Raw genomic sequence first — 288,358 nt, 5'->3', positions numbered from 1 at the left:
CTTACACATTAAGTGCTGCAATCATTTCATAGTGTGAGGGAGTCATATACTTAGTTCACCTGAATATTGATGCAGAACACAAACATTAAGTATTAGGCAGCCAAAGGCAATTATTCTGATCATTAAAAAGTCTAATCAGAGTAACTTTGAATTTTGTATTACACAGCAGATACAAGAGAGTTGTGTATAATCACAGAAGTACTAACCTTTCTATTTTCAAGGAGACATATTATATTTTGAAGTGCTAAATACTAACCTTCAGCTTTATGTAATGCTTGAAGCACAGAGGCTTTGTTTGGAAAAATGGTTTGCTTAGATGCAAACAGGAAATCCTGGAAAACAATAAATGAGGATTGCAGTAGCATTGATTCCATAGCTTTATAGAGAAAGAAATTTCACAAAAATAGCCACTCATTTTCAGCATCAATCATAATACAGGTAAAGGTAAGTTGAATTTGGCTTTAGACATATGCCTTTTCAAGCAGCCTTTCATAAACACCTATAATTATGAAACTGATTTTCCTGTCTACATCCTTCCTTTGGTACTAAGGTCTGTCTTTGGGTTGCTTTAGATCAAGTACCTGCAGCTGCTGAACACTGTGAGACATAGCTACAGTGCAGAAGGTGATCTCCTAAACTATCCATCTACCAAATACCTAATGAATGACAAAGCAGAGGTTAAGGAAAAAAAAAAAAAAAAAAGTGTTCTAACCCTCAGGGGACATAACACAAGACAAAGCTGACCATTTGTGTAAGTGTCCTGCTACAGTGACCTCTGTGGGGTTAAGCAACCTGTACCAGCTGATGTTCTGACTAGTTACAGACCTTAGACAAGGCTCATACGATGGAATTTGTATCAATTTACCATGGCAGGCATGAGAGATAATGACTTTCCCCAAACCTTATTTTTATTCTTTTGTATATTAGACAGACCCAACATAGACACAGAGGAAGGAATGGGGAAGAAAAGCAGTGCTCTTGCCCACCGAAACTCAGCTGAAAGGCTTGCTAGCTCATGTGATGGTTATCCAAATTCGCTGTCACCTTCCCATGCAGAGTCCTGTAGCTTCCCAAACAGTTGCAGCCTCCTTTCATTTACATGTTTAGAAACTTTTATTTCAGTGTATGATGAGAAAAAAATATCACACAAATTATCTCACTAAATCATTTTCTTTAAATGTCTGCCTTCCTTTACATGTTTGTCACTGACCTACCGTCGATCCCATTTACGTGAAAGAACTACTGAAGCACTTCTCCTCTATCAGCATTCATTAGCAGCTACAAGTTCCTGGCACACAACAGGGGTTTTGCCTACAACATAGTTTGGGGATGTTCTAGTCGGAAATAGGGGCAGCTAATGAGGAAAACACAACTATACTTTGTCACCACTGCTCTTAGTTACTCCAGCAAGCACTAATGGGGAAATATTTCCACATGGCAGCCTTCCTCCCGCAGTGTCTGTAGTTGAAGGCACTTTTAGGCCTGTTTTCTCCATCACCTGCTGGTGTTGATCGCCCTGCCCCTGCCCTGGAGCACAGCAATGTGGAGGAATGGTTAAGTGAAATAGGACATGTGGATGTTTGGCAGTTAGGAGGCAATGGGCTAGTGAAGTACCGTACTCAACTCACATGAGTCTGGCACGTACGCAGCTGGCTGAGAGCCAATCAGGCTCAAGGACACGATGCCCTTGAGCCATGGGGAAAGTCCCTAAGGTGGGACAGTGGCTAAAAGAAGGAGGAACTACCTGAAAAGAGCGGGAAATGTTAGCCAATCCTGAGCTTAGTTTTTGCAATATGTATGAGTTGATTATGTTCGAACTAGATAAAAGGCGACTGAGCTATCCATTAAAGTTGAAGTTCACTATTCACTCATATTGAGCGTCTGTGTCTTCCTTCCGTCGACAACAAATTGGCGCCCGAACAGGGACCGGTCTGAACGGGATTTGGACACTGCCGGCAGTGATCCTGGGCCACGTGTTCGACGGAATAAGGGAGGATCCGGTCCTGCAACGCAGCCCAGGAGGTGGAAGGGACAAGAATCCCCGCACCCGTGTCGGGAAGGTGAAAGGGACGTGGAGTCCCCGCACCTGGGAGAGGATCCCGCATGTCACGTGTCGCCGAGGTCTGAAAGGTGAAAGGGACAGGAGTCCCCGCACCCGCAGCTCGGAAGGTGGAAGGGAGTCCCCGCACTCGGGATGAGCCTATAAAGGGTCCCCCCGGAGAAGCGCCGCCGAGGTCTTTGCAAAGGCTGCAACTGTATATATTAAAGGTATGAAAGACAAGCGGCGTATAATTTGCTCAGATGCTTTTTAGAAAAGCAGAGCATTTTAGATATAGATTGTAAAAAAGAATTACCAGGTTTATTAGCATATGCAGTAGCGCAGGGTTGTTTTACAAATCCTGTTACAGTTTTTTGAACAAACAGAGTGGCGTAAATTTGGAGATAAATTGTTTGATGTTATTAATGATATTAAGTCTGCTAAAAAATTATTGAAGCCTTGGAGAACAGTCACTAGCGCTTTAGCTACACATCAGGCTGAGCAGAGAGTCGCTGCTGCCGCTACAGAGAGACTGGGATTGCCGGGAAGTGCTGGAGCTGTGCATTGCCCACTGCCACCTTCAGTGAGAACAGTAACGCTGCCTCAGGGGGCTACGGGGCAATGGGAGCCTCCCCCCCCTCAGTCACCGCCACGAGCAGCGCTGTGCTTGGAGCTCACCGTGTGGCAAGTCGGCACAGAGCAGAGGGACAGACATCAGGACCCTGCAGCCTGTCTGACGTAACCATGGAAGCAGCGGCGGCTGTGCTGCTTCTCTCTGGCATGTTTTTGATCTGTGGAGACCGTGCATGGCAAGGAGTACCAGCCAATGCTTTTGGAGGACCGTGTTACCTAGGGCGACTCACACTTTTTGCTCCGGATTTACACTCGTGGCAGAACTCGACAAGGAGTAGAAGAATTAAATGAGAACTAAAAACTGTGGGTTCTGACTGTAATGATGATGTAGAATTGTGGGGTCCAGCAGAAAGATTCTTTGCTTCTTTGGTGCCTGGTGTGGGAACTGCACACGCTTTGCCTAACATTAATAACCTTGCTTGTTGGGCTGTTAAACAATCAAATGTAACAACACAAGTTCTTTCTGAAATGTCACAAGATATGGAGAGTCTAAGACATACTGTATTGCAAAATAGGGCCGCTATTGATTTCTTATTGCTGGCTCAGGGACATGGGTGTGAAGATGTAGAAGGAATGTGTTGCTTTTATCTTTCCGACCATGGTTAGTCAATTCACGACCAGTTGAAATGGTTAAGGGATCATACACAAAAAATTGTAGTACAAAACAGTTGGTTTGAAGGTTGGCTTAAATCTGTTTTTGGGAACATGGGTGGATGGGTTTTGTTAGTTAAAGAGGGACTTCGCTTTCTACTTATAATTGTATTGATTGTGGTTGCTGCACGTGTGGTCTTTAACTGCCTAACTAAGAAACTAGAGCAACTCACAGAGAAGGTATTTGTAGCGCAAAATAAAAACGGGGGAATTGTGGAGGAATGGTTAAGTGAAATAGGACATGTGGATGTTGGGCAGTTAGGAGGCAATGGGCTAGTGAAGTACCGTACTCAACTCACATGAGTCTGGCACGTACGCAGCTGGCTGAGAGCCAATCAGGCTCAAGGACATGATGCCCTTGAGCCATGGGGAAAGTCCCTAAGGCGGGACGGTGGCTAAAAGAAGGAGGAACTACCTGAAAAGAGCGGGAAATGTTAGCCAATCCTGAGCTTAGTTTTTGCAATATGTATGAGTTGATTATGTTCGAACTAGATAAAAGGCGACTGAGCTATCCATTAAAGTTGAAGTTCACTATTCACTCATATTGAGCGTCTGTGTCTTCCTTCCGTCGACAACACAGCAAGGTGCCCAGGGGGAGGCCGCCATGTGCCTGCTGCAGGCCCACCCACCTGCCCTCAGCCTGGCAGGCCTTGGCCTGCAGCACCTGCTCCACCTTGAAGAGTGTTCCCCACTAAAAATGAAAGGTAGATTGTACTCAGAAGATTCCTGCAAGTTTCTGTAGAAATCAACCTTCCTAACTGGCAGAATTATTAAATAGACTTCTCCATAGATAATATAGATCTTTCTGGCTACTGGCTTGCAGCTCTGCTTCAGGAACTTGGACATCAGTCTTCTCTGGTACTTGAAAAGTTTCTCAATTAAAGTTTTCTGGATCAAAATATCTAGCTTTACCGTGGTTCCTGTGCTTGCCTCCCCTCCTGTGTCAGCTTTTGCTTCAAGGTTCATTCACTTTGACATTCTGCTACTTGAGGCTCAGTACCTAGCAAAAAAAATCTTTAAGAACCTGTTTTTCTTACCTGTCACTATAATTTGATATTTTTTTTACACCTCATACTGATTGTGTATATATACACACACACACATATACAACCTTATCCAAAAATGGAAAAGGAATATTTCTGAGGAGACCACCTTTGCTGAATTTAATTCCTTTTCCATACCAAGGCAGACAGATCCTTCTGACAAGTGCTGTGGGAGGTTATCTAGCCACTGTTTTAAAAGGATTGTAAGTTATTCCAGAGTTTAAAATACTTATATATATATATATACATATATATATATATAAGTATTGGTTGAGATATTATACCATCAGAGCCACGTGGCTCCAAAGCTGTTTCCTGTGTGTAATAAGAATTTCTGACAGGGATGATTTGTGGGGAAGCAAACTTACAGTTTGCTCTTCAGAAGTTCTCAAGGGTGATACCTGATTATGCTACTTACGGTAAAAACTCAGAAAGCTATCACACACATCAAAAGAATTTCCATTGGATATGACCAGATCCACTGAATGTAGTCTCCATGTTAAAACTGAAAGAACTGGGTGATCTCCCAGTTCTTCAGGGTGTAGAGGAAGTTAAACAGCACCAGTGAAATTTACAGCCCACCACAGCTTGCTTAGGGCAAATTCAGAGCTCTCCAGGAACAGAGGTTCCCGTTTTTAACACCTTCAACAACTTAATCCAAACAAGGGTGATGGAAGCCTGACATGAAATCTTATCATTAACAGGCACAGGAGTAAGAATTTACATAAAGGAGACACTAAGAAAAGACACAGTTAAGAAGATGCACGAAGTTCAACCATCATGAGGATGTTACTAATATATTTATTCATTGTCAATACAAAGAATACAGCCCAGCGCAAAGCAGGCCCCGAGCTGCAAGTTGTGAACCCAAAGCAAATGAAAGGCACATCTAGCCACTGCAAGAGGATTTCTAGGGCACTGCATCTGTGCAGCTTGGGTCTGCCAGGTACCTGAACGGAAGTCAGCAGGAGGCATATATGGGTACAGATTACAGATTGGCAGGCCCTTAAAAAGTTTTCAGCTTTACTACAACATGACTTTGTGCCCTTTAGGAGCATAATATTGAAATACTCGGGTTTTGACTCCCATTTGCCTAACCCATGCACAATAAACACCATTAAGTTATTTCTTTTCTTTTGAATTTCAAGCCCACTTTTTTAGAAGACCTAATGATCCTTACGGAGCTGACTCTACCCTCCCTTCCTCTATTCTGCCCTTCTATTTTTTTTATATTTTTATTTTTACTAGAACATAGCAAGAATGTCAGATTATATGCTTCTAAAACTTCCTAATCAAATTGCTCTCTTAATGCAAACCAGCTTAATCTTTTCATATTCCTTAAAAATAACATTATTTACGTTTTAAACATTCATTTCAATACCTCAAAAAGTGATTTCAAAAGTGACTGTCAGTTTGAAAGATTAGCCCTACTTACCATGCTTTCTATACTGGTAAGGCAATCTGACAGGTGCATCATCAGCAAGCATCCAAGGGTTTCTGTGATTAAACCCTCGAGTTCATATCAGAGCAGATGAAAGGATTTAAAAGCTTAAATATATTTTTTTTATTCCTAATGAACTAACTTTAAATATTTAATGATTCTCAGAAAGCTTTTGGGTTTTTAAAGTACCAGTTAGAAAAAAAAAAAAAAAAAAAAAAAAAAAACAAAAAAAAACTGAAGTGATCCATTTCTTTTTACTTTTTCTAACCCAATTCTTTGCCTTATCTGAAGTGACCACTTACCTACCCAAGAGAAAGTTTTCATAAAACTTATTTAGGGTCTAAAAACTTATTTAGGGTCTAAAAATGATCTAAGAATGAAAATTCAAATTGGCACTGCTAAGTTCTCTAAAAGGGAAGACCTTAAAAATAATTTAGCTGCACATTGTTTACTAGTAAAAAAGGAAGATAGGAAATCAAAACCATAAATGAAACTATAACGAAGAATTTTTTTTCCTTTATATTATTGACTTACCTAGTTATATAACATTATACAAGGGGCTGAAATTATGTACCTGTATAGGACTGTTCATCATGCGCTGTACATCCAGATATTTCCTCTGATTTATTCTCAGTTCTAAGGTATAAATTGATGGACTGGAAAGTGATTTCTCCTTCACTCGTGCTAAGGTATTGCATCTGCAGCCAATGAAGTTAGGATCTAATCTCTATCCTTTTAAAAATCAGTGAAAGACTCATCAATTTTAATGATTGTAAGACTGGAACTTTCCAGAGCAGCATCAGGTATCTCTGCTGGGGTGAGAATACTTTATAAGACAGGTAAAGTGCTGTCAGCAGTACATGCACTGAGACCTCAGTGCCAGCACCAAACATGAATTATAATAATTCCCTTGCTGAATAACATTTTCTACATAAGCTAGATTATCCAGTTACATCATTTTAATATGAAATGGTGCTGAAAACAGCATGGTAGAACCTCTATGCGAGAGATTCATTTTTATGATAGACAGTTTCATTTAAAAATAAAAGTACATAATAAAAATCTTGCATACTGAAACTGATATCCGAATTGCTCTCAGAATAGAATTCCTATAGAACAAGGGTACCCCACTAATCTGTCTTCCTTCTGTAAAATTACTACTTTTTCCAGTTTGAAAAGGAATTCAAGCAGTAAAAACATGAATTGATAATACTGTGCATTAAGATGGTATAAAAATAAAATGCATTGCCAAAATTGTTCACCAGCAATCACTCCTCATAAAGTACTTATGCACACATTTAGTTAGGAAAAGGCTGCATTCCTTCAGTCTGTCCTTTTACAAACAGAAAAGGAAAGGAATTACAGAAGTCCCACTATGCACAAACCCTGCCCAGCATGTAGAAACCTGTACTTAAGGGCATATCAAGATGTGGGTGCCAGCTAATGAAGAAGGCTGAAGGTAGAAAGAAGCATCAGTGTTCGGCCCACAGCACATTTCCTGGGAGTGTGGGTCTGTCACCTGCTTTCCCTTGTGTTGGCGCTGCCCTGCAGGACACGTGTGCCCAGCACCCCATGGCACTGTGGCCAGTCTCCCCCTTCCCCACCACCACTGCTGTGCTCCCTGGATGGGCAGGAGAAGCACTTCTGTGCAGTGCAAGGCAGCCAGTGCTAAGCACGTTATGCCACTAGAAAAGTGTGGCAGATGGACCAGAGCAGCTGCCTTGCAGCGTATCTACAGCATGGCTTAAGTTCAGTGAATTTGGGCTCTTCAGCCTTTCTCCTCTGGTTTTTAGGAAGCTTTGAGTTGTGCTGGTTATTCTACACCTTGAAATCAGGCCCCAGAACCTGCACAAGCGTCTCCCATCACCTTCAGTCCTGTCTCAAGTCCAGCTGAGAGAGAAAGAATTAGGGCAAAGAAATGTAGTAGAAAGAGGACCCAGGCTTTGAAAGAAGCAGTGTCACTCATGAGAGCATACCTTCTCACATAATTACTTTCTTTTCATAGTTTTTTTTTGTTTTCAGTAAAACAAAGGATATGCATTCAGCCAGAGTAATTAGATTTCATTTAATAAAACATATAAGGCTTGATTCACATTTTGAAGGGGAAAGAAAAGAAATATGGGAAGAAAGAAACACCAGCTGTTTTCACAGCTGCCACAAAGGTAAAGTCAAACACACAACAGAAGCTGTACATTTTTCAAAGCCACATCCCACTGGGAGCTCCAGACCCTTGCAAGTGCCATGCCCATCTCCCACGGACATGCAGCATCTCTTACACACCCTGCTCGGGTCTCACTCTGCTGACAGACTTGGAACAAAGTTATGCTCCCCAAAAGAAAACTACAAATGCAGAGACAAAGAAATTGTGTGTCACAGATCATCAGCCAATCTAATTATTTGGCTGAGACGATGTTACATTCCAGCAGAAAAATAGCATTTAATTAGGCTGGCATGAGCATTATAACCAGAAATAAAATGAAAATTCAAACAAATGCCACATATGGGTATAATCTTTATATAACAAATAGCAAATTCAATAATATGGTTAATTTGTCAAATTGTTGTGACCCATATCAAAAATAAAGGAAGAAAAAGGGAAAGTTAAACTCCAGAAATGTACATGCATATTGGCCCAAGCCTGGGAAAATCTGCAAGAACTGTTCATTAGTGATGAAGTTATCCCAAGAGCTCTTGGGGTCAAGCAATAAGGAAGGGTCCAGAAAGCCTCAAGCAAGAAGGCTGCAGGAATGAAGCTCCTGAAGCATTGCAGAGGAGCCTTGTGAGAACCAGACTTTCCCTTAGTACTCCTTGGTACCCTATTCCCAAGTCTCACTGTAGTGATTAGGTTGGCAGGCTTCCTCTGGCCCCTTCTTTTTAAGCTGATTTCCTCTTGCTGTCCTTCTTCATTTAGTTTCTCAAGGTCAGATCTTAGCCAATAAGCAATGCACAAATGAGTAACAACTTGGGAAGAAAGCAAAAAATCTGGACTGAGTTCACAGCAAGGTAGCTTTGCCTGAAACAGAGTCAGGCCCTAAGATTACAGGCAGTAGGAGGTCTTTGGCTGGACAGTGGATGGAGGGACTGCAAAAGGAGAGACGGGAGCTGCTAATGCAGCAGGGCACCTTGGTCTTGATTTTCTTTGCAGGTAACACCCTGTCCTCAGGGCAGTTACCCCAGACTTAGACTTATACAATAAAGAATTGGATCCTTTAACACCACCAAGTCCCAACAAGCAGAGATGAGGTTTTCAGGTGTACAGTCTCCAAGCAACTTGATAAGGAACACTGACCTTGCTTCTTTTAATACACAAGAATTGCAAAGGTAATTGCTATATGGAAGAAAAGGCAGAAGAAATGCTAGCAGAGAAGCTAGACTCCCACTTGAAGCTTAAGTCTATTTCTGAGGAAGTGTAGCCAGTTTGATTAGATGACACAAGATTGAAGTGTGAGAAACCCAAAGTAATGCCTGAATTCACCTAATAAGCAAATGGAAAGCTCCAATAAGCAAATACCTGAAAAAAAAAATATCAAAGTTTATAAATCTCAATTCATGGCTTGTTTATTGAATGGTTACGTCCTACTGCTCATGGCCAGCATTACTAAGAAGGTGTTTTCTTGGAGTCAGACACATTGAGAAGAATCCACCAATGGAGAACTTGAAGAGACCAGCCAGCCTGACCCGTCACGCATTGAGTCCTTCCCACCAATGTGGGCTACTGCTACAGGACCAGTGCTCTTCGGCTCAAGTTCCATTCTTGTTGGACTTACTTGGTCTGCTCTTGTGCGTTCACAAAAATTTTGTATTGATTATATAAATATTTGTGGTTTGTATGTATACGAAATAACCATGGAGTACAAAAATGAATGTTCACATTCAAGATACAAAAAACTACTCTCAGGAAGTGTTCTGTCATGCCTATGGAGTTTATACAAATACCTTTAGTTCCTCATGATAAATCAGAGACATGCAGCTATGTGCCTGTCCATGTTCCTCCCTTCCTTTATTAAAACGCACAGTTCTTTACCATTGCGAGAGAGTGAAGTTGTCATTTCCCTTAAATCATCCCGAGCTTTTAGCATCAGTTCTCATTTTGCACAGCTTCAAATGACTCAGTTGTCACAGGAGAGATACAGTCGTGGTTTTGTTTACAAATTATTTATTTCTATAAAATATAGAAAAGTGATTTTGACCATACAGATTTAGTATTCCAATGATGTAGCTATGGAAATAAAGAACATAATTTCTGAGTAACAAGAAAAAGAATCTCATTGTAGAAGAACTATTGATAAACTGTGTCTAGGCTGTCTCATATTTTAAAGGGATCAAACAATTAGATTATCAAAGGGTGTGCAGGTAAAGTCCATTATGTCAGGTTGGAATTGCTATCCATCATGTCTGATATCCCATTCAAAACAATCAATCCTCATGATTAAAAAAGGAATTTCCCCTTCTCCTACCAACAAACAAAACTTCAAATCCTTCTGCGGGCCTCAGTGAACTAAGTCAGCTGGAAAACTTCTACCTGTAACAGAACTAGATTAAATTTCAGACCACTTTAGTTACCCAAACACTTTACCCTGACCCCGAGATACTTCTAGTAAACTCTTCCTATCCTTCAGCTCCAAAGACATCAGTTATGGGGAGTTTATCAGCAGACACTCAATCTAGAAGCAGCTTGAAGATGGTATAAAACACGCTCCCTGGCCCCAAATAACTGTCAAATTTGTGCCAGTTCTGCTAATCCAGGAAGTTTAGTCCCTGGCCTCAAGTCTTTCAGGATCAAGTCACTGTTACACAACACAGCCTGATCCCCAACTGTTACACTGCAGCGCAGTACACCTTCACATCCTCAAAACCGTATTATTTTTCTCAGCAGTTTACTAGAGGAAATCAGTAAGTAATTACTAATGGTCAGCCCCGCCAAAACCTCACGGTGAAGTCCTGGAAATTTTCCCAGCAGTGAAAACAAAAGCATTTCCCTTACAATACACTGAAACATTTGTCACCAAGGCTCCTCATTTCCTGTAACCAGGTTTCAAGTTAAAAGGTGTCAGTTTGACACCATATGCAAAGCTGCTAGGTACCTAGATTGGAAGTTAGCACTTTCATTCCCTACAGACGCAAGAAGTACACATGAAGGTTAGAACAGATGGTGGGGAAGTCAGGAAACGTATGTTTTTGTCTGGACACCTTCACACTGAGAAATGAAAGAAAGAAGCCACCTTTCCTCTGCTGATACCTCTCTCTTGGTCTAGCAGACAAAGTTCATTCTTTTTACTTCTCTGATTTTCACCAAATTAACTGGTTCCACCTCCCAGGGCAAACCGAGTGAGCTCTAGCCCTCCTCTGTTGCTCCATGTCATCCTATGGGGAATGTCGTGAGCAATCAGGGCACAAGCTCCATAGTTACTGCAGTGCTGCATGAACCTCTCTAGCTTCTTTATGAACTGTAAACAGCTAAAAAATGGGAGCAAAGAAATAAGATTTTTTTTACCAGTTAATGCCGCATGAATTTTAACTGCTCAAACACAAATCTACAGAGAGGCCCAAAAGGCATAAAGCCTCCTACTGGGACAGCAACAGTGCAGATAAGGTGCACACTGTGCCGTAATACAAAGAATTAAAGAACTTTCAGATGAATGATAACCACAAAAAAACCCTCAGTTTTCCCTTTTTGTCAATCATGGATCTTTTATCTTGAATAAGACATATGTTTCCAATAAAACTACCTTTAAATTAAAAAAAATAAATAAATATTTTTCATTAAACAATTTTGTTCTGCTATTCTCGTAAATTCAAGACTGGAAAACTGGTATTTCAATAAAATCACCATAATACTTCAAGTCAAAAAGAGACCTTAGAACTTCATTAAATCAGAGCTGACCTGCTTGCATTCTCTGCACCGATTCTGTTCCTTGTGATATACCAAAGCCCATGAAATATTATCCTTCTTCTCACCTATGGAAGTAAAACAAAAGGTTAGTGTGATAAATATTATCCTCATAGTACATGGCTGCTAATTCTAATCTGCTTCAGGAGGCTGAAAGGCAAAGGTGAAAGCAGTACAGTTTGCATGCACAAACTGCAGAATGGCTTGTTTTAGATGAAGAAAATCACGGGGAAGAAAAAGGTTTCCATAAATGACTACAGCATTTCTGCTGCCCATGTTGCACACTAAGAGCAAAAATACTTTTGTCTCTGCATAAGTGTTCATAGAAGTCTGATTCCCTTTCCACAGTCCCTTTCCCAGTACAATGAATTTTCTTGTTATGTTAAACAATTAATTTTCCTTCATGCCCTATTCAGCTTTCAAATACTCTAAGACGACAGACCCCTTCCTTTGTCACTACTTAATGGATTTATAAACATTTAATCTTTCCTTGTAATTTCATCCCAGCAGATCATTAATCACTGTCCCCAAACTCCCTCTTCATCAGGAAGAATCACGAAGGCTTGACAAGCACATGCAGCCATGCTTTATACACACACACACATATATGTCCCGAGAACAGCTACCTCCTTGGAATGGCCTTCACACACTTCCCAGCATGCAGGGTTGGTGGGGAATCCTGTAATTCCATTAATGTTTGAATGCCCAGACCTATGCAAAACCAAGCTCTAAAGGTAGTTTTGCATTCTAGCTGGTTCTGTAAAATTTTAAGCCTTTCAGAAGGCTAATTCCAGTTGGACAGGAGCCTCTATTCACCAGGAACATATCTGAAAAATGCTTTAAAGCATTTTCAGTAGGCTACAATGCAATCCTAGGAAGAGTACATCCCAAATCCTCACAATGTGAGTATTTTCCATGCTGGGCATTGCTGTGATGGTACTGTCAGTGAGGAAGGATTTCTTACTGTCTTTTTGCCATGGCTTCTAGGAAACTGTGCTTTGACAGCAGTAATTGTGACTAATACACATATACTACAACCACAAGACAAAGATCAAATGATTTGAAAGTCCCAAGATTATTTTTTTTTTTTTTAATTAGAATGCATCTCTGCCCTGAAATTTAGCTATTTCTAAAAGTTATTTAGTGATTCAATGATCATTGCTCTTTAGCTTTATTTGATGTCTGAAGGGAAGAAAGTGCAACTGAAAATTACTCAAAAGTACGTGTTATTCATCACTAGCCACAGGGAAAAAAAATAATTTGATTCCATTTCATTGTTACTACAACATGAGGAGCTGTGACATTTCATTCATAGTTGTATGGAAACAGACTTTGTGATCATGAGAACTTCTGAGTACAAGCTGGTTGAGAATCTAAAAAATACATGAGGAAAAGGGAGTACACGTTAACCAGGAATAAATTTCTGGTTCTATATGTATTCAAGAATACTTTGACCAGTTTAAACCCAAATAAATTGTTCACAGTATTTTTTGATGATTTATTCCCTAGAAAAAGTCATGGCTTTCAATTTTTCATTGCTGCCTTTTCACAAATGAAAGGTAAATTAAAAGTATTCCCTCAGATGCATTAAAGTAAAGCACGATTCTTTATGCTCCAGTTACTGGAAAGACCAGAGCAGTGGAAATAACAGAACTAAAATATTCTATGAAATATACAGGTCCTTGAGCTCTGCAACCTGGGCAACTTTTCCAAAATCACTGGCTTCAAAAGCTTCTGAAATCCTATGAACAGACAATGCTTGGAGAGCACTGTCTTAATTGTCTGCCATGGAGCTGTTACACATAAGTATTTTGCAAGCTTACTACTTGTCTGACTGGTAAATTAGTAATGTCTCTCTTAAGGAAAGCGCTTGTTGCACAGAAACAAGACAGACACTAAATCCAGAAGCCTATATAGCAACTATTTTAATTACCTTCTATTTACAATAGAAGAGATTCAATCCTTGCTGAACACTGGTCAAGCAAACAGGCACATTATAGGAAGAAGTAGCTTGTGAGGCGTTTTACCCTCTCCCATTTTTGCCATACACAGCAACACCTGCCTAAATTGCCTGTCCCAGGCTGTGCATTGCAACTCTGATGGCTTTATCTTGAACCCTCTGTTCAGAGAACCAACGTCTTTAGGTAATTCAGTTTTCTTTGATTATCCACTGAGACACTTTGGGAAAAATAACTGGAAGGCACACTTAAAGGATGCAGAAGAGCTGAAAACCTCTGTGGAGTAAAGGGAAAGTTTTTTTTTTAGGGGGTACAAAAGTAAACATCAAGCAGGCAGAAAAATACTACTTTTGGACTTAGTGGAACAAAAGCCTACTATTCCACTCAAAAAGCTGCCTCTTCAAAAGGAATAGGGAGACAAGGATTTAGGATATAGATCAATACTAAACCTGAACAAGGCCTGAAGGCAAACACAGACAATGAGCCCATCAAGAGCATAAAACAATATTCACATGAAGAAAGATGGCCATGACTGAGTGGCATATGCAAAACCACTACCACTAAACAGGCAGATTAATCCTCTTCCACCTGACCCAGATCTGACAAGACTAGCAATATCACAGCATTGCCACCTCTAGCACAGCAGTGAGACAGAGCACAATTTCCCTGAATTAGCAACAGAAATAATTGAAGGGTTAATTTCTGTTTGGGTGGAATGTGAAAAAGATGCACACATCAGGAACTAACATTTACCAAGAAAATAAATGCACTAAACTGCTACTAAATACTGCCGTGAAGAAGATATTATTTAACGTAAGTAGTATGGGAACAAATACATATGTGAAATACAGGATAGAAATTTGAGATCAACAAAATTGTTCCTGAGAAAGCAGCTGAAACATGATTGATCACTTTGGTCTTATTGAAGCAGACTGAAAAACTCTTGCAAACACATACTGATAAAGTAATTCTCTTACTGGATATTCCAGGAGGTCTTTCCTACCTCTAACAATGCTTCATTCTGCGACTCCTCTCAATCATGAAAAAAAATATAGTAAACTCCAACAACAAAATCCAGAGCATGTACATGAGATACAGCCAAGAACAAGAATTACTTACAAATCAGACTTGAATTCTTGGCATGTAAGTTTGGGTGATCTAAAAATAAATGCTTTTTTTTTTTTTTTAGCATTGTTGTTTCATAATCATGTAGCATAAATAAGGTAATACAAAGACTACACATCTGGTTGCTGATGATTTGCATTTGTGCCTGAAGTTAATAAAAAGAGATGAGTGAAGCTAAAAACAATCATTTCTCATTCACCCAGTTATAAAAATGATTTGTTTGTGCTCTTTCCCAGTACAATGTCATGGCAATACAGCAAACAGCTGAAGCTACTAATATATTTCTCTTTATCACAAAGCATAAAGTATCTAAATTTCTTTTAAGAAAAAAAAAAAAGCTATATATGTTTATAAATACTATACATAAGCATATATTGGTAATATATTGCAGAAAAGCATATATATTGTCAGAACTTGCAAGATTAAGTTCACCAATAGAAGAGGTGACCTGCAACATGCAAAGCAAGTCGGTATTACAATGATTTTTTCACAGATAAAAAAGGTATTTAATAGTACTGTAGATTGCACTTTAAAAAACAACAACAACAACAACAACAACAAAACCACAAAGCAATGGCATTTTAACTCTTTTGCAGAGCTAGGGAAAGAATTAAGAGACATGAAATTCCTTCCTGAAACTATTTGAACAGGCTTCCAGTAAAACAAAGACATGCTATGCACAAGCAGTGCTCCTACTGCTAGCCACAAAATATGCTGTTCATTTCAAGCCATGCCATTCAGAAGGCTCTCATGAAAGAATTTTTACATGACAGCTTTTTTCAGACTAGATATCGGGCTTTAAGTCCCTTTGTGGTCTGATTCACTTTGAATCACACATAATTGAATCTTCCAGGTGTCCCCACATCAAAGAAGTCTTGAATAAACATTTTTTTTTAAACTATACCATTCAAAATAATTTTAGTAAGTTCTGTTTACATTTCAAAGAAAAAGATATTGAAAAATCAAGAGTACTTTAAGGCAAACAGGATTGTTAACTACAGTCCTCTATAAGACTAACATCTTTTAGACCTGCTTGATGCATCTTTGGGTGCTTGATTTCCCTTCAAGTGGCCTGGAAAATCCCACTCTGTTTACAGCTATAAATCTCTCACCTTTCATAAGATTTAAATACGGTTTTTAAAAAGTTATGAAGAATATTGTCCTAAGACAGGCAGCAATATGTCCCATGTCATAAAAAATGATTGCTTCAATTTTTAAGCGGTACAGAAAGGCATGAACCAAAGCACCCAATTAAAGTGTGCTACAACAGTCCTGCATCTCACATCTCAGAGAGATTCCTCATCCCCAAGATTCTTAAAACAAAACAAAACAAAAACAAAAAAAGAGTTTTTCTGAGAACCTTCCTCACAGCCAGAGCACTGGATAGGAGTCTGACAAAGGTATTCTGCACATTGCAATATCCATTATTTTTATTTTTTTCCTTTTTTTTTTTTTTTTGCAAAGGTGACATTCCAGTCAACACAATAAATTCTAATACAATAACTTATAATGTACTCAATCTGTATAAAACATGTTTGGTCATGTTTTCCCTTAGTAAATTTACACTGTTGTGAAAATAACAACTGGAAACATTCCTTCTATGTGTTTTTTGTTTATATACATGTAGGAAGTTACCGACCATATGAACATCCAGAATCTTTAGGTAACCTACATGTCAAATGCTTTGACAAACATAATACCAATCATTAGAAGAACCGTAAGTTTATACTCTTCATAACTCCAAAGAGACCGTCACTTCACTAGCTGAAAGGAACTAAACTTGCCCAGTTTAACCCCAGAATGCAATTCCTGACCATTACATCTCAGGCTATCTAAGCCCCTTTGGTCAGCAGTAATTCATGTTGCCTTGAATATTTTTTTTTTCATTTATGCCTAAAAGATTTCCATTGCAGATTCTTAAAAAACATGTGCTTCAAACAGATTCAAAAGCCCCTATGTTTTTATTTAAACTACTGCTCTACATTTGGATTTCCCTGAGGAAATAGGACAACGTAACAAGCTTGATCCCCTTCATTCACGATTACCAAACCTTTCAATTGCATTTATTGCAGCTCTTGTATTTTTAAACACACTGAAATAGTGACTCCGCAGTCCAGCCCACAGCTGCTTGCAGGAAAGCATTACATCTGAAGCAGAAAACAAGGCTAATCTTCTCCACCTTAACCTCTGAGGAAAAGCCAGAGGCAAGTATGGTCTCTACAAAAGGAGGTCGGAATCATCTACTATGCCACCAAAAAAAAAAAAAAAAAAAAGAAAATCCAATCAAAAAAAAAAAAGAAAAAGTATAAAGATACATAAAATAACGCTTACTGTAAGACATTAGGAGGGAACCACAAAAACAACCGTGCAACCCTACCGTGTGTTCACTTGTTAATGAATACACTCTATGTATGGTATATTCGCCATGGTGTTTTCCAGAGGGACACGCAAACCCAAACCCTTGCTTTCGTGGGTTACTTCCCTTGTTTTTCTAGGCCTGCTCTGTATTGGTAAACACCTCACCTCTACTTCCAGGCCTCCTATCTCCATTCCTCATACAAGATGTGCATCGTAGAATGGGATTGGTTGGAAGGGTCCTTAAAGATGATTTAATTTCAACACCCCTGCTACGGGCAGGGACACCTTCTACTGAACCCAGTTACTCATATATATCCAGCATGTTGCCTGGGGAAAAACAATTACTGCAGCTAAAAACTCCTCTAAAAACTCCTGAAACTCCAGACCACTTAATTTAATGAAACACACCTTCCCTGCCACACATACCCAGCCAAGATCTCTCAGACCCCACATGGAAAAAAGCATGCCCAGGCTAAGGCAGGCCCTGGCTTGCAGGCAACCAGCATTCCCCACAGAAGCCTCTTACCTGGTGTTTCTCAGGGCAGGCTCCACTGAGGCAGGTGCTGAGGCACTGCTAGGGGGATGGCAGCAGTGGCAGATGGCTGCTGCCTCATGCTAGCCTATTGCAGGAAAGGTGCCACTTATTACCTCACATCACCTTGCTAGGGCTGGGGTGGTGCTGCCCTTCCAGCCACCCAGCTGCCTTGGGCCATTAAACCCTCACGGGAGCAGAGATGAAGGAAGTGTCTGGCTACTTGCAGCACTCAGATAGGCTAGGGTGCCCGTAAGTTATGGGAGTAGTTGGAGGGGAACATACTGCTCAGGACATACTGAGGCATAGAGAGAGGGATAGACTGGTATTTGGGGCTGCTGGGGGCTTCTTAAAGATGAAGAAAAGAAGTTGTTTGTTTGTTTGAAAGAAGTTTGAAAGAAAATCTCAAGCATCCCAGTGCCCTGTGCTGACTGCCCCCTGAAGTGCTGAGGTGAAGCTTGGGCAATGCAGCAGTGGTGCTGGGGGCCCCTCTGTGGGGCTGTCAGGGCTGGGGCAGTCAGCTGGGAGGCTCCTGTCCTCAGACAAGGGTTTTGGGGAGTCACTGTGCTGTGTGGGTATCTTAGTATGCACCTCCTAACATAGTCTGTCATGCTGGATGTGTTTTGCATTTTGAAAATCAGTATGTTTGGGGAGGGACTTGTGAGAGGCCTGCAAATGCCTGCACCCATACACCTAGAGCAGCAGCATAGTGCTGGTGTTTGGTCTCCATAGATAAACCAGTGTGTTTTCTTGTGTGGAAAGTCAAGTAATTACCACCTTACAAGAACTCTTGCTGGACTAAGCCCTAACCTTCTTTTAAGATCAAAGCTCTCAGTCTAGATGTTAGCAATCCCTTCCTATTCGGAAGGTACTCCCCCTTCCTTTACAAGACATCACTTCACACTTGACCAGTGCGTCAGCATGAGTGTAGTGCCTTTACACAGGATGTTATCCTGTTTTTTTGCTTACCTTTTTAGTTGGTTTTGTTTGTTTGTTTGTTTTTCCCTAGCAGCATGTTGTTATCACCTCTGTGTTGTGGTATGTGCTAGCAAACAGCCATGTATGAGCATGGGTAGGGGGTGAAGCCCCTGGAGCTGACTCTCTCACCTCAGGAACAGACTTTTCTCCTCTGCCGCCAGCACCTTCTAGCCAGGGGCACCAGGACCTGTTAGCAGCTTTTGTTAATGAGCATGTGTAATGGCTTTAACAATTATTTATTTATTTACTTATTTATTTATTTGATAGTTTTTGTTGTAAGGCTGCAGAGCATTGGAGGACTCCCTCACTGTTGATGTCTTTCTTCCCAGTGTGTCAAGAAGCAGCAGGCAGTCTGTGGTATAGACCCCTTGTCTTGTTCTTGACTTTATCTTTGTGCTTATCTATGCATTATCTGGGAAGGATTTGATACCTAATAACCAAGAAATAAGTAATGCAGCTCATAAAGGAAGTGGGTTATATCCTGTTTTTGTTTTTCCTCCCCTCCTTCATTACCCCTGATTCCAATAGCAAGAACGTGACTTTTTATTGGAAAGGGAGTTTGCTTTCTCCTTTGGGGTGAAAGTGGGAAATCAACCTTTTAGGTGAGCTTGGACTGGAGTAAGGGGTTTTACCTTCTCTGAGAAAACATAAAGGAAGACCATGTTGCCTGTGTTTGAAGTGATTTCATTATTTAAAAGTCTCTGTAAAAGAACATGTCTCCTGAGCCTATTGCAAGTCTAAGCTTTTTAAACTGTGTCTACATCCTTGATGGTGACTTGCAGGAAAGATCCAAGACTGCTATTCCTATGCTCTAATTCAGCTAAGTGCTTAAACTGTTTCTAATCAGTATTTATCACACTGACCTGAGGCCTTCATAGAGATGCTTGGTGACTCACTGCTGGTTTTCTGCACTGCAATTCTTCAGTAATTCTGAATGCCATGCTGTGCATCTCTTGCCTCTGGTCTGTGGACTACACAGTGTAAACATCAGTTTTCTGTCTGTTTTTTCTCCCTTTGGTGCCCTGCCCCTCTTCTTCACAGCCTTTCTCAAAGGCTGTGCTGCTACATGTGATTGCATTTTATAAAAGACAGCATTAGTGATTGCTGGCTGAAATTCCATGTACGTAATGATGAGAAGGGGCCAGAAATCCAGGCTGGAGTAAGACACTGAATCAGTTACCTGGAGGTCACACAGGTTTAATGAGGAAATTGTCTTTCCAGTACAAAAAGATAAAACAGAAGTGTATCACCTGGAGGGTGATGTGCTAATGAGCACGCATTTGTGTGTGACTTTTCAGTGGGAGCAGAAGGGAAACACCTAAATGTGCTCTTCAGAGTGCAGTGGGGGACCAGTGCTCACACCTCTCACATGCAGAGCTCTTTCTGGGAACTGATGAGGGAGCTCCTTGGAGAGCAGGTCATTATTGGGTGATTTTTGTTTGTTTGTTTGAAATTTCTGTTACTGCTCTCTCATAGACTTGGTATTTACCACTTCATGTCAAGGCCAAATGCTCAGTCTTGGGGAGGCTACCATCAGAAACAGGTGTGAAAAGGAGGTGAGAGAGGGTGGAAACATCAGAAGTGCTTTCAGCTGTGTCTTGTTTGTGTCTGTGAACATGTCTGTGCTGTTTCTTTAGATTTGTAGCAGGAGGTGGGCACTTCAGGGTGTGAGTGAGCAGGACTGAAATTTTGTTTTGAAAAAATGATCTGACTTCCTAAATAAGGCAGATTGCAATCTTTTACTGCTTAAGCTTGCTCTCTGTGATGTCCTTCCTGGAACCAAGCAGCAGGACCATCTCAATTCTTGTTGCTCTTCAGTTGATCTTACTTGCGCCTCAGGGGGGAAAAAATAATTATATATATATATTATATATATATGGATAGACTGAACAGTTTTAATTATTGGGAGAATATGAGGAGAAAAGCAGTATTGTTGCGTGGCTTTCCTGAATATTAAATTTCATTAAATAAGATGTATGGATTACTGCTCTCTAGGTACATTCTATGCAGCTGGAGGAAAATGATCCATAGTAGTTGGGGGGGGTTGTTTCTCTAGTTCAAGAGGAATGGGGACAGGAACTGGGGAAGGACAGGGACACTCAAGTGTAATGTGTAAATTGCATAAATCACAAACAGCGTGTGCACCCCGAGTGGAGAATTAAAGGTGAAGTTTGAATAGGCTAGGAAATTCAACTCGGGGCTTTGAGGAGGCTCTTGGTAGCCAGAATCCAATTATATTATTTCAGTAGCTCCCTGAGAAGTTGCAACACAAAGCTCCTTAGGCTTTTGCCTTTCTAATCGGACTTTTGCTTATTGGGCTGCAGCCTATTAATACCATTTTAGTGTGGTGCTGTTACTGTTCACACAATTTTCTTGTTTAGCAGCTCGCATCAAAATGCATTATGGATAAATGAAGATGAAGAGCTAGAGTTAAGAATTGAAAAGACCTTAATTTCCTCAGAGACTACCCTTTAAAGGTTGTTGAGGTTGAGGCCGCAGTGTTGACTTCAGCAGGAATGGTGAAGTCAATGCAACTGTCTACTGAACTAGTTAATAACAGTGAAAGAATTTCTTTCACTAGGTGAAATTGGTGGTGGTGGTTTTTGCCACTAAATTGCAAGTCATTTAGATGCAGCCAAATTTGTTTTCAGCATAGTTGCATGTTCCTTCTTCTGTAGTCTCTATTTTCCTTTTGTGTTTCTACTGACTTTCAAATGAGAAAGCTAGTGTTCATTCTGAAGGAATACAATTATTCAACATTATCTTCTAATTAATAAATGACTAATCATACTGTATTAACCTTTGTATGTACTTTCTGTGGATGACATGCTAATGCAGCGTTCTGTAATTGATAATATATGGATTCATCAGAGTACGCTGACCCTTACAAGCTATCTTGCAATGTCTATCAGTAGAAAATGAAAAATAAATCATGCAAAAGGAACCCTTTTTCAGAGTTCAAGTGCAGTATATATTGTATCACATGTATATTTATATAGAAAAAAGCCTTGATTACTTTTCTTTGTTTATATAATGCTTTTTTAAACAAGAGTCAGGAATATGGGACTATAACACTATTGACACGTGGAATGTAAATGTTTTCTCCTGGACTCCTGTAGCTCTCTGAATATATGAAATACTTGACCTTTGTAGAGTGACATGCTTCTGCTTTTCCACATCACGTAAATAGTGATGTGAAACTCAGGAGTCCATTGGAGGGATAGACCCTGCCCTGTGGTGGTCTCAAGTTTTCACTCCACTTGAGAGTAGGCCAAGCTATGAGTTGTTCTCTTTTCATTTGACAAGCTTTCCAGTCTGTTACTGTTTTGCATCCGTTGGGAGTTGCCTTCCCTAAAGGCTAGTGTCTGGAAGGTTGGAAATTGCTCATGGACACCTAGCAGATCACAGCAACGCTGCATCTGACTCAGATCTGTGTTCATATCATTTTACTTTTTCAGACAGATGTCATGTATTTAGCTGTTACAAATAAATATGTCAGACCATGTTTCCCGTTTCATTTACACTGATCCTTTACTGGCCTCTTTTCAAGCCCATACAGTCTTCCCTGTGTGTGTTTTTTTTTTTTTTTTTTTTTCCCTGTGCTTCTGTGACCAGCTGTTGTTATGGAACTCTGCTTTGGGACTTCTGAGGAAGTGTACAAGACGTTGTATTCTTGAAGGCTCCATGAACTGACATAAACAGGGTGGCGTTAAGAGTTCTACAACCACTGTTTGCCTCCAGAGATGTAAATGACCCCTGTGCAATAGCTGACCTCTACCAACACAGGAAATAACATAATGTAACATAGTTTTGTGTTTCTAAGTGATAGTATTGAGATTTTGAGGAATTTTTTTGCTTGGCAGGTATAGTTTTCTCAGGACTGGAAATAAACTGTTTCTTGTGGTGGGATAGTTGTAGCAAGAATAGCAAGTCATTTCCATGTATCTGTGTGGCTCACTTTAAATTGCATCTCATTTTAAAGCCTTGATTAAAGAAATACCAGCATAATTTATTTTCTTGGCTAAGGTATGCACTGTTTTACACTACACAGCTGCTAAGTCTAGGAGAGAAGCATTATTGCCCTCAACAGATAGGTGTGGGAAGACAGGGGTGATAGTCTGTGCAGATCTGTGTCCCTTTTGAAATCAGGTGTGCTGGCATGCTGCTTGCAGTGTGAAGGGGATGTGCTCATCACTAACGAACATGGCTCTAAGGCTACAATTAAAACTCTGACTTGTTCATTTCTATTAGCTGCCTCAGCTGTGCTGTTGTGGTTCCTAATAGGCAATAATACTTAAAATGACATTATGAAATCTGAAGCATGCTGCATTTGTGATTGTTTGCTTTCAAATAAATTTTGCTTCATTGTAAGTGTCCAATGTGATTATTTGGGAGTCACTGTTGATAACAGAATGCCTAGAGCTGCTATGAAATAGGAGTTAATCAGCTTTAAGGAACAAATTCATGGTGAGATAATCAAATATTTTTCTGTTCTGGCTAACTAACTAAGTTTCATTTATGGATAATGATCAGAAGAAGCCCTATGAAAGGATTTTAAGCCAAATGAATTTGGAAAAAAACTACCGAGAAGTTCATATGAATTCTTCCATCTGTAAGGTTCAGAGCAACCTCTAGGTCAAGAATTTTGCAGTAATTTGCAGAAGTATAAATGCCTTAATTAAGTAAGTTTTAAATAAAAAGAGGAGCTCAAAATTGTTGTCTTTAATGTATTTATACATCTGTTTTTGAGGTATTAGGGGGCAGGAGGGAAAAGCATGTTAATCTGAACAGCCAAAATGAGATTTGAAAATTTCTACAGAAGTTTTGAGGATATAATGGCATTCATCTGCTTTGTAACTGCTGCCACATAGTGTTAGCATAACTAGCTAACCTGATGGAAGCTGATAATCTTATCTGAGGCAATTTAATCAATCCTTGTGATTGTTATCAAACATAATGTTTTTGAGGGATCATGTATTAGCCCAGACCATACACTGACAAGCAATCCCCTAATGGAACGCATTGCCTACGTATTGGTCCCAGCTGGGATTATTGCTTTCACTTCAATACAAGTCCTGGATGTTTCAGATAAATGTTGTCCTTTAGAAAAAGCCCAAGAAACATCACTATGAAGTATACAACCAGTTATTGTTAACAACTTCTTTTTCTTTGAAAAGGAACGAATATTGAGTACTGCTCTGCCTTGATTTTTTAATTTTTTATTTTATTTTTTTATTAGTAGATGATCTGAAATGCTCCTATCTCAGTTCTGTTGGCCCCACAAATTGGCAAAGGTCCTGAGATAATTGTGGCAGATGTTTGAATCCAAAGCATGAGTGTAGGTCTAGGTAGAAAAGTTCACAAAGCAGCAAGGTAACCAGGCTATTATTCTTGTGGCGTTTGTGAGAACATAAATGAACAGAACTGTTGTGGGTGAAAGTCTTCTTGTTTTACAATGACTCTCCCTCAAGTTTGGAGGCAGCCTTTACTACAGATACATGGATATGTAACCAGCATGGGCTGTTGGACACAAATATTCACTTCCAACTGTGCTACGTACCTTCAACTGTTCACTGAGCTGCCATATTACAGGCAGCAAAGCAAATATTTGGACCTCTACTATGTCACAGCTGCAATTGGGAGCCAGATCATCCTGTTTTATGATTCTATTTGACTCTGTGTATGCTAACAGTATCATTGGAAATGTAATAGACTGGGTCTTCTCATGATGCTGCAGGGATGTATAACTCAGCAGCTACAGTGAAATAAATGTAAATTCATCCTCCTGTTCTGTTCGTCTAGGTCTAAATCGTGTTTCCCATTTTGATTACGTCTGAGATCCCTCCCTCGCCATTTCCTCTAGTAGCAGAGTTCAAGTGCATTTGTGTGTTTTGTAAAGGAGTTCAACAAACTTCCAAATTTGAACACCTGTCAACAATCAGTACTGACTTACTTGAGATGTAAATACAACTGCAGATTATTTATTTATTTATTTATGGGGGGAAGGGAGGAGGAGAAAAGATAACACTGCATTATAGCTCTGGTCAAAAGAGGCTGGTGTTGTGACCTAGCTAGGTGGGCTCCTGTGCCTTTTCTTGGTTAAAGGTCTGTAGCATGCAGAAGCCAGAGAGGTGATGTAGCTAATGCAGTATCCAGTCACTTTGGGTTTCCTGTCTTGAAAGACTTCTTGTATCCAGTTTGAAAGGGAAAGGTTTTCAGCACGAGGCTTAAGCTTGCATCTCTGCTCTGATACTTTCACCCCTGTGCAGCTCATGGTCTTCAAATGTTAGGCAGAATGAATGAGCCAAGTTTATTCTCTCAAATTTTTTTTAATATTGCTGGCTCTTGCCCACCAGAAAAATCAGAGCCTTTGTTTGGTGTTTGTGCATAGAAGCAGTTCATTGGCTTTGCTGTATTTGTGTAGGTAATCAGAAGAGTTAATAGACTCCAAAGGGATCATGTCTCAGTTCAAACAGTGTAACTCTCATGTGAAGAAGAGAATTGATTAAAAAAAATAAATAAAATGCGATATTTCCTTTTTGTGAATATCCCAGAATATGGTTTATTACTCATAGAACAGCCAGTCCTGACCTCATCACTTCCATGTCCTCAGTCTGTTCAGGGTTCTGTTGGTGAAGAACTGAGTCTAATTAGTGCTTAATATCAATTGAACAGCAATAATGAAAGAAAATGCATTGCTACAGCTGATGTGAATGAGTAGAAAAGCTATTGTGGCCACAGCTATTTTTGTTTACTTGATTGTCTGGTCCATTGGCTTCTGATGTAAAGTGGCCTATTTGTATAAAAGCTCTATTTACAAGAATGGTAATGTTCCTACACAATGTTTAAAAAGGGAACCTGTGAGCACGATGACACATCTGCGAGGTTCATTCAGCCGCAGGTGATGCTGCATGCAAGAATGAAAAATAGCTGATGTAATGATCAAATATAACATGAAGAAAAACTGGATAGGTAGCAGTACTTTGAAAAATGTTCCAGACCTTGTAAGCAGACGACAAACTGGTCATAAAGCTTGGGTACTGTGCTGTTCCGTGATTGCTCTTGGGTGACTGAATAGAGTGATCCTATGCAAGACACTTACTGCATTCTGGAAGTCCTCTTTTGGGAACCAGGTTTTGAGAAAGATGTAGATGAAAATTCTAGATCTATTTTGTTGTTGCTCTCTTTTAGACCACACAAGCTATGAGAAGCTGAGGCAGTTAACCTACGGTATGTGGAAGTTAGTAAACAAAGGTGACCTGTTGCTCTGTCTGCCCTGCGAGAAGACCAAGGAGTTGCTAGCTGAAATGTCAATCTGGAGCAGTTTAGACAAAGAGATGGCCTGTTCTCCATCACTGGAAGCCTTTACCAATAGGTTGAAAGCACCTCTGTGGGTTGGATTGTTATCCCTCTCGGCTTGGGTCAAGGTAATAGGTGACAGCTTTTCTAGGCTTATTTGCTGTGTATTGTGTAGCATGTGGAGTCTCTTAAACTGATGATGTCTAGCAGAATTGTTTGTGCAGGCTTTCAAATCTTACCTATAATCATATTAAGGTAGATCTCAAGGTTAAGAATCACCCTGTTTTTTGTCCCAAAGAATAGATCTTCTTGACACAAGGAGGAAATCAGTCCAGATTTCACATTATCTCAAGTTTGATTTCTGGCTTCATTGACCGAGCAGATGGGATCAGTCCCATCTCAGTGTGCTGCAAGGAGAATAATGATGATTGCAACTCTCTGAGGTACTCGGCTTATTTCTCATTCAGGGCTTAAATTAGAGTTTCAAATTGTTTGTAAAATTAGTGCATGTTATGCTTATGTGCAGCTGAAAATATATTGTATAAATGAGCAAGAAGATCTGATCCTACATACATGTATTTATTTATTATTTTTCTTTTTTTTTTTGCCTCAACTCAGCAAATATGAATGGAATAAATCCTGGCCTGTTGAAATCTGGAAAGTGTGCACACTGTCTGAAGATGCACCACGATTTCAAAATGCCTTCCTTCCCATGTAAATGTGAAAACTGTGTGAGCTAAATTTAGCTTAAGGTGCTTTATTTTTTTACAGCTAGGAAGGTCTATGTACTCCTAAAATAGCAGCTTGTTTTGGTGCTTGTTTGTGATGACACAATAATGGCACTAATATTGCTGCTGTGAAGCTTAAGATTGTAAATTCTCTCCCAAAAAAAAAAAAAGTAAAATATACACAAAAATTATAGTAAGTATTTTAATGGTAATAAGAATTCGTCAATTTCAGCATGACAACTGAAATATGGTATTTTTGTTCTCTTTCTAAACGGAGCTCTGCTATGATATCCAGAAATACTTCCCATTAATCATTTTGTTAAGGTTTGCCAGCATGTAAATCTTGCCATGGCTGGGAAAAATCAGTACCCAAAATGAATTGGAAATCAGAAGCACCACAATAGAATATATGATGTGTAAACCATTCAAAATACTGAGCTATTGTCAAAAGTCTAAAAAGCAAGTTGGCCAGCAAATGAGCTGGTGTGCCAGGCTGCAGCCTGAGAGCCCTGACAAAAGGAGCTTACTGCTTGATGAAATTGGTGTAGCACAAAAATGGGTGGAGAACAGACAGAGCTGCCCTGTGTGCTTGTGGAGCCCAGGCGCTCACTTCTTTGTGCAGTGGCTGTGTGGGTGTCTCTACGTGTGTGCTCCCACATGTGTGCCCCCAGGGCCATGAAAGCTGCAGCTCGGCCATGGGGAGCAGGAGGAGAGGTGAGGTGATGGGCTGCCTTCAAATGCATAGATTGAGTTGGGTTTCTTTTTCTTTGGAATTACTGCACAGTGCACAATCACCAGGACTGCCTTCTGGGTCAATGATTTGGTCTTTAAGATTGAGGGTCCCAGTTTTTCCCTGAAGTATTTCCCTTCCCTCCCAGTCCTTTCTAAACTATTAAATTAAAAATTGGCTGCTCCCCTTGTTGAGTCTGGACAAAATCACATCCTTTAAGTATTCATCTAGCTTGCCATGGGTGGATTTTGCTGTGCTGCAGTTTGCTTCAGTCCTTCCTTAATGACCAGTGTAAGCTGTGACTGTCTCGTTGCTTTGGGTTTCTGTGGCACCAAGCGTAGTAGAGGCACTGCAAGCAACATCAGACCTTGCATGACACTGAAGCAAATACTGTACATGCAGATGAACGGTGACTTTCATTTCTGCTGAATACATATTCATACATGCTTCAGTATCTTCGCACTAGTTCCTCTTGGCAAAACTGTGTGTGGAAATGCTTACTACCAGAGTATTTCTGTTTTCTTTGTCTCCTTGCCTGAGAGCTTTTTGAGAGAAGAGATGCAGCGCTAGTGCCTGTGTGGCCAGGGGAGGTGGCAGAGCAAACCTCTCAGTTATGAGTGCGCCGATGCTGGGGAGAGCGGGTAAAACTGTGTGCTTGTAATGACTGGATGCTGAAATTCCCACTAATGAGCCAAGTGTTTCTTGAGCATTTTGTAGGGTGGTGGCTAGTAAAATAGCAAGAAAGAGCAGTCTGCAGAGAGGAGGAAAAAAATAAAAAAGCACCCCGTATCAGTTTCTGTAGTAAATGCAAAAACTGGCCAGAACTTCTGTTGCTTTTGACCAGGACCGAATTGGAAGTAACAGCTTGATGTTGAAAGCATTTATATCTCATTACTTGTCCCTTGAGCTGTGCAGTTCTGCCATCAGGGTTTCACAGAAGCAAACCTTCCAAAGCAAATAAATAAATAAAATCCCAGCTGACAAGCTAATATAAATGGTATGAAACAGAAGGGTAAATGGGGAAAAAAAAGACTGATTTGACATAAACAAATTAGAGCTGTTGACAGTGTGGGTGATTTTGAGAAGTGCGGTTCCATTAAATTCACAGATATGAATCCTGACAAATAACAAGCCACGGTAATTTATATAAACAAGGAAAGGAAATAACGAGTGGATGTGGAAATCTAACAAGAACTTGGTTGTTAGTGCAGCACCAAATGTGGCAGTATGGATGGAGAAAGCTGCGAGACCCTGCCACGAGGAGACAGCGCCAATGTGCAGTGCCTCACTGGAAGCACTCAGAGCACTGCGCTGGCGTGGGGAGGCTGTGGGAAAGGCTGCGGTTCTCTGCCTTTAACATCCTAGGAAAAGCAGAAAGCACATGTAATCAGCAGGGTTAGACTGTAAAGCCATACAAAAGCTGAGCTCTCTTGGTGCTGTGTTGTTTGTGAGCAAACGAATGTCTGGGGGCAGATGTCTCCAAGGCTGATCCATGCAGATCCCTGTGCTGTGCAAGCAGTAGGGCTGTGGTTTATCCATCACCTAAGACTCCTTCTCATTCATCTGGCATTTGATCAGCTATACACTGCAGTTTCCATGCAGATATGCAGTGCTTGTTGAGAACTTTTGGCCAGTACCTCACCTAACCTACTGTTTCCTGCCTGCAGGTACCTCCTGAAGTTCACATTGCTCTGTTATTATTTTAAAAAGAGCTTTTTTTCCACCTTTCATTGAGGGCTGCTAATGGACAAACCTATTAAAAATTCAAAGCACTGAATTTATTTAGATAAAAGCTGTTAATTATAAATGTCCAACCATATGGCCATTAGGACTAATGTTTAGTGGGATAAAGAGAAAATGAGTATTTCAGACAATAAAGAACTGTGTTAGAAAATACAAACTTTCTTAATGTTATGTTTCATGTAGGCTTAACAATGGCGTGGTGGTTGGTAGCCTGCAGTGGTTCACGCTAAAGAACTTATTTTTTTTTTTTCTTGTTAATGCCTTGCTATTGAAGTGTCTCTATTAAAAAAAAAAAAAAAAAAAAAAGAGAGAGAGAGAGAAAGAAATGCCTCAAGGAAAGCCAGATGGCTGAATATCGGCATCTGAAATGAAAATAAAATATTCAGCCATACATATGTGCCTTAAATACACTTAGCTGTAGTCCTTTGTTTATGAGCCAGGCTTTTCTCTATTGCTTTTGCATTGGTAACTTTGAACTTGTTTTGCATATGTTTTAGTAGATCAAAGTTGAGTGAAAATGTGCTTAAGTCCATGTTTGTGCCTTGTGGTTCTTGTCCCAAATCAAAGATCTAAGGTCAGGCTTTGGGCAGATGTCATGTTTTGAAGTGAAATCTTATTTTGAGCAGGTGGATAAATTAGTTTTTCTGTATTCATATTTCAGTCTGGCAGTCTTATTTCAAGCTTTGCATGTGGACAGGGGTATTGTTAGCAACGCTTTGAACACATTGTAGCATTTCCTGATGATAACAACCCTGCCATTGCCTGTAGTTCTGCTCCTCCTGAAACTCTTTTGACTTCACCTGCAGCTATGGAGTGCTAGTTGCCTGCTACTGCATTGTGCAAAGTGAGCAACAGCTCAGGAACATGTGTGTGTAAACAGACACCACCACCAATAACTGAAAAGTGCAGCAAAGACTTCTGAGAACCCCGTCCTATATCTTATATAGAAGCCCAGACAACTCCTGGAGTAGTCTATGTCATTCCCTGCAGGTATCCAGCATTTTTCAGATGACATATAAAAGACAACTGTTGTATTGTTTCTGCACTGTGAAGCTCTAGGTTTGGTGGGGAAAAAAAATCCTTTTAATCTTTCCTGTGGTCTCTTGCTTTAATAGTCAGGGTATTTGAAGGCAGTGATTGAAGACCAGGTAGCATCAGTCTCTGGCACCAAAAATGCAATTTTGGAAAATGTGTCCATAAGGGATCCTGTTTTGTGAAGGGTGCCCAAACAGAACCTGCTATTCCCTTCACACTGTTGAAGGGTCAAAAGTCCCTTGATGGAAATGGAGGGGAAAAACAGTTGCATGGTCTATGTTTCTGTGAGTTGGGTGAGAAAGCTGAAGTGATGATGGTTTGTTCCAATCAAACCTGGTCACTTTTTTCCCTGACCTTTAAAGTTGTGAGCCCTCTTTTCTTTTCCTTTGTACAGCCCTAGCCTGAACCTGCTAGCAGAGTTACTTTGCTACTGTCAAACTCTTTTTTCCTTCCAGTCTTGAGACTAATAAGTGAGTTTAGAGGACTAAACCGTTGGCACTTGTGATTCAAAATGTGGGCAGAAAATTACTTGGTGTAAATTAAAGCTGCATGAATTGCAATTACGTGGCCCTCTGCATAGTCTCTTTCAGGCTTCCTTACCACCCTCATCTTTTTGCCTATCCACTCAAGAGTGCTATGAACTTTCGTGGCATGTGAGACAGTGTAAATACCATTTTGGCAAGTCACTGCGTCTATTTAAGGAAGACTGTGAGTGGGTGCAGCTCGGTGTACCTTGCTCCCATTGAGGGAGGGAGCAGAGAGGCGTGATCAGAAATGAGATGTGGCGGGGGCTGGACTGGTGGCTTTCCATCAGGTCTTCACTGTCATAGCTGCTGCCTACAGCAATATATTTTTAGAGCAGTTATATATTACAGCGATGTCAGATGCTGTTTTGGGTCTTTTCTAAAGGAAGAATGGGAGAGTGAAAAATGGATTAAGGCTTCTGGTAAAACTGCTAAATGTGTGTGAAGACTTGCAAGGTCTCCTTGCTCTTCAGTGCAGAGGTGATCTGAAACTTTTAGAAAATATTAGGAAAGAAAGAGGCCCAAAAACCTAGAGGTTCTAGGTTTTTGTTTCTAATAAAGGGTTAATAAAATTGGAAACCACTTCTAAATCAGCACAGTTTTCCCTAGCTCTTAGTTTTTACCTGCTGCCATTTGACTCACCCAGCAGCTGCTTTCCAGCAGAGTTGTGTAGGGACAAATGCCACTTGTCCTGTACAGGAACAGCAGTTCAGAGTTAGCTTGTATCTGAGACCTGACTGAAGGAAACACCAAGCACAAGGTCAGACACCCTGACATACAGAGAACCTCATTCAAGTTTGAAATTTTAGGGAGTAACAGAATTGTAGATGAATGCGTGGAAAATACTTTAAGAGTGCTTAAATATTGGTATTGTGTAATAGCACTGGCTTAATTCCATCACCAGACTTTTTGATCTGTTCTGGTTACTCAAAAACTCCAACTGCAGAAGCAATGTGTGATTACTGAATAGACAAATAAAATGTCAGACTGGTATCCGCTGCTGGGCAATAGAAAATGACTTAAAAGCTGCTGTTAGTAATGCTACCACAGGTTAGCAGAACTATACTGTGCATGAAGTTCCATAGGCGGTAAGATTAGCTGTCATCTGAGCAACCCTACTCCCAATAATAGTGAACTCATCGTCCAGTGGATCTGAAGCCCCATGGGTGAATGCAGTGGTTTGGGATAAGTTGGTCCCACAGCTCAGATTTTGTTTCTGGGCTGGAAAGTTACCGTTCTGAAGGGCCTTTCTTGAATCTCGTGAAAGCAGCTGCCTGATCTGAGACAAATTCAAAGTTAATTTCTGTAGGAATCACTGTAGTCCCAAAGTCAGTAGTGATCTCACTACCCTTACTCATGGATTTGCTGTGGGGTAAGTTAGCCCTTCTGAATAAGCTTGTTTGTTTTTGAGGGGGTTGTTTGCAAGGTCAGTGTTGTGCTTCCCCAGCTGTACATGAGAAATGTCAGTGCAGTGTTCTCTCGACTGTCAGCGTGTGGTGTGTGCCCCTCTCCCACCCTGGAAATGGGGAATTCATCACTGTGGTGTTTGGACAGGACTTCTCGAGGGCTGGGCAAGGTGGTCAGGCTTCTCAGAAAAGAACTGCTCAAGATGGGACTACTGGGATTTTGTGCCTTACAGGAAATGCTTTGTTGTGATGCACCTCTCTGCACTCCAGTGTGCATCCCTGTTAGGATGCTGGTGAGGTGATTCTGATGTGCCAGTATGCCTAAAAGAGGGCTAAGATGTTATAATGGATGTCCAAGTCAACTGTTTTTGTTCAGAGAGCAGCAAACTTGGTGGGAAATCCATAGCAGGGAAAGGATTTTGTGCTCTTCGGTTTCAGTCGATGCTGTCATGCGTATCGCCTTGATTTGGGCCTGCCACAACAGACTGCTTTCTCTACTTCTGAGGCACAGTGTGGTGGTAGCTCCACGTCAAACACCAACATGAGTACGTCATCCCATGTGTTGCTTTGTAAATGGCTAGTGCTTTAGTATATTGTGCTGACCAACGGTAGAATGAAAGGATGAAAGGGGCTTTCTGGGGTTGGCCGTTAGTATTTCTGGAGGAATCTATCAAGTAACTTGGTATTCCCAAACCTCAGCTTTAATCTAGACAGGGACATTTGTGCTGTCTTCATTTCTTGAGACATTATTATTTTATTTTTTTTTAGGAATCCTTCTCTTATATTTGCATTTGTTTGTAAAACCCTTCCACTTTAGCAGATGGGAACATGTTCAGTGGCTGCCTTATTTAAGTGTGAAAGTCACTCTACATGTATGTCAGTCAGCATGGGTTTATGAAAGGCAGATCCTGCTTGACGAACCTGATCTCCTTCTATGACAAAGTGACGCGCTGGGTGGACGAGGGAAAGGCTGTGGATGTGGTCTACCTTGACTTCAGCAAGGCTTTTGACACCGTCTCACACAGCATTCTCCTCAAGAAACTGACTGCTCTTGGCTTGGACTGGCGCACGCTGCGTTGGGTTAGAAACTGGCTGGATAGCCGGGCCCAAAGAGTCGTGGTGAATGGAGTCAAGTCCAGTTGGAGGCCAGTCACTAGTGGCGTCCCCCAGGGCTCGGTGCTGGGGCCGGTCCTCTTTAGTATCTTCATCAATGATCTGGACGAGGGCATCGAGTGCACCCTCAGTAAGTTTGCAGATGACACCAAGCTATGAGCGTGTGTCAATCTGCTTGAGGGTAGGAAAGCTCTGCAGGAGGATCTGGATAGGCTGCACCGATGGGCTGAGGTCAACTGCATGAAGTTCAACAAGGCCAAGTGCCGGGTCCTGCACCTGGGGCACAATAACCCCAAGCAGAGCTACAGGCTAGGAGAGGAATGGTTGGAGAGCTGCCAGGCAGAGAAGGACCTGGGAGTGATGGTGGATAGTCGGCTGAATATGAGCCAGCAGTGTGCTCAGGTGGCCAAGAAGGCCAACGGCATCCTGGCTTGTATCAGGAACGGTGTGACCAGCAGGGCTAGGGAGGTGATCGTCCCCCTGTACTCGGCTATGGTGAGGCCGCACCTCGAGTACTGTGTTCAGTTTTGGGCCCCTCGCTACAAGAAGGACATCGAGGTGCTTGAGCGGGTGCAGAGAAGGGCAATGAAGCTGGTGAGGGGCCTGGAGAACAAGTCCTACGAGGAGCGGCTGAGGGAGCTGGGCTTGTTCAGCCTGGAGAAGAGGAGGCTCAGGGGCGACCTTATCGCTCTCTATAGGTACCTCAAGGGAGGCTGTAGCAAGGTGGGGGTTGGTCTGTTCTCCCATGTGCCTGGTGACAGGACGAGGTGGAATGGGCTTAAGTTGAGCCAGGGGAGTTTTAGGTTAGATGTTAGGAAGAACTTCTTTACTGAAAGGGTTGTGAGGCATTGGAACAGGCTGCCCAGGGAAGTGGTGTAGTCACCATCCCTGGAAGTCTTCAAAAGATGTTTAGATGTAGAGCTTAGGGATATGGTTTAGTGGGGACTGCTAGCGTTAGGTCAGAGGTTGGACTCGATGATCTTGAGGTCTCTTCCAACCTAGAAATTCCGTGATTCTGTGATTCTGTATTTCAAAGCACATGTGCCTTATTGTTTGGGATGAGAACTCTGTAACCACAACAATTGGGAGCTGGCCACACAATCTGCACTGGTTATGGTAACCTCTGTCACCCTGACCTTCATCCGCTAGAGATGGGGAAGCAGTCTAGTCTGCTTCCAATCCTGTGCGTCATCCTCTGAGCTAATTTGTTTTAAATTGTATAGCAACAGCATTTACTGTTTAAGCAAAAATCTCTTAGCACATGTCTGTCTCTATCGCCTTTTTTCCTCCTCCCTTGAAGCTCTTTGCAATTAAACCTCAGTAAAATACGAAGCATCAGAAATGTTAAACTATCTTGGCAATGAAGAGGCATGAAACAGATGAATAATGAGAAGCAAAAGATAAGCAGTAATGCCACTTTCATTCTGGAGTGCCTATTCTGGCAGAGAGTTCGTGTCACCTTTTACTACTTCATATCCTATTTATGACTCACAGGAATGATTAAGAAAAAAAAAAAATCCCAGCAAAGAACAGTCCTTAGATTTCTCCTTTAATTATGGAAATGAGAAACCTCAATGCCTCTTTTGCTGCAGATTAAGAAGTATCTGTGAGATTTCTAGTGCAGTTTAACTTAGACACATGAGGATAAAGGAAAGAGGGGGGAAGACTCCTGTATTTTTCTTAGATGTGCCCATTTTGAATACCATGTGAGTGCAGCTGAGACACCGTACATCGCTTCCTTTTTATTTCTTCCCAGATGTTGGCCTGAGACAATCCTGTGTTCATGGATAATAGACACTTGTGATAAATATCGTCCACTGAGCTTTGCTTTTATGAGCAGGAGATCACGGGGGTCTGGAGACTCCCTGTGCAGCTTTTTTTAGCTCTTGTATTATTTTGCTATGTGAGAAAAACATGTTAGAGCTATAAAAGTCAGTGGCCCTGCTTCTTTCCGTGTTTACACTAGTTTTACAGGGATGTTTCTTTATTGCTTTCGGTGGAATTTGCCGCTAATTCTCACTTTTGGAAGAAGTTTGAGTCCTGTTATGTTTGGCAATTTAGGCTCACAAAATTTATGTGATGTTATTTGTATCCTGCTCTATATGTAGCCTTGTTTTTAACAATCTGGAAAGCGGGAAGTAAAAATCCTGTTAAATACTTCTGTGTAGTGTGCTGAAGTGAGAAGTTTGGGTGGGTCAGCGTGGACTGATTGGCAGTGAGAAGAATGTGGAGGCATTAGGTCTGAATCCTCAGCACTGCAGGCAAGTGATATAATGCAGAGAGATTCAGCTGAAGTTCCTGTGGCAAAAACAAGCCAATGATCAGATGCAAAGGACCAAACCCAGCAGTGTGCTCCGATACAGAGGGGAATGTAATCACTTGAAGAGTTCTGCGAGGTGCCTGGAGGATGTAACACAATGCTGATCAGTTGTGCAGAATGCTGCAATAACATTCTGACTCAGGCTTGTTCTCTTGCTGCCAGTTTAAGCAAGACATGGGATTAGCATTGTTTCTTTATTCTCTACATCGTGCCAGGAGATTGAGGAGATAATCAGGAAATAGTTTGGCCAAAGTGCCATGTTTACTCTGGCTATATAGCAGCCCAGAGGGCTTCTGGTGATCTGTGTAATAGAAGATGGGAGCCCCGAAGGAGTTGCTTATGTTGGATGGGAGCGTGCCTGATAATTTGTCATGAATCCTAAAGCTGGTGTGTCAAGGATCTGAGTTCCCCTAATGCTTGCCACTAACCTGGCAGGTTTCTGCTACAGTTTTATATTGCCACAAAAGCTTTTCAGCTTAACAAGCTGGTATTTTCCAATATGAGAAAGCTTTGTCAGAACATCTCTGAGCAAATCTTCAGTGGTATTCACAATAGCAGCCTGCCAAAGGAATTGCAGTGAATGTTAACTAAGGTATTCAAAGCCAATGTGAAACTTAAATAATAAAATGAACCTTGAGTTGCTTTTGATCGTGCATATCCTTTGTGTGTGTGCATGGAATCAACTGACTCATACGCCATGGAGCCTTTAAACAATACAAGCTCTTCACGTTCATTCTCTGTGCTGCACTAGGGAAAGCAGGCTCCATCTGCGGTGTGTTGGAGACCCACAATGTATTTGCTCTATTCAAGTAGGGAAAAAAAACACTTCATACATCTAAAAACCCACTCTAGAGGGGCTGCAGCAAAACCTGTGGAAATAGCCTTAATTCCTTTTAGTAGCACCTTAGGAAATGGGTTTATAGTGACATCATCCTAGAAGTGCATGTAGTGGTTTCCTGGAGAGATCTACGCATTTGGATGGATAACACAGGTGGTGCCTTCAGTTGACAGATCACATTGCGCAGACCCACAACACTATCTGCCTGTAGTAGTATGCTGTGAACGGGTAATGGAAAACTGCAGCTCTGCTCCTCACATACCTGCCTGAGGCTGTACTCCAGCTCTCAGCGTGGCTGTCTCGGTGACAGTACCTTGAATTCAGTACATCCTGGACTGAGTTCTGTTTTTGTACTGTCCAATCCACACAATTCCCTAATAACTCTAAAAGAGAGCACATTTCCTAAAGGGAGAGGCAAATGGTGAATGATTTGAGAATAGGTATGCTGAATGATGTTCAAGGAGACTGAAAGACAGGAATTCTGCAGTACACATTTTTAAACCTCTATAAATAAAGCCAAATGAAAATAACAGATTATGTTCCCACTGCCACCTTATTAGCATAGCTTACAATATGGCAAGGGCTTCTGAATTTTCCATGCCCAGGAAGGCTTTTTTATTTTGCTTTCATGTTAAAGTTGACTAACCAGAATGCAGGACAACTATGTAATGGAACCTTTTTGAAAAGTATGACATTTATGCTGTTCTTGTGTTAAAATAGAAGCAATTTATCATCATTACTATTATTATTTACTTTCAGAAGAAAATTCTGGCAAAACATTCATTTAAATTTCTCTTCGGTCACTGGAAAGCACTTAAATAGCAGTAATGTAAAATTCTTCTGACAATGGAAGAAAAAGAGTATTGTCATTAACATTCCTTCCAAATGTGTAAGTTTGGAGGAAATTTCATTTAAGAAAAGCATACTGTGAGCATTGAATCAGAATTGGTCTATGTAGATCTGTAGGTAGAGGCACACAATTCAGTCAGTTTTGAAGATTTTGAATGCTTAATCTAGATAACAAAAGGGCTAAAATCACTATTAAATTTCTAGGCTGTGCTGCCTATTTAGTCATTGTTGTTGATCTCTTAGTGGTCCAAAACGATTAATGGCATCTGAAAATGAAAGCTCAGATATGCCTGTAACGTCTGCACACTGCTCCACAGCCACCATATTTAAGTGAAAGATGTCCCTCAGACAGCTCCTCAGGAGATTGTCCATGCTTTCTGGGCCTCACTGAAGTTGGTGCCACTTAATGGAACTGATTGGGATTTTAAGGAAATGATTTTTCAGCTTGAAGTGTTTTTTACTTTGAAATATTTCCAGAAAATAAAACAGCAGCTGGCCTTTAACATGTTAACTCAAGACAGACAAGGAAGCTGCACTTTTTCTCTGATTTACCCTGTTTTCTTAGAAAAGCAAACAAACAAAAAAAAAAACAGCTCATTATTAAGTATAGATTTCTGATTCATAAACAATGCCAGATGCAATTGTTGTTACTGTGCAATGGTATCATTTTCTTCCTAAATACAAGATTAATTTTAAATAAGATATGAGCAAAAAGCTGGTGTGTGAGGGCTGTTCTACCAAACGAAGGCTCTTACAGAAAGATGTTATTCTGTGGCTGGCCTGTTGTAATGCCAGACACATTTTCCAGGAAATTAAGGCCTTGAGATTTAGTTACACATTGGAGAATGTGAACTGTAGCTTCAATTGGACTGTCATTCATTCTCTGAATTTCCAAGCAATTCTGTGCTTTTTTGACATAATGAGCTAGAGCAGCCATAAGAATTAAAGAATAGTGACTTCAGACTGTTCTATATGGAGCGGTAATTCATGTCGAGAAGATGGTTAATATTAATAAAGAAGGGGGAGATGTGGGAGTGTGGCCATGGGGGTCGGCAAACCTCGTGGTTAATGATAACAGTAGACTCTTAACGATGAGGCCATCAGGAATGTAAAAGAGTTTAGAGGGAACAAAGAAGGGTGATTCAGGAGACTCCATGCAGTCTCAGGGTTGCTTGTTCTCCAGCCGTTAAGGCATGGAAGTTTCTGGGTGTTTGCTGTTGTTATTTGCAGAGTTGTTTGACCAATGAAAAGTTGTTTTTGAAAAGGACTGCTGTGGGGTGAAGGGTATAAGAGGGGAGCCTGCCCTCAAGATAAAAAAGGAAAAAAAAAAAAAAAAAGAAGAAAAGGCAAGGCGATGCGATGAAGTTATATCATCAATAAAGAAGCAGAAAGAAGGAATGAAAAGGAACAGGCTCACAGAACGGAGACCAGGACGGGAAGAGGCACATTGATTGCCTCATGAAGATCGGTTCGGCCAAACTCAGCAAACGGCTCAGAGAAGCTCGTACTGAAAGTCGCTGGAAACAGGTGCACCGGAGCTGGAAAGAAGCTCAAGCTGAGACAAGCGGAGCCTCACACACAGCTGCCCCTCGCTGGTAAGCAGTTGCGCATTATGGGGAATCATACGTCCTTAGAAACAAAGACTGTCCTGGTAACCTTAGGGCTTATTCTCCTTCTTAACAGTTGGACAGTTTACGATCCTGAAATATGGGCCCAAACTGAGGTCAAGGTGTGGGACTCTGCAACTAAAAACGACAGGGTTGCAGTGGGATTGCTCGGCACCTGGCGAGCAGTCTCTGAGGCCTTAAAGAGCCGTGTGGGACCACAGTCAGAAACGTGTGGTTTGCCAGACAGCGAGGGAGCTGCGGGCTCCTTTACTGATCCGACTGCTACACCATCGGCCCCTCTGCTGCTACAGCCATCGAAGGCCTTTGCTGTTCCGCCCCCTGGTGACCTGGACATGCCTTTTGACCCAGGCCCTACTGGCCTTGAAAAGGAGATGGATATGCTTTTCTTCGATGCAGGAAGAACGGGATACATAAGGCCCGAAGACCGAGTTGCTTAACAACTTAAAGCGAGACATATTGCTCCCACAACTAGCCCTGGAATTCTCCGGTGTTTGTAATGAAGAAAAGGAATGGAAAACGGAGACTGTTAAGTCATGGAACTTAAAGGATTGTTTGTTACCTTTTCTGATTGTACCTATGTATAGGCGTACTCAAGTTTAGTAAGTCGTGGAACTTAAAGGATTGTTTTCTACCTTTCCTGATTGTACGTATGTATAGGCAGACTCGGGTTTAGTTTGTAAAAGCAATGTTCTGTATATTTAGAATGCTTGATGTTCGTGTGTGCGTGTTGGTGGAGCGTATAATCCCTGCACACCCAGCGCTGTTTACTTGCCTTCTTTACTTTATACCTTTTATAAATATTCCTTTTATAAATATTACTAATTTTAAGGTTGAGGTGAGACTCCATTTATAAGAGAAGGAACAACCACATGTATCGGTAGAGGCTGGGGGACGACCTGCTGGAGAGGAGCTCTGAGGAGAAGGACATGGGGGTCCTGGTGGACGACAGGTTGGCCATGAGCCAGCAGTGTGCCCTGGTGGCCAAGAAGGCCAACGGGATCCTGGGGTGCATTAAAAGGAGCGTGGACAACAGGTCAGGGGAGGTGATGCTGCCCCTCTACTCTGCCCTGGTCAGGTCTCACCTGGAGTACTGTGTCCAGTTCTGGGCTCCCCTGTACAAAAAAGACAGGGATCTCCTGGAAAGAGTCCAGCGGAGGCTCACAGACAGGATACGGGAGCATCTCCCCTAGGAGGAAAGGCTGAGAGACCTGGCTCTGTTCAGCCTGGAGAAAAGAAGACTGAGAGGGGATCCTATCAATGTCTATAAATACCTGAGGTGTGGGAGACACAGGGATGTGGCCAACCGCTTTTCAGTGGTCTGTGGGGACAGGACAAGGGGCAATGGCCGCAAAATGGAGCACAGGAAGTTCCGCACTTTCCACTACGCGAAAGAACTTCTTCATGGTGAGGGTGACGGAGCACTGGAACAGGCTGCCCAGGGAGGCTGTGGACTCTCTGCAGATATTCAAGCCCCGTCTGGACGCCTACTTGTGCAACCTGCTCTAGGAAACCTGCTTTGGCAGGGGAGTTGGACCCGATGATCTCTGGAGGTCCATTCCAACCCCTACAATTCTGTGAAACGAGCCCTGCAACGCCCACACTTCTCTATCTTCTCTTTAACCTATTGGAGTAACAGCTCCATTAATACAGTGTTTCCACAGTCTTCTAACACTTGGATTACCCCTAACACTTGAAAAGAGGCAGATGCAGTCTTTCTAGACCTGGCTTGCATCGATAAGAACCCCTGGTTTTGAAGACGACATCGAACGGCGAGTTGCATAGTGGGGCCTTGGTCCTTCCACAGTCCACAGACTCATAAGTTTGCAGAGCGGAAGCTTTGCAGAGCTGTACGAACACTGAAGATCCAGTTCTGCAAGAAGCTGATGCAAAAGCTACCTGGCAATGAGCAGTTTGGGTGAGGAAGAAAGAGACTGGCATTCTCACAGTGCATGGTTTAACCGAGTTTAGTCCTGTGGGCTGTGTCAACAGAACTGGCTTTGGTTTGTACCCTTTCAGGACACTGAGGACCCAATTTCATGTCTGTGGGCAGCACGGCAAAGCGGGCAGCGTACTCTGTGTCACCGGGGACAGAGGAGGGATTGACTGATGGGCAATGTCAGTGTGCCCTGCACAATGCTGCCTCCACCTTGCTGGAGCAGTTTGCGTGCTCCTAGCGCCAAAACGTGCCTCTTGGAGGGCCGGGGGCAAGGCGAGGCAGAGCTGGAGGTGGTGTCAGGAAAGCCTCATCGCTCCTGCCAGGCACTGTGCCAGGCCTCAGCCCTGGGAGGCCAGCCCCGCCCTGCGGCCTCCTGGCGCCCGTCGGCTGCCACAGCTCCATGCTGCCTAGCAACAAGCGCCAGCGGCCTCACTATTGGCTGCGCCCAGAGGCGCCAAGGTAGGCGGCCAATGGGGCAGCGCCTGGCTATGATGGAGCAGAGGTGTCACAGGGCAGGGTGGGTGACATGGTGCTGGGTGTGCTGGGGCTGCGGCACTCCGGCGATGGTGGCGCACAGGCGAGGCGCAGCCTTTGGGCTGCTTGTGGCCCCTGAGGAGTGCTCCTGTGTGCAGCTCTCGGTGTTGTCTTCACTGTGTGACCCTGCAGGAGGGTGTCGTCGTGCAGCTTTTGGTGTTCTTATCACGGCAGCCCTGAGCAGTTCTGCATCGTTCAGCTTTTGGTGGTTCTCCACTGCAGCCTCTGAGGAGTGCTTTCTTGAGCAGCTTTTGGTGTTTTCTTCACTGCGACTTGAGGAGTGCTTCTGCGTCCAGCCTGTCGTGTTTCCTTCACTGCGTTTCCACTGAGGATGCCTTAATTGTGCAGCTTTTGGGGTTCTTCACACCACGTTTCAAACCCTGAGGAGGGCTTCATCATTCAGCTTTTTTGCATTTTCTTCACCGTGGCGCTTGAGGAGTAATTCTTTGTGGAGCTTTTTGTGTTTTCTTCACCTTGTGGTCCCTGAGGAGTTCTTCATTGCGCAGCTTTTGGGGTTCTCTTCACTTTGGGACTGCGGAGGAATGCATCATCATGCAGATTTTGGTGTTTTCTTCACTACGGCCCTGAGGAGTTCATCGCGCAGCTTGTGGTGTTTTCTTCTACTCGGCCCTGAGGAGTTCTGCACCATCCAGCCTTTGGTGTTCTCCTCACCATGTTTTCCTTGATGAGAGCTTCATCATGCTGCTTTTGGTGTGGTTTTCACCTTCCAGCCCCTGAGAAGTGCTTCATCTTCTAACATTTGGTGTTTCTTTTTTCTCATTCTAGGCCCCGAGGAGTACTTCTGCATGCGGCTTCTGGCGTATTCTTCATTGAGGCCCATGACGAGTTCTTCATCGTTCAGCTTCTTGGGATCCACGTTTCCACTTTAGGAGAGCTTCATCGTCCAGCTTTTGGTGTTTCTCCACTGTAGCCTCTGAGGAGTGCCTTCTTGAGCAGCTTTTGGTGTTTTCTTCACTACGTCGCTGAGGAGCTCTTCATCGTGCAGCTTTTGGGGGTTTTCCCCACACCACGTTTCCCCCGAGGAGGGCTTCACTATTCAGCTCGTCGTGTTTTCTTCACTGTGGCGCTTGAGGAGAATTGCTTCGTGGAGCTTTTTGGGGTTTCTTCTCCCTGTGGCCCCTGAAGTGTGCTTCTGCGTGCGGCTTTTGGTGTGTTCTTCACTGCGGTCCTGAGGAGTTCTTCATCGTGCAGCTTTTCTGCTTCTCTTCACTTCGGCCGTTGAGGATTGCTTTGTTGAGCAGCATTTGGTATTTTCTTCATTGCAGCCCTTGAGGAGTTCTGCACCATCCAGCCTTTGGGGTTCTTCACCATGTTTTCCCTGAGGAGAGCTTCATCATGCCAATGTTGGTGGTGTTTTCACCTTCCAGTCCCTGAGAAGTGCTTCGTCTTCTAACATTTGGTGTTTTTTTTTCTCATTCCAGGTCCCGAGGAGTGCTTCTGCATGCAGCTTCTGGTGTATTCTTCATTGTCGTCCATGAGGAGTTCTTCATAGTTCAGCTTTTCAGGATCTCTTCATCATGCAGCTTTTGGTGTTTTCTACAATGAGGCGCTTTTTGGCATCTACCATGTCTGCAGCCAGACCGACAGCCCCGTGCCTGACGTGTGAAGAAGCACATTCTTCTGTTTCTTTTCAATCTGCCAACCGATCATTTCATGTAGAGCTGTCTTTTTTGTACTAGGAGGTGCCATGTTGTGTCATGCTGTTATAAATCTCTTTCAAACCATTTCCGAGTTCTCTTGCCTCATGTACTGGGTTTACGTGGCAAGGTTTTGGGAGCAGGGGGGGGGCATCAGGTTGGGTTCTGCGAGAAGAATCCAGAAACTGCGCCACGTTAGAGAAGGGCCCGCTGGCGGCCACAGCCAGGCCAAGAAGCGCTGTTGTTTGCGCCTCTGTGAGGCCAGATTTAAGAAAGGTTAAAAGAAACAAAAAACAAACAACAACAAGAAGCCTTTGGGAAGGTCTCCTCACAGACGATGACATAGGCAAAGCAGAGACGCTTAACGCCTTCTTTGCCTCTGTCTTCAATGCCGATGATGGGCTTCGGGACCCAGGGTGCCCTGAGCTGGAGGACCGGGACAGTGGGGATGACAAACTCCCAACTGACCCTGAACGTGTGCGGGATTTGCTACTCCACCTGGATCCCTACAAGTCCATGGGTCCGGATGGGATTCATCCCCGGGTGCTGAAAGAGCTGGCGGACGTCATCGCGGAACCTCTTTCAATTATTTTTCAACGATCCTTGGAATTTGGAGAGGTCCCGGTAGACTGGAAGCTGGCAAATGTTGTGCCGATTTTCAAGAAGGGTTAGAAAGAAGACCCTAGTAATTACAGGCCTGTCAGTCTCACGTCAGTGCCTGGTAAAATCATGGAGAAGCTGGTTCTCGAACTTATTGAGGCGCACCTGGGGCACAAAGCAGTCATTGGTCCCAGCCAGCATGGGTTTGTGAAGGGTAGGTCCTGCCTAACTAACCTGATTTCCTTTTATGATAAGATCACCCGTATGGTAGACCAAGGGAAACCAGCTGATGTGATTTTTTTGGACTTCAGCAAGGCTTTTGACACGGTTTCCCATAGGATCCTACTGGACAAAATGTCCACCATACAGCTAAATAAAAACATCATACGATGGGTGAGCAATTGGCTAACGGGCAGGGCCCAAAGGGTTATGGTAAATGGGGCTGTGTCAGGCTGGCGGGCGGTCACCAGTGGGGTCCCTCAAGGCTCCATTTTAGGGCCGGTACTTTTCAATATTTTTATAAACGATCTGGATGTAGGAATAGAGGGTATTTTGAGCAAGTTTGCTGATGACACCAAACTTGGAGGAGTTGTGGACTCAAATGAGGGCGTAAAGGCCTTACACAGGGATCTGGACAGGTTGGAGAGCTGGGCAATCACCAACCGCATGAAGTTCAATAAGAGCAAGTGCCGGGTCCTGCACCTGGGACGGGGAAAACCTGGCTGCATGTACAGACTGGGCGATGAGACGCTGGAGAGCAGCCTAGAAGAGAGGGATCTGGGGGTCGTGGTAGACAGCAAGTTGAATATGAGCCAGCAGTGTGCCCTGGCAGCCAGGAGGGCCAATCGTGTCCTGGGGTGCATCAAGCACGGCATCGCTAGTAGGTCAAGGGAGGTGATTGTCCCGCTCTACTCTGCGCTGGTGCAGCCTCACCTCGAGTACAGTGTGCAGTTCTGGGCACCACAGTATAAAAAGGACATGAAACTGTTGGAAAGTGTCCAGAGGAGGGCTACGAAGATGGTGAAAGGCCTTGAGGGGAAGACGTACGAAGAACGGCTGAGGTCACTGGGCCTGTTCAGCCTGGAGAAGAGGAGGCTGAGGGGAGACCTCATCACAGTCTACAACTTCCTCGTAAGGGGGTGTCGAGAGGCAGGAGACCTTTTCTCTATTAACACTAGTGACAGGACCCGCGGGAACGGGGTTAAGCTGAGGCAGGGGAAATTTAGGCTGGACGTCAGGAGGGGGTTCTTCACAGAGAGGGTGGTTGCACACTGGAACAGGCTCCCCAGGGAAGTGGTCACTGCACCGAGCCTGTCTGAATTTAAGAAGAGATTGGACTGTGCACTTAGGCACATGGTCTGAACTTTTGGGTAGACCTGTGCGGTGTCAAGAGTTGGACTTGATGATCCTTAAGGGTCCCTTCCAACTCAGGATATTCTATGATTCTATGATTCTAAGAACAAAATTGCTGTGGAAGAGCAGCTGGGAGAGAGGGAGGAATGAGAAACAGCCTTGCAGACACCAAGGTCGGTGAAGAGGGAGGGGGAGAGGTGCTCCAGGCGCCGGAGCCTGCAGCCTGTGGTGAGGACCACGGAGAAGCGGGCTGTCCCCCTGCAGCCCATGGTGTACCACGGTGGAGCAGGGTTCCACGCTGCAGCCCGTGGAGGAGACCCCAGTGGAGCAGGGGCAGAGAGCGACCGAGAAGGAGCGGCGGAGACAAAGTGCTACAGACTGACCGCAGCCCCCATTGCCCCGCTCCCCTGAGCCGCCTGGGGGGAGGAGGTGGGAGAGGGTGGACTGGGGGGGAAAAATCTTACTGTCTCCCTACTCTGAGTCTGCTTTGCCCATCACGATACCTGCTGAGTGAGCTCCCCGTCCTTATCTCAGCCCTTGAGCCCTTGGCATCGTATTTTCTCTCCCTTTCCCTTTCAGGAGGGGGAGTGAGAGAGCGGCCATGGTGGAACTCGGCTGCCCACCCGAGTAAAAGCACCACACTGTAACACCTAAACTAAAGTCCCTTTGCTGCATCTGAAGTCCTTTCTTCCTTGTCCTAAATCTATGGCCTGGGGAGGAGTTTGCTCGCTTTTTATTTGCAGCATCCTTCTCCACATCTCGGTTCTGCCTTCTCTTGACATTAAAGCCTTAGTCCATTAATCCAATGTTTAATCTTTCCTCAGAGACCATGTTTCCTAAGAGTCTGATCCTAAGAAGGGTCGTTCTTAGCATCGCTTCCTGGGTTCCTTGGGTGCTTTCTGCTTGGTGTGTGTGTTCCTTGAAATACAATCCTCAGAGATGGACGCAATTTCAGTGGAAAATTTCACAGTAGACCCCACACTCTGGATGAAGAAAAGGAATGGAAAACGGAGACTGTTGTCTGTAATGAAGAAAAGGAATGGAAAATGGAGACTGTTAAGTCATGGAACTTAAAGGATTGTTTGTTACCTTTTCTGATTGTACCTATGTATAGGCGTACTCAAGTTTAGTAAGTCGTGGAACTTAAAGGATTGTTTTCTACCTTTCCTGATTGTACGTATGTATAGGCAGATTCGGATTTAGTTTGTAAAAGCAATGTTCTGTATATTTAGAATGCTTGATGTTCGTGTGTGCGTGTTGGTGGAGCGTATAAACCCTGCACACCCAGCACTGTTTACTTGCCTTCTTTACTTTATACCTTTTATAAATATTCCTTTTATAAATATTACTAATTTTAAGGTTGAGGAGAGACTTTATTTATAAGAGGAGGAACAACCACATGTATCGGTAGAGGCTGGGGGACGACCTGCTGGAGAGGAGCTCTGAGGAGAAGGACATGGGGGTCCTGGTGGACGACAGGTTGGCCATGAGCCAGCAGTGTGCCCTGGTGGCCAAGAAGGCCAACGGGATCCTGGGGTGCATTAAAAGGAGCGTGGACAACAGGTCAGGGGAGGTGATGCTGCCCCTCTACTCTGCCCTGGTCAGGTCTCACCTGGAGTACTGTGTCCAGTTCTGGGCTCCCCTGTACAAAAAAGACAGGGATCTCCTGGAAAGAGTCCAGCGGAGGCTCACAGACAGGATACGGGAGCATCTCCCCTAGGAGGAAAGGCTGAGAGACCTGGCTCTGTTCAGCCTGGAGAAAAGAAGACTGAGAGGGGATCCTATCAATGTCTATAAATACCTGAGGTGTGGGAGACACAGGGATGTGGCCAACCGCTTTTCAGTGGTCTGTGGGGACAGGACAAGGGGCAATGGCCGCAAAATGGAGCACAGGAAGTTCCGCACTTTCCACTACGCGAAAGAACTTCTTCATGGTGAGGGTGACGGAGCACTGGAACAGGCTGCCCAGGGAGGCTGTGGACTCTCTGCAGATATTCAAGCCCCGTCTGGACGCCTACTTGTGCAACCTGCTCTAGGAAACCTGCTTTGGCAGGGGAGTTGGACCCGATGATCTCTGGAGGTCCATTCCAACCCCTACAATTCTGTGAAACGAGCCCTGCAACGCCCACACTTCTCTATCTTCTCTTTAACCTATTGGAGTAACAGCTCCATTAATACAGTGTTTCCACAGTCTTCTAACACTTGGATTACCCCTAACACTTGAAAAGAGGCAGATGCAGTCTTTCTAGACCTGGCTTGCATCGATAAGAACCCCTGGTTTTGAAGACGACATCGAACGGCGAGTTGCATAGTGGGGCCTTGGTCCTTCCACAGTCCACAGACTCATAAGTTTGCAGAGCGGAAGCTTTGCAGAGCTGTACGAACACTGAAGATCCAGTTCTGCAAGAAGCTGATGCAAAAGCTACCTGGCAATGAGCAGTTTGGGTGAGGAAGAAAGAGACTGGCATTCTCACAGTGCATGGTTTAACCGAGTTTAGTCCTGTGGGCTGTGTCAACAGAACTGGCTTTGGTTTGTACCCTTTCAGGACACTGAGGACCCAATTTCATGTCTGTGGGCAGCACGGCAAAGCGGGCAGCGTACTCTGTGTCACCGGGGACAGAGGAGGGATTGACTGATGGGCAATGTCAGTGTGCCCTGCACAATGCTGCCTCCACCTTGCTGGAGCAGTTTGCGTGCTCCTAGCGCCAAAACGTGCCTCTTGGAGGGCCGGGGGCAAGGCGAGGCAGAGCTGGAGGTGGTGTCAGGAAAGCCTCATCGCTCCTGCCAGGCACTGTGCCAGGCCTCAGCCCTGGGAGGCCAGCCCCGCCCTGCGGCCTCCTGGCGCCCGTCGGCTGCCACAGCTCCATGCTGCCTAGCAACAAGCGCCAGCGGCCTCACTATTGGCTGCGCCCAGAGGCGCCAAGGTAGGCGGCCAATGGGGCAGCGCCTGGCTATGATGGAGCAGAGGTGTCACAGGGCAGGGTGGGTGACATGGTGCTGGGTGTGCTGGGGCTGCGGCACTCCGGCGATGGTGGCGCACAGGCGAGGCGCAGCCTTTGGGCTGCTTGTGGCCCCTGAGGAGTGCTCCTGTGTGCAGCTCTCGGTGTTGTCTTCACTGTGTGACCCTGCAGGAGGGTGTCGTCGTGCAGCTTTTGGTGTTCTTATCACGGCAGCCCTGAGCAGTTCTGCATCGTTCAGCTTTTGGTGGTTCTCCACTGCAGCCTCTGAGGAGTGCTTTCTTGAGCAGCTTTTGGTGTTTTCTTCACTGCGACTTGAGGAGTGCTTCTGCGTCCAGCCTGTCGTGTTTCCTTCACTGCGTTTCCACTGAGGATGCCTTAATTGTGCAGCTTTTGGGGTTCTTCACACCACGTTTCAAACCCTGAGGAGGGCTTCATCATTCAGCTTTTTTGCATTTTCTTCACCGTGGCGCTTGAGGAGTAATTCTTTGTGGAGCTTTTTGTGTTTTCTTCACCTTGTGGTCCCTGAGGAGTTCTTCATTGCGCAGCTTTTGGGGTTCTCTTCACTTTGGGACTGCGGAGGAATGCATCATCGTGCAGATTTTGGTGTTTTCTTCACTACGGCCCTGAGGAGTTCATCGCGCAGCTTGTGGTGTTTTCTTCTACTCGGCCCTGAGGAGTTCTGCACCATCCAGCCTTTGGTGTTCTCCTCACCATGTTTTCCTTGATGAGAGCTTCATCATGCTGCTTTTGGTGTGGTTTTCACCTTCCAGCCCCTGAGAAGTGCTTCATCTTCTAACATTTGGTGTTTCTTTTTTCTCATTCTAGGCCCCGAGGAGTACTTCTGCGTGCGGCTTCTGGCGTATTCTTCATTGAGGCCCATGACGAGTTCTTCATCGTTCAGCTTCTTGGGATCCACGTTTCCACTTTAGGAGAGCTTCATCGTCCAGCTTTTGGTGTTTCTCCACTGCAGCCTCTGAGGAGTGCCTTCTTGAGCAGCTTTTGGTGTTTTCTTCACTACGTCGCTGAGGAGCTCTTCATCGTGCAGCTCTTGGGGGTTTTCCCCACACCACGTTTCCCCTGAGGAGGGCTTCACTATTCAGCTCGTCGTGTTTTCTTCACTGTGGCGCTTGAGGAGAATTGCTTCGTGGAGCTTTTTGGGGTTTCTTCTCCCTGTGGCCCCTGAAGTGTGCTTCTGCGTGCGGCTTTTGGTGTGTTCTTCACTGCGGTCCTGAGGAGTTCTTCATCGTGCAGCTTTTCTGCTTCTCTTCACTTCGGCCGTTGAGGATTGCTTTGTTGAGCAGCATTTGGTATTTTCTTCATTGCAGCCCTTGAGGAGTTCTGCACCATCCAGCCTTTGGGGTTCTTCACCATGTTTTCCCTGAGGAGAGCTTCATCATGCCAATGTTGGTGTTGTTTTCACCTTCCAGTCCCTGAGAAGTGCTTCGTCTTCTAACATTTGGTGTTTTTTTTTTCTCATTCCAGGTCCCGAGGAGTGCTTCTGCATGCAGCTTCTGGTGTATTCTTCATTGTCGTCCATGAGGAGTTCTTCATAGTTCAGCTTTTCAGGATCTCTTCATCATGCAGCTTTTGGTGTTTTCTACAATGAGGCGCTTTTTGGCATCTACCATGTCTGCAGCCAGACCGACAGCTCCGTGCCTGACGTGTGAAGAAGCACATTCTTCTGTTTCTTTTCAATCTGCCAACCGATCATTTCATGTAGAGCTGTCTTTTTTGTACTAGGAGGTGCCATGTTGTGTCATGCTGTTATAAATCTCTTTCAAACCATTTCCGAGTTCTCTTGCCTCATGTACTGGGTTTACGTGGCAAGGTTTTGGGAGCGGGGGGGGGGGCATCAGGTTGGATTCTGCGAGAAGAATCCAGAAACTGCGCCACGTTAGAGAAGGGCCCGTTGGCGGCCACAGCCAGGCCAAGAAGCGCTGTTGTTTGCGCCTCTGTGAGGCCAGATTTAAGAAAGGTTAAAAGAAACAAAAAACAAACAACAACAAGAACAAAATTGCTGTGGAAGAGCAGCTGGGAGAGAGGGAGGAATGAGAAACAGCCTTGCAGACACCAAGGTCGGTGAAGAGGGAGGGGGAGAGGTGCTCCAGGCGCCGGAGCCTGCAGCCTGTGGTGAGGACCACGGAGAAGCGGGCTGTCCCCCTGCAGCCCATGGTGTACCACGGTGGAGCAGGGTTCCACGCTGCAGCCCGTGGAGGAGACCCCAGTGGAGCAGGGGCAGAGAGCGACCGAGAAGGAGCGGCGGAGACAAAGTGCTACAGACTGACCGCAGCCCCCATTGCCCCGCTCCCCTGAGCCACCTGGGGGGAGGAGGTGGGAGAGGGTGGACTGGGGGGGAAAAATCTTACTGTCTCCCTACTCTGAGTCTGCTTTGCCCATCACGATACCTGCTGAGTGAGCTCCCCATCCTTATCTCAGCCCTTGAGCCCTTGGCATCGTATTTTCTCTCCCTTTCCCTTTCAGGAGGGGGAGTGAGAGAGCGGCCATGGTGGAACTCGGCTGCCCACCCGAGTAAAAGCACCACACTGTAACACCTAAACTAAAGTCCCTTTGCTGCATCTGAAGTCCTTTCTTCCTTGTCCTAAATCTATGGCCTGGGGAGGAGTTTGCTCGCTTTTTATTTGCAGCATCCTTCTCCACATCTCGGTTCTGCCTTCTCTTGACATTAAAGCCTTAGTCCATTAATCCAATGTTTAATCTTTCCTCAGAGACCATGTTTCCTAAGAGTCTGATCCTAAGAAGGGTCGTTCTTAGCATCGCTTCCTGGGTTCCTTGGGTGCTTTCTGCTTGGTGTGTGTGTTCCTTGAAATACAATCCTCAGAGATGGACGCAATTTCAGTGGAAAATTTCACAGTAGACCCCACACTCTGGATGAAGAAAAGGAATGGAAAACGGAGACTGTTGTCTGTAATGAAGAAAAGGAATGGAAAATGGAGACTGTTAAGTCATGGAACTTAAAGGATTGTTTGTTACCTTTTCTGATTGTACCTATGTATAGGCGTACTCAAGTTTAGTAAGTCGTGGAACTTAAAGGATTGTTTTCTACCTTTCCTGATTGTACGTATGTATAGGCAGACTCGGGTTTAGTTTGTAAAAGCAATGTTCTGTATATTTAGAATGCTTGATGTTCGTGTGTGCGTGTTGGTGGAGCGTATAATCCCTGCACACCCAGCGCTGTTTACTTGCCTTCTTTACTTTATACCTTTTATAAATATTCCTTTTATAAATATTACTAATTTTAAGGTTGAGGTGAGACTCCATTTATAAGAGAAGGAACAACCACATGTATCGGTAGAGGCTGGGGGACGACCTGCTGGAGAGGAGCTCTGAGGAGAAGGACATGGGGGTCCTGGTGGACGACAGGTTGGCCATGAGCCAGCAGTGTGCCCTGGTGGCCAAGAAGGCCAACGGGATCCTGGGGTGCATTAAAAGGAGCGTGGACAACAGGTCAGGGGAGGTGATGCTGCCCCTCTACTCTGCCCTGGTCAGGTCTCACCTGGAGTACTGTGTCCAGTTCTGGGCTCCCCTGTACAAAAAAGACAGGGATCTCCTGGAAAGAGTCCAGCGGAGGCTCACAGACAGGATACGGGAGCATCTCCCCTAGGAGGAAAGGCTGAGAGACCTGGCTCTGTTCAGCCTGGAGAAAAGAAGACTGAGAGGGGATCCTATCAATGTCTATAAATACCTGAGGTGTGGGAGACACAGGGATGTGGCCAACCGCTTTTCAGTGGTCTGTGGGGACAGGACAAGGGGCAATGGCCGCAAAATGGAGCACAGGAAGTTCCGCACTTTCCACTACGCGAAAGAACTTCTTCATGGTGAGGGTGACGGAGCACTGGAACAGGCTGCCCAGGGAGGCTGTGGACTCTCTGCAGATATTCAAGCCCCGTCTGGACGCCTACTTGTGCAACCTGCTCTAGGAAACCTGCTTTGGCAGGGGAGTTGGACCCGATGATCTCTGGAGGTCCATTCCAACCCCTACAATTCTGTGAAACGAGCCCTGCAACGCCCACACTTCTCTATCTTCTCTTTAACCTATTGGAGTAACAGCTCCATTAATACAGTGTTTCCACAGTCTTCTAACACTTGGATTACCCCTAACACTTGAAAAGAGGCAGATGCAGTCTTTCTAGACCTGGCTTGCATCGATAAGAACCCCTGGTTTTGAAGACGACATCGAACGGCGAGTTGCATAGTGGGGCCTTGGTCCTTCCACAGTCCACAGACTCATAAGTTTGCAGAGCGGAAGCTTTGCAGAGCTGTACGAACACTGAAGATCCAGTTCTGCAAGAAGCTGATGCAAAAGCTACCTGGCAATGAGCAGTTTGGGTGAGGAAGAAAGAGACTGGCATTCTCACAGTGCATGGTTTAACCGAGTTTAGTCCTGTGGGCTGTGTCAACAGAACTGGCTTTGGTTTGTACCCTTTCAGGACACTGAGGACCCAATTTCATGTCTGTGGGCAGCACGGCAAAGCGGGCAGCGTACTCTGTGTCACCGGGGACAGAGGAGGGATTGACTGATGGGCAATGTCAGTGTGCCCTGCACAATGCTGCCTCCACCTTGCTGGAGCAGTTTGCGTGCTCCTAGCGCCAAAACGTGCCTCTTGGAGGGCCGGGGGCAAGGCGAGGCAGAGCTGGAGGTGGTGTCAGGAAAGCCTCATCGCTCCTGCCAGGCACTGTGCCAGGCCTCAGCCCTGGGAGGCCAGCCCCGCCCTGCGGCCTCCTGGCGCCCGTCGGCTGCCACAGCTCCATGCTGCCTAGCAACAAGCGCCAGCGGCCTCACTATTGGCTGCGCCCAGAGGCGCCAAGGTAGGCGGCCAATGGGGCAGCGCCTGGCTATGATGGAGCAGAGGTGTCACAGGGCAGGGTGGGTGACATGGTGCTGGGTGTGCTGGGGCTGCGGCACTCCGGCGATGGTGGCGCACAGGCGAGGCGCAGCCTTTGGGCTGCTTGTGGCCCCTGAGGAGTGCTCCTGTGTGCAGCTCTCGGTGTTGTCTTCACTGTGTGACCCTGCAGGAGGGTGTCGTCGTGCAGCTTTTGGTGTTCTTATCACGGCAGCCCTGAGCAGTTCTGCATCGTTCAGCTTTTGGTGGTTCTCCACTGCAGCCTCTGAGGAGTGCTTTCTTGAGCAGCTTTTGGTGTTTTCTTCACTGCGACTTGAGGAGTGCTTCTGCGTCCAGCCTGTCGTGTTTCCTTCACTGCATTTCCACTGAGGATGCCTTAATTGTGCACCTTTGGGGTTCTTCACACCACGTTTCAAACCCTGAGGAGGGCTTCATCATTCAGCTTTTTTGCATTTTCTTCACCGTGGCGCTTGAGGAGTAATTCTTTGTGGAGCTTTTTGTGTTTTCTTCACCTTGTGGTCCCTGAGGAGTTCTTCATTGCGCAGCTTTTGGGGTTCTCTTCACTTTGGGACTGCGGAGGAATGCATCATCGTGCAGATTTTGGTGTTTTCTTCACTACGGCCCTGAGGAGTTCATCGCGCAGCTTGTGGTGTTTTCTTCTACTCGGCCCTGAGGAGTTCTGCACCATCCAGCCTTTGGTGTTCTCCTCACCATGTTTTCCTTGATGAGAGCTTCATCATGCTGCTTTTGGTGTGGTTTTCACCTTCCAGCCCCTGAGAAGTGCTTCATCTTCTAACATTTGGTGTTTCTTTTTTCTCATTCTAGGCCCCGAGGAGTACTTCTGCGTGCGGCTTCTGGCGTATTCTTCATTGAGGCCCATGACGAGTTCTTCATCGTTCAGCTTCTTGGGATCCACGTTTCCACTTTAGGAGAGCTTCATCGTCCAGCTTTTGGTGTTTCTCCACTGCAGCCTCTGAGGAGTGCCTTCTTGAGCAGCTTTTGGTGTTTTCTTCACTACGTCGCTGAGGAGCTCTTCATCGTGCAGCTTTTGGGGGTTTTCCCCACACCACGTTTCCCCTGAGGAGGGCTTCACTATTCAGCTCGTCGTGTTTTCTTCACTGTGGCGCTTGAGGAGAATTGCTTCGTGGAGCTTTTTGGGGTTTCTTCTCCCTGTGGCCCCTGAAGTGTGCTTCTGCGTGCGGCTTTTGGTGTGTTCTTCACTGCGGTCCTGAGGAGTTCTTCATCGTGCAGCTTTTCTGCTTCTCTTCACTTCGGCCGTTGAGGATTGCTTTGTTGAGCAGCATTTGGTATTTTCTTCATTGCAGCCCTTGAGGAGTTCTGCACCATCCAGCCTTTGGGGTTCTTCACCATGTTTTCCCTGAGGAGAGCTTCATCATGCCAATGTTGGTGTTGTTTTCACCTTCCAGTCCCTGAGAAGTGCTTCGTCTTCTAACATTTGGTGTTTTTTTTTTCTCATTCCAGGTCCCGAGGAGTGCTTCTGCATGCAGCTTCTGGTGTATTCTTCATTGTCGTCCATGAGGAGTTCTTCATAGTTCAGCTTTTCAGGATCTCTTCATCATGCAGCTTTTGGTGTTTTCTACAATGAGGCGCTTTTTGGCATCTACCATGTCTGCAGCCAGACCGACAGCTCCGTGCCTGACGTGTGAAGAAGCACATTCTTCTGTTTCTTTTCAATCTGCCAACCGATCATTTCATGTAGAGCTGTCTTTTTTGTACTAGGAGGTGCCATGTTGTGTCATGCTGTTATAAATCTCTTTCAAACCATTTCCGAGTTCTCTTGCCTCATGTACTGGGTTTACGTGGCAAGGTTTTGGGAGCGGGGGGGGGGGCATCAGGTTGGGTTCTGCGAGAAGAATCCAGAAACTGCGCCACGTTAGAGAAGGGCCCGTTGGCGGCCACAGCCAGGCCAAGAAGCGCTGTTGTTTGCGCCTCTGTGAGGCCAGATTTAAGAAAGGTTAAAAGAAACAAAAAACAAACAACAACAAGAACAAAATTGCTGTGGAAGAGCAGCTGGGAGAGAGGGAGGAATGAGAAACAGCCTTGCAGACACCAAGGTCGGTGAAGAGGGAGGGGGAGAGGTGCTCCAGGCGCCGGAGCCTGCAGCCTGTGGTGAGGACCACGGAGAAGCGGGCTGTCCCCCTGCAGCCCATGGTGTACCACGGTGGAGCAGGGTTCCACGCTGCAGCCCGTGGAGGAGACCCCAGTGGAGCAGGGGCAGAGAGCGACCGAGAAGGAGCGGCGGAGACAAAGTGCTACAGACTGACCGCAGCCCCCATTGCCCCGCTCCCCTGAGCCGCCTGGGGGGAGGAGGTGGGAGAGGGTGGACTGGGGGGGAAAAATCTTACTGTCTCCCTACTCTGAGTCTGCTTTGCCCATCACGATACCTGCTGAGTGAGCTCCCCGTCCTTATCTCAGCCCTTGAGCCCTTGGCATCGTATTTTCTCTCCCTTTCCCTTTCAGGAGGGGGAGTGAGAGAGCGGCCATGGTGGAACTCGGCTGCCCACCCGAGTAAAAGCACCACACTGTAACACCTAAACTAAAGTCCCTTTGCTGCATCTGAAGTCCTTTCTTCCTTGTCCTAAATCTATGGCCTGGGGAGGAGTTTGCTCGCTTTTTATTTGCAGCATCCTTCTCCACATCTCGGTTCTGCCTTCTCTTGACATTAAAGCCTTAGTCCATTAATCCAATGTTTAATCTTTCCTCAGAGACCATGTTTCCTAAGAGTCTGATCCTAAGAAGGGTCGTTCTTAGCATCGCTTCCTGGGTTCCTTGGGTGCTTTCTGCTTGGTGTGTGTGTTCCTTGAAATACAATCCTCAGAGATGGACGCAATTTCAGTGGAAAATTTCACAGTAGACCCCACACTCTGGATGAAGAAAAGGAATGGAAAACGGAGACTGTTGTCTGTAATGAAGAAAAGGAATGGAAAATGGAGACTGTTAAGTCATGGAACTTAAAGGATTGTTTGTTACCTTTTCTGATTGTACCTATGTATAGGCGTACTCAAGTTTAGTAAGTCGTGGAACTTAAAGGATTGTTTTCTACCTTTCCTGATTGTACGTATGTATAGGCAGACTCGGGTTTAGTTTGTAAAAGCAATGTTCTGTATATTTAGAATGCTTGATGTTCGTGTGTGCGTGTTGGTGGAGCGTATAATCCCTGCACACCCAGCGCTGTTTACTTGCCTTCTTTACTTTATACCTTTTATAAATATTCCTTTTATAAATATTACTAATTTTAAGGTTGAGGTGAGACTCCATTTATAAGAGAAGGAACAACCACATGTATCGGTAGAGGCTGGGGGACGACCTGCTGGAGAGGAGCTCTGAGGAGAAGGACATGGGGGTCCTGGTGGACGACAGGTTGGCCATGAGCCAGCAGTGTGCCCTGGTGGCCAAGAAGGCCAACGGGATCCTGGGGTGCATTAAAAGGAGCGTGGACAACAGGTCAGGGGAGGTGATGCTGCCCCTCTACTCTGCCCTGGTCAGGTCTCACCTGGAGTACTGTGTCCAGTTCTGGGCTCCCCTGTACAAAAAAGACAGGGATCTCCTGGAAAGAGTCCAGCGGAGGCTCACAGACAGGATACGGGAGCATCTCCCCTAGGAGGAAAGGCTGAGAGACCTGGCTCTGTTCAGCCTGGAGAAAAGAAGACTGAGAGGGGATCCTATCAATGTCTATAAATACCTGAGGTGTGGGAGACACAGGGATGTGGCCAACCGCTTTTCAGTGGTCTGTGGGGACAGGACAAGGGGCAATGGCCGCAAAATGGAGCACAGGAAGTTCCGCACTTTCCACTACGCGAAAGAACTTCTTCATGGTGAGGGTGACGGAGCACTGGAACAGGCTGCCCAGGGAGGCTGTGGACTCTCTGCAGATATTCAAGCCCCGTCTGGACGCCTACTTGTGCAACCTGCTCTAGGAAACCTGCTTTGGCAGGGGAGTTGGACCCGATGATCTCTGGAGGTCCATTCCAACCCCTACAATTCTGTGAAACGAGCCCTGCAACACCCACACTTCTCTATCTTCTCTTTAACCTATTGGAGTAACAGCTCCATTAATACAGTGTTTCCACAGTCTTCTAACACTTGGATTACCCCTAACACTTGAAAAGAGGCAGATGCAGTCTTTCTAGACCTGGCTTGCATCGATAAGAACCCCTGGTTTTGAAGACGACATCGAACGGCGAGTTGCATAGTGGGGCCTTGGTCCTTCCACAGTCCACAGACTCATAAGTTTGCAGAGCGGAAGCTTTGCAGAGCTGTACGAACACTGAAGATCCAGTTCTGCAAGAAGCTGATGCAAAAGCTACCTGGCAATGAGCAGTTTGGGTGAGGAAGAAAGAGACTGGCATTCTCACAGTGCATGGTTTAACCGAGTTTAGTCCTGTGGGCTGTGTCAACAGAACTGGCTTTGGTTTGTACCCTTTCAGGACACTGAGGACCCAATTTCATGTCTGTGGGCAGCACGGCAAAGCGGGCAGCGTACTCTGTGTCACCGGGGACAGAGGAGGGATTGACTGATGGGCAATGTCAGTGTGCCCTGCACAATGCTGCCTCCACCTTGCTGGAGCAGTTTGCGTGCTCCTAGCGCCAAAACGTGCCTCTTGGAGGGCCGGGGGCAAGGCGAGGCAGAGCTGGAGGTGGTGTCAGGAAAGCCTCATCGCTCCTGCCAGGCACTGTGCCAGGCCTCAGCCCTGGGAGGCCAGCCCCACCCTGCGGCCTCCTGGCGCCCGTCGGCTGCCACAGCTCCATGCTGCCTAGCAACAAGCGCCAGCGGCCTCACTATTGGCTGCGCCCAGAGGCGCCAAGGTAGGCGGCCAATGGGGCAGCGCCTGGCTATGATGGAGCAGAGGTGTCACAGGGCAGGGTGGGTGACATGGTGCTGGGTGTGCTGGGGCTGCGGCACTCCAGCGATGGTGGCGCACAGGCGAGGCGCAGCCTTTGGGCTGCTTGTGGCCCCTGAGGAGTGCTCCTGTGTGCAGCTCTCGGTGTTGTCTTCACTGTGTGACCCTGCAGGAGGGTGTCGTCGTGCAGCTTTTGGTGTTCTTATCACGGCAGCCCTGAGCAGTTCTGCATCGTTCAGCTTTTGGTGGTTCTCCACTGCAGCCTCTGAGGAGTGCTTTCTTGAGCAGCTTTTGGTGTTTTCTTCACTGCGACTTGAGGAGTGCTTCTGCGTCCAGCCTGTCGTGTTTCCTTCACTGCGTTTCCACTGAGGATGCCTTAATTGTGCAGCTTTTGGGGTTCTTCACACCACGTTTCAAACCCTGAGGAGGGCTTCATCATTCAGCTTTTTTGCATTTTCTTCACCGTGGCGCTTGAGGAGTAATTCTTTGTGGAGCTTTTTGTGTTTTCTTCACCTTGTGGTCCCTGAGGAGTTCTTCATTGCGCAGCTTTTGGGGTTCTCTTCACTTTGGGACTGCGGAGGAATGCATCATCGTGCAGATTTTGGTGTTTTCTTCACTACGGCCCTGAGGAGTTCATCGCGCAGCTTGTGGTGTTTTCTTCTACTCGGCCCTGAGGAGTTCTGCACCATCCAGCCTTTGGTGTTCTCCTCACCATGTTTTCCTTGATGAGAGCTTCATCATGCTGCTTTTGGTGTGGTTTTCACCTTCCAGCCCCTGAGAAGTGCTTCATCTTCTAACATTTGGTGTTTCTTTTTTCTCATTCTAGGCCCCGAGGAGTACTTCTGCGTGCGGCTTCTGGCGTATTCTTCATTGAGGCCCATGACGAGTTCTTCATCGTTCAGCTTCTTGGGATCCACGTTTCCACTTTAGGAGAGCTTCATCGTCCAGCTTTTGGTGTTTCTCCACTGCAGCCTCTGAGGAGTGCCTTCTTGAGCAGCTTTTGGTGTTTTCTTCACTACGTCGCTGAGGAGCTCTTCATCGTGCAGCTCTTGGGGGTTTTCCCCACACCACGTTTCCCCTGAGGAGGGCTTCACTATTCAGCTCGTCGTGTTTTCTTCACTGTGGCGCTTGAGGAGAATTGCTTCGTGGAGCTTTTTGGGGTTTCTTCTCCCTGTGGCCCCTGAAGTGTGCTTCTGCGTGCGGCTTTTGGTGTGTTCTTCACTGCGGTCCTGAGGAGTTCTTCATCGTGCAGCTTTTCTGCTTCTCTTCACTTCGGCCGTTGAGGATTGCTTTGTTGAGCAGCATTTGGTATTTTCTTCATTGCAGCCCTTGAGGAGTTCTGCACCATCCAGCCTTTGGGGTTCTTCACCATGTTTTCCCTGAGGAGAGCTTCATCATGCCAATGTTGGTGTTGTTTTCACCTTCCAGTCCCTGAGAAGTGCTTCGTCTTCTAACATTTGGTGTTTTTTTTTTCTCATTCCAGGTCCCGAGGAGTGCTTCTGCATGCAGCTTCTGGTGTATTCTTCATTGTCGTCCATGAGGAGTTCTTCATAGTTCAGCTTTTCAGGATCTCTTCATCATGCAGCTTTTGGTGTTTTCTACAATGAGGCGCTTTTTGGCATCTACCATGTCTGCAGCCAGACCGACAGCTCCGTGCCTGACGTGTGAAGAAGCACATTCTTCTGTTTCTTTTCAATCTGCCAACCGATCATTTCATGTAGAGCTGTCTTTTTTGTACTAGGAGGTGCCATGTTGTGTCATGCTGTTATAAATCTCTTTCAAACCATTTCCGAGTTCTCTTGCCTCATGTACTGGGTTTACGTGGCAAGGTTTTGGGAGCGGGGGGGGGGGCATCAGGTTGGGTTCTGCGAGAAGAATCCAGAAACTGCGCCACGTTAGAGAAGGGCCCGTTGGCGGCCACAGCCAGGCCAAGAAGCGCTGTTGTTTGCGCCTCTGTGAGGCCAGATTTAAGAAAGGTTAAAAGAAACAAAAAACAAACAACAACAAGAACAAAATTGCTGTGGAAGAGCAGCTGGGAGAGAGGGAGGAATGAGAAACAGCCTTGCAGACACCAAGGTCGGTGAAGAGGGAGGGGGAGAGGTGCTCCAGGCGCCGGAGCCTGCAGCCTGTGGTGAGGACCACGGAGAAGCGGGCTGTCCCCCTGCAGCCCATGGTGTACCACGGTGGAGCAGGGTTCCACGCTGCAGCCCGTGGAGGAGACCCCAGTGGAGCAGGGGCAGAGAGCGACCGAGAAGGAGCGGCGGAGACAAAGTGCTACAGACTGACCGCAGCCCCCATTGCCCCGCTCCCCTGAGCCGCCTGGGGGGAGGAGGTGGGAGAGGGTGGACTGGGGGGGAAAAATCTTACTGTCTCCCTACTCTGAGTCTGCTTTGCCCATCACGATACCTGCTGAGTGAGCTCCCCGTCCTTATCTCAGCCCTTGAGCCCTTGGCATCGTATTTTCTCTCCCTTTCCCTTTCAGGAGGGGGAGTGAGAGAGCGGCCATGGTGGAACTCGGCTGCCCACCCGAGTAAAAGCACCACACTGTAACACCTAAACTAAAGTCCCTTTGCTGCATCTGAAGTCCTTTCTTCCTTGTCCTAAATCTATGGCCTGGGGAGGAGTTTGCTCGCTTTTTATTTGCAGCATCCTTCTCCACATCTCGGTTCTGCCTTCTCTTGACATTAAAGCCTTAGTCCATTAATCCAATGTTTAATCTTTCCTCAGAGACCATGTTTCCTAAGAGTCTGATCCTAAGAAGGGTCGTTCTTAGCATCGCTTCCTGGGTTCCTTGGGTGCTTTCTGCTTGGTGTGTGTGTTCCTTGAAATACAATCCTCAGAGATGGACGCAATTTCAGTGGAAAATTTCACAGTAGACCCCACACTCTGGATGAAGAAAAGGAATGGAAAACGGAGACTGTTGTCTGTAATGAAGAAAAGGAATGGAAAATGGAGACTGTTAAGTCATGGAACTTAAAGGATTGTTTGTTACCTTTTCTGATTGTACCTATGTATAGGCGTACTCAAGTTTAGTAAGTCGTGGAACTTAAAGGATTGTTTTCTACCTTTCCTGATTGTACGTATGTATAGGCAGACTCGGGTTTAGTTTGTAAAAGCAATGTTCTGTATATTTAGAATGCTTGATGTTCGTGTGTGTGTGTTGGTGGAGCGTATAATCCCTGCACACCCAGCGCTGTTTACTTGCCTTCTTTACTTTATACCTTTTATAAATATTCCTTTTATAAATATTACTAATTTTAAGGTTGAGGTGAGACTCCATTTATAAGAGAAGGAACAACCACATGTATCGGTAGAGGCTGGGGGACGACCTGCTGGAGAGGAGCTCTGAGGAGAAGGACATGGGGGTCCTGGTGGACGACAGGTTGGCCATGAGCCAGCAGTGTGCCCTGGTGGCCAAGAAGGCCAACGGGATCCTGGGGTGCATTAAAAGGAGCGTGGACAACAGGTCAGGGGAGGTGATGCTGCCCCTCTACTCTGCCCTGGTCAGGTCTCACCTGGAGTACTGTGTCCAGTTCTGGGCTCCCCTGTACAAAAAAGACAGGGATCTCCTGGAAAGAGTCCAGCGGAGGCTCACAGACAGGATACGGGAGCATCTCCCCTAGGAGGAAAGGCTGAGAGACCTGGCTCTGTTCAGCCTGGAGAAAAGAAGACTGAGAGGGGATCCTATCAATGTCTATAAATACCTGAGGTGTGGGAGACACAGGGATGTGGCCAACCGCTTTTCAGTGGTCTGTGGGGACAGGACAAGGGGCAATGGCCGCAAAATGGAGCACAGGAAGTTCCGCACTTTCCACTACGCGAAAGAACTTCTTCATGGTGAGGGTGACGGAGCACTGGAACAGGCTGCCCAGGGAGGCTGTGGACTCTCTGCAGATATTCAAGCCCCGTCTGGACGCCTACTTGTGCAACCTGCTCTAGGAAACCTGCTTTGGCAGGGGAGTTGGACCCGATGATCTCTGGAGGTCCATTCCAACCCCTACAATTCTGTGAAACGAGCACTGCAACGCCTACATTTCTCTATCTTCTCTTTAACCTATTGGAGTAACAGCTCCATTAATACAGTGTTTCCACAGTCTTCTAACACTTGGATTACCCCTAACACTTGAAAAGAGGCAGATGCAGTCTTTCTAGACCTGGCTTGCATCGATAAGAACCCCTGGTTTTGAAGACGACATCGAACGGCGAGTTGCATAGTGGGGCCTTGGTCCTTCCACAGTCCACAGACTCATAAGTTTGCAGAGCGGAAGCTTTGCAGAGCTGTACGAACACTGAAGATCCAGTTCTGCAAGAAGCTGATGCAAAAGCTACCTGGCAATGAGCAGTTTGGGTGAGGAAGAAAGAGACTGGCATTCTCACAGTGCATGGTTTAACCGAGTTTAGTCCTGTGGGCTGTGTCAACAGAACTGGCTTTGGTTTGTACCCTTTCAGGACACTGAGGACCCAATTTCATGTCTGTGGGCAGCACGGCAAAGCGGGCAGCGTACTCTGTGTCACCGGGGACAGAGGAGGGATTGACTGATGGGCAATGTCAGTGTGCCCTGCACAATGCTGCCTCCACCTTGCTGGAGCAGTTTGCGTGCTCCTAGCGCCAAAACGTGCCTCTTGGAGGGCCGGGGGCAAGGCGAGGCAGAGCTGGAGGTGGTGTCAGGAAAGCCTCATCGCTCCTGCCAGGCACTGTGCCAGGCCTCAGCCCTGGGAGGCCAGCCCCACCCTGCGGCCTCCTGGCGCCCGTCGGCTGCCACAGCTCCATGCTGCCTAGCAACAAGCGCCAGCGGCCTCACTATTGGCTGCGCCCAGAGGCGCCAAGGTAGGCGGCCAATGGGGCAGCGCCTGGCTATGATGGAGCAGAGGTGTCACAGGGCAGGGTGGGTGACATGGTGCTGGGTGTGCTGGGGCTGCGGCACTCCGGCGATGGTGGCGCACAGGCGAGGCGCAGCCTTTGGGCTGCTTGTGGCCCCTGAGGAGTGCTCCTGTGTGCAGCTCTCGGTGTTGTCTTCACTGTGTGACCCTGCAGGAGGGTGTCGTCGTGCAGCTTTTGGTGTTCTTATCACGGCAGCCCTGAGCAGTTCTGCATCGTTCAGCTTTTGGTGGTTCTCCACTGCAGCCTCTGAGGAGTGCTTTCTTGAGCAGCTTTTGGTGTTTTCTTCACTGCGACTTGAGGAGTGCTTCTGCGTCCAGCCTGTCGTGTTTCCTTCACTGCGTTTCCACTGAGGATGCCTTAATTGTGCAGCTTTTGGGGTTCTTCACACCACGTTTCAAACCCTGAGGAGGGCTTCATCATTCAGCTTTTTTGCATTTTCTTCACCGTGGCGCTTGAGGAGTAATTCTTTGTGGAGCTTTTTGTGTTTTCTTCACCTTGTGGTCCCTGAGGAGTTCTTCATTGCGCAGCTTTTGGGGTTCTCTTCACTTTGGGACTGCGGAGGAATGCATCATCGTGCAGATTTTGGTGTTTTCTTCACTACGGCCCTGAGGAGTTCATCGCGCAGCTTGTGGTGTTTTCTTCTACTCGGCCCTGAGGAGTTCTGCACCATCCAGCCTTTGGTGTTCTCCTCACCATGTTTTCCTTGATGAGAGCTTCATCATGCTGCTTTTGGTGTGGTTTTCACCTTCCAGCCCCTGAGAAGTGCTTCATCTTCTAACATTTGGTGTTTCTTTTTTCTCATTCTAGGCCCCGAGGAGTACTTCTGCGTGCGGCTTCTGGCGTATTCTTCATTGAGGCCCATGACGAGTTCTTCATCGTTCAGCTTCTTGGGATCCACGTTTCCACTTTAGGAGAGCTTCATCGTCCAGCTTTTGGTGTTTCTCCACTGCAGCCTCTGAGGAGTGCCTTCTTGAGCAGCTTTTGGTGTTTTCTTCACTACGTCGCTGAGGAGCTCTTCATCGTGCAGCTCTTGGGGGTTTTCCCCACACCACGTTTCCCCTGAGGAGGGCTTCACTATTCAGCTCGTCGTGTTTTCTTCACTGTGGCGCTTGAGGAGAATTGCTTCGTGGAGCTTTTTGGGGTTTCTTCTCCCTGTGGCCCCTGAAGTGTGCTTCTGCGTGCGGCTTTTGGTGTGTTCTTCACTGCGGTCCTGAGGAGTTCTTCATCGTGCAGCTTTTCTGCTTCTCTTCACTTCGGCCGTTGAGGATTGCTTTGTTGAGCAGCATTTGGTATTTTCTTCATTGCAGCCCTTGAGGAGTTCTGCACCATCCAGCCTTTGGGGTTCTTCACCATGTTTTCCCTGAGGAGAGCTTCATCATGCCAATGTTGGTGTTGTTTTCACCTTCCAGTCCCTGAGAAGTGCTTCGTCTTCTAACATTTGGTGTTTTTTTTTTCTCATTCCAGGTCCCGAGGAGTGCTTCTGCATGCAGCTTCTGGTGTATTCTTCATTGTCGTCCATGAGGAGTTCTTCATAGTTCAGCTTTTCAGGATCTCTTCATCATGCAGCTTTTGGTGTTTTCTACAATGAGGCGCTTTTTGGCATCTACCATGTCTGCAGCCAGACCGACAGCTCCGTGCCTGACGTGTGAAGAAGCACATTCTTCTGTTTCTTTTCAATCTGCCAACCGATCATTTCATGTAGAGCTGTCTTTTTTGTACTAGGAGGTGCCATGTTGTGTCATGCTGTTATAAATCTCTTTCAAACCATTTCCGAGTTCTCTTGCCTCATGTACTGGGTTTACGTGGCAAGGTTTTGGGAGCGGGGGGGGGGGCATCAGGTTGGGTTCTGCGAGAAGAATCCAGAAACTGCGCCACGTTAGAGAAGGGCCCGCTGGCGGCCACAGCCAGGCCAAGAAGCGCTGTTGTTTGCGCCTCTGTGAGGCCAGATTTAAGAAAGGTTAAAAGAAACAAAAAACAAACAACAACAAGAACAAAATTGCTGTGGAAGAGCAGCTGGGAGAGAGGGAGGAATGAGAAACAGCCTTGCAGACACCAAGGTCGGTGAAGAGGGAGGGGGAGAGGTGCTCCAGGCGCCGGAGCCTGCAGCCTGTGGTGAGGACCACGGAGAAGCGGGCTGTCCCCCTGCAGCCCATGGTGTACCACGGTGGAGCAGGGTTCCACGCTGCAGCCCGTGGAGGAGACCCCAGTGGAGCAGGGGCAGAGAGCGACCGAGAAGGAGCGGCGGAGACAAAGTGCTACAGACTGACCGCAGCCCCCATTGCCCCGCTCCCCTGAGCCGCCTGGGGGGAGGAGGTGGGAGAGGGTGGACTGGGGGGGAAAAATCTTACTGTCTCCCTACTCTGAGTCTGCTTTGCCCATCACGATACCTGCTGAGTGAGCTCCCCGTCCTTATCTCAGCCCTTGAGCCCTTGGCATCGTATTTTCTCTCCCTTTCCCTTTCAGGAGGGGGAGTGAGAGAGCGGCCATGGTGGAACTCGGCTGCCCACCCGAGTAAAAGCACCACACTGTAACACCTAAACTAAAGTCCCTTTGCTGCATCTGAAGTCCTTTCTTCCTTGTCCTAAATCTATGGCCTGGGGAGGAGTTTGCTCGCTTTTTATTTGCAGCATCCTTCTCCACATCTCGGTTCTGCCTTCTCTTGACATTAAAGCCTTAGTCCATTAATCCAATGTTTAATCTTTCCTCAGAGACCATGTTTCCTAAGAGTCTGATCCTAAGAAGGGTCGTTCTTAGCATCGCTTCCTGGGTTCCTTGGGTGCTTTCTGCTTGGTGTGTGTGTTCCTTGAAATACAATCCTCAGAGATGGACGCAATTTCAGTGGAAAATTTCACAGTAGACCCCACACTCTGGATGAAGAAAAGGAATGGAAAACGGAGACTGTTGTCTGTAATGAAGAAAAGGAATGGAAAATGGAGACTGTTAAGTCATGGAACTTAAAGGATTGTTTGTTACCTTTTCTGATTGTACCTATGTATAGGCGTACTCAAGTTTAGTAAGTCGTGGAACTTAAAGGATTGTTTTCTACCTTTCCTGATTGTACGTATGTATAGGCAGACTCGGGTTTAGTTTGTAAAAGCAATGTTCTGTATATTTAGAATGCTTGATGTTCGTGTGTGTGTGTTGGTGGAGCGTATAATCCCTGCACACCCAGCGCTGTTTACTTGCCTTCTTTACTTTATACCTTTTATAAATATTCCTTTTATAAATATTACTAATTTTAAGGTTGAGGTGAGACTCCATTTATAAGAGAAGGAACAACCACATGTATCGGTAGAGGCTGGGGGACGACCTGCTGGAGAGGAGCTCTGAGGAGAAGGACATGGGGGTCCTGGTGGACGACAGGTTGGCCATGAGCCAGCAGTGTGCCCTGGTGGCCAAGAAGGCCAACGGGATCCTGGGGTGCATTAAAAGGAGCGTGGACAACAGGTCAGGGGAGGTGATGCTGCCCCTCTACTCTGCCCTGGTCAGGTCTCACCTGGAGTACTGTGTCCAGTTCTGGGCTCCCCTGTACAAAAAAGACAGGGATCTCCTGGAAAGAGTCCAGCGGAGGCTCACAGACAGGATACGGGAGCATCTCCCCTAGGAGGAAAGGCTGAGAGACCTGGCTCTGTTCAGCCTGGAGAAAAGAAGACTGAGAGGGGATCCTATCAATGTCTATAAATACCTGAGGTGTGGGAGACACAGGGATGTGGCCAACCGCTTTTCAGTGGTCTGTGGGGACAGGACAAGGGGCAATGGCCGCAAAATGGAGCACAGGAAGTTCCGCACTTTCCACTACGCGAAAGAACTTCTTCATGGTGAGGGTGACGGAGCACTGGAACAGGCTGCCCAGGGAGGCTGTGGACTCTCTGCAGATATTCAAGCCCCGTCTGGACGCCTACTTGTGCAACCTGCTCTAGGAAACCTGCTTTGGCAGGGGAGTTGGACCCGATGATCTCTGGAGGTCCATTCCAACCCCTACAATTCTGTGAAACGAGCACTGCAACGCCTACATTTCTCTATCTTCTCTTTAACCTATTGGAGTAACAGCTCCATTAATACAGTGTTTCCACAGTCTTCTAACACTTGGATTACCCCTAACACTTGAAAAGAGGAAGATGCAGTCTTTCTAGACCTGGCTTGCATCGATAAGAACCCCTGGTTTTGAAGACGACATCGAACGGCGAGTTGCATAGTGGGGCCTTGGTCCTTCCACAGTCCACAGACTCATAAGTTTGCAGAGCGGAAGCTTTGCAGAGCTGTACGAACACTGAAGATCCAGTTCTGCAAGAAGCTGATGCAAAAGCTACCTGGCAATGAGCAGTTTGGGTGAGGAAGAAAGAGACTGGCATTCTCACAGTGCATGGTTTAACCGAGTTTAGTCCTGTGGGCTGTGTCAACAGAACTGGCTTTGGTTTGTACCCTTTCAGGACACTGAGGACCCAATTTCATGTCTGTGGGCAGCACGGCAAAGCGGGCAGCGTACTCTGTGTCACCGGGGACAGAGGAGGGATTGACTGATGGGCAATGTCAGTGTGCCCTGCACAATGCTGCCTCCACCTTGCTGGAGCAGTTTGCGTGCTCCTAGCGCCAAAACGTGCCTCTTGGAGGGCCGGGGGCAAGGCGAGGCAGAGCTGGAGGTGGTGTCAGGAAAGCCTCATCGCTCCTGCCAGGCACTGTGCCAGGCCTCAGCCCTGGGAGGCCAGCCCCACCCTGCGGCCTCCTGGCGCCCGTCGGCTGCCACAGCTCCATGCTGCCTAGCAACAAGCGCCAGCGGCCTCACTATTGGCTGCGCCCAGAGGCGCCAAGGTAGGCGGCCAATGGGGCAGCGCCTGGCTATGATGGAGCAGAGGTGTCACAGGGCAGGGTGGGTGACATGGTGCTGGGTGTGCTGGGGCTGCGGCACTCCGGCGATGGTGGCGCACAGGCGAGGCGCAGCCTTTGGGCTGCTTGTGGCCCCTGAGGAGTGCTCCTGTGTGCAGCTCTCGGTGTTGTCTTCACTGTGTGACCCTGCAGGAGGGTGTCGTCGTGCAGCTTTTGGTGTTCTTATCACGGCAGCCCTGAGCAGTTCTGCATCGTTCAGCTTTTGGTGGTTCTCCACTGCAGCCTCTGAGGAGTGCTTTCTTGAGCAGCTTTTGGTGTTTTCTTCACTGCGACTTGAGGAGTGCTTCTGCGTCCAGCCTGTCGTGTTTCCTTCACTGCGTTTCCACTGAGGATGCCTTAATTGTGCAGCTTTTGGGGTTCTTCACACCACGTTTCAAACCCTGAGGAGGGCTTCATCATTCAGCTTTTTTGCATTTTCTTCACCGTGGCGCTTGAGGAGTAATTCTTTGTGGAGCTTTTTGTGTTTTCTTCACCTTGTGGTCCCTGAGGAGTTCTTCATTGCGCAGCTTTTGGGGTTCTCTTCACTTTGGGACTGCGGAGGAATGCATCATCGTGCAGATTTTGGTGTTTTCTTCACTACGGCCCTGAGGAGTTCATCGCGCAGCTTGTGGTGTTTTCTTCTACTCGGCCCTGAGGAGTTCTGCACCATCCAGCCTTTGGTGTTCTCCTCACCATGTTTTCCTTGATGAGAGCTTCATCATGCTGCTTTTGGTGTGGTTTTCACCTTCCAGCCCCTGAGAAGTGCTTCATCTTCTAACATTTGGTGTTTCTTTTTTCTCATTCTAGGCCCCGAGGAGTACTTCTGCGTGCGGCTTCTGGCGTATTCTTCATTGAGGCCCATGACGAGTTCTTCATCGTTCAGCTTCTTGGGATCCACGTTTCCACTTTAGGAGAGCTTCATCGTCCAGCTTTTGGTGTTTCTCCACTGCAGCCTCTGAGGAGTGCCTTCTTGAGCAGCTTTTGGTGTTTTCTTCACTACGTCGCTGAGGAGCTCTTCATCGTGCAGCTCTTGGGGGTTTTCCCCACACCACGTTTCCCCTGAGGAGGGCTTCACTGTTCAGCTCGTCGTGTTTTCTTCACTGTGGCGCTTGAGGAGAATTGCTTCGTGGAGCTTTTTGGGGTTTCTTCTCCCTGTGGCCCCTGAAGTGTGCTTCTGTGTGCGGCTTTTGGTGTGTTCTTCACTGCGGTCCTGAGGAGTTCTTCATCGTGCAGCTTTTCTGCTTCTCTTCACTTCGGCCGTTGAGGATTGCTTTGTTGAGCAGCATTTGGTATTTTCTTCATTGCAGCCCTTGAGGAGTTCTGCACCATCCAGCCTTTGGGGTTCTTCACCATGTTTTCCCTGAGGAGAGCTTCATCATGCCAATGTTGGTGTTGTTTTCACCTTCCAGTCCCTGAGAAGTGCTTCGTCTTCTAACATTTGGTGTTTTTTTTTTCTCATTCCAGGTCCCGAGGAGTGCTTCTGCATGCAGCTTCTGGTGTATTCTTCATTGTCGTCCATGAGGAGTTCTTCATAGTTCAGCTTTTCAGGATCTCTTCATCATGCAGCTTTTGGTGTTTTCTACAATGAGGCGCTTTTTGGCATCTACCATGTCTGCAGCCAGACCGACAGCTCCGTGCCTGACGTGTGAAGAAGCACATTCTTCTGTTTCTTTTCAATCTGCCAACCGATCATTTCATGTAGAGCTGTCTTTTTTGTACTAGGAGGTGCCATGTTGTGTCATGCTGTTATAAATCTCTTTCAAACCATTTCCGAGTTCTCTTGCCTCATGTACTGGGTTTACGTGGCAAGGTTTTGGGAGCGGGGGGGGGGCATCAGGTTGGGTTCTGCGAGAAGAATCCAGAAACTGCGCCACGTTAGAGAAGGGCCCGCTGGCGGCCACAGCCAGGCCAAGAAGCGCTGTTGTTTGCGCCTCTGTGAGGCCAGATTTAAGAAAGGTTAAAAGAAACAAAAAACAAACAACAACAAGAACAAAATTGCTGTGGAAGAGCAGCTGGGAGAGAGGGAGGAATGAGAAACAGCCTTGCAGACACCAAGGTCGGTGAAGAGGGAGGGGGAGAGGTGCTCCAGGCGCCGGAGCCTGCAGCCTGTGGTGAGGACCACGGAGAAGCGGGCTGTCCCCCTGCAGCCCATGGTGTACCACGGTGGAGCAGGGTTCCACGCTGCAGCCCGTGGAGGAGACCCCAGTGGAGCAGGGGCAGAGAGCGACCGAGAAGGAGCGGCGGAGACAAAGTGCTACAGACTGACCGCAGCCCCCATTGCCCCGCTCCCCTGAGCCGCCTGGGGGGAGGAGGTGGGAGAGGGTGGACTGGGGGGGAAAAATCTTACTGTCTCCCTACTCTGAGTCTGCTTTGCCCATCACGATACCTGCTGAGTGAGCTCCCCGTCCTTATCTCAGCCCTTGAGCCCTTGGCATCGTATTTTCTCTCCCTTTCCCTTTCAGGAGGGGGAGTGAGAGAGCGGCCATGGTGGAACTCGGCTGCCCACCCGAGTAAAAGCACCACACTGTAACACCTAAACTAAAGTCCCTTTGCTGCATCTGAAGTCCTTTCTTCCTTGTCCTAAATCTATGGCCTGGGGAGGAGTTTGCTCGCTTTTTATTTGCAGCATCCTTCTCCACATCTCGGTTCTGCCTTCTCTTGACATTAAAGCCTTAGTCCATTAATCCAATGTTTAATCTTTCCTCAGAGACCATGTTTCCTAAGAGTCTGATCCTAAGAAGGGTCGTTCTTAGCATCGCTTCCTGGGTTCCTTGGGTGCTTTCTGCTTGGTGTGTGTGTTCCTTGAAATACAATCCTCAGAGATGGACGCAATTTCAGTGGAAAATTTCACAGTAGACCCCACACTCTGGATGAAGAAAAGGAATGGAAAACGGAGACTGTTGTCTGTAATGAAGAAAAGGAATGGAAAATGGAGACTGTTAAGTCATGGAACTTAAAGGATTGTTTGTTACCTTTTCTGATTGTACCTATGTATAGGCGTACTCAAGTTTAGTAAGTCGTGGAACTTAAAGGATTGTTTTCTACCTTTCCTGATTGTACGTATGTATAGGCAGACTCGGGTTTAGTTTGTAAAAGCAATGTTCTGTATATTTAGAATGCTTGATGTTCGTGTGTGCGTGTTGGTGGAGCGTATAATCCCTGCACACCCAGCGCTGTTTACTTGCCTTCTTTACTTTATACCTTTTATAAATATTCCTTTTATAAATATTACTAATTTTAAGGTTGAGGTGAGACTCCATTTATAAGAGAAGGAACAACCACATGTATCGGTAGAGGCTGGGGGACGACCTGCTGGAGAGGAGCTCTGAGGAGAAGGACATGGGGGTCCTGGTGGACGACAGGTTGGCCATGAGCCAGCAGTGTGCCCTGGTGGCCAAGGAGGCCAACGGGATCCTGGGGTGCATTAAAAGGAGCGTGGACAACAGGTCAGGGGAGGTGATGCTGCCCCTCTACTCTGCCCTGGTCAGGTCTCACCTGGAGTACTGTGTCCAGTTCTGGGCTCCCCTGTACAAAAAAGACAGGGATCTCCTGGAAAGAGTCCAGCGGAGGCTCACAGACAGGATACGGGAGCATCTCCCCTAGGAGGAAAGGCTGAGAGACCTGGCTCTGTTCAGCCTGGAGAAAAGAAGACTGAGAGGGGATCCTATCAATGTCTATAAATACCTGAGGTGTGGGAGACACAGGGATGTGGCCAACCGCTTTTCAGTGGTCTGTGGGGACAGGACAAGGGGCAATGGCCGCAAAATGGAGCACAGGAAGTTCCGCACTTTCCACTACGCGAAAGAACTTCTTCATGGTGAGGGTGACGGAGCACTGGAACAGGCTGCCCAGGGAGGCTGTGGACTCTCTGCAGATATTCAAGCCCCGTCTGGACGCCTACTTGTGCAACCTGCTCTAGGAAACCTGCTTTGGCAGGGGAGTTGGACCCGATGATCTCTGGAGGTCCATTCCAACCCCTACAATTCTGTGAAACGAGCACTGCAACGCCTACACTTCTCTATCTTCTCTTTAACCTATTGGAGTAACAGCTCCATTAATACAGTGTTTCCACAGTCTTCTAACACTTGGATTACCCCTAACACTTGAAAAGAGGCAGATGCAGTCTTTCTAGACCTGGCTTGCATCGATAAGAACCCCTGGTTTTGAAGACGACATCGAACGGCGAGTTGCATAGTGGGGCCTTGGTCCTTCCACAGTCCACAGACTCATAAGTTTGCAGAGCAGAAGCTTTGCAGAGCTGTACGAACACTGAAGATCCAGTTCTGCAAGAAGCTGATGCAAAAGCTACCTGGCAATGAGCAGTTTGGGTGAGGAAGAAAGAGACTGGCATTCTCACAGTGCATGGTTTAACCGAGTTTAGTCCTGTGGGCTGTGTCAACAGAACTGGCTTTGGTTTGTACCCTTTCAGGACACTGAGGACCCAATTTCATGTCTGTGGGCAGCACGGCAAAGCGGGCAGCGTACTCTGTGTCACCGGGGACAGAGGAGGGATTGACTGATGGGCAATGTCAGTGTGCCCTGCACAATGCTGCCTCCACCTTGCTGGAGCAGTTTGCGTGCTCCTAGCGCCAAAACGTGCCTCTTGGAGGGCCGGGGGCAAGGCGAGGCAGAGCTGGAGGTGGTGTCAGGAAAGCCTCATCGCTCCTGCCAGGCACTGTGCCAGGCCTCAGCCCTGGGAGGCCAGCCCCGCCCTGCGGCCTCCTGGCGCCCATCGGCTGCCACAGCTCCATGCTGCCTAGCAACAAGCGCCAGCGGCCTCACTATTGGCTGCGCCCAGAGGCGCCAAGGTAGGCGGCCAATGGGGCAGCGCCTGGCTATGATGGAGCAGAGGTGTCACAGGGCAGGGTGGGTGACATGGTGCTGGGTGTGCTGGGGCTGCGGCACTCCGGCGATGGTGGCGCACAGGCGAGGCGCAGCCTTTGGGCTGCTTGTGGCCCCTGAGGAGTGCTCCTGTGTGCAGCTCTCGGTGTTGTCTTCACTGTGTGACCCTGCAGGAGGGTGTCGTCGTGCAGCTTTTGGTGTTCTTATCACGGCAGCCCTGAGCAGTTCTGCATCGTTCAGCTTTTGGTGGTTCTCCACTGCAGCCTCTGAGGAGTGCTTTCTTGAGCAGCTTTTGGTGTTTTCTTCACTGCGACTTGAGGAGTGCTTCTGCGTCCAGCCTGTCGTGTTTCCTTCACTGCGTTTCCACTGAGGATGCCTTAATTGTGCAGCTTTTGGGGTTCTTCACACCACGTTTCAAACCCTGAGGAGGGCTTCATCATTCAGCTTTTTTGCATTTTCTTCACCGTGGCGCTTGAGGAGTAATTCTTTGTGGAGCTTTTTGTGTTTTCTTCACCTTGTGGTCCCTGAGGAGTTCTTCATTGCGCAGCTTTTGGGGTTCTCTTCACTTTGGGACTGCGGAGGAATGCATCATCGTGCAGCTTGTGGTGTTTTCTTCTACTCGGCCCTGAGGAGTTCTGCACCATCCAGCCTTTGGTGTTCTCCTCACCATGTTTTCCTTGATGAGAGCTTCATCATGCTGCTTTTGGTGTGGTTTTCACCTTCCAGCCCCTGAGAAGTGCTTCATCTTCTAACATTTGGTGTTTCTTTTTTCTCATTCTAGGCCCCGAGGAGTACTTCTGCGTGCAGCTTCTGGCGTATTCTTCATTGAGGCCCATGACGAGTTCTTCATCGTTCAGCTTCTTGGGATCCACGTTTCCACTTTAGGAGAGCTTCATCGTCCAGCTTTTGGTGTTTCTCCACTGCAGCCTCCGAGGAGTGCCTTCTTGAGCAGCTTTTGGTGTTTTCTTCACTACGTCGCTGAGGAGCTCTTCATCGTGCAGCTTTTGGGGGTTTTCCCCACACCACGTTTCCCCTGAGGAGGGCTTCACTATTCAGCTCGTCGTGTTTTCTTCACTGTGGCGCTTGAGGAGAATTGCTTCGTGGAGCTTTTTGGGGTTTCTTCTCCCTGTGGCCCCTGAAGTGTGCTTCTGCGTGCGGCTTTTGGTGTGTTCTTCACTGCGGTCCTGAGGAGTTCTTCATCGTGCAGCTTTTCTGCTTCTCTTCACTTCGGCCGTTGAGGATTGCTTTGTTGAGCAGCATTTGGTATTTTCTTCATTGCAGCCCTTGAGGAGTTCTGCACCATCCAGCCTTTGGGGTTCTTCACCATGTTTTCCCTGAGGAGAGCTTCATCATGCCAATGTTGGTGTTGTTTTCACCTTCCAGTCCCTGAGAAGTGCTTCGTCTTCTAACATTTGGTGTTTTTTTTTTCTCATTCCAGGTCCCGAGGAGTGCTTCTGCATGCAGCTTCTGGTGTATTCTTCATTGTCGTCCATGAGGAGTTCTTCATAGTTCAGCTTTTCAGGATCTCTTCATCATGCAGCTTTTGGTGTTTTCTACAATGAGGCGCTTTTTGGCATCTACCATGTCTGCAGCCAGACCGACAGCTCCGTGCCTGACGTGTGAAGAAGCACATTCTTCTGTTTCTTTTCAATCTGCCAACCGATCATTTCATGTAGAGCTGTCTTTTTTGTACTAGGAGGTGCCATGTTGTGTCATGCTGTTATAAATCTCTTTCAAACCATTTCCGAGTTCTCTTGCCTCATGTACTGGGTTTACGTGGCAAGGTTTTGGGAGCGGGGGGGGGGGCATCAGGTTGGGTTCTGCGAGAAGAATCCAGAAACTGCGCCACGTTAGAGAAGGGCCCGCTGGCGGCCACAGCCAGGCCAAGAAGCGCTGTTGTTTGCGCCTCTGTGAGGCCAGATTTAAGAAAGGTTAAAAGAAACAAAAAACAAACAACAACAAGAACAAAATTGCTGTGGAAGAGCAGCTGGGAGAGAGGGAGGAATGAGAAACAGCCTTGCAGACACCAAGGTCGGTGAAGAGGGAGGGGGAGAGGTGCTCCAGGCGCCGGAGCCTGCAGCCTGTGGTGAGGACCACGGAGAAGCGGGCTGTCCCCCTGCAGCCCATGGTGTACCACGGTGGAGCAGGGTTCCACGCTGCAGCCCGTGGAGGAGACCCCAGTGGAGCAGGGGCAGAGAGCGACCGAGAAGGAGCGGCGGAGACAAAGTGCTACAGACTGACCGCAGCCCCCATTGCCCCGCTCCCCTGAGCCGCCTGGGGGGAGGAGGTGGGAGAGGGTGGACTGGGGGGGAAAAATCTTACTGTCTCCCTACTCTGAGTCTGCTTTGCCCATCACGATACCTGCTGAGTGAGCTCCCCGTCCTTATCTCAGCCCTTGAGCCCTTGGCATCGTATTTTCTCTCCCTTTCCCTTTCAGGAGGGGGAGTGAGAGAGCGGCCATGGTGGAACTCGGCTGCCCACCCGAGTAAAAGCACCACACTGTAACACCTAAACTAAAGTCCCTTTGCTGCATCTGAAGTCCTTTCTTCCTTGTCCTAAATCTATGGCCTGGGGAGGAGTTTGCTCGCTTTTTATTTGCAGCATCCTTCTCCACATCTCGGTTCTGCCTTCTCTTGACATTAAAGCCTTAGTCCATTAATCCAATGTTTAATCTTTCCTCAGAGACCATGTTTCCTAAGAGTCTGATCCTAAGAAGGGTCGTTCTTAGCATCGCTTCCTGGGTTCCTTGGGTGCTTTCTGCTTGGTGTGTGTGTTCCTTGAAATACAATCCTCAGAGATGGACGCAATTTCAGTGGAAAATTTCACAGTAGACCCCACACTCTGGATGAAGAAAAGGAATGGAAAACGGAGACTGTTGTCTGTAATGAAGAAAAGGAATGGAAAATGGAGAATGTTAAGTCATGGAACTTAAAGGATTGTTTGTTACCTTTTCTGATTGTACCTATGTATAGGCGTACTCAAGTTTAGTAAGTCGTGGAACTTAAAGGATTGTTTTCTACCTTTCCTGATTGTACGTATGTATAGGCAGACTCGGGTTTAGTTTGTAAAAGCAATGTTCTGTATATTTAGAATGCTTGATGTTCGTGTGTGCGTGTTGGTGGAGCGTATAATCCCTGCACACCCAGCACTGTTTACTTGCCTTTTATAGCTTTTATACCTTTTCTACTTTTTATAGGTATAAATATTATAAAATTCAGACTGAGTTGAGACTTCATTTATGACAAACCAGTCTCTAAAATTAAGGACATCCCTGCACGGCTGCCACAAAACCGTATTTCTAGCATCTATGTATGTGGTGGCATTGGTTTGTATGCCTGTTGAGAATGAAAAATATAGTTTTTCCAACTAGTATTTTATCTGCTGTAATATATAAAATGCAAGTCACTTTTGGTTGATCAAATTAGAGTTTTGCTAATTGTAATACTAAACAAAAGCCAGTCGCTCTGTATTAAACATTAACTCTGCTGCACAGAGTGCAGGTTTTGTTTCTGAAGGGTAGTCTGTGTACATACATTTAATTAGCCTCTGTCAGGTCCTCTATTTTAAGACTAAAAACAAGACAGGATAACCTGGCATATCTGAATTGCTGTGTGCAAGCTCAGTGCTCAAAATGTTGCCAAGGTACATATAGATAACCAACAGTACTATTGTAAATTTACTGAGAAATCCTATGGTGAAAATAAAGGCTTAACCATAGCCTAGGAGTCATACTAGGGACTTCTCTTTTACCCTCTGGGTACTGGTTGCACAGTGCTTACCCTCCCTAGTATGCCAGTCCTCTTGCTGAGGACAGTTGATGATGAGTACACTATAAAATGCTTAAGTGTGTTTTGAGAGTGGGAAGGACTAACAAATGCAATATATATGAATGTGATACATTTGTAATGAATTGGACATACAAAAACTACATTACGGTAGTGTGGAGAGTGTGGTTTGACCATAAGGATGCCAGGGGATCTTAAGCTATTAAGGCTGATGCTTTGTCCTTAATTCACCCTGTCATTTCTAGGTATTACAGTGCATGGCACCAAATGGAGCCCACTGCCTCACATCTAGTGTTTAATAAAGAAATATATGATGTGGATTATATTGGACAAAAGGAATCTGCTGTGAACACACTTTCACCCTACAATTTTCACAGTGTGTATTTAGGACAATATATTGTCTTAAACATAATATAATATATTTAAGTCTTTGCAGTTGGGAGGGTTTGATACATGAAGTAGCTGTAACATTGGGGAGCGGGGGACAGGGAATCATCTTGTAAAAATTAGTGTATTCGCAGGACAGAGTATTTAGACTGATACATTAGAAAACAGGTACTTAAGAGAATGTAATGGCTCAAGATAACAGAATCTGTATTTTGCCTCATTTGAGCTGTGTATCTCTATTGTGTAAATCCATAGAGGTATATTCAAGGTGATTAGCTAGGATTTAGTTCTGTGTGGGAGCAGGGGGAAAAGGTCTAATGGAAATGTTGACAGACCATTAACTAGAGTATCACTAATGGGTGCTATAATAGATAGAGATATTTTTAATTGTAAAGAGGTTAATTGGTATTCCTCATTTGCATTCCTTTCTTCCTGAGTGGTAGCAATTGTAGCTCATCCATTGATAGGAATGGCTATTATACTGAGAGAATATAAAGGATCACAATATTTTCTCCAAGAAAATAAGTATGTATATGTGGAAGAGAAATAAGTTAACTGACACACGATGATTAGCCAGCTCTAACTGTGGAGAAAAGCAGTTTTCCTAACGGGGTATGTAGGGAGTGCCTGCAGGAAATTGTTTCCATAGTAATTAGAAGAATTTGATCTTTTTAATTGCTTGGGAAAAATAGCTCACTTCCACTAAAATGTTTGCAACAACACATAAATCATGGTAAACTTCAGCCTGCTTCTCTATGGAAATGGAAATTTTTGGAAACGTATGAGAGAAGCTACTGCTCTTTTCCTCCTCTGTCTCAGGTGCTGAGGGGAATACTTATACAGAGCCCTAAAACGATGCCCACCTCCCTGTACTAACAGAATAAAATGGGCCTCTGCTGCCCTCCTTGGTGCTTGGTTAGGCCATGACCAGAGGAATCGGTGCGCTGGGGCTGCCAGGCTACCTCTCGCCTTGCCACCGGCCCCTTCTGTTGACAACTTTTCCCACACACTTTGCAACTTTGGATCCCAGCATGGTGTTGGGGCCTGGAGCATCCCATGATGGAGCCCAGCCCCATGCCAAGGAAGCCAGCTGCTGGCAGTGATTTCTGGCTGTGACAGGCCTCCCTCCATCATCTGCCCACGGCTCTCTGTGCTTGGAGCTGGCTCCAGGGGGTGGTGATCTCCCTCCTGCTCCTGTGGCAGCCAGCGGCAGAAGCCCAAGGCCTGCCCAGCACCTCCGTAGTCACGGCCTCTCCTCAGTGCACGAAGAGCAGCAGGGAACCAGCCTCCCTCTCCACTGGAAATCCCCTGTGCAAGGCCTTCCTCTTCCATGAAGCTTGCTTTCTTCAACTCGAGTTAATGCAACTATCTTTGTCTAATTAAGAAAAACAAGCAAAAGACTTCACGTAGCTGTGCCCTCAATTTTTTTTCTGCTATTGCCACTTCTTTAGCTTCACTTCACCATCTCTACATCCTTGTTATTGTTTGTCTGTTGCACTTTTCCACCTGCCCAGCCTTTAAGTTGTACATGCTCTCCCTATGGGTCTGTCAGCTTTTTTCTTCCTGTCTTTGCCCTCCTGCCCAGTCCTGAAGCATGTAGCAACAAATACTCTGTGTGGACTTTTTAAATACTGAAAGAAAACACATTTGACAAATGATTTAGTTTTGTGGTTTATAAAGCTTAAGTATATTTTACTGAATGAATATATAGTCTTTTAATTTCTTTAGAAAATTAATTCCTTAATGAATGTAGCCAATAGCAACAACTTATTCTTAAATGTCATCTCAGTGTACATAGCAAAACTGAATTATTTAATAGAGGAATCTGTCAATTTGTCAGTCCTTAAATGCAAAATGCAATTTCTTCTATGAGTCTTTCCAGTCTTTCAGTTTCTAGTATTTCTTTATCTAATGGTCCAAATTCTGTTTTGTGCAAGTGAGCAACTCCAGCTTTCCCCATCTGCGCCCATTTCCTAACTAAACAGGACTTAACTGCAGCGTTGCGGTGGTGGGGTGGGGATGTCGCATAATGTTAGAGAATACAGACAGGAGACTTTCTATTTCAAGAAAAGTTGCCTCTCACCTCCCATTCCCAGATCTCTTGTAGCATGCTTCATCGTGGGTTGCTTTTACAAGTTTTGTGCTCTGTGCCCTTCCAGGCACTTTATTTGTGGAGTTCCAAAAACCTGTGGGGCTCACTGGAGCTCCTTGCTCTCTGAGTAGCTTGGATATAAACAAGAAGTTGGCTGCTCCTGAATGAGACCCAGCTGGCCTGCCTTCCATCTGCTGGGCTGCCCTGGCTCTCTGCTGCCCACTGATTGCATAGGCAGGGTGGTCCTCTCAAGTAATAACATCCACGTAGTGCCAAAATCCCAGGCTAGTTCTCAGCTTGATTACATTGCCAATCTGCTTCACCACACGGCCAAGCAGTGCTTTGCCAGTGTGAGGCCAGAGCAGTAGCAGGGGCTGGGAGGGAAGCAGGCCGGTGGTCTTGGTTCTGCATGTGAGCCAGTGCTGCAGCTACACAAAACCCTGAGATGGCTGGAGATTGTCAAGTGCTCTGATAAAAACACTTTACAGCTTACATACATGTACATGGTCACATTTTGTGCACTGTGCACACCCCCTTCTCTGCCAGCTTGGAGCTAATTGAGAGGGTTGCTTGTGTTGTCAGATGTCCTGGGGTTTCTAGGACAGTCAGCAGCACCTGTCAGCACCCCCAAGAACTGTGGGATTTTCTGCTCCTGTAGGCTTCAGGAGGCCAAGCCTCTGTGCAACAGCTCTGGCATGTGTGCCATTTGTGCAGCAGAGTCATGCAGATAGAAGCTGAAGTGCACTGGTGTCTGTAGCATAAGGACTTTTCACTTTAAAAGTCACCGACCGCTTTGGCAGGGGGACTCATTCTCACGCTGTGAAGTGCCCTCTGCATTGTGTGGTGCAAGGAAGTGATCTGGTTGAAAAGAACACCCTCTTCTTTGTGTTTTTTGGGTTTCCCCTCGTTCCCACCCCAAATGATTTCTGCTTTGGATCATTTCCATGACCCAGTTCCCTGCAAGGCCACACAAATGGGAATGAGTAGCGGGGTGTGGTGGTGACAAGCAAGCTTAAACTGCCTTGCCTTTATACTCCATAGGGCAGTGTGTGCTTGTTTGTGGCCTGGGAGATTGAGGCTACTCTAAGCAGAAACAGCATAGTGCGAGCGCAGCCCTACTGACACAGCTGGATTTATCCCAGAAAGCCACCTACTTATCCCTTTCAAGAGCTACACAGTAAAAACAGTTTTGCTTGTACAACTGCATCCAGGCTGGACAATTTTGCCAGGATCCACTACACTATAAATATAGATGTCTGTATCTGGACCTGACCAGAGAAATGTATCTTTACCAGCTTTAATTGATTTTAGCTAGGAGCAAACTGGCTCTAGAAGAACTACTTATAGCTTAACATTTCTGTTGAAAATGTACCATTTAGTAATTAATGGGTTTGGAAAGCAGCCAGAATCTTTCAATCTAATCCAGTTAAAGGAAAAAGAATCAATTGACTTTTTTTTTTTTTTTTTTCCGAATGGTAAATATCATGAAATATTTTACAGCAAATGATGGTTAAAAATAGCCCAGTTGCACCAACTGTCATATAGGATAAATCACTTGCATCAGGATATGATCTTTATGATTTGTGCTCTATGCAAATAAGCACAGGGTTTCGCTCCACATTTTGTATTCAGGCAAAGTTCCCCATGGACTTCAATGGGAATTTTGCCTAAGCAATAACAGCAAAATTGGTCCCATGTGAAAAAAAATTGATCACTGGGGAAAATTAAGAGATTTTTCTTAAAGGCACAGATGGCAGTTAAGCATTTAACTTTAATTGGCTTTTTACATGAGTAGGGACCCCTCTACCGTTGTACCTTTAGAAGGCTCCTCCTCAGTATACTGGAAATGCCTTGCCAAAATAAGAGAAATGCCTGCAGTGGCTGTGGAGAGTCAGTCCCTGGGATGGGGTAGAGCCAGTGTGCTCCAGGGAAGTGAAAGGGCACTGTCGAGGGATATGAAATAGCTGAAACAAATGCCACAATAAAGCAGTGAGAGCTTCCTTGTCTCTGTGTTCTCTGTTAGGCTTGTTGTGGTAGCACTGGATGTGTGAGGAGAGAGAGCAGGGCCAAAGGAGCCAAACGCAGCTGCAAGAAGGAGAAACTGCAGAAGTTCCAGGCATTTAAGAATGAGGCAAAGAGATGTGAATGTTAAAGCTGTCCTGACACATGGGATGAAATAATTTGGAAAAAGTTGTCTAGAAGTCTCTGTGTAATCTTTCAGCATATGTTGAAAGTTATTTGCAAATAGGGAGATGGTTAGGTTTTCACTTTGCTTGGAGTGATCATAGCCTGATACTAACAAACCAAACCTCAGAAAGTCACTTGAAGTTGGGGTTACAGTGAGCTCTGTGTTAGGTTATATAGTTCTACAGGTGGTTGTGGTGGTGGCAGTATGAGTTCTGGCTCTGGTAGTAATTGTGCAGATTGCGAAGTGTAGACATGGCTTGCTTATTGCTCTCTGAGTAAAAGCTCCACTTCCTAATGTGACACCATACTTGCATTCAGTCATGTAAAAACTACCTTAGGCTTACTATGATAATAAACAGAAAGGTGATGTAATAAACAAGACTTTTCTATATATTTCCTCTAGGCTGCTGCCATTTAAAAATGTTAACTCATGTTAAAATCCAGATAAAAATCTAAGCAGTTTCTTTTCTATACCAATAATTTCCTTTTTGCTCAGTCTATGAAGAAGCAAAAAAAAAATAAATAAATTAAAAAAAAAAAAAAAAAAAAAACATTTTGTATTTATCATAGAATCATAGAATCATAGAATATCCTGAGTTGGAAGGGACCCTTAAGGATCATCAAGTCCAACTCTTGACACCGCACAGGTCTACCCAAAAGTTCAGACCATGTGCCTAAGTGCACAGTCCAATCTCTTCTTAAATTCAGACAGGCTCGGTGCAGTGACCACTTCCCTGGGGAGCCTGTTCCAGTGTGCAACCACCCTCTCTGTGAAGAACCCCCTCCTGACGTCCAGCCTAAATTTCCCCTGCCTCAGCTTAACCCCGTTCCCGCGGGTCCTGTCACTGGTGTTAATGGAGAAAAGGTCTCCTGCCTCTCGACACCCCCTTACGAGGAAGTTGTAGACTGTGATGAGGTCTCCCCTCAGCCTCCTCTTCTCCAGGCTGAACAGGCCCAGTGACCTCAGCCGTTCTTCGTACGTCTTCCCCTCAAGGCCTTTCACCATCTTCGTAGCCCTCCTCTGGACACTCTCCAACAGTTTCATGTCCTTTTTATACTGTGGTGCCCAGAACTGCACACAGTACTCAAGGTGAGGCCGCACCAGCGCAGAGTAGAGCGGGACAATCACCTCCCTTGACCTACTAGCGATGCCGTGCTTGATGCACCCCAGGACACGGTTGGCCCTCCTGGCTGCCAGGGCACACTGCTGGCTCATATTCAACTTGCTGTCTACCACGACCCCCAGATCCCTCTCTTCTAGGCTGCTCTCCAGCATCTCATCGCCCAGTCTGTACATGCAGCCAGGGTTTCCCCGTCCCAGGTGCAGGACCCGGCACTTGCTCTTATTGAACTTCATGCGGTTGGTGATTGCCCAGCTCTCCAACCTATCCAGATCCCTCTGCAAGGCCTTTCCACCCTCATTCGAGTCCACAACTCCTCCAAGTTTGGTGTCATCAGCAAACTTGCTCAAAATACCTTCTATTCCTACATCCAGATCGTTTATAAAAATATTGAAAAGTGCGCACGTTCAGTGCTAAAGGCGCGTCATCATGATTGCTAAGCCAAGACTTAGGATGCGGCATAGGCAACATTGCCATTTAAAATTTCATTTGCCTCTCATACACGAGGTTTATGATAGTCTCTGTGATGAAACTATTGTGTTATAATGAAATTAAGACTGTTAACTTGGTCCTATCAGCTAGAACTACTTAGAACCAGATACTAGGTCCTGGAGTTGAGTGCAAGCCTGGAAAAGTCAAAGAGAGTAGCAAGAAAAGGCTTAGGTTAAGAGATGTGCTCAGAGGTCAGGAAGGCAAGGAATCCATACTACAAGCAGCATGGTGTGGCTGCAGCAATTGAAGACTGGCAGCAATAGAAACTAAGAACCAGGATAAATAAATAAATAAATAAATAAATAAATAAATAAATAAATAAATAAATAAATAAATAAGGGGAGGGTGTAAAGGGTGTAAAGGAGAAAGAAGCAAGCCAAGTTTATCTTAGCTTAACCAAGGATTTTGTTTATTTAATTATTTTTTTGGGGGGTGGGGGGTGGGAGGGTGGGGAGGTCTTTCAAGGTGATGAAACCTGTTAATAGTTACATAAATATAATTAATTTAAATAATTACATAAGGGTCTCTGCACTAAGTCATGTGTGGCCAGGCTCAGACCTGGAAATCATGGGTTTTCCTTCTTCTTGGGGAGCCTTCCCCCATTTTCCAGCCAAGTAGAGACTGAGTCAATAAACCCAAACTCTGTAATCCATTTTTCTACAAGTTTCCCTTACTTCAGGGACAGGCGGACAGCCTTTCTCAGTCACTAAGTGGTCAGTTAGCATCTTAAATTAAATGTTCTCTTCCTCTTGAAAGCCTTTTGTCTCTCTGCCTGCAGACTTCAGGCCTTGCAAATCCACTTTGCTCTGAGCTTGAAAGGGCTTGTTGTCCCCTTGGCAAAGAAGTCTCCTGCAGAGGTCTGTCTCCTCCTATTCTGTGGTTTGTCCTTCCAGGCTACTTACTGCAGCTCTCTGCCTGGCCCTGTTGTGTCCTGTATCTATTAAAAGACTGAGCAGACACCAGTGTGCATTTCTATAGCAGATATTGTTCATTTTCCTCTCTTTTCTCAGCGTGCAAATGCAACCACAGGTCAAGTGATATCTCCCCCTGACTTTGTGTATATTTATACACATATATATGTACGCATGTGTGTACATGCACATAAATAAAATAAATGTATCTGTTATATAATGAAGCCTTGTGTGTTTGTGGTTTTTTGTTTTGTTTTGTTTTGGTTTGGTTTGGTTGGTTTTTTTTTTGCTTGTTTTTAAGAAATTCAAAGTGCAGATAATCTGTCTGCCAGAATCTTGCATGGTTATAACTTCCAGGAAGGATGTAGTACAAAGGAGATGGGCTTGGTGGCTTCTCTGAGGAATGGTTCAATGGTTTTCCACTGCTGGCTGTCTTGAAACCATAAAGTCAGGTATAGAGCTCTGCGATATGAGAACGTAGGTAGTACTCTTTGGAAATGCATATATTTGTTCTGGTTAGGCCCCCTTTATAAATAAGGAGTGAAAGCTAGTCATGGCTTCATTAACATTGTCTTTATACATATTTATATATATTTAAAGATGATCCTTGGATTGTTCTGTAATGAGCTTTCTTTTTTTTTTTTGGGGGGGGGGGAGGGGTGGAAATCAGGTTACCTGAATTTTGATCCAGTCCTTCTGCCATCCATGCAGAAAATCCTACAATTGATAATGTAGATACTTTTTCCCAGGCTGATGCTATCTGGCTGAGACAAGAAGCTTTTCTGTAGTTTAACTGCGAATGGAACCACTGGCCTTACAGAGGTCACAATAGTTCTCCAGAGCCCTTCCCACAGTGACACCAGAAGGCAAAATGAACATTTCCTTCCAGAGCTAATGGAAACATGGTCCCTGGGATCATTGGTACAAGAGCGATAAGACTTAGAAATTGCCAAAAGTTGCAATAACATATGTAGTCTGCAAGGGGATTGTATCTGGGTTAGTTCAATTACTGGGATGAATCATGCGGTGAAGACATAGCCAAGAGCAAAGTTACTCTGGAAAAGAAGATGCTAGCTCTATTTCTGAGCCAGTATCAGAATCTTTTCTTTCAATTTCTGTTCCTCTGGAGGCTGAGTTAGAGCTACCCACAAAGTTATTAATGGAGATGCCCATTACTTGGGTGTTTCAACCCTATGGATTAAAATTCATAGTTCTTCAAGTTGTTAATGAAATTATAATGAATTTACAGGGATATCATTTTTAAAGTAACATGGAAGAAATCTCAGTAGGCAATTTCTCTTTGTGGTACATTGACTTGGGGCAGAGATAAGGAAGGTCTGAAATTTTGGAAAAATATGGGAAATAAAAGGCTATTACATGACAGGAATCTCCGCTTGACCAATAAATAAATAAATAAAAAGGAAAGGAAAGGAAAGGAAAGGAAAGGAAAGGAAAGGAAAGGAAAGGAAAGGAAAGGAAAGGAAAGGAAAGGAAAGGAAAGGAAAGGAAAGGAAAGGAAAGGAAAGGAAAGGAAAGGAAAGGAAAGGAAAGGAAAGGAAAGGAAAGGAAAGGAAAGGAAAGGAAAGGAAAGGAAAGGAAAGGAAAGGAAAGGAAAGGAAAGGAAAGGAAAGGAAAGGAAAGAAGGAATTCCTCAATTATAGCACAGCTACAGCTCTTCCTTTTAAAGTATCCTTCAAGGAGAAAAAAAACAGTGGTGGAGCTGTAGGCTAGCCTCTGGGCTAGGAGGAGAGCTCTTCTTTTAGGACTGCCTCCAGTTCTGCGCTGCAGGTACTTCCTTTCCTTTCTTCTTCCCTGACCAAAAGAGAAACCATCCATGTCTTCAGGCCCTGCTGTCTTTTTAACCCTTCTTAAAGCATCCATTTGAAATCTTCTTTTGGAAGTGTTACGTGGAAGCCTCGGTGCCCTGTTCCACAGGGCTGTAAGAGGAGCTCTGGGCTGCGCACTGTAATGGGAAGCAGTAAGTGTCCTGCCTGCAACAGGCAGGGGTCTAGGAGCAAACTTTTCTCAGGCCATGCTTCTGATGTTAGTGTTGGCCAATGCAGCCTGAAGGAGGTGACCAGTCTTGCACTGTGGTTGTTTAGGTGACTATCTCTAGTGCTCCTGAAGGGGATGTGATATTGGCAGCCCAGTCTGGGGCTAGTAGATCTGCAGGAAGTACTCATTTTGTGCTCTGTACATGAGGGCTTGTGTTTTAGCACTGCTTTTGATGTGAACATGCATTATTTTGAAAGGAGTTTATTCTTTGTACTTGATTTCTGGTATTAGAATAGCAGATGTTAGTTTTAGAAATAAATTCATTTGAGCCAAGATTCATGCGAGAGAAATATGCCTGTCAGTTGAGAAAGGAGGCAGATCGAATTGACATTTATTAATGGGGAATACGCTCTGTGCATATTTGGACCTCTCCCCTTTTACTGGTTTTAATGCAGGTAGTGTACGCTTCTGCTTTGTGTCCAGGCTGCAGGTTGGGGGAGAAAGCAAAACTGCACACGTTCTGAAAGGAGGAGCTATAACACAGGTTTCCACTCCAGAAAAAAAAAAAGGAAATGTTTCCCTCCAAAGCACCATGCTTACAAATTCTGGATGAGCCTAAACCTGCGTGGTTTCATACTGGATGCTTCTCAAACAGAATGCCTCATTCCAGAGCGTGCATCTTATAGCAATACAAGTAAAACAGCATAAATGTCAGGCTTGTTCTGTCCGAGGAGCATAGTTTTGTTCCCGTGCAATGGGAGCAGGTGGTGGGAGGTTGTTTTGATGAGGTTAAAAAGCTCCTCCCCTCCATCCCCCAGCAGCAGCCTAATCTGCGTCAGCAGTAATTGTGTGCCTTGCACTGCTTTCAGTGAGGGTGAGTGCAAAAGATACATCAATACGAGGTATCAAACCGAGGCGCAGACGTTCCTTTTAAGTGGCTGCTCATTTCCTTGAGCCATAACACGGGCTAAAGGTTAACTTACACATTCTCCGTGGAAGAACATTTTTTTTTTTTTTGGGGGGGGGGGGGGAAGGGGGAGGAGGGAAGAAGAGGGGGAGGGGGGAAGGGTGGTGTTGCATATTCTTTCCTACCTATAGACCAAACGCGCCAGTGCTCTTGACGCAGGGCTCTTCCCGCTGGATGACTTGCTAGCTGGCCCCAGCGCGGCGGAGACCAGCCCGGCGCTGGCCGGGGGGGCGCCGAGCCCCCGGGCCGGGGTTGGGGTTGGGGTTGGGGTTAGGGTTGGGTTTGGGTTTGGGGTTGGGGCTGTGGCTGTGGCTACCCCCGTCCCCCTCTGCTCGGCCCGGGGAGGCGGCAGGAGCTGTCCGCGGTGCTGGGATGCGGCCGCGCCGGCAGCCGGATTGCAGCAGCCGCCGAGCCCCGCCGTCCTGCTGGCACCCGAAGGTAGGCTTGCTCTTTGTTTGAGAAGCCCTGATTAATCGGCGGCAGCAGACTAAGGCAGCTGGAGAGAGCAAGCCTGCCTGTAGTCACGGGGGGGAGAGAGAGAGGCGATGCCACAAGCTAGGCTGCTTCAGACCTTCTATGTCTAAGTGGCGATGAGGGAGCGAGTGTCTTTCCTGCTGCAAGAAGCCATTTGGAGAGGATGTTTTCTACTCCTTACATTCCTTTCTTTTTGTCTCCACAGAACATATTCAAATGAGGCACCTTAGAAATCTCTGTGTTAGTGCATATGATGGTGCTGTAATCTTCTATGTTGTAAAGTGGGTAAAAACCATCCAGTTTCTTCTCTGCTGGACCTCAAAGCAGGGTGTTGTTTATACCCTCCCATTATCTGTACCCTCTCTTCTCTGAATGTGGATTTAAAGAAGCAAGCACCTGTCTTCTCTTGCCACTGCTTTTTTTTTAAAAGCCAAACTTTCCATGCCATTTTAATCATACGTTAAGAAGATCCGTAATGTAACGCTGACTTACAGTGATGCCGAATTCTACAATCTGGGCAATTTTGCCAACAAGATTTAATGCACTTTAACTGAAGAAAAAACTGAGCCTAACTGCAAATCTGTTTCTTATGGTGCTGAAATATCCCTTCCGACTGCACTGAGATAACCACAGGAAAGGGCTTTTACAGGCAAAAGTCACCTTTGATTATTGCACTTAGCAGTCCCCGTGGACTTGAATTTTGGTACGTACGTATTTTTGAAAATTCTTTGAGCATGCTGATAAAATATGGTGCTAATTAGAATGAAGAAATAATCATACTTACAGAATGAAATAATGATTAGCTGGAATGCATAATGATGAACTTGCATGTCTTTTAGGGAGGTATTAATCAGGCCATTGCTAAAGTGAAAGCTGAAGTCTATTTGACTGTTTTTGTGTACTTCACATGTCGATTGTGCTTGTAATAGAGACATTTTGCAGCTGCATTTTTTGTTGGTAAAAGGCACTGTTAAGTAATTAAAAACATTCTTTGCTATTTTCTGATGAATTAATTGAAATAATTCTTACCATCTATGTTAGTTACTTATTAGACACGCTACACCATTAATATTTTACAGCATCTTAACATGATGCTGGTGGTAGTGAAATCTCCATTTCATTTTAAATAGAGAGAAAAAAAAAAACATGTCCATCAGCGAGCAAGCTCATTCTTCTGAGTTCTAATACACTCCTGTCTGCATACAGAATACGTGTGTATATGTCCCTGTGTGGCTTTATTTCTTCTTTTTGTTCATAAATCGTCCACATAATAATGGGATGATAAAATGTCATAATTGCACTTAAGTACTGGCTGTTCTGAATCTAGTTTTGTAATTGTCCAACATCTGTGTGGTTAGGAGGAAGCATTATTTTCCTCAGGGGATAAAAGTGATAGAAGTGTTGCCTTATTGCAAAGTAAACAACAGCTCTTTACATTCTAGAGTCATCGAGGAGTCATTGTTAGCAAAGACCTTTCCCTTTTCAGAAAGCACTACCAAGGGATGCAAAATTCAAGGCTTTTTTTTTTCTTCTTCTTTTTTTTTTTTTTTTTTTTTTCTTTTCTTCTCCCGTTTCTTAAAACTACAGGGAGGATGACTTTCCCATATGAAGGGCGGGATGTCTATAGAAATGGGCTATTACTTTAAACCCATGCAATAGCATTCTCATTCTACTGAAGGAGCCACTTTTAACCTCTTTAAGTGAAGGACTTAGCACTACTTAGCTTCACTGATTCCATCCAGGTGCTAGAGCTCATGCTGTACAATAGAATGAGGACAAGGTATATAATTTGTAATCCCAGTCAAAATATGGGGGTACATTTTGTATTTCCAAATTAATGTAGTATTTTTCTTTAAATGTCTGCATAAAAACTTGTCAAATGATATATAGCAGGAAACTTGTAGCCTATTTGAGACAGTCTTTACTTTCTATTTGAGATGAGAATTTAATGCATTACTGTGTGAAAATAGTAATGCCAGATCATTAAGAATGAGGAGGGAATACAACTTCAAAAAGCATGTCTTAGAAATTTTTCACATCATATCCAACTGTTTGGGTATTTCAAAGGTCAGTTGGCATAAGGCACAGCTATGATAAGAGGAGAATTCTGGAACGTAGTCTCTAGTATTTTTTTTCCATCACTGAATTTTTCTTGGTTGCAGAGGAAGTATTCTTTGTACACCCAATACCATTAGGTCCTTACTGGCACTGCTGTGGTCAGCAGTTTGTGAAAATTGGATATGGCTTGTCTACTCATCTCTTATTGCCTTGCAAGTGACTAGAACACAACAGCACAAACTTAAGGGTTAAATGGCTGGTCAGTATCCTTGATTTGTGCAGAATCCTCCTGAAATATTTTGTTGAGGGAATTGACAGGCAATGCAAAAGTGGATGTGTTTTCAAAGAGGAGGCAGTATCTGGAAGGGAGACAGGCAGGACAGGGGAGGTGTAGACCTCTCATAAATGAAAGGTTGGGTCAGGACTTTGGGCAACTGCACTCTTGTGTTACTGTGCTTGGTTCTGCTACGTTAAAATAACAACAACAAAAAAATCCCCCTGGTTTAGGAAGAAGGCAATCAGTGCCTTTGTCACTACTTCAAAAAGCTCCTTCGGTTTAATGTCAGCATTGCCAATTTTCAGTGCAGCACAGCTGCAGCTTATGGCTGTCAAGCATGCTGAAAAGCAACCGATATTTTGGGGATCCTCATGTGAGTAAGAGGGAGAACCACATATCTAAATGGTAGCACCTAGCAGCACTGCAATATTATGATACTAGGAGAATTGCATCTTATTTTATGAATTCAGTAGCTTTGCATGCTGATCACATGAAAAAGAGGTGTTTGGTTTTGACCAAGAAGCTGTATGTTTGGCATGGGAGCAAATAGTTGAGTAAAAAGTAAGATGTGCAACAGTCTTGTGAATGACAGTGCATTACTCTTGCATATAAATTATTTCTGAATCATTACAAAGACCTTCACTTCTGTTATGTAAATATTAGTAGGCAAAACCAATAAGGGGATTGCTTGCCCTTGCCAGCAGCAAGCCAGATGTACTGGCTGGGGGGGACAGGGGACACCCACCCACAAAAATCTTGCTTGCTTTACGCCTTCCATGCTGACAGTTTATTGCACAGGACATGACAGTGCGAGCTGCTCTCTGCTGCTCTGCAAATGTCTCTCTGATTTGGAAGAAGGCTATTCTAGATTTTGAGGAAATTTTATCTTCCTGAATTTTGAAAAAGGTTATATTGTCAGCGACTCCTGTTCTAGATGGTCTTAAAATCTTTCCCCAGGATGGTAACACAGAATCACAGAATCACAGAATTTTCTAGGTTGGAAGAGACCTCAAGGTCATCGAGTCCAACCTCTGACCTAACGCTAACAGTCCCCACTAAACCATTTCCCTAAGCTCTACATCTAAACGTCTTTTGAAGACCTCCAGGGATGGTGACTCCACCACTTCCCTGGGCAGCCAGTTCCAGTGCCTCACAACCCTTTCAGTGAAGAAGTTCTTCCTAAACACTTGTTACAGAACTTAAATCTGAAACACCTGATGTTTTAATTCATTAGTGTATATTTAACAAACAGAGTAGCATTGAAAGGACCAATGTACAATAATGTAATAAATGTAGGATTATTCACTGTCCAGTCACCTGGCCTATGTTGCTGCTTGTAAGAACACATACAGAGTTCTCATAATTGTAAAAGCTCTATTTATAGCTTAGAAAACAAAGATTAAGCTACAGGTGGAGATGTGTGAAACTCCATTGGTGGCTATTTGGAGGCTCAGGTGACAATGAACGCAACTATATTTCTCAGTGAGATTTCACATAGTGTTAGTGCAACCTTTAAGAGGCAAAGTGAACACGTTGAACAACTCCTTATATGTGCCCTTCCGCTCAGGAGAATTTCCAAAAATGTTCAGTGTTTGTTGAATGCTTACAACAAAGTTCCTTCCATTCATTTCAGTTCTCTCAGTATGTTGGCTAGTATATAGAGGAAAAAAAAAAAAAAAAAAAAAAAAAAAAAAAAAAAAAAACAGGGGCAAAATTCAGGGCTTTTCATCATGTTTCCTTCTGTCCCCATACAATGAAGGGAGGAAGAGAAAGGAGTATTATGAGAATATCCCAAACAGAACAACTCTCAGTTACTATTTTCCAGAGTGTATTGATTTCAAAACCAAAATGTACTGAATACAATTTGGTTACAAATAGAAAGTGGCCCTGCATGGTCCTCGTTACTAGCTAATAAAATATCTGCCCGCAACATGTGTATTAGGGTTACCAAAATGGTGGTGCCTCACCTACAGCTTATACTACATATTTAACAACTGGCATTTGCATTTTTTAATCAAATATAAATATACTCAGAACACTTGCTTGTACTTGTATCTGCCCTGACAGATGGCTAGGAATTGCTTGCTGCCTGAGTTAACCAGCAAGCAGAACCTTTGATCACAGGTTGATCGGTGCTGCCCATAATCAGCATTTCCTGATAAGAGTGGCAAGCAAACGATGTGTATGACTTGGTGGGCCACGTGGACTGCAGTTGAAAAGCTCATTTCCTACATTAACGTAGTATCTCAGAAGTGGTATTGCTACCTTTCAGTAAAATTGTTCTGAATGTGCTATGCAAGGAATACCAATACTATAAAAATGTTTACAGTAATTAGTTAAGCTTTTTGCCCCAGCTGTTTGCCTTTTTATTCCCTGTTTAAGCAGAGCATGTACAGCCATCAGATATTAGTAAATGCAATGAGGCTGTAAAATACCATGCAGGCAGGAGATATGCAGGTTTTAATCCAGAAAATGCTTGCTGTAGGTATAGATGCTTTTCAAAATTAGTGCCATAAGAGCTGGTTAAAGGCTTTGAAGTCTCTGTGAGCCCCCCAACAGTTCCTCCAGGAATACCCCAAGCTGAATTTGGTGTCAGTAACATGCAGGCATTGACTGTCAGTGAGGAGTTCAATAACAACAGCTATCCTCATTATTGTTGCGGGATTGGACCCCTGTTGGGGCAAAGAACATCTTGATCTATTTAATTAAATACCATGCAAATTTTTGGCATTCTGAATGAGCTTTGTAGTAGTGATAAAACAGTATATAAAATATTTGTTCAGCTGTGTGCAATGACCAGAGACTTGCTAGTCTTTTTAGTCTTGTTAGTCTTTTTCTAATTGGAACAACCTTGGTATTAATCCTCCCGTATATAAATAAATTTAACTATAAAAGGAGATTCAGCATACCCTTAAGAGTCAATCATTTTAGACCTCTAAAAAGAAAGGTTAAGCATGGAAAAATGCAGTATTGTCATAAAAGAGGGTGCAAAGCAGATCAAGTTCTGTCTCTTGGAAAAATGGATCTGGACTGCATTTATTGAGGGCCTGTTGAGGTTATCTCCAGGATTAAATTTCATATTATATTTCAGGAGTAAAATCTGGTCCTTGGAGAAATCAATGGCAAAACTACCATTAAGGTCACTATAGTGGGGTTTCTCTGTTTTACAGGTTTATCTGAATTGAATTAAATGCAACACCAATGCAGAAACTAGACATTACTAGAATTCCAAAATATAAAATAAAGTGAAATAAACATCTGCTGTGGCAACAGCCTAGATCTTAACCATCAGGAAGCAGGAACCATTTGGGAAGCTTGGAGGCTCTTCAGTTGGAGCAGCCCATGCCATTAGTATTGCTTTTAATCAGGCAGGCCTCACTGCTGTAAAGAGAGTCCCCAAGTAGGGGATTTAGTGCCTGAACTTATTTTTCTTAATCAGAAGGGTTAAGAACAGGTCTAAAATGATGTCTACTGAAGCATTCACTCCTTTGTAGACACTGTGCCGCTTACAGTAAATATATCTGATGGCTCAGTGCATGTTCCGGCCCAGTGGAGTGCTAGCCACCTCCAGTGCGACAGCTATGTGAAATTGGCAGCCTTCACATTTGGGCTGTGCTAAGACCTCTTCACTGGTTGTAGCCTGCAGGGATTAGTAGAAGATACCTATATCCCTGCTGAAAATACATTAAGATCAATCCAGTGACCCTGAACATCAGGCTCATCCTTGTGTTCAGGCTGAGATGATAGCAAAGGTTGTCTTTGGAGGCAGAGGTGATGGGAGCAGGCCCTTCCCAACCTCTGAATCTTCAGGTTTTTAACACAGCTTACCACTGAACAGAAATAATCTTGATATAGAAAAGCAAAGAACAAGGGAAAAGTCATTGGTGTGCATCGCATTAATCATTAACTGTCTAAAATCAGCTTGTTGCCATTGCCACTTCACATGATCAAAAAGGGGGAGGGAAAGGATGGAAAATATTTCTCTACCCTTCATGTGCCCTGCAGATTGCTTACTCCATGGATGTGGAAACATTTTGTTCTCGTGCTCGGGGCTGTGCCTGAATGTCCACAGTGATTGCTAGAATCTATTACTTTTTTATTTTATTTTTATAAATCAGGGCCTACCCTGATCAGAATGTTGCCTGTCCAGCAGAGTAATAAAGATTAGAAATATGGCAGAATGCTAGGAGACGGAGGAAAAAATTTGATGATGATTACACAGGGGCTCTGCCCCTAAAAATCTGTGTGCAGACAGGCTGCTCATTGCCTATTCAGTCAGATCACTTCTAGGAGCAGTGCTGGCACCGTTCTCAGGCACATTCCGAGAAGTCACAGCATCCTGCTGCAGGAAGGGAGGGCTGCTCTTGCCGCAACGAGGCAAGTGGGCCTGACGGTGCCTCGCGCCATCACCCCACCTCAGGCCTCGGTGGTAAGATGGAGACCCCCTCACAGCGGGTGCAGGATGGCGCCAGTCAAGATCGTAGCATCTCTGTACCTTAGAGCAGGAAGGCTGCAATCAGCATGTAAAATAAGGTGGTGCACCCCTGCTTTTTAACATTCTGTATTACTCACATCACAGATTGTTAATCTGGTTGTACAGAATTTAGCTGGCCAATATGTTTCTTCTAGTTATACCTTGTCTTTAGTCACCTGTAGTATTTATTGATGCCTGCACAGCAGGGTTGTTGTGACTCCAAGGCTGGCTGCTTCTGAGTGGGAAGCCTTCAGGCCTTTCTGAGAGCCTTCAGGCTGCCTGCCATGGAGCCGTAAGTGGGCTGGGGATCCCAGTGCGTGCCAGCTCCATGCTGCATAGCTGGAGGTGCTGTAAATGCAAGTGTCTGTCATACCTGTGGAAGAAATACAGAAGCTTGGAGAACTCAAGCACTTCACAGTTCTGAAGGTCCCAGCTGAGCTGAGTTTTCTTGTCTGTTCTTGGAGCTTCAAGCTAATAAGCTGCCAGGCAGCAGATGACTAGGGGCTCATGCATTCATTTCTGTGTTACTGAGAAGTACTGGAAGCTATTTTACAATATTTCTTTCTAGATTTTGAACCTGAAGAAAAAATTGAACTTTTTTGTTCCAAAAAATGGAACAGTGATTTCCACCTCAAGGTTTTGAGGTGGAAATATTCTGCAGAACAGGAATTTTGTCTGGTTATCTGCTTTGGTGAAGCTGTGTCTAAACTGTAAAAAGGACCTGTTGTCCTTGGAAACTTTTTCAGTCCACTTCAAACCAAGATTTGGGGAAATCAATGTCCTTGCAACTGAAAGCTGTTAGGAAAAGCAAGGGGTGGGAGAAAACCCTATAATCCACATAATTTGGGGGAATTGAACAATATATAATTGGATGGATCAACATCACTGGAAAGAAGAGGTTGTAGGGTTTTGTCTTCTTGTCTCTATAATAATACAGTTCTGTGTTCTGAATTGCTTTGTTTATTGTCCTTTAGACAGGAGAAAGTATAAAAGTTCTTACAGAGATGTTGATTACAATTGACATGGTCTCTCTGTCATAAACCATAAGTTGTTTTCCTACTGATTAAGGTATTATGTGTTTTTCAACCTGCAGGAAACGTTGCTTTCCTTTGTTCATTATCTCCTGCAAGATGATGAGTTCTAATCAGGAGGAGGTCACTTTGGGCGCTTTTCTCCAGTATATAGAAGACATGGGGATGAAGGCCTATGATGGCTTGGTTATACAGAATGCATCAGACATTGCTCGAGAGAATGATCGCATGAGGAATGAAACAAACCTGGCTTACTTGAAAGAAAAGAGCGAAAAACGCCGAAAACAAGAAGAAGCAATAAAACGGTAAATATTTTGATAAAAAGATGAGTGGTCTGGCACAGTGAATGAACAGTGAGGGGCTCAGAGTCTCAGCAGTGGTAAATCTGCTTAGATCAGTTGACTTCCAGCTGCTCGTTGGTTTAAAAAAAAAAAAAAAAAAAAAAGTCATTACAGGCCTGTGTCAGGCTGCTAATTGCATGTGTATTATATTGTATAGACAGAGTACTGAATGGTTCTCCTCTCCTCAATGGAAGAGAGTACTTCCATCAAAATTTATTAAATTTAAGCATGTGTGGCATCTTCAGCAGGTGTGATTTGTAACAAAAAATGTTAGGTGTTTGCAACTGGAGACCTATATCTAATGGAAAATAGGTCCTCAGCCATCTGGTGCTTTTAGTTCAACAGTGTCTACTTTTTGCAAAGACATATTGTGCAAAGCCTCACAGTCTCACAGATGAAAACAGATTCTTCTTGAGTTGGTTTCAAATTCTGATAAGCTTTCAAAGCTCTCTAATTGGTATCTACAAAAATTCTGTCTTGTGTTATTTGGCTTCTTCACCATTCTGTGCTCTCTGAAGTTAGTAAAAAAAATAATTTTATTTGTTTGAATATTTGAAGTGGAACACACACCTGATGGGCACAACCGTGTAATGGCTCTTGAACAATTCCATAAATTTTAATTGACAGTTAATGAGAAGAGCACTTACACGATGTGGCCTCTTGTGCCAGAGGGTAGTATGAAATCTCTGCAGTCTTTTTGACAGGAAAAGAAGGGTGCATGGGATAGTTATCTATCTATCTATCTATCTATCTATCTATCTATCTATCTATCTAACGAGTTATTTATGTGTATACATGTATACGCACACACGCATTTGCATGTCCAAAATTTGTATTTTCTCAAAATGGACAAATTGTGTAATACAGTTAAACCATTCATTTAACTGCTAAACTTTTATATGCAAATGGATGGCTTGAGCACAAAATGGTAGGAGTCCTTTGAATTTTTTCCCCCCAGCATGAATTTTCTATATTTCAGCTTAAGTGATTAAATTTTATGCCATGTCTTGGGTACTGTACTTCCAGGTATAACAGACACGCTGTGCTGTGAACATTCCAGTGACGCCTCAGTAGTCCGGTAATTTTGATGGAATGTTAAAAGGAAAAGAGCAGCCCATATAGTTTGGGGGAATGGAGAAGAAGCAACATAAAGCAAAATAATGGCTGCTTTACATTCCAGGAATTAGAATTATCTGGATTTCCACTAATTTGTTTTCTGTAGAGGATATAAGAGTAATGTGTAATTAAAGTGAATCATGAGAGCCAATGCAATGTTTTTTTTTCATGTCTTCTGGACTAGTTACCTTGTCAGTTCCTTCTGGGTGATGTTTAGAGGGATTCAAACTGTTGAGGAGTCAAAGGCATAGGTAACTTGTAGCAGGAGCTATGCTATGCATGACTTGACAAAGAAACACATTTTTCCTTGCAGCAAATAAATGCAGTTTTTGCTTTGTTTTGATCTATGCAGGATTTATGCATTTTGTTTAATTCTTGCCAGTTTTGTTTAGTGTTCCTGGGAGCAGGTACTGGAAAGTTTGTGTTGAAGATGTGCCTTTAGCAGTAAAAAACAAAACAAAACAATAACAACCACAAGAAACCCTGCAGTTTGAATCTTCTCTTTCTTTTGACTACCGTAGTTACATACACCACAGAATTTCCAAGAGGGATGAGTAGGATCTGATGGTAAGGGGGAGTTAAACAGTAGTTATATGAAGAAGAGGAAAAATTTGAATGTCTCACCTGCTAAGTAAAGGTGCTAGTCAGTAAAACACTGTTCTAAAGTAATAAGATGAAAAGTACCTTCTTATCTGTGGGCAATATTGGTGGTAAGTGGAAGGTTGGACTAGATGATCTCAGAGGTCTTTTCCAGCCTTAATTATTCTATGATCTTAAATTAGTGGCTTTTCCCACTGAAGAAATTTATTTGCAAATCTAATTTGAACTTTTTTTTTTTTTTTAAATTTACTGAAATTTCACTTTTTCATTAATTTACAACTGCTGCAAAAATAAATTCCTTGGTCCTTGTGGTGGCAACTTCATTTGATAACCTGTTAAACTGTCAATGTATACAGATTTATTTAGAATATGGTCTTCATGGTTGACAGCTAATTAGGCCGTGCTCTGGCTAAGCCTTTCACGAGCACTTTTATGAGTGATCATAAAGGTCACTAAATGCCAGAACAGGCTTTGTTGTAAATAAGTTTCTTGAGGCAAGGGAGTAAGTTTTGGACCTACCTGGTTCTTAAGCTTCTCCATACCTAATTTGAATGGTGGTAATAGTATTTCCAACCTTGTGGTTGTTTCGTGTGGTTTTGTTTATTGATCCTGGCAAAGTGATTTGATGAAAAGGTCTGGATAAGTGTTGATGATTTAGGGCTGAGCCAAATCATGAATTTCTTTGCTTACGTTAAACAGAGATGGCTGAAAACAGAGCTCTGCTCCCCAGATAGTGTCAGAAAATGCAAGGAAGATTCCCAGCTATGCTATGGTTTATCTGAGGAACAGTATATGTGTGTTGTGCATGCATAAATGTGTGTATGTGACTTGTAGGCACCAACATTCTTGGATATAGCACTATTCTGTGCGAAACTGTGTTTGTGGTGGGTCCCTCTACTCCTTGCCGATTTGGCTTATTGCAGTAGCATTGGTGTGCGTGTGTGTGCGTGCAATATCCTTCTAAGGAAATGGAGTAGGACAAACACCCTAGGAAATTTTAGAAAATGTTTTATTTACCTAGACTTTTTCTGTCTTTTCCCTGTGTAAACTTGGGAAGGGAAAATAGATATTCATGATCAACCCTTGATCGGTACAACTAAAAGCAATGGCAGACTAAGGGAAAACAACTGATGCAGCTACAGGAACAATGATGTCTAAAGTCACTTAGGCTGACTGCAATCAAGTCTTCTCCCTGTAGTAACCTCCAGAGGTTCACCCAAGCCCATGTCTATTGAGACACGGCAGTGAGAAAAGGTAAAGTAGGATTATTGATTTCTTTTTTGTTCTGTACTAGTTTCCTTATGTCTTTACCTTATCTTCGTGGGTATTTATATTACCCTATTTCCTGATAGTGTGGCCTAGATAGCAAATGGTGCACATGTGCAGTGATAGCAGTGCTAACAGTCTGGAGACTATCAACAGCCAAAAACAATCTCCGTAGCAACAAGGGAGCCTTCCCCCGTGACTCCCAGCAGGTAAATTTTGAGCAGGGGAGAGGGTTCCAGCAAATACTCTCCTTTTGATGGCAGGAATCAAAATAAAGCAGTTGCGAGTCTTTGGCACCTACTGAAAATTGAATAAGTCTGGTGATTTAATTTTTGAGAAGCTATTCAATGTTGGTGTTCAGATGGTCTCTTTGAGAAGTAGGCTGTTCATGTATATTAACAAATTAATGAGCACTTTATTTAATATTAATACAGTGTTGGAATTCATACAAACATTATTGCAAAGAAGCTGTTATTTACCTGAGTCGTCTGATAACCATGCTGAATGACTTAAAACTTCATTGAAATGCAGTAGTATTGGCAGTTTGGAAACAAGATCTGAAAAATTACCCTAAAAAAAAAAAAAAAAAAAAAAAGTGCAATTATATTTTTGCCTTACAAAAGGATACATTGTGTTGTGTTTCTTCAATAGCACTGATATACTGTTAGCGCGACTGCTGTTTCATTCTCTGTGGTTCTGATAGGTTAATTGTGGGGAAAAATGTATGGATCTATTGTAAATTGAAGGGGATAAACCATGCATTGCATTGGAAAAAATAGCAACTAGCCTTTGTCTGATCTTGCTGGGCTGAGTCAGCTGATCTGATCTGAATTTCTGACCTAATTTTAGTAGAGTACTTAGCGATCATGCAGAGAAAATAAGGTTAACATGCTGATCAGTTAGCTGGGAGTAAGCCACAGTAAATATTAATGCATATACATTTTGAGCCTAATTTTTAGACCCTCTTTCTTCCTTCTTTTATTTGTCTGGACTCACTTACTTGATCATTGTCTGTTCAGGGGGTTGTGTCCAGACCAAGAGAATACACTGGCGTGTTGCCCACAGAGCTTATAAATTGCAAATAAAGTTACGAAGCAGCATTAGTTTCACTGGGAGTAAGTTGCAGTACTGTGAGATGTACATTTGCGATGATGATACAATATTTGCCGTAGGCAGTTTTTCTGGGAACAGAAGGTAGATTTGGCTCTGCTGCTCTGGGTGCCAGGGAAAAGGTGAGAATTTTGAGTTTACTTAAGGCACCTCTTACAATAAGCAGTTGCTTCCTTACTCATCCTTAATTGAAATACATATAGTTAAATACTTTGCATCTATTATATTTAGTCTTGTGTGATACTTCATTGGTGACATTCTAAAATTGTATAAGTACAAAGCCTTAGTAAGAAATAATGAACCCTTCCTCCGCTTTCCCTTAAGTCTGAGGCATGTTGCATTAATCATAGGGAGTGGCAGGGGTTGCATGCTTTCATAGGAGATGCATGCTTTCAAAGTTTTGGCTTCTAGTTTTTAGGTATCATTTAAGATAATGTTTCAATTGGGGGAGTTGACATTTTGATTTGTAATACTACAAAAACGTGACTGCTCTAGTGCAAAGCTGGTGGTGTCAGTAGGCATACATTTCTGCCTGCCAAATCTTGGATGTTACCACCAAAATATTTCTGCTTCTGATGGTTTCTCTGACTCCTAGCTCATTCCCAGCACCTAAATGGCTCTGTGCAAAGCCGTGTTTCTGCTTGTTGAGGGAAGTATCCAGACAGATGCTGTCAAGAGGAGGAGCTTTTAGGAGCACTGTTTGTGCTAAAGCTAGCAGAAATGGGCCAGCCAGCCAGTGGCAGAGTTAAGCTCTTATAATAAAGAAGGAATTGTAATGAACAGCTGTCATCCTAACCTCTCCTTTATATGGCAACTCAAATATTGAAGAAGACTAACCCATCGGCAAAAGTAAGATAATATTTTTCTCTTGCTCTCTCCCCCTCCTTTTTATTTTTTTTAAGGTTGTGGAGGCAATTGCATTCAGGTATTGCCTGTCTGTTGTTTTCTGTAGATTCTGTCCTTAGGTTTCTTCATAAACAAGACATAAGTTATGTGTCCTTTGGCTAAAAGTTAAGTGTTATCAAGTGTGGGTGACAGCAAGCAAATATAAAAATACTTCTATGTATGGGACTATTCACTGCCAAAAGCTCTGTTTAGCTGAGAAAATGTGTGTTAACTTAGAGTATGAGGTCATGTTGATGTGTTTCTACCAAAAGTTTCTACCAGAATAAAAAATAACCAAAGGAAAATAATTTCATTATGATCTCACTGTTTATAATAAAATTAATTTCAATGATGTATTGAAATCAGAGAAATACTTTAGACAAAATAATGTTTAAAATACTGCTTGTTGTGTGTGGTTTTTTTTGTTGTTGTTGTTGTTTTTTTTTCCTAAACATTTGCCTTGCCTGTAGTTGAAATTTTGCATAGTGAACTAGACATTTCTAAATTTGGAATGTATGCTTACTAGATTACAATATGCTTACAGCCAGACCTCAAGAAAAACGTCAAGGAAGTGCAATAATTTTTTCTGATCATGGTGAGAGGCTCAATTAAAATACCTGCAAGCATGTCATTGAGATGTTTTAAGTTACTAGCTTATGAACCTGTTGTTCATGGTTTGTGTGTGGGTTTTGTTCATGGTTTATGTGTGCAGCTGCTTCTGGTGTTCTGTTTTTAATTCAAATGTAAGTTCCAGCTATGAATGTGGGCTTTGCATATGGAGTTGGTGGTATTTGCTCCCTTAATCAAAGGGCATGGGTTATGAGAAAGTTATGCATGTGGAATTTGTTCAGTTTTCTTTCTCCTGGATGTGTTGCATGCTGATTTCATCCTGGATTAAATTAATGTTGTTATACCACCTTTATGGTTGAAGTGTCTGATGAGGCACGATAGAGACTAATTTTAGTATGATTTCATAACCTTTTCCTTATAAGAATGATAGCCTCTTTTGAAGCTGAGTTGATTTAGAAAGAGTAGCATTGACAGTTTTTTCATCGAGAGTAAGTAAAATGGTTGTGCAGTCAGTGACCTCCAAATGTATTTTGGTTGTGTTTTATAAGTAAACAGATGTGGTGGTCTAGCCAACAAATCCTCCTTTCCAAATGCTTGTATCCATATGGCTGCCTGTATTATTGCCATAGAAAATAAACTACAGACACAATGCAAGCTATATTATATTGCTATTGCTGCTGTTCTAAGAAGTTTTATTTTAGGACAGTCATGCAACAGATGTTATTTAAAATTTACTATAGTGGCTGATAGCAACTTGGTAATCCAAAGTTTTTAAAAATAAATAAAAATAAAATCATCTCCAGTTTGGTATTTAAACATTGATGTTGTTTTCTATAAATCTTCCATGTTTTTAGGGCTTCTGCCTATTCCTTTTACTCTTTTTCAGGGGGAAGTACGAGATCTCTTCCCCTTCATCACTTTACAAATTGCCCAGGTGTGTACTGGTCCACTACATAAGCAAGTGCATTTTGGCTCAAGATTCATTTGCTATATTTAAAAGCATAATTAGAAGCATGGGGTCACAGAGAGCCCAAAGGACTTATAAGTGGGTTACAGAGCCCTCTTCTAGTGAAGATCCAGTCTAAGTGGCTCCACACTGTTGCTATTGTGGGCTGTCTGACCACCTGTGTAAATGAGTGAGCTGGCCGTGGTCCAGCTCCATTTGGACGGATGTTCACACACAACCTACAGTCTCGTGTGCTTTCAGCAGCCTGAGTCATTGTGGAGAAGGTCTGGTGTACCACCGGGAGATGACAGAATCACAGAATCATGGAATGGTTTGGGTTGGAAGGGACTGGAAAGGCTGTGTAGTGGTGGGGGGCGGGGGTGTATGGATCATAATGTACACTTCAGCCATTTGTTCCTAAGCTAACTTTGTTTCTAGTTTTCTCACTATCTCTTTATTACACTATAATGAGAGAATGTGATTGTGATTTTAACTCGAAAGTTAAAATTATCGTGCATTGCCTCTTACCAAGAAGGCCCCCTTAGCAAGACAGAAATGCACGTAGAGCTGTTAAGTAGATGTTTCGCACAAGCCTGTAGGGCTCTGGTGGTGCTGCTATTTCTAGTCAGAGGCTTGCATGTGCTTTGAAAAATGTCTTCAAATACACTATGAAATTGCATAGTGTTTACCAATGGCAGAAAAAAAAATAAAAACTGCTATTGTGAAGACTGGATTGAAAAAAAAAAAAAAAAAAAAAAAAAAAAGCAAGACTATTTTGAAGCATTCCCAGATAAAGTCTTTATAACTAATCTAGGTTGGAGTTCATTAATGAAGAAATGCATTCAGTACAACAGCACAACTGATGTCATGTAACACTAGCAAGCCTAGCCAGGACTGCTGGCAGAACGCAAGCATCGATCTGTTCTCGTTCGTTCAAGGCTTCCAGTAACCACAATGTACTCCACACTGAAGTTCAGTGACACCTGACAAATGCTGTCATTGGCTGTGACCTGGATTAAGAATTCATGTTACAGCCTGAAGCACGGATATGAAGACATACAGAAAGTAGTCTTGTGACCCATAAGCAGTAAAATTGCAGCTAGTCACAGTCCTCAGCATGCTCAAAGCATATTCATGCACATATATGTAGGAAGCTCTGCCAAAACTGTCTGTAATGAGCACCGGTCACACAACACAGCAGAACCAAAAATCTGCGCTAGCCTAATGGCTGAATCCTTCTGTACCTTCAGGAAAATCTATTGTTTAACAATAGCTGTTCATAAAGTTGAAAACAAACATGTTATTTCAGCAAAACAGCTCAGTCCCTTGCTCCTTCTGGGGCCATAAATCACATCTCTATGTATTTTCCTGTTGATGATAATACAGATTACTTCATGCCCCACCCAGCTGGTAGGCATTTGTTCACTTTGCCTCTTCTCTTTCTCAGCACCCTTCTGACAAGCTACACATGCTTCTTATTTATTCCTTTTCCTTTGCAGGAAAACATAAACATGGTATGGTCCTTGACAATTTAATCAGAATCTTTATTTTCTTAGCCTAAAGAAGAGTTGGCTCTTAGGTATACCCCTGAAAATGCAGAATTTCAGCAGACCGCCTCTGCAACAGAAGCATCAGGTGATGGGCACCTTGTTGCCAGATTGACCTAGATCAGTGGCTAAAATGCGTATGAAATAGGAATATGCATTTGTACTGATTAGATTTTTATGAAATGGGAGAAAGGAGAGATTAGAGAAGAAATAGATTGCAGAGACATTACTAGCTGTAGGTTTTATAGTTAATTTGAGACTCATTTGATTTTTTTTTCTGGCTTTCTATTCTAATTTGTGTTGTAATCCTAAGTGAAATCAGTTTAAAAATATATATTAAAAAAAAAAAAAAAAGAGGTGAAAAGTATTGTTGGCACAGGGCCTTCAGCAATACCACGGTGCCAGCAGCGCAGGGCAGGATCCGCTCAGCCCTGGGGGAAGCCCCGCTGGGCTTGGGTGCTGCTGGGGAGCTTACAAATGAACCAAGTGAGCTGTTCTGGTCCCAGAACAGCAGTCATAAGTGGAGTTGGGTTTTGTTTTGTTATTGCACAGTACCCAAGGATCCCAAATGGGTTAGACTCCTCCGTAGCGCTAACACTGTGTGTGCGCAAGGGCAGCACACAGCACAAGTCGAAATTGTGCCCAACTAGTGACTAAAGGGACAGCTGAAGAGTTAGGGGACTGCTCATTTCCTTCCCTATATTAGTACAGCACAGAATAAACTGAAGTGTATCCCTGGTGGCTGTGATGAATTACATCCAGCAGTACTCTCCGAAAGCTGGAGAAAAAGAAATGCTTCCAATAGACCTGGGCAGATGCTTCTGGAACACGTGAAGACAGAGGGCCACAGCCTGCCAAAACACACAGAAATACTCCTGCTGACAAGTATGTTATGTGACAGAATTGTAATGTTTTAAAAGATCAAATATTAGAATGACTGCAGGGCTTACCATAAATTAACAAAATTTACCTGCATTTAATCCATTCTTCCTTTTGGTGGGTTATATAGGGCATATCTCACCAGTAGATCCTCTGCTAGCTGAGGGCACTTTAGTTATTAAGTCGAGATCACGTGTTAGGAGCCATTAAGTGAATTGCTTTGTACAGCCTTTCCCTGAATGCTAGGGCAAATGCAGTATTTCATACCCTTAGCTAATTTCATGCTGTAATTTAATTTCTGAAACATACTTTTAATTGAATCTTTAAAGACAAAAGGAAACTGCTGAGTCCATTAGTATTGCAAAAAAAGATTGTTTAAAAATGTAGCCCATCTAGAGAATAATCTTCTATAATTAAACATAAAGTTTGTTTTGCTTCTCTGCATGCGGCTATGCAGAAGCAAATTCCTGCTGTCTGCAGAGGGCTCAGGGCTGAAACAGAGGTACTGGGGAGCATGACAAGTTGTTCAGTGCCCAGCTTTGTAACTCCGACAGAAAATCCTGCAGCCTTCCACAATGTGCAGGTCTGAATCAGGAAACAAAGAGAGGCTAATTAAAAAATTAGACTGCTAACACCAAAATCACATTAGTAGGAGCTCTGACTAGTGATCTCATTTTTCTAATTTCTGGTAATGAGATGAACTTGAGAGATGTCAGCAATTTTGTAATAAACAAAAAACAGTAGTGCAGCAAAATTTGTTATTTGCATCTTGAAACTGCATCCAGTATTTCAGTGGCTAGATTTTGATGTTCATCTTCTGTAAACAGATTCAAAACAGTTTCAGTAAAAATCCGTATACTCTGTTAGGCAATTTTGCTACGGGAGAAAGCTCTTGATTGTAAATGTAGTGATGCAGGTGTCCAATTTTATGGATATCAGATTATCAATCAACATTAAATGCAACCCACTCTAATAGAGGAGAGGAAATCCTAGAGCATCACTTCATGTTTTAGTATTCAGGTTTGTTTAAATCGGCAAGAGATCTGCAATGGAGATTTTTCCTTTTGTTGCTATTGGAGAAAAGGATATGATACACAGTGGAAGTGAGATGTGTATGGGGACATGGAGAATCTAAGTGGAGTAAGAAGCATAAGGTTAAAAAGGAGAAGGATTCAAATTTAGCCTGCAAAACCCAAACACAGTATCTTCTAAGAAAGGGAAAGAACAAAAGCAACATCTTGTTCCCTGCTTGGTGGGAAGGCTCTGCACCTCCTGATGGTATGCGTTGGTGGTAATTACAGGCATGAATGGGGCTGTTGGAAGAGTTTGGAAGCCAGTGTGGGAGGGGGAGAGGAATCCACTCGGCTTTAACTCAAATTTAGTTTTCATTTGGTTTCCTTGCTGGAAGGAAACACTGAGAATCAATTGTCTTTTCAATATAGGTTATCCTTTTTCAAGGACTTTTATGAAAAACAAGGAAACAGAGGGCTAACTTTTATTAAAAAATTGTGTGGTATTGAGGTCTGCTTGCATTTACTCAGTTGCTTAGAGGCTTGGACACTCTGTATGGCTAGACTCCGTGTAATGTTTTTGCTTGAAGCTTGTTCAGTAGCATCAAAAATTATTTCAGGACTTGGAAATCTTTTCTCTGGAGCAGTAGCACACATGAAAACCACCTGAATGTGTACTAAACACTGATGAGCTTAGGTCAAGGTGTCTGCTGGCACCATGGTGAGGTTTCCAGAAGCACATGAGCGGTGTGCTTTGTTGGAGCTGGCCTCAGTCACTCAGAACAGCCCTCTGACTGCTCCTGCAGAAACAGCTCCCTCCCCAAGTCTGGCTTTGAGTTGCAAGTGGCTTCAGCCGTATTCTCTCGCTGCGTTAAAGTCCGTGTAATGCAGGTGTGCATCAGCCTGTTGTACAAGCAAGATCTTAACTTTGGTACCAGGTATTAAAACCTGAAGACCTTTTCTACCTCAGTGTCAGGGACAACTTTCACAGGAGTATTATTTGTTTATTTATTTATTTCCCACTGGAATAATTGTCCTTGTTTTGATGGCTGGAGCAGAAATACAATTTTCTGTGAATGTAAATGGACAAGTGTACAGAAATTCATGCACTGCAACATGTGACAAATACACAGCTGCTTTCAAAGACAGAACCGATGGGATTCACGCTGAAGGGCTATTGTTTTGAGCTAAATGGTATTTGTGACATGCTGATTAAAACTTTTCAGCAGATATTTTAAATAATTTCAGCTTCACATCTGAACTGTTAGGCTAAGCAAAGGAAAGCTTTTCCTGTGAAATCATATTCTTGCATTGTTAATCTGAATTCTGCTAAGTCTCTGAAGTAGATCAAAAACTGCATATGTACTTGCCATGGCAACCCTATACCACATGACAGACATGCTAGTTCAGCCAAAGAGAGCTTCATGGCTTATTAAACAGGCACGCACAGACCCATGCACACACCAGTCTGCCACGTGACTGCTCCAGCCCTGGCAGATTCTTAAAGGGAAACTGTATTTGAGCATCGCTGCGATTTCCTCATCAGCATCATCTTGCTGGAGTTCACAGAATTTCACAGAATTTCACAGAATTTCTAGGTTGGAAGAGACCTCAAGATCATCCTTCCTATCCTCTTTGATTCTGCGTTGAGTTTAAAAAAAAAGCAAAAAAAAAAAAAAAAAAAAAAAGCAAGAAAGTTGGCAAGGCTCAAGGCTCTGCTATAGGTATTTCACTTTCTCACTTTCTTTCATTTGGAAAAAATCTGTCTGAGAAAATAAAATAGTAGGTTTTTATTTGTGTAATTAAAATTGAAGGGTCTCTGCAGTGGGACAAGCGGTATGCTGCTTCTCTGGACACATTCTCTGTTGTTACCTCCTGTGGACTCCTGTACCATTCTGAGTGTAAAGAAGAATGGGGCGGGGGGAGGATGGGGAGACTAATCCATCACAGTATTTATGGTGTGTTGCCAAAGCACTTACCAGAAGAGCTTTTCCTTGCCACTTAACACGCATCCGCTCAGAGGAGCGCTGATGGAGATGGCAGTGATCTCTAGCTCCTAACCAGCAAGGTGCAGCCTGGTAGGACTTCACTCGACTAGGAGAAGTCACCCAAGGCACATGATGAGCTAATCTGAGGGGCAGCAGCCTCAGCAGAGGGACTAGTTTTTGTGGTGGGCAAAGAGACGTGGAGATGGGGGTGGATTAAAGCCAGAGGGAGTTGACAACTTATGTTTGCCTGCACCTTAATGCCCTGAAGGAGAGGAGGACAGCATAATTATGTTGCTCCAGGGCAGGTGCTGTGCACGCTGGACTGGTGCCACCAGCTCTTCTGCTGCCCATCGGTGCCGAGGGGAGCATGCTGGTGCACTTAGAGCACCATTGGAGCTATTTACTGGAACAGTGTACTATTGCAGGGAATCCCTTTCTTCTGTTTTCCTTTCCTCTGTCAGATCCCTGACTGAAGTAGCATGGTTTCTCTTTCTCTTTAGCTGGAACCTGAGTTTTTGTAGCAAGCACTTCATCTGAGGCCAGGTGCAGCTCCAAGTGCCTGACTAAAATGGAGACCTCTGCACAGCAAAACGTGGTGAAAAGACTGCTAGCTCTTGTGTCTGCTGTGCAGCTGCAATTTAACAAGAGTTACAGGGACAGACTCTCAAGTCTGTGTGCTGAAATTAATATTTTTTTGTGATTTATGTTGTTGCTTTTGAACTTAAGAAAAATCTATTTTCAATTTCCAGAATCAGTCAGTTAGATTTTCATCTTCATTTCCGAGGTAGCCAGGCAGGGCGCAAACACGTGCAACTAACACCAGGCAGTGAGAGAGTAATGGCTCCTTGCATTCTGCTTCAAGTGAGTTTGGTTACCATTTTGGAGATGGCCCATAATAAAGGAACAGTAACCTGCTCTGAGAATTAATTTAGAGAGGTACTTGTGCACAAATTGACCATTGAGCAGAGAAGCAGCATGATGTCCATGGAGGGACACAGATGAGAAGGGTGCTCTCTTCTGAAGTGTGCATCCACGCATCTCTGCCAGCCAGCAGACACGGGCTGTAATGCAAAATCAGCATTGAGTAGGGAGATGTTTTAAAAGCCTATTGGCAGGGCAAGGTATTTTAAGTGGCAGTTTTAATTGTATTTTATGGCACTATTGATCTCTTTAAACATTCTTGTGCTACTTTATTAATACCTGCTCTGGTACTGTAGAGGGAAATAGAACCTAAAGATCATGGATTTCCCAGGAAGGCACTAAACAAAGGCCCTGCCCACTCCAAATGAAATGTAGTAAAATTTTGGCAGTCACTCTCAGCTGTCTATGAGCACTGTGTAGTTCTAGATCTGCAGAATGAAGTAGTGGCAGCAGCGTTTCCCCTTCTGTGTGCAAAGAGCAGGCTTTTCAAAATTCCTTTATGCCTGAAAGCAGGACTGCATTTGCAAAAGAAGTCACCAAAATTGGAGCTTTTCTGGAAAACTGGCCTAAGCCTCTCCTCTGTTCCAGAATTTGAGTTTCATTGCTGCATTTATGCAATTGCAAGTTTTGCTATCTCAAGGATTATGTACGCCACCACAGGTTTCTATATTGTATTTGGTTGCAGTTACAGCCACAGAAAAGGCTATTTGGGCTCATGACAAAATATTTTGACTAGCCTCTTCCTACTTACTCATTTGTTTGTCCTCAGTGTATGTTTATTGTGAATTGTCTTCCCAAGAGATTGCAAACAAAGCGGTAGCTTTCTCTAGCAGGTCTCTACTGTCGTTTAATGATGGGCTCATCCAGGAGATAGTATATGAAAGGGGTTTGCCTGACTGGGTCTAAAATTTGTGGAAATTGTGTCATTACTAGAATATATCAGAAAAAAAAAGGCCTAGTAACTTCATTGCAAGACAGTTCTGGTTGCTAAGAGACAGCATGCAATTATCTGCCAACTTGTTTACCATTCCCAAACACTTAGCAGGGCGAGAGCTGTGGACTGCCTGAATTCGAAGCCATACACAAAATAAGCCAAAATGCATTTTCTTATCAAATGCTTTTCTAAAAGGGCATTTGAAAATGACACAGGAGCTTTAACTGTGACCTGTGAGGTTTTTCTAAATGTATATCAGTTATTTTCATTTCCCTCTCCATCCCCAAATCTGCATATTCTTGTTGCATGTATTTTAACTGATGATACAGAAAATGCAAATGTGAGATGTATAAACTGTATAATTTTTCTAGCAAAGGATTTCCAACTACACTTTCTTGAAAATGGTAGTCTTACTTTAATAGTAGCAATGTTCAGCATCCCTGTGTTATGATAAGGTTACTGATGTATGCTGATGTTAATTTAAGGTTGACCAGCATGAGTCATTGACTCGCTTTTTTCTAAAATGCTTTGTGTTGCACTCGCACTTGGAGATAAGTAGCGCGATTTATTTTGCGTGCAAAATAAGTTGGTGCCACAGTGAAGCTAACATTTCTCTGTGTCAAAGTGACTATTATGTAGGCAGTGTAAGATTTATGCCATCCTAAGCTATGCATTTGCTTGGTTTTAAGGGCATGTATCTAGCAAATGAGGTACAGACAGTGCAAAGAGCAACAGAGGTTTCTCCCTTGGTTTTCAGAATGGAAACACCTTCCATTGTTTTTTTATTTAGTTAAAAAATGAGTTTTATTCTCATTAGTATGAAACACTAGTTGTAAAACTGAAGAACTCACTGAAGTACTGAAATGCTTCTGACCAACCTCATAGTAAGCTGAAAACTGAGTTGGCATTTGGTCAGTAGATGAAATATGTCCATGCACATCATGGTTTTGGGGGCATTGCTCTGGGAAGGCTGGAGCAGGGCATTGTTCAAGACTTTAGTCATCTCTGGCCTTAGCAACTTGTCCAGCAGAGGCTTTGAGTCCATTCACTCACTGAAGTTCATCAGAATAGAAGAAAGATGTTTTCATGAAGCTCTAGTATGGACAAAATACAGGTCACTTCACCAGAAAGTTGTCCCAAAACAACATTTTTGTTTTGTAGATAGAGGTAACCTCTTGCCTTGTACACACTCCTTCAGGGGAACACACCAGAGTTTTTAGAGATGTCATGAAAACCATTAGTATCAGCCCATGAGCATCCATCTCACACATTCTCTGATCCTCGTGGCTGCAGCAGGAGTCTTGGTTAAGTTCTGTCTAAAGGTGTCTTTTGAAGACTGCCTCAGAAACAACAGAGCTTCAGGCACATCAGCTTCTTTCACATAGTCACCCTTCTGCTGGCAGCAACAGCAGTGGGACTCTGTATGGATAGCCAAAGGATTACATCCCAGTTGTCCTATTAAAAAGTACACCTGCTGGCTGCTCTGGAAAGCTCTGCTAGGCCACAGGAGCTTGGGAGGGACTTCTGGTGGTTGCTTCTTTTCTCTTTGGGGACCCAGTGATCTGCTGTTTGCTCCAACATACAGCTGATGCGTGGACAAGGCATGCTGTTTTAAGAAAAGCAGTGGGGTTAAGAAAAGTAGTGGGGTTGTCCCTGCAACACTGCCCAGGTACTGTGTTCAGATGCAGAAGACCTTAAGGGGAAGGAAATGCAATTCCATGAAGGGATTTGCTGCTACATTTTCTTTATTTTTTTTCTAAGATGAATTTATACTCCATCATAAACATGTAGTCAGGAAAAAAAGATGTCCTTTCAATAGTATTCCTTTACCTGTTTCAAGTGTTAGATGTACAACTGTCAAAATGAAAAAGGCTGCTGTTCAAACAGGGAAAAAGGTTCAGATTTGATTCTGATTCTCCTAAATTTTTACTTTTTTCATATGCAGAATCACTTTAGGATGTTCTCTGAGAACAAATAAAATCCAATGACAAAAAGCACAAAGTGAGGTTTATTATTTTCAACCCTTTTTTTTTTTTTTTTTTTTTTTTTTGCCCCTTTCATGCAAATGAGGGGCAGGAAAAGCTTTTTTGCATGTCTTTCTTTAATGGCAATGTCAGCAGAACTGTATATTTATTGTAGACCTTGTATTATACAGTGCTTTGTAAAAGACTGGGATAAACACTCCAGTGATGCTGTTGACACTGAATGCGATGATGGTATGTGTACTTTTGCTGTTTCTTTAGCACACAGCTTTTCCTACGCAATTTCCAATTTGCTCTCTATACATGTAATCACCTACTCTTTGCCTTAATCTTACAATATGGAAATAATACAAGTAAAATCTGAAAAGGGAGCTAAATGTCTTTGATGCTGAAATTCCTAGAGTGGCTGTTTCAAAGGGTCTTTCCCTTCATGTTTTCTGTCTTTGAGATGTTAGTGATAATCCTGCCTTTTATAATTTTATTTTAAAGACCAGCCATTTTAGTTCATACTCATTTGCAAAAGTGACCCTAAACAATTTGATGGAGTGTATGGTGGCTTATGTTTTCATTAATTAAAGAAATGCAAATCATCATTCCATGCATGATTAGCAGTATTGTGTTCACTACTGTAGTTTAGTTTGTGAGATAATGCTTAATTTAAATAACATTTTCTTCCAGTGTCCCCTAGTGCTGTACATGCTGTCATGCTAAATCTCCTACTGCGTGGTCACTTCCATGTCCAAATGGCATGTAGTTCATCTTCTGAATAATATTTCCCCTTTACTTTTCTAAATCATTTAACTTTCTTCACATATTCAGTTGTATTTTGTATTAGGACAGAGTAAGAAGCTTTTGGTGGAAATAGCTGTCAATGTACTTGAGTGCCTTCAATATTCTAGGTCCTTTTTGGAACTTTTTTGGTACTTGTTTTTGTTTCGTTTCACAAGGTTGCACAAATTCATGTTGAGTGTTTCTATGCCTTGTGGTCTGATTACACGTGGGCCAGAGAGACGCTTCCCTGAGCTTGAACCTTCATTCTCACTGTGCCTCCTGTTTCTCCTCTGAGTACATCAAGTTTTACTGGGCAGAGCCACCAGCAGCACCTCAGCACTGGATTTCAGGTAGAAAGCATGTTTACGCACCAGCTGCTCTGTATACAGCTGGTGTTGTGGTGTCTCCTGCTGCCTGAGCCAGAAAGGAGAAAGGCAAGGGGGCAGCAGGAGGCTAAGCCAGTGTTACACGGCAGTGCGTCTGCTGTCAGAAGGCTCCAGGTAAGCCTTTGGCACAGATGTCTGAGCAATACTTAGGAGGTACAATGGGAATATTGAAAACATTAATTCTGCTTGTTTGAAACCATCACCTGTATCCCTTCTCCCTGGAAGGTGGCACAGCTGTTAATCTGCAAGATGCCTTTGATGCTTGTTCTGTCCTGTGTGGGGATTTGCTGTTTTCCACGCTGGTGATAAGGAAATGTGATTGTTTCACTGAAGTGCATGAGGGAGGACAGAGCAGGAGTATTTAGATTAATCCAAAACAGAAGTCTAGAGGCTGTGAAGAAGGCCTGCATTAGCCTACAACTAATAGGCTGAGATTGCATGAAGGCCTACACTAGTTGAGCCATGATTATTTCAATGAGCTTTATGAACCATCAGTGATTCAAAGTGCTACTTCTTTTGTTCTACTTATTATCAGCCTTGTGGAAAGAAACCTTCCACCACCAGAGTAATTGAAGCAGAGATAGGAGAACAAAGAAAGCCATCAGAGGAACTGAATTTCTCAATTATTTTCAGCTAAGGCATAAGGGACAGAGTGGTTTAATTAGCTACTGTTCCTTCTTGGATCCGCAACTCACCCTTTCCATTTCTTGGTTTGGGAACTGGAAGCCCACTCTCCCTTTGTCCTCTCTAGAATACGGAAAACCCTCCATTAGCTTTCAGCAAAGAAAGAGAAGGTAAGATCTGCACAAAATGACCACAGAAAAGAAAAGTAATATATAAAGAATATATAGAAGGCTTATTAAGATGTTATCTTTCTTCAGCAAATTATAGCACTACACTGTACATCGAAGAAGGCCTTCTTAATTTCATTGGAAGATCAAATTGAACTCCTTTTTCCACCTAAAACATGTTATTTTATATGCTTTGCCCTTTACCCCTTGCTTAAGTCCAAGACTATTAATATTGCTGTTATTATTTGCATAGTTGACTTTATTTTTTCTATTTGTTGGTCACGTAGATCAAAGCAGGAGAGCAGACATCCACATGAAGAAAACTGAGGTGCTTGCTTGCTACCGGCAGCTATTTCCTAGCCAGGCTGCTCTTGGGCAGTGTCAGTACTTCCCAGACCTCCAGGTTGGACTGCAAATTTTAGACTCCACCTGTAAAGGTTGAAACAGGGCAAATTTCTGCTGCCTGCTCTTTGCCGCAATGTCCCTGTGAATTGATGAGTATTTTGATAGCTTTGTATATGTGAAGAATTGCAATTCTGGTGACTGCAAGCTTTTATGGTTTAAAAGATTTACTTTTTGTTGTTTTCAAGTGGGGCATCTCTTGGCTTGTCAAACAGCACAGCCGCTTTCAAGAGCAGATGGTGCTCAGATTCAGGCATTTTCAGGTTTAGTTTTTGCACCATATCCCATTGTAAGTGCCTCCACCCATATGACTCAGGTATTAATGTTGTAGCAGAAGGTACCTGGATGAGCAAGCTTGCCTGAAAGTTTGCTGTATGGCTGTAAGTAACTCGGTGTTGGAACTTGCAAGAGGACTCAAGTCCCAGTATGGTGCAGGCTTACCAGAGCTTTTATTTAAAAGGCTACATTTAGCCTTAAGAAAGTTAATGTGGGTGGCACTTGAGTGTGGAAGTATATGAAATGGGAGATAAAGATGAAAAAGAAGGATAATGCCTGCTCACCTTCTCTCCTCCGTGAAATCAAAGCATTAATCGTTTTTGCTTCAAACTAAGAAACATTTCTGGTTGTTTGATCAAAAGTGATTGTTTGTGTCCTCAGACATGCCTTCATTTTGGTTGTTAGCTGTGGTTATGTTGTCTGTGGGGTATAAAAACATCTACTCTAACTGAGTTATAATTGCATGGGTTTTGTTGGTTTTGTTTTGTTTTGTTTTGTTTTAGCTTGGGATATTTATTAGAACTAGTCAAACATCAGCAGAATTAATTCAATGAATAATTTGTTTGACAAGCAGTGGCAAGATTCTTCAGATGATTCATCTTCTCCGATTGCCTCACCTCAAGCTTTGCAGTTATTTTGTTTTCACTGCTACCTCTTCATTGGTCTCTGCAATACTTTCTACTGAAAGTGATGCAAATCACTCTTCACAGTCCCTGTCATCTTCCTTTAAGTGTGTGCATGTGAAATAGTGAAACGTACCCTAATTTGAGCATTTTTGATCCTGTGGGGGCTCAGGCATTTATGGCATGCTCTGATCCCACTTTGAGCCTGTAGGTCTCATTTGAGTATAGAAGGAAAACATGAGATCCAGTCATGAATTCTTTTTCAAACAAATGTGTCTTATTAGCTGATCAAGCATAAAGCATAAATTGAACTTAATCTTAAAAGTAGCCTTTCTCTTAAAAAAAAAAAAAAAAAAGTAAATAAAACCATGGGTGCTGAAAAATATGTATCTGTAATGCCCATTTGAAGTGGGATTTTAAATATGAGGGGTATTTGAATGTGGTTCCTGACTACAGCCTGAGACATTTGTTATGGATTAACTCTAATATTTACTTAACATATTTGATGAAAAGGAGTTGTGAAAGCTTTAAGATTTAGTGTGCAAAGCTACAGAGGAAAAAATGTGAGAAGTTGGTGCAGCTGCATTAGCTTGCAGCTTAGGGAATGCATTAGGGAATGCATTAGCTTAGGGAATGGCAATATGGCAGCGTGGGCTGCCAGCCACAGTACCAATCTGGATGCTCTGGTGTTTTGTTCTCTGTTAACCCCATGCTGGAGCCACCTCCAAGAGACTTTCAGCACCCTTGCTGTTAGTCTTACCCAACTATAAGATGCTTTTTGCTGTAGATCTCAGGGATGCAAGCACACAGCTAAACTTCCCCGCACTAACAGGTCGTTGCCAAAGGTTGTTCTGCGAGCTGGCTAACACACTCTGTTTTCTTGTTTGGGGTCTTGTAAAGAAGCAGTTGGGTGTCTCCAGTCTCATGAAGGTGTTTGTAGGAGGCCCAAGAGCACCAGATTTAGTTGGAAATAGCCTCGTAGTCTGCTTGAGTTTTGTCTCATTGCCTGTTCAGCCTGGGCTTTGCTGCCTCTTGCAGAGCTGCCTCCTGCTCTGGCCCTGCAGACCGTGTAGGACAGAGTGGTGTTGGCCCCTGGGCTGTGCCTCCCAAAGGGGCTGTTGGTAGCAATGGGACAAAAAGCACCCAACCAACAGTAGATCAGTGTCAAAAGGAGATCTGAGAAAAATGGTCTCCTAAATCATTTAGTTAATGTGATCTTAAGTGCCAGTATAGGCTGCCTTCAGTGGCAAGTATGATTTTTCCCAAGCATTACCTCTCCAGGAAACTTGATGTCAGCTGCATAGGGTTATGCACTGAAAACTACAGCATCAAGCAATCTGTATGCATACAAAGACTAATCAGTGTAAACAATATGAACTCGTTCCTGAATTTTGTTTGCAACAAATAATTGGGGAAGTGCTATTTTTTCCTCATCTGGTACAGTTTATTTGTGAGTAGCCTGTTGCATTTTGGCACTGTTAAAGTAAGAATGCTGATGTGGGGGTTCTGATTCAGCTCCTATTCATTATTCATTAGTACTCCAAAGAAGTAGTTCAGCTTGTGCTGTTTGCTGCCAACTATCATGCTGCTGAAACTGTCAGGGATTGCAGTAAGCAAAACAAAAGGTCACGAGCACTCCAGGTCTTTTTGCAATTCTGCAGCAATCCTTCCTTACAATTGCATAAGCAAGCAACAAATACAGTACTATCAAGTTGCCTTTCTCATCTCAGCACTGCGTGATCATTAGTGGCTTTCCACCGTATGGAGTTGTTCCACCCCAAGGGAGATGAACTCCCACCTGAGAAGCTGCTCCTTCTTAAGCTGCTGCATCCACCAGCTGTTTCATGTCCCCCTTCTTTGAAGGTGTGACAGGCTGTGAAGGAACAACCCGAGCGGCTGCTGACATCGCGTGCGATGGCTAGCAGGCTCTCTGCATCCTGGTGTTCACTCAGCAAATCATGAGCATAAAATGAAGGCAGTAGACCCCACACACCATTTGACAGTAATGGTGTGTTAAACCCGCTGCTGTCTGTACATTAGAGGCATTACTTGTAAAACCACGATGCTTTTTGAAAGGCTGTTCCCTGAGTCCCCCTCAGCCAAGTCTTTCCTTGCTCTGTGGGGATGCTGAGGAAAGGGGGCACTAAGAGGAGACTCGCTCTGCCTCATGGCTGCTGTGGGAGGCCCAGAGATAAGCAGTGCCTGGGTCCAGAGGGATGCAGTGATAACACCTTCCATATGCCTCTGGCACCAAGGAGAAACTGGGCCAAGAGGAGCAGCTTGTGCTTCTGATGTTTATGAGCATGACAGGGACCTTGCTTCTTACTGCAGATTTTTTACAGCTTTCTGTAAACACTGGGTGCCATCAAAGAGAGCAGGCTAGCTAGGCTTTGGGTCTGATCCAGTAGAACAGCTCCTGTGCACCAGCATTACGTACCATGTGGAAGAAACCTTTTGTATATACTGATACGTTTCTTTCAGATTCTTTGGCTAAACTGACAGTAGATCAAAATTTTCAAGAAATGAGGCTATGTTATAAACTGTCAATTTTGAGTTAGTTTCCTAAGCATTTAAAAGTATTTCAAAATTAAATATTTTATATTTCTGGTCATATTAATTCCCTAGTTGTAATTGGTTTAGTTATTCTTTCTCTTCCAGACTCACAGACAGCTCACTCAAAAATAATGAATTGCTTTAAAGGCACTGTGATTGGCAGGACTACTCCTAGTCTATAAAGTACTCTGTGATAGATAGCTCCCACCCATGTGCTCTTTGCAGGCATGCATTTGATAGGGTAGGTGCCAAACTGTCATGTTATGTAGCCTTTGCTAATTAACCTGGGAGAAGGAGACATTAGTATCAGTTCTGGATAATTGTTTTTCTAGAAAAGCTTTCACAGACAATAATGTGGACGTTATCCAGAAGTTTGGTTTAAAAAGCTCTTCTCATGCCACAGAAAACACAGATGGTATTTTGCAGGTAGGACTATTTGGAAACCAGTTGGTACCATTTAATGTAAGAGATGGTTGAGTGACTTGTGGAAAATAAGGTTATCTGACAAATTCAGCCCATACTTCAGTTCATAAATCATTCATAAACTGATCCTGATTTCCACAATGTATTCATTATTCATAAGTGCTCACTGAATAATTTGTGCAAACAAATTTCAGCCTATAGAGTACCCCTGAGTTTTATATTTGTTATTCTTAACAGGTGATCATGGCATTGGATTCTGTTTTCTTATTGTATGCAACTTTTAAGTAGGAGAGTAGCAGATAACACTGAACAGTTCCCAAAGCAAGTGGAATACCTTTCCTGTATGAGACGAAGAGTATTTATGTCGCGTGTTGCGCTGCTGCCATAAACACAGCAGCACTGTTGAGTCTGTAGCTGCTTACATCTTCAAGCAGAAGCCCACAAATACACTGTTCAGTTACGTTTTTTCTTCTTAAGAATCGTACATCCAAACTCCTAGTGTCTTTTAGTTCTGTGCAGTTATTTTTTTTCCCCAGGATTTTTTTTCATGACAAATTGGCCTTCTTTTTTTTTTTTCTTCTCCTTTTTTTTCCTTCAGAATTATTTTTGCATGGAGATACACGCTTTAGTGCTTGTATCTCCATGAAAACTATGATACACTTGATTACCATGCTGGGGAGCTGGAGGAGTTAGGGTCTTGGGGCAGAAAAGGTGAGGAGCAGGGAGAAGGTAATAGGGGAAAGCAGTAGACAAGTGTGTGCGTATAAATTTTGAAAATTATGTTTCAAAAAATCTTCATGAAATGAGCTGATGTAAAGTAAACCTCAGTTCGTTTTAAGTAAGACATGAAGTTAAAGTGTGAGGAGTCTCCTGTTGGCCATAGGAAGAAGGTTGGGGAGACTCCTGCTTGAACTCTCTTGTCGTAAATGGCACTCCAGTGGGCAAAATGTTACCCAAGGGTCACTTTTGTCTTGCAGTGCTTGTTTTTAATAACTGAATATCTCTAAAATAGATGTATCATTCCTTACTGTGGATTCTGAAAGATACTGCAGCTCAGGCACCACTTAATTCTTTTGACCTGTAGGAAAACAACTAGAAACAAGTTTTCAGTTTTCTCTTCATTACAGGGAATAGATGAGTTATCCAAAGGGATGGATAAGGTGCTTTTTAAACAGCTGTTGAGGTATAGATTTTGAGACAAGAGAGCATTTTCAGTTATTTGAAACCCTGTGTTTGTTAACACAGTGATACTGAATTGCTTTATTGCGAGGAGAAGCAGAATGTGGTAGAAAATTGATAGTAATGGCTAAACATTTGATATGTCAGCTCTCTTTATTGTGGGCATCAGACATCTTGCACAGCATACATCTGGAGTGATGAGCAGACCCCATCTCTTGTCTATAGACACAGACGTACACATGGCAGAGCCTTGAAGTTACTAATATGCATCTTCTTGCCGAGACAAACAATCACATGCATCCTAACTATCTCTGTTTGGAATGCAATAAATATTGATTGTCTGATATTTGTACAACTGCAGCTTCCAAAAGCTCTAAGGAAGATTAAAAGCAGCCTCATGCGTCACAGTAGAGTGGCATTTCTGAGAGCCTGGTCATTAAGTATAGCTCGCAAGAAGATCTGAGGCAGTGACTATTTGAGATTTTATTTGGGTGCTAGAATGAAAACAGAGAAATCACAGTGTAGAATTCCCGTGAGATGTGTGATGTTGTGGAGGCTGCATTCCTCAGCCAGTGTCTTCTTCTATACAGTATTTGCAATGCTGAGATGAGAGTTTGGATGACTTGCTCAGAAAGCCTGAATGCCTCTGACCTGCTGTGGTGAAAGTTAGGATAGGATGCAGCCAGTTGTTCTGCTGGAGTGGGATTGGAGAGTTGCCAGAAATACTTTCTCATGTCTAGGTAAGCCCTGTGAGGCAGGAGCACTGCACACTTGGAGCAGTATGTTTATTGAGAAGAAATTTTGGTAGTGTCTGCAAATAAAAGGGTTGTTTTAATCCAAAGAGTAAAATTAACTCAGCTGAAAGACTTTTGAGCTGTGAAAGAAGTAAAGAACTTCTTAAGGAGTTTTGCTGCCAAAACTAGTGCTTCCTACAGCTGCACCCTGAGTGTAAAGCAAAGAATAATGTGCCACCTATTGTAGTACAGTGAAACAAAAACCCACAAATATCTGTATTAAAGGGCTCATATCTCTTTTACAAGCCCTCTGTTCACCTTGAAAAGTTTAATATGTACCACTAGTAATGATGACAGCTGAAGAGATGCCATTATGCCATATGCCCTTTTATTGGTCCCTGGGGAGTATTTGCAAGTACACGGATAAATGTAAGTTATTGCTATGATAATCAAACCATGTGTGTCTTATGGCACATATAAATGATATACTATTTAATAAAATTCTTTCTGTCTTTAAGCAACGTTTAATTTAAAAGCAGCATTTCACTTAAAAGTATTTATCTCGTATATAAGATCAAATAAGTATTTGTCATGAAAAGGGCAAAAATTCTGTAGGCAATAGCTGAAGATTATTTTATTAGATCTGGAGACCTCAAGAAAAGGTATCAGTTCTTATGTTCTCTCTCATATTGTGCTTAAATTATAATCTTTTCATTTTACCTCTGCTTTACTGGGTACTAATCAGCTGTGTAATTGAATTGGCAGCAGTTTCACTGCTTATGTTATCAGTCCATATTTTTCAGTAAATTAAGCCATCCTTACATCTGAAAAATATGAGTTTTTGAATGGAGAAATTTGAAACTGGAGATCTTCAATCCTGCAGTAAATAACAGAGACAGTGCAGTGGAACTCATTCTATTCCTTGTTCACGTACTTGCTCTAGATTTTCCATCTTTTCCAAAGATTTGTTTTAAAGTGTATAGTTTTCCCACTGAGAATGCACATTACTAAAGGATTTCAGCAAAAGGCAAAAATGGTTAGTGTGCTCTGCCTTCCCACATTCAAGAAACTGACCTATCTGAAATGTAATTTTTTTTTTTTTTTTTTTTTGTCACTGATGATCAGTTCAGGACACTTGTGGGATTTTCCTTCTTCCCAACTACTCCTAAATATTTCCATAGCTGAAAAGAAAATCTTTGTGGCTAGCAGGACAGTATACTTACCTGCCCCAGTCCAGAATAGCCTCCCTGAAAACAAGAAATCCCTCACAAAAGAACTTCAGGCCCCAGTCCTGGAAAGGGAAGCAGGAATTGCTCTGTGGCTGAAAGTTAGTTTCTATTTATGCATCAGCTGAATAAAGTAAGAAACAGTTAATTTCTACTAATAGAAAGGATTGTGGAAAACAGCCCAGGGCTAGCTCCTGCTGCCTTAAGTTGATGGAAGGATTCTCACCCACTCAAATAAAAACAACATCAAGCTCCACACAATTCTAGCATTTTAGCATTTTACTGTTTGTTTGTTTTTTAAAGTGATTTTTTTTTTTTTTTTTTTTTTTTTTTTTTTTTTTTTTTTACTGACAGGCTGTCAGGAAACTAACGTACTATTTAATCTAATGATGTGTTTACATTTATTATTCAATTTGAATATATATCTTCCTCAGTGTGACATTCTACCCCCTTGCCTCCTCCCCCAGATCTAAGCTGGTAGCATTCAAAGTGATGAGGATCTTTTTTCCTTTTTCACTTGAGAAAGTGGCACAGAAGTTAAAGCACTTTAAAGAGATTACCTCTCCACAGCTATTGTATAATTAAACAACAACCTCCCCATACCGATGTACATTCTCCTTGATCTTTGAGTACGAAAACAAAAAGAAGAGGCATCTCCCATGTTTGTCTCATCTGGCAGATGAGCATCAGCTTGTCACCTTCCTGCTCTAAACTGCCTTGGCTTTGTTGGAAAGAAGCTGAACTAGGGCAAAAAGATTTGCATGCTGCTATAGGAAGCTGCTAATATAATCTCTCTACCAATTGATTGAGTTGTGCGGATGTGTGGTTAGTGACAGCTTGGTCAAATGTGACTTTTTAAATGTAGGATAGGATATGTGCAATGACTTGCAAGATTTAATGTGGAGCTTTAAGCTACAGACAAGGGGACACTGCTTGTCCCTTTTGCTCAGCATGTATCAAATAGGTTTTAGCTGTAGCAAATTAGGTAGAGCTAGATGAAATGAGAGCCACCTCCAGCTGAATTATCCAACTTAAAACAGCTTTAGTGTGCTATTTTTAGATTTAAATATTCTAGCTTCATGGTGGGAGATGCCAAAGTTAATCTGCTTATGAAGATTCAGACTTCTAAAGTTTCCACATGGGGTCTGTTCAAGAAGAAAATAGATTTTCTGTTTTAGTGTTTTAAACAAATTTAACTTTGGATTTTTAATTTAGCTAGAGGAAGCAAATTGCTATCTGGGACCACATTTTGGTACGGTAGATAAATCTTTACCGAGCCAAATGTTGAAGCACGCTAACTCACATTATGCCGCTGATTCTGATGAAGTTACAAAACTTCTGTCATCAGCCAAGGAATTCACAGCTCTGGAATCAGTGTGAGTGGTATGAGAGGGGACAGGATGACATGGCTCCACGCACTCCTTATTTTTATCTGTTTCCACACAAAAAAAAAAAAAAAAAAAAAAAAAGTGCTCAAAGATTATTAAAATATGATAATATGATTAAAATATCAGATTAAAATATCACCACCTATTACTATAAGAGACAATGGACTGGCTATACAGAAAAGTAAAAGTCGACCCAAATGAGACAGGTAACAGCATTTTACTTGGTTTCAAACTCGCTGCATTATGGTTTAATGAAAGCATCTTCTTTTAAAAGCTAGTTTGTCTGATCCCTAATTCATTGTTATATATAACGCAATGATAATTATTAGTGTTGCTGATCTATGGTAGAGGGCTGAATGCGCAAATAGCTTTTCCTGTAGTCTGAAAGTAAAATAGTGTTACTGGCCTGGCTGCAGTCCCAGCTGGCTGGTTATAGAAATGTGTCAAGGGATCACAGGAATATAGACATCAGTGGTGTACTTGGAATTAAAGCTTGCTCTGAGCTCTTGATTCCTTCCCTCTCCTTAAGGGTTTCCAGCACAGTGTAATGTGGATAACTCGCTTTAGCACAAAGGACCTGTCCAAGCAAGTGTCTGAAGTATTGTTTCAGATGGGTTTTCTCTAAGGAAAATATTTGTCTTTAAATCTTTTCAGCTCTAATTAGGCCCAGGTTACCTACATTTCATGTCTGTGTGAACTGTAATTGCTAGCGTTTGCATGGAGCAGCAAACGAGGAGCTGCCACGACTGCTTTGTAAAATGCAGGCGAGCAGAGTCTGGCACTCAGGCCCAGGTGGTTTTAATGACTGGCTCTTCTGGAAAAAGGATGCAGCTCCTGCTACATGTGGAGCCTGCTTCAAATAAATGTGCCTTCTTTCCAAAACTCGTCTTCCCTTTGGGGTGAGAGTGCTGCCAGGGAAGGGGTGCTGTGTGGGAAAGGCTGTGCTGGAGGGGGAGCCGCAGCTGCAGGACGCTTTGCTCCTGTCTGCTGCGTGCCTGCTGGAAGCAGGAGGCTGGGAGAGCAGCCCCAGAGATGGGGATGGAGGGAGGAGAAGTGCTGGTGGCTGGCTGGGTGAGGAGGGAGGACCTGTTCATTCCCAGGCTCCAATGGCATGCTGGCAGTGTCCTGCTGGGGTGGCGGACAGTGATGGAGTTGTCTCATCCCTCAAGTCTTTGGGCCCTTGAGGCAGAAGGAGCGGTGCTAATGTGCCCGTGGCAGCCAGGGTGGGTCATAGCTCGTCATGCTATGGTTCCAAGGAGAAAGCAAAATGCTGTACTTCTTCTGCTGGTGTTTACTTGTTCTGGATGAATGGATTGAAATGACCGTGGAGAATGGGTATGTGGGAGGTGTGTGTGTTTCTGTCTCCAGAGAAAGCGACCTCGCTTCTGCAATTGTTCTTGTGGCCTGGTTTTTCACCTGCCCAGCTATCAGTGCAAATCAATTCACTCCACTTTCATAGAGTGAATTATACTACCAAAATGTTGCTGATGTATTAAACTGGTGTGATGCTGGAGTCAGGCTAATTGTGTCAGCCACCTGGGGGTAAGACTGAGCTGAGTACTGCCCTCCAACAGAAAAGCCACTGTGTATTGGGCTGGGACCTCAGCAAAGATGTTGTTGTCCTCAGTGCTTCTGCTGTGAGTTAACCTGAACCATGAGCCATTGCATCAGCTTTTATTCGCTAGAGCTGAAATGTTTTTTTTTTTTTTTTTTTTTTTTTTCTTGGGTTATTACTGTCACTCATTATTAAAGGACTAATTAATGCTGTTGATTCTTTATTATTGGTTTAGAATTATTTTTTTATTTCCCACTTCATGAATGCTAGTTACATAAAAATAAAGGCTTTAATTAATTGACTGAGTTAACTTTTCCAATATACATCAGTCCCGCTCCTTCCCACGCATGTATCCAGACGAGCAGAGTACAAGTGACATATGGTGAAAGGAAGTAGAATGTCTAAGCTCAGGGCATTAAAGTGGTAATAATAAAGAATTCGCCAAATGAAAAATACCACCAGTCTACTCCAAACTGTCTTGATCAACACTAAATTCATTTTTATTGGTTTTGGTGTTAATTATTTTTTGAAAAAAATGATCCATATAAATTTAATTTGTAGCATGGTTGTTAAATTGTAAATAACTGAAATTGCTGAAGCTTTTCCTCTAATAAAATTGTAATTGGCCATTTAAAATAACTACACTAATAAATTCCCCTTTTCCCTCCTCCTTGTACTTGACAAAGCATAGATCCTTGGTTGCTGTAAGGCAGCATCGTTCCTTGTGTGCTGTGAAGTTTTGCTGGCCTGTAACAGCGGAGGGTCTGGCCCAAAGGAGGGCTGAGACACTGGAAGAGAAACATCCTTTACAAGGTGCTTGTGTATAGGAATGTTACTGCAGCCAAAGTCAGTGCTTTGCCACTGCCAGAGGAACAAAATAAGACACTAAAATTGCTTATCCTCATTTGGATGTTTTGTACACATTGACTGAAATTTGAAGAGAAAATACAGTTCTGTTTTTTTCAGTTGCTGCCAGTTGAGTGTTGAATTGATTTTGTTAACGTACTGAACAGATGACGGCTGTAATGCACCTCTTCTTGGTTTATCTTAAATACCTACATGTTGCCTGTTGTAGCACCTCTGCATCTTCTGATCCACAGTGTACAGATCTCTATGTTCCCTAGCTCTGAAATGGGGCAAAAACTTGGATTCATCCCAATTCAGGCCCGTGGTTTGAATCACTAGAGCTGCATGTTCGGATTTCCTGGGCACCTGCTGAGGGAGGACAGGGGCCTCCAAAGGATGAATCACAGCTGAGGCTTATTTCTATGAAGGATGATGTAAATGGCAGCTCAGGCAGTATGTAGTGAAGCAGAGAGAGGTATGGAGATCTTCCAAATCCTGAACGTCATGTAAGTTTAGGAATGTCCTCTCCTTTGCGGCAATCTCATGAACACTGTTCTGATGTCCTGTTTTCATTGAGTGCTGTTTCTGATAGCACTGTTGCCTAGAGATCATTTCTTTTTTTAAAATCACCTTGGATAAAGTAATTGTTTTGTGCACAAGAATGCTATGGGTTTCTGTGCTTACAACCGCCAGTATATTTCTGGGTTTTAGATATGAAACCTTTCTTAGCGGTTAGTGTATTTCTGGGTAGCTTCATCTACAGATTCTACTTTAAATACTGAGGCTTGTATGTGCAGCCTGAAGTGTTCTGCATGTGTACAGAAAACTTTACACATGGCAATGCAGATTTCCAAGTGCTGTGGTCCCATTTCTTCAGGCTTGTACCTGCAGCTTTGGAGCACCCTTGCATTTGTATGGCAGGTCTGTGGTACCCAGACAGCTCTCTGCCCTGCGCAGAAGCCCCAGGGTAGAGCACGGTCCTGGAGCTGGGCGCTGCCTTTGGGCACCAGGTTGTGCAAGCACAAAACCATACTCCTTTGCAGGATTTGGGGCAGAATTCTTCCCCTCATTGCCAGCAGCCCCCTTCAGTCTCTTGAAGACCTGGAGAAAGGCAGCCACCTAAGGTGTCACAACCACACGGCTGCAGCCGCAGCCTCCCAGTTATACCTGGAGAAGTGCTGCTCCTGTTACAGATGTGGGAGGGTGTACACACCCCAGAAATTGGCCCTTACATGCCAGATTGCAAGAAACCTGCTCTGGTGACTCATTATCCTGAGTCTGCAGGGTGGCTCTCTGATTCTCTGTAAATAGCACTTAGTCTAGTCTCAACCTGTTAAAAGTGCGTGGTGATTAACATTTTTTTCCAAGCGTTTTGTTTTGACAGCACTATAAACAAAAGCACTTCTATGCATCTTTCTTTGCTGAATTATTTATTTGAATATAGGTATGAATCATTCTTTATTGCGGAACACAGCACAGTCAGGTCCTAGCACTGAAACATCAGTGCTAATTATCTGGAAATAAAATTGTCAAAAATACTTGATCCTAATTAGATTTCTTTTTAATGTTTATACACTGTGGGCTTGATCTTCCTCACAGTGACTGTGTAAATCTGGAATAATTTCATTGACTCTAGTATGATATCCATTCAAATAAGATGATAACTTTATGACTTGTTCTTATGGTTATTATATGCTATTAGCTTAACAAGTAAGAAAGAATTTCAAACTTTAAATTGTTTAAAGTAAAAGCTGACATATTAAGTTCACATATTTCCTGCTGCATATCTATAGCATATCGGTTTTAGAAGTTATACAATTCGAGAAATAGGTCTCACTGTATTCTGAAAATAACTGTATGCTATTATCTATTTTACATGTGAATATGGATAATTAACTGATTTTTATATTAGCTGGAATTTGTAGGGCCAAAGTATTATAGTTGATGGGTACAATGAGTGATACTGAGTCACACGCATTCAAAGGTATCCAGATCCTCTTGGGTTTCCCCATGAAGTTCATTTTACTATTCTCTCTCCCTTTGAAATCAATTCTCTGTATGTTTATTAAATGAAGCTCAGCTACTTCTTGATGTAATGCCTCAGCTGTTCTCCATCCATTTTCTCAGTCTCTCTGTTCATCAAAACATTCCACTGTGTAATGCTGCCTCAGCTTCGTATTTCTGTCCTGGGGGTTTTCTAGAGTAACCTCCTTACAGTTGGACCCCAGAAAGATTTAACGAGACATCAGATGGGTTTGGATCTAGTATTCCTCTCACTGTCTTTACAATAGACATAAAGTTTAGCTTTGTATCTGAACCTCGTTTAGATTTGAAATAGGGCACATTTAGTGAGCTTGCAGGCTCTTGTCCTTGGTAAATGGGAATTTCTGAATCCTGACTAATTTCTCAGTGACTCTTGGTGATCTCTCCAGGATCTCCAGAGGCACTTCTGCAATTCCTCCAGTCCAGACTTCCTTCACTGTAGGCTACTCTTGCTAGGGTCCATGCATATTTAATAAGCACAAAGATTAAAAACAAAATAATAATAAAAACCAGCTGATTGTAAGAGTTAAATTCAAATGCAGTTATGCCAAAACAACAGGATTGCACATAGTTTATTTTTGCAGCTACATAAATAGAAACTAAAATAGAAAGCATTATTTACAGCAAATAATTGACATGTTTTTTTTTTTTTTTTTTTTTTTTGTTTGTTTTTTTCTCCTTTATAAATTGCTTAAGGGGGCTTATGATTTTATCCATATATTTATAAATTTCTTATAACTGTTTGGATAATTCCATAGCTGATTCGTGAGTTACTGAATAGTTCATAAACAATTCTTTTTGAGGGTTTTAAACTCAGAATTCAGCAGCTATCAGGAGCTGGTTTCCTGGGTTCTCACTTCTTCATGGTCTGTAGGACATGTTGGGTCCCCCACAGGGCCACTGAGGGTGCCTGCAGTTGAAAAGCAATAGCAGGGACTTTTACAGGGCTGCTGTAACAGAGCAGTGTGTTAGTGTCTGGCATGAATGCTCCACTTTGAATCTTGCTGTCTGGGGAGATTTGGCAATGTTTAGCCCTAAGCTGAGCCAGATCCGAGCCAGTGGCAGGCCAGGGTGAATGGGTGCACAGCAGTATCCTTCCACCATCCCAGGAGTCCTGGCCATCAACCACTGTGTCCTGGTTTCAGTTAGAACAGAGTTAATTTTCCTCCTAGTAGCTGGTAGGGTGCTATGTTTTGGCTTAGGATGAGAAGAGTGCTGATAACACCCCGATGTTTTCATTGTTGCAGAGCAGTGCTTACACCAAGCCAAGGACATCTCAGCTTCTCGCTCTGTCCTGCCAGTGGGCAGGCTGGGGGTGCAGTAAGAGCTGGGAGGGGACAGACCCAGGACAGGTGACCCAAACTAGCCAAAGGGGTATTCCATCCCATCTGACGTCATGCTAAACAATATATAGGGGTGGCTAGCCAGGGGGAGGGGGCCGGACTGCTCGGGGTTAGGCTGGGCATTGGTCAGCGGGTGGTGAGCAATTGCATTGTGCATCTCTTGTTTGTACACATTAGTAGTAGTAGTACTATTATCACTGTTATTATTATTATTGTTATTATTATTATTGTTATTATTATTTTCCTGTCTTATTAAACTGTCTTTATCTCAACTCATGGGCTTCACTTTCCATTTCTCTCCCCCATCCCAGAGAGGGAGGGGGGAGTGTGAGTGAATGGCTGTGTGGTGTTTAGCTGCCGGCCGGGTTAAACCATGACACACTGCTACCTCAACCTTGTTCCTGGGGGGTGCTCACCCCAGAATCTCTTTAGTGAAGTAAGAACAGAAACCACACTGTTGCATAGCTGAGAATTAAACCAGAGAGCTCTTCTGAATAAACAAACCATTTATTTTCCATACATTTCCTGAATGTATACCCAGATAAATACCCAGAAATACCCAGAGAAATCTGATTCCCAGTGTCAGCCTTCCTTGTCTTTAGTTTTGCTTTATGGGGACTTGAGCCTTGCTCTGTTGTGCTGCAGCCTCATTAGCACAAGCTGGAGAGGCCATCTAGAGAGTGCACAGATGTACAGTGACACATACATCTGTGTTTGATAAAATATGATGATCCAATAAATGGAGAGATTACATTTATCACCCAAGGAGCGTGAGTAGGAAATGGGGAAGATGCCCAGGAAAGGGCTGTTCAGGATGCTTTAGGCTGTATCTCCTTTCATTCCAGAAACTCCAACTCAGTCAATTCTACTACATTTAAGATGACCGTAATGAGGGGTGTAATGTCTTTGTGAATTACTTGGAAATCTTTTAAAAGCTCCATCGCTATTCTTTCCCTTGAGGTTTAAGAATAATCTTGGATCCTTGCCAATCTGGGAATCTACGAAACTACCTGAGGTTATATGCAGGGCAGTGGGAGATGCTTTGGGAAGGACAGTGGAATTTCTACTGCTTGGAAAGTTCATAATTGGTAATTGCATATCATTCTCCTGGAGACAGGTTTGAGGAGAAAGAGCTAGGAAAGTCCTGATTTTCTGACACAAAAGTCCCATTTTGAATTAGAACCATCTCCTAAAGCGGCTTGTCTCATCACCCCAAAACTCTCCCACAAAGTGGCTAGGCTACATGAGGACTTCAGGTGAGGCAGAAGGCTGGTCTCAAAGCTTGTATTGCCAAGGCAAAGAAAGTCAGTGACTGTTACAGATCCAAAGGTATTTCCTCCTGTTCTAAAGCAAAATTAACTTTCTAGTCTAGTGAGTACAGAGTACACGGATGCCACCCATCCCTCCCCTCTCCCAGACACTCGTGCACCTCTGCAGCCCCTTCTGCTCTGTTGCTTTCCCTGCCTTTCCCAAGCTGCACTGAACTGTGCTCCCCAATCAGCTCCCGCCTTCTGCAGAACATTTTCACTTGCAAAAATGTAGTTGCTTGAAGAGAGCGAGCAGTTTTGTCATTCCTCAGAGGTCCAGTCTGTCTTTGTTTGGCTTGTCTCACTGACGCTGCTCACTGCCTGGTTTTCCTGGGCCTTGTGCTGCATGGACTGGAAGGCGGTGGCCTCATTTGTCTGAAAGCAAGGTGAGGGCTGTGGGTTGTGCTTGCAGGCTGAATGAGTCATCTCTCCCAGCTAGCCTCCTTGCAGCCCTGCTGGAGTTGGCTAAGTAAGAGATGTATCCCCTCCCTGTTCACTGCAGTACACTGTCTCACCTCATGTTTGTATGCCGGGCTTTACAAGGCAGATCCAAGCACTACAGCTTACTCTCTGCTGTGGGAGCAGACATGAGGAGATGGTCTCTTTACAGTACCATCTGAATTTGGTTTTCATCCCAAGTCAGAACCCCTTTGTTTTGAGGAACCGGGATGAGGAACAGCATTCAATCTGTCTAGAGAATGGTAAGAGCTCAGCCTAGCACTGATTGCTAACAGTCCTTCAGTGGGAAGGCTCCATGAAGACAGTACCCATCATGGGAGCTCTGACGTGATTAGTAGTTATTAAAGGTGGTTTGTTTCTCCTCTTGTGCTGTTCTTAAATCTGTGCTGTGAAGCCTGCTCTGTGGGGTAGCAAAGAAGCATAATAAATAGTTTTGTGCCAGGGTTGTGCTCTACTAATGCAATCTTTTTCTTGGCCAGCAGTAATATGGATGCTTCAGGCCTGGATCACCAGCTTTGGCTTACCCCTGGGACTTTTCAGATTGCTTTTCAGATTGACCCTGACATGGAGACCCCAGACAGGAGAACTAGAAAGCCTTTAAAATCCAGCAGCCTGGATCTTGTTTGTAGCTTACTGGCTGATGTGCTAGTGCTGGCATTGCTGCTCTGAAGGCACACCCTGCTTTTGCCTGTATAGCCAACATTACCAGGAGCAGCATTATTCCTCAATTTCTTTCCACTGCTGAGGCAATATTTCACTGGTAACTTTCTATAATAAGCTACAGCAGTGAGGGAAGCCCACAGTGCTTCATCCTTAATTCATCCTTAATTTCATCTAAAATTCATCCTTAATTCAGAGAGTAAAATCCTGGTGCTGTTGAACTTGGAAGCAGCATTCTTTACAATGTTGTTGGTGCAGAACACTTGGATCCATGGTGCTCAGATCCAGGGCAAATACAGTACAGGCTTGGGAAAGAACAGCAATCTTAATTTCTTCTCACATGATGGAAGTTTAAATTAGGTCCCTAGGTATACTTCAATAATAAATATGTAATAAACTACTGAACTTCTGAAAGTTTTCCCTAGAAAGTTATAAAATATGCAAAGTGTTACTTAGGAGACTGGAATACATTCTTCACAGTTGTGTTTACCCAATAGATCAAACATGGTTAGGAAGTATTTTAAATCCTTTATTAGGGTTACCCAAAAGAGTTATTTTATTCTAGCGGTTGAATCAATATTTAGGCAGGTTTAAGCTAGTTATAATTTGTCTAAGACACTGGCGTGGCTTATTGTGCTTTAATCTATCCTAAAACAATGCATTTAGAAAGTATTTTTAAGTACTTTGAAGAAATATTATGACATTTTGTTGACAAGGTAAGTCTAGCTAGACAGCAGCATAAGGAACAACTGAAGAGATGGGGATTATTTGACTTGGAAAAAGAAGTGAAGAACGTTCTTTTACCTTAATTCTATGACTCTTCTCTGTGCTAAAACTTATGAATAGGCAGTTTAAGGGTTTTGGGTTTTCATGCTTTGTGCACTATATCTTATGATTCTGAGTTCTACCAATTCATGATGTAAGTGGTAAGTATTTCTTTGTATATTTTGTACAAAAAAGCACCTTTTTTTTTGGGCGGGGAATAGTTGTTTAATTTCTGCTAAGCAGTGTTTTTAATTATGTTTCTAGAAAGCAGGTTTCTCCTTGGGCAGTTGCTAAAACACGGCTTATTGAGCCTTGCTTTATTTTTGAGCTAGAGAAAACTGCTTTTAAAACACAGTTGTTATCAAAATGTTTTCCTTCTCAATGTAGCAAGTATGTACAGAAAAAAATGAATTACTTTTCGGACTGACCTACCTGAACCAGATTTGACATTATATGATTCATAAGCACAAAGAAATAGAAAAGACCCTCCAGTGAAAAGACCCTGCAGTGAAAATACTCTGCTTATACATATAGGAATCTGCAGTATGAGGTTCTTCATTTATTATATTGATATAAGATGGCCAACATTAGAATTGGAAAAAAATCTTTATAGCAATTAAATTACCTGGGATATGTTGTAGAGGCTAATTTAACATATCATCTAAGACTTCCTTCTACATCTAAGTAAACTGTCACTAGGATTTCTGTTTGAATCATTGGAATAATCCTGCGTCTCCTTTATTTGAAGTGGTAGTATCATATCTTTATGCAGTGGTTTTAGGGTGAAGTAGAATTTCCAAGTTAATGATCAGATTTCATTCCTTCCAGAAAAAAATACTGATTTGACTTTGGCCATCTTGTAAACATGGTGCAGAGGAATCAAGCAGAGAAATACATAAGACATCCTTATTGATTTATATGTACAATGACATTTACAGTGTGTGGTTGCCCAAAGTAGCAACATACAATTTGATCTGAGCATGGATGTAAGTTCTCAGGCTTAGCCTCAAGAATAAATGAAATGGCAAAGCTGGAATTCAGGGAAACGATCACTGATTGACTCTTCTGAAGTAATCTTGACTCTCATTTTATGTCATTGAAGCACCAGATTGTCTTTCTGTATCAGAATGGCAATTTCTGTTGTGGAAGGCTGCTCGCTGTAGATTGAGAGTATTGCGAGGAAATGAGTATCACCAAAAAAAAGTCAGCAGTTACATGGTGCAGTATCTAAAACACTGACCTAGTTTTCTCATTGCAAACAAAGAGAATTTTTGAAGTATAACTTTGCCATGCCAGCAATGAGTGCCATGTCAGCAGATCTAAACCCAAACTTTGGATTTGTTTGTGAATTCAGGACCCTTGTCAAATCATGTGCAAAGGTGAGCCTGTATCAAAAGACAACAGGTAAGGGTGTTTGATTCAGATCAAACATGTCTTATACTCCTATTCCACTGACATGATTTACAAAATTCAATACAAAATCTTATATCTGAGCTGACCTGAGCATTGTAACATGTAACCAGATAGTGTCACCGTAGCATTCTTCACCACCTTGGTTATTCTGGAGATGCACAGAAGGCAGATGTGGTTTCAGCCTTTTATTCAATAATGGAACTGAAAATAGAAAAGAGTTTGCTCTCTTCAACAGATGGGTTTTATATCCAGTTCAGAGAGAGAACAAATGTCCTCCTCTGTGGAGTATTGCCAGTTTGAATCCTGATGAAAGGATTAGTGTCTTTGGATCTGGTCCATGGAAATGGCTGATTTAATACCATGTCTTTTACCATTTATCTTGGCAGCAAACATTTTACCAGTGGCACCATGTATTTATATACAGAGTTATCTAAAGGGAAGAGTAAATGGAATGAGGGGACACCCATGACTTGTCTAAGTCATGTTGTAGTAATGTAATTCACAGTGCCAAGCTGCAGAGCTGCTTCCCTTAAAGCCTCTGTCATCAGTTTGCATTTGTTTCCCTGCAGGGTACTTGGACTGCATCTTAAACCGTTTGTCTTTTGAAGTAGCTATTGGTAACTTCAGAACCTTTTACTATATCTGCTTGTAAGAGTTTGATTCCAAGTCCAGTGTGTTGTCAGAGCTGGAAGTCATACCCAGTCCACTGCAATGGACAATGTCTTCAATGGGGAATACACAGTGAGTGTGTTGCTTTTCAAAATGCCACAGTCAGCCTCTTAAGACTGTTGTTTGTGAAAGAGAGAAGGTTGCTGAATGTTACCATCACAGCTTGAAGTCCAACTTTTGAGAGCTATGCTCTTCAATTCCAACTGAGGAATTATTGCTATTGTTTCTTCATTTTTCAAAGAGTTTCCAGTGGACTGACAATAGTCTAAGAGGCACTCCTCACCTTCCATCATGAGGCTGAAGGTTCTGTTGCTGCCAGCTCATCCCTAATATCCAAGTGCCCCATGAATGACACCTGTAACATGTTAGGCAGCTAGGAAAACATTACAGCCAAAGTGAAGTCCAGGAACTCCCTCTGAGTTTCCAGACAAATAATGCTAAATTTAATGGGCACTTGAAATTACATTTGTGGCCTTGAATGTAGCTTATTGTCAATTAAAGGGGTCTTACGTCAGGTTACATGTAACAGCAAAACTTTTAGGTTTTGCATTGCTTTAATAGAAAGCATTGAATTGTCCCCATGCAAATGTACTGTGCTAGGAGCATTATTGTTAACAGTGCATTGATACACTGTATTGTGCAGCTGATGCAAGTTTTAATGGTTTTATACTCTGTCAGCATGATGTATCATAATTGCTTTGTTGGACCAGTTACAAGCTGAGCGTAAATATTTAGTATTAATGAATTCAGGTTTATTATGTGTAAGTGTATCTGCAGTGCAGCAAATATGCATCCATCCATGAAGCATCTTAGTGTGCTGAGGGCAGGACTTCCGCTTTCTTCGTCTTCCTCTTGTGCACCTGCCTCCTGAAAAGCGAAAAAAACTTGCCTGTGTGTTTCTGCAGTCCTTACTGGGCCCCCCAGCCTTGGCGCTTCACTGTGCTCACCGGGCATGCTCTCTGAAATTCTAACCACATAGTGAATAAGACAACCCTGGCAGAGGAAGGGTGGTTCTGGGTTTGAGACCGAAGCCTGGGAACTGAGACATGGACTCTAGCAATAAACTAATAGTAACAGTTTCCCCTCTTGTGGCAATGTGAGACCTAAATATCCAAATTTGTTTGGTGTCTTTCATAATAAGGAGGGATGAGCTTCTCATTAAGACATGATTGGGGTGGAGCCAGGCTCCCTCTGCACAAAGACTATGTTTCTACACCTCTAATGCCAATGACAAAATTGTCATTTATATTCAAAGCCCCAGAGTGCTTAAAATTTAAGTTGGAAGTTGTAGATAATTTGCTTATTTTTTTCCTGTCCTGTAAAATCACAGTCAATTTTCAGTGCTGTTAGTAATAATAAATTGGAAAAAATGCGCATGCTGTAAACCATTGAACCATGATTATTTAAACTTCTTTTTTAGTTTAAATGTTAGTAAATAAATTTACTTGTCTCTGATTTTTTTTATTATTTTTATTTATTAATGAGGTCTGTTTTGGTTAGCTTGGAGGCACGGCTGTTAACCGATGGAAGGCCTTTCTCGTGTAAGCTCTCGTAATTTACTTAAGGTTGCTAATATTTTGTAGTCATAACTGTAGTGGAATAAGAACTCTACACTTATTCAGTAGGGGACTCAGCTTTCAAATTGCATATAAAAACTCTGCTTTGTTGGAGCTTACTGTAGGTTAAACTCACTGAGCTACTCAATGGTTTTATTAGAAATACTAACTAAAAGCACGTATGTTTTCAGCTTGCCTGCTCTTGGACATTTTGAAGTTGCTGTGGAGAATTCCAGAGGGGTTTCCATTGTGTAACAGTCATCAGAACAACCCTGTGTTGCTCGTGCCCATAGATTCTTCTTTTATGTATGGACAAAGAATCCCAGTGAAGGCAAGCTTTTTTGAGGGTTTGAAGTCATGTATATTTTGTTCAGATTTCCAAGTATAAAGTTAAAACTATATAGATGAATTTTCCTTTGCTTTAATACAAGATTCAGAGTGTATTGAACACACCTGCAAGCTCACCTTAATAATAATCTGAGTTTATAGACTTACTCAGCCTGAAAATAGACTGAAAGGTACTAGAATTAGTTTCTTGAAGGAATGTTTTCTGTCACAGAAGTTCTAATGGGCAGATAACGGGCAGGCTTGGCAACGACGATAATAATAACAAAACACTAGGAACAAAAGCTGGCCTAAAAAATAGAAAATACAGCAAAACGAGGAGGATCAATAATGGTCACAATTCCCAAGGAATACCAGTGGAATTACCAAATTACGTATTGGAGCATTTTAATTGGAAAATGACACCTGCTGAGACTGCAGCTTTCTGCATGAGATGTCTAAATCGTGTGTGTGTGCTGGGGGGTTTAATACGCATATGTATAATTCTGAACCTAAAGGAAATTTGGGAGGAGCTTGAATCGCAAGAGTTTTGTTCTGAGGGTGTTCTAGTCCCTGTTTCGCCTCAGAATTGCTCTAAAGGCAGGACAAAGGGATAGCAAAATTTTGGTGGGAAGGGTCCCAAGCCTGGCCTTGACAGAGGATGTGATGTCTGTGATAATGGGACAGAAGGGATTGGGGAATAGAGCCCTGCTCAGGTTCCTGGTTTTGTAATGATTTTTTCAAGCTTGCATCCTAGAATCCTGCCTCATTGGTAGCTTCATAACTTTGCAATCAGGTACTTCCTAGCTGGAATAGGAGGTTGGTTCACATTCTGCCAACTGATGTAAACCTTTTATGGAATGTTTCAATGTCTTTTAAATGAGATATTTAACTACTCTCATTGCACTCAATACAGGAATTTTGTCTTTCATTTCTTGGCTGTATTCCTGTTTTATTTAGTCATAAAAATAATAATAATAATAATAATAAATTAAAATTCATTGAATTTCTTTCTCCTTTTCAGTTCATCAGCTGAAATTATTGTATATGTCATGTGAGTGAAAAATGTAGGAAAGCAGTTGTCTTCTAGCTGTCATTCCTATATACTGTTTGTGGTATGTGCAAATGGAAAGGTCTAATGACAGACTTTGGGATATGCCTGCTTTTCCATTTTCTGGTGTACTCTACTTGATTCTATTGAAAGTGAGGAATAAAATTAATGCTGCTCATTTTCATATAATTTGAAGCAACATGTTTTCTCTGAGCCCAAAATTCAGGTTATTTCCCAATCCCATTGTGCTCAGAATGTGAAGGAAACCGTCATCTGTTCAATCCTAAAAAAGAAAATTTAAATGCGGCTTTAACATGTCTCTTTGCTGATGTAGGCTTTCTCTGACGCACATTGATTGCCTGTCATACTCTGTAAATCAAAGTTAGATATCTGCATGCCCCATAATACTACTGCTAAAATGGGATATAATTGTTTCTCTATTCAGCTTGAAGGGCAATAAACACAGATTAATAAGCATATGCCTAAATAACTCATATGTATTATGAAATATTATAATTTGCATTTTTACCTGCAGTTCAAGAATTATAGATGCTAGCTTTTGAGAAACTCTGTTAGACAACCCAGTTTTGTCACCTGCACAGCAGGGAATGTTCTCTGCCTGGGAGATGCTTTCTTTCCTTCATGCAACTATTTCGTGAGCCCTACTGAAGTTAATCTAGGTCTTGAATCAAAGCTGTCCTGAAACTTTTACTGGATACACCTGTGAAGAAGAATAAACTGCCTTTCAATACCTGAGGGTAGATTGAAAAGTTCAGCTTGAATCACTCTCAAACATCTGCTGAACTCCATAGTTTTGATTTCCTGATTTTTTTCTGTAGTATCTCACAATCCTTAGATTGGCCTTGGTTTTCCCTCTTAGAATTCTGCAGCAGGATTTAGAGTATTTAAAGGTGTTTGTTGTTGTTGTTGTTTTAAAAAAAAAGCTGAATTTCTCCTACTAGACACACAGATATTTCTCAATGTTATCTAGTCTGCTGATTTGGGCTGCAGTACTTGGTATCTCTGGGCCCCTTGCTGGCTTAAGTTGTTTTAAAGTAGACTCCTGCCTGCAGTGCAGCAATGGGAGATGAAAGTTCATATTAGTCAGGATTATACTATCTAGAAAGAAGATTTTTCAAAGGGGCTTAAGTGACCTAGAAATGTACATCCACTAAAATTTTCTACCAACTGATTTGGAGATTTTAATGATAATTCATAGTGCAAAGAAAAGTAGCAACACGTTATTCTGGTTTGCTATCTTTCTGTAAAATGAGGTCCCGTCTTCATGTAACCCCAGCTGCCACAGCTTACCACCTCAACACACAGTGCTGCTTCTTGCAAACTCAAATATTTTGAGCATGCCTCTAAATGAATGACAGCTCAAAGAGTGAGATGAGAAATAAAGGGAGTTTATAGACCTGTGCTGTTAACAGCATTGAGCTGATCATCCCTCATGCAGTGAACTAAACTGATAGATTCCCCACTTATTTGGCATCATTACCATTGCATACCCCTTTTCTGCAGGCTACATGAATATTTACTGTTTCTTTTGTTCTAATGTTTAACTCCTTACAAATCTTCATACAGATTTTTACAGCTTGGAAAATATTCCTACTGTTGAAAGCAAAATTTCATTTGGCTGCAGCTTCATAAGCTGTACTGATGGTCCTTTGGGCAATGTAAGTATGCCACTAAAGGAGCATTTAGATACCAGCTTCCTTCCGTGTCAGTTCTTGCTCTACTATTTGGCAAAAAGCTTCCCCTGTAAGGGGAAAAACAACAACAACACCAACAAAACACACCACACAAACAGCAGTGACCAAAAACCAGTAATTAGCTGAACATCCCCATTTGCAAAGCAATTCTGTGAGTGATGAAAATCAGCATGTGCTGATTTTTTGGCAGCTTTGGCAGATTACTTGTAGCTTTTATCATAGCTGGTTGTCTCTGATGTTAAATTCGTGTATATGGCTGCTAGAATCCCTGGATCTGTCCCATTAGCTCTGTCTGTAGATAGAGGAGGAAATATTTCTGTACTTTACATTTGTGCAATTCCCTCTGATTTCAAAGGGAAATGCATGGACCTGCAGTGACCGTTTTGGAAGACCCAAGTCTGGATGTGCTTCAGGGGCTGGCTGTGTGTGCGTGCATGGGGCAAGCAGTGCTTTTGCTGGCTAGCCTTCTCCAGGGAGCTGACTGAATTCACGGGGTTTTCACCACCTCATATGCACATTACACTTGCTTCTCACACATTCTGACATGCGATATTAAATCAACTGTGTTTCTGAAGATATATTGTCCTTTTTTATTTATTTCTCTGAACAAATAACCAGCCTCTGACAATCCTGGCTAAGTCACTGACATCCATCAAGACAACGAAAGATCTTTTTTTTCTTATTATTATTTCTAAATATAGGTGTGAAGCACATTAATATTCTGATGTGACAATAATGGTCATTTTGTTATGGATAAAAAAAAAAAGTGACATACGAAGAGATATTTTCAGTGGGACTTTGTTTCTTAGTGAAGAAGCTTCTTCAGGCTTTGATGCTGAGACCTGTCAGTACAGCCCATACAAGATTTCAGGATGTTGTATTGAGGCTACCTGTGAAAGAAGATCAGAAGGCATAACTTGTACAAGTCTGGGCGAAAGGAATCTTTCTCCCATTTTCTGGGTTTATCACACCTGTGAAAAATGTGCTTAGTTTTTTAGGGTCTGTTTCATTTTGCAAGATGCAGACAGATATTAATGATGAGCTATTGTTCGTTTATTGACAATAACAGAGGTGATCAACAAACATTCCGAAACCTTCCCTCCAAAACTGAGGAGGAGCAGAGATTTGGTAGTTTGTGTACCTGGTACCCCAAGCTAGTGCTAGCTGTAAAGTTAAGGCAAAGGACTCCAACAAGGCTGTACCGGGACAAAAAAGAGTTTTCTGGGGATGATTTCTATAGGTTCCAGCATCTCTGACAGTAAGGTGATATGCACAGCAGAAAGTTTATGTAGCTAGGTAGAGTAAGCTACAGTAGGTTAAACTTTCTATTTTGTTCCCTGTGCTTAAAGATCAGTTCAGCAAACACTGTAAGTGAAGGAAATATCCAAGTAAGCCTTGTTCTGATTTGTCAGAACTTAAACTATGCGTTCCTCTTAAATAAAGAATTTCAGAATACAATTTGTACGTTAAAATGGTTTCAGTCCCATTTAAATTGCTAATATGCAGATGCTTTTGTGGTAACTGCAAACTGAACCCAAGTATATATGAAAGTATTACCTAACATTGTACCTGAAGTGTTTGGATGCATGCCTGTTCTACAGAATGCAAATCCCCAAGTTTTGCCATGCACTGAAATGTCCGGAAGCAAAATTGCCCTATGTGAATATAACAGCTCTGGAGTGGTGAGCTGCCAGAAGACAAACATTTGCATAAAAGTGTCCCTCCCATGGAGCTTGTGTCCCTGCAACATCCCTACTGTGACTGTGCAAATGAGAATAGCTCCATGGCTCTGCAAGCTGTACATGCCTCTGTTCCTTATCTACTCATCTGGCATTAATAAAAGCAGCTGAGAGACAAGTCAGCCCAGGGAGTGAATCTAGAACTGTGGCTTGTGAATAACCAAATTATTAGAGAATTATGAGAAGAACTGGAGTTCCAGGTCACTAGTTGAACCAAAAAATCTACTTCTCTATTTTGATGTGGGTCACTCTGAAGTGAAATTTGTGAGGGGTTTTGTTCCAAAACAATTTTTTTTTTCCTGTTCCCTGCCAGGTCAGGATCTGAATCCCTTCTCTTTGGGGCTGGAGGCCTTAGGAAGCACTAAAAACCTTAATTTAAAACCTTAATTTCCTTGTATTTGAGCTTGGATTTTAAAAGGAAAGTAGAGTGATGTTTGCTTGAGGGACTCAGAAGAATATCTGTACAGCCACTGTTTGAAATGAGCCTGAATTGGGAAAGGTTAGGCACAGTGTAATATCTTGGCAGCGCAGCGAGGCTTATGTGCACTTGGTTTACAAATATCCATTCTGAGAACATCAGCTCCTTTCATTCATTTGTCTAGGCTTTATCTTTTCCCCACCTCTGATCCACAAAAAGGCTCTTTTACTTTTTACTTATTTTTCCTTCATTTACAACTCTTACTCCAACCCAAAGAAGCATTTTATTGCAAGATGAAAAAAAAAAATAAAATTAAATCTATGTTAATTTATTCTCATATGTCATCAAAATAATTCCTTCTTCCCCAGTTGCTCAGGCATGATGGAGTCTGTGCCATGTGGTTTTCCACTAAATGTGACAAAAACACAACCTTGTTCCAGCTCCACCCGTTTTTGACAGGATGCAACCCCCCATCCATTAACACAAGAACCCATTTACGCTCAGTTTAAACATTGCATATGGTTGGTGTCTAATGCTAGGTGACTGAGCATATGAGCTTTCATTTCTGGCTTTCAGCTGTGCATCTCCCATGTAAAATTGAAAATATCTCTAGTCTTGTAAAAGTGGGGAGCTTTTCACTCAGGCCTGTGTTTTCACCACGTACGGCCTGTCCCACACCCATCCCTCAGCCCTGTGTGGGCCGGGGCCATGGCGGCCTTGTGCTCCTGGTACCGCATCGGGCGCTGGGCCTCCCCAGGCAGCAGCACCAGGCTCCTGTGGGCGTCCAGCCTGGCACCCTCCTCGTTAGGCCCCTGTTTGAGGCAGCCTGTGAGGACAGCAGTGTCAGTGGGGGCAGTAAGTGCTGCCTGCACTTCTGTTCCCTCATGGAATACAGCTCTGTTCAGCACTCCATGGCTCTGAAGTGGCCCTGCTCTCAGTTACTTCTGTCCAAGCTGACTGGATTGCCAGATCTGGTGTGAGAATTGTAAGTATAGGTTTTATTTATCAATGTTTTACCTACAGAATTTTTCAAAATCCCAGCCACTGGTCCCGTTCTGAACCTTTTGTGTTACAGGGATTGTATGAATTGACTTGCAGGATAGCAGTTCTCCGTTGGGAATGCTCTTGTTTGGCTTCTGAGGTTGTTTGGCTGTTTATGGGCCACGGTCGGCTGGTTGCGTTCCTTCTCCCTCATGCAGTGTGTAGGACCCGAGCTGCCCTTTGGTGGCTCTTCAGGGACCCAGTTAACGCCCCAGTGCATGCAGGCTTCCACACACAGCTCAGGGCTGCCGTGGGTGACAGGGGCCAGGCTCACAGCAGCAGTGCAGGATCCTGTTTGGGTTCTGTTACACACACAGGTTGGGCAGAAAAAAAAGGATTTTCTGGAAATAACCTGGTGTTGGAAAGCCCATGTGGGCACACCTCTGCAAGTGCTATTGCTTGGAGCAGATTCAGAGGCTACACGCAATTTCTGCAGGGCTTCCTAGATATCCCAGTGCAATAATGCAGGTGCACAGAGGGAGTATAAGCTCATGGCATGTTTGCAGGATCAAACCTATGGGTTTGGCAGGTATGATAAAAGAATCAAGTTTACTTTATAGCATTAATGCATTCTGTGTCCTGAGAGGTCTGGCTGCTTAAGCAGCACCTGATCTCTTGCCTCAGAAGCAGAGGCATATGGCAGAGGAATGTTTGATGTGCACGGACACATCAGTTGCTCACTGTAGATATTCCTCCAGGTGCATAAAAGGACTCAAATTTGACCTTTGCCATGATTCATTTACACTTCAGCCTGTATCTAAAAGTGAGGGTAGCTTTATCCTATGGATCTTGACGTTGGATCATTGGGTCTCATTTAGAGTTTTTCAGCAAAGTAATGCAGACAAAATCATCTATTTTTTTTTTTTTTTAATAAATAAATCATTCCTTGCTTCCAAGGAATGAAGCCTCTGAAATATGATTCTTGAAAAAAAAAAAAAAAGAGAGAGAGAGAGAAGAAATGTAATTTGTTTGTATGTTTAATTTCTATAATCAAAAGTGGTGCAGCTTTGTGTAAAACTGTACTTGCAGCGCAGTTCCTGAATTCATGATTGTGATCCTGCCCTTCTTCCCTCAGTATTATATTTCATGGTCTGCTGAAATCATGTTTAGGGGGATAAAAATAGTATATCTTCTGTTTTTTGGCATCCAACCTCTAATTTACAAATATAATTTATGCTAATCTTGAAAGTGCTTCTCAGATACAAAGTAAAATGTGTCATCCTTGGTATGTGTGTGTATAATTTATTCTGATGGGGAATAGACATTTCAAAGCCATTTCAGCCCTTTATACTCAGAACATTTGATATGAGCAGAGGAGCTGCATGTTCACTGCTGTAAGAGTTAGGAAGCGGTTAAAAATAGCCTAAAATAACTGTAGATATTCTCTTAACCCAAAAAAGGCTAGAGGCAGTGAGGGATGGACTGCTGTTTAATCAGTCAAGTCAGCTCATACACAGTTCTTGAGTTAACTATGTTTATTCCTTTTGTATTTTTGCTGTTTGTTAGTCATTTTCATGATGGACTGAGAAAAATCTTCCTAAATCATTCATTGTAGTTCATATTTTTGTGATTTCTCTTTTCTTCTCTCTCTGGTCAGATGGCTTCCCTGATGGATTAGATGCCTGCCACGTGAGGGTGGCACTGCACAGGCAGGCAGCTCATTGCCATGAAGAGTCTTGGCCACCCCCTTGGGCTGTTCACAGTCCTCCCCATTTCTGCAGAGGAGCTTGCAGACGTTCCCATCCCAGTTGCTCCTGGCTAAAAAAAAACAACAACAGTATGTGTGACCAAGGCTTCCTCCTTGCTCAGAAGAGGAGTGAGCAAACAGCTGCTATTGCAACAGCTTCATTTGGTTCTCTGGAATTTCAGCACTCAGAGAAGGAAAAGTACCTACTGTGGTCCTCGGCTGGGGTGGATCAGAGCACAGAAAGGGCAAAAGTATCTGCAAAGATGCCATGCCATCAGCAGGGTGCTTTTCCCTTCCTCCTGTTTAGGAAGTCAAGTTTCATACTCAGGTGTAATTCCATTTTTGAGCTTGTGGATAAAAAGTTTGAAAGTCTCATGTTAGGAGCACAGGAAGAAAAATGGAAACCAAACAAAGATAATGAAAACTACTGAGTGGTTCTTGGTGCCTGAGGCATGAAACTAATCCACTGTAAGTCTGAACTGAAAAGAGAGTTTCTGGATGAATAGCAAGAACAGTGGAAGGTAGATTGCTGGGAAGAAAATGTAGCTCCAGGGTATTCTGTTTTTATGGGACTTATTTCCAAGAATTCTCCTACTCCTTAGAATTGGATTGAAGGATTTAATATTCCATACTGTTTACAGTTAAAGAAGCAAAATCAAGGAAAACAAATTTGCACACAACTATTCAATGGTTTTCCAGGAATTAATTCAATTTCTGCCTGGATTAAGTAATGAAACTTTGCAGGAAAATAAAACCATTATTTGCAATGCTAAGTAGGAACAATGCAAATTGAAAAGACCACACTGACTAAGGCAGACAGTCTCTGGATACTTCTTATTTGCTATGTTTTTTCCAGCAATGTGATGACGAGTTCTTCTTGCCTTTCTAACTTAACAACTTGAAAATACTTTCCAAGTCAACAGGAACATTATGACTCATAGCAAAGCAAGGTGATGATGACCTTAGTCCTTTACCCATTTAGAGTACTTCTGTGTTCATTTACATTTAGCTATCCACTATAACATGCCCCCTTGTGTTGTGTCATAAAATTAATAATGGCAAAGACTTTTTCCTCTGTAGTTCAAACACTTGAAGGTTTTGGTTATTCCATGTTCCAGTTTGGTCAATGCTCCAGTGCCTGCTTGACCCAACAGAGCAAGCAGAGCACAATAGGCTGGGCTATATTGTGTCCAGGACTGCATCGATTGCAGCTTACATACAGGCAGGATGATACCGCAGGTAGGAACAGCAGCTGCAGTGTGGTTTTATGCTAGCCCACTTCTGACCTCAGAAGTCTCAGCTGACAGATAAAACCTATATTGGAGATGCAACAAGATTCATCAGATCCATCAACTGGAGCTCTTGCTCTTATTTTAGAAATGGAAGCTAAAATCCACTATTACTGGCAGGCTCAACTGTTTTGGTATTTGCCGTAATAATTCAGTTCCAGTCTTGTGTAGAAGAGGGAGAGGGATGGAAAGCTCCCCTGCCTCCCAGTGTACCCAGGAGGAAATGTGTAATCTGGCAGCACTCGATGGTCTACAAGGGTCTTGTTAGGGAGGCTTTGGGAAAGGCTTGGAATGTGTTCTTTGGTGGAAATCTGCTTCGGAACCCTCTTCTGAAGGCTGGCTGGAGATAGCCTCACTGCACAGCTCTTTTTCATCTACTGCAGCTTCGGTCTCTAGACTTAGGCATATGCCAAAGCGCATTTCAGCACAAAGTCAGCTTTGCTTTATGTGTGTAACATGAGTAATTTCGTTATTATATAAGTCATGTCTTTTTTTGTAGACAGATGTCTGTTGCATTTTTAACGGTTATTTGAACGCCGTACATAATTCTTTGTCAGAGAAGCAGTTGAACCTGGCCAAGTTCAAATTGAAACTTCCCAGAGGAATAATCCAAATCTGTATTTCCATATATATTAATAAACTGTTTAATACTTGCAGCAACTCACATAATACAGTTTTGAAATGAGATAGAACCCATTATCAGTACAATGAGGAGCACAGGCTCTTTCCTGTCAGAAATAATGGAGTGAGATCATCTCCACAATTATTTTCCCTAGCTGTCTCTGTAGTCATTTATGCAGCAAGGTGCATATAAATCTATTCCAGCCTGTTGTGGTACAGTGGGAAGTAGCCAGCTTCAGCCAACTCGTGTGGATGCAAGCAGGAGGAGTGTACAAGTAAATCCTTTAACACTGTCTGGTTTTATCACGTACCACCAGCAGCTCTGTGCATTGCAAAGCTGTGCTGCACACGTCCAAGTTGAACTGCACCATGCTGCTGCCAGAGGGTTGGGGATGCCACATCTGATTTGTGCCATTCTGCTTTTGTACTCTGGGTATGAGTCTGGAGAGGCTTTGCACACCATGGTGTATTTCTGCCTGTATAACTGACAAGTGAACATGGTGCTCCACCTGATATTATGCTTGTGTTTATTAGTCAAGCTATTCTAGGAAACACCCACTGCTTGACATTCAGGCATCATCTCCAGCTTAAGTAAGCTAAGCCTTTGGGATCCTGGTCAATGAGCAGAGTCCAGGACCAAGAAGTAGTTCTTCAGTTTGGAGTTTACAGTACCCAACCATCAGCAGAAGGTTGGTTCCTGTGCCCAAAAAGAAATGGACTGTTGCTTAAATGTGGCTGAAAAGGGGGAGATTGTGTTCTCCGGTCTTTGCCTAGTCACTGAGCAGATGATGTAGAAGAGCAAGGCCAGATCTACTTCAGCCATGAAGCAGAAGAACAAGACCTGTCTCCAGCTGTGCCCACCACCTCTCTCTGGCTATAGGCTGTTTATTCTCAAGTGTAGGAAGCAGGAGAGGCAGGTTTTCACAGGTAATGTTAAAAGAAATTCAGTAAAAAAAAAGAAAAAAAGAAATGATGGAGGGGGAAGGAACAAGAGAATACTTTTTTTTTTTTTTTTCTTCTTTCTTGAGATAGATAGTGTTTTTATTTCTGAAATATAAGATGAAAGTCTGGATGAAAAAGAAAAAGCTTCGTGTAAGTGCAGTTCTGTGTATTCTTAGGAGAAGACTCAAACCTTTTTGCTCAATGGAATTTATGTAAGTGCATCCAGAACAGGATCTGCTCTATAATAGTTGGTCTGAACACCTCTGCACAGAAGCAAAGTAAATGCATCAAGTAAATAGAGTAACCTGGTAAAAATTATAGTGTTGGACACATGGTGAACTGAAATGTTGTTTGCTAAATGTGATTTCTACAATAAAGGTAGGAAAAAGCAGATTCCTCACCTGTATTCTTCAGCATATTTGGATAGTAATCTTCTTTAAATAACATGGCAGGCACTTTTTGTAGTCTAGCGTCTGAGGATTATATTATTTTCAGGACAATTTATGAAAGATTAGTAGAGGCATAGTTAATCATTTAAATTGGCTACAGGTTTTTTATTAATCTTGAAATTAATGAGTTCTACCTTTTGATCTTTCTTGCTGCAAATCCCTCTGGAACTGATGCCAATTAGGTTTCGGTAATAACTTGGTTTTGAATGTGGACTGGTGTGTGTGTATGCGTGGCATGAGTGTGAGCAGGAGGTTCATGTGTGTATGTGTACATGTGTCGTATGTGTCATTGCCCCTGGAGGGTGTCACATCTTTATTTAGACCTGTTTGGTTGTTACCAGTTTAGAAAGTGGACCTCTCCACTAGCAGAAATTAAAATAAAAATGCAGGGACCTCAGTAAGCTCATAAAGATTCTGCTTTACCATGCTCAAAGTTGTGCATTGCACAGTGCCAATCTGATGTTTTTAGGACAACCAGGTACAGCTTGTGTGTAACCTACAAAGAAGATGAAGATTTACCATCTGCTGGGGGCAGTATCAGGGAATGAAGTGACCTTACTCACTCTTCAAATGAACCATTGAGAAATGTGCTTGTCTTTTAGAGAGGGAGATGTTTTCAGCACCAAATAAATTACACCAGCCCACGGCAACATTGAGTAAAAACTTAGAGAGGAGCAGACTGACCCTGCTTAGAGCTTCATTCGGTGTGAAGGGGAAACAGGAGGTAATTAGGGCTTTCCGAGACTCGGCAGTTCTCATACAGACATCTCTACATGCCTGCAGTGGTACTACTTCAACCCTCCTAGCAAACAGGTCCATTTTGACCTGTGTGTGTTGCTGGCTTTCTTTATGCAGTCACTGAAAGGCCTTAATGTACTGTGGGTTAGCAGGAGTAAGAGCTGTGTTTCAAAACTCATGGCCATGCATGAATATAGCAGAAACAGCACCAGGTTCTGAGTCCTGCCATTCCCAGAATAATGGATCTGATGTGACAGCACTTGTTTCAACTGAGCTTTCCTTCTTCTGTACCTGTGTTTCTGAATGGCCAGAGGTTATTTTCTTCCCAGTGTTCCACAGCCCGTGGTGTTTTCATCTCCTACCTACGCTTGTCTTACCAGTCTGATGCTTCTCATGTTGCAGCTTCATACAGATTTGATAAGGTGTTAATTTTCAGTCTCCTATATCCAACAATTTTTAGAACATTACTTTGTCTAACCGTTCTTTAGTCTGTAGGGGAATGATTGACTGGGCCCAAAGAGCCTTATTTCCCAAGATACACGTCTGTCTGTGGTTAAAGATGAGGGCAGATCAATACACTACGTTGCATTTCTAAAGCTGTGTTCTTGGTCCTACTGGCAATCTCTTGTCATCCTAAAAATCTCAGTTCTGACTTCTGATGTTTGAAATTTGCCCTGTAGGCAATTTCAAGTCACAGAGCTATGAAACCTGAACAAAAAGCTTTTCTCAATTTCTTCTTGTAAAATTTGGAATGAGTGCATAGCAGTATATTGACATTTCAGTTATTGGCCACTTGTGTTGAAAAACTGATTACTCCATTCTAGTAGTCATCTTGTTTTAAGGAAAGAGCATTGTGTATTTACAATGCAGAAAGTGCAGTCTGCTCATCGCAGGCAGAACTGAGACCATGGTTTCAGGTACATCCGAGGCAAGATGGATCACTTACTTGTGTGTGTATTTTCTCTTACAGCATAGGTGGAGAAGTAGTGAGAGGAAATGAAGGAAGCTACGTGGGGAAGCATTTCCGCATGGGATTTATGACAATGCCTGCTCCTCAGGACAGACTGCCACATCCTTGTTCCAGTGGCTTTGCCGTGAGATCCCAGTCTCTTCATTCTGTTGGAGGAACTGACGATGAAAGTAGCAGCTCTCGCAAGCAGCCACCACCTAAACCTAAGCGAGATCCCAACACCAAACTGAGCACCTCATCTGAAACAGTCAACACTGGAACAACAAGTAAGAGTGGGAAACTACCAGATAGGACTGAAGGTAAACACTATTATTCTCTGGAAGAAGGGTTTTGTAGACCCAGTGTTAAGATTAGACAGTTGATAATCATGCATGTGGGTATTACTTGTATGCTTCCACAGTGCCAGCACAAGTATCCTAGATCACTGTTCCCCAGATTTTGGACTAGCAGTTAATTGCCAAACTGTGACATTTCTCAGAACTACACCACTTACTATATTGTTATATAAGGGGGGAATGAGTTGAATTCATTCAAAATGGAGGGAAGAAACTGCTGTCAGGTGGCATATGAGATACTGTTGCCTGCACACCAGCCAATGACTTATCACTGTGGTCACTAGCACTGTGCAAACCACTGATTTGGAGAGGGTCAACATAGAAGTAAAGGACAGAAATTATTTAAAAGAATACTCTCTGGCCTTGAAATTCAACAACAAGAAAGTATCATCTGATGGTAACAATTGTACCTGAGGTGGTGTAACGTATTGCCCCAAACTTGTCTTTCCTCATTAGTTTACATTTCTCTTCCCATTTATCCCAATTAAATTTTATTTTCTCCTGAATGCTGAATCTGCTGAAAAAATGCACCAAATGAGGATATCCCTTTCTTACTCTGAACTACTACAGATGAGTTAACCGTATAGGGATCTTCCTTTCTTCCATGCTGGAAATACATTTTGTCTGGCAGTAGGACCAGCTCTACTCCCTGCTAGGAGAGATCAGGATGACTCTGCTTCACAGTGTGAGCTGTAGGAGGAACCCTGAGGGACAAATGGTTTTGATCGGTGCTGGTCTCTCCCACTGCTATGTTACATATCAGATTTGACATCCCGCGCAATATGCTATGCTCTTAGTGCATATCCCTTTTGCTTGCGGTTGTGGCCATAAATACTGGTTAGTTACACTCATGCTACAACCCCTTTTAGGTAAATCTGATTTATAAGGTCATCAGTGGTAACAAAGGCACAAAGGAATGTGTATTACAGCTAGTAATATGTATGTCTACGCTTGCAAGGATGAACACATGCTGAACAAAACCATAGGCTTATTTATGCTGCTGTGGGTAGTTACTTTGCCTGTGACGTTTCTCATTACTTTCCATATCTTGTTCGTTGCAGTACCACTACACCAGCTCCCCTGATCAACTAACATTAAAAGTCTGAGCATTGAGTAGCTGTTCTTAATAAAAACAGTTTACCACGACTTTATTGGACCTGAAACCTACATAGAAACCATTCAGATTTGTGCCATGGACAGATTTAAAATCTCATATCAGAAAGTCTTAGAAGTCTGTTGTTTATTACAAAACAGAATGTATGGCACAAATGTCTTGGTCTTATAGGCTGTGAGGAGCAAAGGCAGGAGCTCTGAAGGTACTCAAAAGCTATTTAAAAAAATGGTGTGTTTTAAAATATTTTAATAACTCTTTAGTATTTATTAGCACTTTTTCTCCCTGAATCTGTGCAACCAGATTCCCAGAGGCTAAAGGAAGCTCATTTTGCTGTGAAGGCACCTCTAAGATAGGTTCTCACATTTTCTAACCTGTTAAATGAATATTCCTGCAAGTGTGTATTGAGTCACACTGTATCATTGGGTTCTTTGCTGTAGATAACCTTGGTTTTCTCTCTGGACTGATTAGGAATGGGGTCCATTTTACACCTACCCCCCAGCACTTTTCCTTATTTACTGAGAAGCAAGGGACTATGACAGCCTTTACAGTAGTAGGAATAATGGTGATAGTAATTGAAATGCATCCATGTCTTTTACCTATCTCGCAGAAGTTATGGCAGACTCCTTAAGCAGTCCATGTCCTCATGACACAATCTTCTTCAGCATTATCATTTTGCAAGGTTCTGAAAATTTTGCCTCTTTTCCCTCATCTCTTCCTGCCATCTGAAGTTTGATACCAAGAATATGATATGTGGTCACATCCCTTCTGATAGATCTGAAGGTTTGAGACATTTCTGTTTCCAAGACCAAGTACCACTTTGGTGCTCCCATTCCGTGCAGGTTGAGTGTGATCTGTCCCATCACACGATGGTTTTCAGTGGCACATGAAGCATTGTAGCAGTCTTCACTGACTAGTGAGTGTGACCGCAGTACTACCATACACTCCAACAAGTATTGCAGACCACCTCAGCTTCATTATTATAATCAAGAGCTGACTATTCATAGCAAGATCTCTGGAAAGAACTGGTGAATGAATAACTCTCCATTAGTCTCATGAAAGATAATACCTAAATGTTACATTTTAGTGTGACTAAATTCCTTCAGGGAGTATTGAGAATCTCTTTGATGCTTAATATCTGACCTGTATTCTGTTTGTTCTTCTAGTTTATATATTGTGCAGCAGTGGACACCTTTAGACTATCTCACGATAGATTTAGACTATAGTCACAACAGATTTCCCTGGAGATTTTGAACTGATGGAACCCTTTAATCATGCCATTATCTTCATGTGTTCTGAACATCTGCCCTATTTGCATGTGTCTGGTTTAATACATGCCAGATTTTTAGGGGTTACATTGTAGGGTGTTTTTTGAAATAAGCAGTCAGATTTTAAAGTCTGAGATATAGTCAGGTGTGTTAGAGTATGGTATTTGGATGAACAGGCTGGGTTTCTAAAATGCTTTCCGTGTTCTCCTGTGAAGGTACAACAACATCCAGATTTAAATTTCAGTTACTGCTGCCCATATTGTACACAAATATTTGTGTATGCATATGTCTCTCACACATTTGCATGTACTTGTGGCATTTGCAGGCTGAATATGTACAGCTCTTTCCAGGAACTACGGAAAACAATGATAAAAAACCCTATTGTTTCTCCATCAACTATTGTGGAATCTATACAAAAGAGTTGTCAAAAAATTGTTCCAAGCTCATTTTTTTATGGCAATGCAGGATAATTCAAACTATAGTATCTATTGTGTGACCCAGTGGCTACTTTCAAAGGGAATTTGCTGCATTTCCTAGGCAACCAGGGACAGCCTTACCACTCGTTTTTATTGAACATGTTTACTTTCTGTTTTTTGATAATGATCCAGTTTGTACCAACAAAAGCAGTTGCTGATGGTAACTTTTATTCTTTTCCTGATCGTGGTAAAGTCAAAATATTGAATCCATCACATCATAACAACTACCATAACAGTAGATTATGTTTTGAATATGAGCCTGACTTTGCTGCAGAAGTAGCAGGAAAAAATTTGGTCATGAGCTTGAAAGACCTTTTCCTCTTGAAACACAAATAGCATCCGTAACAGCCTCAGGAGCTCTGTAAACTCTTCTATGTGTGCTCTTGCTTCCAAATTTGTGGGAGTGTGAAAAACTTATTTTTAAGATGTAATGATACACGTTAACCCTGTCTCATTATGCAGCAGTGTGATAACACTTCTGTTCGTGTATTTTGTGGTGGTCTACCTTGGCTCTGCCTCAAAGAGCGGCCTCCAAAGCGAAAGCCTGATTCCTCTTAACTTTAATTTTGTTGGTGTGTTGCCACACATGTTTTTGTATCCCCTCCTATGTTCCTTTTTTGTTCTTCCGGCTACCTCCCATATGCACCCACTGAAAGCCTTCCACCAAATACGTTTCTCCTCTGAGACAGATTTCTAGAAAGTTGTTTTTAGAAATGTAGGCTGCCTTTCTGCAGAGCTTTCAAACCCTGGTAGGAACAGCAAACAAATGTGCTGTGCCCCTTACATCACACGTTGGAAGTGAGAAGTGAACTGAACAGGGTAATTTTAAATAACATATTTCAGCACGGAAGGCATATCTAATCTGGATCCTGAGAGGCTTTTTAATGAGAAAATGCAAGAGTTTAACTACATGATGTGCTCTCAGTACCCAAGCTTACAGAAAAAGGAAGTAATACAACAGTATAATTGGTGAACGTACCCAGCCTCAAGCGGTGGTTTTTGTTGTGATCATTGCTTCTCCACAAGAAAGATTTCCAAACCTATTGCAGCACCAACATGAATGAAAAATTATCAGTGAATTGTGTTTTGGAAGATAATTTTTGTTAAAAATTTCTGAACTTGTTGGGTAATTTGGATGGCATCTACATTATATATAAATAAAAATACATACATGTAAAATATATATAATAGTGTAATCTATGTATATATAATATTCACATTTATATATAATGTAAATGCCAGTTGCTTGTGCTTGTGTGTACACATAAACATGCATGCAAATGCCCATTAAAACTCAGAAAATGCTGTTCACTGTAATTCTGCCAGAGCCCATGGGAGGTTTAGGTCTGATAAGTGAAAATGCTGCAGGGACCCCACCTCTAGAGCCCACTCAGGTCGTTCAGGGCTTTCCTCCTGGGTGCCTGGTGTGGAAGAAGATAACCTTCGTGCTGCTTTCTATGCCCGCGCAGTGGCAGCCTCTCTCCATTGCTCAGTAATCTCTAAAAGTGGGTGACTTGTAGGGAAAATTTTCCTCTGGAGAAAAGCAATTACAATAACTGTAAGTGGGGTTGCAGTCCAGCTGGTCTCGCTCATAAATCTAGTTTTCTGTCAGCTACACTGGTGACTCTGTGTTGTAAACTTGAACTTTTGCTACTGTCATTAAACAGGACTTGGGTTAAAGGGAGTTAGAGCTTTCACTGTTTTTACAAGGTGCTGGTTTCCTTTTATTTCCTACCTTAGCTAACATTGTATTCAACGTGAACTTTGAAATAGTGTCCTCTGCAGGACCATGTCATATCCTTCCTTATAGCCAGATCTTACTCCTGCATCTTTTCATCTGTGCCTACAAAAGACAGAAACATCACTAACGAGCCCTGTTCACACCTAGCAAGTCTAAAGGGACTGACAGGCGAGTCCTGGTGGGTGTAGCCACAGGCACTAGTTACTGCTCCTGGCTGTCGGCTCACCTCCTGCCAGACCTGGCAGCCCCATGCTGAGGCAGCAGAATGGAATATTTTAGGCTCCCTCGTAGCCACAGCTGGGTATCACTGTGCCTTGAGGTGGAGCACGGGGGTGTGCAGCACCGTGGGGCTGTTAGCTACGGAGGTGTGATGCCAGCCAGTGCGCAGCCATGCGTAAAGCAGGACTGGTTTTCCTGCCCCTACTTTCATCTGGTTCTTGACAATAGCTGCCATACACGACTCCAGAGGTCTGCCCTGGGTGCCCGAGTGGTGCAGGGATGGATGCAGTGCCTCCAGGCTCTACACCAGCTTGTTCCCACTGAGTTGCTCTCTAGTAGGAGGCACACAGCAAAGATTTCGGTCTAATTGCTACCGTTTAATAGCTTTGAGAGTTTCAAAGGCTTTGCTTTTGGGGGTGGGGAGTGGTAGTTTTTTGTCTTTTTTTTTTTTTTTTAAACTGAGATTTCAGTTTGTCCCTCCCTGCAGCGAGCTGGTTTTCATATGCCAGCTCCCAGAGCTGGGTTGTTGCCTGTGTGCACAATTTCCTGCAGCATTTCATCTTTTGGGTCTGTTTTCTGGTCCCTCAGATAAGGGAGGGCAAGGGGGAAGGAAGGAATGGAAGCAGCGGTTCTAATAGCTGTTATAATAGCTTTCTGCGCAGAACAATGAACACAATGTGATTTTTGGAGGGATTTATAAACAAGTTTTGAAGCCACAGAGGGAGTATGTTCTTACCCTCAAGGCACATATGCATACTCATTAACGTTAATGGAAGTTGCAAGCGTTGAACAGAAAATAGACCACGCAGTGGTAAAAGACATGAAGATCTAGTTACTGACTTGGGAATTGCCTTGTGCCCAGGACTTGGCAGTTGGTACTTTAGCAGTGCTGTGCTAGTCTATCCTGTGTACTTAACGTCTTTTTTTTCTTTTTTAATTTAACAAAGTTGCTTCCCGTATTTCTCATGTCTCTTTTCACATTAGGATGTTACTCATTTGCTCAGAGAGACACTGCACCTTTGAAAAAAGCACAAAATTAAATGTGCAGCCACCCTGCAGTACAGATCTCTCTCTGCTCTCAAGGGTGATGGAAGCTGTGATGTTCTTGGAAATGGAAAAGCCTTCATAATGTGAGTACAGGGAGCGTTTGCTGATTTACCAGGTTGGCTACAAGTGCAGCCAGTCCAGGAAAAGGTTGCATCCCTGAGCTAAGGCTAGTAAGTCCTGCCAAACTCAGGTGACTCCTGCAGAGCAAGTAGATTTTTCTGCAGTGTATTCTGCAGGGCTCAGGGGAGTTAGTAAGCGTGGTTGCAGCCCATGGTCCAAACTGTGCTGGAGAATTCGCATCATTTTACCCCAGAATTAGCAAACCATCTAGGGCCTCAAAGCGCTGTTGAGTATAATGCAAAGCTACTGAGAGGGAGACTGCAGGCTGCTGGCATCCTGAGGCTCACCGACTATATAGGGTCACCACAGTTCCAGGGCATGTCAACGGCACAAGAGAACATGAGTGACTTGTTCATGCAGCTGGCTTGGGTCTGGGTGAGAGTATTAGCACAGATTTCACATTGCATGAAGGTCGCTAGGCTGCTTTTAGAGCCAACCCAGCTCTGAAAGCACTTCAGCTCTGCTCTTGAGGTGTGAATCAATAATCTTTACCAGAAGGACCACAATGAAGAGAAAGTCTGTGCAGAAAGGTGTCATGTGGGTGCTCTCAGCCACTGCATGGTTAATTTGCAGCCTCGATACACAGCCCCTATGTAACTAGGAGGTTATAGAGTCAATACATGCATTCATTATTGTCAAGTCACTGTATGTCAAGTCTGGAAAATTGCTAGAAAAAAAAACACCTCTTAAGTCATAATATTTGTGACTATACTTCATTTTTTATCTTATTTATACCTCAGGGAACCATAATAATGGGCCTTCTCAGCATTTCCACCTGTGAGCTGAAATCCTATGAAACACTAGATTTTTGCATTTTTTTGCATCACTGAACAGCCCTGAAATCAGGGCCAGGAGAGGAGGGGAGGAGAGATCCAGGTAATTCTCTTGCCTCATTTTGACAGCCCTTCAGAATACGTTAAGTAAAATGCAATGCCTGTGAAACTACAAAAATAATTTTGGAATGCTCATATTGCATTGTTGTTTTCCATACTGTCTTTGGCATTGTCTGTTAAAGGCACTATCGACAAATGGGTAAGGGCTTGAGGAATCAGGCTGAAATCCTAAAGTTGAGCTGGTCCCTTAGAGCTGGTCTGTGGCAGTAGAGATGGGTGGTGAAAGTCATTTGGGATTAAAGAACAGAAAACAGCTGCAGCGCTTATTCCATAGCAAATGCATTGGATGTCCACCTCTTCATCTTTCCTTATTTTTCACTGGTGCCCTAACTCTACTCTCACTTAAACAAACAAATGAGACAAGTCCTTATGGAGTGAAGTAAGACCAAGCACTCAAAAGCGTTTCCTGCCAAGAGGTTGATACTGGGGGCCAACCACCCTAATCTCATGTTGGCTTTGCTGGGAAGGCACAGCGCTTAGCAGAATCACATCTTAAGAGACTGAAGTCTGTCTCCAGGTGAGATTCAGTCATGGCTATCCTGTTTCATTGGTAATTTCTTTCTAATGACTGTTAGAGTATAATAGTCTTGCTGCTGCTTTCGTCTCTTCCACTTGGCTTAATACTGGGTGACATCAAGCAACATATGCCTGACATGCTGGAACTGTGTTTGGCACTTCATGCTTTTCAGTTTGTATGTGTGCAAACAGTGCTGTGTAGGGATAACGTGTGCAGCAGTGACAGCTCAGCAGAGCACAGCTTCTTTTTTGCAATGCCATCAACTTGCCTGCAGGTCAAAGTGTACAAGCATGGACTTTTCAAAGATGCATGGAAAAACAAACAACAAATAAAAGAAAAATGAAAACAAGCGCAAACACATTTTGTGTGCTAATTTTAGTGGCCACAACTTTGAACTGCTGGCATCTCAGACAAGAAGCACATCCCTTGAAATCCAATGTGTTGCAATTTACAGCTGGTTGCTGGTTTGGGTTTGGGGGTGCTTGGAATGCAGGAAGTAAAAAGCTGGGGGATGATCAAGAGATCATCATCAAGAGACATCACTTTACGTCCTTTCCCAGTGCAGCGGTGTAATATATGCAATGGCTTCCACCACTTCTCTGAGGTAGTCATGAATAATGCTCAACCAGTTTTTGTGTAACACTTAAATAATTCTAGCTCCTTCTATGCCTAGTAGTAAAACCAAAGCAGTAGTGCAAGTACAGGACTCTGAGCATAAAGATGCCTGGAAAATCTCAGCTCTGTATAGGGAGCAGTAAAACCTGTGGGGTGTTGGTCCTCACAAGGCCTTGTGTGATGAAGAAGATTCCTTGCTGGCATCTTCTCCTTCACGCTTAACTGCAAAGGCAACAGCTTCCCCGTGAACATTTATGTTCTTGGTAGAATACAAAAGAGTGGCTTCTCTGTAAATCTTGACTTAGGATCAGTGTGGTAATGCCACAAGCGTGCAGGTGATCTGTCTCCTCAACTGGGAAGATTTTAATGAGATTAAGTTTTTGCTAATGACAATGGAAGTCTCTTAATACTTGGATTTTGGTGAATAAGATGGGAAGTAACCCTTTGATTTAAGTGCTGCCTGAGCTAAATGGGTTTGGCAGTCATGGGTGAGGTTGGAACAGCTTCTGGTAGCAATTCTTCTGTTCCTCTTTGTGCTCCATCTTTGTCTTTCACCCTCCATCTGACTTCACAGGTGGCAGAATGAGTTTAAGTCTGGCCTTTGAAACAGTAGAAAATTCCCTCAAAGCTTGTCTGGAGCCGCATGCAACACCTCCAAAATGGTACTGTACAGAGCACCTATACCAGGTGAATTTATGGTGGTTAGGCCAGGCTGTGTGACCCTTATAGATCAGCACTTGGCTCTGCTAGTTTCAGCTGACCGCTCTGCAAAAACAAGCACTGTGAAATGATGGATGCCAGGCACACTGAGAAGCTCAGAGGGGGAGGCAGCTGATGATGTGTGGCTTGTCTGTGATTTTGTCAACACTTTATTTAGAGTTGAGGAGGAGAGAGGAGTCACCCCTGCAGAGAAGGACGTAAAATGTAGAACTGCGAGGCTCTTTTCCTAAAGCCGATTGCACAGAGCATTCCAGCAATGCTCAGCCTCTGACCACGGAGGTGTTATGTCTCCGGGCCATGCTGCGTGGTTGAGAGCTGCTCTGACAATGCTCTGTCCCTTTCAGCTATCATTATGTTCACCCCCCAAAAGATGCCCCGTGACAACCTGCAGAAACTGCTTCTGCAGGGTCACCTTGTTTCCTTTTGGGGAAGGCCGGGTTATTTGCTTCCCTGACGCTCCTGCTGCGGTGACTCGTTTGACCCCTGCAACCAACACCACGCTTTGTTTTGAAACGTGAACTTCATCGCGGAAAGGCCTGCCGGATATGTCAGTCAGCAGCAGCGAGAGGCTTTTCGTACTGCAGCCTCAAGGAAAAGTTTTGTACACAGTCCACAGAACTTGAGGGGAGAGGGGCTTGGGAAGGCTGCGGGGTCCGTGGCACCGGTGGGAGGCACTGCGGACACGCACCTCGAGTCAATGCTGCAAGGCCTGGGGAGTACATGGCTCCTGCTGGAGTCCCCAAGGGGTCAGTGTTATGCACAATATCACCGCGGTGGGTCTGCCAGCTTGATTTAATGGGCTGCAATTATTTTAGAAGCTCGGCAAACAGATCGCTACTTATGTAAGCGAGTAATGGGTTTGACCTACTTACCGTATCTGTGAGTAGAAGATAGGCGTTACCGGGGATCTACAGGATGAAGAGTCACATACCTCTGGATAAATTATTCAAGTATTTGCATATAGTCACTGCTAATATTCTGGGCAGGATTTTTATGGGCCAAGTCAGTGGATACAAGATACTGTTCTAAACAAATGAAGTAGGTGAGCTAAGCTCATTGTTTCATTAAGTGTTTGCTCTTTCTCCGGCTTGATTTCATTCTTTCCCTTTTACTCTGTAAATCATTTCAAACTCCAGTATTTGGGTGTAGGTATTGTATTAGAAATAACTGAGTCGGGAACTCTTGCAGAGATCAGTTCCACTCAGTGTTTCTGTGCGCATGGGACCAGAAAGCCTCTGCACTGTTCCTTCTCCAAGGAGTCCTTGGAGGCCAGCAAGTGATGCTTTCACACGTCATCTCCCTCAGCTCCCATGACTAGTAATTGATATGAGTGTTCTTCCCATGAAGCCGGGGGTTGCATTCAGACTGGAATATGCCTTTGTTCATGTGAGCCTTGCAGAGTGACACTGCAGAGGCTGTTGGTGCCTTCCAGGCAGCCGGTCTTGCATGGAAGAGCCCCTAAGCCCTCCAAAGCTGAGTAGTATCGGAGTGGTGTCCTGTACATACCGAACTGATGTGACATCAGTGTCTAATGCACGGCTCGGCTCATCACACAGCACAAACTGTAAGACAAAATGCAGAGCCTCACCATCTTTTGCAAGGTGTTTGGAGAAGGATAGATGGATAGCTGTGGGGAGGGAAGGGGGCAGATAATTCAGGATGACAGCTGCACTGGAACTGGGCTCTAATGGCTGTTCCGTAATGAAGGTGCTAGGTGGAGGCTGGCGGGGGCTGATTTCAGCCTGAGTGCTCAGTGTGAGGTGAAGTCAGTTTGTGGGTAGCTGTAAGAATAGTGATAACAATTAATTTACAATAAAATGGTGAAAGCTGTTCAGGTTCCATCTCCAAGGTGACAGTGAAGATACCATAAACGTTGTTTTAAAACTGAAGGGCTTCACTCACATTTTCTGGATGCTTTTCCGTACTCCATTGTGACCATGTTTAACTCTTCAGTGCTCCGACTCTGCACAGATTTCTGCAGAAGAGCACCAGAGCCCCAAACAAACAAGCGAATATGCTCAGTAAATTAATTTCTCAGCAAGTATGGTTCAGTAGTTTTATTCACATACTCTTCGTGTAATTCATCTAATGATGCTTGCTATTGGGGAGTTGCCATGCCAATTGCCTTTCTATATCTAGAAACCCTTGCGATTATATACAGTCCTTGTATTTTTTTTAGTGCTACCGTTGCACAGGCTGCAAAATCTGTTTCACATGCGGACTGCAGGCTATCTGAAACGGAACAAACAGACACTTTAGCAGCAACATCGGGTGCTGTGTGGGTAGTGTAAGGATCCTTTACTCAGATTCCCATTTCCCTGGTTATCCTCCCACCTCTTCTCTCAGAGCCTGCTTCCACAGGAATTGCTGCAACTTAACACCCATGGATTGAAATAGATCCTGGCCCCTTGTGTCTAGGTGTACTCGTTCAAGGATATTTTTCTAAATGGATACTCAGGAATCATTGCAACCTCAAAGAAGTTAGGGTGAGGTTCTGTTTACCTCCATTTACACTCAATTTGTCAGTTTTCCTTTAAAAGGAGGATGATACAAATTGGCTTTGCTTTTTGTTTTACCTACCCCAAATCTTGCTTGTGATGGCTTTTCAGTGCTGTGATGACTGACCAGCTTCCAGCTTCAGTGATTATTGCAGAAAGACTGGATCACAAATATTTTGTAATTATTTCTCACAACACTTTTTATTTTTTTTTTCCCTTTGCCTATTCAATGTTATCTAGAATAACTGAGGACATCAATTACATATTCTTTGAAAGAACTAGGATATGAAGTTCAAAGTATATGAAGGCATGGGGCTGGGCATTTGGAAGGAGTCACTCTGCAATTTTCTAAAAGCTTTTTGGAGAGCTTTTACTGGGGGAAAGGTTGCTGAGCAAAGCTCAGTTTATCGGGTGAATGCACAGAGCAGTGGAGGGCTATGAAGGAGAAAGCCTGGAAGTCGCTCTGCTTGGAGCTTGGCAGTGTGGGGACAGGCTCCATCCAACATGCTGATATGCCAGAGTGCAAAGTTCTTGAAATCTCCTGGCATCTGTGGATCTTCCCTTACCTGCATAATGTGGAGCAAAGGACCTTCAGCCTCTGCCATTCCAGGTCCAGACTCTGGCAGCAGGTTGGTTTGGTGAATCCCAGGCAGATGTGGCTCAGTTGGCGTATGGCCCGTAAAGAGCCGTGGCATTGATGCTGCAAGTTTGGTTTTTGGCTCAGATACAAGGGCTAAACCAAATCTGGCAGCAGTGTGTCTTCCGACCATGGTGCCTATTGGTTGCATCAGTTGTGTTGTTGGATTAGTGCAGAACGGAATTTAATTGCAGGGCCCTGTTCTGATATTCTACAGGTGTTCAGTTCTGGAATATCACCGTGGAAGCCTCTAGGTTTCCACCACTCTGAATTAGAGCAGATATCCATCATTTTAAAAGCTGGAAGAAGCTGTAGCCAAAATAAAGAGACCTGAGTACTTTTGAAGAAGTCTCCTTAATCATAGCCTTGAGACATCTGAGGATTATTTTAGCATTAGTATGTATTGCTATTTTAATGTCAGTATTATTTTATGACACTGACTTTTAGTCCTTTCACTCTGAGTACAGTTTTGTCTTCTTTAAACGCCCAAATAATTTCCAGTAAGAGGTAATAGATCCAGGAGGTGGAAGAAATATGTTCTGCATGAAATCATTGTGCTGAAACCACTTATTGCTTGCGGAGGTGTTTGAATGAATCAGATGGTTCTTTTATTCCTTCCGTGTTCTTTCCCTCTTTGCTTTCTTCCCACTAGCAATAGGTAACCTGCAGGGAAAGGACTGGTGTCCATGAGAACGGTGCTGTTTTGAAAGCCAGTTTTGCTTTGTGATTGAGAGATGCTCTCTGACGTTACTGCAGCCCAGAGATGACGTTTCTGTAGTCATTTGCTAAGATGTCTCCATGTGTGTACATTTTCTGGCTGTTCATGGTGTAAGAACATTTGCCATTGAAAATTCTTTGGAGAAGAAAAGGTGCTTGCTCAAAATACCAGGTCTCCAATAGACACATTTACATTTGCTTTTATTTCTACCATGTCTTCCCAAGGATGGGAGCCACTGTGCAAGGATTGATATAAACAACAAAGAAGCCCATTTCCTAAAATACTTTAGAAGTTAAACTTACAAAAGACAGATGTGAAAAACTGGCTTTAAGGGCTGAACTGACACCCGAGGCCCTGTGGCCTGATGACAGAGATAGAAATTAAACTCAGTTCTCCTGAGTGCCCATTTTTTGCACAGTTCAGAAGACTTTTGTGCCTTTTCAAATTCAATCTCCCTAAGAATATTCAAAATTCATCTACAGAGATAATGAAATCAGACCCAATATAAGCACCAGTGCACAAATGCACTTAAAATCAGGTGCAACTTTGAACAAGCAGTTCATTTCATTAAAGCCAGCGGGATTACTTATAGGCTTGAACTGACACACGCACAGAGGTGCTGTGTTACGTTTGAGCTGGATCTTCTCTGTTAAATTGCGTGTTGTAAATCATAATCTGTGTGTCTTTGGTTGGGTACCCAGCAAGTTCAGTGATTAATTAAAAAAATTCCATTTCCTTTCACTCCTGGAGGCTCTTTTTGATCGAGGTACCCCTCAAAAATCAGCCTGATTAATTCCATGTGCGTTTATAGTAACATTTTTAAGAATTTCAAAATTTGCTAGGCCTCAGATCATTCCTTCATTTAGAAATAGATTGAATGCTATGGCCTCTTGCAGAAATTGAAAAGAAGGAATTCTCCTGTTACACATATTTTTATTCCGTTTGTTAGAGTGAACAATGCAATAAATCATCCCAGTCTCTGAACTACAGGAGCTGGTAAACACCTAAAGGACTACAGAAAATGATAAAATCCATTTTATTTTTTAGATGTTTTCGCTTATTCCTTATAGAGTGTGCAAATAATAATAATAATAATTAAAAAAAAAACATGCTAACATTTTCATATTTCTCTCTCTCCTTAAAAAGAAAAAGAAAAATACTTCAAGAGGATAGGATGACAAGCAGCATTCTGTATTTCCAAAATTAACTGTGAAAGACAGATCATCTGGGCATGTCTGAAAGCTATGCGTAACCTTTGCGCTACAAATATCTCATTTCAAAAATGTCATATTCTGCTTATTCAGTAGGGCTTCCATAAGGCTATTTTAAGCACTGTGCTGCTTGCTTCCAGATCAGGACTGCAGTTATTCCTGCCTGTATGTTTGGTTTTCTTTGCAGTTTATTAGAGGTGGATAATTGCTAGGTAGCAGAAAGCTATTAAATACAGGCAGTGGCAGCCCAGGAGGTGTAAGCTTGGTGAAGTTCAGTTTTATTTGCAAGGCTTGTGGTGCCTCCAGTTTTTCAGCTGTGGTAGTTTTGGCAATTCAGATTGCCAAAAAATAGGGCCCTCAGCACGGCACCCAAGCTCCTGCAGCCAGGGTAGTGGCAGAGCTGCCGAGCTGTCCTCCTCACACCCCGGGTCTGCACTGCTTCCTCGCAGCCCTGGCAGCATATCTGTTTTGTGCTCTGTGATAAAGGTGCCCACAGGGGCTTTGTCAGGCAGTTTTGCATGGCTAGTTTATGGAGCTGGCACCTGGCAGGGGGAGAAATTGTCCCTGCCTTCATCTTACTCTATGACTTACACTGGTGGGGAGAAAAATAGAGCTGACTGAAAACCAGAGAATCTCTCTGAGGGGATCCCTCAGGCTGGTTTATAGAGGAGATGTCGGATTTGTGGAGGGGAAAAAGGGAGGGAAGGGAAACGCCCTGTTTGGAGATGAAAAGGAAAATCCACAATCTTTTGTTTTGGGAGGAGAGATCTGGAAAAATGCCCAATTTGGGAGAAACTGAACATATGAAAATATGTGGCTCTGCCAGCCTGCAGCTGAGCACGCCTGCTCCGTGCCCTCTGCTTCCCCATCCCAGCGACGGCAGTGAGTGGGGACCACTGAGGACCTGGGGAGCCCACAGCTGGGAGCCGTTTCTTGCTTTCTACAGGTTGTGCTGGCTCCAGGCATGCTCTTTTAACAACTGTCCAGCTTCATTCTCTGTTTACAAGTAGATCAAGAAATCAAGAAAAAATTTCCAGGCATACCTTTTTACCTTTTGGAAAATTGCTTGGATTTGGACCAGATTTGACGTTTGGAGTAACAATGTTTGTTTTGTATGAAGAAGCTCTCCCTCTGCAGTGCTGTCCTGCCCTAGGCATGGGGGTGCAGAGCAGTAGCGGTCTGAATGCAAGAGCTGCGTCAAGCCAGTCTCAACAGTTCACAGCTTGGTAGTTAAAAATGGTATTACAAGGGTCAGAAACTTTAACCAGGCTTGTCTGTCTTGGAATGTGTACACTTTTAAAGTGGAATTTATACAGTGAGTCAAACATCAAACAGCACATTTCCAAAAAGGTGCTATCAAACTGTGCATTTCCATCAAAATCAAAGAGGGAGGGCAAAAAAGACAGGACTGTGGGGAGTGAGGTGACTGTATCGTAATGCCCTGCTTTCTGAGCTTTTGGGGAAGGAAGCAAAATGCTTTACTTTTTTTTCTATTTAGACAACTATTTGTTACAAATTTGTCACTGCCTTGAGTTATCTTCATACCCTTTCTCTGTGGGATTATAGTATTTTATTTTTTTTAAAAAAGTGAACATTGTTTTGAAACTCAATGTCATGATTAATTGGGACTTCTCACCTGTAGAGAATTAACAAAGAACAAGTTTATTTCTGATTGAAAAAACTGACAGATTCTTGCTATCCTCCAGAAAGGAAAACTCCGGTTACAGACCAGTTGTAATGTTTTTCCATGGCTCAGCATCCCCCAGATCATAGCAATGCACACAGCACGCTGCAGAAGACAGATGGACAGTCCCTGGAGCGGAGGAGTTGCAGTCTCAGCCGTTTCCTTGGATTTCAGTGGCAGTGGTGGCTGTCAGAGCAGCGCCTTGAGGAAGCACAGCCCGGATCAAAGCCCACCAAAGTCCACAGGAACTTTCATTTCTTCCTTTTAGTGTTGGATTGGGCCCCGTGTGCTCTGAGGTGCTGGTGGCTGAGCCTCAGGGCAGGTTTCTAGGGATAGATGAACTGGGGACATGGAAATCCATACTGAAAAGCGCTTCATTACTCCATGTTTAGAGCAGACACCACTGCAGTGTGTGTATCACCAATATGTCAGCATAGTTTGCTTTTCAAAGGAGTTTATGTTCCCAGCAGGCACTGAATGCTTTTTCTGCCTGATAAATGTCAAGTACTTAAAGCAATCTTGCCTGCTCTTCTCAGGAGATTGCCAAATAATCTCCTCTCATTGGCTATGGGCTCTTGCCAGGCCTTCTGCATTCATGTACATTTATCCCTGCCAAATGTTGGTAACAGAGGATCTGTGCAAATGCTCCCTGCTCCTTTCGCTAGCTTTGCACCGCTCTGTTCAGTTACGGGATTCCCATTCCTCTGTCATTCAGGGACAGGGCAGGAGTTTGTGAGCAGGTATTCCATAACCACATGTGCCATTGAGCAGCCCTTGCCATGGAGCTGTATTTTGGAGTAGAAGCTTAGTTCATTAAACATAGTAAGTGTCTTGCATTGTAGCCTTCTTGAAGCTAACTCAGTTTATCTCCTGAATGCCCCATTGCAGATGAATCACAGAATCACAGAATTTCTAGGTTGGAAGAGACCTCAAGATCATCGAGTCCAACCTCTGACCTAACGCTAACAGTCCCCACTAAACCATATCCTTAAGCTCTACATCTAAACATCTTTTGAAGACTTCCAGGGATGGTGACTCCACCACTTCCCTGGGCAGCCTGTTCCAATGTCTAACAACCCTTTCGGTAAAGAAGTTCTTCCTAACATCCAACCTAAAACTCCCCTGGCGCAACTTAAGCCCATTCCCCCTCGTCCTGTCACCAGGCACGTGGGAGAACAGGCCAACCCCCACCTCGCTACAGCCTCCCTTGAGGTACCTATAAAGAGCGATAAGGTCACCCCTGAGCCTCCTCTTCTCCAGGCTGAACAAGCCCAGCTCCCTCAGCCGCTCCTCGTAGGACTTGTTCTCCAGGCCCCTCACCAGCTTCATCGCCCTTCTCTGCACCCACTCAAGCACCTCGATGTCCTTCTTGTAGCGAGGGACCCAAAACTGAACACAGTACTCGAGGTGCGGCCTCACCAGAGCCGAGTACAGGGGGACAATCACCTCCCTAGCCCTGCTGGTCACACTGTTTCTTATGCAAGCCAGGATGCCGTTGGCCTTCTTGGCCACCTGAGCACACTGCTGGCTCATATTCAGCCGACTATCCACCATCACTCCCAGGTCCTTCTCTGCCTGGCAGCTCTCCAACCACTCATCTCCCAGCCTGTAGCTCTGCTTGGGGTTATTGCACCCCAGGTGCAGGACCCGGCACTTGGCCTTGTTGAACTTCATGCAGTTGACCTCAGCCCATCGGTGCAGCCTATCCAGATCCTCCTGCAGAGCTTTCCTACCCTCAAGCAGATTGACACACGCTCATAGCTTGGTGTCATCTGCAAACTTACTGAGGGTGCACTCGATGCCCTCGTCCAGATCATCGATGAAGATATTAAAGAGGACCGGCCCCAGCACCGAGCCCTGGGGGACGCCACTAGTGACTGGCCTCCAACTGGACTTGGCTCCATTCACCACGACTCTTTGGGCCCGGCTATCCAGCCAGTTTCTAACCCAACGAAGCGTGCGCCAGTCCAAGCCAAGAGCAGCCAGTTTCTTGAGGAGAATGCTGTGGGAGACGGTGTCAAAAGCCTTGCTGAAGTCAAGGTAGACCACATCCACAGCCTTTCCCTCATCCACCCAGCGCGTCACTTTGTCATAGAAGGAGATCAGGTTCGTCAAGCAGGATCTGCCTTTCATAAACCCATGCTGACTGGGCCTGATCGCCTGCTTGCCCTGCAAGTGCTGCGTGATGACTCTCAGGAGGATCTGCTCCATGAGCTTCCCTGGCACTGAGGTCAAACTGACAGGCCTGTAGTTCCCCGGGTCTGCCCTCCGGCCCTTCTTGTAGATGGGCGTCACGTTTGCTAGCCGCCAGTCAACTGGGACCTCCCCCGATAGCCAGGACTGTTGATAAATGATGGACAGTGGCTTGGCCAGCTCCTCTGCCAGTTCTCTCAGTACCCTTGGGTGGATCCCATCCGGCCCCATCGACTTGTGCACATCCAAGTGCCGTAGCAGGTCACCAACCAGTTCTTCGTGGATAGTGAGGGCCACATCCTGCTCCCCATCCCTTTCCACCAGCTCAGGGTACTGGGTATCCAGAGAACAACCGGTATTGCCGCTAAAGACTGAGGTGAAGAAGGCATTAAGTACCTCCACCTTTTCCTCATCTCTTGTAACTAAGTTTTCCCCCGCATTCAGTAAAGGATGGAGATTTTCCTTAGTCCTCCTTTTTGTGTTGATGTATTTATAAAAACATTTTTTGTTATCTTTAACGGCAGTAGCCAGATTGAGCTCCAGATGAGCTTTGACCTTTCTGATTTTGTCCCTGCACAGCCTCGCAACATCCTTATAGTCCTCCCTAGTGGCCTGCCCTCTTTTCCAAAGATTATAAACCCTCTTTTTTCTCCTAAGCTCAAGCCACAATTCTCTATTCAGCCAGGCTGGTCTTCTTCCCTGCTGGCTCGTCTTTGGGCACATGGGTACAGACCGTTCCTGCGCCATTAAGATTTCCCTCTTGAAGAGCGCCCGGCCTTCCTGGACCCCTCTGCCCTTCAGAACCGCCTCCCAAGGGACTCTACCAACCAGTGTCCTGAACAGCTCAAAGTCAGCCCTCCGAAAGTCCAATACAGCAGTTTTACTGGTCCCCTTCCTGGTCTTGCCAAGAATAGTGAACTCCACCATTTTGTGGTCACTCTGCCCAAGACAGCTCCTGACAATCACATCCTCCACCAGCCCTTCTCTGTTTGTGAACAGAAGGTCTATCGGGGAGCCACCCCTGGTAGGCTCACTAACCAGCTGTGTCACAACGCTATCTTCCACGCTCTCCAGAAACCTCCTAGACTGCTTTCTCAGGGCTGTGTTGTGTTTCCAGGATATGTCAGGGAAGTTGAAGTCCCCCACGAGAACAAGCGCTGAAGATTTTACAACTTCTGTCAGCTGCCTGTAGAACTCTTCATCCGTCTCCTCATCCTGGTTCGGCGGTCTATAGCAGACCCCAACCAGGACACTAGCCTTGTTGGCCTTCCCGCCAATCCTAACCCAAAGGGACTCGACCTTGTCAGTCCCGGCCTTGAGTTCTACAACATCAAAAGATTCTCTAATATAGAGAGCCACACCACCACCCCTTCTGTGCTGCCTGTCCCTTCTGAAGAGCTTATAGCCAGGCATTGCAGCACTCCAGTCATGAGAGTGGTCCCACCACGTCTCCGTGATGGCAACCAAGTCATAGCCTGCCTGCTGCACGATGGCTTCCAGCTCCTCCTGTTTGTTACCCATGCTGCGTGCATTGGAGTAGATGCACTTCAGCTGGGCCATTGCCTTATCCCCCCGCCTTGCCATTGTTCCCCCTGGCACAGCTCCAACAATCCTTGTTTCAGCCCCATCCCCCTTCTTACCTAGTTTAAAGCCCTCTCAATGAGCTCTGCCAGCTCATTGGTGGGAATGAAGGGAGTTCTGAGTAGGTGTTGAGCAGCTCCTTTGTTCCCAATCATGATAAAAGATTTCTTTGCTATGGTATTTTCTCTAGGAAGTCTTTCAGGACCCAATGTTCCCACGCTAAGTAGAATATAGGAGGTAAAGCATTTAAAGAACTTAGTTTTAAATTTTAGTTTTAATAGTCCTCTTTATTAAGGAGAGAAAAAGATCTCCATGACATACTGGCAATAGATGTTTTAATAAAATAAACTATGGCAGAGGAAAAATGCTTTGAATAGAAAGAGGAAAGCAAATCTTTCACCTTGTCATGTTTTATCCTATGGTTCATCCAGCAGGACCAGGTCATTTGACCTTTTTGTTGATAATGTCACCAAGATATTTTAGGCTAATGCTACATATCACGCGATGGCAGATGAGCATGCTGTGTGTGTCAGTGCAGCAGTTAATTTCAACCCATGCAAAAGTACTTTACAAGACTAGATGGCAGAATGTCACTCATTTTTCCACGACATTTCTCATTTCCTTGTCTGTAATGTAATAATGTCTGACTGTTGTATATGTGAACCCCAACACTTCAGGAGAGGTCTAGACCACATGGCAGAACCTCATCATCTTGGATAAAAATTGTGAAAACAGACGACAAAAAGAGACAAAATATGCTATTTCTAGCAATTTGTTGGAAAACACAGTGCTTTTAACCACTTTTATCCATTTCTAAGTGAAAATGCCAGTTGACACTGGTATTAGTGTCAACTAATGCTAGCATAATGTCATAATCACCTCCAGCACAAGAGTGTCTTTTCGTTTACTTTGTCCATCATCATCTCTCCAGATAAAAGATGGAAGAGCAGGGATATGTCTATGATGGTGCTCTCTGTGTGACACCAGCGGCATAAGAGATGTAGAAGACAGAATAGAGAACAGGGGTCTACGGAGGGCAGAGGAGCAGGAAACAATTATGGTGCATAGGGAACTGAAGCCTGCAGGGAGCCCCTCTGTATAAAATACACAATTTCCAAAGGCATCCAAGTCTGTAATCCTTGAGCTGGTATAAAGCAAAGTTCAGGTCCTGGGCAAAATGTTCAGAAATGCTCGGGCAGTTTGTGCCAGTCTCATTGACGGCCTCTTCATTTTAATCGCACCAATCTGAAGAACATTGTGCATGCCAGGGATGCAAATGACTTTAACAGAGGTGTGGAGAGAGGATTGAGATCAAGTTTGTGTCAGTAGAACTTGTATGAATGTAATATACAAATAAGATACTAAATAGAAAGGGAATGGTGATTTAGCTGGAGCAGAGCAAGAAAAATCTGATAGTATTGTCAAACACATGAGGAGTAATACTTTCTGCAAAGCCCAAATGATTCCTGTAGCCTACATCTCATTCCCCAAAGTCTATCCTAAGACATTCAAGAAAATTAATTTGGGTTAATTAAAAAGACAAATTTAAAGTGCATTAGGATATATCCACATAGTGAAAAACTATCAAGCTACCGAGTGCACTTATCTGTAGTAGCTTTTGCATGTCCCTAGCCTGCTGCAAAGTGGAACACATTAATTGGAACCGTCATGAAAGCGTAATATCATTCTTTGTGCTTTTTTTTTTCCTTTTTTTTTTTTGTCTACATTTTTTTTCTTTTCTTACTTATATGTTCAACTTAAACAAATGCATTGAAGAAGAGTAGTCTTATCTTGTTACATCACATATGTGTACACACCCACATTCAAGTCCCTTGTTCCTAAACAAAGCCAGAATCTTGTTTAACACCTGCCTCTATTGCTATGCCTTTTAAGAAGTGCAGAGGAGTTATTTAGCAGATCAAAGCAGAAGAGTGACAAAGCAGTAACATGGTATCAGAAACCTCCTCTGACATTGACCAAAGCACATCAGTAAAATGTTGTTGTGCAGGTACCTTCCACCCGCAGCCAGTGTCTTAGAAAACCTCAAAATGCTACCTTGCAGCTAGCAGAGCTGCTGGCTGTAGGAGCACAATTGAGGCTGTTTCTAAAAGAGGATTTTTAACTGCATGAGCACTGCCCAGTTGGTTTAACAGCGGATATTCACTAGCTGTTGTCTGATGGGTCAGCAAATGGTATCTGAAAATTCTCTGAATGCTGAGTTTGCAGCAACAGATGCGTAGCAGTGAATTGCAAGGAGCAATGCTGTCTGGTAAGACCAGAAAGCTGCCATTCTAAGCTGGCCTATAGTTTAGGATTTTTTGGAAACTGAGAAACTTACAAAAGAGGTGTCAAGGCTTTCATTGCAAGAACTGTTTACCCTCTGGAATACTAATTAGTTTTAATATACGTGGTAAATTTAATTTCTGAATTAGTTTGTTGAGTACACATAGGACTCAAAACTGGCAAAACTGACTTCAGCCAAGTCTTTAATGAGATATTTTATTAACCCCAACATTTAATGAGATATTTTATTAAATATTCATTGAGAAAGAACAAAATGAGTTTCTTTTGTCTTTAATTCATCAGGATATTTTTTTAAGAAACCCTTAACCTGTCATTTCAAATTAATTTTGATACTCTATTTTGATTTGTAATTTCACAGATAAAATGATCTTATTTCTACATACAACCTATTTAGGAACGATCTGAGTCTGTGAGGTATTTTGTTCCTCTTGATTTCACTGAAATCTTGTGAAGCCATAGGACGGAATCCAAAGAAATGATTAGGATTATCCCAACAGTACATTTTACAGTATTTGTATGTTAGAGTTTCCTTTCTCAATCAGTGCTCTGATAATTGTTGTACTTTATACAAAAAGTTACTACAAATAAAAAAGTCTTGATTCATCACTGTGTTACTGCAGAGTTGCATCATTGTCATTCCAGTGTGAGTCCAGGATCTTAACTGTTGTCTTGCAGCCATAAGTAATTCATTTGGATATATGTCTTTGGCAACTTTTTATTTTTATTTTTATTTTTTTTTAATGCTACAGTGGTATTTCAAAAGTGTAATATTTAAAAATGGAAAGTTCCCTATCCAAAGAGGTAGGTAGAGAACAGTTGTTTTAGAGGAAGGGAAGTGCTCACTAGGTACTGAATATTGGAGAGTCACAACCTCCTTGGGAAAGATTAGGAGTGTTTTTTAATAGGATGTTATTCTTCTAGTGTTCTACTAGTGTTCTACTGATGTAATACTAGAGACAACCAGCAACAAGCTGGTCCCAGTAAATCCATTCCAGAATTATGACACTAACACACATCCTATATTTGATAAAGGTTGTTAAATATTTCTGATGAATTTGTATTTTGTTCTTTTTTCAGTGTCAGCCAAACCAAGACCTCACAGTGATGAATATACAAAGAAGATTCCACCTCCTAAACCGAAACGAAATCCAAACACTCAGCTAAGCACATCTTTTGATGAAACTTATATCAAAAAGCATGGCCCTATGAAGACACCACTCACTAGGGATGCCTCCTTGTCACAGGTCAGCAGTCCTGCCCCAGACACAGAGGAAGAAGAGCCTGTATACATTGAAATGGTTGGGAATATACTCAGAGACTTCAAAAAAGATGAGGATGACCAAAGTGAAGCAGTTTATGAGGAAATGAAGTACCCTATATTTGATGATGTAGGCCAAGATTCAAAATGTCAATGTGAATATGACCATCACACTTGTTCTTCTCAGTGTGCTACTCCCACAGTGCCTGACCTAGATTTCACCAAGTCTTCAGTGCCATCTACTCCCAAGGGCTTGCTTTGTGATATACCCCCACCATTTCCAAATCTGCTTTCTCACAGACCTCCACTGCTGGTGTTCCCACCAGCACCAGTGCAGTGTTCCCCAAATTCTGATGAGTCTCCTCTAACTCCGCTAGAGGTCACAAAGCTTCCCGTTTTAGAAAATGTGTCTTACATCAAACAACAAGCTGGAGCTTCTCCATCTTCATTGCCACCTCATACACCAGGCCATCAAAAACTGGAGAAAGAGCAGACAGTATCTCATGGAACTAGCACTCCTGGGCACACCTCCTCACCTCCTCATCCTTCTACCTTATACAGAACACAGTCTCCACATGGTTATCCTAAAAGTCACTCTGCCTCACCCTCTCCTGTCAGTATGGGTAGGTCTCTTACCCCTTTAAGCCTCAAAAGACCTCCACCTTATGACTCTGTACATTCAGGAAGTCTCTCAAGAAGCTCCCCATCAGTGCCTCATTCTACAGCCAGAAATACATTGCAAGAAGGAGGAAAGATGGTAAATGTCTCGGTCAGTACGTATGGGTCGTCATCTCAGAGTGGTTCCCGTTCTCGGACACCTACCAGTCCTCTAGAGGAACTAACCAGCCTCTTTACCTCAGGACGAAGTCTCCTGAGGAAGTCCTCCAGTGGCAGAAGATCTAAGGAACCTGCAGAAAGTAAGTTCTTGATATATTTTTTCCTCACTCTTCCTCACAGAGTAACAGCTTCCACTGTATTTTACTAAATCAAACATTTGCAAAAAGCAAATCCCTCAAAAGTCTGAATTCTGTATATATATATATTTATCTAGAATAAAAATAATTATTGTTAAAATTACTTTTCATATGGTTATATTTTAAAGATTTTTAAGCATGTATACCTTACTACAGAAGCCTGTCAGGCAGGAGTACAATTCATGGCTCAGTCTTGAGAAAGGAGTCAGTTTCGTTAACTTTTCCACAGTCATAGTGGTCTCATGTGAGTTAGGTTCCTTTCAGTATCTCACATTCTTAATTTCGCAGCGGGTGCTAAGATGCAGTGATTGTCCAAGAGGTCTGCAGTGAAATAACCAGACTGTAGTTGTTTTTTGGCAGAGATTGATTTATCGCCCTTAACTTTGCCAATGATCACAACGTGTATGGTGTAAACCAGAAGTACCAGCTTGAGCCATTCCCCTCTTTCCTGCTGACGGCTTCTGTGCTGTGCCACGGAGTATCTCTTTCAGCTGTGGTAGTGTGACTGCTTGTGAGGCCATACTGTGTGAATCAATCTCAAAACTAACATGACCTAAAACACATTAACCGCACACAGAGACAAGTACAGGAGGAAGTTGTGCAGGAAAACCTTAAGCCAATATTGACTTTGAATATACTGTATCGTAAAACCACTGTCCCGTGTGCATTCAGGTTTACACAAAGCACGCCTTCTGAGTTAGTGAAATACAGAAACTCTTAATAAAATCAGCAGGAGTCAGAGGTGTGAGGGAAAGCAAGACCTAGCACCAGTGTTTCTGGTGCAAAGAAACGTTCCTGCTCAGTGGTGCCAAAGGCAATGTCTTGCCACGAACATTAGCCATAACACCTTTTGTCAGAGAGCAAAGTGTGCTTAGTACACTTTCTCCTCTGACTTCCATAAAATCAGTTTATGAATTTGAAGTCTTGCTGCCTGCCTGAAAGGAAAGCTCTTTTTTGGAGAACAGCCAATTTTATGTTTGTGCAAGTGTTACACCTATTTGGTAGCTGTAATGTGTAAAGTGCCATGTGACAAACTGTGGTGGCTGTTAAAAGAAGGTATCCTTGTTTCCAGGCCAGTATATTGCTGCAGAAAAGGTGAATTTTCCACTGCCTTTGCAGTTGTGTTTATGCTGCTCTGTTACCTTACTGACAGCAGAGTGGTCATGGCTGAACTCCTTAGCTCACGCTGCTTTGGGGCACACTCAGGGAGCTCACAAGAACTCCCCTTCCAGATTTTCACAGGCAGGTTGTATCTGCCTTTCACATCTGCTTTACAGTCACAGAAAGCTAGGCTGGTGTTGCCAGGTCACCTTGCTCTGCCTGGTGCTGGTTGTGCCAAAGCTCAGGTGAGCAGTGGTTGATCGTGAGGTGCCTGCAATACCAGGTACTGCACTGGTGTCCTGCTAACACCTCTCCTTGGTAAGTAGCTCACTTGGTTCCTGCGTGTCTGTGATCACCACCAGCTCAACTGGGCTGCCCATCAGTGCCATCCTCAGCTGCTGAGCGAGTACGTGCAAACAGGTAAGTATGGAGAAGCTCGGTGGTAATGGTTTGGGTTGGTGTACAAAGCCTTCCTCCTCATTCATGGGCTCCTCTGCCTCAGCCCCGGCAGTTTTATTCTTGCGTCTCTGCAAATCAGGAATAATGACTGAAGTCAGAAGGTGGAGGTGAGAATGGATACTGAGAGTGAGCAGGATACTGAGAATGTGAGTCAGGGCAGCAACTCTCCTTATCTGGCTGTAATACTTTTGTAGCCTGCAATCATAAATGTTGTTATATGAGCCATAGATCCATGACTCAGTAGGGTTTTATGAAGTGATTACAGTAATAAAAATACAATAACACCAGATTTGTATGTTGGGTGGAAGCAAAACTATGCCTAAAAGGTAAGGTGATTTTTGCAATTGGGACCAATTATGAGGGATGTGCTGTGACATTTAGAAATAATTGTAATGAAGTGGTAGAGAGAGTTTGGCAAAATGCAGGCAAGACTGAACATTATTAAACATGCTACTTACTGAGCAGTGACCAGAAGTCCTCTGTAAACACCATGCTACGCCAGAGCTAGTGTTGAACCTCACAAATTTGATGGTTTTATGCTTACTGATGTTGGCAGAAGCACTAGGTTTGGAACCTGTGGAAATACCTGCAGTGAGTGTGGCGAGTCCGGGGAAATGTCAGGCAATGCGTGTGCTTCTGTCCCATACCTAACTCCAAAAAGATCTCTATATTCCACTTGACTGAAATTGAATACAGACTATCAAAGGACATCTCAGTGATAAATTTAAAATAAATCTTGCCCTGCAGATCTGTACCAAGAGCAGCTTTTCTTACTGGCCTCTCAAGAAGCATTGTGCTTCCTCTTTAGGAAGCAGAAATGTGCTTGTCATTGGTCATAAATGGTAATACAAGAGTCATGAAATGGAAACCTTGTTCCTTTACTTTAAGGACAAAACATTCATTTTATAAATGGATGCCAGTGGTGAAAAGACTCTGGAGTGCAGCTGTGTTGAGTAAATGAACTGACTGCCCACCTAATCCGATTGTAATTCGTCTGGTATTTACATTATGCCTTAATCCTACGGGATTACTGCACTGAGGAAGAACCAGGTTTGTACTCAGATATTATGGAAGTCCTTTTAGGATGCATAGAAAACACATACAGGGCTAGCATTTCATGTCCTGCAATTTTGCATTGAAATGATCCACCATAAAAAAAATAAAATAATAAATCTAAACCATGGGATTTTAAAGTAGAACGTGCTCAGACTGCAACATTTTCTCACTATGATGATATGTAGTGATACCATGGGTAGACTGGACTAATCGTAAGATGTGTTAAAGAAATCTTGCCCCTGTAAATCATACTGGAAGCTTAAGGCACTCATTCAGTTCTGGATTAGTTTTTTAAACTACGAGAGAGCAAATGCATAGCATGGGACTAACTAGGACTGCCACATTTGTATATGTGTCACTTCAGTGCAATTTGGTCTCCACATGAAGAAAGATTTCCAGAATCCAGAGGATAAAAAAACAAACAAACAAACAAACAAACAAAAAAAAACAAACAGAAGAGCAATTACATGGCTTTATGAAATTGTGCTAAGAAACTAAGAATATGTGCTTCTAAAATATGAAATTATTCTGAGCACATCTCAAGTAACTTTCTCATTGAATCCTCCAAGACTCAGCCCTCTGTGACTTGTCTGAAGCTCTCGCTGCCATATGCTAGTCCAAAAAAATAGCACAATACTGAATTTTATATTCAGATGAGTGTATTTGGAAAATATTGCAGCAGTTACAGAGAAAATTCTCTCTCATCTTTATTGTTATTGCTGCAACTGACTTTGTGGAAATTTTGCACCTGAGTCCAGACTCAGAATTTATTCCCCGGCTTTTATTTTGTGGCATTTTTGAGTGTGTTTCTTTTGGGGGAGGGAACCTGCACAACCCCTATTTCCAGTCGTTTAAAGCTGCCCCTGTCCCCCCTTCTGTATTATTTTCTTTGTTCTTCTGGCATTCCTCCCTCCACCCCCCTCTTCCATTTTATTATTGTTGAGTTCACTGGAATTACAGTAGTGGGAAATTGGGGTAAATCAGTGATATGAAGGAGATTGTCACCTCAGGGCCACATTTTCTGAAGATACGAGCTTTTGGTGAAGCCCCAGCCGAGTTACCAAACACGCTCGGCATCCTCAGGCTGCTGTTGTGATGTGCGTAGCCAGATTTTACAGGCAGCTCACTTACTGTGCTGTGTTCCCATAAAAGTTCTCTTGTGTGCTGTTAGCTTCTTAAATATGCATTAAGACACAATTAGGAAGGTGGAGAGAGAAGAACAAAGGAAAATAAATTGTAAGGGGAAATCAGAAATGAAAATGGGGAAGATCACAAATAAAAGCAGAAGGATGGAGAGAACCCTACAGAAAACTGAAGAAAGATGTCAAGCACAAAAAATGTGAAAGAATAGAAAAGACAGATGTTATTAATTGTCAGTGACTGTGTGAGGTAACATGGTAGCATGCCCTAAAGTGGGCAGAGCCCCATAAAGCATAATGTCAGTCTCAGAGGTTAGAGGAAACTGTTTTAAGAGTGACAGCTGCTGAGGTTGGGATACACGGTGCACTTTCCTAATGCCTTTGGAAGGTGTGTGTGTGTACAGTTGCTGCATCCAGCTGTGCTGAACACCACGTTGCCTTTCCTTGTAGCATATTCACTAAGTTTCTGTCTTACAAATGCCCTTCAGAAAGCTGGAATTAGGCAGCGAGGGAGGCAGGGAAGGTGGGAATAGTGTTTCTGGAGCTGTTTGTTGTGTCTGTCTATTCTGCAGCACAGAAACGTAGTGTGCCGTGAAAATACTGCCCTGAACTTGTTCACATCCAGGCACACCCACCTACTGGAAAGCAAAGCACTGAAGCTGCTGCTGTGTATCTGAGCTGCACTCTTATGTTTGTTTTGTTTTTGTTTTTGTTTTTGTTTTTGTTTTTGTTTTTTTCTGGGCAAAATGGTCCCGTAAACCCTTGCCATGGCTGACCAAACCTTTTTGTTTGTATACTGCTTGCTTCCATTTGTTAAGGCTCCATTTTCTTTCCGACCCCTGGGAACTTCCTGCCTGATTTGAGCAAATTTGCGAATGTTCCTCCTAATGAACTGCACCCAGTAGTGTCTAGCATGCTCTGAGCCTGTGCACGATGCATGAGATCGGCACACACGATGCAGGGCAGTTTGCTGCTGCTTTCCTTAGCTGCTCTGCGGGGCTTTGTACCTTCTGGGTTTTGCCTATGGAGTTTCCCTCTTCAGCTTTTAGTCATAAACAGGGAGGAAATTTGTGAACGTGCTACTTTGAAGATTCAGTTAAAGTGACTGTAAATTGGGATGATTATTAAGATTTCCTGTTCTTGGCTGGTGCCCACTGTGTTAGGAATCTAAAATATTTTATTATAATTTGACAAATAGTGTATAAATAGAGGACTGAGAGGAAAAATGGTTCAACTTGTTAAAAAGAAACTCATCCCAATTTCAGACAGCTGAGGCCCTGCCACGAATAATTTGTGGAGTATTAGTGGAAACATTTTAAATGCACTTTTAAATTAATTAATTTATTTCTATGCTAGTATTTTCCAGAGAGCTTGAAAATAGCTTTGGGGTTCCCGTTAGGTAGAACAATATTTTGGAAAAAGAGTTTGGGAAATGAGTCAAGTGCAAATCCTTCTCATGGGGTTTATTTGGTTGTTTAACCTCTGTGCATTAAACACAGGATGAGGGACGTAGGGCAGGATTTCAGTTTGTGTATTTGTAATGAAGTTAGAATGAAAAATGCTGACTTAAGGAAGGTGGACTTAATAAGCCATTGAACTTTCTAAAAATGTGGGTACATTCTCAGCTTCTGGTATTCTGAAGGGGTAGGGCTTGCCTACAAGACTAGGCTGGCTATGGGAAGTGTTAGAGCTGTTCCATTGCATACCGCTATTCCTCGGCTACCACACAGCTGAGAGTCAGAGTCAGATACCGAAACTCAGAAGCTGAAATAATGTCTAACCTCTAGGTTAATATATTTTCTGTGGTTTTATATAGAGGGTTGTCATCCTAGTCCTTCAGCCCTTTATAGCCATTGATTGCAGGCAGTCTGAATGTTCTGTTCAGTCTGAGATAGCTACAGTTTAACAGAAATAACACTGCATACCTGAAATTATTCATGAATGATGCTGTACTCTTGAGCCAGAGGTATATTGGCTTCTCCATCACAGGTGAAGCAGCTGTTCCACTAGAGGTTGTATTTTCTAGTCTAGTGACCCGTGATATACAGGGGGTTGGACCATGTGGTCACAGCAGTCACATCTCATTTGACAGTCCTGAAAGTTGATCTGAAAGAAGAGACTTAGGTGAGGGAACAGTGGGAAATGCCGCAGGAAGTGGATTAGAGTGAAGGAGAACACCAGCTTTGATGAGGATGACACTCACTCACCACAGGCAGGATGTGGGCTTACCACAGGTTGTTGCATTTAGTTAAAGCCTGAAGAAGTCTCTGTTCTTGCCCCTGAGCTACTATTCATTGAGATATAAACAAGCTTAAGCGTTGCAGCATCAGAAATGCCTTCTTCAGGTGCCCACTTGTAAGTGCATGTTCAGGAGAAGAGCTGCGTATGTCTGCGCACACACAAACCACGAGCTGCCTGCTCTGCTGGCAGCAGGTCTTTGAAACAGTGCCCTGTGCTGAGGAACGTGCCTGTTGTGATGACTGGATGCCAGCAGTAGCTGTTGGGAGACAGAACTGAAAATGGTGGAAGTGTAAACACAGGAGTGACAGGATGAGGATGTGTTCAGCATCCTTCAGGAACCAAGCTTTTGAAGCAATAAATAAATAAATAGCTTCTGCAGTTGAGTGGTGTTGAGTACTGCTTCAGCCATGCCTTTTGTTGTCCTTTACTAGTAATCCCTAAATTCCCCACTGCGAGATGGTGGGCAATGGGCTAAATACTTTGATACGCATCAGCTCGTCTGGCCAGCTGGAGCCTCTTACTTGTTAAAGGTGAAATATGTTCCCTCAATTAGCAATCACAGGAAAGAAGCAGAAAGCAAAATCGTAACATGGCAGTCAGGTTATTCAGCTAAGCACTAAGCTAACCAACATTTCCAAGGTTTACGCTAAATGGGAAAGACTGAGCAGCGGAACAAAGATACAAAGATGTGAAACGTGTGAAGGGATGCATGGCAGCTCCGTGGCAGATTGCGTGTCTCTGGGTGCCTTCACTGCCTCGTTGTGCATTGCGTGCCAGTAATGCAGTCCTCTCTCAGCACCAGGGATAATGCCAGGTTTGAGAGCTTGCGTTTCGAAAGGATAAATTGGTAGGTACCCATTCCTTGATTGAAATGCACACTGCACCACTTGTCGTCTTGCTGCTTTCACACAAAAGTGAGTATGTCTATTTAAAGGGCCCTTAATCAGTCAAGTCACTAAAAGGTGGGAAGTCCCCTCCACTTTTGAGATGAATGAATGTCTTTGTTACCCACAGTTATTAAAACAAAAAAAACACACGGTTTGAGATGATATGCAACGGTTTTGCTAATTGGTACCATGACATTGTCTCCTCTTCTAATTCAGCAATTTAGGCTCATCAGAAAATCAGGTCCTCCTGGGATCACGACCATATACAGAATCATTGAAGAAGACATAATTTCATAAATAATTGCTCAGGTTTTTCTGGAAACAGCTGCTGTTTCTGATTGATGTATATGGATTTATTTATTCCTTCTGTTTGTATTATTTGACTGCTCGATATACTTTCTGGGTAGCAATTTAATCAACATGTCTTTTTATGAAGAAGAAATCAACTTATAAATGGTAAAAAAAAATAAAATAAAATAATAGAGATAAAGCTACTTTCTGTTTGTTAGATTTCAAGTAAAAAATGGTTTCAGGTAAAAGACTGAAAAAGATGGTTTCTTTGGGTTTTTAATATAAGAGGATAACGTTGAGTTGTCTGAAAATTGTTAAAAATAAAGGAAAAAGCCCCTTTAATTCAGTTACTGGCAACTATTTTACAGTGTCACCAATAAACAAAGCAACATGTGCTGCACTTAAGGATGTGGATAATGATAATAGATTCTCAGTTTTGAGTGCCATTGATTTTTTTTTTTTTTCCCTGAACAAAGCTTTTTAAGCCAGAGTAATATCTTGACCTTTAGGCCAAATCCTCAGCGCTTATAAATCACCACTTCTTATTTGAAGTCAGAAGAGGTACTCCAGTTTACACCATCTGTGTTTCTGGCTTCAAGAAAATAAATTTGTCCTTTGTGGCTAGAACAGAATGGGGTAATCATACAGCAGAATGGTGAATTGGAGAATTTATTGTCTTTTTGTTTTAAATGGGACTACATAATTATGAACCAATTTGTGGGTGCTCAGTAGAAGTGGTTAAAGACATTTAATCTGGTGAAGGTGTCCATAAGCATACATTATCTTCAATGAAAGGGATAAATACAATTTGTTAAAATTTCTCACTGCTTTTTTTAGGTAAGGCAGTAGCCATTTAGGGTATCTGGGTACTCCTTCTCCAATGGAACTAAGGAGAAAATAAATAAATAAATAAATAAATAAATAAAAACAAATAGGTAGGAATCTAACTACTTTGGTTTAAGGGAAAGATGCATTTTTATTTGCATAGCCTCTACTCAGGATGTTGACGTGGCTGTATCGAACGGCAGTGGCCAGCCCGGCAGTGCAGTGTTGTGGCTCCACAGGTTGGCAGTGTCAGATGCTGGAAAGGATGTGCCCAGAGCTCAGAGGGTGGCAGCTGTGACACCTACGGTGGGTGGCTGTCCTAACCCCATGCTGCCATCCATGTCCTGGATTTGATACGTGGCCGCGTTTCAGTCCTGTCTGCTAGAACAGCGAATGGCTGCATTGAGCATGGACGTGTTGAAACCTTGTACCCCGGAGAGGTGTTACAGGACTGTCTGATTATTTTTAAACTGGTGTGAATTTGAGTTAATTTATTTGAAGATAATATGGAATCTCATGCTAGAGGAGACTCATCAAGCACTCATCAGGCACTCAGCTTTGGTTTATAGCACTTCCATGGTGTGCTTTTCTAAACTTGTATCATGCATTGCAGCAATTGGAGCATTAGCAGTCTTAGTGGAATTGCAGTTTGGGCATACAAAAAGGGTATCTGTGCAGGTTAGATTTCCAAAAGGGATAAGGTGAGTTCATAAAAGTGTGAAACAGACCAGTGGGTGGTGAGGTAGTGCATCTTTTGGTCAGTCAGCCATGCTGTCAGGGTGAAGCCATGAATTTTGGGGTTGCCATCTGGCTGGCAATACAGGGCTACTTTTTCAAGGCAGTTGCTACATCTTTTAGAACTGGACTTTATAACCAGGGGCTGGTACCTGGAATTGAATCACTTTTTCTTTTAATTAGGATTCAAATGCATTTTTCTTTGTTTTAAAAAAGTAAAACTAGAGACCCTGAATAGGAAGGCCTACATTTTGTCTGTGTTTATTTTTAAGAAGAACAATGTTCATGAAGTGCTTTTAACCAGATGTGACATATTCCATAGGTAGGCATACGGAGATAGCATTTCAGCCTGTTTGCTCAAATTAAATGACAAGAAATGAGATCACAGTTTTGTTTAGGAAAAATAACCAAATTCCCCTAGACCAACCTACCATCACCAACCTGAGGACTGTGAGCTTTACCAAGGTGAAACAGTGAAACAGAGCTTAACAATTTCACCCAAATTTACCATGAACACAAAAAAGAGTTTCACTAGCAAAAATCTGCAAACCCCCACCTCCAACCCCTGCCCCTGAAACTGGAATATCTACATCATAGCCAAAGGAGCTGCTCAAGATCATTTTTAAATGCAAGTCTTTTGAATGCTAGCTTATGACTTCAAACCTGGTTTCATGATCTTTTGAGCTGCTGTCATTGCATCTTTACAAGAGGTGGAGTTTAATTAAATGCCTTATCTACACTTATAGTGAAAAAACTCTTGCTCTAAAAGCTATGTGCCTTTAAGAGAAGATGGTGGGAATTTGGGGAAGAATAAAGGAAAGAACAAGGTTTCCTCCCTTAGTTCTAAAATCCTCCAGTACTTCTGACTGCTCTTCTTGATGTTTCTTAAAACGTCTTTACCATGCTGATCTGTGTAAGAAAGACTGACAATTTCTTGGGCTAAGTGGCTTATATATCCATTTTTAAAAACACAGATTTTCTGGCATGTCTGATTTGATTCCTGGCAGAGTGAGCTCAATTTTTAAACCCCGTCATTAAAGATCCAATCCAAAGGTCCTTAAGTATGAGATAAGACATACTTCAGGGGATCCCATTATAAATTACGGCAAGAGGGTTCCTCTCCTTGTATTAAGTTGTTGTTCCTTGCAAAACCACTCTGCAAATCAAGGCATTTATACCTCCGGAATGTAACAGTGAATAATACAAAGTCTAAGAAAAAAATAGCATGTGGACAGAATGGTATTCCACATATTTTTTGTCAGTGTATTTTCTAATCTACCCATAACACCATGATAAAAATAAAAAAAAATAAAAAACTCTGAATTGAGAAAAGGTAGATACGGTCTCCCTAAGTTTTCTCTGGGCTTGCCAGGAGTCTATCAATAACAAGAGAAATCACCGAGTTGGAAATAGCTTTATTTGGGTTATACACATAACTTTGATTCAAATATTGAACCCTTAAACTGTAGGAGTGTATAAACATCCAAGGTATATATAAGGTGAGAAGTACAGGAACACTGAAGAAATAATTGTCAAGATGATAATGCATATAAAAAAAATAGGTTAATTTGCATTCAATTTTCTGTGAAGGTTCAGGTTACTTTCAATTCTCTGAACGGAATTATCCATCCCTAATAATTATTTTTTGTTAAAACAGTAACATGCAATTAGCACTTTATCTGGCATTTAAGAATGAGTAAGGGGAACTATTGTTCTTGTAACTATTCATCTGAAAAAGAGAAGCTGTATGTATAATTTGTCGGAGATGGGAATGTCTTTATTTTAACGTGTGAATTCATAACTCGAAAAGTACCTTCCTCCAGGAAATCTACAACCATTTTACTGCTTGGGCAACGTTTGTGTAATTTATTTTTAATTTATATGTGTTGTAACACATACAGACACACTTGCTGTGCACTTGCGAAAGCAATAATAGTAATGTCTTGCAAGCACGGGCATCAGCCGGAGCTGTGTAAGGCCATCTGCGGTTTTACTGATTTCCTCGGGATCTGAAGTCTGTGCTGCCATGGCTTAACAGTTGCTTAGCTAGCAAGAGTAAAAAACAGTTTCACAAAGTGAAACCAGTAATTAGAAAGGAGGGAGGGCCTAAAATCATTAACTTTGTTAAGAGACAGAGAAAGACAGAATGGTATGGATGTTTCATTCTGTAATCGGTAGAACTTGCAGAATAGTACCCAGCTATGGCTTGGCACAGCATCTGCACTGGAAAGTCCATGTGCTTGTGCCTGGCTTTGTAAGGCTGAGAGCAAAATTCAGGTAAAGCCAACATTGCAACACCTTCAGTCTTTCCTTTCACTGGTAAAATACTATGATAGAAGGAAAGCTGTACGGATGAGATATTTGTTCCAATATTGAACGGTAAATTTTCTCATTTGCTAAAGGGCTCTATAAAGAGAAAACCATCAATAACTTTTATATATTTATATAAATATATATATATATATATACACACACACAGGTAGTTAAAAAAAGAAAAAGAAGTAATTTATTTTCTTTCCAACTTTCTATCTGATTTTTTTATGTGAAAATCCAAGGGTGAGGATTTTTTCTCCAGTTTTCACAACCAGTGCACGCATTGCTATCTTCATATTTTTTTGACCAATGACAGATTTTTGTTTACTACTGTATGTGGATGATGCTGTATACTTTAGAAGATACAAAAGTGATCAAACAATGGAAAAACACTGCATTTGAACTGCTGTTGTAGTTCAAAGGCTGCTTTTCAGCAGAAAACTTGACAAAAAATGTTGCCAAGTTTGATATAGTCAGCACTTCTATTAACAATTGATATTTTGAAGTGAAGCTTTGAAACTTAAGGTAATGAACTGTCTTCCAAAACATTTTTATTAAAATGTCTGTATATTTCAGCTTTTTTGTCTCTCCCTTTTCTTCTGATTTGTTGTCATACTGTGCTAGGACATATGCAGTGACCATCCAACCATCAGTTCCACATCAAAACATGAAGGCTGTGCACCTAAGAACCTGAATAATGGAATGAGAATGTAGTGAGATGAACAATGTTGGGAAGGAAAGCAGTTAAGTAAGAGTAGGTTCCATCTTCCTTTCAAACTGAAAGCTAGTAATAGTTTGGCAACCTTTCATAGCAAGTGTCACTGATTTCCACAGTTTAATTGCCTGTTTTGTCTAACAGTGTTTTCTTTGATCAGTGCTGAGTTTAGGGTGGGGATGGCAAGATGTGCTTGTGTTGCACACGCATGTTGCTGAATAGTGTCAGTCCAAGGGCAGTGTCAGTGATACCAGTATGAAAGGCAGGAGGAGAGGTAAGGTTCTCAAGACTGCCACAAAACCATTCCAGCATTTCAAAATCATCATCTTTCTTCTTCTTGCACTTAAATCTTGTTTGCTGCAAATAGACATAGACCATGTATGTACCCATCTACAAGTACAAATTCTATGTGCACGCATTTAGTTTGACTGAAAGGGCAGCCTGGATTATCAGTGGGAGGTCTGGGTGCACAGACTATGTAGGAGAGATGTTTGCAGATCACCCATAGCAACTATGTTATACACTCATATGAATCAGCCTAGCTGACTAGCCCAAAATACTAACTGCAGGAAAGAAAGTCCTTGCTTTGTTGAGGTCAACGACAAAATTGCCTTTGACTTGCTGTACTTAGATTTTTGCCCAAGAAAGCAGTGGGGAACAGAGAGGCTTGTGTTGAGGTTCTGTGAGGTTTTGGTTATTCCCAATATATCCAGTTTTGAAAGCTGGAATTATATATATATATATATATATCAGAGAATGAAGTGTTCTGCTTAATTACATAACTGTGACTGCTCCAAGGTAAGTAGTAAACCTACTAATAGCAACACATCCTTTCTAAGAATACCACTTGATTTAACGGTGAGAATCCCAGGATGTTGATTTTTAATTGCCTTGGTAATACAGCTGTAAAATAACGCATATACTTCAGGTATATTCTTAGTCAAAAGATCAGGCAGTGACATGAACTGGATCAGAATAGGCACATGTGAAAGATCAAGGGTGGGAGTGAAAGAAATCATTAGGAGATAATGATGGCCCCATTGGAAACGGGAGGTATTATGTTGTCACCATTTCTATAATATGTGGCAAAATATAACTGTCTTAAATGGCTCTCCTTATGTAAGATTAAAAACAGGTTTTCCTATATTTCAGTCAATCAAGAAGATGACTGACTAAATCACAAGAGGATTTCTCCTCTTAGTGTATGCCATCAAACAGTGTTAAATGTATGTCTTAAAATGCAGAACTTCTAAAACTTTATCTTTTAAGCGACTGATAATGCTGGTTGAAATTTATTGAAATTTGAAGAATTCTTTTTCTCACCTAGATCTTAATAATCTTAATTTTTCATTGAATATCGCTTACTTCCCTAATGGTCCTTCAGAAATTTCTGGAGTTTCATATGTAATAATAGTAATTTAATCAATAACTCAATAAAGTTAACATATGAGAATATCTCTGTCTCCCTTTACAATTTTATCAATGTTTTTCTCCTTTTCCAAATTTCTGTTTTGTGTTTTTTTTTTTAAATTCTGAAGCTTTGGATGATCTTTTGTTATAAATCTACCCCCCCCCCCCCTTTTTTATTTTTTTTGTCGGTCTCCAATTAATTGCAGTGTGGGCTTTTTCTCTTCCTATCTCGTCGTTGTTCTTGCCATGATTGCCCACTTAACAGCTTTGGGATAGCCACAGAAAATCGACCAAACAGATTCTTCAGTGGTGCCTCTTTCCCTCCCCTTGCTGTCTCTAGCAGGCAGGGCTGATCTTGGCAGGTCCGTACTGGGCAGATGTGAACTCATCCGTATTTCTCTGTAACAACAAACCCCACGCTGCTCACAGGAGCATGTGCTCAGTGAACACCAAGCAGCATTTCAGCCATGTCTCCTTAAATGTTAGATGGTTTGTGAGACTCTTTCAGGCTTTCTATTGATTTTGCATGGAACTAGGTCAGAGCTGCTTTTAATTGAACAAGCTGGCTGCTGCAACTCTCACTTAACTGTAAAAAGGGGTATTAAAAATTGATATGCAAAGCAAACTTCTGCCTAATTAGCAAGCAGATGAAGTCAGCATAGACAAACCACCATAGTTAATAAAGATGAGGAAATGGCTTTCACTGACAGTATAATATACTCCCGTTTTGGTGGAAAAATGGCTTAAGCACTGAGCATTATCCACGTTTCTCATGTGCAGTATTAATAGCCTATTTGTTTTCTTTGGGCGGGCTTGTGATACATTTATGACTGTACAGATCAGACAACCACACATCAAGAAAGCCATTAAAAGGCTGATCCTATTTTTGAAATGTGTAGTACAGGTAAATACAAATTCCTGGTGTGCAGAAAGAAGTAACACCGGCCTGGGATTTCCTCAAGGGCTCTGCATACGATGTCCACAGTGGATGGGCACATGCTGCTGTTGTGCTGGTGACGTGATGTAGGACACGGGTGGAGCTGCGGGTGGCTTTTTGTCCTCACCAGGAGCTAGAGGGAAAGGATGAGGAAGGGGCTGAAGCCTGAGACATGTCTGTTAGCTCCGACCACACACGTGCTGGCTGCATTCTGATCCCACGTCTCTGTCCCTCCTGGTGGCCAGGTGTCCCTTTGGGTATGTCCCTCACTGCTGCTGGTGGCCAGATGTGCCCTTGGGGACATCACTGTTCCTGCATGCCCACCGTGCAGCTGTAGGTGTGGGGTGAGGCCTGTAGTGACGCTGGGGTGGTTGGGGTTTGTCATTCACCCCATCGCCCCATCCCAGGTGCTGTCCTGGCTTTACATGTGCCTGCTCATGCTTAAATAAAGGCCCTGTGAGCAGTGCCATTTACTTCCCAAAGTATCCGAGTTCTGCCTGGAGTGATGTATTATTTATTTAGGTTTATAACAAACACACAGAAGAAGACTACATGAATAATGCATGGTTGATTAGCTTATACGTTTCAGCTCACAACTGACAAAGACAGCAGAGAGCAAGCCTCCTTTAAAGTTCCTTAAGACAATGGCTCTTCTTCCCTCCCCCAGAAAAGGCCCAGTTACAAAGGTTCTGCTGTTTATCACCTAGCTTTGTGCTAACCAGATCCTGAGGTTAATTTGTGTTTGTAAGAGCTTAGTGGCAGACTGAGCACAGAGTATATATTGAGTGGCAGCTTTTCAGGTAAGATGTTTTCCTTAGCTGTGTTTTGCAGTCTGCTTTGGTCTGAGCTACAGCTGATTAACCCGGTTTGTTTCTCACTTTCTTCAGCATTTACAAGTCTTCCAGTCCCCCAGCTCACATGCCAGCCTTGCCGAGTGTGTAGCTGTTAGGGGATCCTTCATAAAGGGGAAACTGTACACATCAATTATAAATAAAATATGTTCTCTGTACAAGATTCTAGCCACCATCTTATTCTTGACATTGAAAAGCCTGAGATTTACGTGATATAAATAAGGAAAATGCATGTCTTTGAATATTAAAATACAGTGACACCTGGAAGTGCTTGAAGCATTTGAATGCCTTTATGGCAGTTCAACCAACTGTATCCATAAATATTTAAAGCAGTGAATTATTTCTTGAAATTTACATTTTTATGTACTATTTTGGCTTACGAATTATTGAACAATAAAGATGCTTTCCATAATAATTTCAGCTTTCAAAATACAGCACTTGACTGTGAAAAGATTTGCCTGTGGCCATCATATGATTCGGTGAATTCCCAGCATAATACTGAGCTTCAGTATCTCCGAACTTCAAATTAAGGTTTTTAGCAGCATGAGGTAACTTAGATCCCATCTGTGTTGCTGCACTTCTCAAATAAAAAGTAATAATAATAATAATAAAAAAAAGTGTGGTAGCTACTGTTATGTTCCAGCAGAGTATATGTGACCAGTCAGAGTTTGTGTCTTTAGTAAGGCAGCAATGTGGATAAAGTGGCCTCTTAAATCTTGCTGTAGTCTTTTTCAAGTATTACCCTGTTTAAAATACATTGGTTTGAGTTTCAGTCGATGATAAGGCCACCACCCCATAGGTACCAACAGCCAGGAGCTACAGAGCAGAGTGTGCTCTGCTGTCTGCCAGTGCCTCCTGCCTGATGGCATGAGCAAAAATACGAAGCCATGACCACCGTGTTTTTATGAGGGACAATTTCTACCACTGAGTTTGCTCCATGGGGCTGCATTTTCAGCAGAGAGTAGCTGGCAGTATGAAAACCTCCAAGTGCAGGTGGGAGTCACCAAAAGGTCCCAGTGTTGCTCCAGGACCTGGGAGAGGAGTGTTTGGCACTTCTGGAGCTGTCCCGGGCACACTAAAAGTGAGATACTTTTTTAATCAAGCAAGAACTAGCACAGTGATTTTTTTCTTACTGACTGAGTATGATTCCCACTGACAGTTATTAAGCAAGCTGAAATTCTTGTAAAATTCCCTACAAATTATTTGAGTGAAAGTGAAGCAGTACAATTTTTTATTATTTTCTAAATGTATTCTGAAGTAAACAGGAAAGTAATATTATAGAAAACCAGATAAAACACTGACAGGTTGTTTTTCGGATTGTGTATCAGCGTTACTGATAATGATCACAAAATAATAATGATTTGGGCTCTGGGATGGGTTGCTTGACATTATAATCTGATTCAATCTGCTTTTCATTTTTAGGATATATTACTTTTCAGATAAACTGAGAACTGAAAAGCCCCCCCGAAAGAATAGCGGAATATAAATTTACGAAGTCTAGACAGCCAGCTGAAAACTGATTTTCTACACCTTACAAAGAAACAGACTATAAACCAACTCTATTTAGCCTGAATACTTCCATAGTTTCCAGCTGTTTGTAGAGAACTGCTGTACTTTGATCTAGCTGATAATAAAACTAGGAATGCACAAATCATTTTTATCAAGCACCAAGTACAAATGCTCCTCTTTTGAGTAAACTGAAGTGGACAGATCCTTAGCTCCACACTCAGATGGAGTGTTTCCACTGTAACTAAGGGCTGACTGCACGAGAATGTGAGATTTCAAGGGCTGGTGTTTAAGTAGTGTCAATGGGATGCACACAGGGAAGGTTTTCACCAAGGCAATCACAGCGTTTCCAGTAGCATGGCATAGTAAATTAACTCTACTGCATGCTGCATTGAGCTGGGGGGTGCTTGTAGGGCCAGCTTCTGTATTTTTGAACACACTTGCTATTCTTTTGGCTTTCTCCTCATTTTGCTGGAATGTAAGCACTGCAAACTAGACAGAGTCCTGTATTGGTGGGAAAGAAAGTTGTGTGCACTTCCAAAATATTTTGAAATTTCGGTCGTTCAAAGTGCATGTTATTGGTAAAAAGAACAAGAAAATCAGATGTGTGTTCATATTATTTTTGCGTAATTATTTTTGATAGATTGATATTCAAAAAAAAAAAAAGCCTTTTTATTGGTAAGTGAAACAGTTCAAATCGAGTAATTTGGGCGCAGCAATTCTTTGTGCAGCTCTTTGTATTAGCAAGTCTCCTTACGCAGTCACAGAGCTGTGTTACAGACACCGTAGCACAGGTCCCTGAAAGGCAGATGTCATGTTATACTGATACAGACTGCTATTCAACTTCATACCCTGTGGGGGTACCAAACAGGAAAAACAAACAGTTTGGATTTTCATTACAGTATTCTTTTTTGCACATATTAAAGTAGGTAAGTGACCTAGAAGTTCAAGGAAGTGGTTTGATTTTTGAAAGTCTTTGTCACACAAATGTCACTGAGTGTTGTTTATGGGACTTGCTAAACTGGGATCGTTTTTTACTTTTCTGATGGAATGTTACTACTGTGAGTAATAACAAAATAAATAAAATTTTGGAGGTTGTGGTATTATATCCTTAACATGAATTTTCACTATTAATTAATAGTAATTCGTGAAGTACATTAATGGTTACACAATTAATATTACATTGCATATCCAGTTAGATTTTTTTTTCCAATATGTTTCCTTGAGGAAATTTCAGAATGACTCTGTTAGTGCTCTTCAACAAGTTCATCTGCAGACTGGAATGTCAAAGAACTCAAAGCCAAAATATGAGATTTTGTTGCTGCTGTGCTTAAGTGTGGTCCCTGTCATCCCATGTAGATGTCAAATATTGCCTCTACCACTTCTACTGTCGCAAGGGCGAATGGTGGGAGAAGGGCTGAGCCACAAAGCAGAGTTCATTTTCATGGGACTGAACCACCTGAGTGGCAGTTCCTGCTGGATAGTCTCAGTTCCAGGCCCTGGTGGGGATCAGGAGAGGAAGGGGTTACTCAGGCAAATTTTGGCACTGCATCTCTGGCAGTCCTGCACACCCAGAGCACTGCCGGAGATATGTGGATCCCCTGGGGCCTGTTGTCACCTCCTGCTTGTGAATGGCTCCTGGCATTTTCCCTCCACTTGGCTTTCCCCCATTTTGGAATGTCTTTTGTAGCCACAAAAAGATTTCCAGGCAAGTCTCAAGGAAAGATTGTCCATCTGTATTAAGTGTAAATTCCGAGACTGTTGGTACACACTGAAATTAAGGTACATCAGGGGGCTGATTTCTAAACCTGTATGGCTAGAACTGAGAGCATCACATAAGGATGTTTTTGAGCTTAAATATGATGCATAAAAATCCAAACTCATACAAATGTTTTCTATTAAAAGGAATTAAACAGTTAAGGCTTTGAACAACTGAGTACCACAGTGATTAGCTGTTATGACTTAGTAATCTAATACTTCTTCAGTGTATAGTTTTTCATGTGAATTTTTCACAGCTACAGATGGAAAAGGTTGAATTGTTTCTCCATTGCATTGCTCAACCTGCAAGAAAAGAAATGAGGGTCTCAGGAAAGGAACAGAAAATCACCAGCCATGAAGAAAGCTGATATCACTGCCTGAAGAAAAAATTTAAAAAAATCATTCAATTGTTTTTTGAATTTCTTCCCTAATATTGACTCGTGGTGTTGCAAGCAGAAAGTCATTGTACGACTCCAAGGATTTTTCAGAGAAGTGAAATATTAATCCCTAGGTTATGGTGTTGGGCGCACCCAAAATATTAATGCTGGACAGATTTGTGGTTTGTGTGCCTTCTGCTAGTGCTCATGAAGGAGTGCAGATATGTTGCTTGCACAATATTGCCTTAGGAGACAGCTTCCTTAGAAAGTGCCCAGAGAAGAACTTATTCTCAGAGAAATGACAGCTCAAAAGAATTGAAGTATTTCCCTAAACTGTTAATAAAAGCATAATTTGATAGGATACCATTTTCAGAAATATTTTCCTGGTGTGCAAAGTTTTAGCAGAAAAGTCACATTTTACCCATCTCCTGCATTGTGTATTGTTTTAATTAAACAGTGTGTTGAAACCAACATAAGCAATAGGTTTGGGGCCTAGATAGTAAAATGGTGATATAAATTGCACTTAAAAGATTTATGATTGGTATATATTGAATACTGAGAAAAACATTGTTACATGATATAGGTAATTAGCAGGCACTCTATAATGAAATATGCATTTGTGTATTTTGTAGAACCGCTAGATGAGCTGAAGATCAGAAGTCACAGCACTGAACCACTACCAAAGCTGGAAAACAAAGAGAGGGGAGGCCACCATGGGACAGCTTCCTCCAGGGAGCCAGGGAAAGCTCAGGAATGGGATGGAACGCCGGGCCCACCCATGGTCTCCAGCAGGCTGGGGAGATCCTCTGTCAGTCCAACCATGTTGGCTGGAAGCAACAGCTCAGGTACGTCAAATAGCAGAGGGGGGAAGATCTCATGAATCTCCCTGTGAGCTAAAGGATCTCTGAAGATGTAGGGAAGCATCTGGATTCTTCAGGTTTCCAGATATCTTCTAGAATCTGCCCATTAGCTGCTGCTGTAATAAGCGTTGCACTGTGTGCTTGTGCTCTCTACTGAAACAGGATTGGGATAGTGATAGAAAATGTAAACCTGTAAACTTGCCATTCAGCTATTTTAAAAGAAGTTTTTAAAAAAATCCATTTGACATTGAAGGGGAACACTAAGGCAGAGAGCCCTCCTCCCCTCTTTGCAAATGACAACTTAGAGAAAAGTTCACAAATTCAGATGTCACATATGGTAACAAAAACACACTGCAGAAACAAGGTTCTTATCGGTATGCTAGGTGAGTGGACACAGTTGCCTTTTCTTTATGCCTATACATAAATTTCTATCAAAGTGACTATAGATTTCAGAAGTCTCAAATTCATATCTATCCATTTTATCCATCATATTTCATATATATATAATAATGAATTGCCATAGACCATGGAAAGTAATGCAACCTGTTTAATAAATTGAATAAGACAAACACACCTGATAAATGAATGTCCACCTAAACAGATATGTATAGCTCTTGGATAAGCACTGCATTATCACTTCTGAGATTTGACAGTTCACTTAGAGTATTGCTTATTGGTTGGGCTGTGAAAAATACCCACTTTAAAAACAGCTGGCATATATAGAATTGGAGCCTCATGGCCAGTCTTCAGTAAAAATAAGGCTATGAGGGAGCTACTCGAACAAGAAACTATTCCTGCTGGAGTGGTCTGCTGGGCAGTCAGTGGCAGAGATTAGTCTTTACAGTGCTGAGATAGCAGAGTTACTCAGCAGTCATGCAGGGCATTACTTCCCTGTATGATAATGGGACTTGCATTTTCCCTGCCTTGCTGGAAATTGCACCAGAAACTCAGTAGATAACTTGAACAGCCTTTACTGATGTGAAGTATCATTTACGGCAGTTGTGTAGTCCAGCTTTTCTTGCTACAGCATGCCCATGAAACAGTCCTGCCTGTAACAGCAAAAGGGACTTTTCTGCAAATTTCATGACTCCAGCATGGGTAATGTAGGTTTTAGTTCCTTTTGTTAACATTTCTATTCTTACAAAGCTTTCTGGTACCTAGAAATTTTCCAGGTTAGCACACAGCTTTGCTAAGAATTCTGTTCTCGGTATATTACACGACATCAGTGCTAGTGCAGGTAAAAGAGTAGGTTTAAAGGTACCACATCAAATCATATCAGGACATTTCATAATTGCACCAAATGTCTGTAGCAATATTTTCAGTTCTGCTGGATGACACTGCGGAGCAGAATGGAAGGGAAATGAAAATTAAAGAGTAAGTTCTTAGCAAAATATGGCACTTCTCTCCAAACTTTCTGCATAAGTTTTATTTTAAACAGTTGGTTGATCTCCAAAAGCAGACAAAACATTTTGGCCTCAGTCTTAGTTTGGCGTCAGCAAACTGCAATAGTTTTTGAATCATGCCTTGATTTAGTTAACTGTGACTTTGTCCAGCTTAACTAAGACTTCCAAAGACTCATATGGAAAGCAAAATTACAGAAATATTTATTGGCTCAATTTTGACTCCTTTTTTATCCTGAAAATTTGTGAGCTGATTATGATTTTCCCTTCCCCACAGATTTTGTGATATTTTATTTGATGAATATTGCCTCTCATCTGCCAGGAGTATTTTTCCCCAGTGTCTCTAGCTGTTGCCTGAGCAACATGGTTTACCTTAATCGGTTGGGCATTGCATTTAAAATGCTGTATACAGTTCTCATCAATGAACTTGTACGTGAACTGTAACAGTTCATTTCTTACAATTAAATTAAAACCGTAACTGAATGCAAGAAAAGAAATTTAATACATTTGTATGGGTATAATGTTCTGTGGGATCAAGGAGGTAGAGATTCTGTGCTACAAATATGGAACTTAGATTTACCACAGGACCAAATAAAATCAGGGCAATCCCCAGTACAGTTCTCACTCTCTTTCCAATACCATAGACACGAGGAAAAAAAAAAAAAAAAAAAACAACAAAAAAAAAAAACTATATTTTTTTTGTGTGGTCATGCCCTTGAAACACCGCAGTTTGCTGCCTACCTCCTTACCTCCTCGTTTGCACTGGTCCAACCATTTGTTAGGGCACTGTTGGAATAATTTAAAGAAAATGGGGTTGAATTGCTCTGCGGTAAAACAGAAACAATCTGCAAGGATTTTTCGTGTGTGTTCAATAGGGAGCTCTGCTGAGACAGATTAACTACTGGAACTGGAGTGAGTACCTGATTTTTTTGTGGGATCGCTGCACCTGCTTGTAAGATCAGAAGGGGAATTAACCTGCTCCAAATGGGATCTTGAATCTTTTGGTCATTTTGTTCAAATGAGCATGGCCTGTCAGATGCACTGTCACTAATGACTGATTGTTCTCTCATATGCCATGTAATTTGTCAAGACCACTTTCTGTTTCTTGTCATCCTATTGTTTCTTAACAGAAAGTAATGTAAGTGGCTTGGAGACACACTGGCCTTTAAGAAAGTCATTGCGATTGTACTGAACAGCCAAATGAGATCTGTGAAACAGAAAGCTGTGATAACTGCACTCCAGGAGCTTTGAAGAGTATTTTCTGGAATGTTGCTTCTTTTTTTCTAACTGCAGCCATGAAGCAGTATTTTGCATTGCCACCTGCTGCTAGAGACAGGCACTGCACTGCCTTTATCAAATTCTCTTCAGTTGTGTACTGGTTTTGAATTGACATCATCTTGTCTCTCAGACAATCCATTTAGTATTCAAGTTGCAAATGTTGCAGATAATCAGGAAGTAAGTCTTTAACTAGAACTACTGGTTCATATTGTGGTGGATTTGCAGAAGCAATGAATAGTTAGCTTCCAGCTCTTTGGGAACGAAGAGATGCTTGTGGAGCCCAAGGTGACATTCATTAACACGAGAAGGGAATAGTGGCAAAGTACCAATTAAAGCTAGGTAGGGCTGCTTCACTCAAAGACTCAGCATTCCCACCAAACCCTATTTTTTCTCCTCAAGCAATATCAGGATATCACTGTGCTACTGAAACCTGAAGGATTCTTGAAGCAAAGGTAACTTCACGCTGGAGATGCACATTACTGGGCAGCCAGGTCCAGGCCAGGACCCAATGCTGCTGGAGTTTGCCTACTTGCCTAAACCAAATGAGCAGTACTGGGCGCTGTACACTAAGGGGATCAACTCAGTGTGCCAGGAGCCAGGCGTGTGATCTCCAGTGTGCTGGGTCACACCATGCCAGAGCCTGTATGCACTGCCCTCTGCAGCGGTGGCGTTACAGCCGTTTGAAACAAAGCAATTCGCAAATTGTCCTTTTGGTCCAGAGTCCTGAGATTGATGGATATCCATGCCAGAAGCTTCAGAGAAAAACAGAAAGAAGTGTTAAAGAAAAAAAAAAAAAAAAAAAAAAAAAAAAAAAAAAACATGCTGCCAGAGTTTATTCCTTACCTCATTGTTTATGTTGTTGACATTGATCTGAAACATGACAGTTCAGAACAAATCTTAATTTAAAACATACCTCATCTAGTGCAGACATGGGCTTTGTCATCTGACTTGTTTTTGAGTACAGCTAAGCTTTTGGCCTCTTGATATCTAGTAACACTGAGTTGCATGGGTTCGGTGCTTCCTTTGTGAAAACAGTTCAGTTTGACACGCTGCTGTGCTTTCAACACTAAGTGACTCCTGAAGGTGGAGTCCTGAATACTTTTTGTATGTGAAAGAATAATATAGATTTCATTCCACCTGAAGGTTGCATAATTTCCAGTTATGTTTCAGCTTACTCCTTTTTAGGAGACCAACATGGCCAGGCCAGTATGATGATAATAGGTGTGATTCATTTTTCCAGTATGCATGTTTTCTTTTTTCTTTTCTTTTTTTTTTTTTTTTTGCATGTGATTACTCTCAGCCTGTCACATCGCCTTGTTTAATTCAAAACGTGCTTCTTGGCAGCTGTAGCAAATAAGCAATATTTCTCTTTTCATGTGCAAAGAAGAGACTGTGACAGGATAAGAAGCTTCTCCAATGTAAGTGACAGCCAGAGTATTTTTTTGAATTAAGATTAGGATAGGCAGAATGAAGTCTTCCTTGGATGAATAAAAGAACTCTTCCCGTTAAGATCCAAAAATAAAAATTCTGCAGAGCTGTTGTATTTCTGGAGAATATAGAAAGCCATAACACATTGGTATAAAACTGATAGAAAATATTTCCATAAAATCTTGTCTCAGCATTCTACTTTACTGAGAAAAATCCAGCAACTCCCTCTGCCCTAAATGTAACCAACCAAGCTTCTACGTCTTTTAGCTAAGATGACAGCACTTTGTTATACTTCTGGAAAACAGGTCATTTATGTGAGTGCTCAAATACAAATTAAGTACACAATTTTAAGGCAATCTTATTTGTGATTGGAAAACCTGTATTTCTGTGTTGGGTATTCTCTCCTAAAATTCACACCCACGATGCTGTCCCACTGGGGCTGTCTGCTCACTTATATCCACATATAACCCTGCTGGCATTGTCAGGACTCAGCTTTTTAGAGTTGAGTAATGCCAGTCCCAGTGCAGCTGACTATGTCTGTGGGCATACTTCACATGGAGGTGGAGGTGGTCTCTGCCACGGGGTGGGTGACAGAATGGGTGACCTGATGGCACTGATACACAGCTGACCAGCCAGCCCCTCCTAGCACTGCGCTGCGTCGGCACCTGGCTGCTGGAGGTGGTTCAGGCACTTGGTGAGCAGTGCGGTTTTTGTAACTCAGCAGGGTAAGAGGGACGTGTCATTTGAAGCTGTGCAAAATGACACTAAGAAAGTTTCATAGGTTAAATATAGCAACCAAATCTGATGAACGTTTTTGTGCATAACACAACTAAATAAAATCTACAGAGCAGTTCAGTATCTACCCTGAATAATCTACTGAATTCCAACCTCCTGCTCCAGAATTCAAGCCCCATTGATTGCAAGGGGCATTTCTAATGGCTACTCAAGTGCACAGCATCCTCTGGACCCCGTCCAGTAAAGCACTTAAACATACGTCTACTAGTTCCCTTGCTTGGCAGTAGGCTGCTAGTCCTCATCAGCATTCGAACAGCTTGCAGCAATGGCAAAAAGCTTCTAGTGGTTGGATGCAGAGAGGGTCTTATGTTCGGAGTGGTGACTCTGGAACTCTTTCAAGCAGTTTTGCTTTCAAACCAGAGGATACATCCACATATGTGCTTAGGCTGCCTGATAAAAACGTCCCCTGCTCCACACCATGTATTATAGTTACAGAGGGAACTTCTCAAGAAGTCTCATGACGACTCATTTCAATATGTTAATAGTGAGCTATCTCAATATCATTCACACTACAAACTATCCCTGAGAAGATGTTCTGCCAGAAGTTGTTCTGCCTTCAAGGTTCTAATCAGGAAATACTAATACCATTTTCTTTCTAGAACCAGGGTAAGTATCAATATGCAGACCTTGCAGACAAGCTGAACTGACCATATGAACATGAAAACCAAGAGTTCAAGATACTGAAAGATGTTGGATAGTGCACAAAATTATTCAAGAAAACCTCTCACTACTTTTTAGACGGCCTAAAGTACAAATTAGTGTTTGAAATAACCACTGTACTCAAAATCTAGTTACCCTCAGTACAGTGAATAAGTTGTCTAGCCAGAAGATAACATGCTGAAGAATGCAGAACAGTGACTTGGACATCACTTACGCAACAGAGCATTTATGGATTTTTTTTCCACAGTAACGTGCAATGTGAAGATGTTACTCAGAGCACTAATTACAGTAGAACAGAATATTTATTTGGTCTAAAAATATTCCCTCTGAGAGCAATGGAATGGATATTAAAAAAAAAAATCCATTTCATTTCACTGCATAACCTAACTTCCTGATTTTTTTTTTTTTTATTATTATTAAAAAATAAAATAAAATAGATAGAACAGTCTTTGAAACCACTCTTGTTGAGGATCACCATGGAAAATGCAATAGTTTCCTTAATACTGTAAAATATATTACAGGGAGATAAAGGAACTAATACTTCATCTGTGCGTGATAGATTTTATTTCTTTGATTCTAGATGAAAGGAGTCTCTTTGGCAAGGAAATGGTACTATATATATATCCAAATTAGAGATTATGACACTTCTCTCTGCTTTTCCAAAGTAAAGAAAACAACTCAGAAGCAATGGCAGACAATGCCTCAGAGTTTTTGACATGCTGCGTGTCTGATTTTGCTTGTCACAGCAAAAACAAAGCCTCTACTTAGCAGTAGGTGAAAAACAACCAAAAACCCCACTTCTTGCCCTCTCTGAAACCCCAGCAAAATTCTAGGAGGGGACATGAGATCTGTTGTTATATCTACACTACAGAAAGAACCAGTCGGAAATCTGGCATGCAGACTGTGAAATCTGAACAAAAAATCTAATCAAACCTTTGAAATAACAACCCAAGTCCAAAAAAAAGCAAAACAACAGATTATGTACAAAACACAAGGTTATGGGGGAGATCAGTCCGCTCCTTTCTGCCTGCTTATTGCTGTGTTGACTCGTGGTATGTTTACAGACTGACTAGGAATGAGTGAATTGAATAATGCATTCGTCAAACAGCATCAATATTTTTGCTGCTCAGCCAGCTGGATGTTAACCAACCTATTAATATTTAGTTGATGAATATTCACCCATACAGATGCTTTCACTGGTCTAAGTGCTCCAGCTTAAGTGGATAGCTCTTCTCCATACTCTATTGAATTCTGAATTCCAATGAAAATAAGCATTTAAGGTGACAATGAAAAAGCATCGGTGAGATTGGAAGGACATATTTCAGCACACTGCTGGTAGGTGGCGTATTGTGCCAGCTGTCCTCAAGTTTCCAAGATATGCCAAGTGACTTTAAGGATGTGCTAGTGATGGACAATTTTATTCCTTTCAAACAATGGCCTGACCAGTGGCTAATAATGATACTAGAGATCCAGGTAGTAAAGAAATATTAATATAAAGCATACACAGACAAAGCAGCAGTGCAAATGAGGCATGAGAAAATATATTTCAGAGACATGGAAGCAAAAGATATATGAGAATAAGATATATGAGAATATGCGCTTCAAAGGCATATCCTAAACCTGGACTACAGAAGGCATAAGTCTTCTCTTCATGAAAATATAGGACCAAATAGGAGAAATTCTTTCAACTCCTTGTGAGGAGGCATGGTACTATTATAATTATTTGTTATTCATATTAAACCACTATCATTTCAGATAAAATTGGAAGTTTACTATTGTACAAAGTGTATCTGCTGAATGAGAGTGTCCTTGTTGTCAGTGTTTACCCACTATATAGAAAAGATAGGTCCAGGGTTAGGAGGAAGGCTTATAAAACATAAAGAGAGCAAACACATTCATCTAAGCCAGAAGTCACAGGTTGCAAGGAGATATTTCCTCAGCCATAAACGCGAAGTGTAGGAACAGCTGTTTTTCTCAAGCACAAACAGGCAGCCCCTTTTCTCAGGAAACAGCAGTTTCTTCTAGACCAGACGTGGGGCTAGCCCACAGAACACTGTGGGGTAGTACACTGGTGTCAGCATAGCGCAGACACAAAAACCCTCCAGAACTCCTGAGCTGCACGGTCACCTTCATGGCAGGATGTTAACAGTAGTAGGCTGCACTGGAATCAGTGGGGAGCCTTCTGGGAAATGCCTCCATGGACAACAGAGGGAAAATGCAAAACCTATGTTTTTTTCTGCTCAGTTCCTCTCTGGAATTGAACGCTCCCTTCTATTCAAGGCCTCTGTAATCACCTCAGTGCAGGGGAACTGTTGAAGTTCCAATTTCTCTCCTTTCTTCCTGCTTTCTTGTCTGTCAAGTTATTGCTCTTAACACATTTCCTAGAGATTTTGGTGTCATTCCAAATCCAAAGTACCACAGTATCTTCACTGCTTTTGTACAGTCCTTCCTTAGGAGGAGAGCAATGAGAAAGTTTTTTATATGCTGCCTGTCTGTTTGCTGCTTTATACTCTCTACTTCAGCTTCTGAGATGATAGAGAGCAAGGAGAGAAGCTGGGATGTTGGATGGGTTCCATCCTAACCCCCCTTCTTCTAACCCAACTTTTGGGCCAAATGCCCAAGACGAACTGGAACTAAGCCTGGAGACTCCGTTTCAAGTGAATCCTGGGTCCACCATGTTTCAATTAATGCAGCGGTAACCGGCCTCCAATTCACTGGTTTCTTTTCTTTTCTCTTCTCTCCCAGAGCCTAAAGCAAGTTGCAGATTAGGTCGGTCTGCGTCCACATCAGGTGTGCCTCCTCCATCCGTTACTCCGCTCAGGCAAGCCAGTGACCTTCAGCCGAGCCAGGTACCATCGTTAGCCAATCGTGAATGACTCCATGTGCTGCAACATGCCAAATGTTTCTCACCTCTGTGTCTGTCATTTGTTACAGTAGATGAGTTTTTGTTTTCTTATCTTTATTTTCTGTGCGTCTGCGTGCATTTGTGTGTGCGCATCTCTCATTGGCAACGAAATTCCACTGGATGCAGCCAGTAGAATTTTCTTTGCTCTTAATTCTTTGTATCCTTTTCTGTCTTCATTCTGTAATATAAATGTAGTAAAATTGTACTGTATGGATTCACTGGATTTTTTATTTTTTCACGTTTTCTGTACTTTTTTACTGTCTTTAAAATTTATCAAACTTTGATAAATTTAATCTGTGTTTAAGTGTAAATTTCTTTTAAATGTCGTCTAGAGCACTTGCACCAATGTTTGTCAATGACTTGTACATACCTTTGACTTCTGCCCAGTCGTACTATAATATTTGTGCCAGTCTTACATTTGTTTTGAGCTCAGTGCATGATTGTATTACACTGTGATTTATCACTGTCCTGAAAACTGCTCTTACAGCAAGTTGTTTTGTTTAGTTAAGGCAGCTAGACTCTCTTCAGCTTTAGGCCATGTAAGGCTTACAGGACTATGAAATAGTCTGCTGTAGTTATATCTGTTGTATATTGTTAGGAACCAAAAAAACAAAAAACAAAAAACAAAACAACAACAAAACAACAAACTAAAGGGGTAAAATTCTCCTCATATCTTAAACTGAGATACTTTTTTTCCCCCATCAGAGACAATAATCCCACACAGACCCTTAAGAAAGAAATAGAAGTGTTTGGGTTTGGCAAATTTCTCCAACAGAGAGAAAATGGAAAAGAAATAAAGACACGGGAAACCTATACTTACCTTTATTTTATATGCTAATACTTGATATTGTATCATTTTGCTGCACAGACCTGTATTATTAGTTTGACAGAACGAACTGCTGAGAGTAGTAATTGAGAGGAAAGGTTTCACTTAAACATAACGTGAATACCTTCTGTCAAGCTCAGAGCATTCCCGTATTGTACCACGTGTGTGCACACGTATGGGCCTACACAAGCCTGCGTATGTGTGTGGGTGTACGTGTACAGAGGCATGAACACATATGTATATATGTGCACACACATACAGGTATGCACACACACACAAGCACCCTTATTTAGATGGTAAATTTTCAATTGGTTTTCAGGGAATTAGTTCCCATAATCCTATTGAACTTCAATGAGATCTGAGTGGTAAACTCCCTTACCACTACTTCACATGTAATTCCCTATTTAAGTTTATTGTAGCTTGGTGAGTTGCTTCAAGAAGCTCTTGGCCAAAGCAGAGACCAGAAGAATAAGGTCAATTTACTCAATCCAGAGCATCATGTACTTGTTAGGAAGGTTATAGTTGTGTAGCCTAGTCCATACTGGTTAAAATTATTTAACTGCAAAACTGAAGCTACTGTATTACTTTAGAGTCCTGCTGGACACAATGCCTTGCATGTTTCTAAAACATATTTTACATAAAAGCAAATACATAATGGAGATTCAAAATGACAGCCTATTTAAATAGTGCATCAAGTATTTATTTTAATTTTTATTCTTATTGAAGGAAGAAATTAAGGTAATACTACTTCCAAAGGATTTGAGTGTCCTGGTGTTCATGTAGTACACCTTTTTTGATAAAACAAGTCTCACGTCAGACATGATGATTTGCTGGATATTCAGTGGCAAAGGCACCTTGGGTGTTTTGAAGGCATTTTAGTCTCTCAATTTATATTAAGAACTAAACAATAAGCCTTGAAAGCAGAAGCCGATGTGATAGAAGAGATAATGAGCCTCTTAGAAGCTGCAGTCAGGGTTCACTGAAACTGTGGAGGAAAAATCCACCTCACTTTATATAGAAGAAAGGAACAAAGATGATAAGAGGAATTTTCAAGTGACTGTAGAGGGTATTCTTGTTAATTGAATAATGTATGGGCATGGCTTCGTGAGAAAAAACAAAAACTGGTAAAAGCTTTATTTCTGCTCATCTTCCCCTCCAGTTGTCAATTTATTACTATCAATCTATTAAATTGCCATTTATTATGAATGCATAAATTTGTAAAGGTGTGGATTTGACCCTGATTCCAGCTGAAAGGCAGAAGTCTCATTATCTCCCTGGCTGACACAAACATTGCTTCAATTGCGTTCTTTATACACCTACTCTATCTTCATGTGCAAATAGTCTATGATGGGTGAAATGTGTTTGGAAATGCCTGGGTTGTTAACCCATTCTGAGTCAGACAGATTGTGGCATACACTGTATTTGTTTTTGTGTGCTGTGGCTATTGATTATATTAATATGGTTTCCTTAACTACATCATAATCAGCAGTTACGCTTTCCAAAAGATTATGAGGATGCTTCTTGTCATCCACCTCTGTGTTGATGATATGGGCACAGCTGACATTCCCACAGGGATTCAAGGTAGAGGGGTACAGCTGGGAAAGGGCAGAATACTGTTTTGATTGTTTTTCTCAAATCTTCATGGATCCCCAACTAATATTTTTCAAGCATTTAACTTGAGAAAAATTTAGATGTACAACCGAGCTCTCCAAGGCTCATCAGTTTTAATACAGAATGACTCATGCAAGTGGTAAGAATGCTTAGTAACTCAAAGAAGGTCTGAACTGAAGAAACCTGAATTTGAATTTCAAACAAATACTGGCTAATTTTATAACTGTTGGCATTTAACTCCTGTATGCCTTATTTTCTTGCTTCTGGAATGGTGTAGGAGTTGTGAGGATTAACCAGATAATATTTATGGAACATATTTATGGCGTATGAATGGTAAGCATTACAGTGATCACTTATAAATAAAGGGCTTACAATTAATTATGTGGCTGGTCTCTGATGAAGAACACTTAAAAGTAACACTTAGAAGTGGTGACCAGCAGTCCAGACACGCAGAGGCAGAGAGCATGCTGTTCTGTATTTCTGGTAAAGTAGTACAGAAGTACTACTTTAGTAGAAGGTAGTGAGGGCATTTTGAAAGATGGTTGCAGGACACAACCTTGGATTAAGTCGTGAATTAACTAAATTTAGAGTGAAGGATAAAAAAAAAAAAAATATATCATGTAACTAAAGTTATTAATTGTATAAGAAAAAAGTTGAAATTAAGGAAATAGAAAAAAAAAAGTCAAAATTCAACTGTGAACATGAAAATATAATATGGCAGATGTATGGAATATTTTTGAGTTACAAAAATGGCAAATAGCTATATATGCTAAATACATATCCTAATATAAACATATATCCTAAAGAGAGGAATGTAAGTAGTGGAGAGGTGTTCCACATATCACAGAATGTGTTCCGCTATAGAGGTTCTCCAATGTTAGCAGAGAGCTTACCGGGAATGGAAAAACATTCTAGAAAGTAAAGAAAGTTGCACCTTAGATACCAAGTAATGTGTGGATAAAACTAGAAACAGTGGAAGTCCATCTGAATTTGACCATTATATTGAAATGCAAACAAGTACCAGTCTTTTGTAGCCACCCAAGCAGACAAAACAGAAGTTAACCAGATCACGAGGTTCATAAAGTAGAAATCAAGTATGGTCCCAGGATGCCCCAGTAAATAAATGATCTCCCATATTGCTGCAGCTTCTGTAGCAGACATGCTCAGGTGTTCTTGCCCCCCTGCAATGGCCAATAATCAAGCATGGCAGGGCACACCTCTAGTGAACTAAATTTTTCACTTGTGAAAAGTAAGAAGGATTTGGAGTCATGGATACCACTGCAATGATTTGATGGTTCCCTGCTTCCTGTCATTCTCTGTCTTCATCTCAGGGTAACAAAGGATTACATAGAAATCAAAAATCCATGTGACATAAAGGATGTATGTGCACTGAGCATGCTTATTTGTAGAGTAAAATGTTTCAAGCAACCTGTACTGTGGACGTCCCCCTGCTGGATAGCTGAGTATCTTGCATCCATATTTTTAATGCACATAAAGCCATCTCTAGGCCACTGCTAGGCTTCTCTGAAACACACACACACATACAAATCTGCTAAATTCTATTTTAAAGAAAAGTAGCTGATATAGCTATCTCTTGTTTTATTTATTTATTTATTGGCAAACAAATTTTGCAAAATGAAATTTATTTTCATTAAGATGTAGACAGCCATAGCCATGTGTATTAAGCTTCATATCAGAACAATGGCACATGTTTATAGACGCATCCTGAAGGAAAGATCCACATGTTTATATGATCCACAACCTCAGGGAAAACACACCCTTTGATAACAAAGCCCCTGATAGCTACAATTCAATATGTCAGCTTTTCTGTGAAGCAGAGCCTGCTTTCAGACATTTCCACAAAACTATGCACCTTATCTGCAGATATGCAGCCTCTCCTCATGCTGCCAGTTAGTTACTTGCTTTTCAGTGGGAAGACAGCACTCTAGTCCCTTTACTTTTGTCTCCTTGAGGTGTGCTGTTCTAATCTCTGGAAGGCAAGCATGCCTTGCAAGGCCTGGTGTCTTCTGGTGGGGGGTACAGGGCACTGATACCTATCTCCAATTTAAGCAAGGAAAGAAGGTTTAAACATAACAGTGGTGATCAAAGTAAAATCCAGAAGCCGTGCTGAGATTAGAAGGAATAATTTAGAGGAGGGAATAAAGATAGGTGGGCAGCTATGAAGGAGCTTCAACTTCCATTGCAAGAACAGAGTGAAAAGACTAGAAAAGTGAATCAACGCTTAACTTTTTTTTGTGCGTGTGTGGCTTTTTTTTTTTTTTTTTTTTTTCTCCCAAAATGCAGTTCAAAACGTGTGGTATCTGCCCCAGCCTGCAGCAGACCGAGGCAGTGTCCGCAGCAGCTGGGCAGAGCTTTCAGCCCGTGCCCTGTCGGGTGCGGGATTGCAGGAGGGGGCCCGCACACCCCACTGAGCAGACCACGTCCCGGTGGCCTCGCACCAAAGGAAGGGACTCTGCCAACGCTTTATTGGAGTGGGTGTCTTTGATGGGCAAGAATTGCAGATACTTAATTTTGCTGTTTGAATCCACTACCAAAGCTGATTCAAGGAAATGGACAAGCGAGCTTTGCACAGTCCTGAAAGCAAGAAACCAGGACTTTTCTAGTGTAGTTTTCTACTGTGCACATATTAAGGCCTGCAGGGAAGCAGAAAGCAGAACTTCCAACTCCAGCCCGCAGCTGAAGGACGCTTTTGAAGTCTTTCCATCAGCACCAAGTGCCACCCGCCCATTCCCACAGCCTCTGCGCTTTCTGTCGTGTCACCGCTTGGGCGGAGCAAAGCCTGGGCGACCAGGCGCCGGCTGCCGCCTGCAGCGGCCCTGCTCAGCCCGGCCCGGCCCGGCTTGGCTCGGCCCGACTTGGCCCGGCCCGGCCCGGCCCGGCGCGGCGCGGCCCGGCGCCATGAGTCCGATCGCGGCGCTCCGTGAGGCGACGGCGCCGCCTGGCGGCCCCCGGCAGCGCCACGGCCCTCGCCGAGCCCCCCTGCGGCACGGGGCAGGCCCCGGGGAAAAGCCCGGCGTGTGCTGAGAGCCTCTCCCCAGGTCTCTGGGAGATAAATGATGAAATATAAATGATTGTTTGCAGCTGTGGCTGCAAACTGCCCCTGTCCGTGGCAGCTCCCTGGCTGGTGCAGTCCCCGCGCCCTGCAGCACAGCGCTGGCTTTAGGGCCTGCACCGTCCTCACCAGTGAAATCCCAAATTCCTCCGCACAGCAGCACAGATAGCCTTCTGTTTAAGCCTGAATGTTTAGGTGCTAAGGAAAATGCAATTAAAACACCCACGTTTTATCATGAAAAAAATTTTCTCGCATTAAAAGTGATGTGAGACCTTATCCTCAGGGCAACTGCTATTTAATTTTATACTCTAGCTGAAAAATCCCAAGCACAGTGTGAACTGTTCTGCTGTAAAGAAAAAGAACGGTGGGAGGGAAATACGATGACACACACAAAAAAAAGCTTAGATATCTATTTAGCTGCTCTCCGCATGCATTCTTAGAACAATGCCCTGTAGTTTAAGTGCAGTATAGGCTCACCGAAAGAAATTCACAAAACTTGAGAGAAGTAATGTAGAGTTGAATCCTGACAGGTACTGAGCATGCCTCAGCAATGCAGCCAAGTGTTTGCCTCATGGCTAAGTGCATGAGTAATTCTGTTCTGGGTCAACTAACTATCACAAACCTAGTTCTTAATGTCTCTGGCCTTCGTTGTGTATACAAAGTGTATTATAGTCTTTGTATGCCTTGTAAGCATTGTGTTCACCCTGTAATTAATGAATGCAAGAAGGTTAATTTGTTACTATTATGGCTATAATTATTTTTGAAAGCACTTAGACAAAAAGCATCCTCAATGAATTGGCATTATCATGCTTTAGTTGGCAAATGTGCATCTGAAAGCATATGGTCTCTATATTACTCTGAGCCCAAACAATGCATCTGTGCTCTTCTATTATTCTCAGTTTGAAGTTGTAGTTTTCCCCAGCAATAGTGTACAGGAGTTCAACGCAGGCGATAAACACCCTGCACTCGTTAGGCCTCTTAGCAGGGCTGGGTTCCTGGCTGCCACATTTAATGACTTCCGCTGCTGAAAAATGAACATCTATAAATGAAGATCCATGCTGTTCCATATCTGATCACAGCAGTCTTTTTTAAACTTCCATTATATGAAAGAAATACAGTAATTGCAGGTAGATGGAGAACTCTGTAGACTGGAGTACTCTTTCATCCTGTCTGAACACTAGTGAAATTGTAACAGGGGGAAAAAAAAAAAGTGTGCTAGTAAGAGAATTAGTGTCTGCTAATGGCGTAAATGAGTGTCATTGCTCGGTACTGTAAATCCTGGCTGGATGCAGTCCTTGAAGAATCATAATCTGAAAGCAACATCAAACCCTAATGATTCTGCTTTTATGGTTCTAATAGTGCAGGGGGGTTGCAATGAAAGCAGCAACTTCTATCATACCTGCCCTCTGGGCTGGAGGGAAAATAAAGATCCCCCTGGGTTGCTGGTTAAAGAGCTCAGGTGAGGCACAGTCCCAAATTCCTATTCAAAAGGTGTACCTAGCTACAGTGCTAATTACTGCTCTGGTATGGCTCTCTGTCTCTTTTTCACCCTTTGTTTTCAACATTTTTGAAAGTATACTCTGTATTTTGGATGTATGATATGTAGAAACATATAGAACAATTCATGGCATGGTGATGATAGTTTTCTTCTCCTTCCTATGTGTAAAGTCTGTGTTCCCCTTCAGCCAGGGCAGTGGCTCTGAGATCTCTGTCTCAGTGCTCCTGTGGTTGTTCCTTTTTGCTACTTGATGTTTTTCTTCATTCAAAATGTATGTCCACAGTGCAGGAACAGTACCTTAGCCTCTTGCTCTGTAAAGTCTCATGGGTTTTTGGTCTGCACTTTCTATACACCATTTGTTGCTTTGGATGGTAGCCTGTGATGCTGTTTCCTTAAAGGGACTTAATTACTCCTTCTGTTTAACCATCACTTTTAATAAGGCTTGGGATAGTCACTAGATCCAAAGTGTTCCTAACACTGGCCAATAGGATCTACCACAATATCATCTGTGGCATTGAAGAATCATAAATAAGGTCCATAAATAAGGTTGTCTAAATATCATAAATAAGGTATCTGTGTAGATAGACAATGTTAGTAGAACAAATCCTGTCCTTACCTTAAGGTTTTATAAGTCCAGCATAACAGAAGAGAAAGAAAGCAGTTGTAGAAGGGAATAGATTTGTACATATGTGACTGCTTAAGCTTTGGTTTACACTGAAATTAGAAAGTGCAAAACTATATGGTGTAAAATCCATATATCTTTGACAGTGATTTTAATTACTTTTATATGCCACTAACATACTGAAATGCATTTGGATGTCTAACACCAGATAATAAGGTAAATGTAATTAGAAAAAGTTTACAAATTATGTCTCTTTCTCAAATGTCCCACTTACGGAGGTGGATTGCCTCTTCCATGGAGATGTCTTTAGTGTCTGCATAGGAGAAAACAAGAGAAGGTAGACACAGACTGATTTTGTGATGCTGGTTTTGCAAATGGCTGAGAGGGAGAAGCTCCTCTGTGTCCCACCTGGGAGGATGGACAGGCATGGAAGAACCCAAGGTAGAGTACTGAGAGAACCTCCTGGCACAGGCACTTCACTGATGGGATGTGGGCCAACTTTTACCTTAAGATGATGTCTGGATTTGCTCAGAGTTTGGCCTGAGAGTATGTGAAAATCCGAGTCATTCAGAGCCACAGGCCTTGTTCAGGCCAGACGCTCACAGGACAGAGACGAGGCATCGCACGGATTGCCACCACCTAGAAAGAAGTGCTGTGCCATACACCCGTCTGGGGAGTTTGCGCTGCTAAAGGGCTTGGAGGCTGAATTTCTTGGTATGTTTTCGTGCCTTTACAAAGTGCAGCAGGGCCCTATGCCCACGAGAGGGAGCAATTGGATTACTTTACAGCATCTTTTTTTCCTGCAAAGACAAATACTCTGCACACATGAAGGCAAAATTCTGCTGTCGTTAGTCCAGCTAAAAACACTGTCACATTTTGGATGAGAGCAACAACAGGAATTTTAATGCTGTAGAGAAGGCTCCACAGTGCATTATGTTGAGTTTCAGCTTGAGTCTGGTCTTACATAATCCATGAACGGGTCCAAAGCCATGCGAAATAGTTTCTAAATATACAAACTGCAAACAGAGAACTCTTATTAAAAAGAAAGAAAGAAAAGAAAATGCAGACCTTGAAGTGGATGGAATTGCCACATCCATCATCCCTCACCTCCAAGGCACGCCTGACCGATTGGCACGGGAAGCAGACGTGTCAGAGCCTCCTTCTGTTGGCAGACAGCCCCGCTGCTGCTGCTGCTGTCCCAGAATATTTTCTTCAGCATTCAGCTGCTCTGGTCATGCAGCAGAAGCAGGTCACTGTTTCAGAAGCTGGGTCCCTGTTTCAAGAGCCTGAGAAAGCACACGCGGCGAGGCCCGAGCACATGCTGTGGCCGCAGTAGGCTCCTAGGCCCAGGCACGGTGGTGGTGGCTTACTTTGTGCCGCTGACAGCGCGGGGCTTCTGCTTGGCTCCCGGGCACAAAAAGTATTGAACAGGAGCACTCTGGGCTGTGACCACACAGCAGCAGCACCTCTACGACGTTGTTGCTCATTTTTCAGATGTGTCAATGGTCAAGGCCTTTTAGGACACACAGTTTGAGGCACATAGACCATCTTTAAGAAATGTACTTCCGCAGAAAGAGGGCGTTGGACATGGGAGCAGAGTGATCAGGCCTTGCAATCTCTGAGCACCAGGCCTATATTTTGTCTTCCTACCTTTCCTCACTCCTCGAGTGCCAGCTTGGCTGCCGTTATTTAAGATACAGTGGAAGAGAGTGGGAGGAAGAATATTGCATTCTCGTGCTCTGATCTCTTGTTGTTCTTGGACGGGCCTTGTAAGCTTGCCAGTAGAGTACAGAAAGAGGTTTGTTCCCTCACATAAGTAGCTGAAACTTTTCAAATACAATAATACTCTGACAAAGAATGGAATACAGTGTTTATGATGGTTTTCACTTCCCTCTCCATGTTTTTTTTTTTTTTTAAAAAAAACAACAAACTCTTTACCTAGTTGTTTCACAGATCTGGGAGATTACTTTTTAAAGAAATGGAAAGGATAGGCATAAGAAGATATTATCAAGATATTATCTACTTCTTTTTTTTTTTTTTTTTTTTTTGGAGGGGGGGGGGAGGGTTGGGGAGAGGAGATGGGGAGGTTGTGTCTGTTTTTGATAGAGTTGGGACAGTCTTTCAGTACCTTGAAAAATAACCTTAGCTCAACAGAGAAATAAATGTGTGGAAGAAGACACTGCAGCTGTTCCCTGGAAAGTGACTTACACTCCATAGCCCCTGGAAGCTGGTGGGGAGTTCAAAACAGACTACATCAGTAGGAGGACAAGAAGACAGGCAGATCTAGCCCATTGTACGTCCTGTATTGTAAGTGAAAGCAAGTAGGTTCTCAGCATGCTTAAAGCAAAAGCAGATCAGCACCTCATAGTGTGGGCACACAATGCTTTTATCAAGAAAAAAGAAAGAAAGTAGTCAGGAGCTGAGATGGAAGGAGGCAGCGAAGAGCAAGGTGCCCTGCTCCTGGTGCTGCCTGTCCTGAATGACAGGGCAGCAACTTTGGTTTACTCTTGCACCTTCTCTTTGTAGGACTTTTGTATGTCTGCGTGCATTCAGTACCCCACAAAGAGGGCTCAGACACAGGCACAGCAGCCAAAGCACAGTCTTTCCACCCAGGCTTTTTTTTTTTTTAATTTTTTTTTTTTTTTGAGAGTCAGAGTTCTGCATGGGGTGTAGAATTTAATGTGATGTATTCAGAAACAGAAACGAGCTAATATTCCCAATAAAAGACTTAGGCAGGTCCATGAGACATATGGGGAGATGTATGCCTTGAAAGTCTTACTGTTTAATTGGAAAAATGTTACTAAGCAATACCTCTTGCAGCTTATGAAACACTGAATTAGTGAGATCACTGTCCTATCCTGTCTACAACAAGAAACTAAAAATTAATTGGAGGTTCTTCATCTCATTTTTCACAGCTCTTACAGCATTGTTTGTGATTCTACTACAAATAAGTAACAATTTACAGTAGTAAAAAAATATATAATGTAATTATGTGAAATAATTTCAGCCTAAGCATCCATAAGTTGCCTATAAGGATTTCATTTAGTAGCATTCCTTCCTCTTTACGGAATCTCTCTTTAAGGCATTTCTCATAAATTTGCTTATTCTCTTCTAAAACTTGTAAATTCACTTCAAAACTTGTTCTGAGACTTTTATGTGCAAACAATTAGCTTAGTCACATTAAGAAGGATGCAGTACCAGAACAATAACAATTGAAAAGTTTATTTCAAATGGTGTTGCAACCACTATTGAAGACATTGTGCCTTGGTTAAAAGAAAAAAAAAAAAAGAATAAAATAATAAAAAAAAAAAACCTGAAGCATGCAATTTCCTTTTTCTCCCTTTTCTGTGTGTATTTATGTTTAACTCAGGGCAAGAATTTTATAATATTCTTAAAGGAAAAAAAAAAAAAAAAAAGTAGAAATAAAAATGGCATGAATTCATGAAAGCATGGGTTTATATATAGGCATTTTCTGTAAATGAACCAAACGTTCTGTATTCTAGGTAGAAAAAAACTTATCTGTCTGCTCATACACATTTCTGTTACCTCCATGCACTCCCACTTGTCTTACCTTTTCCGTATATGAACTGAATGTATTGTACCACGTTTTCTGTTTGAACTGTGTGTGCCTGATGCATAAAACACGACACAGAACAGCAAGGTTTTCCTCACCATCTGCGTTAAGCCATGAACCATCCGAGCTTTGTTCTCATGGTTGTCGTCATTTCACCAGAATCTTTCGATGTTTGTATAGCCTTATACAGTATATTGCACTTACTGTACCTGTATAGTATCTTGTCTGTATACTGTATGCACATAAATATGTATATTCACTCATGTATGTATGTATAGTATGTTTATATATCTATGTATATGTATGTGTGTTTGTTCATAGTCTTTCACTAGCAATGTGTGGCTATTCATATACATTCTGTATGCCAACTATGAAGAGGTATGAATGCCGGCACCCACTTTTGATAACCTACTTTTATCCTCATTTTGTCTTGTTAAACAATGAAAATAAAAATGTCATGTATTTTAAATGAGAACTTTAAAAGATTATTATTTTTTTTTACTAATTTAAGGTTTCCAGTTCTTCAGAAAAAAAAAAATAATAATTGCAAAGATGCTTGTATTTCTTATGACAGCTTTCTGTAGCTGAAAAATATTTGATAACAGTCCACACTCTGTAGCTTGTGCTGGATCTTGTGTTGCTCAAGGGTTCCTAGGTTTGGAGATGCCTTTACCCGGCTGGACTCTCATACAGAAAACCCCAACTTCATTCACTGGGGCACTTGCAATAAATCTAGGGGACAAGCTATGTCTGTAACATCTCGCACATACCAATACTGGATAAAGAAGGGCCTTACTCAGCCTGGAAAGAAAAGTTTCTGCAGTGCAGGTACACAGTAGGAGCAGCTGGCTGTACCATCCCTTATGAGTCAGTTGAACAGGAACATTGCAGACACTGGTTGTCAGCTATGATTTCAAACTGCCTCTTAGTTTGCAGTCCACGGTAACATATAATTGCCGATTGATTAAGCAGTTATTGAAACAGCCAACAGTCATTTATTAGCTCTTTGTGAAGTTATTATTAATCACCACGCCTCTGCATGTAGGCACAGCTAACTGGCCTTGAGCCAGCAAAGCACTGGTTATCTTAAATAGCAGAACATCCCTGTAAATCTAGGGGCCAATTACGTGTTTTCCAGTTGAGCATGTATTCATTCTTCATTGAATAGGAGCTACAATGATAATCATATGTGTTTCTGTTTGAGGCCTATGAGTGATAAATTTACTTCCTTTGAAGTTAATCTTATCATCGTATTATCATGTCAGGCAGGCCAGTCTCAGTGCAAAGTTAAGTTACTGCAGCACAGTGGCAGTAGCTACTCAGGAAAAAAAATGAATCTTAGAAGATAGATCCTTATACAGGAAATACAAAAGAATTTTTAGCATGACACAGCTACGGTTACGAAGAGCCTTCACCCGAACTAAAAATGCATGATAAAAAATCCTTTTCATTTTTTCTTTAAAGATGCAAGGTTAAATTCTGACCTCACTCACGTCAATAGCAAATTCCCATTTAACTCATAAGCTACAACTGGAATGTCCAAGGAATGCTTTTTCTCAACAGAGAATAGGATGGGGAAAGGACACATTCCATTAATCAAGCTGTGTGTGCATGGGCCAGCAGCCTGGTCTTAAAAGTCAGAGTGGTAATTAGTGGACGTTTGGGTTGCCAGCCTTTTTTTCTTGCCTGTATTTCAGCTCTTCTGTGTGTCAGTAAATCATGTCTATATGAGATTTGGGTACTGTATTATTTAGCAATTCTTGATATAAATGAGATTACATGACGTTTTTCTGAGGCTAGAGTAAAGGCTTATCTTATACTAAGGATATCTCTCACATTCGAATTCTTTAGACATTTTCAGTACAGTTTATAAGCCTAGTATCTGTGCATTAACTACATTTCAAATTGGGGTTAGTGATGAATCATAAATGGTTATCCCTGTCTATTAATCTCATTTTATGCGTCTTTAAAAAGCAAGATGTGAGCACATAAAAGAACAAGATCGTCTGTGTTCATTGTGTTGTTTTCAGTCATACTTTCCTAAAAACTTTTTCTCTGGTACAATCAATGCAATACTTGAAAAATGGCATGTAATGTAAGAAAATGGTCATTGACTCAATTTCACCATTAGAAAAGGAGAAATATAAGAGCACATATTAAAATTTCTCATCTGTAAAGCAACTTCATAGTCTTTAATTGAGGTATTAGTGTGTTTAGATCACTAAATAATGAATGAGGATTTGAAAGCACAAACCAGCCCTTTCAGGGCTGAAGCATTCTCCCTTCCTGTATTACTTTGATCATTTTATTTTTTTTTATTACTATTTTTAAAATATTCTTGTGACCATTTTCTTGAAAATGCTAGATAAATGCAAAGCTTTAGTGGCTTTGCTGAAAAACTGGTGTGCTGAGGTTCTTCAGCTGTCATAGCAATGAAGGTTAGTTAAATATTCAGTTCTAATACTAGCATCACTAGGAAGAGTGCTGAAGCTCATGTATGTGTTTCTAGCTTGGGTAAAATGAGGTCCAATTTAGGTTCCCCAAAGTGGAGAAACTTATTGATTTTGTGGTTTCTCTGTGTCACTTTTTTTTTTTTTAACTTTAGACTTGGCTTCACTGTTGACTTTCTCTTAGTTCTTCCAAAGTCTTGGTCTTGTTAGCACTCATTGTCATTCTTCAGAATTTATTTTCTCTGTCTTCCTTGGCTGCTGCTGAATGAGCAGAAACAGTGACCTAGAGTGTGCACTCTGCTACCCTTCTACATGAGAGCTTTTGCAGCCTGCAAGGGTTGGGTCTTGCAGAGATAAGGATCTTTCCCACCAGCAACTCTCACTGCTCCATGCCACATCTGAGCATAAAGGAGGACAGACTTCCTTTCAGTATGAGATTTAGAGTCTGGCAGTTTTTCAAAACTACCACAATTTAGAGTAAGAAACACCAATTACAGGTGTTTTGTACTGTGGACATGGTTACGCAGTCATAGTCAGGGCCAGCTGTAGTGATCATTGAGGTCGCTGCCTCAACCCATCCTGCTGTTTAAGACTGGTTGATGAACAGTTAAGGCACACATGTGATGAAGTAGCAACCTCCAGCACAAGGAAAAGGTGAGGAGATAGAGTTAGTAACATCTTAATGTAATCTGGGATGTTAAAGTGTTACCCTGCAGGTGCTGTACTGCAAAATGTGGTTAGCATGAGGTCTCGGTATCACTGAACTCTACCAAAGTCTGGATATTCTGTCCTTTGTTTCTTCTGTGACTGACCTAATACAACATTGAATTTTCCTTTCTATTTTACAGTGAGCGAAAGGATGTATCATGGTGGGTTGCTTGAGTTCTGCATTTACTGCTTAGCAAAGGCATAGATTAAGCTTTGATTTTTCATAAGCAATCTCAATAGGAATGCACTTTGTGATGAACCACTGCATAAATGAGATGCATGAGACAACTTTACACGATATGCCTAATATAAGTTGCTTTACAGACTTTTACTTTAAACAGAATAGCATTTACAGGATGTGTAAATAGCAGATCAAGCAGTACATTTCAGACAGTTGTTTGGCTTAAAAAAATTAGCTTAGATGAGACAGATACAAGTTTACGAATATGTTAATAATGCAAGGTCAGGAAGATCTATAGCCAGACTGTCAGAGTGAAAATGAAATGCAGGATGGTAAATTTATCATTTAGAGTTTGCTTTATTGATAGACTCAGCAATAAACTGAGGGTAGCTGGAAAACTCGAGACATAGGAGTGTGTGTAGTGCTGATTCTGTATAAAGTAGCTGTGACATTTAGTAATTGGAAGCAATGAATCCTGAAACTGGAGGTCTGAAGTCAGAGGTGCTGATAGTTTACTAACCATTTGCTAATTTAATTTTAGGATAAGTATTAATTGTTCATAATCTCGAATCTTTGAGAATTCTTGGAGTTCCAAAGATTCTGTTAAACTGATTTTAAGTAGTGGATCAGTTGGGCCGTAGAGCACAGATGATGTAGTAAGTCTTTAAGTGAGTCCCATATTTAAAAAAGGTCTCTTGCGATATCGCATCGTATAATTACAGGATCTTCATTAAGTGGTAGAACAATTTTTACACGGACTCTATTTTTTTTTCCTGTAGTGGTATCATTTGGAAGAAAACATATTCCTAGAAGTTTAGAAATTCAGAGTAATGGAAATCAAAACACTAAACACAGCAGTTCCTTTGTTACAATATTATAATAGCCCTAAAATATGATGCACATGCAGTTTTATAAGTTGAAATAGCAGGTGTCAGTGAATTCCTTTAATGTTAAATATACGGTGTAAGATTACAAGGTGTTCCTTCCTGCACAAATATTTTGTTAGAATTAAAACTGGTGTGCTAGGAGAATCCTTTTCCAGTGCTTAGATGCATTATTACCTGGATTCTAGTACCAAGTAAGACTGTGTTCCTAACACCTACATTATTTCTGCCACAGCAGACATAACAGGCTAACTGGCAAATGTTGATTTCCAGATCTGTGCCAGTAACATTAAAGATGTTGCTATAAAAACAAAAATAGAAAATTGGCTTTTAGTGACTTGTATTGCATTAGAAATGCAGAGGGAAAAAATCTTGAGAAAGCAGAACACACGTGTGTTTTCTCCCACTTCCAGTGTATTCTGTGTGTCAATCAGAAATGTACTGCTATCAAGGTTTGTGGAAACATATGCCTAATGCAGGTCATTGATACAGATTTTTACGCCTGTTTGAGTTAATAACCCTCCCTATTCAGGGGAGAATGGGGAGTTTACTTGTGTCTCTTAAAAAGAAGAATTTGTGGAAGAACTGAGGGGGCAGTTTGTGTGGCGCTTAGCACATCGTGTGTGCCTGTGCTTGTGATGCGAGTATGCGAGTGCACAGGAGCCATCTTCATGCGGCTGCTGGTACAGTAGGACACCTGCTAGAAAACACCTCAGGCACTTCCAGAGAATTTGCAGTCATGTTATCAAGTGTCCCTGGTAGCGTTGCCATGCACTGCTGGCTGCATGGAGAGCTTCTGCTTTCACAGCTCACGGTGCACATGCTGCGTGTTCCCGAACATGCTTTTAATCACCTCTGTGTTAATAATCAATTGTTGTTTTGAATTTAGCAGTAATGGAAGAACTGAGTAGCAGTACAGAGCTATATAGCTGGCTGACTGTCCTGGGCCAAATTACTCAGTCTTTTGTGTTAGCAGTGTTCCAGAGTACCTCTGTCACAGAGAGATACGGCTGCAGATGTAGCCTGTAGCTTTACCCTCGCTTACCAGCTTTTACAGCCACTGGATTTAGGAACGTTTAAGTGCAGTGCAACATTTATTGCTCACAGTTGGCAACAGAAACCTTGTCCAGCATCATTTTCCAACCGCTTTTCAGAAGGTTTTTTAAAATGTTTGAGTGTTTTTTACTACTTGTCTGAACAAACTGTAGTTGAATTCTTGGACCCGTGAAGCCAGTGGGCACATTCCTGTTGGCTTCTAGCAAGGTCCTCAGCACTCAGAGCTTTTGAAACTTGATTCATGCTGAACTCCTGCACTGGACAACTCCCCTTTTGCACATGTGTGCTAAGAGGATCTCCACATCAAATTAAGACTATCAGGTAACACTCCATGAAGTAACTCTTGCTACTCACCATGGCCCTCTGCTACTTGCACCTGTGGCACATGGCTGCCTCCTAGGAGTCGCTCTCCTGCGTGGAAATACCTTGCCCGGCTGGGTGGCTGGGACCTGTCTGCATCAGAGCAAGTGCCATCGAGAGTTTCAGTGGGAAAGAGAGTTTGGAAACTCCTGTATGAGAAAAGGCAAGAGGGAGGGAGAACCTTTTCCTCCCAGAGGATGGTAAGTGGCTTTCAGAAAGCCTTTCTTCTTCACTTCTTGTAGCCTGCCAAGGCAAACCAGCATGCTTGGCTCTGCTGAGGGATGTGTAGCACTGCTCACAGACTGCACTGCTCATAGCTCACTTAGTGTGCTGATACTGGAGACATTTCTAATAATAGCTTCCAAATGCCGATGATGTTTTTATTTCAGTATAATTTGCATTTGTTTAAGATCACTTTGTTACAGCCTCATGTCAGCTCTTTGGCTTTCATTTTATCTATGGTATGCAGTTGTCATGAAGAACAGAGTATTTGTATGGCATCCACAATCACACGTGTGTGATGTGGTTTTTCCCATTGTTCCTGTAAGTGAAGTCAAACTGTCCTGTAGGAGAGGGAGGACACTCAAAAGGACCAGGAGAAAGCAGTATCTTCTTCAGCCCCATAATCCGTACAATTTTAGCAACAAGGAACGTACAGTACTAGGAACCAATTATGGAAGGACCACTGTATCATGGGACACATTTATCACTTCTGATTTACCTTCCAAAAAAACAGCAGCATTAAAAATCGGCAAACCAGGAACTTGTCAGCCAAAATGTCACAAGGAAAAGCATTAGAATAGGATTTTGTATTGTCTAAGCCCTCATATAATGAAAAATATGTCTTTTAGGTCATTAAAGGTTCATACACCACAAAAGAAAACACTCATGGAAGTGTTCAGAACATGAAATACTGAGTGGTCAATTCAAATATTAGAAAAGTTTGCTCAAAAATTAATGAAAATGGGCAACATCTTTGAATTTTGTGACTAGTAATAGTCTCCTCCCCCATGGAATTTATAGCAGCACATATTTTCATGGGCACTCTTATGAAACTGTATTGCACCTCTCAATGAAACATTTCCTGAAATGCCTCTCAGCATGACTGGGAAGTAGCATGAATTCATACAACCTGTGCTTCACGCGCTGGGCCTGCCTCCAGAGAAGTCCCCAGGTTGGGAGCAGAGGCCCCTGCACTGCCACCGACCCTGCAGCGAGGACGATGCTCTTTGGGTCCAGACGAGCAGAATCACACCCTGCACTTGTTCCTCTTGTCCCAGTGCAGCAGGAGCACAGGGCACCTGCCTGCCCCAAGCCTGGGGCTCACAATTAATCTTTCATGGGGCTCAGTTTGAGACAAAAGGATAGGAGTGGGACTTGGATTGCACATAAGTCTTTTTCCCAAGAGAGAGCCTTATCTGCGTATTTATGAATCTCTTTATCTGTCACACAAAGCAAGTAAAATTTAATCACACTTAAGAAACAGAGTTCCAGGCCTGGTGCTGAGGATATTTCACTCTATATTTTCAGTCTGGCTTCCACATTTTTCTTTTCACAGCCCTTGTATTTTTCATGTGGAAAGGCTGTGCTATATGGGATCATTTGGTTTGTATGAAGCTCAAAGGTGTTGCATCTTTCTTCAGTAGCATGCATGTGTTTAGCAACTCACAAAGAACTGCTTGTGCACTACGTTCGTGCACTTCGTGTGGCACGTTGTGGCCTCCAGGTGAAAGTCCAATTCCTGAAGGGCCAGAAAGTCCTATCCCATGTTCTCAGTTGTCACCAACAAAGAGATGCAAGATGTTTGCTGTACTTTGTAACTCCAGCTAGCAGGTGTGAAAAATCACATCCATCAATAACTGCTTAATCATGTTACTAGAGAATATTTCCTTCTACCTTTTTTCCATCCATAACTGTTATTCTCTTTGCTGAACAAAACAATTATGCTTAGTTAAGAAAAGGGGAAGAATTATGTTAGTTTTAAGTTTCTTGCTTAGACATCCACATTTGAGCACTTTGTGAACCCACTGCCTGCCTGATGGGCACAGCAATGCAAGTGCAGGCTGCTTGGGCCAGCATCGCTCTGCCAGAGCCGTAGGGGTGCCCAGGGCCAGGGCAGAGCCCATGCCAGGGCAGGAGAAAATAGAAATAGTCTGCTGTGACACCAGGCTGGGCCTGGCAGCGTGCGTCACTGCCTGTTCCCCAAAGCATCTTCTGGGTTTTCTCCAGGATTATGAGTTTTTCTCAATAAATTCTGATGTGGTGGAGAGTTGTGGAGCGTACTGCCCTCTGCTTGGAGGACCTGTCCTCTAAGAGCTGTTGGGCTGTACATGTTCTGCCCATCAAACCACTGCCCCAAGACAGTGCTGTGATCTTGGTCAGGGCAATCTAATTTAACTACAAATTTGTAAACCCTTGGGACTGTTTCATGTATTTCTAGAATGATGCAAAATATCAGTCCAGTGAGGTCAGAAGAAATAAAGACAGGCCCGCTGCTAATGGGGGTACCTACACACACAAAAATACACCAGTCACACTTCCTGTGATGAGGGATAGCGTTTGTCTCTTTTGTCTCTCAGATCTTCATAAAGCATTGAAACACTCACCGGGAGAGATCTTTTGGACTCCATCTTTTACTCAGAAAGATTTTCTAAGAGGAAATATTTTGCATTGTGTTTTGAGGATGTGTAAAGTTGTTGGAGTTACTGCTTTTTCTTAATTGAAAGGTGGTTTATAATGTTATTTCTTGTTCTGGGGCACTGCCAATGTAAAATCTGAGAGTGTTTAACAGATCATCATAAAAGTTATTTCTAATGTTTTGGGAATAAAAATATCAGAGGAATAAGGGCAGGTACTAAAAGTAAGGTGACAACACATTGATATCTCCTAAGGCCTTTCAGAAACTTGGTGTTTAAAACTGTGTGGAAGAATTCACTTTTGCGTAGTGGAAGAGGTTTCTTGATGTTTGTTGTTGTTGCTGATGTTTAAGTTTGGAACAAACATTTGCTTTAAATAAGATTTTTGAGGAAAATCCTTGCTCTCTCTGATTTTGAAGATAAATTGTGTCTTAGGCCCCAGATAATTTAACAAGAAGAATCAGCAAATTTCACAGTTCATAAGTGATTGTGTGGCAGCCTGATCCACCTGATACGGAGTGGTCAGGAGAGCCCTCCTGTTCTTACAGGCCTCATGGTAGATGCTGCCTCGTCCTTCCCTTTTCATTAAGAACAGGCTTTGGGCCAAGACTCTTCAGTCAAAATCAACTTTGCTTCTCCTGTGCTGTGTCTCGTTGGCTGCTAGCATGATGGGTTTTGCGCCTGTGTGCCTACATCCACATCTGCAGCCAAGCTCTGACATGCTGCCAGATGCGTACAGGTCCCATGTGCTCTGGGGTCCTCCAGGAACAGGAGAGTCATATAGCTGTGCATAGTACAAATGCTCTACTTTTTTCTATAAATTAACTTGTAACATCATTATTTTTTTGTGTGTCTCTCACATTAAATAAATCCTTTGTTATGATAGAGCAGTGATATTAACAACCTGGTGCATGACCAGAGGAGCCAGCTGAAGCCAGAAAGGAGGGAGGATATGAAAAGAATTAGTACTGGAGCAAAGCGTGAGCCCCATCAGTTCAGCAGTCACAGAAAGGATTAGGCCTAAGTCCACAGTGCTAAACACTTAAGCTTTAAACACCTCAGTAGTAGCCCTACTGAAGTCATCAAAGGTTACTGCTGTGATTTCACAGCTGTGCTGAGTGCTGTGCTGGCTTGGGAGCCTTGGTGCCCACGGTTTGTCCAACAGACACTGAAAATGTAGATAAGACTCTTTGGGATTTCGTATTAGCAACATGGGCCCCTCACTACAAGAAGGACATCGAGGCCCTGGAGCGTGTCCAGAGAAGGGCAACAAAACTGGTGAGCAGTCTCGAGCACAAGTCTTTTGAGGAGCAGCTGAGGGAGCTGGGGTTGCTTAGTCTGGAGAAGAGGAGGCTGAGGGGAGGTTGTGATGAGGAGGGGGGGGCGGTCTCTTCTCCAGATAGCTAAAGATAGAACTCGAGGAAATGGCCACAAGTTTCACCTGGGGAGATTTAGATTAGATATCAGGAAACGCTTTTTCTCTCAAAGAGTGTTCAGGTGCTGGAACAGCCTGCCCAAGGAGGTGGTGGGGTCACCATCCCTTGTGGTGTTCAGGAAACACCTGGACAATGTGCTACAAGATATGCTTTAGTAGCTTAGTGGGTAGTATTGGTGATAGGAGGACGGGTGGACTAGATGATCTTGTAGGTCCTTTCCAACCCTGTGTTTCTATGATTCTGTGATTATTGTCATACCTGTGTATGGTATGGAAGGTTTAGCCCTCAAACAAAAATAACATTTAAAAAACCACCAGTCTTAAAAACCTCTGTCCTGGAATGTGGAAATACTCAAATTTGTCATAGTAAGTGATTCTCTAACTGCTACACAATATGGTGGCCAGTATAAAAAAGGATTTGGGAGCTGTCTACACTTAGGTTTATTTTAGGGGCTGTTGTTTAAGGGGGTGGCAGAGTGTCGGTGTAACTGATACATTCTGCAACACCACTTCTATCTTTGGGAGGCTGCAACTGGTATTTTAGAGCTTAGCATGTCAAAATCCTGCTTCCGAGCCCTTGCATCCCGTGAAGAGGATTAGCTACCAGACAACGCTGTGCTGGCCACCCTGTGCACAGTGCGATGGCGGGAGCATGGGTGGCGTAGAGGTAGCACCTCGCACTGTCGGACGTGTCAGGGCCGTGCTCGCGATGCGGGGGAACTGAAGTGAGCACAGGCAGCGAGGGGCTGGTGTTAGCGTGCTGGTTGCTGACGGCATGGTTGTGGAGGAGAAGGTGCTCCTGATGTCTGCAAGGGGCAGTTGGCACCCGAGTGCTGTTGCCCTCAGGTTCAGCCCAGAAGGCAGTGTGCCACCGTGTGTTGTCCATGTTGTGTTTAACGAATTGTGTGCACACTTGTGTTGTCCCTGTCCTGCCCCACGTAGGAGGACCCAGCCAAAGCGAAGACACTGCTGCGTAAGTAGTAACACGTCACCGATGAATAGCATGGCAGGAAACCTGCCCCACACTGGGCCTCGTCCAAAGATGCGTGGAGTCGCCCGGGGGGCGGGGAGGAGCGAGTCTCTCCGTTTCGGTGAGTTTTGGATCAGGCCTGGGCACCCAAAGAGAGAAAGTCTGAAGGTCGTGGCAGATGGCATGCCTCACACCTGCACCGCATTAGATCACCACTGAGGTGAAACCCAAGGATGGTATTAGAAAGAGCAGGCGTGGTGGGCTTCCAGAAGGCTTTTAGTTCATCCGTGCAGGAGGATACCCCACAGATACTTTGCCCCTGTAACTCTAAATTCTTAAGAACATTTGTGAGTAAAGTTCCTATTGTGGTCTACCTGAAATACTATGTAATGTATAAGGCAAGGTACCCAAAATACTATTTAATGTATAAGGCAAGGTAAACTTGTTTTTGTTTCAGTATAAAGAAAGGTAATTTTATCTGAAATTCTTTTATTCTGTGTCAGGCATTAAAAACATTCTGTTACATGTTTTGTTTTGTTTTGTTTTTGAAAGAAAACTACTTTTCTGTATTCTCTTTATTTTTCTGTTTGGCTGCATGGTTTGCTTTTACTTTTTCTTGTTCACGTTTATTCTTTTTGTTTTATTTCTTACTATAATCTGAACATTATCTATTTGTCCGTAAAAGCTAAATGCATTTCAAGCTGACCACAAAAGCTGTAGAAGTCAATGACAGTTTCTTTTTTGGCTTCTAAGAAGACCAATCCCCTGTGCTAGGAACTTGGTGCATGCCCACACTTAGCATTTTCAGATTTGTAATCGGAATGTATATGCATTGTTGAATATACTCACAGACTCCTAATAATAAACACACGTTTCCTTCATGAATCATAAAATGCTGCCAAAGTATTACTGTACATGTGCATTTGCATGACAAGATCAGAGATGTACTTGGACAGCCCCTGCAAATGTATGGCATGCATTTACTTACAAATCCTTAATTTATGACTAATGTGGAAAGTAGATTTTGGGAGACTTAAGAAATCACTTCAGATTTGCAAGTAAGTGCTCAGAGGAAGTTCTCTGTTCTGCAGGTATACAGAGTGTGATCCAAATACGATAAGCCCTTTCAAGATAGTTTAGTATTTGGCATTTCAGTTCCAGTCTAAAGCATTTGAAGGCACACACATTTTCAATCATGTGAGCACCCCACTGAACTCTAATGAATCCACTTTCTCAGGCTTTGGCGGGGCTGTGACATATACTTACAACTAAACATATGCTAACCTCTTTTTCTGGATCAGGATCATGTTTTGAAATATTCTACATGTGTGAAGACATGGAGTTTCTAAACAGTTGATGCTTTCCAGTTAATGAAATATCATCATAGAGGAGGATAGGTTAATCCATATAATTCGCATGGAGTTCATTAAATCATTTAAAAAAAAATTAAACACAGAGTTATATTTAGCTTGATACTCACTAGTGTTAACACCATGCTTTTAATGTGACAGATTGGATTTGGAAAGCAATATAAAACATGGTTTTGAGTGTATAGAATTTTTTATTTCCACAACTTAAGGACATTGTTAAGATCCATGTGCCTTTTTAAGATCTATTCCATCATTTAAAATCCAAGTAGTGGTAGTTTGCTGAAAACATTTATCTTTATTAGCTTTCAGTGCTCTGGAGAAGTTAGAAGGGGGACCTTTTATTACCATTTTTTTCCCCATAGGGTAGTAGTTAGAAGTGAAGACTGACTTTGTTTCTGTTGTTGGCATAGAGATTTTTTGTTTGTGAGACAAATGAGAGTATTTCAAGAGTAATGCTAACTTGGAAAGAAACAATGTCATCAATTCATGGCCAAATAGTTATTTGTATGCTTTTCTTCTCTTTCCTTTCTTTCTATCCTTTTTTCCCCCTAACAGGTGACGTGCATGCAGTGGTTGCAAGGGGACCATACAATGCTGGATATGATTGAGAAAAAACGTTGCCTCTGCAAAGAAATAAAAGCTCGACAGAAATCAGAAAAAGGACTCTGCAAACAGGACAGCATGCCTATTTTGCCGAGTTGGAAAAAGAATACCGGGACCAAGAAATACAGCCCTCCTCCTTACTCCAAACAACAGACTGTTTTCTGGGACACTGCAATTTGACAGGCAGGTGGAGGATGCCCTCTCCACCATGTTGCACCATGCACAGGTAGCCAGCTTTCTTAATAAGGCAAAGGCTCTAACGTAAGACTTACCTGCAGGTGGTGAACTTCCTAGGGAAAAACACACCCATACAGTGCTCACCTGTCAATCAAGAGAGAGATTTAAGTTTCTGACTGGATTAAGGCATACATATTTATCCAGGATTTTTTTTGGATCCAGAAGATATCAGAATGTAAATATTTTGCCGATATATTGAAAACACCCAAACTAATGACACTGCTTAAATATATATATATCTATAAATTCAAAAAAATTTATGAAGAATTTTACTATATAATGTTACTGTTATACTGTTTTATTAACTATTTTCTATGTGGTATTCTAACGCTCTCCCCTGACCCCCTTCCACCATTTTATTTCTCTTACCTGCCTAGATTTGGACTCTGTACAAAGCATGTGGTTGTACCTTTTGTTTAACATGACAATGTACAAAACAACTCGGTGCTAGGGCTGTAGAAGTTACCTAGAGTTGTGCTCATTAGACATCCTTAGCTGTTTTGGGGGAGGGCTGGACAAGGGAGAGAGTTTTGGTGGGAAACAACAAAACTGCAAGCAATGCAAATACAAGTGCTTGATGTGGATGCCCAAGTTGCATTTACAACACGAATTGTTCTGTATCAGTTTTCTCGTAATCGCATAAATTGCCCTTGGTTTTATCCTAATCAGTTATTAAAATCTCCAGCTATAATTATTTGGCCAAGAAGGGAAACTAAATTTTCTGCAGAAAAGCCTGCAACAGAAACTCCTCCTTCATGACCTTCAGCTGGCTAGCGGAGACCATGGTTCACTGTGACTGAGCGTTGTACAGCCCGTGGCGAGGAGCCCCAGTCGTTAGCAGGTCAAGGCCGTGGCCCTGCAGCCATGGCTCCTGTCCGCATTTGTCTTTGGTCCAGAAAATAAAGGTGACAAAACCTGTTTACATGTTTATTAGTTTTAAATCCAGCAACACGTCCTGTGTCAGATTACCTTGTGTTGCCTATGAAAGCTGGCATTCAGACCCCCAAAAGCTGGTAGGGAGATCTCCCCTCGATTTCATGTGGTTTGGGAGCAGAGGCCATATATCCATCCTCCCAGGTACGCCACGTCGTCTCCCTGGCTGCCTCTGCAATTGGCTTACAATCCCGTATTATATCACACCCACTTTAACAGAACATTATGTCATGACCAAAGAATTATGACCTCCTGGTTTTAACGGGAGAAAAAGATGGCTTATGCTGATTATGAGGGTGAAATCTATGAGGTGAAAAATCTTCCAAAAGAAGCTGTTGAGAACGAGGGAAACTTGTACTGCTGTGGAATTGTGGAATGGAAAAAAAAATGTATGGCATATATTTTGTATATTTAAATTTCTATGTGTCTGAAATTTGGTAGCACAAAAGTTCCTCTTTAAAACAATCATTTTAGTATTATATTCTCTGAGAAGAAAAGGTGTGTTGTTTGAAACTTCTTGTTATATTGGCTTTTCTTTGAAATTCTATTGACAGCATTGCCACAGCTGTAATTGCTGATCAAAAAAACCAAAAATATCAAATTTTAGAAGGTTTTTGTAATCTATATTGCTAAAGTTTGAGTTTGAGTAATGCTTTATCAGTAGTAGTTTCTTTTCAGCCTCTGAAATAAAGTTTTTAAATATTTTATAACTAACTAATGTATATTTTGATGTCCAAACTGAGATTTCTGTAAAAGATAAAGTGTGTGTTTATATGTGTGTATGTATATTAGCATTATTGTGTATGTATATATGCATATGTATACACACATATATATGTATATATGCATGTATCTCTCTATTTATACGCATAGATGTGTGCATTAAATATTTGTGTGTGTTATGAATATACAGTGGCTGGAATGGGTACGCAATTGAAATGCAGATTTAAAGAGCCCCTCACAGCCCAAATGACAGAAGAAATGAAAAACTCCAGAGGCTGTGAAGGAATCTTTGAATACATGTTACATCCACGACACCAACTGTACATTCTGCTTATTCTCTTTTTTTAAAGAAAGAAAATGGCAGAAGAAAAACTCAAGAGATCTCGCAAAGTTCCAGAATCTCCTGGAAAGAAGACGACTTGTTGGTCGTGAGAAATCTGTTGAGATAACAGGTTCATTGTTCAGAAAGCGTTTATGCTTTGTCTTCCTTGTTATGTGGCAAGAGAAGAACTTCTCATAACCATGTGTGAAATACTCAGCTCAACCTTTTCCCTCCGCAGCACTAAATCTCTGGCAACAAAATCAAAGCCAGCATTCAGGCAGTCCCGGTACTTCTTCTCCGCGCTGCTCTCCTCCTGGAGCAGTCACTTCAAAGCTCTGCCGAAGCACTGGCTTTGCAGTCCAGACCCGTGGGTATGCTTGGGCGCTGCGGTGTCAAACCCTTTGGAGGATGGCAAACATTAATGTGAACAGTTACTGTGTTTAATAGTGTTTGTTCATGTTGTGTCCTTTTCATATCAACGCGTAATAGGAATAATGATCAGGGAATTGAAGCATTCTTGTCGTAAACAGACTTGCTTGTACATTCAGCCTGCCATAAAAGCCACTCAATGTTTTGCTTCTATTACTCAATGCTATTTATGTTGTCCTTAAATAACTGCCCATGTGCTTCCAGACCTCCATTGTATCCCATGGAAACAATGGCTTTTTGTTTTAAATTGTGACACCACATGAAAAAGTAAAATATAACTTAGCACTTACCTTCCAAGCACTTTAGAAATGTGGACTGAACCTCACGCTTGCGAGAATCATGAGGGGAGTGAGGCTCAGGCTGAGTGATTTCCAAAGGTCACAGACAGACCTGGGCTCGACAAGCGTTTCCTTCTGTCCGGTGATTGCTGGCTCACCCAATCGCTTGAGTAAAAGGTGTGTTGTACTGCCCAGAGCGTGCTGTCAAAATGCTGTTCACACATTTCCCATGTCACCTATTGTCTCAGCAGTTTCTGTGTCACAGGGTGAATGACAGTGCTTAGTTACACGCACTCATTGAAGCTGTAGTCTGTATAAATATGCAATCTGTATATACATACAGATCACATATATACACACACTTATGAAGACTGTATATATGAAATTGTTTGGTATGCACTTATTTTGCTTTAAACTCCTGAAGTTAAACATTATTGTGTAGCAATTTGTGTAAAGTGCACTGTGATTTCAAGAAAGCACAGTAAAGTCACAGGTCTTGTTATTCTTGCACTAAAAATGTGTTTACGTATATTAGCCAATGTATGTCTACTTTATTGCTCCTTATGACAAATTAAAGCAAATGGTATAAAATGGTATGGTTTTTTTGTTTGTTTGTTTGGGTTTCTTTTTAAGTGGACAACAGCACTATGTTTTTAAATGACAGGGTTTTTAAATAAAATGAAATCATTCTGTGTTCATTCCAATGTAATACATTTACCAATATCTTAAAATTGAATGTCATGTTGCTTTTTTTCATATTTCATTAGAAATTGTCAGGTATGTGCCTGAGATTGTGTAGGAGTAAGGAGTAGCTAGAGGCTAACTGTAATCATATATTACTAGCCGTTTCTATATACACAGTATAAATACATATTAATTTTCTTTTCATTTTTGTACTTGATTTTTTTAGGTAAGATGTAATTAAATGTACTTTGATACTTCTGAAGTAATAAGATGTTGTTTGAAGATCAATTCTGCTTTCTTTAGTGCATTGACAATATTTTACAATATTTTAGTGCTTATTTATTTGTGCTCCAGTGTAATTATAATAAAAAGCAATAGTTTAAAATATTTGGCTGTTCATTTTCATTTGGTGGTTTCATCTTAAAGCTGTGTTGTTCACTAGGGACTAGGCAGAGATTGCTTGGAAGGAAAATCAAGTCATAGATGTGTATTCATAGAATTCCATAGGCACATTCGTAATTGCATCATTTGTTGAGGGAAATCAATGAATTGCTTTAATAGGTTAGTATTTGCAAGACATGCCTGGTTGCATCTAATGCCATGAGTGCCATCCTCAAGTAAATGCTCAGGATAAGATTTTTCTGAAGAGCATCCAGAAGTTTTTTCTTCAAGTGCTTATCAGAGTTTGGGACAGAAGATGGTCACATCAAAGACTCTTCTTTGGAGATCCCCATTTGTAGAATATCCACTAAGGGGAGAAGGACCCATCACATACTCCATAAAGCTCTAAAAAAACCCTACCTAAAAGTCAGTGTAATTTTATGTGGATCCAGCCAGAAGCTTTACTCCTACTGGGATGTAAATCCCAGTCCTACCAGCAGACTTCCATGGGGCAGTGGGGTCAGGACAGGAGCTGTGGAGGAAGGAGAGCACCTGTACAACCTTGCAAATGATACTGATCTGCTAGTGCTGTTTTTCATTACGTGGATTTTGTTGAAGTTTTGTAGACTGGATTCCGCAACTGAGAATCTCCCATCCTAAATTTTTGAGATGAGATTTTATAATAAAAAGTTTCCAAGAGCAAGTAAGCAACTATTTAAAAAAGAAGCCAGTAAAGAGCAGTAATGTTCTTTCTGTATCACTGACACCAGTGCTGCATTATTCATGTTTGTATGGATCTGTATGCAGAACTAATCTAGTGGGACTCTTTTGGTTGTCTTCTGCAGGAGTTGATTTTGAATCAGGTTGCAGATATCCAAAATGTTCTTTCCAAGAGCTTTCCTGCTCCTGGACCCACATGCTTTCCCTGAGGCACAGCCCCTCTCTCTTCAGCAGCAACCCCACTGCTAATGCCTGTGAAACAGCTGAAGAGCTTCACTACCTCCTTCTGCTCCTCTTCCTCTCTGCAGCCCCTGCCACGGATGTTCACAGTGACTCACCCTCTGCAAGCTGCGAACTGCAAACTGCAGCCTTTTGTCCTAGGCTTGGTATTTTACAGGGAAATCTTACAGGGATGACTAGAAATGAACAGAACAAGGTTTTTCAGGAATTTCTCCAAAGATCTCCATGCCTAAAAGAGGACAAGGGATTTTTCTGTCAGTTTAAGAGTCAGATTGTGATCTGTTCTTTTCTGTGTGACAGTTCACAAAGTCCAGCCTCCTAGCTCCTTTCTAAAGACCTTCCAGTATTCCCCCAACATCCATGCCCTCCCCATGCCATGCCTGACCACTGCTGGAGGCAGTGGCAACTGAACCAGAGAAGGAATGAAGGGGGAAGATTGCCAAATGCAGCAAGGAGCATAAATCTGGGGCAAAATCAGACTGTTTTTTTCCTATTTAGAATATGTGCATTGGCTTGCTTTGCCACTGCAAAAACACTTTCTATGTGCCTTTGTTTCTTAAACAGAAGAGGTTTAAATTAAAAGGAGACAAGACCATAAAAAGCAACGGTTGAGTTTTACACTTGCATTTTCTCTAAGTTTATTTGAAAGTTGAAAGGTGTCTGCAGTGCTACATCTTGGGTCTCTGCTCTCTTTGCATTTTAAAAGCCATCACAATAACACTGGCTGGAGTTACTGCTGTTTCTTCGCTGCAGTCATTCAGAGTGACCTTAGCTGGTGCCAGAGTGGCTGTGAAGCAATTAAAGCAGGCAGGGGCCTGTCTTGCTGGGGAACAAGTAACCTGCCCTGAGCAAAGCGGAGAAGTCAAGCAGCCGTTAGAGGAGCGATGGGCCAACATCCCTCAGATCTATGGCCAGAGCTGACAGAGCTGGCAAGGGAACTGCAGGAAACTAAATAAAATTTACAAAAACTAAAGACAACTGAAAAGAAACACTGCTCAAAGGCAAGACTGAACACATTTGGCATTTATTTTCTAAACCTGCCAACATCTCTTTTATGATACAGTTTTGCCTTTAAAACAAAATTACATACCTGTCACCTATTAATTGAGACTTTTGGCACAATGATGGGTGATTGTTTTCGTGCTCTTCCCACCTGTGGCATATTCTCATCTTTCTTTGTCCTCTTCTTTCTTTCTGTCTCAATCATTTCTTTCATGGTGTGCTTTGGGAAATATATTTGTAGGTACCAGTGAGAGTTCCCCTCTCCTCTTTTGTTCCTTTTAATATTGTACTCTGTTCTCAGCTGGCTCCATGCTCACTAACCTTTCATGAAAATGTACAAAGAAAGCAGGAGCAGGAAACATAATCAATTTCATTTTAAATAACAGCATTTATCGCTGCTGCTCCAAGTGTATATACAGCAAGTTTTATGAGGGGATTCAGATAAGCCTAAAAAGAGTGGATAAAACTTGGAGGTACTGAGAAGCTACATACTGGGCCATGGCTATTGGCATACTAGCCAGTCAGCGGTGAAGCTAATGGCTAGGCTGGTGGTCACATTTCTCCTGGGCTCTAACATCCTCATCCCAAAAGCAACTTTGGGTGGAGGAATAGAAAGAGTAGGCATTAGGGGAGAGGTTCTCTGACTGCAGCTGGCAGGACATCAACACAGGCCAGAAGGAAGTAAAATGAAGTATATTAAAACTAAGGACAACTTTTCCCATACACCTTCTCTGCCAGTTCTCACCTCTCTCTTGCACATCTCTTGCGCCATGAGCAGCCCGCAGCAGTGGCTCAGGAGCTCTGCCTACCTCTCCTAGCCCCAAGGAAGCCGGCAGAGGAGTCCAAGAGCTTCACCTTCAAGCAAGGTATGGGTGTGGACCGGGCACCTTCCTGCACTGTGCCTGGCCCTGGGGTTGGAGGCAGCAAAATGGGTGACAAACCTGCTGGGAGCTCACTGCAGCCTCTGAGGAGCAGGGGCATTGTAGGAGGTTGTGTAGGGCACATCAACTGGGATGACAGGAGATGATGGGATTTGGGAGGGGATGGGCTTCTGGGGTTGGGCTCCTCAGGAAGCTGGGTCGCTTTCCCTTCTGGGGGCCAGTGGTGGTACATGAGCTTCTGGCACAACTGGGCCAGGTGCTCAGAGGCTTCACTTGATCCAAATACATCCATAATATGTGACTGGATCATTTTACCGGAATACATTATTTACTCTGAGATACAGTTTGAATTTAGCAGAAATGTTTTCTAAATCCTTTAGAGAAACATGAAATGCATTGGATTAAACCCCTTCACATTTATAGATGTACAGCTTTACTGATATAACCAAAATAAAAATAAAACTGTTGCCTCAATGTTATGTTAAAAATAAATAAATAAATAAATAAATAAATAAATAAATAAATAAATAAATAAATAAATAAATATCCAGGCATTTCAGGAAGATGAAAAGGTGTGAGGTGGCCACCACAGAAGGGCCCCAGCCTGAGGAGGACAGGGGGAAGCAGCTCAGGCCCCACCATGAGGGACAGGCTCTCTTGCCTTCACAAAGGCTGGGTCTCACAACGCAGGTTGCGGGAGTGTGGAGGTTGGAGTTAGGGAGTGAGAAATGACTGGGGAAATGGTGGTAAGTGGTAAACATCAGGCTTCGGTGCAAGAAAGCCACTGAGGTGAGCCAGTAGCCAGAGCTCTGGTCTTCAGCCTGTGAGACAAGCAAGGGCACAGCTACCCCATGTTCAGGTGTGCCAAGCAGGCTTTGGGCTGACGAGATTCCTGTGGGTCATGCCCACCATCTTGAGCAAGCGTCCCAACCTCCCGCCTGATCTCTCATTTCAGATAATGGCGGCTTTCTGGATGTTTCCTGTGGGGACAGGCCCTGTGCTGGCTGACGTGGAAGGAAGCAGAGCACTGTGGCCATGTCAGAAACATCACCCCAGATGACGGGAGATCACAGGGGTGCAGTTCACCAGCATGTAAGACACCCACCAAAAGGTAAACTCAGAAAAATTATTTGACTGCTGTGCCGTGTTCCCACAGAAAGGTGGTGCAGTGCCTGGGGAAGTGGGGGAGGCGCGCCCTGGCTGTCAGTGCAGGAGGGGAGCCTGCACTTCCTCAGCCACCACTCCTAATTGAATTTCTCTGGGCCATGTGCTCTATGACCTTATACTTTGTTTAGACATTAGCACCTCTGAAAAGTGGGTGTTAAACGGTGCTGTTATGGTTAGTAACGTTTTTATGTCCACTTGAAGAGTGTAAATGATTCTACAAGGTGCCAGGCAATGGAAAATCAGCCTTCCCTGGGTCTCCAGCTGGCTGGTGTAATTCAAAGTAACTCCTGTGGAATTCAGCCCCCATCAAAGAGCTCTTTTCCTTCCTAAATTCTTCAGGTTTTTTTTTTAGTTGTTTTTGTAAACACTACAACTGAATCTCTAGTGTAGAGGCATTCACTTTCTGCCTGGCTTTTGGTCTCACCTGAGTTTCCGCTGTGTGGTCCATCCAAGAAGTCTGAACCCAACACGTTCTTTCCCCTGGCTCCTATCCTGTGTGTGAGAAAGATCATGATATAGTGACAGAAACTACATATGCAATAACCTGACAGGATAAATTCTCTATGGCAATTGTTTGCCTGGCCGAACACTGCCTGGCGTGTCAGATAGTAGGGCAGTGAGCTCCAGCAGGGCTGGTGGCACTTGCCTGCAGGTGGCTGTGGTGAGCTGGGCTGTGCTGGGACACCCTGTGGCATTGGGAGCAATGGGTTTGGGAAGCGGAGCCATGATGAGGTCTCCATGCAAAATTTTGTCATGAGTGATTTGCAGCAGGCTGTAAGGTTGTGTCCGCCCCAATCTGTTCCATCATCCCCTGGATGCTGGTTTCTGGGCTAGGCAGCAGCAGATGCTGTTCTAGACTGACATGAAGATTGAGAGATTTCAGAACAATATAGATATGAGGCCTCTTTTGTGTGTTTTCATGCAGTGGAAGAAAGTCAAGCAGGAATAAAAAATAAAGACTGATTCAAAAGAATGAATGCACCAGGGGAAAACATTGTGTCCTCCTGGCATACATTTCTGCTGTGCTGTTACAACTATATGAACTGTGGGGATGTTGCTTCACCCTCTGAATTGTTCCAATTGAAATTTCTGCACACAGCATCTGTAAGCCTTTCCTGCTATGTTCTGGCCATTTCTCTCCTTGACGATTGTGACAGTATGTCTGGCCTAACTTCTTAAAGGCACATAATCTAGTGGTACCACAAAAGAAGAGATGAAGTATCCAAAATAACTGAAATCCAATGTGTTCAGGGTATTCGAGGCTGCAAGCAATACCTCGATCAGAACCTGCCAATGCAAGACAAGGAGAGTGTGGTCAGCAGGGGAAAACCTGCGGTACTGTACACTGAGTCAAATGTTTGAAAATGAACATCTAGAAGGGTAATTAGGCATCACCTAGACCTTGAATATCCTGTTTAGAGCATCTTGCAGCACTCTTCTGGGTTTGCAGAATCACTTTGAAGAATGGAAAGCTGAAAGTGGATGTATCTTTGAGGGAAAGCCCACCCAGACATCTCAAGGGAATACCAGATCAGGGGCTGCTCTGGCACTGTATGCATTCCTGTGTGTGCCTTCGTGTGTGACCAGGTGTCCTGGTTTCAGTTAGCACAGAATTAATTTTCTTCCTAGTAGCTGGTGGAATGCTGTGTTTTGGCTTAGAATGAGAAGAGTGCTGATAACACCCCGATGCTTTAATTGTTGCAGAGCAGTGCTTATACTAAGCCAAGGACATCTCAGCCTTTGCTCTGTCCTGCCAACGGGCAGGCTGGGGGGTGCAGTAAGAGCTGGGAGGGGACAGACCCAGGACAGGTGACCCAAACTAGCCAAAGGGGTATTCCATACCATCTGACGTCATGCTAAACAATATATAGGGGTGGCTAGCCGGGGGGGGGGGGCCGGACTGCTCGGGGTTAGGCTGGGCATCGGTCAGCGGGTGGTGAGCAATTGCATTGTGCATCACTTGTTTGTACATACTATTATTACTTTCGTATTATCACCATTGTATCATCATTATTATTATTGTTATTATTATTTTTGTTATTTTTTTTTTCCTGTCTTATTAAACTGTCTTTATCTCAACTCACGGGCTTCACTTTCCATTTCTCTCCCCCGTCCCAGAGAGGGAGGGGGGAGGGTGAGCGAACGGCTGCGTGGTGTTTAGCTGCCGGTCGGGTTAAACCACGACAGTCTTTTTGGCGCCCAACGTGGGGCCCGAAAGGTTGAGATAACGGCAGATCTGATCAGAGTGTGTTAAACTAAAATTGGTGTAAGGATTAGACCTGCTTAATAGTCACTTGTCATGATGCTGATTGCTTTAATCACAACTCTGCTGCGCCTGTTTTCCAAATTGAGTATTATAGTACATTATTTTCCGTATTTGCTCTCTGTAATGTTGTTTCTCCTCTCCGGGCCCTGGTTTCAGACCATTATGGTACTAAGTGTTATAGCAATGGCTTATGAGACGATAAAATATCTGGTCATGACTCTAACTTGGTATTTATACTCAGTAACATCGTGGACTCTGTACTTTGGAAACAGCATCTTGGGAACTATTAGCAATTATACCTATTGTTTTTCTCCATTAGAGAGTCAATCTGTGGAGGGGAAAGGGGAGGATATTTTTCCTTACTTGCTTACTCTCCCTTTCTCCTTCACCACCCCTGTATCCTCCTGGGTCACTCTGCCTTCCTCCTTCACCACCCTCTTATCCCCTGAGCTTGTCACAATAGCTCTCCAAGATATTGAATATTTCTGGAATACTCAGAATACCATAGTCTTGTTGTTCTGCCTCATGAATGCACTTCAGATTCTGCTTAAAGTTAAACAACTACTTATGAAGCTCATCCGGAGATCTGCCCGGAGGCAGTATAGTTGTGGGTGGCAGGGAGTATGGGTGGATATGGGCAGGCATCTAGAGCAGTTGGCACCCCCAGTGTGTTGGAAATTCACCCCTGAACAATGGCAAAATCCTCAAAAACTGGCAGAATGCTTGAAAAAAAGGTGTAATGATTCTGGCAGTTCCAAAGTAACACAAATCATTGTAACGTGCTGGGGCCTGGCTCATGCCTATCGAGCTGCCATTGATACTGCTGTCAACTTAGTGACAGACCCTGCGGCCACTCCAAACCCTGTGACAGATCCAACGGCCACTGTGACCCCTACGGTGGATTCTGCAGCCGCTCCAGCTCCAGCTCCTGCAGCCGCTCCAGCTCCAGCTCCTGCAGCCGCTCCAGCTCCAGCTCCTGCAGCCGCTCCAGTCCCAGCTCCTGCAGCCGCTCCAGTCCCAGCTCCTGCAGCCGCTCCAGTCCCAGCTCCTGCAGCTGCTCCAGTCCCAGTTCCTGCAGTCGCTCCAGTTCCAGCTCCGGCCGCTACTCCAGTCCCAGTTCCTGCAACTGCTCCAGTCCCAGCTCCTGAAGCTGCTCCAGCTCCAGCTCCTGAAGCCGCTCCAGCTCCAGCTCCTGCAGCTGCTCCAGTCCCAGTTCCTGCAGTCGCTCCAGTTCCAGCTCCGGCCGCTACTCCAGTCCCAGTTCCTGCAACTGCTCCAGTCCCAGCTCCTGAAGCCGCTCCAGCTCCAGCTCCTGAAGCCGCTCCAGCTCCAGCTCCTACTGCTGCTCCAGTCCCAGCTCCTGCAACTGCTCCAGCTCCAGCTCCAGCTCCTGTAGCCGCTACAGCTCCGGTTCCTGCAACTGCTCCAGCTCCTGTAGCCGCTCCAGCTCCTGTGGCCGTGTCAGAGAAACGAGCTGTAGCAGTGCAAGTTGACCCTGCAGAGGGCATTCCAACCCCTGTGGCAGACCCTGTAACAAAGTCAGAGAAACGAGCAGTAGCAGTGCAAGCTGCCCCTGTAGAGAAGGTGAAAATATGGTATAGAAATTCAAGTCGTTTAGAACGCAGAGAGTCTTCTGCCAATCCAGGTAAGGCTTCTGCCAAAACTAAGTATAGAGATGACGAAGATGATGACGACGCTGGGCCGTCAAGGATTCAGGAGGAGGAAGATGAGGATGCCGAAAGAGCAACAGTAACTACCCGAAGCCTAAACGAGCGCGAGCTACGAGATGTGCGAAAAGATTTTGGTCGCTGTATAGGTGAGCAGCTTGTCACCTGGCTGCTCCGGTGCTGGGACTCTGGAGCCAATTGTGTGGAATTAGACGGCAGGGAAGCCAAGCGGCTGGGATCCCTTGCTCGAGACGCCGGCATTGACAAAGCAATTGCAGATGGAGCACGACCCACCAGCCTCTGGAGGCGTCTCCTCTCAGCTGTGAGGGAAAGGTATCCCTTCAAGGAAGATATTTTATGTCTACCAGGCAAGTGGACCACTATGGAGAAGGGAATCCAGTACCTGAGGGAATTAGCCGTACGGGAAGTGATTTATGAGGATCCAGACCTCAAACAAACATCCACAGATCCAGATGAAGTCAAGTGTACACGACCCATGTGGCGGAAGTTTGTACGGAGTGCACCATCATCATATGCCAGCTCATTGGCAATAATGGCCTGGAAAGAGGATGAGGAACCCACAGTGGGTGAAGCGGCTAAACAACTCCGGCAGTACGAAGAAAGTCTCTCCTCTTCCTTACAGGCCTGCGTCTCAGCTGTGGAGAAACTTTCTGAAAAGGTTCACCAACTTGAAGAGAATCTATTGTCCTCCCCACCTGAACCAACCAGTGCCCACCGACCAAAGGAGAACACTTGGGAGAAACTTTCTGAAAAGGTTCACCAACTTGAAGAGAGATTATTCTCCTTCGCACCTGTACAAAGCAGTGTCTCAGCTGTCAGGGGTAGGCGTTCACCCACACAAGGAAGACGATATGGTGGGTACTCACCCCGTGCCACCCTGTGGTTTTACTTACGAGACCATGGAGAGGACATGAGAAAGTGGGATGGAAAATCTACCGCGACCCTAGAGGCACGGGTACGTGAGTTGCAAAAGAAAACAATCAGGAAAAAGGGAGTCTCCGAAAAGTTTGCTGCTCCAACTTCCAGCAGACAGTCCTTCAAACACAGAAACGAGGAAGATTCTGACCAGGATTAGGGGGGCCCTGCCTCCAGCCAGGGGGAGGAAAGGGACAATCGAGTTTATTGGACTGTGTGGATTCGATGGCCTGGCACATCACGCGCACAGAAGTATAAGGCTTTAGTAGACACCGGTGCACAATGTACTATAATGCCATCGAGCTATAAAGGACCAGAGCCCATCTATATTTGTGGAGTGACAGGGGGATCTCAGCAGTTGACTGTATTGGAGGCTGAAGTGAGTCTGACTGGGAATGAGTGGGAAAAGCACCGCATTGTGACTGGTCCGGATGCTCCATGTATCCTTGGCATAGACTATCTTAGAAGAGGATACTGCAAGGACCCAAAAGGGTTCCGGTGGGCTTTTGGTATTGCTGCCTTAGAGACAGAGGGCATTAAACAATTATCTACCTTGCCTGGTCTCTCAGAGGACCCCTCTGTTGTGGGGTTGCTGAGGGTCGAAGAACAGCAAGTGCCAATTGCTACCACAACTGTGCACCGGCGGCAATATCGCACCAACCGAGACTCCCTGATTCCCATCCATAAGCTAATTCGTCAATTGGAGAGCCAAGGAGTGATCAGCAAGACTCATTCACCTTTCAATAGTCCCATATGGCCAGTGCGAAAGTCTAATGGCGAGTGGAGACTAACAGTGGACTATCGCGGCCTGAACGAAGTCACGCCACCACTGAGTGCTGCAGTGCCGGACATGCTGGAACTTCAGTATGAACTTGAATCGAAGGCAGCCAAGTGGTACGCCACAATTGATATCGCTAATGCATTTTTCTCCATCCCTCTAGCAGCAGAGTGCAGGCCACAATTTGCCTTCACTTGGAGGGGAGTCCAATATACTTGGAATAGGCTGCCCCAGGGGTGGAAACACAGCCCTACCATTTGCCATGGGCTGATCCAGTCTGCACTAGAGCAGGGGGAAGCTCCTGAACACCTGCAGTACATCGATGACATTATTGTGTGGGGTGACACAGCAGAGGAAGTTTTCGAGAAAGGGAAGAAAATAGTCCAAATCCTTCTGAAAGCCGGTTTTGCCATAAAACAAAATAAAGTCAAAGGACCTGCACGGGAGATCCAGTTTTTAGGAATAAAATGGCAAGATGGACGTCGTCAAATCCCAATGGATGTGATCAACAAAATAACAGCTATGTCTCCACCAACTAACAAAAAAGAAACACAGACTTTCCTAGGTGTTGTGGGGTTTTGGAGAATGCACATCCCAAATTACAGTCTGATTGTAAACCCACTCTACCAAGTAACTCGTAAGAAGAATGAGTTTGAATGGGGCCCTGAACAACGACAAGCCTTTGAACAAATCAAGCAGGAAATAGTCCATGCAGTAGCCCTTGGGCCAGTTCGAACAGGACCAGATGTAAAGAATGTGCTCTACACTGCAGCCGGGGAGAACGGCCCCACCTGGAGCCTCTGGCAGAAAGAACCTGGGGAAACTCGAGGTCGGCCTCTGGGGTTTTGGAGTCGGGGATACAGAGGATCTGAGGCCCGCTATACTCCAACTGAAAAGGAGATATTGGCAGCATATGAAGGAGTTCGATCTGCTTCGGAGGTGGTCGGTACTGAAGCGCAGCTCCTCCTAGCACCCCGATTACCGGTACTAGGCTGGATGTTCAAGGGAAGGGTCCCCTCTACGCATCATGCAACTGATGCTACATGGAGCAAGTGGGTTGCACTGATTACTCAGCGGGCTCGAATAGGAAACCCCAGTCGCCCAGGAATATTGGAAGTGATCATGGACTGGCCAGAAGGCAAATACTTTGGGATATCATCAGAGGAGGAGGTGGGTCGTGCTGAAGAAGCCCCACTGTACAACCAGTTGCCAGAGAATGAAAAGAAATATGCCCTGTTCACTGATGGGTCCTGTCGTATTGTGGGGAAGCATCGGAGATGGAAGGCTGCTGTATGGAGTCCTACGCGACGAGTTGCAGAAGCTGCTGAGGGAGAAGGTGAATCGAGTCAGTTTGCAGAAGTGAAAGCCATTCAGCTGGCTTTAGACATTGCTGAACGAGAAAAATGGCCAGTTCTCTATCTCTACACCGATTCATGGATGGTAGCAAATGCCCTGTGGGGATGGTTACAGCAATGGAAGCAAAACAACTGGCAGCGTAGGGGCAAACCTATCTGGGCTGCTGCATTGTGGCAAGATATTGCTGCTCGGGTAGAGAACCTGGCTGTGAAAGTACGCCACGTAGATGCTCATGTGCCCAAGAATCGGGCTACTGAAGAACATCAAAACAACCAGCAGGTGGATCAGGCTGCTAAGATTGAAGTAGCTCAGGTGGACCTGGATTGGCAGCATAAAGGTGAATTATTTATAGCCCGATGGGCCCATGACACCTCAGGCCATCAAGGTAGAGATGCAACATACAGATGGGCTCGTGATCGAGGGGTGGACTTGACCATGGACGCTATAGCACAGGTTATTCATGACTGTGAAACATGTGCTGCAATCAAGCAAGCCAAACGGTCAAAGCCTCTTTGGTATGGAGGACGATGGCTGAAATATAAATATGGAGAGGCCTGGCAGATTGATTACATCACACTCCCTCAAACTCGCAATGGCAAGCGCCACGTACTTACAATGGTGGAAGCAACCACCGGATGGCTGGAAACATATCCTGTGCCTCATGCTACCGCCCGGAACACCATCCTGGGCCTTGAAAAGCAAGTCCTATGGCGACATGGCACCCCAGAAAGAATAGAATCAGACAATGGGACTCACTTCCGAAACAACCTTATAGACACTTGGGCCAAAGAACATGGTATTGAATGGGTGTATCACATCCCCTATCATGCACCAGCCTCCGGGAAAGTTGAACGATACAATGGCCTGTTAAAGACTACCTTGAAAGCAATGGGCGCTGGGACGTTCAAAAACTGGGATACGCATTTGGCAAAGGCCACCTGGTTAGTCAATACTAGGGGATCTACCAACCGAGCTGGACCTGCCCAATCAAACCTGTTACGTACTGTAGATGGGGATAAAGTTCCTGTAGTGCATGTAAAAAATATGCTGGGTAAAACAGTCTGGACTACTCCTGCCTCAGGAAAAGGCAAACCTATTCGTGGAATTGTTTTCGCTCAGGGACCTGGATATACTTGGTGGGTGATGCAAAAGAACGGAGAGGTCCGGTGTGTACCTCAAGGAGATTTAATACTGGGTGAGAATAGCCCATGAACTGAATTGCACCATGTTAAATAGTATATTATACTGTATGTTATCACTACCATGATTACTATAGGTGACTAATTAGAATGTATGGAAAAGAGTGTAACCTGAGCATGACATAAATGGTATGGAATAAGGGGTGGATAGATGTCCTGGTTTCAGTTAGCACAGAATTAATTTTCTTCCTAGTAGCTGGTGGAATGCTGTGTTTTGGCTTAGAATGAGAAGAGTGCTGATAACACCCCGATGCTTTAATTGTTGCAGAGCAGTGCTTATACTAAGCCAAGGACATCTCAGCCTTTGCTCTGTCCTGCCAACGGGCAGGCTGGGGGGTGCAGTAAGAGCTGGGAGGGGACAGACCCAGGACAGGTGACCCAAACTAGCCAAAGGGGTATTCCATACCATCTGACGTCATGCTAAACAATATATAGGGGTGGCTAGCCGGGGGGGGGGGGCCGGACTGCTCGGGGTTAGGCTGGGCATCGGTCAGCGGGTGGTGAGCAATTGCATTGTGCATCACTTGTTTGTACATACTATTATTACTTTCGTATTATCACCATTGTATCATCATTATTATTATTGTTATTATTATTTTTGTTATTTTTTTTTTCCTGTCTTATTAAACTGTCTTTATCTCAACTCACGGGCTTCACTTTCCATTTCTCTCCCCCGTCCCAGAGAGGGAGGGGGGAGGGTGAGCGAACGGCTGCGTGGTGTTTAGCTGCCGGTCGGGTTAAACCACGACACCAGGGTATCGCTGTAAGCACTTCAGAAACAGGTACTGCACATAGTTACCACAGATGATTCTAGAATGATTTTACCAACACGTGTCAGGGATTTAGTGCTATGGACTGGAGGGTACTAGGAATTTGACCAGTTACCATGTTGACCAGTTACTACGCTGCCTTGTACTCTTGCTGGCATTTAATTTCTACTCGGAAGCTCTCCTCTGTTTTATCACTTATGGCTATTTTTGTAGATACAGAGAGATGTAAAAATCTCTAGTATGCTGTCTGAATTAATACTCTGAACGTCTATCTGAGAAATGCTGAGAACCCTTCATAATAACATTTTTTGAAATGAACTAAGTAACACTTCATGTAATTTTTTTTTTTTTTTTTTTTTCAAAAAATTTGAGATTCCTCTACTTTCCATCTGGTTTGGGCATTCAAATACACATGATATTTTAAGACTTGCTACCAAAAAGAAATTTCACATTTTGACAAGTTTTAATCCAAGTTAGCATAATCTAAACATAATCTCACCTTCAGGAACATAGGAAAGCAAATTTGAGCTCAGGCTTTCTGTACTTCTGCAAGAAAGTTCTTACTGCCTATTTCATTTCCACAGAGACACAACTGCTTTTGTTAACAGACTTCTACCACATGTAAATCACCTTTCTCCCCTCTCTCTGAGATAGAATTAATATGTAGTGCTTTTTGCTCAGGTTTTCCTTTATATGTCCACAAGATAAATGAATGCTCTGTGAAGTGACATTGGTGAGTCTGAGGGAGGGAAGGGTTGTCTACTATCTTGGTATGGTGAAATATAGCTGTTACATGTTCTGCTAGTTCAAGGCATGTCTTAGAAAACTTTTACACTGTTTCCATGACAAACTAATAGGAAATCAGGCAAAATGCTGACCTGGGATTTTTGCTTATGACAAAGAGTCCTCTGTCCTTCAAATTGTATCTCTACTGAAGAGCACTTGATAATACAACAAAGAATAATTAATGCTACATTTACTGCTGTGCTAGCTAAGAGGAATGCACTCTTAGATTTATTCTAGACAGAGATTATTTTATACCAGTTTGATTTATCTTTGGGTAGACTGTTATTGGCTGTCTGATACTGTCAAGGGTAAATCAAAGCCTTAATGTGAGTCCAGTGACAACCCGTCTCACTGTATTTCAGAGAACATTTTAAACTTTGGAGATTTCAGCCCTGAGTATGCTGTTGCCTCCTTCCCCCAACTTCTAAATATAGTCCCATCTTCTATTATCTGCACCTTACAGGTGGTTTACAGATTCCTGCTATTAGCTGGTTTATTTTTCTTTCTTTCTCTCTCTCTCTCTTTTTTCTTTTTTTTTTTTTTTTAATTTTATTTTAATTTCTCTTGGTATGCTTCTCATCTCTTGAAATGTCCCCTGTAAGCCTCTGAAATAAAGAATACATGTACATTGGTTTGCCATGACAAAGAGGGGACATACCACCTGTATGCATATAGTGCAAGAAAATAGTTACCAGATTCTAAGCGTCTCTGAACAAGAATGGGGTCATCTGCTTTTTTGGCATTCATATCTTTCACATTAAGAACATGTCATAGTGTTTATGTTAGGACAGCTCCAACTCGAAATCCTAACAATGTAATTTACCTTACCATAGATTTGGGCACTTAGGCGTGTGAGTATCTTTATTCTGGGGAGTACAATATTGCCTTCATAGGGGGAAAGGATTGTCAGTCATCACCTACTCTTGCAGAATCCAGCCATCAGTATATACTTTAGTTTAACAAATTATAATTGTTTTAAAAAATAGTTTTCAGCATCCCATTTGTCACGTGCTATTCAATTGATACAGTTCTGCAAAGGATTGTGAAACTTTAATATAGAGCCTTCTTTTAAAAACTCTTCTGGGGGGCATTAAGCTCTAGTGTATCTAATTAATGCCTTAAATATTCTTTCCCATCAGTTTAATCTTTATCTATGGCTTTGCTGCCTTGTTACCTAATATTAACTGCTCATTGAAATTGATTGTTTCTGGTCTTTTCAAGCGTCGATTGTTCTTTCATGGCTGAACATTTTAAAATAACACTATTGATTTTTCTCACATTATCGCCCTCCTCATAACTCCTAACTAGAGAGTGTCATTGTGGCCTAAGAAGACGTGGGAACACTTACTAATGATAAATTCAGGATGAAGAATGTATGCTGAGTTCAATATTCATCCAAGCACCAGGATCTTAAACCAGTACTTTGGTTTATTTTCTTTAAAAAATAGTGGAAATATTTACCCACAAATATGTAATAGCATGACACGGATCCTAGAATGGAACATCTTGACTCTCCATAAGGTTCTTATTTACTGAATTTCCATGGTTTGTTCATGAGATCAGAGCAGGACTAGAGAATAGTTTCTGTTCTCCCTCCCTCTGCAACAAGGCCCTCGTACTAGCAGGTGTCATCTCTGTTGTGACCAGGTGCCTCCGCTGTGCTCTGCTTCATCTCCAATGGCTTTTCCATGGTCATCTGTCTCCGACACAAGAGGCCTGGCAATTGCCACACCCTACTATGACAAAAAAATGCTTTGTGAGCATCAACAAATGGTAACGTTTTCTGTCATTTAGCACTTCATACAAAATAAAGTATTCCATGTCTTCCTACCTCCTAGCTTACGTAGTGATTTTCAAATCAAAGAGACATCTTTAGGGAAAAGAAAGCAGAGAACGCCTGCATAGCTAAGTGGCGGCAAAAGAGTTTTCCTGCCGTCCTTCCTGAAGCAAGTGACTTTTTTGAAATGACAGTCCGTTTACAAGGAGAGAGGTGCCTACAGCAGGCAGCTATGTATGGACAATAGTTTGGCCACTGATGCCATCTCTTGCATTGCTGAAAGCCCTGAGCACTCATCTTGTGCTCGAAGGTGCTGCCGGGCTTGCAGAGTGCTGGTGGCTGTGCAGAAAGGAGGCACGCATCTGCTCCAGGCTGGCAGGATGAGCAGAATAATGAAGGATTGCCAGGTGGGATAATTCGTGCCATTAGTGGTCTGATTTTACTGTATCACTCAGCCTTGGCTTTAAAGAAGATATTAATTGGATTGCTTTCAATTTTCATTGGGGAGGGGGGACGATGTTCACAATAGAATGAAATACCATGTGGCCAAGAAAAACTTGTATAGATATTATAAATGTGAGGACATACCAGGAGGATAAGTGCATAGAACAGGAAGTACAGTTGACTAGAAAATTCTTGCCAAAAAAATGTCTAGTTTTCCTTTTGTATTGATACCAAAATATAAGAAAATTCTGTTTTTGATTAAAAAAAATATGAATCAATTCTTGGATGTTGGGGTGTCCTATGATTTTATTTCCAAAGCAGGATGTTTTTACATTTTGAAATGCATTTTTAACATTAAGTAGCTGTTCTACATTAATATAAAAAATTGAACAAGTCAAAAACAACTTTTTGGTGTTGTTCATGAAGTTTACGAACTGGTAGTCGGAAAGACTAAAAACCTAGTTCCTTTTGGCAACAGGCTTTAAAAATAAGTTTTAAAATGGTTGTGTGGTCTGCAAAGAAAACATAAAAGGTTGGAGTGGACCTGGTGACACATTAACACTAGGTCAGTGGCCATGGTGTGGTCTTTCAGAAGAACTGTCTGTGGGCATAGTGTCAGTGGAGATCATGATTATTAAGAAAATGCCCCTGAAACAAGCACTGAGACTTATGAAGAACAGTTGAGAACTTTTGGGCAGATGAGACAGTGCATCCAAAATAAATCAATACATTGTAATTTCCCTGGGTTAGGAAGGTTGAAAATATTTTCAGGAAAAATATATATAAAAAAGTATTTCCTTATATGTTATAGATATTTAATATTTTGTTGGTTTCATTCTTTAGAGGATTCTCACAAGTGCCTATCAAGGAATCAGGCGAGTGAGCGTATTAACTTAAAAGCACTATAACTGTAGGCCACCCTTCTGTCCTCTCCTGAATAACTGACCTTGCATCTCACCTGGCAGCGACACTTTGCTGTCATTTCTGTCCTACTGCAATGCCCCTGGCTCTGTGTGTGGTGTCAGGCCAGCATGGACACTCATTTTCCTTATTGGTCCTGACCAGCAACACCTGGAGCCTCCAGCACCCACCTTACCTGCTGTGGGCCCAGGAGCTGCATTTAAACTCAGCCCAAGGATCTTGTTCCCTTCCTAAGGAGGATGGAAGTGGGGCTGGTCTCCAGTTCTGCTGCAGCCCTGTCCTGCCTGGTGGCTGTGGGCTTGGCTGGCTAGCTGAGCTCCTGGCTGCTGCCATCTCAGCATCTTCAGCTTAGTGCGTCATGGGCTGAACAGAAACATCTAAGCAGAGGTGAAACCAGGCAGAAGTGGAGTTAAAGCAGCATTTTCTATGCATTCAGGAGAGAGAAAATAAAGCACTGAAAAAATTGCAGTTTGATAAAAAAAAAAAAAAAAAGGAGATATTTATGAATAGACTGGATGTGCTCTAGTGGAGGAAGCAAGAATTACAGGGAGGCAATAAATATTTACCAGTATCTTAAATAATACAGTTAAATAACACTGGGAAAACATCCTAAGATACTGTTGTAATTTAAAGCCAATGCAAAGAAACTTGGTACACTTTGTGTATTAAAAAAACCCACAACCCTTAATTGAGTAAGTGGGAGAATAATTCCAGGTACTCAGAGCACCTGCGTTGCCTACATAGATGCCTGTCACTTGTGAAACAGTTCTGAGGCTTATGGTATGCTGGACTCACCAAGGTATGCTGTGAATAGATATTTCTTTCCACACTGAAAACGGTGTACTGTTTTGGGATATGCTTTTGGTTTGAAAACGTGTTCTGTTCAGTTTGGTGCAGGGGGTGACTGTTGGCAGCCACCATGAGACATTCTCGTCCTTGAATCTTGGGTCCCCATTATGTACTTCTGAAGTCTGTATGTTTTTCCATTAAAATATTCCTCACTAGCTTCAGAAAGTTGGAAATGGTCATGGGAGTTGCTGTTTTTTGTAACAGCTACTAAAATCAGTGTTGTTGCAGAGCTGTCCCATGGCATGCTGGCTGCTGGGGTTTATTGGTGGTTTGCGGGGCGCTGTCAGATGCAGAGGGAAACTGGGTGGTCACACAGGAAGGTGCACCAGGCCTGGTCTGTGTTATTTCCTAGTATTTTCCTGCTGGCCATGTGAATCTCTTGCCTTGCTTTTTAAGCTTCCAATTTAAATTTCACCAGCACGTGGTGCAGCAAGGTCTTTGGCCTTGAGCAGGGCCCCTGGCTGCCGCATGAGAAGTGGTGTGGTGGTGTGCAGCAAGGCAGCACGTGAGGGCTGTGGGCGGGAACCCCAGCTGCTCTGGTTGGGCTGACTTTGGGCAGGTAACTGAAGCAACTCGTGTCCCTGGGCTGCTAACATCAAATCAAATTCACTGCGTATTTGTGACAGCGGTAGCAGGAGAGGAATCTCGCTCGATGCGGAGCTGCAGGCATCGTGCCAGGGGATGTGTGTGCACTGAGTCTAGAGCAGGGGTGGCAACACACCCGTGTTGTCTGCGAGGTGCTGTGGTGGTCGTGGGAGGATGCTCGTGAAGCCTTGCACAGTAATCTTTGAAATACCCTGGATTTAATTTTGGTGTCAGGCTGCTTGTTTCTGCTGAGAACAGTTTACAGTGGAGATGTGTGTTTATAGAGAACTGTTAGGCTGCCCTTTAAAGTGTTTAAATAATATTGTATCAACATGGTGCAGACTGATATGTATCTTAGCAACTGTGTCACGTTCATGATGGGCTAAAAATCCAAACAGGAATCAAACAATCTGGAGCCTCGGAGCTTAGAAAGCTGAGAATAGGGAGAAAATTACAAGGTTATTCTGGGCCCAATGGATGCTCCCCTTCAGCTTCACACTGTGCTAATCATTGGTTAACAAGTATCTTGAAACTATAATTAAAATGAAAGATATATATACACATCTCCAGAAATGAATACCATAAAGAAACTTCAGGACAAGACAAATATTGAAATACCAGAAGTACAATTGATGTTTGAAGGAAGGTTAAGTCTAAAATAAAAGAAAATACACTTGCCTGCTTTCATGTGTTCTACTCATTTTGAGTCAGTTCTTAAGACTGGAAAACTCTGTATTTGGACACTGTCTATTTACCCCAAGTGCTCGTTGAGCAAGAATAGAGGTGCATCTCTGTCCCTAAGCGCTAACAAATGCATGGCATGGTGTTACTGTGGTGTTAAGAAGAGGCGCAGCGCTGAGCTGTGCAGAAACCTGCTCCAGAGCGGCGTCTTCAGGCCTCTTGTTCTCAGGCAGGTTGAGGAGGTTGGAAATTGTCCCAGAGCCAGCAACAGCCACTTGGCATCACAGTTCAGTTATCTACTGAAGCAACTCGTGTCCCTGGGCTGCTAACATCAAATCAAATTACGGTCACCTCCTGCTTATCGTGTGACTGTTTTGGATCCTTCCTGATCAAATGTATGAGCTGTAGTGTTTAATTTCAGGAGGCTGGGTTGGTACTGTCTGCAGTGACTCTTACACCAGGGAATGAAGCTCCCTCCATAAGGCACGTTTCAGCTTTCAAAAATGTCATGCAAGAGTTGTTCAGATTTCCCAGGTACTCATTTAAACAGAGATCTATGACTCAACTAATGGCTTGTATGAAGCTGATATTTAAAGGCATTATTAGTTAAGCCTATTAAGTACCCCGAGGATGATTATAGGTCTGAGTTTCTAGCTGTCAGTACCTCATCAGAACTTTCACTCATCAGGTGTCTCTGCTGCAATACTTACGAGGCAGGATTGTGCTTGCTTTGTTCATCTTCCTTTCCAAGAACAGAAAACCACAAAGATTTCAGTGCTTCTGCTCGATTGCTACAGGAGTGGTAAATAGAAGTGTGCAAGGAGTTGTGTACAAGGCTGACAGAGGATCACAAACCCATGAAGCAGCTTATTAACCAGGTGACACCATGTCTTAGCTCCAGACATCCAGAAGTGGTTTCCAAGCAAAGCATTTCTGTCGCGGTAAAGGATGTTCCCACTGCACCTGTCCTGTAAGGGATGAGAGATGTAAAAGCTGTTCTTAAAATAAGAATTTGTACCACCAGGGAGGGAAAACCTCCCATCTGTTCATAGCTTTTACTCATTTTCCTTCAAGTCTTGATTTTCATTAGTGCTTTTCTGCTCCTGTTGCCTCCCAGGAAAGACGTCCTCAACTCCACTTGCTACTCCCCCACCCCTTGCTGGCTGGGGTAACAGCTGGTGTTCACAGGAGCCCTGGTCCTTGGTGTCACTCCAAATGCATGGTGCTGCTGAGGCAAGGCCCAGCATCCTGTGTTCCTGATTGCCCAGTGATGAGAGCTGCCATAACGAAGGGAGCCTGTAGCAGGCTGCACCCAGGTTCGGGAGGTGCCGAAGGTGTAAACAGCTTAGAGTGAGGTATCACCTGCAGGAGGAACACGGGCTCCCAGCCTTTTGAGGCAGGTGAGTGAACAGTAAAGAAGCTTTCAATTGAAGTAGCTTTGTCTCTGAAAGCTTATGCTGAATAACTTTCTTATTTGTGTCTATTCTTAGATGCTCCTGACCTCAGAATGAGAAGGAATCGGATCTATCTGATTATATCCCTAAGGCCAGCGGGCACACTGCTTTCTGATTTTCTAGAGCAATACTTCCCTAAGGTCAGAGTGAGCTAACTATGGCAAGAATTTGTACTAATTATTTGAGAGGCTGTGAGTTCAGCTGAAAATGGGAGGGTTTGAATGAAGATTTTGTGTCTACATGGAGAGTAGGAAGAAATACATGAATTCATTTGCATTTTTTCAAGGCTTCCTGGTTTAGAGTAGTCTTTCTGGAGGTGTTTCGCACAGGAAGACCATAGTTTCCTAGTAAAACATACAGTAAACTAGGTGGAGTTGTTACAACATTTGATATGTGTGTTGTTGTTTTTTTTGTTATTCAGCCAAATTTAATTCACATAAAATTGCTGGTATTTATTCTACTTTGACTTTTTGGTAAAGCCAGGACAGGTGAATTTTCAAATGATACGAAGTGTGAAGTGCTGTTTATTATATAGTACTGGCTACATTGCAGAATAAGGGAAATACAACTGTATTATTTAAGATATTTTGCATTTGATGTTCCTTGCTCAGAGACTGATAATTCATTGTCTGTAATTAATGAATATTTTTGACTCATTCTTTGAGCACATCTATCTAGAGGAGTGAGATTGATTTGTTTGTGTCCTGGATATTCTAAGGAATACTTTCAATAGTTGTTAAAAATCCCTGAAATAAGTCTTAAGAAAGAATGAAGAAGTAATGTCCCAACCTGAAACTGATACAAAGTTTTTTTTAGGTATTAATGGTTATGAACATAGAGTTCCTGAATGAATCACTGCAGTAAGTACCTGAGAGCCTTGACAGAGCACAGGCAGCCCCTGAGGCTGCAGCAGGGCTTTGGAAGGAGGTGAGATGTGTGAGAATGGAGTTCACTTGGCACGTGGAGATTAAGGGATCAATTTGGTAACATGGAGCAAAAATACAGCTACTAAAGTTAAAAGGGCCTTGAGCTTGATTCACTGCATGATGCTGAGGGGGCACAAGGAGGTTCTGTGGTTTTACTGCTTATTGTTCTATGTGTATCTCTGAGGAGTGGAGGTTCCATTTAATCTTTAGTTACTTCGACCTTCCCAGTTCTTGTGTCATGTCTGAGGCTGGAAATTTTACTGACCATTTATGCTTGGTAACCTGAAGCTCCCAGCTGATGGCTTGAACCTTTTCCAGGAAATACAACGGATGGTCTAGGCATACCTGTGTGTTAAGACAGGCAGCATTTCACCTTCTGAGGCTGAGGACTTCTCAAAGACCCCCGTGGCTCCAGACAGGCATGTGAAATACTGGGGTGTTGGGAGGAGCAGTAGAGATGGGAAAGAACAGTAACTCCAAGAGTTGGAAAGGAAGCTTATTCTTAAGTTATTCCTTTGGAAACAGTATTTAAAAAAAAAATAATTAAAAAAAAAAAGGGGGGGGGGATCTAAATAGAAAGGCAATGTAATGATTTCTCAAGAGCTAATAACCTGTTCCTAACAACATAAAAAAAAAAAAAAAGTGAAGTTGGTTTTATTGGATGGTAAAATCCCTTGGGTCTCTTAAATAAAATGCCCTTTTTGGTGAAATCAAATATTTTCTATGGGAAAGAAAGCATTTTCCCCTCAAGAAAGCTTTGTCTGAAGAAAATGATATTGAGATCTTTGCTTCTGAATATCTTTCTGTGAGATGAAGATGCTGAGTACCCTGCCTCCCTGCCCCTTCAGCAACCAGTCAAGGGAGGGAAAAAATATACCTGGGTGCTCTGCTTCTTTATCAGCCTAGACTGTTCCTGTCAAAGTGCCAGGATTTTTTTCAGTAGACACCATGAAGAGAAAATTTCTTGTAACTCTCCCAAAATAATGCTTTTTAGAATCCCCTTTCTTCAGAGCAACCGCCCCAATTCTGAGTTTTTACCTCCCTCCAGAGCAAGGGGGAAAACATTCAAACCTTTATCACTTTTTCTGCAGGAATGGATGACACCTTCCAGTCAATTCTGAAACGTTCGCTGGATATTTGTCCAACATAGCTATTGTGGAAGGAGTGCCATGCCATGAGAAGGAGCGTTGTGCCTGGTGGGGGTGAATGCTGCCATCTCTGTGGGCTTGCCCTAAGATCAAAGATATTACAAGCCTCATAGGCAGCCTCCTTCATCCTGAAATCTCCAGCTGAGCCACACAAATTGTATTGTGTTAAATTCTGAGAGCTGTCTACTAAGATTCCTTTTGTCAGCCAGTTCAGATTTTTTTTTCACTGCTTATCTCTTTCTCTGGATTATCTCTTTTTTTTTTTTTTTTTTTTTTTTTTTCCCTATCATGTTTCTCTTTATGTAGCACCTACTTTTTTCCTATACAAACTTCCTTCTTGGGGGGCAGGGAAGGGGCATGACACAAATCTGTTGGATTCAATCCCATTTCCTACTGATAACAGCATTTTAATCTTCATCATACTGAAAGATGCCTTCCAAGATATGTCAGAAGAGGAGAACTAGACAGTGACACCAGTATTCCTTCTGGCAAAGGAAAAAATGAAATGGCATAGCCTGAATGCTTATGCCACGGATGATTAAAACAAGCATGCACCGTCTTAATACTAGAAGGCTCTCCCTGGATGACAAGGCAATAATATCAGTGCAATTCCGTGATGTATGTACTTGTTCTCTTCGCAAACTATTGTGGTATAAGGGCCTTGGTGCTTTTTGCTCTTGTTGACTTGTTCCCTATTCTGGGATTAATGACATTGATGATTCCCTTGAACTGATATTTACACAGTACATTCCTATTGACAAACTAGTTCTTGGGCCACAAGTGGGAGTAGATCAGCCTTCGGTTGATAAATTCAGAAATTGTCATATATGTATTTGTCTGCCCGCGCTCCTGCTTGGCAGGTACATAGTTATTCAAGCCTGCAAGCCTCATCGATTTTAAATGATATTTTTTGGTGATCGCCTGTCAATTTCCTGAGCAGTATTTTTTTAGCAGAATTTCCTAAAATAGTATAATTTTCCATCAGAAAAAAGTAACCATGTTCACTTCTGACTGGGTTGACTGAGAAAAAAAATAGTGCTGTTGGCAATCTTTTTGTTTGTAGATACTTCTAGTGAGAGATTATAATAATCTGATGCTTATGATGCATGAAAGTAACTGAGGTCTTCAAATAAATATTAATTCTTTCATCTCTTCTTTGAGGTGAGTCGAGGTCATGGTTCTGAACTAGCTTTCATCTTACCTCTACAGTTACACAATTTGACACTTCAGGTAGAACTCAGTGGGTTTGATTACATGAGAACCTGTTTGTTTACCTTTTCTAACTAGACTACTTAAAATTGCTTTTCATGTCCATTAATTTTTTTAGAATGACACTTTAAATTATATGACTGTTTTTTCTCCTAGACCTTGTTTAATATTCAGCTTCCATGTTTTGGTTTGAATCCTATGTTGCAATGTTCTCATTTGTTTTGAAATTAGCTATGGTTACAATATTTGGTTTCAGCTTTTTTGAGCACTTTAGAGTAGAATAGTATTTAAATCAAAGATTAATCATGTTGAGTTTTGTCATTAGAGAGTTCCATCTGCTAAATTTAAAATTACTTCAGGTTGAGTAATTTCAAGTATTACCAGCAAGACATTTAAGCTTGGGCTTCCTTGAATTCTCTGTTGCTTGAAATCAGAACTCTTCTGCTTCCTTTATACTTGCTGACAAATCACAATACAATATTTACAAGAACACGTTGTCCAATTCCATTAGTCACAAAGATACAACCAGATGACATTCTACTTCTTTCAGCACCTGGAAAGCTTTTATTTAAATCTGCCGAAACATGTGATTTGTCATTCTTTCTGAGATATTTTGCATCAAATATGCAACAACAACGGTTCTTCTGTATAGTTGGTTATCACTTTGTCCATGCCTGGTTACTGGACAGGCTGTGCTTGAGTAATGGGAAGTATGTGCTAGTAACTCAGTCTCTCATTAGCAACACTTGGCCTGATGCTTCAAAACAGATTACAGTAGGAACACAGATCTCTCTAATTTCATGAAGACTGGGTATTGTGCTCATTTATATCTTTTATTCCTTTGTGCTCATTTATATCTTTTATTTTATGTTGTTGAGTGGTAGTTAGGCTGGGGCTGCTGCCTAGCAGCTATATTAGTGTATTTTGTATCAATTTTCTCTGAACCATCAAATCTGCATGAAGCAAATTTCTATAAATCATGCTTATATATTTATTGGGAAAGATTTCCAAGTATTCTTGTAGAAATTGGAAAACTTCACCTTGAATTAAGTCTGAGCAATCAATGTCTCTTGTGAAAACTTCCATTGAAGACTATTTCAGGAAGTAGAAAATAGGTAGTACACTATCTCCAGTTTTATAGTCAGCAAAGCAATTCATTTTTCATGTTATCCTTCTAATCTACTGTCCTAGTGTTCATTGAACTAACCGGCATGTTGGGAAGTTAATTTAGTATCTTGGGTCAGCAAGCGGTACTGATGAGATGCTAATCTTGCCTTGACCTCCCTAGATAGATACTACTGCAAATAGGCAGGTGAACTATTTTGAGCTCCATTCTGTTTCAAAGATATAGAAGAATATGGAGGAATAAGGCTTGAATTACTTCTTTTGCTGGAACTACAAATAACTAGCAACTCTTTTCATTAAAGGGAAGCACCAGAGGTGATTTCACTTCCTTGAGAGTCATCCTGAGCTGTAAAGTCATAGCAGCCCTCATTGTTAAATATAAGGTAAATTCCAAAACCAGTAACCCCAGATTGCTGTGTCGCTTGCTTTCTATACCTTTTCACATTTAACCTTTTGAAAGTTTTTATACGAAACTAGTTAGTTCCAGGACTTTGCTCTAATTACCAGTAGGAGCCAACTATATTTCTGGTCGCAAAAGCTGTTCTTCATTGGAAAAGCTCAAGTCCAAATCCTTGAGAACCATGCCATATTTTAATTTTACCCTTTCCTTTCATTTACCCTCTGTGTGACCATGAGCAGAATCTTTAGATGCTAAATTTCACCAAAGAAAAAAGCCATGCCTTAGTTTGTGTTTTTTAATGCAAAAAATCTGCTTTTTCAAGGCTGATTAGTTAAGAAAAAGATGAAGAACCTTCATTCACCATTGCATAATAACTTTCAGTATCTTATAATGGATTTTTAGCATCTAATATAGAAACTAGCAATACGGTATTACATTACTCTGACCTACATGTAATTCAAGAATCAGTCAGAATCAGTCAAAATAAATATGTTACCACTGTGGAATTTAATCAATACAAATATATCTTCTGTTTTTATGCAACAGCAAATGCCAGAACATGTATGAACATAAACTGAGGCAAGCTGCATGAGCTGAAGTGTGTATACTAAGAAAAAAGACAAAAGTTTAACAGCTTCAAAAAAAAAAAAAGTCAATACAAAAATAATCTATTATTCCCTTTTCTTAGGGTCATTGGGTTTTACAGAAACCATGAGGATCATTCATTAGAACAGTGTTTTCATGCCAATTGTTATATATCAACACCAAAAACCACTTCAGTTACATGATAAATATTACTCAGTGAAGAAGCTCTTTAAGAAAAATGTGTAACCATGTAATGATTTTTAAACTAGTAATCAATTTTGTGTGTCTTAAAGTGGATAGGTCTTTCTTGAGTTTTGTTCTTTTTCAAGAGGAATATAGTGCTTTAAAATGAATTAAACACACAGTGAATGTGGGCATGGAAAAAATACTTTGAAGAAAACAAAAGCGTGAATCTGAACTGCTCTGATGTGCTGCAGTGTGACTCCAGGCTTCCTGGGAAAGTTAACTAGAGTGTGAGCTTTGCTTGTGTTTGTGGTTCTGTCACTCCAGATCATCCCAGGCTTCATGAGTGAAAGCTGTTATCTGTTGAAAGACCATTTGTAAATAAGCATGGATTACAACAAGTTTTGGTGGTTTTGCTGTCACTGTTGCACATACCTTGTTTTGGCAATTGCTGCTTTGATTTTATTTTAAGCAATGAGGAGGCAGGAGGCAAGCTGGCCATGTGCACACCTGCTACATGCCAAAGGCATGCATGGGATCAGCTGGCATGTGGAAATCCCATCCTGCCTTTGGAAGTAACAAGCAGTTACAATGTTAGGTTGAGTATTGAAAAACTTGAGTTAGGTCTGACTAAGGAGCCTTTCATCTTAGGGAGCAGAACCTCTAAGAAGGGAATGGCTGAGGGAACAAACCTCACTCCAAGATTTAATCATGCATATTCTAGGAGATCTTGGCTCTTCCAACAAGTTTGTCAGAAGCAAACACGAATTTGGGTAAGTTAGAATAAAGGATTTATTAGGAATTGATTGGATTTGTTTTATGTCCAGTTGTCACTTATTTCAGTCTTGTGTAGTATGAGCTTATAATCAGTCAACCTTTGTAGCATATTTTCTTGATTAAAAAAAAGAAAAAAGTTTCTAAGTCATTTTCAGAGATTTCAATATAAAAATCCAACTTCTGCTAAGTATAAAGTTTTTTTTGCTAGTCAAAATGTGCTCAAAACCTCTTCTTGCAAGCACTGACTGTTGCTAGTTCAGCACTAGATCATGAATCCATATTTTGTCAAAGCAATTTCCAGTAGTTAACTTAATGCCAGCCCCGGTTTCTGGAATGGAAGCACAGGAGAATATTCATAAATAAATTACCCTTAACCTCCATTAAGCACTTTGTAAATTAAGTCCCAGGTTCACAAGGTTATTTAAAAGCAGACCTCATATGTAGCTGCCTAATTCTCTGAGGGAGATTGAAACAAATGTGAGTTAAGAGCTAATAGAGAGCTCTGGATCTGGGCCTAAGTGAAAAAAGCTTAGCTTAATTTGCCTTAGGTCTACCTTTCTCTATCCCATACTAATAACAAGTCTAAGTCTTCAGTATTCAGACATGGAAATTTGGCACTCCACTGTTTACTACTGAAGTTCACTTCTGACCAACAAAGGAAAACACAAGTCGTGCTGTCACTGGGACTGTGTTTGTATGTTTATAGAGTGTAAAACTTAATTTTAAATTGTTTTGGTTTTATTCAAGCATGACCATGCAAAGTACTTGAAGGGTCACAGGAGAGTTTGCTTCTTCAGTTTGTTTCTTCTGGACCACTATAAGTCTAAAGCCCATTAAATTGGGATATAACCAGGAATAATAATAATAATAAAATACCAGTTGAGCTGAATCAAATGAGAGTGGTGAAAATGAGATGTGCAAGTTAAATTCCTTTTTTAAAAAAAAATGTTGTGGTTAATGGAAAATAGGGAACACTTCCTAGTTTTAATTTCATGATCTTTAGCAATAGGTGGCCTGACAAACAGAATTTTACTTAGTTGTTGAAACAGCAGCAATACCTTGACACCAGACGTCCAAAAATGGTCAAAAATTGCCTTAGTAGGGCAGGGAAAGGTTCCCTGACCTGGAAATGGTTCCAGGCAGTCAAACACCTGTTTCACTTCCATGCTGTACTTTGTTTTTCAGCTTATGGATGGCTGGAGTGCAACGATTCATCAGTAGCAGAATAACTTTATTCAAAGGCTAAAGAGTTCTTAGCTGATCCAATTTGGTATATATAAATACGGTTGTGATATATGTTCATGTAAATGTGGTGAATAAATGCCTTCATTTACTCTTCTTTTTGCAGTTTTGTTATATGTGTTCTACAATAGTGGAACTACAAAACCAGTCTCTTTCTGGGAAACAGTATCATCATACCTGTTGGCTTCAGCTTCTGGATTATTCATTTTCCTGTAAATTAAAATTCAGGGTAGATTTGATTGAAGTTAAATTTGATAGAAGCTGAGTAAAGACTATGGATAAACTATGAGTATAGCCAAAGCAAGCTAAAGCAACTAAGCTCTGCCTTGGATGCCTTCCACAGTTTAATTTCCATTGTATTAGTACTAATTGACCCCATTTTGCAAATTTCTGAGCTCTAGAGGTTAGTTACATACCAATATTATTCTGGCATCATATCAGGAAAATAATCAACACCTTAGTTCTTACATCTTTTTAGTAGACTTTTTCCTTTGTTTGAGATAGAAACTAAGGCTATGGCAGGTGGATTGTTTTGTTGCCTACCTACAAATCTGATTTTCACAAGTTTATTTACCGTCTGAAGCTCAACGTGAACAAAAAAGTCAATAGGTTTTTCCCTGACAAATCAACGTTATATATATTATTCAGTTCCTTAGGGACTAAGTGAATGTTTCTTCTTTTGCTACCTTTTTCTTCTATTAAGGTTCCTTTTTTTTTTCTTTTTTTTTTTTTTTTTTTTTTCTTTTCCTATTATAAACTTGCATTCTTGTTTGTGCTGTTAATAATAAATAAGAGTTCTGAGAGTTACTGGAGGGGAAGGGAAGTTGGGGACCTAGCATTAAGCTAAACAAGTCTAAACATCTCTAAATGCGTAATATGTAAGATACTGGCAACTTTAGTTTTAATCATTTTACATTCACAGAGTACTTCTCAAATTTAAAAAGGCACTAACTAAAAATGCAGCATTACAGGGATTTCACCACTGTATTGTGCACTCAAATTAGGGAAAATAGGGTTTTGTCTAACTTTATGTGTGCTGATTATTGTCATGATCAACATAGTGTTACAATCTAAATATTATATTTAGTATTGCAATCACATTATGGGCTCACCTCTGACAACATAAACATCTATCTAGAAAACACTTCTATTTAATATATATATATTTTAAATCTGGATTTTTCTTATTTCATGTTGAATAGTCTGAAACTTTTCAAAATTTTGTGAAAAGCCTGAGGGCGACAGAGGCAACGTCAGTTGTCTGGCAGTGAAGACATCCCCTCACACCTCGCACTCCCTAACTCTGTTATTGTTCTACCCTTGCATCATGGACCTGAGAAAATTCAGACAGCATTGTTGCAATCACCTGTGCATTTCAGGAAGGTGGTGTTAAAACATGTATTCAGGAACCATCTTTCAGAATTGCTATCTTTCAGAATTGGCAGTATTGCATATGGTATCTGCCACTATAACTGCAGCATTTGCTGAAGTTTGCCACAGAATGTCCAACATAGCCACAATTTCTGGCTGTAATTGGAAAAGAAGATACTTGTGGTTAATTTTTGGTAACAGTTTACATGTGATAGTTTTTGCTTTTTTCACTTTTTATTCTGTCAAAGGATACATCGACTTATGTTGATAAAGCTTGGGCTTCGTTCAGAGATGTTTAAGGCATTGCCAGTATTCTGGGCCAGGTCTTCATGGTTATGTTTTCTCTTGAATAGCTCAAGCAAAAGTCATGGGGTAAAAAAAAATAATTAATAATAATAAAAAAATTGCTTCATTTTATGAAATCCTGCACTGTTTTGGTCCAGAGAAAGCTGCTGTGTTTACATTGTGTTTTAAACCCTGGCCATTATGTTGCTTCACTGCTTCTGCAGAGGGTCATGGGATTCTTTCCTTCACTGCTGCTGTGTGCGTGTTAACTGCCCGGAGTCTCCTGGAGAGAGCCTACTTCCACCAGCTTCCAGCAACTTTACTCAACCACGAAAAGTCTACCTGTGCTTACTGTGAGATCTAGCTATGCAGGGAGAACAATTAGAGAAAGCTGGCTAGCTCTTTTACACAGGCTGTACCTAGCTGTCTTTCACTGCCCACAGACAGGTAGGAAGTCATTTAAAACCAGTGAAAACAAGATGAAACAAGATGCCCAAGTGGAATGAAATAGACTTAGGGTAGGTCTTGCACAGTACAGAATACACCTTTCTGCTGTGCAATCTTTGGGGGCTGCAGTAAAAAAGTTTATTATGGTGTCTTTGAACTGTCTGAAAACACAGTCTGTTGAATTACTTCTCTGATCATTTAAGATTATATATCTGAATTTATACTTCCAGTAAGATCTGTTATTACTCAAGGAATGAAAGCCCAAGAACAGTTTTTCATAGGATTGCTTTAAATATTTGCTTTTTGATGTGGCTCTTTCCTTTTGCCTGACTAATCTCACCAACAATTTGGTATCTTTTCCCATGATAAACCAAGTGGTGCCAAATAGTAAATGAGATGGATGCTGAGTTTTGGGATAAAATATGAAAGTTCAACACATTCAGAGACTTCTAAAGTTTTTATTGCCATGGAGGGAGAAATTGCTATTCATGAGAAAGAATCAGGGTCTTATTTCATGGGTGGCACATGCAATGGAAACCCAGCAAGTCTCCAAGGGGATACTTGCCACATCTTTAGTGTTCAAAGCGTGTATATTTATAGCATGTGATGACAGAAGCCAGGGGAATAATGGTCTGCTGGGTTTGCAGACCAGCATGAGATACCCATGCAGTATTGGCAAGCAGAAGTGGAGGACAATGGAAAGTGATCTTGTTCTAGTGAGCTTATTTGGCAGGCTCACTTCTCTCCATCCCACTGCACGCTCTCAGTCGACCTTGTCTCAGTCTCTCGTTTCTCCCAGTCCTGGTCTTCTTGCATCCCTTTTTTCTTCCCATCTGGCTAATCAGTCAAACAGATAATCTGCCGTAGAGATATCCTCATCTCTCAGTGACAGCCTACAAGTGGAAGATGAGATGTGCAGGAAGCAGTCTGTTTTCTAAAATACTCTCTGGCTAAGATTTGATAGAGGCTAACAACTACAGAAATTAGCTTTGCATTTGCTCTTACTTTGTTTAGACACTTTTCTCTCATTTTCTTGGCTAGTGCCTTCCAAAAAACTTCCTGTATGGTTGCAAGCTGTGGATATACAGTCTCCTTCTGTGGGATGCTCTGCAGGAGCTAAAGCATGTCCAATCGCTCTCCAAACACTGTGGTGGGAGCAAGCTTTCTGAAGGATAAGTTGACTGTGGCAGACTAGAATGACTCAGCCATAGTTTTAACTACTAAGGATCATGTAGCAACATATTTTCAGACAAGAAAAATGCCAAGAGTAAACCAGATGAGTTCTCAAACCACACAGCAGAATGAAAGTGGTGGTTATGATACAAGCTGTTTTATCACCCTAGCAATTTTCCAGTGGTCTTGACTATAATTTTAGTAAATCCAGCTGTAGTGTTTAGTTAAAGAAAAAAAAGTTTGGAGTTGGTTTGGGGTTTTTGGTTTGGCTTTTTAGTTTTGGTTTTCTTTAATTGACTGAGTTTTCATATTCTGTAAAAGGTCAGAGATGAATGGGAAGGGTTGATGCATTTCTCTGTGAGCTCTACCTGCCTCTTTAAAAACTGTATTTTGTTCCTACTTTGGCCTGAAGTTGGCAATTTATCTGTAACAATCTGTATCTTGTGGTCTAAATCAGCCTTACTCCAGCAGAGAAAGAGAGGCTTGGCAGCTTTGAACTAGAGACATAAAAAGTAGCAAGGTTGTTCTTTTATAATCCCATAGTATACTTTTTACAAGTCTTCTCTCTAATTGTGGTGAACATGATGGCCACCCTCCCTTCAAAGTCCTCTTACAGGGAGCACATCTTTTTATTTCTGGCTGGCAAATGAGAGGGATGGCCTGGCACAGACAACACTGCTGGAACTCGGCTGCCCCTGCCAGCAGTGGCTCCCAGATGCTTGTTAGATCATTTCTGAAACCATGATAGTCTAAGAGGGCGGCAGGATCTGTGGGAAGAAGTAATAGTTTTTATTAGATTGATATTCTTGGAAAAAGACAGGCTTTCAGGCACTCAGCTTGTCTTCAGGTCTGAAATTGGCTTCTTTTCTGCATAGCCTGCCAGGGGCTGAGAGACTGAGTGCCTGCAAACTACTCAGCTATTTTATTATTATCATTATTTTATTTATTTATTTTTATTTTCCAGTGGTAATGAAGGCTGGTACCTCTCCCTGCAAATGCTGACTTGACTATCAGATAGAACTGAGACTTCAGTGGGTAGCAGAAGCTAAACTAGAAGCTAAACTAGTCTGCATTACTTCATCACAAACCTGAGGTGGAACAAGTCAAGGGGGTGTGAGTTTCTCTTCACCTGAACAAGTCCAGGGCTTATTTCTCCCTTTGTTTTGCCTATAGCAATGACCCTGTAGGGGAACAGAAATTGAAATTCAAATAACAAAGGCAATACCAAGAGGTTTGCTAATACAATGTTTACCTTAGCTGCTTGTGCACTTTTTACACACATTTTCTTCCTTTTGACACTGGGCACGTTCACAGCAGGTCCCTTAGTTGATTCCTTGCCTGACTATACTGTAGCTAAATGATAAAGTTGTTACAGGAGTGGCGACTCCAACATCTTCCTCTTAAAGGTCTGCATAGTTCAATCAACACCTCCTAGAAACAAAAAGTCGTGGCAATACGTATACTGTTAACTTCTGCATAGGAATACATGAATATCAAAACCAAAGCATACTTAACAAGAATAGATCCATTGTTGTTGCCTGTTCTGTTTTTCCCTTATGTTTGTTTCTGAACAGCTGAATACAATGAAATTCATTTTTATTGCTAATGTCTTGAATTTGGCTCTGCCGAAACCTTGTAGCAGCACTTGCCAGCTGTCTCTGCTGATGGGCAGCCTGGCCAGCTGCTCCTCACCCTGGTGTATGACTCTTAGAAGGTGAGAAAGAAGTTTCCTGGAAGGTATTAGTTTCCTGGGATCTTGTTTGTGCCTGTTAAAAGGCTTCTTGCTAATTACTGAGTGAGTCATGCAATCCTATTGAATTACAGTATATGCACCTGTAAAATGCTCTGCCAGATAAAACAGATTTTCTCAGGTATATCTGGATGTATTGATGTCAAAGAGAGCTTTGTTTGGGATGGGGTGAAAAGTTTTACTTCATGTGCAACATCCAAGTGCACCCACAATTGCCAGATCAACCAGCCCCAGGTGTGATAAATGTGCCAGCCTGAGCACCTGGGCCTCTTTTGGAGCTGCTATCGTTTTGGGCCATGAGGCTCAGCTGTTCTAGGATCTTCACCTTCCTGCTGCCATGTGTGGGGCAGGAAAGCTGTGGGCAGTGCGAAGCTGGGTTTGGCTCTGTGAAGTGCAGCCTCTGGGTGCCTTGGAGGTGAAGGGGCCTGGGGAAGGGGAGCAGCGTTACTTTGTGGTGCTACCGAGGTGTTTCTATTGTTTGTGGTAATTTAAAAGTCCCCTGGGAGCTGAGCTAAGTGCTTGTTTAATGCTGGGGTCTTCCAAGGATGTCCTGGCTCGAAAAAAGCCTAGGGACCAAGCGAAAAACTATTCGAGCTATAAAACTATTTGGTATTAGCACTAATACCAAAGAATTAGGATAAAAATCTAAGCTTTCAGATGACCCACCTATGGCACTGAACAAATGAGAGATGTCTGAAAGGGCATGTTTGTGTGTGTGGCTGTTTTATCAGTTGTTCCCAAGGAGCTGGTGTTTTGATGGAAAACGTGGGGTCCTTTCTCCTGTAGACAGACCCCCTGATTGGAGACAGGATGGTGTGGGACAAAGGTGGGCTAGCTCCATAGCAAGCTCAGTGGCCCACTTGCAGGCTCTGGAAGCTGTGGCTGCGTTGCTAACACAGCTCTCCTTTCCCCTTTAGGGAAGGCAGTGGATGTGGACTGAAAAGCAAGCCATTTTTTCCAGAGCAAGGGAGACTTGCAATGAAGTACCTGGAAACTGGGTGAAGGTAAGTCAAGTCCTTTTATGTGGCTACCTTCAGGCACTTAAGATTGCTATCTAAAAAGCCAATATTATATATAAACGTGCTTGTATTTAGTGCTCATTGGGAGCAATGTGTGATCATCCTTTTGATGTCTTTTTTTTTCTTCTCAGAATATCAGTGGCATATGAACTCTAGAAGGAAAATGGTTTTCATCACTATTGCCTGAACTTCTTAGAGTGACACTATTTTTAATTTTTCTTGCAGCTTTCAGACAAATTGTACCTCTATCTTATGTTGGTCTAGACCCTTCCATAATTGATTCATAATGCAAAGGACTTTGAAACAATGCTTTTAGTTCTGGTGTGTCCTTTCAACAATATCTATCATGGATAGAAAATTCATGAAAGTCATGTGCTTGAACGCAATAAAAAAAAACAGTGGGGGAAAAACACTTCTTCTGTGAAGTATTCTGATAGTCCTTCAAAAATAAGAGCAGCTTTAAAATTTTAAGCTTGTCCTGTTAACAGGAATAAGCTCTGAAAAGTAAGATCTCTAATTGAACCTTCATTATTTAACCCTGTGAGTCTAACAGGGTAATTCAGAAAAGTTGTAATTCACTTTAACCCTATCAAATAAGATTATTAATGCTAGAGCTGTTTATACCACACCAGTGATCTCAAAACTGTGGGCTCTTCCATGGCTACTTTCATCAAGATTTAATCTGTGATTTATAACTTGTAGTAATGAGTCAGACTTTTGGTGGTTTCCATGTTGCATCTGCAGGAAGTGTTACTTTGTGAGCTAAAGCCATAGATATTTACCCTGTGAATAAATCCTAAGAGTGGCTTGATCATTTTATGCGGTTTACTGTATGACTGGACACACCTAGCTGCTTCCATGTAGCTTCTCACAGTACATGTTAATGAGGCAAACTTTCTTGTTCAAAAGAAATTTTACAGAAACTTGAAATATTTTCTTATGTCAAAATTATTTTTGCTTCTGTTTCTTGCTTTATACAAAAACTTAATGTTTTAAGATTGTACAGATTCTTATGATTTCCCTACAAGTCTTTTGAATTATAAGTAACAATTTTTCTTCAATATCACTGCTTCATGTAATTTTTGAATCTAGTTTTAAACTTCATGTTGAATTAATTAAGCACAGCTATTTCCATGCTGACCTCCACAGTAACTCTGGTTGTCTGTTCTCCTGGAGCAGAGAAAGCTGTGAGAGGCGAAGAAGACTGAGTTTAATTCCCTTTGTACTGAACCTGTGTCAATGCTGAAACTGTTTCAGAGAGGTAGAGGCACCTGCCATAGCAGCTAGAGCAGGCCTTTTTGCCGTGTGTTTCCCAGTCCCCTGTACACAGACACTCCTTAGCAGAAGGCCAAAATCTCCTGCAATAATTGTGCAATGCATTAAATATGAAGATATTTAATGTCATGTGCCCTGTCATCTCTAGTGCCTGAGGCATGGGTTTCGTTAAATATATCCTCACATTGTGCTTGGCTTCTAATTGTTAATACTGGTAATTAACTTACCAGATCTTTAATGACAGTCTTGAACTTAGCTGCCCTGGATCTTGATCTTGTTCTGTTTCTGTCATAAAGGAACAGAAATCCCCTACCCTCATTTTCCCTGGTATTTTCTGTATCAATAAAGCAACCAACTTAAGTGCCACAAATTTTGAATGTTTTTATGTTAAGACTGTAAAGTAGGCAATAACATGCCCAAATGTTGTCATGATTATTTTATAGATCTTGGGTTGAATTGCTCTCTACTTGTGTGAAACTAGCATCACCTGTGTCTGTGAGGTGCAGTGATATCCATATGCAACTAACTTCAGGAGAAGCCACTGAGCCCAACATGCTGTAGCCCAGTGTAGTAATTGATTTGGCATAGGAAGAGAATGTGTGCACTGGTCAAAGAAACTTTTTTTTAAAAGAAAAAGTCAGTCAGACAGAGTAGATACATATGTATGAGTTCACGTGTGCATGTATGTACACAGCTCAGGAGAAATTAGTGAGATGTCCAGAGAATCAGAGAAGAAATAAAAAAGCAGGGTACACGTGGGGAGCTGAGAAGTGATTGCTTTTTGCAGTTTCTTGGGAGACACCTTGACATAGAAACTTGCTCAAGCTAAGGAGTGGGTTAATAGGTCCTGTTTGGAGCGATCATTTCCCGTGAATAAGTTTTCATAAGTTCAGGGGGTTATACTGCCATTTCTAAAGAGCACCAAGTAGAACTAAATACTTGTCCGCATTTATTTTCCAACAATGCGGACCTTACTGGAAAACATCATTCCTGTCAAAACTGACTTTTTAAGTATGGGTAAAAAATGTCAAAAGTTTGTGGTTTTGTTGTTAGGGAGATTTTTTTTTTTTTTTTTTTTTTTTTTTTTTTTAGGGTTCTGGGAACTGAAATGCAGCCTAAAGCTAAAAATGACACACCCAAATATGAAGTTTTGATAAAATCAGACATTCTAAAAATACTTGAACTTGGTCTAGCTTCTTTTAAGTAAAGGGTAGTTATAAGAAATCCTTGTTTGATAGAACTGAATCCTGACTTTGGTCATGTCCAACATTAAAGTGGTGGAAGCATTATTGAATCCCAATGAAGAAAAAATACAAACTTTTCTGTATAGGCTTGTGAAATAATCTATGAATTATATCGATCCTAGGGGGTTAAAAATCAAGCTTCACAGTAGATGAAGGCTGTAGTAAAGCCATAGCTATTAAAGCTGCATGCTTTTAAATCTATGATGTTATTTTTCATCCTGTCAGTGAGAATTACATACCAAGATATCTATGTGCTTTAATTGTTTTTAAATTTTCTAATTACTTTGCTGTTATAAAGCTACTATATTTAAGAAATTAGTTCTAATGTGTGAGGACAAGTTTATGGGGATTTGTTCACTGAGCACGAACATTGATAGGTCAGGAAATGTCCTTGGGGGTGTAGAATTGACGTTGTCCCTTTTGGTGTGAAATTCCACAAAGCATACATCAAAATACAAAAAAAAAATGGCAGAAACCCACAATTTTAGGGAACATGGAAATGCCGTGCCTTGATAAATTTCCACTTGGTCTATTAATTTCTCTGGGTGAAGGTTAAGAACTGACGGTAGTCAACAAGTATAGTAGGGGAAAAATAGCTCTTACATTCAGCAGGAAAAGGCACAAATCCAATAACAAAAAGTGAAGCTATGTAAATTCAGACTAGAAACAAGGGAGTCTCTTATTAGCAAAGATAGTTATGACTGGAGCAACTTCCCTAGACATGTGGTAGTTTCTTCAACACGTAGAGTATTCAAGCTATGACTGAATATCTCTTTAAAAAATGCTATAACTCAAACACAAATTAGCAGCTTCCTATCTTAGATACATAAAACTCAAGCTCAGTAGGGATATTTATTTGCTTTCTGGATCAAGTAAACAAAAGTATTGATGTGCATTTGAATACCATAATACATAGATAAATTTGGTCCTGTGGATTTTCTGAACTCCTTCTTTACATTGCTCATAGTTCTGCGGAACAGTAACGGTAGGAAAATATCTGTTATCAGCCTCATTTCCTTAATTCCACTGAAGTATTTAGTGAAGTCCTAGTCAGGTTACAGCAGTATTCATGGCTATCTGCTGAACTGCTGCAGGATAATGAAATCTGAAGGACAGCTTATGATATCAATAAAAACAACAGGTGTTACATGTGGGCAAATGTAATTAATTAACTGACAGCAGCTACAATTGATTGTTAGTGTAATGGCCCCAATTTGCAGATAGTTTAATAATGGATAATACATAAAAATGCTTACTGAAATCAATTGGACTATTCAAACCGTAGTAACTTGAGACTTGTTTCTTTCTAATTAAAAGACCAGGCCTTAAATCAGCTTGTTCGAATTTGCATCCCCTTGCTGTGTTTAACAGCCTATCTCATCAGATTCCCAACATTCATACAAAAACTTCTAGCGTGGGGATTAGTGGTGGTGCTACTTCTGAAGTCAGAGCTCAGATGTATTTGTGTTATATTGCAAACTGGGAGCACAAGGAATGCTGTCTCTAATCCATGTTAAAGCAACAGATTTCTCCAGCTAAAGACAGAGGTCTCTTTAGTGAAAGAGTTGTTGGCCTTGAGTGTGACTTTCTTTAAAATAAGAATCTCGAAGGACATCATGTTCTCTTCAAGGTCAAACTGACATGAGCAAAAAAAGTCTAGATGAGTTACAGAAAAATCTATTGTGCTCTCTGTACAGACTCCTTAAAGGAGCATGCCAGGTTTGACATCATGGAATTCAAAACAAAATCTGACTCTTATTAACTGTAATTAAAATGTTATTTGTGTCAGCTAAGTACATAATGCCCCTAAAAGATTTTTATCTTGGGATCTGCTGAGGTTGAGCTGTCTCTACAGCAAAACCTGAGACTGTATTTCAGAATTCATTAGATCACACTGAAAAACCTGTTAAATCCCATTAGCCCAACACATCTTAATTGTCAAATTCCCCTTAAAATAGGTATTTATTTCTCTGAAATTATTGTAGTCCATCCAGTAGAAGTAATTCTAATTTGTGAAGAGAAGAGCTAGATCCTCTATTTGGTAGCTTAATGTATCATGGCCATGCAGACTACAGAGCAGTCTTGTTTTTTCCTCTAGGGGAGCACTTCAGTGTCCCACAAAAACTGCTGTGGCCCCAGCTGTCCCTCCTCAAGGTAGTGTTAATGAGTGCTGTGGACTGGAGAGGGACCAAGTCTTTCTCTTGTGATACCTGTGAGATAGGATCCAGTGCTGGCTGTTGAGGGGGGGGGGGGGGGGGGGGGGGGAGGGTCAGAATGCGATCATCAGTCACTCTTCCTGGGGGTGCTGTGAGCTCTTCCACTGCATCATGCATAAAGCAGAGACAGTTCAGGGCATGGCTGGGGGAAACGTGCAGTTAGAGGTGGGCAGAACCTGCTTTATGGCTCAAGGACTGCCTTGGCTGCTGGGCATCTGCACAGCCTGGGGGAGACCCTGCCAATGCTTGGATTGTATTCAGGTGACTTTTCTGGGCAAGGGAGAGAAGTAGGGAGAAATGTGGATGGCCAGTAATAACACTGCAGGTGGGATGAGGTGCCTTAGCAGCACTTGTGTGGGTGCTCAGGGTGTCTGAGCTGTTCTTGCCTTGAGTGCTGCAAGTGTGGGTAGCCTCTGACACGGTTCCCAGTGTCTCAGTTACCTGTTGAGGTCTTGAAAGCAAGGGAACACTTTTTTTAGTACTAAGTAAATCCTGGTTCTGCAGGCTGATCTGTAATGTGGAGCCCATCTCAAAGCTGAGACCAATTTATATCTGTGTAGGGCCAATTCTAAGTATTTCTAGTGTGCTTGAACTTCAAGAGCAATTGTGAAATCTTCTGTAATTGGAAAGCCGTAACTCCATTGCTAGATGGTGTTTAAACCTTCTTGAAAAGCTTAAGAAGAGCAACCAATTCCTGCAGCAATGTTAGAACATTGGCACAGGGTATTCTAGGACTGTGGCGTGCTCTTCTATTTCATGATGAAATGTTGCATTTTAGGAAGGAGGCACTGCTGCAGGAGTTTCCTGATTAACTTTCATCTCTGAACCATACAGTGAGAACCCGATCAAGGCTTGTGGCAGTGCTTAAACGCATAGTTTTGGCATGCTGTAGTTGTATATGCAAATAGTTCCACAACAAAACTACTATTTTTGAGAGCCCTTTTGCTGTAGGAAGGAAATGATCAGTAAGTCTCAAGACACTGAGAATTGCAGCCAAACACTTCTTAAAGTACTTTTTTTCAGTGATAACTTTCTTAATGCACAGTCTCTTTATTCTTTTCAAATTCTGGTCAAGTACTACAAGAAATGTAAAAACAACGTGGTTTTGCTTTCTTCTTGTGACTGAAATATTGCAGATATTACTGAAATACTGAAATAACTGTGGATATGGACAAGTGTTCAGAAATGCAAAGGAGATTGAGGCAAAGTGTCTTTGTGAAGTCTGAGCTAAATAGGAAGACATTTGGCATAAACAAGCTATTTCAGGAAAAAGCAATTTTCAGCCTTTTTTAATAGCTTTTATTAAACTCATAGATAAACTCATAGATAAAGAAAAACTTCACATGGTATATAATAACTTAGATTGTATCATAAGTGTATTTAATACTTACTGTTGTATTATGAATGTGGAGGACAAATAGTCCTTTGTAATGAGTTTTCACATTTAGTGCAGCAGGACAGGACGGGCTTGCAGTGTTAAAGTGAATGAAGGTGAGAGAATCGATTAAAGAAAGAATTACTTGATATTGAGCATATGATCCACGCTTGGTACCACACTTAATCATGTTCATGATCACGTCCTTTCCTGTTTTGTGGACAAATGGGGGCAAACCATTTTCTCTTTGAAAATAGTTGTTGAGCAGGTGATTGTGTTACATCTCATCTCTGTTAAACTTGTGCACTAATAGGTTTCTGAGCCCACTTTCTAGAAACAAACCAAAGACATTTTAGTTTTGCATCCTGAAAAACAAAGTCCCTAACAAGCTGAGATCTGAAATGAAATGTAATGCAATTTAGTTAAAGAAACAATCTTTAAAAATGCAGAATTGCCATCTCTGAAGCCAAGGGGAGCATATTGGTTTAATCTCTGCAGAAGGAAGATCAGGCACCTAGTCTTCAGATGCAGAAGGTTAATTTTGCATAACTGTGGCTATGTAGAAATTCAGTGAGAATAAGATAAAGGTTTAAGTTGCCAATTTAAACAGAGCAAAAATCCAAGAGATGTCATTCTTACTCTAAGTTATTTACTACTTTTTTAAAATAGTTCAACGCTGTTTGCTTGATGACTGAGGAGGAATGTTCCCACTTAACATCCATGCCCATGTGTACAATTTATCTCTGGATTAATGCTTGGAGGAATAAATCTCATTTGAAACCTTCAGTGTAAATTAAGTTAAAAGTCATGATTCAAAAAGCTTCCTATTTAGCAAATGTTTTGATGCTGAGTCAATGTTGCATAACTAAACATGAGGGGGGGAAATTATAACCCATTTCTACTTGTATTTCATCTCAAGCTCTTCTCAACAGTGAGTCTTGAGGCATTGATATAAAGGCTGAGTAACTGGGCTGCATTGTGCAATCATAAGGCTGTATGGCTGTAACTGGGGCAGAAGGTAATTGCTTACGCAGCTTTTAGAGAGGTGGTAGGGAAAAGGAAGTCTTTTAAAGACTTCACCAGTCTCTGTGTTACCATGTTCAGAATGGGATGGCAAGAGCAAGGAATATGGTGTTTTCTTTGAATATAAATATATATAAATGAATCATATCCATATAAAAAAATATAAAAAAACACGGGCGAGATATTTATTTTCTAAGCTCAATTACCTAAGTAATTTTATTAGGCACTTCTGAAAACTGCTTCATCCAGGCACGTGCATTTTTATACTTCAAAATGTCCCTTAGGCCTTGCTTGGAAAACTTGGATTCCTTATTTTTGTCTCCTAAAAGCTGGCATCCTGTTTAAAATGGGATGCAGGTATGATGTGGCAATATCAATAAATACAGGTTTTGATGCCTATGAGATAATGGTTTCTGCTGTATTTTTATCATTCTTTGTATGCTCATTGTATTTAAATCTGAGTTTTATAGCAGCTGGTGAATTTCTTCTTGTACTGATGGGACCTTGTGTGTGCAAGTGTGGGTGTTATGTCCCAGAGGTCATGCCCAGCTCTGATATTCTTCTACTTAATAGTTTGTGCTTTTGGTATAGTTTGTAACAGAAAATCTGGCAGTCTCAGTCAAATTCATCTCTAGAGGAATTTGAGGTTTGCATGAATGTATTACAACTATGGAAAAATTACCATGGAAAATTGGGGAAAAGATGTGAAGGGGGTAAGAAAGGTAGCTTCCAAAAAAACATTTTGACTATATAGGAGTCGTGATGGTGGTGTAAAACTTGTCTGAAATCCAGAAATTAATAATTTGGGAGGTGTCATGAGCTTCTTGAGTCCTGTTTCTGGACCTACTGTGATGTGGGATGTAATTTCACTGCAAAATGCATGCAAGTGACACCCATGACATAAAATAGATGATGCTGTGGCATTATAAAATAACTTAAAAGTCTGGCTGAAGTCTGGATGCTGTCAATATATTAAAATACTTTGGAGTGCAGGTTTCTTTCAAAAAATAATGCAAGCAAAGCCTATTTTCATCAAAAAATCTTTTTTTTTCCCCAAACTTAATCTTGCTTATTGCAAATGCTAAGCCTTTTATAAATCACTATAAAAATTCTACATTCTTTATCATGTTTAAGTAGCAGCATTTATCTTTCATTGCATGCTTATTTATTGTACATTAAACTTAAGCTTTTGTTTAATTCACTGATGGCCTAATTTGGTAACTTCTGCTGAGAAATTAACTCTTTTGGGAGAACCATTAAAGCAATGCGTGCCATATAGTTTCTCATCACTTCCTAACCACTTTCTCAGCCTGAAATGCAGAGATCATGCTATTTTCCTTCTGAAAAAGCTCACAAGGCAATAGCTGAAATGTCTGTATGCTTTGACCAAGCAGAAGTTAGCACAAATAGGCAGGGGGATCTCTTGTGGCTTGCCCCTGCTTGTAATCCTGCAGATCAGTACTCCATAGCTGAACATGCTGCTGTTTCCTGGCCAGTAACAAGCAGTTGCACAGTGTTCTTCATAAGGTGAAGTACAAAGCGTGAGGAAGTGGGGTTCAACCAGTAAAGAAATTCTTCAAAATGAAAGTGTAATGAAAGTCTCTGAAAATATTGGATATCACTAAAGTAGGTATAACTTTCAGAACAGTGGCAGAAATGCAAGAGGACTACTAAAAAACCAACCTGTTCTATGGGGTGTGTGTTTGATCTGAAAGGTACACCCATTTTTTTTTCCGAGGTGGGGTCAGCTGTGCCTATACTGTGTTCCAGCTGTTTCTTTGCCTTATAGTGAAGGCCACTTCGGTTCTTGCTGTTCACTCCTGCCCTTCTGAACCTTTGGATGTCTTTTCCTTGTGTTCTTTGGTGTCATTTCCATTAGCTGGAGCCTGTTAGCCCCTAAGCCTATGTGGTGTGGGGATAGAATGAATTCCTTTCTCTCATCACTATTCATTGTCTGCTTCAGCTTCTTTAAGATTAAACAACCCCAGTTCACTCATTCTTTCCTCACATGTTGTTCTTTCTAGGCCTTGACTATTTTTGCGCTTTCCCCTGATCTTTCTAATTGACCTAAATTGTTATAGTCTGGTGTCCACAAATAGCCCTTCCCCTGTGGCACCATTGTGATCAATAGCACAAAGGGACCATCTTGTGTAACTCATGATTGAAAGCTTCTGGAGCTCCCTGGTTCTTCTCTGTAGATCACTACTTGCACAGTCCTGTTTGGTGCAGTTCATTCCTCTTGTCCAAGAGAACTCAATCTCTTCATCTATTGACTTATATCTGTGTGCTTGCTTTTGTTTGTTTAGAGTTCAGATTAACTTTGACAATCCCAATTTTCAAAACAGCAAGAAGTACCAGAGCCAGTGCAGCCCCCTGCAGAACTCTCCTTTGCTGTACCCTTGTGCCTGACAGTGAGCAACAGACAGCTGCTCTCTGGATATGGCTTTCCAACCATTTTCAAAATCCTTACTAAAATCAGGGTATGGTATCTAGTGCTTCTCCTCTATCCTTTATCTCCACTGACCTTGCAATCTAAAGCAAATCATGTCAAATCAATCTAGTTTTCTAGTTCCTTTCTGTTCCAGGATAATGTCTAATATGTCTGTGTCAATTGCCAGGTTTCTTCTAGGTATTTCTAATGGCTCAAAATATTTTGCCAGGTATTGAAGTTAGGCAGGGTGGTATATACTGTGTCCTGTCTATTAAAGCATCTGTTGATATAACGCTACAGTTGCAATAACATGCATTTCATGTTAGAAAGTATCTAGAAATTTGACAGGTGATTATCTGAATCTTCAGACAATGATAGATGTTTGTGGCAAGCAAGCAGTCTTTACAGCCACCTCCTATGTACAACTTTATGCAAGGGCCTGAGCTCACTGATGCTAAGAGGAGAGTTCAACTTTTCCTCTGCAGCAGCAACTAGCTACAACTTGGCCCAGTGAAGCGCAGTCTGTGCAATAGTTAAATGTGAGTCAGTACTAGGAGCCATTTTACAACCTGGTAAGTTTTGCCAATGCTTACTCCAAATTTTTACTTACGCAAATAAATCATCTGATCCAAGACTGTTTAGGGCTTTCTTCCCCTCTAACTCTTAGTTTAGTGAAAATAGTATGGTAAGACACAAATTAACAGATGATCCATTTTCCTAATGAATAGCTGTCAGTTTAAAATGAAGGACAAAGTAATAGTGGAGGCAGATCTTAAGTATGGTCTTCCATGTTAAATTAAAAATACTTCTTTATTAGGTTCAAAATATAGATGCCAAATTAACAGATGAAGCTTATATTGTATACAGACAGTCTGACTATGGTATGCTTGTGTAAAAGATTTCCATGTGTTTATGTAGAGTGAGGTGATAGAAGTGCCTGGTAATATATTACAGAACTATAAAAGGAGGGGAATGTAACAACGCTATCTAAATGCTCCCGCACTTGGCAAACAGGTATTTTATTGTAGATTAAATTTGCTAGAAAGCTCAAATAACTCATCTAATTTGGCTTCCTTAATTGAATGTGATTTTCAAAATTCCACCGATACGTGAGAAGAACTGGGTTATGTTCAGCTACCAAAAATATTTTATCAGAAAGAATGCTTCACACTAAATTTGAAAACATCAAATCTGGGTAATGTTAAATTCAGGAAAGTTGCTGCTAGCTGTAAACATGTCTGTTAAAAGCTGCTGAAGTAAAATGGCTCAGATCATTTAAGAAAAATGAAACGGATGTAGTCCAAAAAAAACAAGGATATGACAAGCTGTGGGTGAATAGCTAGAGCCAATTCCAGTTCTTGGATATACTTGTGACTTCTGATCATGCACATTAGGAAGCAGAATTTGGGCCAAATAGTAAGTATTTTTTAACTATAAAATTGGATATAGAGAGGTATGGAAATAACAAAAGAACAGCTGGCAAACACATTCTGTAAAAATAAATTGAGAATGAAGTTGAAGACAACATGTGATCAAAACCATGAATTCTTGCATTCATTTATTGAGCCTGTTTTTTAAAGCAAATTTCAGCACGGGAGAAAAAATCTACCCTTAAACACTTTCAGGAGTGTGATGTCACTGCAATTCAGCTGTATCAGTACAGTTGATTCAAATACAAAGCTTCAAGGATATGAAGTGCACTGCAAGATTAGGCCTATAGGAGAGGAAGCCTGTAGAAATTGGAAATGGAAAACAACAGTCTGAAAGGCAAATGTCTTCCCCAGGTTACTTGTTACAGTGACACACATTCATTGTTTTAAGAACAATAAGGTACAGTAGCACTACACATTTTTATAGATCTTGAGGACAGGATGAAAAAGGTTGGTTGGCTAGCAGTGGTTTATGAAATAGTACGAATGATTGTGGGAGAGGTCAATTATTCTGACAATGACTAAAGCAGAAGAGCACAGAAGTGAAAAGGATGAATGTGGAGATGCCCTATTTTTGCCAGCCAAAGAGGCTACATAATTCTGCTGACAGTCAGTGGTTATAGAGAAATAAAACATGCTCTTGCTTGTATATAGAACAAGTCCTGTATTTGTAAGTTATCTGTTGATAAGGTCAGTAGTGCCTGATATTTACTTGTTAAAGCCATTCCTTTTCTTAGAGGGGTTTAGCCACCCGCTGTCCTTGAAGCCAATTCCATCTGAAAATGGAGTACTAGTAAATGGAGCATTAGTACTCGAGGCATTCCAGTACTGTTTCTTAACCAGGAGTTGGTTTGTGCACCTTGGAGAACATGTAAAGCATTTATTCAGTTTGATGGTGTTGGTAAGCAAAGGGAATGGATGTTTTATGCATCTTCCTGTTGTCTGGGGAGGGGTGGGGTGAGGAGAGGGGAGGGGAGAAATGCTCATGCTTAGGAATGCTCAGTCAAAGGCCTGAACTTGGATTCCTCTTGCTGAGTAAAGGCACTGAAAAAAACACTTGAGTTTTGATATTTCCCTCCTGCCCCCAACTCCTCCAAACCTGACTTCTGCAGACTCTTGAGATCAACTCAATAGTATTTGCAAAGCCTCTCCTTTGCAAATTTTTTCTTACAATTTTTTCAAAGCCATTAAGTTATGTATTTTCTGTACTATGATTTGAAGGTGAGAGATGGTTCTAGTTTTTATTTTTAAAATGCAGCAGTTGGACAACTTTATAGAGAAAACACATAACCATTAATGACTGGATCAAAGAAAAAGAAAGGAATTCATATGCACTAAGGATGTTTGTGTTTTTAAATACTGTATGGTAATTTTTTTAATAAGGGACAGACTTCTTAAATATTCTATAATGTGAGGGTATATTTGAAGTTAAGGGAAGTTGGCCTGAATAGTAGCAAAATTCAAATTACTAGAGATTGAAAACAAAAGAAATATTCCCTTGTTCTTTTTTGACATTTAAATAATTTAAAGTGGTATGGATGGTCAAAACTTATGACATATCCTTTAGACCTGGCTGAATCCAGATCAGCTCTACTGGTTTAGGCTTGTTGTCCCTCTGAACTAATGGCTTGCCTTTGACAGCAGCCATCAGCAGATGCTGAAACAAGGGGTATAAGAATAAGGCAAGCATATAATAGTCCTTGCTGTAGACAAATAGTTTTTTGGCAGTCTGCAGTCTTAGGCAAAGTGATTATAACTATACAAAGTACCAAGGAGTGGCTGCACTGCAGATTAGCAAAGCAATGCAATGCTGTTTTTCTGTTCATTACCCTTCTTTCACTTTCATTTGCATTCCTGAGTGCTTCTGGGCATGAAGCTGCATATCCCACACAACTGTCTATGTAAAATCCAGTGTCATTTTCATGTAATTAGGCAGTGATGAATTCTAGTGCGTTTTAGTTATTTTCCTCTCGCATGAAATTTCACTTGCCATTTTATTGATGGCTTTGTGTATCAAGATCCTTCTGCAATTTTTCACTTATTTTGATACCTGCTCAGTTGCTTCATAGAGTAACTTTTCTCACTCTTGAATGTTTTGTTTTTTTTTTTTTCTGCTGAGCGTTTATTGTGCAGATCCCCCTGCAGTTCAGTTTCCTTTAGACCCCTTTTAATGCTCTTTACCTTATTTTCTTACCTTACATTCACTAGTGGGCTTTGCTATGACCTCTACCTGCTAGCATTTGCTTCAGCTGAAGCAAAAAAAGCACTTGAAGACTGCAAGGCTCAGTGGAAGGGTGTTGGCTGTCTGAACCAGGGTACTGAGCAGAAGGTGGAGAGGCAAACGCTGTCAGCAGGTCTTGAAGTTCAGAGCATGGATGAACTGGAAAGATGGAGATGTGGAGTCCAGTAACGAATTTATTTGTGTAGGACTGGTACTTTATTTGGTACTTTATGTGAGTCACCTGAATGTGAATTTTCATACTTTCAGACAGTATGCATTTTAACTTCTTGCTTACATAAACTGAAAACAGTGATCACATGTAGTTTTGTATGCCTTAGGAACATGAATTATGTTGGCCTTGGATATTTATTTTAGTGTTTTCACATTCACAGTTGCTCGTGCTCACCCTGTTAGTAACCCTTCCTTTGATATTTTTTTTAAGGAAAAATTTGTGTACTTTCTTGATGCTAGTTTTCAAACATTGAAGTCTTTCAAACTCAGATGCAACTTCAAAGAGCTGTAGAAAGAATCTTCAAAATAATCACTGCATTTTACCACTCTGTTAAGTATCCAGTGGCAGAATAATACTTCCTGGAATTTGAAATGCTGCTTGCAGGGAGTAAGTGAATTTTTAAAAGATGGAGCTCCTAGTTTTTGTCACCTCCATGAAAACTGAAATTGAAGCCAATGCATTTTATAAAGGTATAATTTCTTTAACCTGTCTGTCATCACATGTACCTGTGTTGTATTAACTGTCAATTTTCCATGCTTTCTAGGCACAGCTTAACCAGTTAAACTAATTGGCAAGTAATAAGTGTTAGTGTTTTCTTGTAACTCTTACTATTTTTTGTACTACCAAATGAGGTGAGTTAATGACTAATCTTAATATGACTTGTGAAGGTGGAAACTTAGCAGCACCTGGTTTTAAACCTAGACTTTGTAGTGGGAAAAACTTGTTCCTAGCTATGGCTTTTGGTAAAGGAGGGTGCCTTCCTAATACAGACGTAATTCAATCCCATGTAAACTCAGGAAGAAATGAGCTGAATTTGCAGTTTGAGATTGTGATGGCCCCATGCTGTCAGGTTGTGTGGGACTGCTGCAGTGACAGGGCAGGTTACAGACCATCTCTTGACATGCATGGTCCAAAGCCACCCTCCCTTCTCTTCTGCTGTCTTCTTGGCTGCTAGCACTCAGCAGGAGGTTGTACATTGGTGGCACATATCATAATTACTTGTCATAATTATTCTTAAATATTGTTATCAATAGTTAAAGCAGTTATGCATCTAAGAATTTAGTTATGAAGCTGCCTTGAAAATAAGCATATTGTTATACCTAGGGCTCACCTTGACCTCATGAGTAAAGAGTGTAAGCAAATAGTCAGTATCACTTGTGGGTTGATTGGAAAGACTTTATGCATATTACTTCAAAGGAGGAAGTTGATTTACTTTGGCCATCAGAATGAAACCAAGCAACAATGTGATCAGCTTTCGTAGTTAATAATAACTAGTAGTGTGATAGCCCTGATATCAGCTGAAACCTACCTTATAAGGTTATGTTGATACTAGGGAACTAAATTATTTTCAGTAAGAAAGTTTCTGATCCAGCTTTACTACAGTTGAGGTCTACATTTGAGCATTTAACTGTAGAGAATGTGGAGAGCATTCTTTCCTCAAGCCCTAAAAGATGAAAATAATCTATCCTACGGTAATAAATGTAGAGAACATGAACCCATTGGTATTTTTCTTATTCCTCCTTCTCAAGGTCCCAGGGGGAAGACATGCTCTTTACAGAAATAAGTCACTTCAGTTCTGGCAGTTCCCTTCTTGCCTCTCTCCTGAACACTTAAGCTGCTATGAGCCATACTTGGTCCCATAATGAATTCAAAGGTAAAATCAAAGCTTATCAGTCATAATGCTTCCTTTAACGTACTTGGAAACACCTACCTTCCTGCAGTGTAGCCAGCATCCTTACACTTGCCTTATGCTTCTGTGATTGAGAAAATTGCAGTTTATTTAATTTTCATAACACGTGCTTAAACTTTTACTGTTTAAGTACAAATGTCTGCCTGGCATGCTGGGAAAACCAAAGTGCTCTTTATATGCATTGTTGAATAACTGCATTATAAACAAATTACTTTTTTTGTTTATTACCTTCTTTTGTCAGACAAGTTATGCACAACTGTTGAATACTATTTCAGAACAAAGCGAACTGTAGCTAACCAGCAATGTTTGCTGCCCTATTGCACAGATTTATTTTGCTTTTGGCTGTATTACTGCAATTTGGCTATCAAACAATCTGTTTAAAAAGTTTGTTCCAGTTCAGCCCATGTTTACGTATGTACAGTTGTCAGCACCCAATAGTAACTTAGCAAGTCCAAAGTGAGTGTAGATGCTTAGATGGAAACACTGCCTGTAAATAGAATTAACCTCTGTCATCTAGGTCATTTTTTTAATATTTTATTTAAAAACAAAAAACTAACGCTTTTGGAGCATGGTCTTTAGTCTTACAAATCAGTGGTTACTTGTAGTGTTTAATATACGTGTATACTTCAATAATTAGTTGGTCTAAAAGCTGTTTGTCTTATTGCTGTAAACATAAGTCACCACTTGGACCACCTAGAATCTGTAAGCACATTTGAATTAATTGGGTGCAGCTGAAGGTATGACTTGATCCAGTGGGTTTTTTGCTGGGACTTTTGTGCTTTGATTATCTTAACTTTCATGTTTTGAACTAAATCTTCAGGATGTACATGAATTACCTACAACAGATTTTTACATGACCTGTTTTATTCTGCTTAAGTTAAAGATCTAATATATGGTATAACTAATGAGGGAATTAATTGATAAATGGCCATGTGGAAGATGTGCAATGGAAATGGAAACTTCTTGTGTATACGCATGTAGGATACTTGCATACTGTTCATATTTGTAGTTATCCCCCTGCTCTTCTGAACCCAGCTCATTGTAGACTTCAAGTTCAAAGCAGCAAGTCCAATTGCTTTGGAACAGCTCTTAGTGTATGAAAGCTGTGTTAGGGCTGCTTATGGATGTTGCAAGCTCTCAGGGCAGCACTCACAGGAAATGATGAGGCTGAGAGTGGACAAGCCCCTAGAGGGTCTGGACCTACTACACTGTAGTAAAATATTAACTACCTTTAGGATGTCTGTATTCAGTTTTTAGTTTTCTCACCTTCTGGTAATAGGTGAAGGATTTGAATTTAGTGTGAATCATGTTCCTATATGTAATGTCATGTGCTACATGGATGATATGTAGGTCTTTTTCACTTATAAGTATTTCCACGATTGAAGGCCAGTTTTATACTCAATTCTACCTTCCCTGTCCCCCTCACTCTCCTCAATATTATGGCTAGAAATATGATTTCATAAGATAATTGATACTCTCTCTAGAATTCAGATTCATGTTACCTACAGCACTGTGTGCCAAGAAAACTTTGAATTTAAACAAAACATAATCTGGAGTGATGCAAAAGGTCTTGTCCCTACCTGCATGATTCAATCAGCAGGCCCCCACTTTAACAGCGTTTCAGATGTGCAAGTAAAAGTCCCATGCATTTTAACAGAGAAAGCAGAGCTTGGTTTTGTGTTCTTCAGTAAAGAGAGAGTCCAAACTTACTGACAGGGAAGCCCAAAGCAAGAGTTTTTTTCCTAAATCTGAGTAATGCAAATTCAAAACCCCCAAAGTATGGCCATGTGTTTCTCTGTAAAATGTTCTCACTGTGCAATAATGGCAAAGGTCTGAAAACTAATCAAAACCTCACTTAAGAGAATAAAAGTTTTAAAAAGGCACCTCACAACCATGATTTGTACGTTGCCAAATTGTCCCTGGGCACATGATTTGAGAATACGTGGATATATTGAGGGGAGCTTAGAGACTTGTGCATTTGTAAGCACTTTAACTGTATGTGATACAGTTCTGTGGCAAACTTTACCTTTGAATTTATAACGTGTGTTCATCATAGCATATGTGTGAGACCATTGCTCTTGATCCTACCAAGTATTTAAAAAAAAAACAAAACAGTGACCAAAAACAAGGCAGTGGAGGATGGAAAGCTCCAGTTGCTGTGAGCAAGGAGCTGAGTTTACAGCAGCCCAAGCACGTGGCTAATGCAAGAATGAGGCAGAGCTGAAGCCCCGTTAGGTACCCAGAGTCTGGGGAGTGAGGGTGGGAAATGGGGAGGCAACTGGTATGAGTATGATTTCAGAAATTCACTGTCAGCTCCTTCCTGTAAAGGGGTGTGGAGATTGTTTGTGGACAGCGAGCATCAACAGTTAAAAGCTCATCTTGGGTCGATTCCTAATACACATCTTTTTTTCCACATGAGCATCTCCAGCATCACAGTTCCGCAGAGCCAGCCCAGGGCTGTGCTGCCAACAGGAGCCCTTTGCCTTCAGCAAGGGATTAGAGCCCAACTCTGCTTTGTTCCACAGCTCCTCTCGTTGTGCTCCCTGGGAATGGGGCCTGCTGTGTGGTGAGATCCAGGGGGGCAAAGGAATGAAAACCGAGGGAGAGCTAGTGGTGGGACAGACCATCTCTGTCTGCAGCCCTGGGCTATCTCACCATCCCCTTGTGCAAAGAGTTCAGAAACGCTTGGATACTTCTGATTGCCCTGTGAACTCTTCAAGCCACATTCCCAATCGCTAGCTGTCACATACTTCTGCAGTAAAGCAAACAACCACAATTACTGAGCGCTTCAGCCAATAAAACTGATTTTAAAATAATAATGCAAAAAAGCTGGATTTGGCAGAGTGTTTAGGTATGCGCATAAATCCAAAAGATCTGATTTTGCAAAAGTGTTGTTTTCTTCAAATGATAATATTTTTGGCATGTGAAGCCTGATTGTTTCATAAGGCCACAAGGGCCCACTCTGGTTATCTAGGCCAGCCTCTTACATAATGCGCGGCACATCGCTGCGGCTCCTCGGGCCCGGGGTTGAAGCTGCCTATTTGTTTTAGAGTAATAGCCAGCATGCAACCCTGACCCCACGGAAGTCTTTAGAAATAATGTTACAGCCTTGGCCTTCAGAAAGGCAGAGCTCTTTCAGAGGGGCTTAGGGAACTCAGTGAAAGTTGGGTGTTGAAGGCTCCTGGCTCTTGAAATTTTAGTCTCCCAGTCTCACACATGGGATACACATGACTAACTTATGTAACTATTCCTATAATAGTTTCCCTGTAGAAAGTTTACATTATTTTCCAACTGGGAAAAAAAATCATGCTTCCTTTTGTATGTTTATAAGCCTGTGTTGGAACCCTCAGCTGTCCGATGCTGTCACTGAGTGTAAGGACTTGGAAGCACTCACCAAGGCGCCCTCCTATGCAAGGGTCATACTCTCGGAAATCCCAGTGCTGAGGCATCGTATAGGAAAGATGCAACTTTTCTCATGCTTTCTTAAGAAAATCTCTCATTTCTGCTCTACGTGATACAAAGCTCTGGATATGGTACAACCCAACCCAAAGTCAGCAGTTGTTAATTGCACAGTTTATGAAACAAGTGGGATTGAAGGCTCTGAGTTTCAGCCATTAGGGTGTAAGGCAAAAGTGAAATTAAGTGATGCAAGAAATCTGGTTGTCTAATAATTTAAGGTTCCGGAATTTACTTTAAGTAAAATGGCTGTAGTGTACTCATGGGTCCCTATTAGTGCTTTTTGACTGATATAAGGACCCTGAGTATCCTTCCTCTGTACCTGTGAGTACTGCACATCTCTCTGATCAACTGTTGCACTTCTATTAAAATGTTTGAATTTTGCTGTTGGGGAATCTTTATCACACTGTGTTCTTGCTATGGCTGTCAAGGCACCCAGATCTTTTCTTTTTCAAGGTTACCGTTCCTTACAGCCAGTATGGAAGACCTTTAAGGACCATTAGTTGCAGCTGGTATAAACAGTCTCTGGAAGACAACAGTGATGGTTAAACTCCAACTTGCCATGCAGAGTTTCCCCTAACAATCTTGGTTGATCTTGTCACAGTATCAGCACCATCTCACTTGAAGGCAAGCAATAACAGTATTAAGAAGTAGGATAAACTAATCTTAAATCCTTTTATGATAAACTGTTTATAAATCTTCTTTGGATACTTTTTCTCTTGCTTTTCCTGGTGTATGTCAGGAAATAGATGTTCTGCTTTATAAAGCAACTCTACTTCAAAGTAACAGATTACTTTACATAATCTGCAAAGAAAACTAATTGTCTTACAATAACAGCCATCCTTTTATTACATAAGGAAGACATCTTTTTAGCTATTAGGGATATAACTCTTGTTGAGACTGACAATTGCTTTCTGTTTGTCAGAAGCAGAACATTGGATTCTAGAAGAAATAAATATAGAGAAAGCACCTTTTAGTTTAAAATAAAATCCTTAAAATAAGAGATGCAACATTATGGTGCAACTGGATATAATGCAAAAATATCCGCACACCACAATGCAGTGCAGACTTCAAGGCTGTGTGCACATGAGCATGAAAGCATGTGTGGGCACACGTGTTCATGTATGCATGAATTCATCAGAAGCCAGTGGAAGCTGTCAAAACTAGATAGTGTCCTCAAGAAATTATGTTATAGCAAATAAAAAAATCCAGAGCATCATTTAGTCTTAATGAAGATTTTCCATCCTCATTTGTCACTAAGCTTTCTCTCATTCAACAATATTTCTCACTTATTGGAATGTGTGCAGTAAAAATGGAAGGTTCTCAGGTTCTAAGAATGTAAACATCCTACAACTATAGTATTTTTAATAGTATTTCAAAAAAAAAAAAGTAATCATTTTGGCACAGAAAAAAATGAATGTGAAAGCAATGCTATTAGGGCTACGCTTCTGGATAAATGACTCATTTTTCTATGTAATATCTCTTTTATTCAGGAAAAAATGAAAAATGTTCAGAGTAGTTTTCTAGTGTAAAATATACTTAGTGACTTGTTAGCATCTATGAATTTAAATAGACAAACTTATAATTATTTTCTTCTAATAAATAAATATCTAATAAAATTATAAATATAGCCAGGAAAAGGCCATTTACCTGAATGAATGCATGTTAATTGGGTGTTAGCTCAATACAAAACCTACAAAAATGTATAGTCATGGCTATAAATTGCACATCTACCCTAGGAATACCTCTGTCCATATCACTGGATCATAGCTCAACCTGGCTACTGTTTTAATGTTTTTTTTTTTTGTTGTTGTTTTGTTTTTGTTTTTGTTTTTTTTTACAACTAATATTTAGGAACCCAATTCTTCTTGATTTACCAAGGAAAATCATGGAGATGCCAACTGGAGAATAACTTAGTGTCAGTGACTGCTCAAGAATCAGGAATAAGAAAATGGGAAGATAATTTGGCCTTTGAAAAACCTTCATGGTCAGGGTGTTCTTCCAAATCACTTCCCAGCCTTCCTACAGATAGGATATTTGAGAGCTTGATATTGTCACAGGAAGACTGGTGCTTGAACGCTGCTAGACCTGAGGTTGGTTTTGTACTGGAAAAGAGGAGATTTAGGCTGGATATAAGGAGGAAATTTTTCACTATGATGATGCTGTGCCCCTGGGATGGGTTGTACAGGGTAGTTGGGGATGTACCATCATTGGAAATGTTCAAAGTAGCATCAGACAGGACTTTGAGCAACCTGCTCTAGTGAAAGAAGTCCCTGCATGTGGCAGGGAGATGGGCTAGATGATCTTTAGGGGTCACTTTGAACCCATGATTTGGGATTTGTTGATGCAACTCCTCTGCTCCCTTGTGCAGCCAGGGTGTATTCTCTCTCTCTCTCTCTATATATATATATATATGTATGTATGTATATTATATATATAAAACAATCTTGAATCTTAAGCATAGAGTGACAAAAAGTAACAACACTGAGCTGTCTCAGGAGCTGCAGGACTACAGTCATCTGGTGTCGTATTGCTGTCTCCTCCGTAGATTCTCTGATGTGTAACAAGGAGTGAGCTGTTTGCCACATAGCCTTTGCTGGGCGCTGATAGGGTCTTCCTCCTCCACCCATGTGCTTATTTTTACTAAATTAGTGGAAACTCAATATCTTTGGGCTCTCTTTTGAAATGATCCAGTGGGTACAAATGTTACTGGGGTAGACTGACATGCTTATACACGCAGCATGATTGCATAAATTTCATTCCCTTAGGAAACCAGACTAAAAAAATCTGAAGAAACCTGCATTCCTGACAATCAGTGTAGGGCAAGCCCTGAGCTCAGTAAAGCCTGGCATGAGTCTTGCCATTTGGTTCAGTGGGACCCAGATCTGGTTGCAGAATTTTATGCTAAGTCAAAGTGGTTCTGCGTTTTGACAGATGTGTAATATATTGAATACCATGACACTAGCTTGTTCAAAGCTTAATTATTTTTTTTATGTGAAATTAGCACTTGGCCTTTTCTAACACAAAGGCAGTGTTAGAGATGGCCAGTCAGAACCTGAATCGTTCAGTGCTGTCTCACAGCAAGGATCAAAACATCCAGCAGAAGCTGGAGCATGTGTGTGTTAGAGGGACCCATATTACACATAGCTGGTGCTTCCATTCAGGATGAGTTTTTTCACTTGTGCAATACAAAACATGAGGCTGTGCTCCTGTGTACTGATGAACAGCTTGTCTTAGAAATTAAGAATTATGGAAGCAGCAGCAGGGTTGATTTAGGTACCTTGAACCTTGGAAAGTAGGTACCTTTTGGGTACCTTGAAAACACCCAGGGCTGCTTGAGAAGTTTGCTTATTAAGAATGGAGATGAGATGCACTGGAAGATCTTGGGCTGACCTGCAGCTTCCTGGAGTAGCACTGTGGAGGCCAGGCAGGCTGCTCTGGGTACCCAGCTGGCACTAGATATTTGCCATCGGGCAAATAAGCCAGTAACCACTACTATTCATACCTTTGTATACAGAAGTTTGAAGATTATATATCTCTTCTCTCCCTTTGCTTTACAGCTAATTCAAGACTAAAGGAAAGAACTTGCAGCATAAAAGAGAAATACAAGGGCAACACTGTGATAGATGCTATTCATTTGCTCAGGAATTATAGCCTTCCTTTATTCATACAAGAGGTTGGAACAAATGAAATTTATTGTCTTCTGTTGTATTGGAAAGGAAGAGAATTTTCTGGCTTGAAACTATTGAAGCAAGAATCAAGAGCTCTTCTGTCTTTCTGAAATGTGGATGTTGAGAAAGTTTGAATTCAAGTTTTAATCAAGTGCTTACTAGGCTTTGCTGGCCATTTCCCTGTCTGAAACTCTAACTTCAATCTCTTTCTCTGGCAGAGAAGACCAAACGGGGGTTCTGGTCTTGCGTTTACTCTAGTAAGAGTGTCATCCCCAAAGACTTCAGTGTGGCAAGCTCACAGAGTCACCGAATGGGGTGATGAACACCTTTTGTACCTCTGTCTTTACATAGGGACTTGCAGAAGTAATCCTACAGTTGATATTTTTAATGAGACTAGAACCAGCCCCTCTTGGGTGTAACTGTTGACTGTCAGTAGACTTCATGTCGGTAGAAGCTTTGGCAGTGCTTTACCCCAGTTACAAGTGCAAAAACTGCCTTGTTACACTTGGACTGCCTATCCCAAAAGGACTTGAACGACAAATAGCTGAAGCATTAAGATACAATGATTGCGCACGCTGGCGAGGAGGAATTAAAACCTTAGAGCTTGCATAGGTCTTCCAGTTCTTGAAGAGCTCAACTGTAGTGAAGACAGCATCTCTTCAGGGCTGTGTTCCTCATTTAGAGGCCATGGGCCATAATGACATGGCTGGGCTCAGAAGGGGATGTGGTGTGGTGTGCATCTCCTCTGTGCACACCCTTCTTTTCTGAGAGAGGCAGAGAGGATTCTGGCTTTGTTCCCCTTTCTTCTCCTTTCCTGTCACAAATCCACAGCCTCCATGGCTGCTCCTAAGCCAGCATCATCTCCTCTGCTGGGGTGGCAATTCAGTCCCAGCTGCTGTGCAGGGTATGGGCTTTGTCATCAGCTGGACCAAGGGTGGTGCAATGGGCCACGTCCTGCCCAGAACTCTTGCTTCTGTGCAGTCTTACCCCTTTCAGAGGCACTATAATGTGTTGCAGGAACAGGATGAAGCCCTGAATACAAAAATATGCTCCTAAACCAGAAATTTAAAGCATCAGTGTATTTAATGCAGTAGTAGGATTTGTGAGGAGGAAGGACCCAGTTCTTGGGGCAGAGGAGAGACTGTGAAGAAAACTGTGAAAAACAAACACAAAACACATTGAAATCAGTGTAAATACTTATTAAATAATGTAGTATCACACTTTTTGGTGAGTCCCAGCAGTGTTTTTTAACTGTCTATTGAGTTTATGAGTCAGTGAAGCTGTCCTTCTGGGGTTCTCTGTGTCTCTACCACATATGCCAAGTCTCAGCTACCCTGTAATTCTCCTCTGGGTCAGACCTCATGTATGCATGGGGTGCTGAGTGCTCTTGGTGGTTTCACGGAGTTCAATCATGGGTGCTTATCACAATGCTGCTGCATAAAATATCCACCATGTTATTTTGGCTTTGTCTTTGTCCTGAGTATGAAAATACAGTTGTCATCATGTGTCCAGGAGCTTTGCTTCTGTTTCCATCATAGCCTTTTCAACTAAGGCACCTTCACTGGAGTCCTTTGCTTTGACTCAGCCTTGAATCAAGCTTTCTTCATCCTTTTGCCTTTCTGATCTAGCAATTCTGTGAAAAATTCTGTGGAAGTATCTAAATTGTGGGATACCTTACTGTGGTGAGGCTGAATTGTGTTTGGCAAGAGCAGTCAGGCCTGAGAATTACGCATGGATCCATGAAGAAACCTGGAGAGAGATACATGTGTCCTAGAGCTGATGTATAAGCTAGATACGTTAATGTCTGCAGGGCTGCTGGTACTTAAACAGAAAAAGTGTATCTGGCCAAGGCAACCTCAACACACTGGAGACACTGAAATATCAAGGCAGCTTAGGACAGGACAAGTTACTCAGTAAAGGGCTTCTGGCAGCAGGACAGCTAGGGTTACAGGAACTCCGCAGGGAACAGGTTCCCTGCAGAATGGATTAGTGGCTGCTCCAAGGAGAGATGCTTCGTGCAGCCTGAGGTACTAAATCACTTTGAAAACCAGTCTGATGTATGCACCAGCTACTTTAATGCAAGGTAACCACAGTTAAAGTGGTTCAACCCCATGTAGACATGGCCTAAAGCAATGCAATAACATTCCCTTCTTTTCCAGGCCATTTGTGGTTGTGTTGGTAGGTAATGCAATCCTGGAGGTGGAAAAATTACTGTATTACCAAAATAAATTGGGGTAGGAAGTCAGTTAACAATATTGTTAGTGTTTTCATTGTAGAATCAGCAATTACAGTATAATACTCTGGGTCCAGAAAAATCAAACTAGGGACACATGACCTCAACCCCAGGAATACATAGCCCATGAGGTCAAAGAATTTCTTCTTGTTTGTACGTGAAACTTTTCTGCATAACCTATTTTGGAAACAGACCTATAGAGTGAAAACAGGGTCCCCTGCTTCCCGCTATATACCCTTTATTTTTTGGCATATCTCAGCACTAGCTGTTTACATTTGGGAGAAATAACTTCATATATTTCAGCACTTCGTATTTATAGGTTCATAAGACTTCTAAGTGGCACTTTAATAACTTATTTCATTTTATGTTATCAGTTTTGTGATGCCTTCTGCAGGATTGTATTTTTAATTGCTTGTACAGTTCCCTGATGGGTTCAGTGTCAGGGTTGCTTGTCATTACAATAAATTAATTAAATGATTGCTATTAATGATTATATAATGCAAGAGAAAAAGGCATTTCTCACCCTGGGGCACAGAGAATTAAGAACACAGATGTTTCTGGAGTGGCAGCTCAAGACTCCCAGTACACCAAGGTGGAACCATCACATCCTCTTCTACTTTTTCAAATAGTAAGGAGGATCTTTAGGTTTTGGTAACGTTGAAGGGTGTACAAGGACATTTTCTTTCCTCACTGGGAGCTGTCAGCTACTTGTGAATAATCATAAAGAACTTAGCCTAGGAAGTATAATCCATATCCTACAAACTTGTGATTTACCACTGTAAGGCAAACACTGAGTGTTCTTTGCCTTTTATTTTCACCCTGAAATGTCAAAATGAACATACCATCTTCATACCATCACATGAGCATAACAGACATGTCCTGCCTGTATAATCTTCCATGTCATATACTAAGTATATTTCTAACAGACTCCAATGCTTATTTATATATTTAAATTTTGTCTCATTCATTATCTTTGAAAGCCTACACACCAGCGAGGCAAACTGAGCACCTGCTCTGAAGTGGTCCCTGAAGCACTGATCCAGCTCATTGTGTTGATCTATCCATGCCCAAAAGGCTTGATGTCTAATGCCCCCTCTATGGAAATGGATTATCCCCAGCCAGAGAACAGTCTTTTATAGCTGGAGACAAGCAAAATGTCAGCATTGGGCTCACAGCATCTAAATCTCACTAGTTTTCTTTAAAGTCTTGAAAGCCCAGTCCAGCAGAATGGTTCACTGACCTTCCAACAATGTAATGGCAATTTGAGTAACAGCATTAGTCATTTAAACTAAATTTTGTCTTAACTTAGTTTCATTGAAAGTGGTTTTTGAGGTGGATCAAGGAAAAAGATGAAAGGAACAGAGGAGAACGAGAGTCACATAAACTAAGAGTTGTGTATGAACTGCCAAGCATTCCTACAAAGTTAAAGTGTATGTTGGAGTGAGAATTGAGGGAAATTTTGTCTTGTCTGTGCAGCTGGCGTGTTATGAGCCTTGTTGTATTTGCGACCAAACCCAACAGTTGCTTCAGTCAGGAAATACTGCACAGTGTAAACCTAAGGAAAACACACCGTTGTTTTTCCATTGAAATCTATATTAAAATGATATTTATAACTATACCAGATTCTGCCAGAAATAGCTCTAAAAGCCAACCAACAAAACAACAACAAACAACCAAACCAAAAAAAAAAAAAAAAAAAAGCTGCTGGCTGCCTGCCAGTTACACCACTTTTATTGACCCATCGCTAGGAGACCTGTGATTACATAAGCTCATCTGCTATTAACATGTCTAATGTGAGGTGTTTCGTATTAAGTGGTTTCCATAATAACAAAACAGTCATTGAAGAGATTTCTTAAGAGTCTAGGAAAAAAACAAAAAACAAAAAAACACTGATAATTACAGTATTTGAGGTTAATTACTTGGGGCTTGCTTCCTTTCAGTTGATATCCATTCTGTACTTCCTAAGTATGTGCATAAATGGTGCAGCTTGTGAACCTAAAGCTGAATGCCTTCCTTCAGATTTATATTTTTCAATTCACTCTCTTATATTTTAAAAATCTGCTAGGCTAGGAGGGAACTAGAACAGAATGGCTGAAACAAATCAACAGGTAACTAAAAACAACAGGACAAAAAAATCTGCCAGGTTCTCAGAGCTAATGGGAAGAAAGGATGAGCCTGAGATCCTTACGTGATGTCCCATAGACTCCGCACTGAGCCTGATGTACTAAACACATCCTGATGTACTAAACACAGAACTACCTGTGGGATGTATCATATCCCACAGATATAAGAGAAAGATGAACTTTTCACAGCGGTCTGTATTAGTTAAAAGGGATGGGTGGTTCAAACCAGCCTATGGTCTTTCCACAAGCCCTTTGGGACAGTAGTGAGCTTATTTGAAATAAAGTCCAGAACCAAAGAAGGAGGGCCAGTATAAATCCTGAGGTAGGTGCAGCCTGGTAGATGTAGGAGGCAAAGACAAAGCTTTCTTCAGTTTAGCATTAATTACAAGTGTGGGAGAAAGAAGGTTGAATGGAAAATGCAAGCCAAGTCGTGGATATATGTCATCTTATACTCTCTAGGATATATGCAGCTTGTATCACAGAATTAGAGGTATGTGCATAGGTTTACTCATGATTGTGGCATTATCTCTGGTCTAAAATTTAGCTGTAGTACCATTTTCTTGTACATTTATTTGCACTTCACAACAAATTGGATGAGCCAGGTCATCAGGCAGCGTGAACAGATGCTTCTCCTGGAGTCCATCAAGAGGATGGCAATGAGCCTGACCCTTAGGGTTCTCTTGTCTGTTTTTAAATTCACTTCCATATTTTCACATTCAGGCCATCCAGTTCTGTGATTTATTGGTTTAGCAATTCTGCAGGCTGCTTTTGAATCATGTTTGGGAAGGAATAAGACTACCCAGCAAGAGGAGAGCAA

General features: G+C 42.4%; 1 protein-coding gene across 1 annotated transcript; it reads left to right on the top strand.

Annotated features, from left to right (window-relative positions):
* Window positions 1-94,557: 94,557 nt before the first annotated feature.
* On the top strand, window positions 94,558-222,995 carry NYAP2 (neuronal tyrosine-phosphorylated phosphoinositide-3-kinase adaptor 2; the record flags this gene model as incomplete). Its single annotated transcript, XM_082766846.1, has 6 exons — window positions 94,558-94,769; window positions 146,912-147,210; window positions 169,877-170,974; window positions 190,265-190,477; window positions 198,799-198,902; window positions 222,768-222,995. The coding sequence occupies exons 1-6, from the start codon at window positions 94,564-94,566 to the stop codon at window positions 222,993-222,995; spliced, it is 2,148 nt and encodes a 715-aa protein (XP_082622972.1). The 5' UTR covers window positions 94,558-94,563.
* Between the last annotated feature and the right edge of the window lie 65,363 nt (window positions 222,996-288,358).

Source organism: Aythya marila (assembly GCF_965140915.1).
Source record: "Aythya marila genome assembly, chromosome: 9".
NCBI classification, from domain to species: Eukaryota; Metazoa; Chordata; class Aves; order Anseriformes; family Anatidae; genus Aythya; species Aythya marila.
This window is presented reverse-complemented; position numbering and strand designations above follow the sequence as displayed.